At 46.7% G+C, this 239,403-nt stretch overlaps 3 protein-coding genes and 1 non-coding gene across 9 annotated transcripts; 1 reads left to right on the top strand and 3 right to left on the bottom strand.

Moving 5' to 3' along the window:
- Positions 1-1,962: 1,962 nt before the first annotated feature.
- CPSF3 (cleavage and polyadenylation specific factor 3) lies at positions 1,963-47,452 on the bottom strand. The gene is made up of 18 exons (XM_068564695.1): positions 47,285-47,452; positions 42,089-42,152; positions 40,850-40,947; positions 40,104-40,232; positions 38,652-38,829; positions 35,512-35,601; positions 33,226-33,376; positions 28,741-28,916; positions 27,557-27,715; positions 26,462-26,608; positions 23,445-23,597; positions 16,724-16,832; positions 15,149-15,247; positions 13,726-13,820; positions 12,037-12,124; positions 6,855-6,924; positions 4,742-4,838; positions 1,963-2,663 (listed from the first exon to the last, which is right to left on the bottom strand). The coding sequence occupies exons 1-18, from the start codon at positions 47,332-47,334 to the stop codon at positions 2,562-2,564; spliced, it is 2,055 nt and encodes a 684-aa protein (XP_068420796.1). The 5' UTR covers positions 47,335-47,452; the 3' UTR covers positions 1,963-2,561.
- LOC137778186 (small nucleolar RNA SNORA11) lies at positions 31,641-31,770 on the bottom strand. The gene has a single exon (XR_011076768.1). It is a non-coding gene; the product is annotated as a small nucleolar RNA SNORA11 (small nucleolar RNA).
- Positions 47,453-47,550: 98 nt separating the features above from the next.
- ITGB1BP1 (integrin subunit beta 1 binding protein 1) lies at positions 47,551-59,407 on the top strand. Of its 2 annotated transcripts, XM_068565082.1 has the most exons (7): positions 47,551-47,680; positions 52,409-52,513; positions 53,935-54,013; positions 55,357-55,493; positions 57,418-57,510; positions 58,071-58,220; positions 58,718-59,405. In XM_068565082.1, the coding sequence occupies exons 2-7, from the start codon at positions 52,442-52,444 to the stop codon at positions 58,787-58,789; spliced, it is 603 nt and encodes a 200-aa protein (XP_068421183.1). In that variant the 5' UTR covers positions 47,551-47,680; positions 52,409-52,441; the 3' UTR covers positions 58,790-59,405. The 2 variants fall into 2 exon arrangements, with proteins under 2 accessions (XP_068421183.1, XP_068421184.1); XM_068565083.1 differs by lacking the exon at positions 47,551-47,680 and having other exon boundaries at positions 58,718-59,407.
- A 56-nt stretch (positions 59,408-59,463) lies between these two features.
- ASAP2 (ArfGAP with SH3 domain, ankyrin repeat and PH domain 2) lies at positions 59,464-219,171 on the bottom strand. Of its 5 annotated transcripts, none has more exons than XM_068565077.1 (28): positions 218,963-219,171; positions 164,756-164,828; positions 144,369-144,514; positions 128,938-129,012; positions 127,150-127,199; positions 124,759-124,888; positions 120,880-120,965; positions 114,769-114,844; positions 114,407-114,493; positions 105,938-106,041; positions 105,771-105,840; positions 100,515-100,602; positions 94,775-94,823; positions 94,531-94,697; positions 92,249-92,382; positions 84,514-84,608; positions 79,143-79,332; positions 77,448-77,533; positions 75,437-75,552; positions 74,357-74,424; positions 73,067-73,180; positions 70,604-70,856; positions 68,045-68,179; positions 66,372-66,540; positions 64,746-64,795; positions 64,180-64,271; positions 63,611-63,733; positions 59,464-61,915 (listed from the first exon to the last, which is right to left on the bottom strand). In XM_068565077.1, exons 1-28 carry the CDS (start codon positions 219,086-219,088, stop codon positions 61,841-61,843), a joined length of 3,027 nt encoding a protein of 1,008 aa, XP_068421178.1. In that variant the 5' UTR covers positions 219,089-219,171; the 3' UTR covers positions 59,464-61,840. The 5 variants fall into 5 exon arrangements, with proteins under 5 accessions (XP_068421178.1, XP_068421179.1, XP_068421180.1 ...); XM_068565078.1 differs by having other exon boundaries at positions 64,180-64,250; XM_068565079.1 differs by lacking the exon at positions 64,746-64,795.
- Between the last annotated feature and the right edge of the window lie 20,232 nt (positions 219,172-239,403).

Genomic DNA, 239,403 nt, shown 5'->3' with positions numbered 1-239,403 from the left:
TGGAAAGCTCATTTTTGTCCGTTTACAGAAGCTTGGCCTCCTGCATGCATTCGCTTTTTGTTCATTTATCCGAGTCGTTAGATGCAGGGCGCGCGTGGCTACCCTGCCCGCGGGGAGCCCACCCGCCCTCTGGCCATTGTCGCCTGTCAGTTCCCCAGGCGGAAACGAACCCCGAAAGGAGAGCGATTTGGCGCTGCCACCAGATCCAGCATCACCCACCCCGCGAAGGTGGGTTCAGTTGTTTGAGCGAGTCGCAAGCACTTCCAAGGGGCTCGTTCATCACGCAGCCCTCTCTTGTTAAGTAAAATTAGGCAAGCATTTGTCCAGCGTTTTGACCTCAGTTAAAGAGAAGCTGACGACACTTGCTAAAGACAGTAAGGCCGACTATCCAACAAGGACAACGACGGTGGGCTTTCGCAGTAGGGGAGAGAGATTAGGCTAAACCCTAAATACAAGAAAGAGGAGGGATTTATAGCCAAGGAGCAGGGTGAGGGGGTCAGGTGAACGTAAAAATACTAAGAGGCAGGGTAAATCTTTGCTAAACTGCCCTGACAGGGTTCTTGCTGAAGGCAGGGCAGGGTGACATCAGGATGAGGAATTTGAGCAGCTCCCCAGGGGGATCAGACCAACAGGGAGGGATTTTTGCTAAACCGACTCAGCGGGATTCTTGCTAAAACTGGGCTGAAGGGGCCAAGGACAGGACCCAAGGGGGGGGGGGTGCTTAGTCAGAGAGAAGACGGAAGAGCCTGGCTCAGGTTTGCTCAAGCACGCAATGAAGTGTGACAGCTGTGATAAAATCGAACCAGAAGGATGTCTTGAAACAATTGAGCTTCAGGTGAAAACCAGAAGGGGAGCAGTGCGTGTTAGAATAGCTGCCGTTTCCGTGGCTTGGACGTAGGGTGTCGAGGGGAGAGTGGCTGGAGCTGGAGAGGCAGGTAGGGTGATACAGAGCGGCACCCCGTCTTCAGGCTGGATTTCCCTGGCTTCAACTAGAATCAACTGGGAGCTTTAAGCATGTGCTGATAAAGGACCACCACTCCAGACCAACTAACAACACTTCTGATGGTAGGTCGTGGGCATCAGTACGTTGTCAATGCTCCCCAGGTGATTCTGATATGCAGCCAGGGTAGAGCACCCGTTAGGCCAAGTTAAGGTGTTTGGATTTCATCCTAATTAATCACAGTAAAGAAGCCCTGAAGGATTTTCAGCAGGGAGGCTTTCAGCAGATCTGTTATTTTAGGAATCAGCTATAGGGAGAGGAGGAAGGGAGGCTGGAGCAGGAACCAGAGGGGAAGAGATGACTTGGACCCCGAGCCACAGTGGAGATAAGACGAGGACAGATTCAAGAGCAATTTAGAATCCTTGTCTGAAACCGGTTACCTCAGGGAGAGGGACTAGGAGAAAGGGCTTGCCATTTTTGCTGTGTATAACCTGCGTGGTAAAGATATCACAAGTGTGTAGTTTTTGTAACTTAAAAATGTTTTCACATCTATCATAACACACTCTTATATGACACTTATAAAAGGTGACCCTTAGGCCTTTGGTTTGGGCCAGAGACAAAGTAGGGTATCTTAGAGAAATAAATGTATTTGGTTTCAAGTAAAAATTCAGATTCAGGCACCGAAGTGTGTCACCAAAGCACAGGGAAGGACTAAGCAATGCCAGTGCAAATTAGTGACTGTGGCTTACCGATGGCTTTAGCTTGACAGTGAGTGTAACAGCTCTTTAGCTGCCCCTGCCCGTGCTTGTTCCCACCCCCTCTGCTAAGGGAGCAGTCAGGCCCTTCACTGAAGTAGAGGCCAAAGCTGCCCCAGGCAGAGTCGACCTGCTCCCTCAGCACCCAGCACCCGACACTCCTGTGTCCAGTTACCTGCAAGTCTGAACTGCTCGTACTTGGAAGAAAATGGATTAATGGTTGAGTTATACATAAAACGATTCAACACACATGACGAACCCTTGAACTTCAGTCATAAAAATTATATTTTGAATATCTCTGAATTGAATGTAGACATTATACAAAGAAAATATTATTGAATCTCTAAAGTCCCAATTTTACAGACGTATAAATTAAGGAATTTGCCAAGAATACTGGGAGGGAAGAAATAGAAAAAGGGCTTAAAACTTTAAGTGATAATATGTAATTATTAATTCAAATTCAGAAAATGGATATGAAAATTCAAACCATCACTCATTTCCTTCCTGAAAACAGACAATAAGACATTCTGTTTCAGCTGCTATGAGCAGATCTCAAAGGTTTCAGTGGGAGCTGCATACAACCCTAGAAGCAGAATCAGTAACGGCAGTTTATTTAGCAGTGCTAGAATAATGGACAAACAAGTTGGTAATTTAGCAGTATTCAAATAGGTGCTGGAATAAAGGCCATTTGCCGTCAAAAGTAAATGGGCTACCCCAGAGAAATTAATGTATTTTATACATTGTATTTTATTTTAATGTATTTTTTCATGTATTATTTTAATGTATTTAATGTATTTTATTTTAAGTAACAGAAGTAGAGTCAAGCATTACAAAAAAGTTTTAACATCTACAGAGACATAAGGTTATTAGTGAACTGGCGTGAGGGCCTCATATAGTCTCTGGGCCGCCAGTTCCACCATTTCTCGGAGGGATTCGTCATCTTCACTTCCTTCTTCACATTCTACAGTCTGAAAGTGAGAGCACAAACATGCCTTTCAACGGAAGTGTCTAGAATTATTATATGGAAGATAAACTAATGCTCTTTAAGAACAATCGTTTCCCATAGGGGTAAGGGTCTTGATTATTAAGAGCCAGCATCACTGCACACCGGTGGGTCTGCACCTGGATGCAGAGACGTTCCTGAGAGCACGATGACTTTGTTAGAGATTAACTTTGGAAAAAAAAAGAATAAAGGGAAAGTCAAGTGAACTCTGTTTACTTCAAAGCCCATGTTTGGATCTAGTAAATAATACTCCAAGGAATCTAGTCTGTGCAACACAAATTACTTAGCAAGCAATGGATGTGGTCATCTACTCAACATTTGGTATTAAATTTGGTTTAGATTCACTAATCATCTCCCAGTTACTCCTTAACTACAAAACACTATCCTGTTTAAAACAATTTCTATCACACAATAAATATCCCTCATGTAAACATTTAGGAAAGAAAAAAAAATACCCTTAATTCTATGACCTAATGATAAATCACTGTTAACATTTCAGTGCATAACCTTCTAGACTTCTGGCTATACCTGTGTATTTCTTTAAAACAAAAATGGGATAATTCACCATATTGACTCTCTTGTAACTCCCCCCACTCAATAATGTAGGCGGACCACTCTGCACATGAATAAATCATTCCTAGTGGCTGTACACAGAGTATTCCATGTATAAGGGTACACCACACACATTATTTATTCAGTTATTTTATTAGATCCTACTCTTGGAAATTCAGGTCTCTTGCAGTTTTGCTAATCAATACTAAAACAGACATCCTTGTACATATATCTTTGCTCACTTGCCTAATGATTTTCTTCGTTAAATCCAGCAAGTGGAATTGTGGATAAAGGTGTTTACTTTTTTGAGGCTTTTGATGCAGCTCACCAAACCGCCCTGCAGAAAGAACTCACCACCTAACTTACAACCTTCTCCCTGTCCATGTGGCACTTGAAAATAACTGTTTCCCTCTTCTTTCACCATCACTGGGTCATATCACTGTTTTTAATCTGTGCCAGTATAAGCTCAGAAACAGTGATATTTCATACTTTCAATTTGTATTTCCTTTAATTATTAGTGGATCTGATCTGAACATTTGTTTCATATGTTTACTGGCTCTCTAATATTTCTTCTCTAGTGAATTACTTGTTTATGTTCTTAGCTTATTTTTCTATCGAGGTAAAATAAATCTAGTGTTTTCTCAAAAGAATATACAGAAGAAATCCCAAACATGTTATTTGTTTAGTAGAACTGTTGTAATCTTCAAAAACAACCCCACAAGGAAGATGATACTTATTCATTTATGCTTGTGAAATAATTATGAAAGGTCTGCTGGGTGCGGTGGGCGTGGGCCTCACGCTCTCAAGTTCTATTGTTTGGAAAAGCCACTTGGATCTTGCTGCAAACAGAAGAGCAGCTTCTCTCAAAGTCTGGAATCAAGTGGATGCCAAAGTAGAGAAATGCTGAGGTGGATTAAGGCATATTATGAAAATGGAAAACGGAGTAATAAAGACAAGGGAAATGTGTACTATGCAGCAAATGTAAAAACACTTATGACAGAGAAATAAAAAGGATGTAAAACCTGACATATGATAGCGTAAACACAATCTATTAAAAAAAATGTAGGAAGGGCTTCCCTGGTGGCGCAGTGGTTGAGAATCCACCTGCCAATGCAGGCGACACGGGTTCGAGCCCTGGTCTGGGAAGATCCCACATGCCGCGGAGCGACTAAGCCCGTGAGCCACAACTACTGAGCCTGCGCGTCTGGAGCCTGTGCTCCACAACGGGAGAGGCCGCGATAGTGAGAGGCCCGCGCACCGCGATGAAGAGTGGCCCCCGCTCGCCGCAACTAGAGAAAGCCCTCGCACAGAAACGAAGACCCAGCACAGCCAAAAATAAATAAATAAAGAAATAAATTAAAAAAAAAAAAAAAATGTAGGAAAACACTGGAAGAAAACACCAAAATGTAAAAGTAAACTGCAAAATAGATTATTTTTGCTTTCACTTTATCTCCCAAGTGTCTTAAAATGTAGGAACGAACAGCTACATACCCGTGTCTCCAAGTTTATGTTAGCAGTTTTTCCGTCCACTGTGACACTAAGAATAGAACCATCTTTTACACTAACACAGTCTTCTCCAAATATGTCCCTTAAGATAAACAAAGATGCAGTATTAGTGGAAAATGCTTTACAAATATATAAAGTACAATTTTATATATTTGGGGAGAAATAATATTGAAGATAGGCCCTAGTTCTGAAGTAGAATACTGATTGTATCTACCCGAGATGTACTTCTTAATTATTTACTTTCACATATTTTGTTCATTTTATAATACAGGCGAAATACACAGCTATCGTTCATTAAGAATGCTCCATTCAGCAGGCATTGCACTAGGCACTTTATATACATTATCTTAACCTATATTAATTTTGGTAAGGAGCCCTTTTTACCCAGACCTGGGACTGCTGTAGCCACAGGGCTGGAAACCAACAAACACAGAACCCGCTGCCTTTTTACCGGCAATGGAAATCAGCGCTCCTGCACCGTTGCCTGCTTTTTAGTTTGTATGACAGGGATGCTTTTTAAAGTCAAAATGACAATACCAAGAACACTTCTGAAGATGTGTGACGGCTTCTGTAGGCAAAGTCACCATTTAAAGCCTAGCATCCATTTTTTAAAAGCCACTAAATGGCTGCTTTAAAAGATTATCAGTGTTGAATTTTGAGGAAAGGAAGGAACAGAAGTGTTAACATAAAAATCTCCAAACATGCAGAGCACCTCCAAACATCTAGTTAAGTAACTTTCAGTTTAAAAATAGAAGCATTGGGACTTCCCTGGTGGTGCAGTGGTTGAGAATCCTCCTGCCAACGCGGGGGACACGGGTTCGAGCCCTGGTCCGGGAAGATCCCACATGCTGCGGAGCAGCTAAGCCCGTGTACCACAGCTACTGAGCTTGTGCTCTACAGCCCACGAGCCACAACTACTGAGCCTGCGCTCTAGAGCCCGCGTGCCACAACTACTGAAGCACATGCGCCTAGAGCCCGTGCTCCGCAACAAGAGAAGCCACAGCAATGAGAAGCCTGCATGCTGCAACGAAGAGTGGCCCCCGCTCGCTGCAACTAGAGAAGAGCCCGCGCGCAGCAACAAAGACCCAACGCAGCCAAAAATAAATAAAAAATAAAAAATTTTAAAATGGAAGCATTTACTCAACAAGTATTTGAGAGATCTGCTATATGTTCAAGGCACTGTGCTAGATGCTGAAATTATAAAACTAAATTCAATCTTTTTATTTTTCCTTTTTGAGGTACAATACATAAGCTTAAGTTGTAGTTGTCCACTAAGAAACAGTTTAAAAAAATATATAAATTTATTTATTTATTATTTATCTTTGGCTGTGTTGGGTCTTTGTTGGTGCATGCGGGCCTTCTCTAGCTGTGGAGAGCGTGGGCTACTCTTCGTTGCGGTGCGCATGCTTATCGTGGTGGCCCCTCTTGTTGCGGAGCACGGGCTCTAGGCTCACGAGCTCAGTACTCGTGGCGCACGGGCTTAGCTGCTCCACGGCATGTGGGATCTTCCCGGACCAGGGCTCGAACCCGTGTCCCCTGCATTGGCAGGCGGATTCTTAACCACTGTGCCACCAGGGAAGTCCCAAGAACGGTTGTGTATGATTATTTTATTTGGAAAAAACCATTCTGAAATCAGGCTTAACAAGTACTGGGGGAAAGGGGAAAGACCTAATATCTGGCATGTAAGAGAAACGTGAGTTTAAAGGTAATTCATAGTTTACAGGTTTACTGAGAAGAGTCTCAAAGAACATTCTTAACGTGGAATTCACATTTAAGGGGAAGTAAGTACGTATAATAATTCTTAAAGGTATAGTAACACTAGGTTGAGATTTTGGCGCACGTCCTTGATAACAGCGCTTTATTCAGCTACGCCAGCCACGGAAAAGCATCCTGAGGCTCTGTGTTAAGTGAAACGCGTTTCGCAGGGAAGTGGCTGACCAAGCAGGTCACACGCTCTCAGAACCGGCTAGAGTGTGTAGGTGGAAGGAAGTGGTTCAAGCTGCTTCACTGATAGAAAGAGAGGCGCCCAGACCAGTTGAGTGACCTCGTCTGAGCCCGGCCCGGCAGCCTGTTGAGCGGTAACGTGCGCAACACTTACTGGAGCACGACCTCCAACCTCTTGCTATAAACGTGCATTTCTAAGTGTTCAGGAACCTTCTGTGCTGCACCTGGGGAAAAAAAGCAACAGAGGGTTCAATTTCCAAATTCCTGCTTAGAATGATTTCCAAATCAATAATCAGAAGGTAGTTGCTGAGAAACCAAAGTGGTTAACTGTAGAATCCTTCAAGGGACAAATGTATACCGAGCATCTACCTGCTGAGGCAAACTGGTATTTTCATCACTTTATTTCATGTTCTTGTTAAGGAACCACAAGTGACATTTAAGATTATTTAAACATTTATTTCCAATGTTTCTCCGTCTTTTCCATATTTATGAGCAGAAGTGAGTAAAACTAGAACTCCAAGAGGTCTAGGAGCACATCCATCCTCAGAGAGCTCTGAAGTTTCTGTCTTATCTAAAATATTAAGTAAGTTTAGCAATTCTACTACATATAATGCACTTACAGTAGTTTTAATAAAATATTTAAAATCACTCGCCAGTTAGATTACTTAGCTTTTCCCCCAAAACAAAGTAATCTGACAGTTCAGGAAGATGAGCCACACTTGAGCTGAAGCTTCAATATTGCCCGAAAATATCACTAAGTACCTCCCAGTTCATCACCAGCAATAAAACAGTGAATTAACTGGTAGTTTCTCAAAAAAAGTTAGATAGAGAGTTAACATATGACCCAATAATTTTACTCCATAGACCCAAGAGAAGTGAAAACATGTCTATACAAAAACTTGTACATCAAGGTTTATAGCAAGATTATTCACAATAGCCAAACAGTAGAAACAATCCAAATGTTCATCATCAAATGAATGGATAAACCAAATGTGCTATATCTACACAATGGAAGATTATTTGGCCATAAAAAGGAATGAAGTACTGATTCATGCTACGACATGGATGAACTTTTTTTTTTTTATTTTAAAGTCTTTATGCTTGTCGTTTATGTAGTTGAATTCAGCCACACAGTTCTATATTTTTACAATCCCCCGGGCATGATAAAGCTCACCGGCTGTTCACTAGTAAATTCAAATGCCATAGTTTCAGGTTTTAACCTTAGACTGTCAATAAAAACACAACACATGGCCAGGAGAGGTTGTTTATGAAAGACATGGAGTGAACCTTGAAAACATTATGCTAAGTCAAAGAAGCCAGATGCAAAAGACTACCTTTTGTAGGATACCATTTATATGAAATGTCCAGAATAGGTAAATCCAGAGAGACAGAAAGTAGATTAGTGGTTGCCTTGAGCTGGGGAGAGTGGGGAGTATGGGGAATTACAGCTAAAAGATACACAATGTTTCTTTTTGGAGTAATGTGTATGTTCTAAAGTTGACTGTGGTGAATCTACTCTATGTGGAAAAGAGCCAAGTTGTCATTTCTCCTAATTTGTTCTATAGTTCAGACCATAGTCACTCTAATTTTAAATTTATCGGTTTTAGTTGAATATACAAGTAACTAAATGCCAGCCAAGAAAACTATATAATAAAACTTTTATACTTTAATTATAATCAATTCTGTTAAGTATTAAGCACTTAGCTGACATGTAAAAGCAATCTCATAAAACACATTATTAAAAAGCAAACATCTAAGCTATGAAATTGTCTATTAAAAGAAATTTTCCGAAGTGTGTATATATATTTATTACTAATGTTTATGACAACTCCTCAGATACGTGAGATTATACTAAATGTGAAGTCATACACTCATACACATACATCTATCTGCCCTTAGGTCTATGTGTCAAAACAGGGCACAGACATGCTGAAAACAGGTACAGTGTAAAACAGAAGAATGTAAAGGAATATAAGGACATTAAAGAATACATTTTGAAAATGTATAAGATTTCTCATGTGTCCTCAGTGAGAACAGGGGGACTATATATAAATGGAAGTTGGGGCTAAACACACACACAGATACAGATATAATTGTTATTTCCAGAATCTGGACCAAAGTGTTAGCAGGCTAAGAAATGAAAAGGGAGCAAATGCTATTTTGATAGAATCAGAGTGTTTCACAGAAGTGAGTGTTTCTAGAATAGAGCTGGCCAACTTTTTCCGTACATGGCCAGATCGTATCTTAAGCTTTGTGGACCACATAGCCTCTGCTGCAACTACTCAACCCTGCGGTGGTAGCTCAGACAGCAGCATTATTAGATGGCATATAAACAAATGGGCCTGGCTGTTTCTTTCTTTCTTTCTTTTTTTTTAAAAAACATTTTGGCCATGCCGTGCGGCAAGTGGGATCTTAGTTTCCTGACCAGGGATCGAACCCGTGCCCCCTGCGGGTGGAAGCATGGAGTCTTAACCACTGGACGGCCAGGGAAGTCCCATGGCTGTGTTTCAATAAAACTTTATTTACAAAAATCAGGTGGAGGACTGGATTTGGCTCAGGGGCCACAGCTGCTGACTCTGCTCTAAAATGTTAAAATATCAAAGTTGGATAGAATAAAGCCAATTAATTTAAATGATAAATATATAGAATGAACGCCCTCAACTTTGAAGACAGGGTATGTGTGCTAGTCCTTGTGATACTTTTTCATCTTCTGAAGGAGCAAGTACTACTTATTAAACCCCTGTCACTTAGCCCCACGGGGGACAACTTTCCATACAGATGTATCACATACACGCCTCTGGTCACTGTCTTATCTCTTTAAAACTCATCTTGTCTGTTTCCTTTCTTATGCTCCATATTTAATCCGTCAGGAAATACTGCTGGCTTTACTTTCTCCAGAATCCAACCACTTTCTGCTACCTCCACCACTTCCACCCTGGCCTGAGCCTCTATCTCCCACCTGCATGACCACAAAAGCTCCTCACTGGAACCTGTCAGCTTTCATACTTGCCCTCCTAACAGTCTCCTCTCAATAAACACCAGAGTAATTAAAAAACCCTACAACGTAACCCATTTCACTCCGACTACAAGTCCAGAGCCTTAAAATGGCCGACAAAGCCCTACGGCATCTGTGCCCACTCCAAACCCGATCAAGCTGCCCAGCCCTCATTAGAGCGTCAGCTCCTACAGGGCCAGCATCTGTTTGCTTTGTTCATGGATGTACCCTAAGCACCTAGAATAATACCCACTAAATAGCAGGTGCTCAGTAAGTATCTGTCAAATGACTGTTAAAAGAAAATAAGGAAGCACCTCATTACCCAGAAGAGTATAAAATCCCACTCTCGATACACCACAAAGTGGGGAGAAACCAGGAAATATGAAGCAGCCGGTTAGCTTTTACAATCACTCATGGAAAATGCCTGTTCTGACTTCTCAGCAATGAACCTCTTCCAAAATGCCCAGAGGCTTAACTTAGTGAACAAATGTTTTTATAATTAGTTTAAGATGGATCGCTAATAGTAGGATGATTATCTTTAGTTCCACTAGTGCAGATCAGAGTAAAGGTGTTATTTTCACTTTGGACCAGAGCGCTAAGAGAAATACCCAAGATAAAGTCAAACCAAGCTACGATAGCTCATCTATTCCTTCCTGTACAACAGACATTAAATATTTGGTGATCATCTGTTAAACCACCGCATCTTTTCGTTTTTCAGCACAATCATCAGGTGGAGTCTTCATCGGAACAGCAGATGACATCCTGACAACATAGCTGACAATCTCACACCAACAAGCGCTGGGTCCCCTCTTCTGCCACCCAGCGCGGAAATGGGCTTAGAGGAGCTCAGGTACTTAACATCCCCGAAGACCACACAACATCCTAACTGGCCTTGGAAAAGTGTCATTTTTGCATAGAAATTTCATTTTTCAGGGAAGTACACAAATATCTGACTTCATTTTACAAAAGAGTTACCAGAATTTAATGAACAGAAAGCAACCTTGGAGGTTAAAACACAATTCAGTTCGGAAGTGTTTGATTCCAAGTGACCAAGGCCATGCTACGAAGCGAAGGGGCCGTGCTCCTGCAGAGCTGGGTGTCAGAACTGGGAGGTGGGCCGGCTCATGCACTCCAGCCTTGATCTCTCACTCCTGGTCTCTGCACTTAATCCTGTCCCTCACTTCGCTGCTCCTAACTTTGCACCACGAATTAGTTATGACCTTGGTAAAAGGTCCTCTTTCCCACATACCCGCCCATTTTTATATTTCTACCACCCAAGATATGAAAAATGTAAAATAATAAGAGAAAACCGACAACTGCCTTTAAAACTGTTCTGGCATGAATGTATTTGTACCCCCGGGCAAAGACTGCGATACTGAACATCATGTGAGAATCCAAGGTGTGATGTTCTTCTGTGGCTTGTATGAATGCACAGCTCCATCTCTTATGTTACAGGCACACAGGGGTATCCATTACCCACTAGTTAATTCAGCCAAAACAAATCATCAAATGGTGTCCGAATTGTAATTTTACAATGACTATTACTCAAATTCAAAAACTTACCAGTAACTTAGATGAATAATTTAGATTTGTCTAGGCATTTATTAGTTTCATGTTATAGATGTGACCAATTACAAGCAGATGGATTATGAAGTGGTTACCCAAGCTTTTTTTCTCCTGAAATCAAAGAACTAACTATTTGCTTACTTTTAAAAAAAATTTTAAGAAACAGAAATATTCTATCAGAGATCTGTTGCCATGTGAGGCTTCCTGGAATATTTCAAGGGTCACTTCTTCCCCCAGGAACACAAAGGGCTACCGTACATGTGCACCTTAACGTGTTATACTGAATTATGTATAAGACAGAATCAAACTATAAAGAAATGACACAAAAATATTTTCATTGGGGTTTTCTTTGATTGAAAATTGCTTCTTAGAAAAGGAAAGAAAGTTACTGCAAAATTGTCCCATGTGGAAATTCCATTCTATTCAACAAGTTTTATTAAACACAAATATAGCAGCATATTTTCCTATTAGACATGCTGGCTCAATTCAGCAATATTTTGGAATTTCTGATTAAATTGTTTTTAAGAGGACTGTTACTAAGAGATTTTTATCTTTGTGTTAATTGCAGCCACGTTTTTACAGCATGAATGAAGACTCAGAACAAAAAGTAAAATATTAGTAATACACATTGTTATGCATATATCATATCTTAAGAGTTACAGGAATGAAAAAAATCAGGATATTTTAAGTTCTTTAGGACTCTTGTTTTCTGCTTTTTATTTCAAAGAACCATGGGAGAAATGAAAGAAGTGATAAAAATGAAGTAATTCTGTACCTTTCCTTATTTTCGGGTTTGACTGGACTTCTAATATCACGGTTGTTACTGTATCTGCATACATATCATTGGAAGGGTTTGCCAGCCACTGAAAAACAAGAGGCAGAATTAGGGAGGTACAACCCAGCCAACCCCCAAAGCTGCAATCACTACCACCCATCCACAGACTGTACGTGTGGGATTACTGTTTCTAGCATTTCACTGAAATCAATTGTTTTCTGAAATTGATTAGCATTACTAATTAATTTCAGTAAACCCATTGTTTACTGAAATTAATTAGTAATGCTGGAATTCTCTAATTTTTTTTTTTTAAACAACACTAAAATGTACGGAGCGTGTCCTTTGTGGCAAGTGTCTTATATGCACTATCTCATTTAACTCTCACATCTTCATCATAAAGGAGTAAACTGACTCAAAAGTAACTTGCGCAAGATAACATAAGCAGTAATTAATTGCTGGTTCTGTGACTCACACTCAAATTCCTAGTCACTATATTTTAGTAGCATAGACAGTAATATTTTTAAAGATTTACTTTTGTTTCTCACATGAAGCCTAAGATCCCCTGACACAGCCATGTGCCCGCTGCTCTAAGAAAGTTTTCCATGTCTACCAGGTTAGGGTGAGACCAGCTGAATTACTTCAGGAATGAGTAACCCCCTTCTTTTAATTCTCTCTCCAAAGAGTACTCTTACGAGCAAGTCACTTGAAAAACTTCCTCTAAGATCTTCTTTGATGTGTTAACTCTAGGGAATAAAAAATGCATTCTCTTATAGTATTTGGTAGCAAGAACTAATGTCTCTAACAACTTTTCCCCTTTCTCAGATAACACTTTATATATTATTGTATGTAACTTCATGTTATAGATAACTATTCCTCTTGATAATTTCTCCAGTTACCTTTAGCCTTATAAATCAAATTCAGACTTAAGTCAGCGAACTGCAGTGGAACCAGAGCTGACAGATCTTTTTTTGTTTTAAAAAATAATGTATGACAGAATAGTTGACCATACAGCTGGGAAATTTACATTCAACCTTGAGGCAGAGAAAGAGACAAAGTATCTCCCTGTATCATTGGGTTCCAGGATTCACTTTGAAAGTCCTTCTTTAAACTTAAACTTTAAACTTAACAGGATGCTAATCTATTAAAATCAACCATCAAAGTCATTTGGTGTCTGTGTTCTAAATTCTACCAGTATGGATTTAAAATTCTAACAGTGGCACCACATTTACCTAAATTAATGATTTCTAGGCTTTGCGGATTTGGGTCATTTTAATGTTGCTTATTTGAATCTTCAGAATTCCACTCTCTTAAGAAGTGTTGCATGACAAGTTTGTTTGCTTTAAAGTAACAGAATTATATTTTTATCTTGATAATTTTAAGACCTTTTGATAATAACTGAAGACACCTGCAGTACCACAAAATCTGTTAAGACTCACTCAGATGAGAGACCTCTGCTCATTTCACATACTAAATATTGTCTTAATTTATTATTGGTTTCTGTGCTACTGTAACTATATAGAAAATGCTTAGTTATGTTATATTTAATGTTGATCTTGGAAAGAAAAATATACACATATATATTTTCCAACAATTTTTTTCCTGATTGGGAAGAACCCAATTTTCTCTACAATTACATGTGAACTCAAAACTTTTTTCCTCTCCTTGTTTAGGTAAATGATCTTATCTTACTTCCAATACCACCATTCCTGGTTCCTGTATTACAGAAATATTTTTGAACACTTTCAAAGCCGGTTTTTCTTGAATTTCTAATTCTTCTACATCACCTGAAAAAAAGAAATTATAAGATGTATATAATTTTTTTTGGGGGGGTGGCAATATAAGGGTGGGGAGTGGGAGGTACAAACTACTGGGTGTAAGACAGGCTCAAGGATGTACTGTACCACACGGGGAATACAGCCAATATTTTGTGATAACTGTAAATGGAAAGTAACCTTTCAAAATTGTATATAAATAAAAAAATTTTTTGAGAAAGCCACCATAGAAAAAATTTAAAAATAATCTTCTGGAGTATAATTATTCATTTGTTTATAGAGACAGCTGAAATAAGGTGATACACAATGAAAAAAATTTAATAACTTACGTATAGGCAGATTTTAAGTAGTGAAGTTTTATATTAATTGCTTATAGCAACTAAAAGATCTCAACATGTATTATAAATATTCATATAACTAGACAGGATTTACCTTGGACATTAAACATCTTATCAGTTGCAAACTCTGGTGACTGTCAAACACCTATGTTTGTACAAGGGATTCAGTGACCAGCATCTTAAAATTTAACGCGAACCTCAACAACTACGTCACTTCTACCGTCTGTCTTCATAAGTTTAAAGGTTCTACAGGGAAATTCCGTTGTCTAAGACAAGGCTTTTCTGGTCTTCCCAGTAGTAACCTCTTAATTAAGGATTAATTCAGACGTATTTTATTAACTTCCTGTGTTATAACCTATAATTCTAACGTGAGGTTCTGAAGTAAAAAAAAAGATATACTCTACTGGTTTATTTTATGGCAGTACTTCACTGTATGAATTACAAAGAGCACATTCATAGAAAGTGTAACTTTGTGATCTGAAGTGTTCTTGCTTATCAGAGAGAGCCCACGCCTTTTAACGTAACTCTTCACCTCTCATGATGTTAATACACAAAAATCTCTAATTCAAAATGGTCTAATATGAAAACAGAATAGGTTTACTCTTTACTGGACTTTGGCCAGTGGTCATGTACTGTTGTATAACCTGCTGTAAAGGTTTGTACTGATGGAACCAGAAAAATTATTTTCACTGAAGAAAAGAAATTATGATAAAATCTAGGTATAGTAAGCTAAAGTAGATTTTAAACACAAGAAGCAAAGACTACTGACAATTTTAGGATTTTAAGTGGATCATAATAAGAGGTATTATGAGATTTAAAAATTGTTTATCCGTGTATTTTCAAAATTTTCACCTAAAGGTGGTAGTAACATGACCAAGTAAAGTACAAAGAAAATTTGTGCAATTCTGACACAATTACCAAAATTAACATCCTTTCCTAGATATATAATTATCTTACTCAAAAACAGTAAACAGTTAAGTGAATGTCAATAAATATACACACCTGTCAATTTCTGTAGCTGGTAATAAAGCAAATTAAAAGGACCAGTATATGGAATGGCTTGGGTCTGCTTTACAGTGCTCATGGCCAAGTCAGTGTAATCTGGAGAGGAAATTAGAATAAATATACTTTAGGAAACAACACTAGCCTCACAAAATACAATTTGCAAACACATACAAGGAGTAAAGAAAAGAGAAGTAAAAGCAAAGCGAGAACATGCTTGTCAAGCTAACAAAGTGCTCCACAGTTGGTTCCCATCCTACACTCCTCCCCCTCCCCCCCTCCCTGGCCAATAGTTCACTTGTGCTCCAGCCGGAAGAAGGCACTCTCATTCTCCAAAACACATCTGGTCCCTAACATCTCCAAGCCAGTAAGCCAGCTGTCCTCTGCCATCTCTTCTGGTTAGCTATCCTTCACCACCTGGCATGAGAGCTACCTGGTATGCAATGCTTTTCCCAACCCTTCTAGGCCCGTTCTCTCCTTACATGTTACCTTGCACTTCTGTATGTCCCGGGTCAGTACTGTGATTAGCTCTTCACAGGACGGTTTCTCTCAACAGACAGTTTTTCAAGGGCTAGGACTGTGCTTCTTATTCTTAGTACATCTCTAGTCCTCCAGCACCTAGCACAATGCCTGGCATACGGTAAGACCTCAACAACTGTTCGTGGAACAAGTTATATTCTACCGTGTGATAGTCTGAAGGCTGACAGGTGGCTTATCTCACAGTTGAACACCTAAACACTGCTGCTATTTCTTATTCTTTGATAAAGCACTTTTAATTTATTAGTGCCATATAAATAATATTGAGCACAGTTATTTACTTAAAGATAATATCGTAGTTACTGCAAAAGTAATGACAGCATTTACACGTGCATAAAACACAAGGTCCAGCAAGCAACTTAACACTACAGGTCATAAAAATCAACAAGCTTGTGTGGGGAGTCCAAAATTACTTCAGGAAATAAAAGTAGCAGTATTCCATGGTGAAAGGTAGAAGACAGGCTTCAGAAGGCAGTAGTCAATCTGTCTTACAGGGGAACTTCTGTTTCCAATTAAGAAAAAAGTTATTTAAAGGGGCTTCCTTGGTGGCGCAGTGGTTGAGAATCTGCCTGCCAATGCAGGGGACATGGGTTCGAGCCCTGGTCTGGGAGGATCCCACATGCCGCGGAGCAACTGGGCCCGTGAGCCACAATTGCTGAGCCTGCGCGTCTGGAGCCTGCGCTCCGCAACAAGAGAGGCCGCGATAGTGAGAGGCCCGCGTACCGCGATGAAGAGTGGCCCCCACTTGCCGCAACTGGAGAAAGCCCTCGCACAGAAACGAAGACCCAACGCAGCCAAAAATAAATAAATAAATAAATAAATAAAATTTAAAAAAAAAAAAAAAAGTTATTTAAATATTGTCATAGTTCAAGGAAGGTTTTTTTTTCAAATAAAGCTAACTAGATTATTAAGTGTCCACTATTTATACTTTGTTATTTGGCTGTTACTTAAGATTTGGCCACTGGGTAAGAGAAGTTTTTGAAGATTTTCTTTAAATGCTAAAATCAAATTACATTTGACATTTAATAGTATACTTACTAGAGAGGTCACAAGGAGAAAGTATGTGATAATTAAAGTTTCTTTTAACAAGTATTCCTGAGACCCGCTGGCCTTGTTCTGGTTTTTTGTCTGCTAAAAAGCCCATGACCTATTAAAAAGAAAAAAAAAAGCCAAAACAATTGGAAGAGAACAGACTCTTATAAAATCAAATTAATTACTCAGGGACTCAATCATAATTATGAACCACGTGAACCATGAAAACAACCCATGAATCTAAACATGAAAAATATAAAATGTTATATACCTCTATGACCAGGGCAGTAACAAGGTTACCAAGAGACCAAAGGCAAGACTCACGGGGGCAGATCTGGCAAGAACGGTTAGGTTCTGTCAGTTCCAATCGGTTCAGCAACCAAGTAAACCTACTGGGTGCTGGGGCTTAAAAGAGCTCTCAACAGAGACAGCATGGCGGGAAGGACAGCAACCGAGGGCCAGACGTGCGTGGCTCCCTCAGGCTGGCTCCCAACCCTGTACCTGGAGGGAGCCCCATGACGCAAAGATGCAAGGCCATGCCGGACCCAAACAGCAGCAGCATCTCTGAATGAAAAGCTCTGTAAAGACAGCTATGGATGCGCTCATACAACTGGGGGGGAACAGTTTTTAAGAGAAGAGAGTACTGACTGTTCAAAAACTAACAATAACACCAAACAAACAAACAAAACTCTTGCAAACATGAAATCCAACATTCTTAAATATAACTTTTCTCAGCTACAAATAAATGAACTCAGAGGGGACAAAGACCCTGTATTTCATATGTGTTTACCTTTCATCAGTTAAGGGCAGATGGCAGTGAGGCAGTGGTAACACTTGCTCTTGTAACTATAATGCGACCTAGCTCTGTTTCACATGGTTTGTCGGCGTCATTTTCTCCTTAAATGCTGGTGACTTAAGGAGGCTGATTTCAGTGCAGTGACATCCCGGATGCTGATGAGGTGTCTGCCGGGAGAACCAAGTACCTTGGAGAACAAGACTGAGTGGTTCTTCTGGCTTCACCCTGTGCTGCCAGCCTCGGTTTCTTTCTTTATTCAACTGTGTGCTAGCTCCCAACATGCTGATTTCTTACCACGCACACAACTGCTTGGCCTGACAATTCTCGACAGTAAACTGCATGGGTTTTTTGATAGTTTTTGTGGATCTGATTTCTTTACCTCCTTCTTAGTTTCTGTTTCACATGCCTGAGGATGACTGCCATAAATCTGACTTCTCCCGAAGTAAGGTTATTACACTTGAGGAAAAAAAATAACTAAAGCTAATGATCTTGAATAAAATTATGGCTAAAATAACAGAACAACACTCTTAATACAAAACTACATTTGGGGAAACAGATATTGACAACAGTTTCTCTATGCCTGTATGAAGTTAAATATAAAAATGACACATATACCTAAAGTGTGTTTTCAGTTCTAGAGTCAAAAATTTTTTTTTACAGCAAAAGCAGTTCTAAGAGGGAAGTTCATAGCAATTCAAGCTCACCTCAAGAAACAAGAAAAATCTCAAATAAACAATCTAACCTTACACCTAAAGAAACTAGACACAGAAAACCCAAAGTTAGTAGAAGGAAAGAAATCATAAAGATCAGAGCAAAAATAAATGAAATAGAAACAAAGAAAACAATAGCAAAGATCAATAAAACTAAAAGCTGGTTCTTTCATAAACAAAATTGATAAACCTTTAGCCAGACTCATCAAGAAAAGAAGGGAGAGGACTCAAATCAACAAAATTAGAAATGAAAAAGGAGAGTTACAACTGACACTGCAGAAATATAAAAGATCATAAGAGACTACTACAAGCAACTATAGGCCAATAAAACGGACAACCTGGAAGAAATGGACAAATTCCTGGAAAAGTACAACCTTCCAGGATTGAACCAGGAAGAATTAGAAAATATAAATAGACCAGTCACAGGTAATGAAATTGAAACTGTAATTTAAAATCTTCCAACAAAAAAAAGTGCAGGACCAGATGGCTTCACAGGCGAATTCTATCAAACATTTAGAGAAGAGTTAACACCTATCCTTCTCAAACTCTTCCAAAAAATTGCAGAGGGAGGAACACCCCCAAACTCATTCTGAGAGGCCACTATCACCCTGATACCAAAACCAGACAAAGATATCACAAAAAAAGAAAATTACAGACCAATATCACTGATGAACATAGACACAAAAATCCTCAAGAAAAAACCAGCAAACAGAATCCAACAACACATTAAAAGGATCATACACCATGATCAAGTGGGATTTATCCCAGGGATGCAAGGATTCTTCAATATACACAAAACAATCAATATGATACACCATATTAACAAATTAAAGAATAAAAACCATGTGATCATCTCAACAGATGCAGAAAAAGCTTTTGACAAAATTCAACACCCATTTATGATAAAAACTCTCCAGAAAGTGGGCATAGAGGGAACCTACCTCAACATAATAAAAGCCATATATGACAAACCCACAGCAAACATCGTTCACAATGGTGAAAAACTGAAAACATCTCCTCTAGATCAGGAACAAGACAAGGATGTCCACTCTTGCCATTATTATTCAACATAGTATTGGAAGTCCTAGCCACAGCAATCAGAGAAGAAAAAGAAATAAAAGGAATCCAAATTGGAAAAGAAGAAGTAAAACTGTCACTGTTTGCCGAAGACACGATATTATACATAGAAAATCCTAAAGATATCACCAGAAAACTACTAGAACTAATCAAGGAATTTGGTAAGGTGGCAGGATACAAAATTAACGCACAGAAATCTCTTGCATTCCTATACACTAATGGTGAAAAATCTGAAAGAGAAATTAAGCAAACACTCCCATTTACCATTGCAACAAAGAGAATAAAATACCTAGGAATAAACCTACCTAAGAAGACAAAAGACCTGTATGCAGAAAACTATAAGACACTGATGAAAGAAATTAAAGATGATACAAACAGATGGAGAGATATACCATGTTCTTGGATTGGAAGAATCAACATTGTGAAAATGAGTATACTACCCAAAGCAATCTACAGATTCAGTGCAATCCCTATCAAACTACCAGTGGCATTTTTCACAGAACTAGAACAAAAAATTTCACAATTTGTATGGAAACACAAAAGACCCCGAATAGCCAAAGCAATCTTGAGAAAGAAAAACGGAGCTGGAGGAATCAGGCTCCCCGACTTCAGACTATACTACAAAGCTACAGTAATCTAGACAGTATGTTACTGGCACAAAAACAGAAATACAGATCAATGGAACAGGATAGAAAGCCCAGAGATAAACCCACGCACATATGGTCACCTTATCTTTGATAAAGGAGGCAAGAATATACAATGGAGAAAAGACAGCCTCTTCAATAAGTGGTGCTGGGAAAACTGGACAGCTACATGTAAAAGAATGAAATTAGAACACTCCCTAACACCATACACAAAAATAAACTCAAAATGGATTAAAGACCTAAATGTAAGGCCAGACACTATCAAACTCTTAGAGGAAAACATAGGCAGAACACTCTATGACATAAATCACAGCAAGATCCTTTTTGACCCACCTCCTAGAGAAATGGAAATAAAAACAAAAACAAACAAATGGGACCTAATGAAACTTAAAAGCTTTTGCACAGCAAAGGAAACCATAAACAAGATGAAAAGACAACACTCAGAATGGGAAAAATATCTGCAAACGATTCAACTGACAAAGGATTAATCTCCAAAATATACAAGCACTTCATGCAGCTCAATATCACAAAAACAAACAACCCAATCCAAAAATGGGCAGAAGACCTAAACAGACATTTCTCCAAAGAAGACATACAGACGGCCAACAAATACATGAAAAGATGCTCAACATCCTAATCATTAGAGAAATGCAAATCAAAACCACAATGAGGTATCAACTCACACCAGTCAGAATGGCCATCATCAAAAAATCTACAAACAATAAATGCTGGAGAAGGTGTGGAGAAAAGGGAACCCTCCTGCACTGTTGGTGGGAACGTAAATTGATACAGCCACTATGGAGAACAGTATGGAGGTTCCTTAAAAAACTAAAAATAGAACTACCATATGACCCAGCAATCCCACTACTGGGCATATACCCTGAGAAAACCGTAATTCAAAAAGAAATATGGGGGGGCTTCCCTGGTGGCGCAGTGGTTGAGAGTCTGCCTGCTAATGCAGGGGACACGGGTTCGAGCCCTGGTCTGGGAAGATCCCACATGCCGCGGAGCAACTGGGCCCCGTGAGCCACAATTACTGAGCCTGCGCTCCGCAACAGGAGAGGCCGCGATGGTGAGAGGCCCGTGCAGCGTGATGAAGAGTGGTCCCCGCTTGCCACAACTAGAGAAAGCCCTCGCACAGAAACGAAGACCCAACACAGCAATCAATCAATCAATCAATCAATCAATCAATAAGAATGCGAATTTCTTTTAAAAAAAAAAGAAATATGTACCACAATGTTCACTGCAGCACTATTTACAATAGCCAGGACATGGAAGCAACCTAAGTGTCCATTGACAGATGAATGGATAAGGAAGATGTGGCACATATATACAACGAAATATTATTCAGCCATAAAAGGGAAATAAATTGAATTATTTGTAGTGAGGTGGATGGACCTAGAATCTGTCATACAGAGTGAAGTAAGTCAGAAAGAGAAAAACAAATATCATATGCTAATGCATATATATGGAATTTAAAAAAGGGGCACTGATGAACCTAGTGGCAGGGCAGGAGTAAAGACAAAGATGTAGAGAACAGACTTGAGCGAATGGGGCGGGGGAAGGGGAAGCTGGGATGAAGTGACAGAGGGGCATTGACATAGATACACTACCAAATGTAAAATACATAGCTAGTTGGAAGCAGCCACATAGCACAGGGAGATCAGCTAGGTGCTTTGTGACCACCTAGAGGGGTGGGATAGGAAGGGTCGGAGGGAGACGCGGGAGGGAGGGGATATGGGGATATATGTATACGTATAGTTGATTCACTTTGTTATACAGCAGAAACTAACACAACATTGTAAAGCATTTATACTCCAATAAAGATGTGAAAAAAAAATATTTTAAAAATGCTGTATACTGTATTTCTTGAGGATTTATAATGCACAATGGCCTAATAAAAACTCTGGAAAGTCTCGCTATAAATTCAGCTTAATTTTGTTCAACTCGGCTTCTCCTCAATTGACCGAAAAACTTTCTTTTACTCCCCACACTGCAACCAGTAGAGTTTGGGAAATACCGTTCTAGATTCCCAATTGTAAATATTCTTATACCTACAGAATATATTTTTCTACAGGTATAAGATCTCTTCCATTAAACTGGCCCCTGGAAAGTTTTGTGAACAGTAAGATTCAGGAGTAAACACAACCATTTGCTCTTCCTTGGCAAGAAGAGCCTCACATCCTAATTTTTGCAAATTTTCCTCAAATTCAACTGCAAGAAACGATATTCATCAATTAGCTTCCTCATATTTGGCTCATTATGTACTAAAAGAATTCTGTAAAGTTGCTCATTAACACGTTTGACATTTAAAACTTCAGACAGGGGCTTCCCTGGTGGTGCAGTGGTTGGGAGACCGCCTGCCGGTGCAGGGGACACGGGTTCGAGCCCTGGTCCGGGAGGATCCCACATGCCGCGGAGCAACTAACCCCGTGTGTCACGACTACTGAAGCCCGCGTGCTTGGAGCCCGTGCTCCGCAATAAGAGAAGCCACCGCAATGAGAAGCCCACGCGCAGCGACGAAGACCCAACGCAGCCAGAAACAATAAAGAAAGAAAAGAAAATAATAAAATAAATAAATTTATAAAAAAAAAAAAAACTTCAGACAGGACTTCCCTGGTGGTCCAGTGGTTAAGGATCTGCCTTTCGATGCAGGGGACGCGGGTTTGATCCCTGGTAGGGGAACTGAGATCCCACATGCTGCAGGACAACTAATCCCGTGCGCCACAACTACTGAGCCTGTGCACCACAACTAGAGAGAAGCCCGTGCGCCACAACAAAGAGCCCGCGTGCCGCAACTAAGACCCAATGCAGCCAAATAAATAAATATTAAAAAAATAATAAATAGATAAAACTTCAGACAGATAGTTAAAAAGTTCCCTTTAGAGGTATCTTAAAAAGATTTTTGATGAACAGGAGGTAAAAATGCAGACTTCTTACAGCAGCCCTCCAAAATCCCAGGTAAGGTTTTTTTTTCATAACTATTTCTTTTTTAAATTCTGAAAACCTTATATTTCATCATCAAAAATGATTAACTCTTGAAAAGACAAATCTTTATAAATTCCATCATTATGGCATATCCACAGACATTATGTTTAGATATGGGCCTATTTTTAGATTCTTAGGGAGAATGCCAAGAGGTGGACAGAATACTGTATTGGATGTAGTGAAAAACAGTAATGGAAAAAAACAAAACAGTAATGGACATTAGTTTACTCTCTAACATGGGTATGAAAAGTAAGTGGGAATGTGGATTAACAGCCATCAGACTGAAGATCTAATTTATTTGAAAATTTTCCATGTGAAAAACAAATTAGTGGGATCAGAAAAAGCCTAAAAGCACAAGGATCAAGGTCTTATAGCATATTGAGTAGACAGAAATCATCGTTGAGCACATTATTTGATTAATTAAAAGCTGGATATTCTTAAGAAGTATACATTTCCCTAAAGGGATTAGGAACTATTTGGAATGGACAGGATTAAAAACCATAACATTTTACCTTGGCTAGTTTTTCTCCCCTGAAGTTCAAGGTCACTGCTTCTGTATTCCGAGGATTATGAACCTCTATGTGAACTTCATCATTATCTTCATATTCTCGAATCAGGGCTGCTTTCAATCTGGCCATTTCGTTTTGTTCTCCATGGACTAAAATCTACAAAGTGTAAATTGTAAAAGAGCATAGGGAAGCATCCTTAGTTCAGATTAATGATGGCTGTTATCTGAATTAGTTAATTATATGAAATGGAGATATACTTGAAGTTATTAAACTATACTACTTTTAAGGATCTCCAGTCAATCAAACTTGTGTGATGTTTTCATTCTATTTGGCTTTAAAAGATCCTTAAGTGCAACTATTTCAAGATAGAGTAAAGAAACTTCTTTTCTGTTCCAGTTTTTGCCACTATCGAGATACACAACTTTGTGAAAGCTGTACTTTTTCTAGGCTTCTGCGCTCACATTGCAAAAGGGCTGGACCAGGTGACTTCTGTAGTCTCTACCAGCTTTAAATGCATATGGTTCTTCTTGTACGTGACTATTGCTACTCCTACTATCTCAGAAAACGCCCACAGTTTTCTTTAGGTTTCTTAATATAAGACTAACAAAATAAGCTTTTTATGTGAAAAAAAATGACTTCTGATACTTTATTTCTTAAAGTAATATCATATAAAATATTCCAGAACCAAATGAAACCATGTTTTAGAGACGTGTTTACAACGATTGCATTAGCTACCAGTCTTTCTAATTCACTTTCATAACTTATTTTTTACAAGACAGATCATTCTTAACCTACAGACTACTGGTAGATGATTTCCTGCCTGGACTAACAGAAGCCTGTCCAGTGTCACCACCAGGCAGAGGCATATGGCCTAGAGATGATGAGCCCCAGCTCTGGGGCCTGGCTGCTGTAACACAAATCCTGGCATTGCCAGTTGCTAGCTGGGTAACTCTAGGCAAGTTATTTAACATCTGTTTTCTCATCTAGAAAACAGTTGTTGGTTGTGAGGAGTAAGCGACTTGATACATGTAAAACACCAGTACAGTGCCTGGCGCACAGTAAATACGCGATAAATGCTAGCTATTATTTACCACTACCACCAACACTACTATTATTTTATCCTGTGGACAGACTTGCTGACTTGGTTATTGGAGGAAGGTAAGCATCAAATTCAATCCAGGAATTTAAACTGACAGCAGAGACAGAGTCTGGAGAGCAACAAAATGGGACCGAGGATGAAGTGGTGATTCCAGAGAGAAAGAGCAGTACAGCTTTTCCTCCACAGCTTTAAAATCTGGGAGGAAATCCATAAACAACACACACCAGAAGGCACCCATGAACTGCCTACACTGTAACTAAACTTGACATGCTATAAAGCCAAGTAGATGGGCTTCCCTGGTGGCGCAGTGGTTGAGAATCTGCCTGCCAATGCAGGGGACACGGGTTCGAGCCCTGGTCTGGGAAGATCCCGCATGCCATGGAGCAACTAGGCCCGTGAGCCACACCTACTGAGCCTGCGCGTCTGGAGCCTGTGCTCCGCAACAGGAGAGGCCGCGATAGTGAGAGGCCTGCGCACCGTGATGAAGAGTGGCCCCCACTTGCCGCAACTAGAGGGAAAAGCCCTCGCACAGAAACGAAGACCCAACACAGCCATAAATAAATAAATAAATAAATAAATAAATTAAAAAAAAAAAAAAAAAAAAAAGCCAAGTAGATGAGGGATTTTCTCCACCAAAGAATCTGCTCATTAAGGGCCAATGGTAACTACCTGTGAGGACTATATGCTAGAAAGAACTAAAAAACGAACAAAAGGGTACACAAAATGCTCAGCGTCGTTAGTCATCAGGGAAATGAAAATCAAAACTACAAAGAGGTACTACTTCACCCTTACTGGTATGGTGACAATTTTAAAAAGGGAAAATAACCAGCTGACAAGAATATGGAGAACTGGAACCCTTGTGCATTGTTGGTGGGAATGTAAAATGGTGTAACTGCTATGGAAAACAGTTTGGTGATTCCTCAAAGAGTTAAACACAGAATTAGCCCATGATCCAGCAATTCCACTCCTGGGTATATACCCAAAAGAACTGAAAATGGACTCAAACAGACAGTCACATGCCAATGTGCATGGCAGCATTATTTACAATGGCCAAAAGGTGGAAACTACCCAAGTGTCCATCAACAGATGAATAAACAAAACGTGGTCTATACAGACAATGGAATATTATTCAGCCATAAAAAGGAATGAAGTTTTGATACATGCTACAATCAGAAAGGGTACTTCATTGCTTCATCTGTTTTCTAGACTCATGTTCCATAAGTGTTCCTCTAATTTAAGATACTTTTTCTTTAGCTTAACTCTCTCCAGTCCCCCCAAAATATAACTGTTACTGTAATAATTACATAAAACTTAAAAATATAAACAAATCACATTAGTAAGGAGCTGTATAATGTATTTCATATCTAACTGCATCTTTAGCTATTACTATTATGACTTGCCTTTCTCCCCTCTCCACATTAATAGCTATTTCCCATTTGCCAGGCACCCTATTACGTGCTTTAGATATATGTGCTCTCATTTGGTCCTCACAATAACTTTACGAGGTATTATCATCCCTATTTACACATGAGCTAAGGAGAGGTTAAGTAACTTGCCCAAGGCTACAGAGCAAGTAAGGGATGGAGCTGGGACTCAAAACAGTCACATTGCAAAGCCAGGGCTCTTAAGTTATTGGGGAGGCAGCAGAAGAAAACAGAAAGAACGCAGCAGAAAAGAACAGAAAGAACGCTGGAGCTGGTAGATCTGAGTAAGAGATGCCATGTAAAATGGAGAGGACTGAAGTGCAACAGCTTGCCTGACTCAAAGGGGAGTGGTAAAGGTCAGATGCAAGTGCACGTGAAGGCACTGCTGAGAGCGCTACCGGCTACCGTAAGGAAGGCAGTGTCTGCTCTGAGAGCCAGCTGCTGCTGGGCACGCCTCTTCCAGCCTTTAATGTTGAAAATCAAATTCACAGACTAACCACATGAGGCGGTTTCAAAGCACGAATAAATTCACTGGTTTGCTGGTAATCTGTGTGAGCAGAGAAAGAAATGTAATCAACAGACATTTTCAGTGGTAGCTTCTGTCCGGACATGGTAGTGATTTCTTCAGGTTCAGACATGATATGCTGTTAAAAAACAAAGAAAAGTAAACAAAACAAAACACATAAACTCTCTAATTAGAAAAGAAAAGGTACATTTTCTACTTTTTCACCCAGCCATAAAGTCTTACACTAATTTAGGACCTTTAACACAAAAAGCATTCTAACACTATTGACTTAGCAAATATCAAATACTTCTTTTCTTGATCAAGCAAACATTTAATCAGGAAAGTAAGCAGATTAACAAAAATTCGATATACCTGGGGTCCTCGAAGTGAAAATTATAACTTATGATTAGAAAGGTACACTTGTATCCCGAACTATCTGCTCTAAAAAGTCACTTTCCAGGTAAGAGGATTTGTATAAAGGACAGATGTATTTCTATTCTGGAAATCTATTTTAGATACACAGCCAACACTGTCTAAGTGACTTACAGAATAAGGTAATGTAATAAAAGTGATCAAAGCAGGGAATCATAATGTATTTAAAAAAATAAAATTGAAGTTATCGATAAGAGATAAGAGAAGGCAATGCAGGAATATTCATAAACTTTCTCTAAAGTTTCGCACATCAATGTCTATATCCCTCAGAGTTAATATCAACCATCTTATATCAAGAGTAAGATGGGCAATCAACCCAAACACATTCTCCAGCTTTTCAAGAGAACACTTATGAGTAAACCTCTTTCTCATCAGATGAGGGTATCCATGTGTTTGTCTCAAATAGATTCCCTTCCATTTTTTTTTCTTACTGCAACCAGATGAGTGCGTCTCAAACTTTCACGTGCCAACCACTCACCTGAGGACCTCATTCTTCAACCTTAAGAACATCTTCAGCTGCCTACTGCCATCCTCATTTTTAAAAATCAAAACCTGCACTATTTAAAGAACTACTTCAATGGAAAAACCTGGGAGGATACTGCCACCTCTGCAGCCTTAATTAGGAAGAACACGAAGGTCTCAGGCTCTGACTGACCTTGGCAAGCGTCCCTTCTACACAGTATCCCGCTATAATGACGCCATTCCTCTTATCAGTACACCAGCTTTCAAAGAGCTCTCTGGATAAGCCACTCTGCATCATGCCTGGGGAGGCCATCACAACGCTGGGACCAATGTCATCAAAATGATCCATGCTCTGAGAAAGAAAAGGGAATGGTAAAAGCATGTTAAATACCAAGGTTTGACAAAGCATTCCTTATTTGTAAAGAATACCGAAAAGTGAGGTAAAAAGGTTAATCACATGACTGGAAGGGCCTTGACAAGACTAGTAAACATTTTAAGTCTAATTACCAAGTCCCTAAACAGTTTATTTAGGCTGGGAATGAAATGAAAACAAAAGGATAAAAAGCAATTAGTTCACATTGACTTCAAAACCTTCTACGGTAGCTAAAAGACGATTAGGACCATTTTCAGTGCCTAGCAGGCAGGCAGGCAGGCAGGCAGAAAGTAAAAGGAAGAGTCAAATGGGTTTCTATCCACCCAAGAGAGAACTCTGAAAGAACCTCCCCAAAGACTCACAATGGCTTTGCACACTTCATCAGTATTTTGAGCTGGCCAGAAAATCTAACTAAAAAGTTTAACATTGTTTCGAGGGAAAACTTGGCTCTAATTCCTAAGCAATTAACTTAAAAAATAATACTTTATGAACAGAGCCTATTGATAACTGGAAGACCACTTACTACTTGAATTATTTGGGGTATTATGTTTATTACGATTAGAGCATTAGTTGGAATGAAACGTTTTTTAAATTAAAGGAAATCAGATTTTACTGAGTGCTCTAGAAAAATAAACATGAAAATTTTCATATATGGAATCTGCAGTGTTAATCAAAAAGATGATTAGGTTTGAGTAGGAACAGAAAAAATATGTAACAGATATTTTTCTCATCAGGGCTTCTTATTCCTATGGCAGAGAAATCCAAGCTTTTTAGCAATAGTAAATATTGAGAACATGCAGAGACTTGGAACAAGTGGCAATATTTGTTTAAGCAAAAAAGAATGCCAGTTGCTAAATTTTTGACTTCCCTCAGAAAAGTGATGCCTGCTTCAGAAAAGGTAAGACTTCAGCAAGGATTCAGCCACAGAGTCAACGTCAGGCATCTCCTACTACTAACGACTTACTTGAGTATTATCCGTCCTTCTTTCTTCTACAAGCACTCACCTTGAGGTTACTAATATGTTTGAAAACAAAGGGATTGTTGATGTTGATCTGTTTGCGGATTTTGTCATTCATGGCGTTTACATATGTCTGGTACACTGCCATACACTTCTTGGCCAAAGACGATGCATAGTATATTGGAATATCATGGAGTTCTGGGTGATTCTGCCAGTACTCATCTAGAGAGATTTTACGAGAAACAAGTATTTTGTTATGTGGAGTACATAGTTCAAATAATAAATGACACGTACAATTAGTTTTTTAAAATTCAGACAAGAAATAAAGCACATAACTATATTTTAAAGAGGTTAAGAAAAATTAGCCTGGTCTTAACTCACACTTATAAAACAAGAACTTCTTTCTTTCCTTCCTTCTGTTTTTTTAAATTGGAGTATAGTTAATTCAGAATGTTGTGTTAGTTTCTGGTGTACAGCAAAGTGCTTCAGTTATACGTATATATATACATATTCTTTTCCGTTCTGGTTTATCACAAGATATTGATTACAGTTCCCTATGCTATACAGTAGAACCTTGTTGTTTATCTATTTTACATATAGTAGTTTGTATCTGCTAGTCCCAAACTCCCAAATTATCCCCCCGCCCCACTCTTCCCCTTTAGTAACCATAAGTCTGTTTTGTTTCTGTTTTGGAAATAAGTTATTTTGTATATTTCAGAGTCCACATATAAGTGATATCATATGATATTTGTCTTTGTCTGACTGACTTCACTTAGTATGATAATCTCTAGGTTCATCCATGTTGCTGCAAATGGCAATATTTCATTCCTTTTTTATGGCTGTGTGTATACACCACATCTTCTTTATTCATTCATCTGTCAGTGGATATTTAGGTTGCTCTCATGTCTTGCCTATTATAAATAGTGCTGCTATGAACATTGGAGCGCATGTATCTTTTCGAATTAGAGTTTTCTCCAGACATATGTCCAGAAGTGGGATTGCTGGATCATATGGTAACTCTATTTTTAGTTTTTTAAGGAACCGCCATGCTGTTTTCCATAGTGGCTGTACCAATTTACATTCCCACCAACAGTGTACGAGAGTTTCCTTTTCTCCACACCCTCACCAGCTTTTACTGTTTGTAGACTTTTTGATGATGGCCATTCTGACCTGTGTGAGGTGATACCTCATTGTAGTTTTGATCTGCGTTTCTCTAATAATTTAGCAATGTTGAGCATCTTTTCATATGCCTATTGGCCGTCGGTATGTCTTCTTCGGAGAAATGTCTATTTAGGTCTTCTGCCCATTTTTTGATCGGGTTGGGTTGTTGGTTTTTTTTGATATTGATTTGTATGAGCTGTTTGTATACTTTGGAAGTTAAGCCTTGTCGGTCGCATCATCCCAGTCCGTAGGCAGCCCTCTCACAAAACCGATCTCTAAGTGCTAACGCGGGACCTAAAAAGAATGTCGTGATCACAGTCCCAAACGGGGAGGCTTTTAAAAATAATTCGGTAGAGTTTACGCTGAATAAGAGACCATAACTTATGACTCCAGAGAGACACTAAATTCTGTGATGGTTTTAAATAAAAATGTTTCATTAATATTTCATATAGACTTAACTGATATTAGACACTTTGTAATTAGACTTTACTAATTACAAGACAGGACCACCAAAGGAGTTAAAACCGATTTTGAACACAAAAAAGTCACATTACTGTGTGACTATGTTTTTAGAAAACTGCTAACCAGTTTCTGATAATTACTGAAAACAGTGGGCAACATACCTTCAAAAGAAGGCTTGTTTTTATTGAAAATCCTCATTAAATCCCAAAATATTATGAAGGTAGTATGGCCAAAAGATATCATTCATGCTACTAGGTACACCTGCATTTAGGAAATTTATTAAATGTCTAGTATGCAATTTACATACATTATTCCTATTTTCAAAACAAATTTATGAAGATTTATTTCCATTTTATAGATTAGGAAGCTGAGGCTAAGAAAGGTTGAAAAGTGTGGGAATGTTCTTTTTCCACTTGATGTGTAAGTGAAAACTCTATATAAAGACAGGGACTTTTCCTGTCATGCATATTACAAATACATTTCCTGCTTTGCCCTCTGGTTTAATCGTTCATGTTCTTTTAGATGTAATTAAAATTTTTAATGGTGTCGATGTTTTCATATATACTCTTATGATTTCTCAAATACCTTGCAAAGTATGGTACATCCCAAGATCACATCACAGTCTCCTATTTTTTTGGTGTATTTTTTTTTTCTTTTTAGATTAATTTGTGCTTTTATTTGCCAGTATAACTACAGTAACCTGCAAACTTTTTTATTCTAAAAAGCACATTTTACATCACAGTCCAACAAACACACACATATATAATGTGTATACATATATAAAAGTGAAACAAAGGTTTTGCCAATAACGTCTACCCTGAGTGTTAATTCTTTTTAAGACTTTTTTTTTTTAACTAAGGCTGAACTGCACTGACACATCATAATCACCAAAGTCCCTAGTTCATCTTAGGGTTCGCTTTATGAAGTGAATAGTGTTGCACGTTCTATGGGTTTGGACAAAAGTATGACGACATAAAATCATTATAATGTCATACAAAGTATTTTCACCACTCATAAAAACTTCTGTATTCTATGTATTCATCTCCCCTCCCCCCCAAACTCCTGGCAACCACTGATCTTTTTATTGTCTCCATTGTTTTGCCTTTTCCAGAATGGTATATAGATGGAATCTATTTTTCTTTTTTCCTTGAAGAGAGGGGTTCAAAGCCTTTATGCCTGTAACACCACTCATGGCCCAGCCACACGTGGACCGGACAGGCTCCAGGTGGCAAACACCCCCACTAAATACTGTAGCTTTCCTTCCAGTACTGAGCCCCGTCCCACTGGTCCTGCCCAGCAGCCACGTGGAGGTGAATGGGGGATACGTGTTGGGTATATGTTCATAGGAAGGCCACAAGTTTTGTGCCCCTTGTCACAATGAACCCTGATTCCTGTCGGGCGTGTTGTAAACAGACGAGCCATTTCTTCAGACCCCCTGCTCTGAGCACACCCCTTTTTGGTGTATTTTTAAGAAAAAATTTTAAATGTTAAAAAAAGCTGAATAACTTGCCCAGGGTCGTATGGTTAGAGCTCAGGTGAGATCTGAAGCCAGTGGCTCGCGCAGTCATCCTCTCGCTATTACAGCACATTACGAGGAGAATTTAAGGGACAAGGAGCAACCAAGCTCATAGAGCAGTCCTGGCTCATAAAAGGAATCATAATATACTTGATAGTAGGGTTGCCAGACAAAAACAGCAAACGCCCAATTAAACTTGAATTTCAGACAAACAAAAGATTTTTAGTATAATAATATACATTAAATATTGGACATACCTAGGCTAAAATATTATTATTTATCTGAAATTAAAATTCACCTGGCGTCCTGTATGTTTATTTGCTAGACCTGGCAACCCAATTTGATGGTGACAACATGGTTTCACTCTCTTAATTTCTTCTGCTCCTCAGATTACTTTGTCATGGAGACTTTTCATTTCAAGACTTCTATAAGGACAAATGTGACTTGCAGTTTGAAAGAAGAACCAAGAGAAAACGGACTGGCTTAGGCTTTAGAAAATTTAGCTTCTACTAAGTCCTGTCTCTCTCAGATTTGCTTTTGATCTGAGGACATTTATTCTTTTTCCCTTGTTTCCCTTTTCAGTGTAACAGGGATACTATTTCTCGTACAGATAAACTGAGAACTGAGAGTAAGAGCTCAAGATCATTTCTAGTTCTTCACGTTGAAGCTACATACGTACGAGGCACTTATCAGTTATTCTTTAAGAAGAGTGTATTCCCCAGAAAATAATCACAGAATGTTAAAAAGGGTCATTAAATACAAATATATGCAAAAAGTGACACCCACTGTTCCTCTTATTACAAAAAGTTACACATGCTCATTGAAGTATTTGGAAAACGGAGAAAAGCAGAAAATGAAAAAGAAATCATCCACTTTCTCACTATCCAGATTTAACATCTGGGTATCTTTAAATGTCTTTCCAGTCATTTGTGTGTTTTTTGCCTAACTAGGATCAGCGTTCACAGTTTTGAACCCTATTTTTTTGGTCCACTTAATATATTACGTAAAAATACGTAATGACTCATCTGAAACATGATTTTTTCCTACAATATGATATTTACTAACATAATATTTACTTAAAAATATTTAGAATTATGAATTGTCTTACTTACAAAATTTTCTACGTATTTATTTCCCAGAAGTTGAACTGCTGGGTCAAAGGGTAGCATCTTTTTAAGACTTCTGATGCTGATGGTACACCACTCATATTCCAGCAGCACGGTATGAGACTCACTATTGCTCTGGGCTCTTTCTGGCACCAAGTCCCTATTCTTAAATACAGAAACTGCAGCCTCAAAGGGTAGAATGACCTATCCAAGGACATGCAACTATCTTGATATAACTGCACTGTAAGATTTTGAGACTCTCCCAAATAAAAAGGAAAAGGCATACCTAAAATCAAGAGAAGCTCCTGAGCCCTTCCAAGAGCAAAGACAGGAATGAGACCTCTACCCCCTCGGTTCACAATATCGTGAACAGTGTTACAGAACCTTGCCTCTCGCTCTTCTCGCTTCTCATGGATATGGGTTCCGTAAGTAGATTCCTAAAGAACATATCAGAAGTGTTGAGACCAAGGTTGATAATTCTCAAAGAATACAAAAGTTAAACATCAATGAAATGCAGAAGCAAAGTGACCTATTTCTCTATTAATATGCCATTTACTTGAACATACATTGTTAGAACACTAGTTGGAAAGAAGAACAGATACAAAAGTTAGAATTCACATCTAAGTAATAAGAACTTTTTAGAAAATGGAATCAGGAAATAGTCCAAAAATGTATGTTCCCTGCTCAAGATAATTTTGCGATGCCTTTTTTTTCTTTTAAAGCGTTTTGCTTTCCATGGCTGGGGAAAAGGATATTTCTCCCACCTCTGATAAGTCAAAGCTTATAAATCAGAAATAGATAGTTTCTTATAGTTTTGTTTAAGAATATCCCCTAGATTTTTTTGGTGAGGGGGGTGGGGGATGTTCACATCTGCAAAACAACTCAGGAAATTTGCATCAAATACTATTATCTAGGTACTTCATAGAGGAGCTAAAGCAGAGGATATGGGGGAAGGCCTGTCCTGGGAAGGCCCCATGGGGTCTTTCTCGGTTACATATATAATTGTCTTATATGCTGTTTTGGTACTTGTTTTTGTCATTATATATCTACCTTTTCCCCCATCATCAAATAGTCTTCTAAAATATGAAAGGAATGATTTGGGGGAGGGTATGGGAGGACTGTCAAATACATTCACAGGACTGTCAAATAGTCTTCTAAAATATGAAAGGCATGATTTTGGGGAGATTAATTTTTAAGCAAGTCATGGTTGCTTAAAAATCAATCTCTAAGAAAATTATTACGCACAAGAGATAGTTGGCTAATTAACAAATAAATATATCCATGTTTTTATTAACATATACTTTTAAAAACTTCTTGTATTATAAAAATTATATTTTGTTCTTCGTGTTACTTAGAAAATAAAATTCTCCTATAAATATACTTCCTCCTAAGAGTTTGCTACATATTCTCCTAGTTACAATGAGCTTTTAAATGACTAAACAGTATTTCATCATATAGAGTTACTGTAATTTAATCAATCCCCAAAGTTGGGCATTTAAGCTATTTAAAATATTTCATTACTAGTAAGTGTATTTTGCAGATCCCTGAACATAAATCTTTGAATCCTTCAACAAAATCATGCTAAATTCACCATATCCTATTCTTATAAACATATCATTATTAAAGTCACATGAATTTCAAAAAAAACAAAAAACAAAACAAAAAAACGAATATCCCCTAGACCTTACTCTGTGTGGTGCACTGACCAGCAGCGCTGGCATCCCCAAGGGCTTATTCGAAGTGCTGAATCTCAGGCCCCAGCCCAGCCATAATCAGAATCTGCATTTTAACAGCATCACCAGATGATTCATAAGCACATTAAAATTGAGAAGCACTGCTCTACAGTACCAGATACAATGAAAATAAATTTTTTTCCTGAGGGTTTAAAAAAAACTTCCTTTAAGGTCAGTTTATACGCCAAGTATACTGTGAGCTGAGCCAAACTGAATTCGCTCACGACACACCGCACACGGACAGCAATACGCACCAGCCCCTCACCCTTGGGCAGCTGGGGGATGCCGCAGGTGGTGAGGGAGAAACAGACAGCTCTTCTACCTTGAACTAACTGTCCTTGATATTCTTATATAAACCATAGGCCCAATGCACATTTATTAATTTGCTCCTCACCAATCACCCCCTCCCCACCAAAGCTTCTGTGTACAGTTAATCTTTTTAAAATTTTTCTGAGACTTGTAACCTAGTAGGCAGGTAGCGCATACACATAAAGTTAGCAGGTGCTACAGGCCAAAAGACAGTCACCATGGCAAAGACAGTGGGGCCATGCCATTCTACACAACCTTTAAGATACTCGAGAAATTTGAGGTAATCAACCTAGACAAGAATATTCAGGAGACAGCATATCATCTGTGATATTAGACTAGAGTTAATATATTTAACAGCAAGAAAGTGCAGCTGCACTACAAGGAGAGGTCCCAAAATTAATTTTTATACTAAAAAACCAGACACATTTATATCTGATCACATATTACGAAAATGAGATCATGATATTTTTTTCCCATTAGAAAAATTCTGCTTATATTACACTAACTACAATCAGGGCACTAATACTTACAATGATAAGAATATCAGGTTTAATATTAGGAATTTCAGCTGCCATTAAGTGTCTATCTTCTTGTCTTGAGAAATCACCTGTGTACAAAAGCTGTGAAAAAGATAAAGCCAGAAAGTTAGGATTTTAGAAGGCTTTGTTTTACTACTATCTTTAGCTCATAAATTCTTTTATTTATTTTTGGCTGCGTTGGGTCTTCGTTGCTGTGTGTGGCCTTTCTCTAGTTGCAGCGAGCGGGGGCTACTCTTCTTTGCGGTGCGCAGGCTTCTCACTGCGGTGGCGTCTCTTGTTGCGCAGCACGGGCTCTAGGCGTGCAGGCTTCAGTAGTTGCAGCACGTGGGCTCAGTAGTTGTGGCTCATGGGCTCCAGAGCACAGGCTCAGTAGTTGTGGCACACGGGCTTAGTTGCTCCGCGGCATGTGGGATCTTCCCGGATCAGGGCTCAAACCCGTGTCCCCTGCATTGTAAGGCAGATTCTTTACCACTGGACCACCAGGGAAGTCCCAAACTGATATCTTTTAAAAGCAATTGCTAAGTACTTCTTGGGTAGCTTCAATCCACTGAACAGGAAAGTAGAGATCATTCAATTCAGAGGCCTATTTATTTAGGTCTTCTTTAATTTCTCTCAGCAGTATTTTATTTTTTTTATTGGTCAAAAGACTTTATACTCCACTAATATCTAAAAGGACAATTACTGAGTTCCACTTTACTTTCAGTATCTTCAGATCCTCTCCGTGCGACACTTCTGCCATTAGTCTTTACATTCTGAAAGTAATGGGAGTTTCATGCCATTTCTAACAGATCATTCAAGTAAAACCAATTATAAAATTACTCATAAGTCTACCAGCTTCCCTGATCACTTTATTTTTTTTTAATTTATTTTTTTGCCGCTTCTTGCCAAAGTTTATTTTTTTAACATCTTTATTGGAGTATAATTGCTTTACAATGGTGTGTTAGTTTCTGCTGTATAACAAAGTGAATCAGCTATACATATACATATATCCCCATATCCCCTCCCTCTTGCATCTCCCTCCCACCCTCCCTATCCCACCCCTCTAGGTGGACGCAAGGCACTGAGCTGATCTCCCTGTGCTATGCGGCTGCTTCCCACTAGCTATCTATTTTACATTTGGTGGTGTATATATGTCCATGCTACTCTCTCACTTCATCCCAGCTTACCGTTCCCCCTCCCCATGTCCTCAAGTCCATTCTCTATGTCTGTGTCTTTATTCCTGTCCTGTCCCTAGGTTCATCGGAACCATTTTTTTTTTTTAGATTCCATATATATGTGTTAGCATGTGGTTTTTGTTTTTCTCTTACTTCACTCTGTATGACAGACTCTAGATCCATCCGCCTAACTACAGATAACTCAATTTCGCTTCTTTATATGGCTGAGTAATATTCCATTGTATATACGTGCCACATCTTCTTTATCCATTCATCTGTCAATGGGACACTTAGGTTGCTTCCATGTCCTGGCTATTGTAAATAGTTCAGCTCATAAATTCTTGAAAGTGAGGTTCAATAGAAAAAAATGGCCTGTAACTGATGAATTTAGATGCAGTGCTTGTGTCTAATTCAAAATGTATAAATTAATTCAGTCATAAACCATCCAGTGTTTCCATTATTAAATCTAACTAATGGGAATAATATATTCCAAGAATCAGCCCACAAAGATAACCTTTGTATTAATGAACTTGAGACATAGTCTCAATATCTTAGAGAAAAAGGTCATGATGATGAGGAAAGAAATCTACTAAGGTATATGGAAAACCTATCTAGATAGAAGATAAAATCCTATCTCCAACAAATTTCATCAAATTTGAAATGCGACTCTAGATTTGCATTTGTGCTATTTTCTGCTTATTTTATGTGCCTTTGAGCAAGCGGCAAGAATAAATGGTTTAGCAGTACACAGTACAAGTCATTGTGTAAAAATTTCAAACAATGAGCAGCTACAAAAAATTTAGAACACTATTACACTGTAGCACTGGTTCCCAACTCTGGCTGCACGTAAGAATCACCAAGAGGGAATTCCCTGGCGGTCCAGTGGTTAGAACTGCACGCTTTCACTGCCGAGGGCCTGGGTTCAATTCCTGGTCGGGGAACTAAGATCCCACAAGCCTTGCCATGCGGCCAAAAAAAAAAATCACCCAGAGAACTTAAAAATAAAAGGCCAAGGTCATTCTCTCAGATGCACGGGTATTTCATTTTATTTTTTATTTTTATTTCTGTAAAATTTTTATTTTTGGCTGCGCTGGATCTTCGTTGTTGCGCGCGGGCTCTCTCTAGTTGCGGCGAGCGGGGGCTACTCTTCGTTGCGGTGCGTGGGCTTTTCATTGCGGTGGCTTCTCTTGTTGCGAAGCACGGGCTCTAGGCGCGTGGGCTTCAGTAGTTGTGGCACGTGGGCTCAGTAGTTGTGGCTCACGGGCTCTAGTGCACAGGCTCAGTAGTTGTGGCACATGGGCTTAGCTGCTCCACGGCACGTGGGATCTTCATGGACCGGGGATGGAACCCGTGTCCCCTGCATTGGCAGGCGGATTCTTAACCACTGCGCCACCAGGGAAGACTTTCACCGGTATTTTAGAAAGCTCCCTAAGTGATTCTAATGTGTAGCCAGAGTTGAGAACTGGTGCACAAGCCAGTCCTGAAATCCATTAGTCCACCTACATTTTTCTCAAGTTTTTCAAGACTTCCATCAATCTTTTTCATCAAAGATGGCTGGAAAGATCCTTTCTGATTAACCTCTTTCACTCACGCAGTCTACCCTCTTTAGGGGTTTACATGTGAATCCCAGAACATCAAGAGGACATGAATGCCAAAACGTATTTCAATGTTAAATGGATGCAGCCACGAAGAAGGCTCTTCCCTAAAGAGCTTTCAGTTTTCTAAGGGACACTGACAAGGCATTAATCCTACAGTAACATGAGGGGACTTTATTGAGATGCTTATTATTCTCTTTTCTTAATCATGATTAGAGAAGTATTATCATGGGAGTATGAACTACGATATTTACAAGGAAAAAGTATCAACTTAATTTTATCTTACGTTTCAGTGTTTTGACACTTTGCTAGTCTTAGGGAATATTCTTTAAAGCCCTGCACTGATTTCTTGTGAGCAGGAAATTCCCAAGCTAGAGCGTACCTTCACGCCCGCGATCTCAATCATGAACATGGCAGCTCCCAGGACATGGCCTGCGTGGTAACACCAAAACTTGATTCCTGCAACTTCCTTCACTTCATGAAAGTTGATGGTTTCAATTTTGTCCATGCTCTCTTCCAAATCTGTCTCAGTATACAGCATGTCGTCTGCTGATATATTACTAAATTTTTAAAGATGCCAACACAACAAAAATTAACGGTAAGATTTTACAAGTCTTTGAACTCAGAGAAATTATCTGTGGATGACATAACCACGTATTTCTTAAAATTATATTGTACATATTATGCTATTTAGAATCTCTTTTTTTTTACTCTGCTATTATAATAAAAATGTTCAGTGTGTGTAGCTATAAAGCATGATTTTAAGCAAAGCACAAACAGTAAATTAAGGCAAAGTACTCTTTAGGCTAGTACTTCTCAACCTTTCTTCCTGCCCCAACACTCTTGTGAGATAAACTCACCCACATACATTGAACCATGCAGAGTTTTTCACACTGGGATGTGAAAAGATTTCTCTAGAAAGTTTAACATAAGTGTTCTCCTGAAAATTATGCTAACGTACTTACAAAAAAGCAAGAGAGAGTAGGGGTTAAGGACACACACTCTGGAGCCAGAGTGTGGCACACCCAGATTGCCTGGGTCCAAATCCCAGCTTTGTCTCTTACTGTGACCATCACAGGCAAATTACCTAACCTCTCTGTGCCTCAGTCACATCATCTGTATAATGGGATTCACGACAGAACCTACATCATGAGGTTGATATGAAGATTAAATGAGTTAACATATGTTAAGAACTGAGGGCTGTGCCTGGCACGTGGTAAGCATTCTTTAAGTGTTAACCAGTATAATTATTACTAAGGATAACTGTTCCATTCTTCTGTATTTATATAGAAGAATAACAAATTGCCTCTTAGCTACCCTTGGAATATACATATTAAACAGTAAACTTCTGAAGGCTAATCATTTGTGCTATAGGTATCATAAAAATGCTTCAAACTTTTTGGTAAAGGAGTAGATTTTCCCCTTGCAACTGGAAAAAACTTCCCCAGAGAACTTTTTCACTTAAGATAGTCAATTTGCTTAGATCAAATCATCCAAAAAAAGATTTCAGTATACAGCACCGTAAAATATATTTTGTTTTAAATTTTAATAAAATTATGAAATTCTATTTATAGAATATTGCTATCATACCTTATAACTCACCTACATTACAAAGATTTAAAAGGATGCAAAAACTACATAAAGACTTTAAGGCCAAGGAGGTGCTGGGGACATGACAGGTATTTGATGAGTTGTTATGATGAGCGACTAAATTAATGACATCCTTGCGAACAGAAAGAAAACATCTCATTTCAAAACACAAAATGGTCTGTATCTTGAACCGTATGTATTGTGTAGAACCAAGGGCATGTATAAATCTAAAAAAGTAATTTACCTAACTTTGACATAATCTGAAAGAAGCCATCTATAAATAGCTTTTGTGGCATGAGTCATAAATGTTCTTCCTTTGAAACTTGTCTTCTGTAGAAACCAGGGCAAAGCTCCACAGTGATCCAAATGGAAACTTAAAAAGAAACAAAGGGCTTCTGTCAGTTCTTAAAATATTATCCATCATGTATCTTATATAATAAAACTCACTGTACAGAAAAGTTCTATGTAACAATTACATACTGATACTTTCAGAACACCAAGGATAGGTATGTGCAGAAGGAAGGAGTAATGCATCCAGTTCTAGTGCAGGAGAAGGATATTAAAAGTATTTTTTAGGCATCAAAATGAAGCCAAACCTATTCTCAACAGCTAAAATTATAACAAGCGCTTTAGTCATATAAAGTTGAAACACGTCACTGTTTATATGTGAAGTTCCCACAGAACAATGTGACAACACAGTGGCCTCAGGAGATATTCTGCAAAAGAGCTTTCTTGGTCTTAAGTTTCACAAGGATCCAAGGCATATGTTACCTTCTTCTCACTCTAGAGATGGGAAAGTAAGTTTTTCATAGTAACCTTCTCTCACCTGTGAGGATGATATGGTGTGTTGTCTTAGACTTAGATGTCTGCAATATAATTCCTAGTAGAAAATACTCTTAAAACACCAGAATCTTAAAATCTGGCAAAGAATGACCTTTACAGTAAAGGTCCTTGAAAAACAGTGTCCTTAATAAAGAAAAAAAACCTTACTGACTAATTAGTAGGAGATCAATCTCAGCTGGGTCAATTAAATCGATGTAAGGAAGAGCATCCATTCCTTCTAGGCCTGGGTGGATCCCACAGTCCAACTGAAAGAAATAGAAAAAAAGATCATAATCTCCTCCACATTATATTAAAATTCATTCAACAAATAGACAATAATTATAACTGATCCATCACACCATACATAATCAGGATGGACTCTATACATGTGGGAAGCATTTGGAATGCAATTCTTACTAAATGGGCAAATACACCATTAACTCTAACTTTCCAAACAAATTTAATTGTAGCTCACATTTAGAGTCACAGGACACAAAATACAAGACATCTTCTTTCCAGCTACTTTTTGTAGGCACTATAACAACGAATGAACTCTTTTTCAAGAACTTTAATATCAGAAATGGTGAACATTTTTAAAGTTTATAGATTCGCTACTACCAGATGCGACTATTGTGAGAAGACAATGATTAGAAACTGGAAACTTCCCTGATCAGGGCAATTTAAGTATTAGAAGGCAAGTTCTTAAGAGTCAGTCATTAACGGGTTATATCCTCATTTTGGTCATATCCTATCAATTAATACAATAAATGACTAAAAAGACGACCGTGTCTGCCATACGCCCATTCTTTTCAGAGTGGGAGAAACAGAGGAATGGGACCAAAAGACCATGATGAGCCACTGCACCGCCTTCCTAACGAGGAACACAGAGACCATCTCTTCTAGCCCCTCCACCTCTCAGTCAAGGAAATGGGCTGAGAGGAGAGACTGACTTGCCCAAGGCCAGGTGTCCTACTGCTAACTTAGGTACCTCAGCTGCCAGACCAGGGCCCTACTATCATACTGCACTGGGGTGGCTGGAGCTCTGCATGTGTTCAGGTGGCCAGTTTCTTGGGGTCTCCCACTGCGGGTGGGGCAGTTAGGTTGGCCAGACCTTCAGGAATGGAAGAGGGACTTTGAAGATACAATAGATCAGGAGATCCAGTTGACAATTTTACAATCTTAGAATATATTTTCTCAGTTTACTTAATGTTTTGTCAAATTACTAAGTGGAAAGTGTACTAGTTTTCCGCATTAACATTTTACACAGATGACCTATACCAACTATGACTTTATTCTGGGAGCTAAACAGATAACTACTGAACTAGAAAAATCTATCGAACTAGAAAAGACCTAACACCCGAGGCAGACGGGAACATACTGTTAACCACGCTACAAAATAATAATTACCATTATTTTTCTTCCTTTGAACTCCAGAATAATACATGATCTTCCCACTTCTTGCCCAGCTCCACTGTAAACATTCAAGGGAAGAGATAAAAATGACTGAAAAACAATCAAAATAAAGCCCAGTAAATTCAAACTTTTTTACAACTTTAACTCTGTTCCATCTGACTCCAGCACTCACTTGAGGCAGATAAAAGTTCCACAAAATTATAAAGATAGCAAAGAACAGCATCAACGTGGGAAAAGATGAAGACTGACCTTTGGGAGTTCACGGATCTTTCAGTTGTTAAAATTGTGAGAGAAGCTGGTATAGATCTGAGAAGCCCAAAGGTTAAATCCAACCCTCTGAATGTTACGGTTAAATTGTGATGTATTCAACATGTAAACTAGCAGTGATTCAGATTATTATTTTTTTTTTTAAAAATGTGACGTATATATATATTTTTTAAATTTTATTTATTTATTTATTTATTTATTTATTTATTTATTTATTTATTTATGGCTGTGTTGGGTCTTCGTTTCTGTGCGAGGGCTTGTCTCTCTAGTTGCGGCAAGTGGGGGCCACTCTTCATCGCGGTGCGCGGGCCTCCCACCATCGCGGCCCCTCTTGTTGCGGAGCACAGGCTCCAGACGCGCAGGCTCAGTAGGTGTGGCTCACGGGCCCAGTTGCTCCACGGCATGTGGGATCCTCCCAGACCAGGGCTCGAACCCGTGTCCCCTGCATTGGCAGGCAGATTCTCAACCACTGCGCCACCAGGGAAGCCCCAGATTATTTAATAAGACTTTTGAATTAGCACTTATGTAAAAACCCATAAGCACTTAAAAATTCTTTCATTTTCTTTAAGATGATAATATGCATTTACCAATAGCTTAAATTTAAATAGACTTATTCATACCTGTGAATCTCATTCCCTTTTCCTTCTACTTTCTGTTGTTTCAGTATATTTGATACCAAGTACTTCAAACTAATTTCCTCTCTTCTTAAATTAATGAAACAGCCTTACCTTCCAGTTCCCGTAAGACTTTAAGTTAAACTTCGCCTGCTTTTCCAATCCCTCCCCTTCTCTGACTGCCTCTCCCCAACCATTCTAGCTCATGATTCACCCACTCATTCAAGATCAAGCAGCTTTTTTTTGTGTGTGTGGCTGCACTGTGAAGCTTTCGAGATCGTAGCTCCCTGACCAGGGATTGAACCCAGGGCCACGGCAGTGGAAGCACAGAGTCCTAACCGCCGGCAGCTTCTATTTGCCAAGCACTGTATTAAGTGCCTAGACTATGGAAAGGCCTAATATCAAGACCCTGAGCTCAAGGAACGCATAGGCTACTAGGAGACAGACATGAGATGGATGCATCCTCAAACTGAGATCCTACTTCAGAGCAGGACAAAGAAAATCAGACCCCCACGGTGCTACTGTGGATTCCTGGCCTTCCACGCTCCCTCTAAAGTGTCCCTAGCTCAGTTTTCTCTTACAATTAGTGTGGTAACTAATTCAACCTTTCTCCCCGTTCCTAAATTTTCCAACCCTCTATCCTAACTCTTCACTCGAGGCATGGCTTTCTCTGCATCAAAAAACTGTGCAGTTCAGCTGTCAATTTCCTCAACTTACCAACCCACCCACATCTTTCTCTCCTTCCATTTCTCCTGCAACAGAGAACAGACCTCTCTCTCTACGGCTAATCCTTTCACCATGGTTCTACACTCTGCACACTCCCTCCTTCTGAGGAACTGACCCCTGCCTGCTACATCATTGGCTTTTCCCTCACCAACCGAATTCAAACATGCCACAGTCACGCTCATCCCCAAATGAAAACCCCTTAATTCTAATCTCCTTTAGTCTCCCTGCCCGCTTCCTAAAAGCTGCGTACACTCTCTGCCTCTATTTCCTCGCCTCCACTCACTCAATTCACTGCAATCTGTCTTTTTACCAACCGTTCTTCTGAAACTCTCCGTGCAGAACAGCTCTTTGTCGCTATGTGCAAACAGCCCCTCTCAGTTCTTATCTCACTGTTCTCCTGGCAGCACGCCATCCCTCCTGCTCCGTCCCTCTCCGTCATCCCTCCTGCTCCGTCCCTCTCCGCGCTTGGCTTCACTGACTTCATGCTCTCATCCTGTCCTACTGGTTTTCCGCCTTAGTTTCCTTCGCTCAGCTACCTCCGCCCATCCGTCAAATGCTGTTATTCCAAGGGTTCTCTCCTTGGTCGTCTTCTCAGTCTTCCAGATCTTCATTCTCACATTTTTAACACGCTGAGGACTTCCAAATTTGTATTTGTAGCCCAGATTGTCCTCCCGAATTCCAGACCTCTAACAGTCAGTCACCTGGCGTTGGTATCTCTCCTGGGACATCTCACAGGCACCTTATATTCAAATATGCCAAACAAGTTTGCACCTCAGGTCCCTTGCCCTTGCTCTTCTTTCTTTCTGGAATGCTCTGCCCTCAGATATTGACATAATTGGCTCCTGTGTATCATTTGGGTCTCAGTTCAAATGTCACCCCCTCATCTGCCCTTCACAACATTCTATAATAACACTTAAAACTACATGAAGTTATTATATCTACTTCTTTATGGCTTTTCTAACTATTAAAATGAGAGTTCCATAACAGCAGAGACGTTGTCTATTTCATTCACCGACGTATAGCTAGCTACACTGCCTGACACGCAGTAAACCTCAAGAAATACCTATTGTGGGAATTCCCTGGCGGTCCAGTGGTTAGGACTCTGTGCTTTCACTACTGAGGGCACGGGTGCAATCTCTGGTTGGGGAACTAAGATCCCACAAGCCGCGGCGCGGCCAGGAAAAAAAAAAAAAAAAGAATTAAAGAAATACCTATTGAATGAGTAAAAACTCCCAAATTATGAACCTTGGAAACATTATGCTAAGTGAAAGAAGCCGGTAACAAAAGGTTACATATTGTAACCCATTTATATGAAATGTCCAAAACAAGATAATCTGTAGAAATGGAAAGTAGATTAGTGGTGGCCTAGGGCTGGGGAAGTTGGAGGGAAATGGATATATAAGGGCTTCTTTTCAGAATGATGAAAATGTTCTGGAATTAGACAGTGGTGATAGTTGTAAAACTCTGTATATATTAAAACTGTACACTTTAAACGAGTGTGCTGACGTGAATTCACTCTCAATAAGGCTGTTATAAAACAATAAAACTCCCAAATTTACTCCAGACCTGCCCCATCTCCTGTACTCCTGGAGTGAATAACACAACCATTTACCAGTTGTCCTACCTAGGAGTCCGTGTCATCCTAACACTCCTCTCTACACTGCCTTTCCCCCAACAACGGCCCCTTACAATACATCTGATCGGTTACAAGGTTCTAAAGATTTCACTTCTTTACTCTCTCAAACCTCTCTCTGTCCAATCCATTGCTGCTATTTTAACTCATTCCAAGCTCTCACTGCTTCATCACTTGGTTTATTTCAATATCATCCCACTGGATTCTCTCCACTTAATCCACCCTTTTTTTTTTTTTTGGCTGTACCACGCGGCATGCGGGATCTTAGCTCCTCCAACCAGGGTTGGAGCCTGTGCTCCCTGCCGTGGAAGCTCGGAGTCTTAACCGCTGGACCGCCAGGGAAGTCCCTTGATCCACCCTTTTATTCATTTGCTACACTGCTGCCAGGAGCATCTTTGATCTTCCTAAAACATAATTTCCACCACATCCCATCCTTGCTTAAGATCCTTCCCTGGCTCTCTATAACTGGCGATAAAGACCCTAAATCCTTACACAATGTCTTTCATAAGCTGGACCCTGACAGCCTCTACCATCTCATCTGCTAACCTTCTAGCCGCAGCCATGGGGAGACTGGCCACAAACAGAGCCCTCTCATTTTCACATGTGCCACTTCCTCGGCCTGGAGCACCCTTGCCCACACGTCAGCTGTCTTTAATTCCTGCTCATTCTTTAGGCCTCAGCTCATATCATAATTTCCAGGATGCATGAGGTGGCATTCTCCTCTCTGCTGGAAATCCCTTTTGCACTCTCACGGCCTTAGTGCAATGCCTATCTGTACTCTTACAGCAGTCACCATTGACTGAGCACCTACCACGAGCTTTACTCTGCACAGTTAAGTACTGCTATACTATTTCCACATGAGGAAATGGGTTCAGTGAGGCTGCTGTCCTAGCAATCGATAGCGTACAGATAGGACTTCAGGCCTGACTCCAAAGTGATGGTCTGCTATTCCTCCAAACTATCTCTCCAGTACTTTTCATGCGGCGCTGCAGCTCCCTCCAAAAGGGTGAATCCAGTTCACTCAGCCCTCTGTCTTATTTGTATCCCTAGTGCCCAGTGTGGCCTTGACATTTGCTCAGTGTTTGCTGAGCACAGGAAGAGAGGACAGGTGTGAACTGAGCAGCGGCAAACTTGGGTTACGTCCCCAGTAGGTGCTCAAGGAGTCCTTACTAAATGAACATGTAAAGGAAATACTTTCTGCCTTTTGAAAAAGGCAGGTGTTCATGTGGTGCTGACTCATTTCTAACAGTGAGCATGTTGGTGGATTCTAGCCACTCATTTACAGAATAAGTTCCTCCACATTTGTATTTCCCTTTCTAAGCAGCATTCCAGATCTGTAAGGTGCTTCTCTGACAGAAGGCCATTTCCAGTGAAAGGCCAGCCCTCTCCTGGTGAGTCAGGGGCTGAGATTTTGTCCTTAACACCTCGGCTTTTTCTTCCCTCCCACTTTCTACCCTCCTTATTCTCTCAGAGTTGGAGCTCTGAATGGAGCTCACAGCGAGTCCCTAATTTACCTCCTTTCCCATCCTGGCAAATACCAAGTTCTGGAGGTAACAGGTTAGTTCTTCCTCGCACTGCCACAGCCTTATCCACGTCCTCCTCTCATCCTGCCATCCCCGGCGTCACCGGTTCCCTCAGAGCTTGCCACTCTTTGGCGAACAAGAAAGCGCCCAGCGGCCCCACAGACCTTCTTTCCCCGCCCCCCAACTCCACATACTCTCCTCCCTTGAGACCGAGGAAAAAGCAAAATCCCATGAAACCGAGCAGGCCCCTTCCGATCCACAGTTCTCCAAAGCCCTGCATCCGGAGGCCTGGCCCGCAACTGCGGACCAAGGGACCAAGGGCAGACTGCAGAGGCGCGCCGGCTGCGGCCGACTGAGGAGCCCAACCACCCGGGTACCCTCCTCGCCTCACAACCCGTGGCTTCATTCCCTCTCGCTGGTCCCTTACAGGGGTCGGATCAGCAGCTGGTCACTCTCCTCTGCGGGAATCGCAGACATCTGCAAACGGGGACGAGGAACAGGTTGCGGGAGGCTTTCTCAATTGGAAGAGCAGCCACAGAGAACCCAGAAGGAAGGCCACCATCCACCGAGAGCACAACTTCCGGCACCCTGGCGTCCGCCACCCTAGGCTCCTCCCTCTGACTTCCGGTCGTAGAACAAGGGGTCGGTCCGGGCACCGGGGGCGGGGGTCAGGACTGCGCCTGCGCGAGGCTTCGGAGGCGGGGCCCGGCGGGCGGGGCCACGGAGCTGGAAAAGCGGGCGCTGGGCTTAGACCCGGCGTGGCTCCCGCGGCTCGGGCTGCACAGGCTGTGGGTGTCTGACCCCGACCGCAGTCGGCGTTGAGGTGAGAGCCCGGCCCTCGCCGCGCTCGGGCTGAGCCTGGCCGGGAACGCAGGTCCCGAGGGCGGCGCCGGCGGGGAGACCCGCGGCGGGGCGGATGGGTGGGGCCGCGGGGGCCGCGGTCTCCACCGGGACCCGCCTTCCCTGGGTGGGGGACCCAGGCCCCGAGGTGGCGCGGGGCGGGCGGCGGGAGCCGAGGAGCGGGCCCGGGCCTGCGGGAGGAGGCAGTGCCCCGGTGCCGATTCCTGTCTGGGGTGGGACTGCAGCTCCGGTGACGACGGGTGTGGCGTGTGGCGTGTGGCGTGTGGCTGGGTCCGGTCGGAAGGGTGATGGAGTGAGAGCATCCCCGGGGCTGCTCCCCACGTCAGGCTCTGATTTGAGGGGCGATGGAGAGCGTTCACTTTTTGTGCGGGATCCTGTTGGTTCCTCCACGCGTCGTGGCTGTTTCCACGCAGCGCGGGGCCGGGGTTGCGTCTGTTTTGTTTACTGTCATCCTGAGCACCGGCACGTGGCAGGCGCTCCCGACAGGAGCTGGGCGGGGTCTGGAAAGAGCTTTGGAGCCAACTCTACCAAGGTTCCAAACTTGGCCCCATGCATTACCAGCCTGGTGGCCTTGTGCAAGCTTATTCGTCTACTTTGCGCTTTGGCTGCCTCATTGGAAAGGGGCTGTAATACTGCAACCTTGCCGGTCAGTGGAGAGGGTCAGAGGTATACACAGATGGCATAGGGTGTGTGTGTGTGTGTGTGTGTGTGTGTGTGTGTGTGTGTGTGTGTGTGTGTGTGTGTGTGTGTGTGTGTGTGTGTGTAAAACATATCACCTAGCACTGGGTGGCAGATGGTAGGTGCTCAGGACGTGGGAGTTTCATCTGGATGTTACCTCACAAGAAGGTTCTCCAGTTCATTAGGCATGGCCTCTGCCAGGCTGTAGCAGGCATCGGATATACAGAGCTGACTTAGCCCTGGTCTTTGGTGAGCTCACAGTTCTGAGTGAGATAGGTACAAGTAGACAGTAGCCGACTAATGCTAAGATCAGGGTATAAACTCAGGCTGCGGAGGACCCATCCCTTAGCCCAACCTGGAGGCTTTCTGGAAGAGAAGCCTGAACTGAGTCTTGGAAGGTGACCGGTTAGGCAAATAAATAGAAGGTGGAAGGGCATTCCAGGCAGAGGGAACGGCAGGAGCAAAGCGTGGAAACAGGGAGCAGAGTGCATGCTGAGAACCGCAAGCCAGTTTGCATTCCTTACAGATTAATTGAGTGTGAAACTGGTTGTGGACGATGAGACTAGAGGTCCACGCGAGCCCGGTTATGGAGGACCTTGCGTGTCCTGGCAAAGAGCCTGACTTCGGTCTCTAACTTTGAGGAGCCAACAAAAGATTTTAAGCAGGTTAAATGGCATCTGACTTGAGTTTTAAAGAAATCATTTCAGCTGGAGCTTGGTGACAGATTTGAAGTGGCAAGGAGTCCAGCTGGGACTGATACCGACCAGGGTTCTTGGCCTTCCCCATCAGTAGAAATGGGTAAGAGGCCAGTCCATAAATTCAGGCAGGGCTTGACTGGGGCTCCTGCAGCTGCAGGAGGGGAGCAAAAGCAAGTAACAGGTTCCCTTGCTCACTCCCCCCACCCCAGGGGGGCAAGCTCGTCCCTTACATGGGGTGAGGGTAGGGGTGTGTCCAGGGGTCGGGCGGAGGGGCAGCTGAGGTGGTGCGCCCACCCTTTGGCGGTGTTGAGCGCAGGGGGCATGCGCAGGACCCTGCTTTTGCCCCTGACACCCTGTTTTTGCTCTTCAGAAGTGGTAGTTGGGGTTTTTTTGGTCTTTTTGTGTTTTGTTGTCCAGAATTTGCCCCAACTGCACGTGCATGCACGCAGTTATTTTTAGTTCTTTTATAGTTTCTTTGTTACTCGAGGAGACGTTTGTCCATGTGCAATCACTGCAGCAAAGGGTCCCAGGTCCCAGCCTGTCTCAGGACAAGGTCCCTCACCCTTGAAATATCTCCTGATGGCTTGTGAATTACTTAAATTGCATTCCAAACTTTGTGCATTTTTTATGGGTTAAGGGTCCATTGCTTTCATCACATAATGAAAAAGTATTTCTATGTAGCCATAGTCTAGGACGATGCAGGCCCTGTTTAGAGACATGGATGAGGGAACTCTTCAGGTGGTATAATCAGTGCATCTTGGACTTGACTGGATGTGAGGGCTGGAAGACGGTGAGGAGTCGGTGATTTCCTGGTTTCTACCAGAAATAATGGAATTTACTGAAAGGGAGAGGAGAGGAGCAGGTGTGGAGGGGAAGAGGATGGGTTCTGCTTTCGGCCTTTTTGCCTTTGATGAGTCTGTGGAACGTCCAAGTGACAGTATCTTTGGTCTCATTTTTATGCACAAATAATTTAGAGACAAGAATGATTTGCTTAATTAAGAACATGCATCAAAATAGTGGCAGATATCAAAGGTTTTCATAATTGCATTTCCCCTTCAGCTCCTAGATTGATGATGGAAAGAAAGCCTCAAGGAGTTGCAAAGGCCTTATTATGTAGTGATTTTCGAATCGTTCTAGTATTCCAGGGGTTTGGAGAGATGCTTCAGGATTTCATAACAATACTATCAAATTTTAAAAAATCATATTTAAAATTGTTATATATATATATATATATAAATAGTACTTATATATACTTAAAATATAATGTGCTTAAATATGCTATACACCGACATTCTAACCCATCAGATTATGGTGTTTTATGCTGCCAGGTTAACCCAGTTTTGTGCAGACCTTGGAATAAGGCCCTCTTGCCTTCTCTTTCTAACTGAGAAGTATCCTGTGATGGCAGGGCTATCGTTTGCAACGAATTATCCACGGAAGCCTTCTAAGTAGGCCCCCTCTTTTTACTCTTATCCTGTGCAACTAGTTCCCTACCCAGCAGCCAGTCATCTTTCTAAAACAGAAATCTGATCATATCACCTGACTGCTTTTTTAAAACCCTCTGAGTCTTCCTGTGAAACCCAGAACAAAACCCCAGCTTTCGTTGTGGCCTGCGAGGTCTCCTGTGGCTCTTTCCCTCCTGTCACTCTCCCTCCTCCTCCTATTCTTAGTCATATTGGCCTCTCACCGGTCTGTGCGTCAGAGGACATCCCTCAGGACCTTGGCGCTTGCTGTGCCCCCCACTCACGGTGCTTCTCCATGTTCACGGCTACCCGCCCCCTTCTCTCAGGGCTTAACTCCCGCTTCCTCAGAACATCTTTTTCTGTCTAAAATCGTCCCCCCTTCCTTTGATCACTATCTCCTTAAATTGCTGTAGTTCCCCTCGTAGCAATTATTGTTTCCAAATAACGTGTTTTATACTTGGTTTTCCTGTTGGTCTGTCTACTCCCTCTAGAAATGAACTCTCTGAGGTCAGGGGCTTTTTCTGTCTTATTCACTGGTGCATCCCCAGCACCTGGTAGGTGCTCACTGGCTACTCAGGAACGAATGAATGAATCACATGTTCTCTTTACTCCACAAATGAAGCAGAAATATAGAAATAAGTTGGCTGATTAAAAAGCTTGGGCTCAGGAGTCAAGTTTTGGGTCAGTGGCCTAAGGTCAGATGCTAGTGAGTGGACTTGGCGGGGGGGGCCCTCCAAATTCAATGGGAGAAACTGTGTGTTGGAGAGGGGCATTCATTGACCACCCCGTGATTTACTCATTCTTTTCCTTCATCAGGTCCCTTGTTTTTCTGACAGGAATTGACCATGTCGTAACGAAAGGAAGCTATCTCTGCAGACTGCTGTCTGTTGAACGTTTGAAGACGATAAGATAGTGTTCGATTCTGTAGTGAGCAGGTTCCCTTGTTCCCTCTGTAGAACCAACCTTTAGTAAACATTTGTTAGGTTCTTGTATTCATAAATCCTCCTGAAAGATGGGTCACAGTTCCCTTGTCTACAGAAGGCAGATTCTAACCTATCTTCTGTAAGCCCCCTGATGGGGGGCCTAGAGCTCCAGCAGAGACCCTCAGAAAACATCTGTGTCACCAGGTTGCTGTGAGGATAAAGTGAGACAGTGTGTTTGGAAGTACTTGAACTATGAAACATTATGCAGGCTAGTTCGTAATTTTCCGGGTATAATATACGTGCTCCTATGAAATGTGCAAGGAGAAATCGAAAATTTTAAAAAAGATGTACATAAGCCTGACTCTGGGAAACTGAAGGTCACCTCCTTCCCTGGCCTTACTGGAACAAGATGAGAGGTAGCACCTGGCAATGTTTTCATGTCAGCCTTTACTTAAAGATAGTTGGAGACTTTAAGAAAAATGCACATTTCCGAGATGTATTAGTGCCTTCAGTTCTTAGCCCTGCCATTTACAGAACAGGAGCCGGAGACAGTGACTTGGTTGATAAACTAATATGTCACATATTTTACTAACGTCTTGACTTGATTAAAGAGAAGGAAGGCACTTGAATACATTGAGAACTAGATGTTACTTCTGAACAGTGCTTTCCACACCTCCAGAGGTGACAAGAAGGTTCCTACCTTTTTGGTTTACTGGGTTAGAATTTTGTGATTCAAAAAGAGAATAAGAATGAAAAAGAGTAATACCCACATTTTGTGGTCAACGGAAAATATTTATGTTTTAAGTAAAAGGAATACGCCATGGAACTGGGAGGAACTGATGGTTTTTATTTATTTTTATTCCTATTATGTGTAAAGGGATTTAAAGTTGCTTTTCTCAGTGTATCTAACCAGCGCTTGTTCTTCCAGGGGGCGTGCCTCTGGATCGAGCTATGGTGGAAGATGTTTCGGAAAGGGAAAAAGCGACACAGCAGTAGCAGCTCCCAGAGTAGTGAAATCAGTACTAAGAGCAAGGTAGGGGTGATGGCGTGGAGGCCGCAGTCATTAAGTGGTGAGAATTTTGTTTCTTCTAACCGATGCTGCAAGGGTGCTAACCACGGCAGACCTGCTGATGTTCTTCAAACTAGAGGTTTTTCACATTCATTTTTTTTGCACTCGAGACACATTGTGCATTTGATTTAATTTTATTTTGTTTTGGTAGATTTTCTGGAGTTCTTAACTCCGCTAACCTAGAGGGGTCAGGACTTACGAATGGTCTCACTGAAACGCTGATTTTTAAATTGTTTGTATGACAGGAATTGCAGGCAATCAGGGAGCTGGATGTCTTGAATTCTAGGGTTTGAGGTGTGTGTGCAAATTATAATTCTGTTTTGTCACGGTGAGTTAGTTGGATAGTGAGGCAAATGCCCTGATTTGAGTGTGCGGGGCCCTTTGAGTCCCAGGTCCTGGTCCCCTGGGTCCACTGGACTCGGACTAGAGAGCCCTTTTAAGTCATTCTCCACCCTTGTGAGCTCTCGGTGCCCAGTGCCAGGACTGGGTGAGGCGGGAGAGGAGCCCTCGGCCCACATGCACGGGTGCCCCCCTCCGGGGCACCTCTCGCCAGCCTGTGGGCAGCGCCCTGGGTGACGACGGCCACGCTCGGGGCCGGACACACGCACCACTGCCCTTCGGGAGTCTCCAGCAGGCAAGGGGAGCGGTGTTGTCCCTGAGCTGTCAGCACGTAGCCCAAAGCACCAAAACCTGACATTTTAGGAGTCCTGTGCAGTCTTAAATGGGAAAATTCACCGTTTTCCTGTCAGGTTTCGGAACTCCTGAAGCTAGTTGAGACCCACCCCGCTGTTACCTAAGTGTGAGGACCTCAGCCTGGGAATCAGGCCCAGCTTCCTGTTTTCTAGATCAGAAAGTGGATAAAGGGAGACGTACTGACCTGCGGCTCGCAGAGTAGGGCCAGAGCTCGGTTTCTGATTCCTGAAGGACCTGCTGCCCCGGGCAGGTGGCGGAGGCGGGGCCAGAGAGGTGCCGGAGGGCCGCGGGCCCGGAGGGAGGTCTTACCCCCAAGTGATGGCGAGCCTCGTGCAGTTCCTAAGCAGGGTGCTGTGACTCAGATTTGTGTTCGAGGGTGATGTAAGCTTCTGCTGTTATAATTCGGAACCTCAGAAAAATAGGCCAGTTTCTCCCTTCCTGTTCTTCTGCTCTGAGGGTTGTTAGGTTCTGACAACCTGTTAGGTTTTCCTGTGCGGAGGGGTAATTTGAAGCTAAGGAATTTGTCTTTAGAAAAATCTGTCACAGTCGATCTACCTGAATAATTGACCTGATTTTATATGTGTTAATTCAACTATAATAAATAAGTCATTTGAACGTTGGGTAGAGAACTTGAGAGAAGATAGTGCTTCTAATTGCGTTTACAATTTTTCTGTTGGTTTGTTATTTCTCAGTCTGTAGACTCCAGCCTTGGGGGGCTTTCTCGATCCAGCACCGTGGCGAGCCTCGATACCGATTCCACCAAGAGCTCAGGTACGGAGGGCGGATCATTTTGGCGAAGGCTTCTAACTGATGCTTGTGGAGTTTTGCCAGAGTAGCACAAGGAGTCCTTGAGTATTTGGGGTTTTCTTCCTCTGCTCTGCCATTTTTGACAAGAGTTTAGAAATGGTCCAAAATCTGGCGGAACGTGGGTTGGGGTGGCAGGTGGGTGGTGAAAGCCGCTGCCTTGGAGCAAACTGCTCTTAATGGTCGCGCAGCAGAAACTTGTGGAAAACTTCGTGGTGACAGTTTAGAAGTGTCAAAATAGCTTTGTAAGAAATGGGCTAGCGGATTGTGAATTATTTTGGAATTACATTCTTCGTGGGGGGTAAGACACATCCTGCTGATTAAAAAGATTAAAGAGCTGCTTACCCGGAGACGTACCAGCTCGTTAACATCAGGAGCATGTGGTAATGAGGGGAGCATCTGTCACAGGCCCTTGAAAACATTTATGCAGCCTCCCGAAAGGAGCAGCTCTTCAGAAATCAAAAGGTGGTTTTTGACCCACCTGCTAGCCGGTGTCTAATTGGAAACCTACTACATTCATTTTCTTGTATAAAATCCTTCCACTTTTCCTTTCGGGATCATGGGCGACTCGATCCATAAAAGGTGGTAGGAGTGGGAGAGAAGATGTAAAAGGGAATATAGTAGCATAAGGTCTATTGTCTTTACTTCCAGATGCTTTAAAACATTAAAAATGTGGGCATCTTTTTATGACATAAACATAATCTAAAAGTGACCACAGAGTATTCCCTTACTATGGCAGACGTTGTAAAATCCTTTGTGGTACTTTTGTACTGGCTGGATTTTACGGCACACACAGTTCTTCACCTATTACCATCTGTTTTGTAAGGGACTTCCTGTCTGGCGTTATTCCATCTACATTGAAAAAAAAAATTTCTGGTCTTTTCTGACTGAATGGGAGAGGTAGATCAGGTTTCCTGAATCAGGAAAGAAAGCTAAAAGTGAAAGGTAAAAAGGGAGAAGAAACCAAAAAATAATTAAATGTCATATGCATTACAAAGGTACTCAATCATTGTCAAGTTGACAATTTAGTTTTCTTCTTTTTGAAGAAGAAATGAAGCATAGTAATACTTTATTCCTTTTGAGATTTTTATATATTTAGTACATTGTGAGTCACTGAGGAAAATGTTAGTGAAATTTTTAGTTCTTTCCCATGACATCAAAAAGTTTGCATTTAAAATTTTTAAATTTTTATTAAAGGTTAACTTCTGATGACACCCTCTGTTTCCTGGCTGGGGAGAGGTTGAGGATACCCTGTAATGCAGCTATTTCTTTTGAAGTCTTACTCTTACAATTTTTCTTTTCACCTTTAGGACAAAGCAACAGTAATTCAGATACCTGTGCAGAATTTCGAATAAAATATGTTGGTGCCATTGAGAAACTGAAACTCTCCGAGGGAAAAAGTCTCGAAGGGCCACTAGACCTGATAAATTATATAGATGTCGCCCAGGTAAAAAAAAAAAAAAAAAAAAAAAAAAAGTTCAATTTTCTCAGATTTCAGAGTGAACTCATGGCTTTGGAGAAAGTCAGCACTCTTCAGTTCTCCTCACTGCTTCTCCTGAAGCCATGCTTTTATCACTGTTACGTTGTTACTGAGCGCTGGGGTCAGAGGAGGTACAGGGCGCCTTGGATACCGAGTCGAAGAGGAACCCAGGGACACAGTCCCTTCCTTCAGACGGTGCTTTTCACTTTTTCTGGGGCCGACTGAAAAAGTCCCCTTGTTTAAATGGGGAGCCGAGTACGGTGGCTGGGTACATACCACAAGCTTCTCTCTGAAACAGTCTGGCAAGTCTTACTGTATCTCCGTGGAACTAGGTTCAGCTCTTTGAATAATCTAATTCATAGTGGTGTTGACCTACCATATCTATTTATTCATACCCTGTTTCCAACAAGAACTGAGGGAAGTTTCAAAAATATATCCTGGTCAAGAAGATAAAAAATAAATCACCACGAAGGAAAATTTAGTATGAAAATTAAGACAAATCAAGGTGTGAGGTTTGTGCCTAAAGTATTGTAAGGTCCGTACCCTTGCCAGTGATGGGAGTGGATGAGCCAGAAGACTTAATCCTATCAACAGTTAGTTAACTTGCTTCCCAAGTTTCTAGAAGATGGAATTGCTTGTCTTTGTGTTCATTAACAAAGGGATATTACTGCAATGGAAAGAGTCCCTTATCAGTTTATAGAGTGCTGGTTACTATTAAGAGTATATAGTCTCTTAACTCATGGAGATGGGATCCTTAAATATACTGTTTCATGTCTTCATGAAAGTGAAGGAGGTCTCCGGTGTCTCAGGGGAAATCAGCTGATCTAATCTGCCATTTAACAGACAACTGTTGGTAGTCTGGGCAAACACAATGATCCCAGCCTTTAGTTTGAAATATAAAGTCATTCCAACGTGCAAGCAACAACTAATCTAAGTAAAGTATTCTACTGAAAGATGGCTAATAATGTTTTCTCCCAAAAGTACACTAGGATTTTCATTCTGACAAGGACTGCTCAATTTCTCACATCACTGTAGAAATGGGGCTTATCAGAATTCCATTATTGACGATAGCATTGCTATTATCCCATCTGTTGATTCTTGGAATTGATTTAACCTGCTGTGAGAAATGAATGGCAAGAGTTTACTCTTGCATGTGAGGACCCAAGAATTAAGGTAGGTGGACATGGCTCCTTTACCATAATCTCTTTAGTGCAGGCAAATGGTTCCACAGAAACATTGACCGTATGGAATATCTACTGATTGCCAGCAGTATCTTATTTATTTTAGAGAAGGCAAGTTAGGCATACTTAGCAGATAAAACTGGACCATCTGCTAGGGAAACCATCAGGCATTATCTGCTGTTTTACTTGTTTCTGAATAGCTCAAAATACTGATTGATATTTTTGAGAGCCGAGTAACCATTCTTCAAGCAGCATTTACTTGTCTAAAGCCCTGGGGCGCTGGGAATACCAGACATATCCAACACCCGGGTAAGATGTAAAACGGCTGAGAAAAATGGCTCTTGCGGCATGTTACCTATCATTTAATGTGCTGACATGAGTATAAACTTTGAGTAAAGGGCCTTAATTTTTCTAATGTAAATATTTAAGCCTCGCTGGGATCTGTGAGGAGTATCAGTTTGTAACTGGGGTTAACAGTAAGCATGGGGTACATGGATCTGAGTTTTGGTCAAATTTGCAGACTGTAAAACAGGTGGGGGGATATTTCTTCTGCCTCTTTGGAGAGAAATTCCTGCTGGGCTGTTGTATGCCCCACATTCTTTAAAGGGTTTGGGTTTGTGATGGCCAGATGCTAAAATTGACTAATCAGAATTAGGAATGAAACATAATTTTTTAAAATGTATATTATGTAATTTATTTTTACTTTAAAGCAAGATGGAAAGTTGCCTTTCGTTCCTCTGGAGGAAGAATTTATTATGGGAGTTTCCAAGTATGGTATAAAAGTATCCACATCAGATCAGTATGTAAGTAATTTAATTAAGGGGGAAAATGTGTTTTAGGTGCTGGGGAGTTCAGGCCGGGAAGGGCCCTCTTGTAGTTAGGTCTGCTTCTGTTTGCAGAGTGGTTGGCTTGTAAACATTTCTGGCAGCTGGTCTTAAAAGTGACCAATTTCCTAGGGTAAATGAATAGGGGCTTTTGCTTGCGTGTGTGTAGGGCCCAAGCCAATCCCCTCCCCTCCCCCGGTAGGTCCCTAATGCATTTTCAGCTTAGGACCCCATGCCAATTCACAGCAGGCGTCAGCTTGGAAGCTGGGCATAGAGGATGGGATCGTGAACTTAGATCATCTCACTCCATCTTCCTAGAACTTAAGTAGGAAGGTATGATCCTAAAGGCAAATTGGCCCATAACTGAGCATCCTAGAATGTCCCTTTGGGTGAAAAACCTGTAAAACTACTTTCTGCCCGATCCATGGATGGATATGCTTAGTTTAAAACCTCATGATAAATTCTGCACTGGAAAATGCGTTATAAGAATGGAGAAACATGTAAAATAGCATGGTCTTTCTTTTCCCTGATTTCTGCAGGATGTTTTGCATCGGCATGCTCTATATTTAATCATCCGGATGGTGTGTTATGATGATGGTCTGGGGGCAGGAAAAAGCTTATTGGCCCTGAAGACCACAGATGCGAGCAACGAAGAATACAACCTGTGGGTTTACCAGTGCCACAGCCTGGTGAGGTTTTCAGTCTCCTTGGTTATTAGTCTAATAATTCATCAAACAAAGTGGCAAAACCAGAGACTGTTTAGTCTTTTCAGAGGCTGAAGAGATGCTCTCTGCCATGTGCCTAGCAAACACCTGGCATAACAGGAGAAATGAGTGTATCAGTCAGGCCCCAGGTCAGCCGGGCCAGACCTCCTGCAGGCCGTGAGCTGTTTGTTAGGCCAGGAGCAGATGCAAAGCTGGTGAGGGAAAGCAGCGTGTCCTCCACGGGCAGAGCCCCACCTTTCCGTACCTTGTTGTTCTGACTCGTGAGGGTCCCTCCCAAAGGCCACGGGGTCCTGTGTTACTGCGTGCAGTTCCTGAAGGGGCACAGGAACATGACCCAGGCAGGCCGTGTCCGGGGCTTTCCAAAACTGGTGATGTGTAGGTTTAGGAGAGGCGTTAGGAGGGTCACGTTTACTTCGGGAAGAGATTTATGAACTCTTACTGTATCTTTTCACTTAACGTAGGAACAAGCACAAGCAATCTGCAAAGTTTTATCCACTGCATTTGACTCTGTATTGACATCTGAGAAACCATGAATTCTGCAGTCAAGGGGAAGTAGACTTCATGTGCAAGTTCAGCTGTTTGTTTTCTCAATAGTTCTGTTTTCAATCTGCGGTGTTGTTGAACTATTTTGGAAATATGAGCTATCCTTTGCTCTAGATTTTCTGAAGAAACGCAATATAAAAAATATCAGTCCTTTGTTTTTCTATTAAAATGTGTCTTATTTAACAGTGAGTTAACTCTCAATGAAGTTACCTACCTACTGGGACTGAAAAAGCAACGTCATTTGTCGCTTTTAAACACAAATAAGCTGAATAACCTTTATGTGTCACAGAAGTGCCCTCGGTGATGAATGAACATGGAGAACTTTCTGAGGAGGACCAAGGCCGTCTGTCCTGCAGCACTGGGCAGTGACGTGGTCTCACGGGCTCAGAGCTCTGGTCAGGCAGAGGTTGGCCCGGGGACCCGGGATGTGCTGGTTTCAAATGGTGACACTGCCGACTCAAGTGACAAAGAGTAAAGCTTTAAAAGTGTATCGTCAGGATAACACGCTGGTAAACCAGAAATAGTAAAACCTTCAAAGATTACCGCTCACGTTAAAAGTCATACACCGTAAAGAACCTCGTGTTCAGTAGGCTAGTGTATTTTCTAAAGGACTGTTTTTATACACAGTGCTTTACTAAAGATTAAAAACATGAAAAACACCATGTCCATTTAAAAGTATTTTATTTTTTTCCAGTCAAAGGACTAGTTAACAAGAAGAGTAAACTTATTAAACATGCTCTAATTAGGACAATGAAAATAAGAACTGATTTAGGTTATACAATATATACAGTTGCGCTGCAACTAGACCGAAGTAATCAAGTGAATGAACTGAATATCATACATCTCAGACAGTATCCACGCTGTAGACAGTGGTACCCACCCACCCCTTCACAGATCACACAGTAACCATTAGTCTGTGGACAGATTTCTGAGTCGCCATCCCTAGAAGTCAGATCTGATGGAGAATGGCATGCCAAATGCCAGAATCCTGCAGCTAAGTTCATGACATGTAAACTTTAAATATAAATAGGTATCTACAATGTTTTCCTTTCTCTCAGTTGCTTTTTTTTTTTTTTTTGATTTGCAAAGAGCAAATAACTAGGAAAGGATATTAGTAGGGAAGTTAATGTAATTTCTCCTCTGGCAAGAGTAATATGAATTACTGCACAATAGCACCACCAAATTGTAGATTGGAAAAATATTTCCTAGATATTTATGTACCAGTGAACCTGATATATTAGTTTGGGACTGGTGTTCAAATGTTGATACGAATCAACTTTAATTCCTCATACAGCTGGCGCCAAGTAGCCAAAAGGCTGATTATAAGATACAGATGTGGGAGCATTGTATTAAAATACACATATGAAGTGCACTGTGCAAAACATCTGTTTACTTTCTTAAATCTATGAGTGAATTAACTAAATGAAGGGTTCAAAAACAGAAATTAACAATTAGTGAAAACAGATGTAGTGCTTTTAAAAAAGACTTTAATTACAGATCTAACACATTTTTACCCAGAACTTTGAAAGGCAAATTGCCTTACAACATCATAAAACATTCCAGTTTATTCTGTCTCCCTTTATAATAACAATGAAAAAATACAATGCAATTAAAAAAGAAAAAAAAAGCTCTATACTTACAAAAGTCTTGCATAATAAAGACAGGCTGCTTCAATCAAATGTACCATCATAACAAACGCACTGACAGCATCGTCTCCTTGCTTTCCAAGCCTCCTCTTAAATTTACTCCTTCGCTTTTGGTAAAAATCTAAGTGGTCATCATATGCCTACTTATTCTCAAAGAGTGCCAAAATTTCCAACATACCCACCATGAATCTTACACAATTACTAAATAGAGGTATGATAGTCAAGTTCATTAAACTAATAAATTTTGATTTTATCATATACAACCTAATCCCCCCACCCCCAGTAGCTTAAGAATGATATGATGGACTTCAATAGTAAAACCGGGATGTTTGAGAGTATTTTATTACCTGGGACCTACAGATCTCTGATATGCTCTTGATTACAAACAAATGGGCAGATTAAATTTCAAGACAGTGTAGCTACCATTCCTGTTGGTATATTATATAAATACAAGACACTAAACTGAGTGAACATTCTCTTGGGCTAGAAAGGGAAGGCAGTGGTACACTCGATAGGAAACAGCAAGTCTGTGGTAATATGGGGGGCGGGTGGGGGTGGTCGGTCTGCGCCACGGTACTCTAGCTGTGTGACGAGGGAGGCTCAGGAAGGCAAATCCCAGACACCTAAAGCATAGAAACTAAAGAACTGTTTCGCAGTCCATCACCCTTAGTTTTTAACCAGATTCAGGAAATGCAGTTAATATAATCTGGAACTGAATTAACTGCTGTGACATATGCCATAATAAACCATCTGTAGTCGGGTCAAGTAGGCTTGTTCACGACAGGTTACACACACATGCAGGATACACTGATAGTTGCAACCTCACACACCAGGGCTGGAAAGTACAATGCTTATGTATACATTTCCAATAAACATTGGGTGGATTTCAAAGGAAATCTTTAAAGAAAAAAAAGTCTTTAAAGGTGAACTGAAGCATTCTATGTAGAAAGTGCCGGCTGGCTATGGACTTTGAAAGCAACAATTTCCTGGCTTCCTAAAAAGAATAATTGTGCTAAAGGTCACGAACCCCAGAAGTGGGCCAAGAAAAGCAGGATGAATTTCTTTCCCACACTCAAAAAACATTTTTAGGTTCAACTAATGCTGTAGATTCAGAATCTTCATTATTTAGTTAAAATAACTTTTCAGTTCACCTTTTAGGAAATTCAGTTTTTCCTAATAAAAGTATAGCAATGTTTCATGAAAAACACAAATTATAAAAACAATTTATTGATATATATAAATTGCCTTTGAGTTTTCAAAGCAGAACAGTGGCCTTAGAGAAAGTGGGCTACCGTACAATACAATTCATGAAACAGGTTATCTGGCAAGAGTTTTGGTACCAATAATGAGACGAGATAACTTTTAGAAAAAGAAGTGTTTTTGTTCAGTAGCAATTTAGTCAGCAATAAAGTGCACAAATGACACAGGAAATGCTCCTTTGCGACTGGGATCTCCATCGATGTGGCCGATCTGAAATGAATAAGAGGTTATGTTGTTACATAAATTCCAAATGTTGGAAACTTTGAAGGGCATTACAGCATTTGGAGGAAAAAAAAAAAAGATTTGTTTGGAAGAATCTCTTCTGGGAAAGAATTACTTGGGTACAACATCTAAACTGTTTTTCCTTTCGCTCCCGTCTCAAATAGTGCCGGCCTACTACCCGCAGGGACTCCTACCCGCGGGGAGTCGGTGTCTGCACACACGCCCCACCGCGGTCCTGGTGGTCTCGGGGGGCAGGCAGCACAGGATCAGACCACCACCCCGACCTCCCTTTTTGTTTGTTTGTTTTTTTAAACGGATGAAGAAACTGAATGTCAGAAGTCTGTGCGCTGCCAAGTCACAGAAAGTGGCAAATGTGAGTCGGCCCTATTTAAATGCAGTCAAAGCATTTAAGACTCCAGTAAGTCCATTTACTTTTGCTCTGGGAAAATTACAAAAATTATACCTCAAGTCTGATCTCAACGATGTAAATTAAGTAGTTAAATAAACATCTAAAACAAAATCACCAAAATTTAAATTATTTGTGTGTGTGAGGGGGGATACCCTGAGATTACAGGCAGCATCTACTTTCTTTATAGCTTTCTGATTTTGCCACAGTTTTTGAAATGAACAGGTGTTTTCCAGATGCCTAAGCCTGGTGTCAGGCTGGAGCCCCATCCTCGTGGTGGGTTGTACACAAGTGTGAAGGCCAGACCTGCCTCAGGTCTCAGGGCCAGGCGGGCGGCGGGCGGGCAGAGCCCTGGATGGGCATCGAGGAGCACCGGGAGCTGCCGTCCCCTCTGCCACCCGTGGCATCGACTGCACTGCGTGGAGCAAGGCTGATGGAGGAGGGAGCCCTGGACCCACAGGCACTTGAACCCCTCGAGGGGAGAGGCCACAAGAAGACCCCCGAGCCAGCCATGCCAGAGGCGGTGCCAGGCCCCGAGCTGGTTCTCACAGGCCCTGGAGAGAGAGCACACAGCTCGCCCAGGAGGGCGCCTGGCCAGGGACTCTGACCGACACCCCTCGCCCTTGACAGAGCGGAGCTGTCTCCGTGAGTCCTGGCTACGCCCTGATGGCAACCGCGACCCATCTGACATCCGGGCTCAAGCCCCAGAGCTGGGCCGTTAGCGGCCCCCAGGCGGCAGACGCTGCCAGGCGTGCGGGAGCTGTTTACGCGACTGTCCAGTTTACGACAGCCACCTCTCCCCGGGGGCCGCCGTGCCGTCGCTGCAGCAGTGCCATGTCACCGCCCCTTCTCAGACGAGGCGGCTGCGGCTTAGCAACACCACCACCTTGCCCAAGGTCACCCAGCCTGACCTTGGCCGGGGCTGGACACTCAGGGTCATCAGGGGAAGCGCCACGCTCATCCCATTCCAGCTCCCACCCGGATGCCACAGCTGGTTTCAGGACCAGCCCGACACCCAGCGACTCTGCCCTCCGGGTCAGCTCTCCCTCGGCGCCCCACTCCACCAAACCTGCAACGCCGGGCAGGAGGCACCACCGAGAAAGCCAAGGCCTCACCTCAAACCCTCAGGGGCGCTCTGCGAACTGCAGCCCACGTGGCCTGTCCGCCCTGACGAGGGAGGACCCCACTCAGAAGTGGGTCCACGGAAAGGGCAGCGGAGGCTCGTCGGGGGCACAGCGGGCCTCCCCCGGGAACAGACCTGCCAGGCCCCGACTCACCCACCACTCCTGGTCCTCCTCCCCGTCCACGATGATCACGTCCCCCTCGGAGAACGTCAGCTCGTCGGGATTGTCGGCCACGCAGTTGTACAGGGCTTTGACCCGCTTGGGCTTCAGCTTGGTCTGCGTCGAGGAGAAGAGGGCTCGGAGCTCAGTGTGCGGGGAAGCGTCTGCTCCAGGGCAGAGAACTGGGCCACTTTGCTTCCAACTGGTCCCGAGGGCCGCCCGCAGGCCTGGGAGCCCATGGGTGTCAAGATGGGGCGGCTCAGTGTGGCTCGGGGCAGGGGGGCTTCCAGGAGGAGGCCAGCCGAGGGAAGAGAGCAGGGAGCGAGGCGGCCCGGTGCCAGGTGGGCACATGGGGGCCTGTCCTGGAGCCGCGAAGGGCCCAGCCCACTGGCTGTGGGCTCTGGGTTGCATCCTGCTCCGATCCGAAGGACCAGGTACCCAGGAAGAAGCCTCCCCCACCCCAACCAGCGGAAGAGGGAGAGTTTCCTCTGAGCCCTTGGTCGATAACCCACCCGCTCCTGGCCAGGGCAAAGAGGCAGAAAGGAAGGGGCTCGTCCGCTTACCGCCTGTGACTTCCTGGGCATGGGCGCCGGGGGCTGCGTGACCACGGCGTTGGACAGAGGACCCACAGCTTCTGTCCCAGAGAGATCCACTGCTTTAGGGCCAAAATGAATGGACTTCACAATACGCCCCCTCAGTCAACACCACGAGATAGAAATGACATAAATGCCGTCTGTCATAGCCACAAGGCACCTTGCCTGAGATTTCCTAACTGTTGAGGGAAAGTCCCCTAAAGGCCAACGAACCCTGTGACTTCCACGCAACCTCCCTAGAGTGTGCCGGCCTGCAGGTGTCACAGAGTGAGGCAGACGCCACAACCTCCTCCACTGACTCCCAGACCCGGCCAGGGCTCCCCCCACCCCCGTCCCCATCGGCAGAGGGGGACAGGAGTGCGGGGCGTGGGACAGAGCAGCCCCAGGAGCAGGGGCGCCGGAGGTTCTGCGAGGGCAGGGTGGCTGCCAGGGCAGGACAGCGGGCCTGACCCAGGGGTTCACCACAGCTGGAAACACCCTCCACTTTGCCCCCCAGACCCAGCAGAAAGTAACCCAGTTTCACATGGAATAATTACCAGGTCCTCTTGGCTGGCCTTTGTTGATCAGTGGGCTTGACTTGTCAGGCCTACAGAGAAGGGGAAAATAGATTCACTGGTGCCCAAGGCCTGCAAGGCATGCTACCGCTCCGCCTCACTCCCTTTTCTAAAGGACCTGTGTTCAAGCTGAAAATGGTTGAGCTGATTTTATCAACTGCCATCCAACTACCTCTTTTTTTTTTTTTTTTTTTCCGGAAAAAGTAAGAATGAGAGAGGTCCAGAGGGCAGTGCTAGATCGAAGGTTCCCGATTCCCAAACCAGGCTCCTCCTGAAGCTCTCCTGTCCCGTGTGAGCCCGCTGCCAGTGCCCCGGGTCTGGGCTGGAAACTGGGCACCACTAACCAGCTCTAGCCGTGATGCGCCCCATCCCCTCCCCGCGCGGCCTGGGTCTCTTCCTATGTCAGGGTGGGGCAGTATCAACCCCAGGGCCCTGGTGGCTCTGCCAGGACCTGCCCAAGCACCACTAGCCCGCGTTATCCATGCCTCTGTACTCTGTGATCCCTGCTGCCTATAACCGCCGTGACTGACATGGCTCAGCAGCCCCTGCCCCATGAACCCTGGGCCCGGCACGTCCCAGCACCACAGGAAGGGACACGCAGGTAAGGGAGCCGGCTCCCAGGGCTGGCAGACAGCGGTCTGTTAACTCAGGCTTGCCGGGTGGGCCTGGATAAACGCGTTTCTGTGAGCCGGCATTTCCACCTGCAAAAGGTGTGACACCAGTTCTGTCAACTCTCCAAGTAAGGACAAGTGACAAGAATGTCTGATGAGCCGAGAGAGGAGCCCTATTCCAGTTCTCTGCGCAGAGCCAGGCCCACAACTGGGGCTTGACATGTGATGGGAGGGGATGGAGGGCAGAAGAGGCGGACGGGGACAAGCAAGGGACGAACGGCTCTCCACACACACACGTGTGTGTGTGTCCCTAGTTCTGACCACTCAGAGGGCCTGCCTGGGTGCAGTGACACTCCAACAGCAACGAAGACACTAAGCATTCAGATCTTGGCTTCTAAATATCATTCCCACTGAAAAGGAACCATTTTTCCACCATAAAGATCCAGACTGAGAGCCACGAACTGGATCCCTCTGTAGTAAAGGACGGCATTTAGACACATGGCAAAACTTGGAGTCTGAGTTTTGGAAGGTAGCATCCACGTTAATTTCCTGATTTTGCTGGTTGTATTGTGTTTATGTAGGAGAATGTCCTTGTTTGTAGGAAATACATGCCCCGCACTACAGAGGGTCCATGTAGTCGAGATAACCCTGTGAGTGACCGACAAATAAGACCTAGAGGCCTCGTGTCTTGAGGACTTTAACTCCCCAAATCCTGGTGTCTGTACTGAACAGAAATCTAAATTCATCATGTGCATATAAAATGTACATTGGTATGAAATTTTTGCAGTTGAAACATTCTTGATTATTTTTTAGACACCTGAAGCATAACCACTTAGTTATGTGACACTTGACCTTAGGGGTCACAGTAGTGGAAACGTGGAAGGTTTCAAACGTTCAGAGAAATCTCAGCAGGTGAAGTTACGGGGCTGGTGCCCCTGGGAAGCAAGGATGGCCGACCTGGCCCGGCCCGAGGGGGACGCGGAAGAGCGGCGGTTACCCGGCAGCAGGCCTCTTCTGGGGCAGGCGGCTGGGCAGCTGCGGCGGCAGCGGCGGCGGGGCTTTGCCGGGCGGGAGCCCGGGCTGCGCCGGCTTGCTCTGCTGGCTCAAGGCCTCCAGCACGCTGGGCGTTTTTGCTACCGGAGGGGGCGGCGTGGGAGCCAGGGGGTCTGCAGAGAGGCGAAAGGAGAGAAACGCGGAGGGTCACACTTCAGGCGCCCCCTCCCAGCCTTCTCACCCGAGGCTCTTGAGATAAGGGCTTCCTTTTTCCTTCCCCTACCTCATAAGGAAAAAACCTACTTTCATGGACGATTTTCAGAAAACCGTGCTGGCGGGGAGTCTTTCCGAGCCTCAAGTTGGGACTAAACTGCCTCGATGAGCCTGGGAGTATTTTCTCAGCTAGAAGCCCCCGTGGGAAGCCAGCCCCCTGTGGGTTTCCGCCCTCCACGGGGACCTGGAGAAGCGGCAGCAGGAGGCCCGGCCTGCGTCTGGCGCCGGTCCTGCCCCGGGGCGCCCCCCATGCCGCTGGCCGCGGCCGGTCAGTCTGAGGGAAGGCTGCGAAGAACTAGCTGGAAAGGCTCCCGGTCCGAGGGCAGCGGGACGAGTTGTATCACTCTCTACGTTTCACAGGTGAGGAGGCCGCTGCTTTCCCCAAGCGCACGGCCGGTGAGGCAGGGAGCCGGGCCTTGAGCCCACGCCTCCCCCCCGTTTCCCCGACCAACAGCAGCTCCCACCCCAACGTCCAGCGTTCGCGTCCCGCGGTCGCTGCGGAGCCGGCGACCTGCCCCGGGCCTGGACGCTGACACCCAAGGAGCCGGCAGCTCCCCTCTCCCAGGACAGCGGCGCCGGGAGGGAGCCGGCTGACCAGGGAGGGATCGGTTTAATCCTTCTTTCCTTTTGTCATTCTTCTCTCCTTTTTCTGCTTTAAAGGGAAAGTCAAAAGGCAGACTCTAGCATGCAGATCTACAGCCCCGGGGACGCCAGACTGCGAGTGTGAAAGTGGGCTTCTGAGACCCGCTGGGTGCCCCCCAGGACCCGGCCCCGTGCCATCTGACTTGGGCGTGCCGGAGCTGGGTGCCCCCCGCCCCAGCGTCCGGAAGACCCCGTGCCCGCTCCGCCTCCAGCGCGCGTATGACACCGACTGCAGCCAGGGCTGGGCTTCTCCCCCCTTAACTCCGGGTAAGGAAACCGGGGGACCAGGGAAACCCTCAGCGCCCTCAAAGCACGCCGCGACCCTGCGATGCCGGAGCCCCACCCTCCTACAGCGTCCAGGCCTCGCCCCACCCCACCCCCCCCCCCCACCCCGGGTGCTGAGACTCCCACGGACATGTGACACTGAAGGGCAGAGCACAGACCAGATTATAATCCACAGGAACACACCCCAGCATCGAGAACCACCCAACGGCCAAAGGCAGCCCCGAGGCCAATGTGTGAGAGACAGAAATGCTGCTGAAGTGCTCGGGAGACAGAGCAGGAGAGTGAAGGGCCCCGTGCGGTGTGAGACAGACAGGAGTCTGCCGCTGGGGGGCAGCGGCCGCAGGGCTGGGGCCACGGAAGAGCCACAGGCCCCCAGGCAGCGCCGGGCGGCCGGCAGCGGGCGGCTGCCGAGAGACCCCCCAGCCATCCAGCTGCACAAAGCCCAACAGCGAGAAAGGAAAAAGGAAAAAAACGTACTGGTAGATGTCACGCGGAGAGGGGGCAGCGGTGGATGGACAGCTGGCGGATCTGACGAAGATCGCTGCCGGCTTACACTGTCCACACTTACAGAGTTTGTCTTCCACAGGGCGTTAGCGGAGGAGGCTGGCTGAACTGCACACACACGCACATGCACACACACGCACGTGCACACGCAGGCATGCACACGCACGCACGCACACACACGAGCACAGAACAAAAACAGAAACAGAACACTGCATTATTGATCCTCTCCCCTATAAAATGGTACACATGACCCTTCTAGAAGAGCATTAAGGCCACAACAGGATGTTGATTTAAAAAAAATTCTTGTTTCTGGTATCTGGAAGACAGATACCAACACACACCGAACCAACGATGATCCGGGGAGAATTCCCGGTTGGTCTTCTCAATCTTACCTACTTTATTCCTCATATTTAAACACTGTTTGAAGAGGGAAATGGTGACCACAGCGACCCTCCTGAGCACTGCGCTCGGGGACAGGACGTCTGCTTGTCTCTACCCATCTCGGTCCTCCCTGTGGGGTCACCGCCTCGCACAGGGGGCACCCGTCCTCAGACAGAGCACGTGGAGAGCAGGGTGCAAATCAAAGACATCTGGTGAAGGGCAAACTTATTTCTGGCCGGAAGTCGGCTCAGGTGACACACCAGGGAGATGGCACCGCCCTGGTCGCACCCTTCCTCCGCCCACAGAGCTCCTCCTCACGGAGCTGCACCTGCTCGCCGGCACAGGCACGGCCGTGCCTGAGGCTGGGCCTGGAGATGAAAGCAGGCCGCACCGCACAGGGCCCAGCCGGGGCCAGCGGGCGCCTTCGCACGTCTGCCGTGGACAACGTCCTCCTCGATGCCGGGCCCGAGACATCAGCCCCGTCCTACTTGTTGGGTGGTGACTCCTCGTGGATCGAGGGTGGAACAGACGGAGAACAAAGATACCTTTTGGGGAGCTGGCAGGGATGAAGGGCGATCTCCGTCACCATAGGAAGAGACGGAGCTAACGGTGGGAGTGGCAGAAAGAAATGGGGGAAAAAACCCCCAAACTTTCTCATCCTAAGATTTTAAGAAAGCAAGAAATAGAGGTGAACAGCTTTCTATTCTTCTTATATGACCCAACAGAGCAAAATAAAATCTTTCCTAACATGGCACACACAGTCAGTAAAAGTCACTAATGGGGTGGAGATGAACACAGGCACCGGGATCTGGGGGGGAGGCAACGAGACGCACCCACAAGGCCCCAGCCACCGCAGTGGCCCCCGCCCGCCCGGGCCCCTCGCAGCTGGGGGACGTGACCTCCTTCCTAGTTGAGGGACCTCCCGGTCAGGCCTGGGTGCCCTGGAGGAACGGGCTCTGAGGGAGGTGAGCGGGCGGGTTTCAGGGGTCTGCCCGTGCAGCGTGGGTCTGCTACTAAGGCGTGTGGCTCGGTGACCCAGACAAGAGGCTCATCAGCCTTCTCTGCCTCCCTGAGCGCTGGGGGCAGAGCCGTGGGGGAGGGTCTGCAATACACTCAGGGCAGCGGGGGGGGCGGCGGTGGGCACAGCCACCCCACACCGTGAGCACAGACCCCACAGGACGGCAGACGTGGGCACTCCTCCCTCCCAGGGCTCGCAGCACCACCGTCACGCGCCTACACGCCCCTGCCGGAGAGCAGCTCCCGCGCAAGTGCAATTTGGGACTTACTTTTGGGACCACCATTGGCCTCCAGCAGCCGTGGGCCCAGACGTCACGCCCCATGGAGGCTCCTGCCTCCCGTCCCCTGGGAAGCCCTCTGGAGGCCCCAGCCCAGATCTGGCCTGGCTACTTGCGGGACCTGCCTTCAGGGAGCATCATGGCCAGCGGGCCTTCAGTGCTGGGAAAATTACTAAACTTGAGGGGGCTTAAGTTTCCATTTTTATAAAAACAAAAAACAGCATCTGTTGAGTCAAATTCACTGTGCTGTGACAGAGCGACAGGTTAGCACAGGAAGCTTTGGCACTTAAGGCGCTGGTAGGACCATCGGGGACTGTTTCGTATTTTTACAGTTAGGCTGAGCACCGTTTCGCAAATTAGCATCTCTTTATCCTTCATTTCATGGGGATCACAGAGATAGGAAATAATCGGATGCCACAAGCTGGCCGAGTACAGGTAGGAGAAAGATAAAAAGGGAAAGGATGAAGGCAAAGGGAGGGGTAGTGAGGGGCGGACCGCAAAGAGAAAAGGACTGGGAAGAAGGTCTGCAGGGAAACATCCAGGGACCAGCAGCAGGTGCTGACCCCTCCACCTCAGGCCTACCCTGGTGGCGCCCCTGCATCCCTCGAGTCACATGTGCCACACCCCTGCCCAGAACGAGAATGAAGTCAAGACACTCTACCACCATCCCGAGAATGACGGAGTTCTTTTAGGAAGCAAACAACATAAGTACAAAACAAAGGACCCCAAATGAAAAAACATGTCCTGAAGCTGGCCCACACGTTAGCTAGCCGGGGGGCAAAGCAACTACAGCTTCCCCAAAGCAAAATCCCAACGACACCGCTCGTGTGTCCAGGGGCTACCAACAGCTCAGTACCTTTGGCAACGTTCCGCGGGGGCAGTGGGGGAGCACTGGCGGTGCTGGGGGCCGCAGGCTGGGTGGGCGGTGGGCTGCCGCTCAGGATGGCCCCGTATGTCTCGTTCTGCAAGATGCTGGGCACGAAGCCCCTCTGCTTGTCCTTGGCCAGGCTGGCGGCGTCTCTGGCCAGAGACGCGGCGTTGGGCTGCAGCTGGCCGGAGCCCAGCTGGTAGAAGCTGACGGGCCGGTCTTCTCGCCGACTGGGGCTGGGCTGCGGGGGTAGTGGGCAGAGGTGTGTGAGATACACACGCGCTGACCTCCTGGTCGCAGCAACTGACGTACTGGGTACAGCCGCAGGTACACCAGTCTAATACCTGGGCACGGTGCACTTTAACTGTTACATGACAGCCGCAAAACCTAAAACTCACTCTCGTCAGGTCCCTTAACGGAAACACACCCATGAAAAAAAGCCATGATTTACAAAAACTTACAATTAATTCTTCATTCTGGGAAGAATTTAAAATATAAGCTATTTCATCTTTACCATCCAGAGTTATCTCAGCCTAGCTCTGTATTTCACTGCATGTCCCCTCCATAAACATCCTTCTCTGACGGCAGAACGGTGCAGCTGCCCTAGGCACGCAGAGCCACAGCTGATCCCCAACAGCTACACGGCTAATTCGGGGGAGATCAACATCTTCTTCCCGTAGGAACTGGAACTCTTAAGAGTCCTCTAACTCAGGGGTCAGCAAATCACGGCCCATGGGGCCACCACCTGTTTTTATAAAGTTTTATTAGAAAGCAGTCATGCCCGTCATTTGCATATTGTCTATGGCTGCTGTCAAGCCACCCTGGCAGAGCTGAGGAGTTGCAACAAAGCCTAAAACATCTATTATCTGGCCCTTTACGAGCCTGCTGACCCCTGCTCCACCTGAAAGTCATGTGCATGGAACCACGGACGTGAGTAAATTAGATGGAACTCATATTTCAAAGTCAGCTTTGTTATAATAGCTGTGATCTTGAGCAAATTAACCTTCCTGATCCTACTTCTCATCTGATAAGTGGGTCTAACTTTATTTTTTTATTTTTATTTTTTGGTCTCGCCACGTGGCATGCGGGATCTCAGTTCCCCGACCACGGATTGAACCTGGGCCCTTGGCAGTGAGTGCGGAGTCCTAACCACTGGACCGCCAGGGAATTCCCTAGTGGGTCTAACTTTAACTGCCAGCACAGTGCCCGGAGCTTAGCAGGTATCAGTATCGGCAGTCACCCCCTCCTCCCTTCACGGGGCCACCCACCCGGTCAAGGCTCTGGCCAACCAACGGCTCACGCCCAGCTCCAGTACGAGGAGCTCAATGGCCAGTGGCTCTTCATGCACAGTTTAAATTCCAACAAAGCCCATGGCTGGGTGAACCTCCACACCCGCCGCTCTCTGCTGAAGGGGTGGGGACGAGTGTCAGCGCCGCTGCCGGGCTCTCACTGGGTCCACGGCACCTGCCGAGTCACTGCCTGCACGACCCCGGGAATGTGACATGTGCCTGACCAAGAGGCACTCGCTCCAGGGCAGGTATTTCAAACCTTCTCCCCTTTTAAAGGCAAATCTAAGTGTGAAATAGCCAGCTCCCCTCACTTCGATACTGTTTTACAGCTAACTCAGAAATTTCTTATTCCAAGAAACCATAAGTACGGATATTAACTGCTCCATAAACCGGGATAGTCCAATAGGTTTCGGAAATACCATATATAAATAATCAGACATCAATACACATCAGGACGTTAAAATCCTACAGTAAAAATTAAAACATTACCCCGCTTTCCCACTAATTTCACAGCAGCTAGGCATATGGGCTTTGGAGTCAGTCTTCCTGGGTCTGACTCTGAGCCTCGTGTGAAGGTGGCAACCTTCCAGGGGCGCCCTCAAGTGCTCAAGACAGAGCATCATGAGGAGAGGCTGGACCAGGAGGCAAGAGCCCCAGGTTGGTCTCCAAATACTGGCTTCACTGTGGCCAAGACATCCCCTCTCCTGAGGCCTGAATGACCCCATCTAACAAAGGAATGAGTTGGACCCAATGATCTCTAAGGGTCAGTGATTTCAGTGAAGGTTTTAAAGATCAACTAGGTGAATACGATCACTGCTCCTGAGGGAACCTGGCTCTTTATCACATTATCCACAGTGAGAGAGCTCCCTCTAAAATCCCCCAGAATCCAAGGCTCTCCGTATCTTTCCTTCATATCAGAAGGTGAGAAGCTGCCTCTGATTACATAATTATCGTTCGTTTACAGTCACGTCTGTAGGAGCTGGGAGACAGGAGGCAGTTATGGGAAGGGTAAAACCACCAACCTACTGAGATCACTGAAAGCAAAAAGTAAACTGTATTTCCTTTTCTACAAACAGCTCTCTACCCTAATTACAGGCCAGGACCCACACCGCTCTGAAGGACGCTGTTCATAGCACTTAGCGTTTCACAGGCTGGCACAGACCTGCAGCTTCTCATCCACGTCGTCATCGCTCTCATCCAGGTCTTCATGGAGCAGTCGCCATTCATACTCGACATGAACGTGAGAATTAAACCTCCCAGATAAGGCCTGGGTCAGCTGAGAACAACAAAGCACTGTCGGTGACGCTGCTCGTATACTCGGGCTTGTAAAGCGGGTGTCCACCAAGATGGCCAAGAGGTAGCGGGCAGGCAGCCTGCGCCCCAGTGTGAGGCTGGCTTATCCAATTCGCTGCGTCTCAGGTCAAGCCCCCACTCCCTAATCCCAGATAACCTTGAAGCTCAAACCCGACAACTCCCATTTAGTGCTTTGTAAGCTGCAAAGTTGCAGCACGCAGCCAAGGGGTGTTTGAGATCTAAAGGGTGACCGTCAGCCTGCAGGTACCCACAACTGCACATGGGAGCATCTCAGTCTGAGGAGAAGAAACGTGTCCACTAACTGTTAACCCCGCTTTTCCTGACCAGCACGAGAGAATGAAGCCCTGCGGAAAATGACGTGAATGACCAGCTTCTCAATTCTCTCCAGGAAGGTAGATAGCTGGTTCCATTCTAGGTGCACAGGGGAGAAGTTAATCCATTAGATAAATGGGTGCCTTAGCACATTACGGTCTGACTTTTCTCCAAAGCCAGACAGTAGCCATGTGGTCTTGGGCGAGTTACTTAACCCTTCCATACCTGTCTCCTCATCTGTAAAATGGGGTAACAGTAGGTACCTATTAATTAATGCTTTACGGTAATTATCAAGATTAAACGAGTTACTGGACATGAAGTGCTGAGGATAACACCTGTTAGCAGCCCTGCAGCTCTGCAGCACCAACTGTTAATGCGCCATGGACTGAGCACTTACTCTGTGCCCACTGCTCTGCAGAGTTCAACAACGATTCCCCAAAAAAACCTGCGAACTGGTATGCCTGACCCCCCCTTCACACACAAGGCAACAGCGGAGAGAGCTGGCACGACCTTCCCAAGTCGCAGCGATGGAGCCCCCCGTAAACCCGGCCTGTCTGACTTAGAGGGGCCTCGGTGCCACTCACCCCAGACAAAGCCAGGGCCGCCGTCAACATGTCCCACCAGCACAGACTGGCTCGTGTTCCGAGTGTCACCATGAGGGGGATGGTCACCTCCTCTCTAAGGGGCCCCAGGACACTTTCTCCGAGCCGTCCCCCCTAGGCCACTGGGATCTGCTCAGGACCCTCCCGCAGGCGCCGCGAGAGCCCTCCCCAGGGAGCAGCGCCCCCAACCGCGCCTTGTCCAGGCCGGGGGGCGGGGCACTCACCAGCTCCTCACAGTGCTCGTGCCTGAGGCGCTTGGCGATGTCCAGCGGCGTCTCTCCTGACTCGTTAGCTAAAGGCGGGGGTGGGGGGGACGAACAGACGTGTTACGGCAAAAGCAAGCAGAGGTATGACACGGAGAGGCAATTAAAAAGAGACCCAGTGAAGCAGCACCAAACGGAACCGAGCACGACTAATGAAATCCAGCTAGTTTGCCCCAGTCGGTGCTGAACTGTCCTGAAATCGTATAGAACTGCAGCAGTGTGCAGTCGGTAGGGTTTTATACGACGAGGTTTGAGCTAATCTAATGAAGATAAAACCACTGAAGTAGCCAACTAATGTAAATAAATATCCAAGGTTTAAGTCGTTGAATAAAGCAGTTCATGGTAATTCTCCAACCAAAAGCACTGCTAATCTAGTTCCAGGCATCTGACTGTAGAAGACTTTAACACCTCCTTTCAAGCAGTCTGAAGATTTGGAATTGTGTATTTTCTTCTAAATGAGCCTCAGTCAATGAGATTTGATGATTAATTAAAAAAGAAAAAAAGCCAACTTGGCTCGCAAGCAGGCACGTGCCTTCTTCCTGCTCTTGGCTCTCTGTTTAACAGTTCTTCAAAAGCTCCACCTCAGCACACCGTCACAGCCGGACACCCTCGGCCTAGACTGTGCCTGGCCGGCTACAGGTCAGGGTCCCACAGGGGAGGGAGGGGTGAAGGCCAAGCAGACGCGGATCCCTCGTGGAGGAGGCCTGGTGCCAGTGAACGGAGGGGCAGTGAACAGTGACGCTCACCAGTAAACATGCCCCCCCAGAGCCAGTGAGGGGCTCGGCATGATCCCAGGTGGGGGTCATGAACAGGAGGGCGAGACGCCCAAACCTGGTCAGGTCACCTGGGTACCAGCGACAGCTGCAGGGCCATCCTCTGCCTCTCAGAAAATGCCTGCACTTGGCGGCAAGCCTACAAGACAGCAGAGGGAAACTGCTGATGAGCACGCGGCCACAGCAGCCTTGCAGGGCGGGACCGACTCCCCAGCTCTGCCCAGAGCCCCACGCCAGGAACTGCATGGGGCGGTGGGGGGAGGCTCACCGATGCCGATGGAGGCCTTGCCCCGCAGCAGCAGCTTGAGGCACTCGGCGCTGTCGGTCAGGCAGCAGTAGTGCAGGGCCGTGCTGCCCTTGCCCGTCTGTTTGTCCAGGTTCCCACTGGCAGGGACGGGAACAGAGAAAGGGAACAGTGAGTCACAGGCCAGAGGACTGGGGCTGCCCGGCAGGGACTTCAGCTCTGCCAGGGGGGCTTGAAAGCGGCCATAGACAACATGCGAACGATGGGCATGGCTGCTTTCCTTCCCCGGGAGAGGCAGCCAGAACTCAGGTTCACGGAGGGCAGGGTTTCTCTCAATCCTCCTCCAGGGTGGGGGGCCCACAGCACCAGCCCTGCCTGTGGGCAGGAGGAGGCCTTGGCTTAAGGCCATCGGGGAATAAACAACAACGGCAGAGCCACCAGACAGGGAGCAAGGCACCTTTGCGCACCTGAGCGGGGGCACGGGCAGGTGAACCTGGCATCCCTCCCGCTTCACTGGCAGTGCCCGTCTGGGCCTTAGGAAGCCTGCGTGACTTGCCCAGTCTGTCCCACACAGAAGGACGGGGTGGGCTTTTCTCATCTTACTAACAACACTCTTGCCAGGAAGGGGAAAAGCCGCTCTTCCAAAGTTCGGAGTCCCCAGGCTCCTCTGAGCTGCCCTGGAAACAGGCTACGGGGGAACCGCGAGGAGACCACAGAGATTCTTCCAACACAAAACAAAACCAGGAGATCCCAGGACAAGCCACTCAGCCCACTGGTGGAGGTGGCCCTGGGCCTGTTCGGAGCTGGACAGCGGGCTCTGCCCCAGACAGACATGTGGGAACAGAAGCGTGACCACCAGGAGGTGATGCCCGCAGCTCCCATCAGGGGGAAACCAGCTACACTTACTCCTCCCTCCCGCCCTCCATTTCTTTTTTAAAGCAGCTACGTTTTCAGTGTAAAAAAGGAGCCGCGCTTCTGATCTCCCCTCTACTCCTGCTGTCCTCCTCCCATTCTGGAAGAAAAGAAGCCAGGATTCCCCTTCTCCTGCCCCTGAGAATGTGCACTGAGGGGGAAGGCACCGCTCAGCTGCTCACGGAGCTGGCCCCTGCCACGCTGCTGGCACTGGGACAGCATTCAGGCTCCATCAGAGGACAGGGCGGTCCGAGCAGCTTCCCCCAGGCATCCAGAGAACTCCCGGCTCCTGGGGAAGGAGCTGCCTCCCAAGCTCCTCTACCTCTGGCCATTTCTTCTTCTGAAGACAGCCAGGAATGGCAGAAGACACAAAATGCAAAATCTCTCCTGGCTTCTGCACTTCGGAATCTCCTATTCCATCTGAAGCCAATTCCTGTGGCTTTTAACCAGCACCGCCCCCTCCAGCACCCACCCACCCAAGCCAGGATCAGGCAGTCAGGATGCTCCTTGATGGGGCTTCACCACTGGCCTTCGGCTGCCAGGCAGGCCCCGCACCAAGCGAGGCAGAACGTACCAAATGGGACTACTGGGGCCAGGGAAACCGTCCGTGCATGTCCTCTCTAAAGTCAACTTCTAATTAAAAATAACACCTTTTCCAACCACGCAAAACGCCCACAACCCCGCGTTGCGGTTTACAACCTCAGCTCGGCCAGCGGCTGGAGGAGGATCTCTGCTCCCTGCTTCCCTCTCCCCCTGCTCAGGGTGCCCCGCCTGGACCTCGTGGGACCCGCACCTCACGGGACAAGCAAAGGGGTGGTCGTGGGGGCCACAGACAGAGGCTGCTTTCCCGGAGCTCGGAATTCAGCATGCCTATCGACGGGGCGTCTCCCTGAGTCCCAGACACTAGAGGCGGGACCTCGCAGACCCCAGGAGGGGGCTTTATTAGGATTGCGTCGGAACACCCCACACCTGGCAGCACTGCCCCTGGCCCATGGTTCCTATTCAGACCCGGGGAAATTCCAGCATCTTGGCCACACAACTGAAGCAATGGGGCAACCCCTGGCTCCATTCTCAAACACCAAGGAACGAAATCAAACACCTTCCCTGATTTTAGAACACCTACCTGTTCTGAACTAAAAAGTCTACAATGTGAAGAGAAGTCCGGTCCACGGATCTGACGGCAAGGTGGAGGGCAGTTTCATCCGGCTCCTGAAGACCAAGCAGAAACATTCCAGAATTCCAAGGGGAGCATTCAATTCTGTGTCCCACATGAGAAAAATTGTGTATTTCTCTTCCAAAATCCTCTAAATCTTTCCTTTGAAAAACGTTACCTCTAAGATACCAAGGGCCCCTTTAATCTCCATGGCAAACTCTGCCCCTGGGAACCTGCAATTTAGAGACTGGTCCTATTCCTCCTTACTCCACAGGAAATAATGAGGAATTCAGGGGTTTCACGGCAAAGTCCTCTCGATCTTTCTGCCCTCATCCCTGCATCTCAACATGAGGTGTTGCCTGTAAGAGGGGGGTCTCCGTTCAGACTCCAGGAGGGTTCCCCGGGCTCTTATACCTGCTCCCTCGGTAAATATAAATGTATATCTTAAATGCCGGGTTAAATTTTTTCATTCTATACTTACAGATAACGCCATCAGTGCTAATACCCGGACCGCCTTCAGTTCCTACTAAATGGCACATGACTACCCCTGCCTCTTCTGAAGTAAGTTCTGGCCAGTGGGAGAGAAGAATCGTGAATGAAGGCTGTTTCAGGTAGGTGGGTGGGAGGGAGCTGGAGGCCAAGGGAAGATCCAGGTAGTGGGGAAGGTGGGGCAGAGGGAGCCAACATACCCCCCGGCACCGCCAGCTCAGCCGGCCCGGCCACCCCCTCCTCCTCAGCTGCAGCACAGCTCTGAGCTGAGCACACGCAGCCCTAGGCACCCAGGCTGCAGTTCCCCATCTTACTCTCGAACACTGAACATTACAGCTCCGTACAACGTGCTCAGCTGCTAAGGGTGGCCCAGTCCCGTGCGCCTTTATTCTGAGGGTATGGAGGGCCCAGGGGGCTGTGAGTGTGCGTCCACGAGGGTAAGGAGGGCCCAGGGGGCTGTGTGTGTGCGTCCACGAGGGTAAGGAGGGCCCAGGGGGCTGTGAGTGTGCGTCCACGAGGGTAAGGAGGGCCCAGGGGGCTGTGAGTGTGTGTCCACGAGGGTAAGGAGGGCCCAGGGGGCTGTGTGTGTCCACGAGGGTAAGGAGGGCCCAGGGGGCTGTGAGTGTGTGTCCACGAGGGTAAGGAGGGCCCAGGGGGCTGTGTGCGTCCACGAGGGTAAGGAGGGCCCAGGTGGCCGTGAGTGTGCGTCCAAGAGCACACCTGTGGAAGAGAATTAGGACACACTGGCCCTAACACTGGTGGCTTCCTGCAGACGGATCCCGACGGTGAGACCCCACCCTCTTGGCCCAGTTCCCCCAGGGAGGAGGGCAAGGGGAGCAGGCTGGACAGCGGCGCACCAGGCCTGGTCCAAGCTCTCCTTCCCGGTGTGGCCTCGGGAGCTGCAGCCGAGGCTTGGCTGAGGCGCTAGTGCGGCTCTCGGAAGACAGAAGGAGGCGCGTAGGCCTCTGAGAAGGTGCTCCTTCCCCCAGGGATGGACCTTCTTTCCAGAGCTGCCATTACAGTTTTGGTTTAAGAATCAACCACTGATTTCCTCCCCCAGGACCCACTGCCTCTTCTTTCAGAGTCACACGACTTCGTCAGCATTTCTGATGACACTGCCTTGCCACTCCCCGCCCTCTCACCCTTTCTTTTCTGTTTTTACAGGTCTTTTCTTACATGTCCATTGGCCAGTGGGATTTTTTCTGTAAGATCCACACCATCAGCGTATGCTTGGAGTAAGCCAAAAATGTCTCTTGTTTTGACGGCCTCACAAAGGCTGTGAAGTTTTGCCGCATTATCCGCGTGTCTTTTCCTTGCGTACTTCCTCTCAATGTACTTGGCAGTAATGTAGTCCTTTCTTGCATTCCTGAAATCAAACATAATTGCCTCGTAAATGATTAAGGGCCTCTATTCAAACAGATCCAACATCCATTCATCTATAACTACTTAAAAAACAATCCCATCCCCCCCTCCCCGTAATAAGCAGCTCCGGCAGAAAGACACGAAGCAGGAAGCGGGCGCCGTGTGGCTCTCCCTCGGCACCTGCGTTCACTCAGCCTCCAGGCGCTTTCAAGAGGCCGGAAACCCTCCAGCTGCCAAGACAAGTGGCATCAAGGCCCGGGTCTAAGGGCTAAGCGGCCGGGTCGCGGGGCTGGCAGCCCTCATGGGAAGCCTGTCTTCCTGTTTGCAGGCACCGTGCCTGGCAGACAGGCTCACCCCACACCTGATGAACCAAACGAACTGTCCATCTTCGTGGTCTATTTCCTGGCCTTCACGTGGCCTTGTGTGTGCAGACCCCGCCTCTCAAAGGAGCTCGGAGTGGCAGCAACTCCAGGGAAGCCAAAGAAGCCCGGGCTCAAATCCTGCCCCACCACAGACTGACGTGCGACCCTGGGCAAGTATGTGGCCTCAAGTCTTCCTATCTGTCAAATGCACACGGCCTGTGAGAAGTGCATGAGCTGACACATTTGCTGCGCTCACGGCAGGTCCTTAGGGCCTCGGAAAGTACCGATGAACTTGAAAGACAGAGAGCAAGGAAAACAGCAGCTCCTGGTCCAGAGGACTCAGCATTTTGCTCCAAGGACTTTAACAAACAGCAGCAGCAACAATAAAAAATGTAGACACGATTTTTGAGGGACAGTAAACACTAATTACTTCAAGTGACAATCAAGTCAGAAGTTCCAAGAAACGACCCAGTGTCCATCAGCTGATGAACAGGTAAACACAATGTGGTGTCCATACAATGGAATACGATTCAGCCACAAAAGGAAGGAAGCACTGACACAGCCCATGATGTGGATGAAGCCTGAAAACGTTAAGTTACATGAAAGAAGCCAAACACTAAAGACCACACATTGTGTGATCCCATTTACTGAAATGCCCAGAACAGGCAAATCTGTAGACAGGTAAGCAGTTGCCCAGGGCTGGGAGGAGTGAGAGGACAGAGTCGGGGATGGCTAACAGGTATGGGGGTTCGTTCTGGGGTGATAAAAATGTTCGAAAATTGCTTGTGGTGATGGATGCACAGCTGTGAATATACTGAAAGCCAGTAAATTGTACATTAAATGGGTGAATTGTATGGTATGTGAGTTACATTTCAACAAAGCTCTTAAAAAAAAAAGAATGTCAGGGAAAACCAAATTCCAAATACAAAAACCTAACTTTAGCCAATAGAGCTACCAGGGATATAGGAAGAATGACATGACAGGACTGAGCCTCCTGCTTCTTTTGTCCCCTTTCTGGAAAGTGCGAGGTACACTAGAATTTCACAAGGCCAGGCAGGGGAGGCTGAACTAGAAGAAAGGGCCTGGGTCCCCCCCCCCCCCCAACCCCCGAGGCTGGTGGTCAGCTCTGAGAGCGCACAGTCACTCGGGCCTGGCTCTCGGTCACAGGGCTGGATCTCAGCCCGGCTCCCCCGCACCACCCCCCGCACCCCCCCCAGGTGACTTTGGGCTGGCTACTCAACCTCCGTATCATGAGCACAGCTGCTTGCAGGGCTTTGCAGGATTAGATGAGATGGCACACTGAGGCCTTTAGCCCAGGGTTTCGGAGGTAACTACTGTGGCAGCACAGAATGAAGAGGGGCTGGTGGTGGCCCGGGCGGGTGGGACCCACCAGCTCTTCTCGGCTGGGGCACCGCTCACTCCCACCCTGCCACCAGGGCTGCACCCACCACACCTGCTTCTACTACCGTCAGGGGCCCAGCCCCCCACGTCAACCCACCAGGCTTCGGGAGCGGGCAGGTCAACTCCAGGCTCCCAGGGCGGCAAACACCACTCCGACTGCCTCACCCGGTAAACCCACCGCCTGGGTGTTTATAAACGCAGCCTCGCGTGAGCCGTGCTGGTGGACTTCACGCGTCACCCCACACGTGGACAGCTGCTGCGGGCTTCCAGGTCGCACCGAGATGTGCTGTGCATCTGACCCTCACGACAGTGCTGTGAATGTGAGCCCGCCCCCTCCAGCAGCCGGACAGCTCTGGGGGCTGCCCTGCTTTGCTGGGCTGCGCTCTCCTTCCAGGGGCTCCGAGCCGGTGTGACGCTCAGGCTGCTGCTTGGTTCCCGTCTGGGGCTGACAACTGACAACCTGTCTGATGAAACTTTATGGGTCCCTTCTGATGGGCAGCGGGGCTGGACGTGTGTCATGGTTTAGGCGGCTCCAGTAATCACTGTGGGACAGTCAGAAAGGGGCTAGAGATAAACTGGACGCTCTACTTTTTAAATGTATTATCCACTTGTCCAGGGCTCTGGGTCCCGTCCCCTGAAGGTCGTCCCTCCACAAGCTCAGGTACAGGTCTGTTCTGGGTGACACCACGCCCCATGGTTTCGTGGAGGGAGTTCACTCTGCCGGAGCGATTCCCCCACCCCCTCTTTTTTTGGGAAAGGCTAAGGCTTTTGGAGAAAAGGCAATGAACTTAATATAAGAACGCATTTGGCATTCGTGTTCAGAGAGAGGGGCTTCTTATACTCCCGAAGGACAGGGCGTGCACGAGGGCCCTAAATCACAGGAGAGAAACAGTTCTGGCCTCTGGAAGCAGACGCAAACCTGGCTGCTCCCCCCTGCCCGCCTACGTATATCTCTCAACACCCCCCAAATCCATCTGAGGATTCACAGGCCACGAGACGGTCTTTGGCTTCCCTTTCAACAAATTTATCTGCAGATGGTGTGTTGCTCTGAGATAAAGCCAGATTTACTTTAATCTGGAGGTAAAATATTAGCTTATTTAAGTAGCCACAGAGCTAGGACTTCACCTCTGACTCGTTGATTCATTATATATGTATTTCCCACCACAAGCAACATATTGTGGTGGGAAATACAAAAACGAGTAAGATGCAATTTATTAGAAAAATATGTGTAAATACCTCAGTACAATGTAAAGTGGGATGAACTGCTTTAAAACAGAACTAAATGCTACAGGAGCACAGGAGCCCAGGAGCCCAGTGACTGATTTCAGCTGAGGAGATATCAAAGTAGGTGGCATTTTGCCATCACATTGGTCAACTGCTCTCATTTTGGAAAAACAAGAGGGGGAGGAGTAAACGTCCTTTTCATTTGTGCCAAGGCTGGGGGGCGGGGAGGGGCCTCAATGCAGATGGAAAGTTTATATCCAAGAGTTGCAAGCAGACGGTATTCATTTTTTTAGAATCATCTTGCCCCACAGTAAACAAATTATTTGCTTTTATAAAGTGCCCCTGGTACTTGGAAGAAATTAGTTACCATATACTTTGTCCAAAGTTGATCAGTATTACAGCATTTCGGGAGACCAGTCCCTTCACCGCGAGAGCAGGTGTCCGTTAGACAGTAAGTAAAGTGCCACAGTGGGCCATGATGTTTTCTGTCCTAAACAGATCTTCTCGTATCCCAGGAAGAGTCAGCTCTCCTTGGGGTGACTCTCCAACTGCCACCTGCCCCGAGAGGACCCTAACTTTTCAGGGCGCGTGGACTCAGCCCCTGGCACGTGTGCTGCCCCACTGCCCACGCCCACGGTGAGCAAGCAGGGCTGCCGACACCAACCCAGTACAAGAGGCGTGACCGCCTCACCCCCTTCGCACGTCCCAGCGACTCTGCGAGGTGAGGACGGCTGTACCTATGTTTCTCTTAGAGGAAAAGGGCTCAGAGAGGTTGACGAACCTGCCCAGGTCCCGCGATCGGGAAGGATGCAGCTTGCTGTGTTCCGTGCTGCCTCTCCAGGTCTGGGTAAGGGTACAGATTTGGAACTTGGATCCTCATCAAGGGAGGACGATCACTTTATGAGCCCTGTGCCTGGAATCTAACATCGCACCTCGTCCAGTCTCAAGGAAACGCTTCATCACTGACATGTGCTCCAGGGCCCGAACGTGAACTGACTCTCACCCAGCACCAACGCACGCTCACCTCAGACGCCGACACCTGGGAGGCTGCGGAACGCACACGGTACCTGCTGCTCCCTTTAGTTTGTCTAAGCTCCCTCACCGTATTAAGTCACCTCACCCAGGCGCAGAGGAACACAGATCCCGGGACCTCAGCTTCCAGAGACCGGCCCCCCACAAAATGTTTCTGCAAAGGGCCGGGAACCACACGTGTCTGCCACGCTCTCCCAGCCGCTGCTCTTCCCCGTCCTCGCCCGAGCCCAGGGGGAGCCCTGCCGGCACTTCTATCTCAGGCTGTTCCCAGGGAAAGGCTGTCCTGGTGAATGAATTTTCTCCTCTCCCTCATCACCTATTTCTCACTTTGCCTCCCCTGCCCAAACCCTCTGACCCAGGCTCGCCACTCAAATGCTGTTCCTCTGGACTGGCCTGCTCCCTCCCGCCCCGTCTGCCTCACCTGCATGGCACTACAGCGGGCAAACCATTCTGCCCTCCTGCAGCAGACAGGCCCCGAGCAGGGCTGCAGTCTAACGGGGCAGGCCGGGCACTGCCCTGACCAGCTCGCTGGTCTCCCGTCCGCCTCCCTCTCAAGGACCAGCGTGATCTGGGTGATTTATGATTTATTTGATTAGACTGGCAGAAGTACCCTCGTGGTCAGCTCTGCCTCAGCGGGCCAGCGGGACGCGTGATGAGGCACGAAAGCCTCTTTGATCAGGTTCTGTGCCCACAGTAAAACAGAAACAAAGAAAAGCTTTTTGAAGGAAGCAACACCCTCGACATTTGCACTGGGAAAGAGAATGAGACATAATCATGTATCCAGGACAACCGACCCTCCCCGCGGCTCAGAATTCACACTGAGAGAAGGCAGGTGGGAGAGCGACTGACTCCCCTGCCCTGAGGCAGAAGCGAGGTGGTGCCCACACACCACCAGCAGAGGGCGCCACTCAGGACTGCCCCCCAGCCCCTGCCCCCTGGCAAATCCGCTTTCCTCTGGCTCCTAAGAAAAGCTTCCAGACCAAATTTCTACTTGGACATCCAAAAAGGTTAAAGTGACTTTATAAACAACATAGGCTGATTTCTTCCCTAAAGAAGCAACAATCGATGCACCCAAGCTTGTTTATTCCCCTGCCTCGGGCGGGGGGGTGCCCGGGGACAAGGCCAACCTTTGCCCAGAAAGCGAGAGCAGCCAGCCTCATACTTACATGTCACTGCTCGGGTTGGGTTTGATTGAGTCCTCAGCTGGAAGGCAACACTCCATAACCTCATTGAAGCCTGCATTCCCAATATTCTTGGCAAGCTGCAAAAACAAAAGTCTATTTCAGGGTACTCAATTATTAATACCTTCCACTGCTACACACGACTCACACAGCTGATGATTTATTTAATGGTCACTAAGAAACAGAGCAATAAAGTGGTTTGCCTTTAATGAAGCTGGACAAAACCCAAACCCCAAAGGTACCCATAAAACTAGAGATAAGAAACAGCACGTCTCTTACAGAGGAGTGTTCTCATAAAACGTCCCCTAGATAGAATGCCTCCACGGACAGGGAGAAGCAGTAACTCGGCCCAGCTCCAGTTTCTATCCTTTCCCCCCACCCCCCAAAAAAGAACCTGTGCTCCAGCTGAAACAGATCTGACAGCCTTTACTTACACCAGCAAGGGGGTGGCTCATACAGCAGGGAGGGCGCTGGGCCAGGAAGCCAAGATTCGGGTTCAAATTGTGGTCCTATTTCCTGGCTTTGTGACCACAGGCAAGGCAGTTTACCCGAGCTTCAAGTTTTTAATAATAAAATGGAGATACCTACCTACCTACCTTGCCAGGTTGTAATAATGATAAAATGGGATAATTTCTGTAACAGCATTCAATAAACTAGAGCACTAAAAGTGTATCTGTTCCAGTGTAAGGTCCTTACTTGCCGATCAACCTTCTGACTTGTCAGAAATGAGCAGGTTTTCACCAGTGATCGCTGATACAGGCACTGTGCTGGATGCAGCAGGTACGAGATAAAACGCCAGGCCGCCCTGGCACGCTCCTGAACGGATGTGCGGATCTGGAGTGACCAGGATCCTTAAGAGCACGGACTTCATCCCACCCCCAGCACCCAGCTCAGCACCTGACCGAGATCGGACTCTTCAATCTCTAACGAAACAAAGAAACCGAAAGGAAGCACCGGGCCCAGTGCTTTGGAGAGAACAGACATTTTCCTTTCCACGTTGAAAACGATGCCGTGGGAGCAGTGACACTTCTGGTGCTTCGCCCTCGGTGAGTCGTGTGGACATAGGCCGAGGGGGACTCTCTGCGAGGAAAGGCTGAGCCCCCAGTGGCCTCTTCTCGCTCCAGGGGGGCCGGCTGGAGCAACAGCCAAAGGGACCTGGCTCAGGTAGGGCCGAACTTCCTGGTGGCAAGTAAGAGGGGATCTTGAGGAAGGCCGAAGGACAAGGGAAACACGCAGTCAGCCTGATAATTGGGTGGGGAGCCTTCCTAATTCTTCCCTGTCCTTGACAAGTGAACAGAGCTTCTGGATGCCCCGAGCCCCGGGCTCTCAGCAGCCCTGCCTTGGGTCCTCGGTCCTCAGCCCTGGCCCCGGGGCCTCAAGGAGATGTCAGGTGGCAAAGCCCCAGGCTGCCTCACTGCACTTTACTGGACATGGGGCTGCCCGTCAGGGTGGTGCAGAGCAGGGGGCCCAGCGTACCATGGAGCCGATGCCCCGACGATTTCGGGGGCGCCTGGTGCCAGATCCAGGCTGAACCTCGGCGTCGGGGCCCCGGTTTAGAGCCAGGCCCACACTAAGGCCCCACCGTTCAGTGCAACGTGGACACCATCCCGCACCCAAACCGAGTTATCTGCAGGGCAGTGACAGGACAAGCCACAGCACCCGCCCCTGGGAGCCTCCCGGTCTGCAAGCAGATGGCAGGGGGCGCGAGGAGGAGGATTCCCCGGAATCCGAAAGCTGCTCCCCTTCTGCTTGGGCTTGGCTGGCTTACTAGGGGACAGCTGGTCCGGGGAGCCACCATGGCCGAGCGTCACACTCGTCCAACGCGGAGAAATATGCCGCCTCACAGCTTCACCAGGCTCCAGCGAATAGTTCAGCCTGCAGAGAACCCTCTGGAACCATCAACAAAAGCAAAGCACTTGCAGATGGAGGCTGCAGGGTCATGTCAAGAAAATGTGCGGTCCAGCAGACCGCGCGGGCAGGAGCCTAGGCAGCAGGAGGGCTGGTTAAACAGCCCGGAAACACACGCCCTCCACTCCCAGAGCCCCATCCCCGGCTCGTGGGGCTGCACCGAGGCTGACGGGGGGCCCTGGGGTGTTCAGGTGCCACGTCCTCAGGGAAGCGAGCCCCAGGACACACACGGAGCCCTCGGGCAGGCTGGGCTCCGGGCATGGCACACGGGCCTGCTCCAAGGGGCTCGGTCTAACGAGACAGAGGTGAACGAAAAAGAAAAAGAAGGGCCCCGTGATGCGGGCTGGACTGAGTGCTATGGAGACGGCAAGGGGCCGGCAGCAGAGCAGGGACCTGGTCTAGACACCCGCTATCCCACACCCCGAATCTGCACGAAACCCTGTGTGCGTCTCCCTCACTGCACAAGGCGCCCTGAGGATGGGGACCAGGAGTCACACATTCCTGGAGACCTGCAGCACCAACCCTTGAGGGGCCCCCTGAGCCAGAAAGAGGCCATAGGTTTTCTCTAGAAATTGTTTCCAGAGTTTGGGGTGAGGATGGGGAACCTCCTGCGCCCTGTTTTCATGTTTCCAGGTGGAGGGTCACCAGTTCCTGTGACATTCTGTCTTCCTCTGTTTTTAGGCACCCGGAGGAAAAGAAGCGGACAGTGAGAGAAACGACTTCCCTGCCCAAGGGGCTCAGAAGAACGGGCACCCACAGGAGGCAGCATTGGTGGGTGTGCCGCTCTGCCCGCGCCTGGGCCCCGAGACCGCGTCTGGGGCTCGGCTGCCACCACACGTGTGAACCAGGTCAGCCGATTCTGCTGTTTTCAACCATAAATCAGACCTTTGCTCTCTCAAGCGGTCCCAAATTCATGTAGGGAGATGGGGTGTTAGCTACTGGGCCCCCTCAGGTCCCAGGAGGCTGGAAGGCTTGGAGCGCATGGCACATCTTTAATATACAGGTGGATAAAAAGGCCCGGGGCAGTGAAGGAACCTGACCCTGGTAGGCGAGCTAAGAGACAGCAATGAGCTCTAAACTGCCGCCTCCAAAGAACGGAGCACGAAAATACCCTGTGGTGCCCGAAATACTCTGTGGTGCGCGAAAAGAGTTGTGTATCGCGCTTCACCTGCGCCTCTAGAAATTCTGCTTTTGGTATATTTGACAAAGTATATAATACACTCCTTAGTAAGTAGTACAAGTATAACTATACATCACATACATGTATATGTTTTGGTGCTCAATTTTTTCTGATAGGGTTTGTGGCTAAAAAAAGTTCAGAGTTGTGATTTAAGAAAAAAGAATAGAACACAGGCTCTGGCCTCCTTTTTAAAATGGGGTTCTTGTTTAGGTTAGATAAGACAAAGGACCTGGGACAATACCTAAGCATAACAGTCACTCAATAAATGGTAGCTGGTTCTACATTTCTGGCTGCTCTTCGCAGCCTGAGTGGCTTCATTTCGGACCCAGGTGAAACCACAGTATGATCTGTGAGGAAGCTCTTGGTTTCTGAGGGCTTTCCTCTCCACTCCCTCTCTCAGATCCAGCTGTTGGCTGGTCTGCTTTATATTTAACAGCTTGTTAACAACTTCATGAGGAGGCAGGAGAAAGTCATAAAATAGGCCCGAGTCAGTAATATGTGCTCCTGGGGGTTTCTGACCCTGTTCTTTGATGGAAGAAGATTTTTAAATTACTGACTCAAATTCAATTCCATAATACTGAAATTTCCTTTACTAATTTCACTTACGATGTGAAACTGACCATATGATACTAGGACCCTCGTACCAACAATACTGTTTTATGTAGGACCTGAAAATCAGAACTGAAATCGTCATCTTCTATGTTAAGGAGGAACTTTATCTTTTTAAAATTTATGCTTATCAGGAGGTTTTCTGAAAGCAGATTTGCTTTAAAATCTAAGGATCTTAGGCTGGTGCATGCTAGAGTAGTTAAAATGGCACAGCTTCCCTGAACTCTAATCAAATTAATACTTCAATTACCCCAGTTTCTTTCCACTGAGTAAGAAGTGATTCTAGAAGCAGGAGGCAAAGGGAAGGAAAGATGACTGCTGACCAGCCACCTTCACAGATGCTGCTGAAACCCACTCGGTTGACATGGGAATCAAGCATGGCTTGAAACAAAAACAAATTATGAAGGAAATGGTGAAACCGCCACGACATACCATCAGGGAAACTGTTTACAAACCCCAGGCCAGAAAATACTTTACGGAATTAAGCAAAAGACTTCTGTCATGAGGACCACGGTGAGACCATATGGGGGGACAGAAGCTGCACTTTACGGGGTGAGCATCTGTCTATTTAGAACACAATGCCAGCCAGGAAATGAAAATCCCTGCTCGTGTTATCTGCTGTCTCCATCAGGCCGTGCAAAACCCCTCTTCTGTCACAGCACATCCGTGTGTGTGGCTCTGTGACTCTGCTCTAGAAAGCAGCCCTGTCCGGTCTGCAGCCTCGGACGCGCCAGCAAGATATCTTCCAGTTCACCCTCTTATCTCTTTAATAGGGTACAAGGGGTCTAATTAACATGTGCTGCCCAAGAAAACGTGTTCTGATGAACACACCAGCCCAAGACCCTGACACCACTGCTCTGTGAACCTGAAAGGTTCACAAACGGAGCAGTCAACCCGGGTGGAGTCTGCCTGCGGATTCACACATTAGGACACCCAGATGATTTTTCTGGAAGGATTTTGTTCAAATCATCTTGGAGGAGAAGGTAGCAACGATAATAATGATAGCTAATACTTTATAGTTCTCACTATGCGCTGGATGTAATTCTGAACACACACACACACACAGCGTGTGTGTCAAGCCTTCTGGAGGTCTTTTGTTCAGGCACCTGACTGTCTAAGCAAAATAAAAGAACCAGGTGCTCTAAAAAGGCTTGAAATTCTCATGCTTTACAAATGGTACTAACACCTGACACACACCCTCCACCTATTGCTTAACAAAGGGCTGAGGAATAAGGGTCTGGAGGTGGTGTCATGCCCGCAGTAACGGGGTTGGGGTGAGAGGGGGAGACGTCCGCCTCCTGGGAGTGGCCAGACAGGCGAGTTCAGGGGCACAGAGAGGGTGGGAATAAACCCCACGTGATTCAGGCCTCTGCCCTTTGTTTTTCTGATAACCACTCAGGAAAAGAGGCTTAGACAAGGGAGAGTTTAAAGCTATGGCAGAGATTAGACATCAGAAATATCTGCAGATCTTAGTTAAGCAGCCTCTTCCTGATTTCTCCATAATGGCTGAGAGTTGGTCAAACTTTGAACGCCTAGGAGAATATACAGACGAGATACAGACGGAGGCTCCAGGAGAAGAAACAAAGATCTGAGCCTGGGATCAGAAGCCAGCTCATCTTTTCATTGAAATGGAAACATTCTCCTTCCAACCGTCTCTGGTGTTTCTCTCTGCAGTAGGCAGTCGTCTCAGGCAGATCGTCAGTTAAGTTTCTGAGACACATTTAAGCAGGTATAACAGATGTGTCAGGATCAGGCTCCTACCAGCTTACACAAGCCAGCTGTTAAACTGCCATTATTAAAAATTACATTATATAAACTCATGATCAAATAAACTATACTAGGGAAGTCCCTGGCGGTCCAGTGGTTAGGACTCCCCGCTTCCACTGCCGGGGCCCAGGGGTCGATCCCTGATCGGGGAACTGAGATCCCATAAGCTGCGTGGTGCAGCCTCAAAAAAAAACAAACAAAAAGACTATACTAAAAACAAAGTAATACTCAAAACTCATCACTTCCTAACTATTTTACTATGCTGTTTTTGAAGTCGTATTTGTGCGGCAAACTTACGACATAATGTGTGCGGTCTTTCCCACCGCACATTCAGCTATCCACACTGTGGCCTGCAAGTGGCCACGGTGGGAGCATTTACATCACGTGACCGGGGCTACAAAGCCGGGCTTTTTTCCCTCCCAGAGAGCTGGCGGTTAGACATTTGTCAGGGATGAGGACGGGGAATGAGGAGGGACGGTAGTGACGTTTAAATCCTCTCCACAGGGAGAGTCCTCAAGGCTTAAGCGTGTGAGCTCTGGAATCAGATTAAAGAGGCCTCCACCCCAGATCTGGCGCTTTGATAACTACGTAACCTTGGGCTTGTTAAAACATTCTAAGCCTCAGTTCCTCTTTTGTAAAATGGGGATAATACACCAGGGCCACAGGGCTGGAGTGAAGGGCAAAATGAGCTAAGACACACAAAGCGCTCCGCGAAGTGCCTCGTACAAAATCAACAATTATTACTTCAGCATAAACCACTGAACACTTCCAATTGTTTTAAAAAAAAAACCACCAGGGCAGTACAGCAACTGCAGTAGTTTACCAGTGCTCACTGAGAAGTAATTTATGTTTCTCTGGAAATATACTCTGAGAATTTCAAATCTATGCCATCACCAGTTACCCAGCATACCGCCTGCACACACACAGCTCTGTGATGGAGGCTGTACGCGTTATGACATTAACGGTAACCGTAGTGTGTAACCAAGAATACACTGCTGGGTCCCGCCAAGGCTAGCTTAGCTGTAACCTTGAAGCAATCCGTGATACTACTGCAACTGGGCTACCAGAATCCACTCTAGCTTCTCCCAGCTTTGCCTCTCAAGACCGTAAACGAACCCCTTGGAAAGACAGCAAGGATCTGACAAGATAGTTCTAAATGCATCACAAGTTCAGACACGTTGGATCCAGAATAGTCATGGGTACGACTCACGGCCCCCTGAGAGGTCTACTGACCACAGTAACTGGTTTTCTGCCAAGACTCTTGCTCTCGACACTAAAATCAACGGCAAAATCAACATCCCCTAAAACAGTCACCGTCCAATGCCCAGCCACCTCAGGAAACAATTTCAAATACTGCCCTCACATCAGCAGTTATAGACTTTGGAAACAGTCCGAAGAGCTCATGTTTTAGGTGCCCCGAAGCACCGCCCGTGTGTGATACGCTTGTTCCTCGGTGGAGCCAGAGTCTCAAGCTCTGAAAGTCACTTTACAGGAAATGCTTCAACCCCCTAATACACTGCATGGCTTATGTGTTATCACCCAACCAACAATGAAACTTTTTTTTTTTTTTAGAAACAAAGGCAGTAGAAGCAAATACCAGTATCTCTCCCAAAAGGCAACAAAAAGGGACAGAGGACAAGTCCACCGGAGGCTTGAGCCAGGTAATGACTGCACCGCAGACTCGGCAGACGACTCAGGAAGAATGAGTCCTTTACTGTCTCTGGGCTCTGGGCTCTGCACCTGCTTAATGACTGGGGTGAACTGGACTCTGCCACCATCCTATTCCAGAATCTCACACCAGTCTCAACGCTCCTTTATAAGTTCAATTCATTGTATTCATTTAAGGATAAACCTTTGTGGGACTTCCCTGGTGGTCCAGTGGGTAAGACTCTGCTCTCCCAATGCAGGGGGCCCGGGTCCGATCCCTAGTCAGTGAACTAGATCCTGCATGCATGCTGCAACTAAGAGTCTGCATGCTGCAACTAAAGATGTCACATGCCACAATTAAGACCCGGCGCAGCCAAAAAAAAAAAAAAATAATAATAATAATAAAGCTTTGCAACCCTCAGCTATGATACTAGTAGCCGAGGAGGAAGAATTACCAATGAGTTTCTAATTGCCCAAATCCACTAGGTAATATCAACAGCTACCAGCCCAGTGGAATTTTAAGAAACAGAAACGGATTCGAGTGCCAAAATGAAAACCTAGCTTTCAGATCATTTGTTTTCACTCCAAAATCAAGGATTTGAAACGTACCAGCAGCTCAGATGTTCCTAACACATCTAGCGTCAGGGACTGCATCCTGGAGTAGTGAACCCCCAGCTCTCGATGGATCCCAGAACACTCAATGCAGGTCAGAATGCCCAGGTTGGTGGAGAGCCACGTAGGATCTGCCAAAGAGAATGGGGAAAATCGCAGCTTGTAAGGAGAGGGCGGGGGTCAGAACTTTTTTCTTGCATAGTTACTGAACATGGAGTTTTGTTGCATCATTAGCATTTTTTTTTTTTTTTGGATCCTAGACGCAGCTGGAACCCTCCGTTCATCATTAATTACCACCAATTTACACACAATACACACATGTGTGCACGTATCTATTCTCTGTCCTCTTCCTAGGGCTCCACCTCCCCATCCTTCCATTCATTTGTTAAGCACTCCCAAGGGGCAGGGCTGTGCGTACACGAATAAATAGGACACGGCGCCCTCTAGTGGCCGAGGGTCCCTGGATACAGACCACCCCCATCACCAACCTGATGGTACCAGCAAAGGGGACAAAGTCTAGCACCACACGGGGGACTGTCTTAACACACGTCTATATGTCAAACATGCTAATAACCGGCAGAGAACACACACTATGTGCTGATGCCATGTTCTGTTCAGCACAGAGTTGAAGCAATTATAGTAGCAATAATAGCTCAAAGTGTGAGAGCTTCAGAAATTACAGGTGCTTTCCCTTAATTTCTCATTTAACACATACAAGAGCGCCTGGAGGCAAACAGGGCAGGTGTCTTCACCATCTTGCTCAGAGAGGTGAAGGGCCTTCCTTGTGTGAGGCTGCAGAGCCAGACTGCAGCCCTGCCTTCATCTGGGCTCAAACCCACACCTGCACCACATGTTTACTTGCTCAGCGAAGCCTCCTAGCCGTGTGCCAGAGTAGGCACTCAAGAAATGCTTGACGGATGAATGCTGAATTTACTGAAAACACGGAATTCAAAATAAAACATTCTTGAGCACATGATCACAGCCCAGAAGTACAATTCTCTTTAGAATTGCTTGTTGCCCTCAGAAACTCATAGGAGGCAAATATTGCAACCTTGGTCACTAGTTGATTGCAAAGTTATTTTTCAAATGTTCAAATTATAAACATTTTATCCGAGTTCGTAAATACTCCTGGGCACTGGTGTTTTCACGTCACTAGACCTATCCTACCGAATCGACTGTGTCATGCTTTTGGTGGGTATGAGTGTACATTTAGACGGCTTTATATCACTCAGACTGTCTTTTAGCATTTTAAAACAAAAATGTTATAGCTTTGATTCCTTATAAGAGTGTTTTAGAAGTCCAAGTACTACACTGTCCTCGTCTAAGAAAAAGCACAATTCGCTACCTTCACTCCCTGCAGCGTCTCCTGCCAAAGGTATGTTTTTAACGGTCCGAGACCCCATGAGGTAATTCCTCAAATTATCCCCAAATACAGCCTCCAGGGTAACAGGAACCCACGGCACTTCTCAACTGTCCACTCTATTTTGGATGCGCCTTTTTTAAGATGGAAGTTGTCGCAGAACGAGGGGAACGAAAAGGCACACGGCCACCCTAAGCAGCCCACAGCGTCTCTCATTCCACGACGTTCAGGGAACGCTCCTCCACAGCTCCCCTAACACCGGCCCATCTGAGCTACAGGAATAAGTCAGCTCATTAAACGCTTAAAATACTGGTTGTTAAAATCTACCATAGTTTATGTCCATTGAAAATGAAACCCCAGGAGGCCTTATCAAAACACAGAAATAAACACCTCATTTCACGGAATGTGGCAGCTGGCCGGGGCTCACAGACAATCGCCACTGGTCCCTTCGTCTTCCAAAAGGGGAAACTGACATCTAACAAAGTAAGTGGCTCTTCCAGGGTCACAGACTACACAGCAGCTTAAAGTTACTGCAGAAGTTCTACAAAGCGGTACAAAGGGAGGATGGATTGAATCCCGGAAAAAGCCGCAGCCTGGAGCCAATACAATGACCGGATGACCCTGGTTCCACCCTCGCTGTGTGCTTCTGTTTTCATTTCTCAAAAAGCATTTAAACCGCTTCAGCTCTGCGGGGCCCTCTCCCCGCAGGCCTGCTCTGCGGGCCCGGAGGCAGGCCTCTTCCCACCCTTTCCCCCACTTAGTCTGTGCACGGTTCAGTAAGCATCTGTGCGACAGCGTGAGCTCAGGCTGGGCTGCGCTGAGCTTGGCGTTTGAAATGAAAGGGAAAATCAGTGACTGGCTTCTGTGAATCGGAACAGGATTTAAATGTCCTAGAGCTGGGAGGGGGTGGCTGGGTCACCTGGCGCCCCGCAGTCGCAACACACGTCATTGCCTGTCATCCTCTGGACCTCGGAGATGATCTCCTTTGTCAGTTCTTGGACTATGTTATTTTCTCCCGTATTGTCATCTCCCTTAAATGCATTGTTTAGAGCTTCTTCTTTGCTGTTTTGCAGCACAGACATCCATCTAGAAAAATAACAGTGACGCTGTGTTAAATCCCGAGGACAGCTGCCCTTCCAAGGTCCCACCCCCAAACAACTTACATTTGACATTCCTGTTCGTCCTCTGCTTGAAAGTGGTATGTCCTGTCATCTGCACGGCAAGAGGGGTTTCATCAATTGTGAGCCCGGACAGTAATCCATACACAATTCCAAAAGAAAGTGGTTTGTAATTAACCTCAGGAAGAGTCTAAACTCTGCTACGAAGTCAATGATTTGTATACAACCCAGCACTCCTCCCTGCCCTTTACAAGCCCTCGCCTGGGAACTGTGGCTTTCTCATGCAAATTATCGAGCCAGCTCTCTTCTTCCATTCCAGTCTAAAGAGAAGCAACTTCCAAAAACTGAAGCTCTTCAATAAAAACCATCACTATCCTTTCAAAAACTTTTTTTTTTTTTAACTTGCTACAGAGTTGGCCCCCAATTGTTATGGCCCTTTGAATAGTAAAAGCCTTATCTAAAGTGAGTATCTTACAAGATTTCTGGCTTTCTTAGCCCAAAGTGTATAGCCTCAGTCCAGTCATGGGAAAGCATCAGAGAAACCCAAACTGAGGGACATATGACCAAAAAACTGACCAATAATTTTCAAAGTATCAAAGTAATGAAAGACAAGGAAAGATACAGAACTGATATAGACTGTAGGTGACTAGGGCGAAATAACAGCAGCAATGTGGAATCCTGGAGAGAATCCTGGAACAGAAAGAGGACACGAGTGGAAAAAATGGTAAAATCTGAATAAGATTCTTAGTTAACAGCATCACACCAAAGTAAATTTCCTGGTTTTGACAGTTGCAGATATGGCTGATATTATATACTAAATAGTAATTGACAACCTGTACTATGCTGTCAGTATTAGGGGGCAGCTGGGTAAGGGATATACAGAAATTCTTTGCCTACAATCAGTCCAAAAACGAAGTAAAAAAGAAAATTAAATTTAAAAAACAAAAAAGAAAAAAAAAAAGGGAGGAGATCCAACTTCTGCAGATGGCAGAGCAGTGACAGGCAGGGACTGTCCTTGGGGTTCCCAGTAAACATCGTGCCCCTCAAAGTGAGTGAACACTGTGGCCTTTACACTCCTGAAAGCACTTCAGTTCTTAGGATAATTCTTGGTGAGCTGACTGGGAGGAGGCTGAGGCCCAGAGAGGTTAAGAGGCAGGAACAAGCGCACCCCGTGGCCGAGGGGTCAGGTTTTGACCCCGGCTCTGATCCTCTTCCTTCCTTTTTTCCTGACACGGAGGGGACACCCCGCACCCTCTATCCCCAGCCTGCTACTGAGGAAAGGAACAGGGTTTAAGAGAACTGTGCCAAGGGGCTTCCCTGGTGGTCCAGTGGTTAAGAATCCGCCTTCCAATGCAGGGGACGCGGGTTCCATCCCCGGTCCAGGAACTAAGATCCCACATGCCTCGGGGCAACTAGGCCAGCGTGCAGCAACTACTGAGCCCACGCCCTCTGGAGCCTGTGCGCAACTAGAGAAGCCCACATGCCACAACGAAAGATCCCGCATGCCGCAACTAGGACCCGGCACAGCCAAAAATAAAATAAATACTTTAAAGAAAAAAAGAGACCCGCGTCTAGTTCAGAAAAATAAACTTAATCCTGTGATTCAAATGTTAGTGGTCGGGTGCTGGGAAGGGAGGCCGCTTTCCCTGCCCCCGCTCTACCTGGTGTGCAGAGCCTTACCTGCCGGAGGGCCGGAGCGGGCAGGTCCACATCCACTCTAAGTGGATCTCAGAGTCCTCGGGAAGCCATGACCATGACAGGTTACACCAGAGGACCGGGTCTGACATCAGGCCTAAAACCTTCCAAGTTTTCCCTGAGCCACTTCATGGTCAGACCAGGCACAGATGCCGCAGGAAAATCAAGGAGATGGGGGAACAACCCATTTCTGTGGCCAATTCTTCATTTTAACACGTGAATGGTGGAGAAGCAGGGGAAATTCTCTGTGAAAATTTCCAAATAAGAATTCCCTTGTATGGAACCCTCTTGCACTGTTGGTAGGAATGTAAACTGATACAGCCACTACGGAGAACAGTATGGAGGTTCCTTAAAAAACTAAAAATAGAATTACCATATGGCCCAGCAATCCCACTACTGGGCATATACCCAGAGAAAACCATAATTCAAAAAGACACATGCACCCCAATGTTCACTGCAGCACTATTTACAACAGCCAGGTCGCAGAAGCAACCTAAATGCCCGTCGACAGACGAATGGATAAAGAAGGTGTGGTACATATATACAATGCAATATTACTCAGCCATAAAAAGAAACGAATTAGGGTCATTTGTAGAGATGTGGATGGACGCAGAAACTGTCATACAGAGTAAAGTAAGTCAGAAAGAGAAAAACAAGTATCGTATATTAACGCATGTATGTGGAATCTAGAAAAATGGTACAGATGAACCGGTTTGCAAGGCAGAAACAGAGACACAGATGTAGAGAACAAACCTATGGACACCAAGGGGGGAGAGTGGCGGGGGGTGGTGGTGGTGGGATGAACTGGGAGATTGGGATGGACATGTAGACACTGATGTGTATAAGAGAGATAACTAATAAGAACCTGGGGGCTTCCCTGGTGGCACAGTGGTTGAGAATCTTCCTGCCAATGCAGGGGACATGGGTTCGAGCCCTGGTCTGGGAAGATCCCACATGCCGCGGAGCAACTAGGCCCGTGAGCCACAACTACTGAACCTGCGCGTCTGGAGCCAGTGCTCCCCAACAAGAGAGGCCGTGACAGTGAGAGGCCCGCGCACCGCGATGAAGACTGGCCCCCACTTGCCGCAACTAGAGAAAGCCCTCACACAGAAACGAAGACCCAACACAGCCAAAAATAAATAAATTAAAAAAAAAAAAAAGAACCTGCTGTATATAAAAAAAAAAAAAAAAAAAAAAAAATTCCCTTGTATGGATACTCTTTCAAGATGCCTTTACACCAAGAACAGTTTCTAGCAGATTCAACTAGAGGGAGGAGAAAAGAGGAAGTTTCCAGAGCCCTGCTGTGAGGTATCCTGGGAAGGGCTGCTTCTCTGCCCCAGGCTCGGGCTCCAGCTGGCCACGAACCCTCCATGTGGACCTGGAGAGGCACCCTGTGGGTCCACCCCACTCAGGGGACTGACCTAGATCATGTGCACCTTCTCCTACACCCCCCCCCCCAACCTGGCATGACTGCGTGATCTGAGGATAATGGCTCAGGACTTGAATTTGTAAACAGTGGGGTCAATCTGAGGGCAAGAGGACTGCACAAGCTCCAGAAGGGCTGGCCTTGCCACAGGGACGTCCTCCTTGAGAAGCCAGGCCCACCGACGGCTTGATCTGGGCGGGGAGTCCCTGTCTGGGGGAAAGATCGGTAAAGGAGGATTCTGCAGGGAAACAGCTGCAGCCAGCGGTCAGTCTGTTCCTCCCGGGCTCTCTGGGTGATTCCAAGCTGGCTTTGCAGGTTGAGGGACGGGAGGAAGGGGTGGCTCCTCGGGGCCTGGTAGACTCACACCTGAAACAGCATCCTCGCTGCCCATCTACAGCTTGACTTTTATTTCTCCGGCCACCCAGATGTTTCACGAGCACAAAGGTGTCTCGGGGATACGTGTGTGTCCCAGCAGCCCGGTCAGCAGGTACAGTCAGACCCGAAGCCAGGCCCCCACCTCTCAGGTCACGGTTTTCTCGCTCTGCAGTGTCTCCCTTGATGGTTCCTGGGGTGGGGGGTGGATCCTGACCAGTTTCGACGTTCCTCTGTCACGACCCAAACCCACGTAGCGCTGCAACAAAGCACTGCCACTACACACCCCCCCCCCAGGGCAGCATCACCTCTTGAAAACGAGCTGAGGATGACCAGTGTGTAGGACCGGGATCCATTCTACCCACTGGAAGACAGTGGCAAGAAGAGATGAGAGCATTTTTCAAAGACGACAGTGGACTCTGGCAAGTTCACCACAGCGCCTAGGACTAGACTCGGTAAGCCCTTCCGGGTGCCGGAGGCTGGAAGCTCTTGACCGAAGGTATGTATCATGTCAGGCACCAGAGCAAAGACACTGATGGAATCTTGCAAATGTCAGGTGGCCAGAGCGCGAGCACAGAACCAGATGCCCGCAGTAACTCACGCCTGTAGCAGCAAGGCACGCTCACACCTACCGATCCTCCTCGGGGCCTGGCCAGCTGTTCAAATGTGTATGCTGGGAGGCTTTGGAGTCATCTACACGCCTGAAAGAAATGCTTCTGCACACGTGGTCTCTGACGGGGGCCCCATAGGGGTGCTGGAGCGACCGGGGCAAGCGAGGGCGTGCGGGCCCCCCTCCCCGTGTGCAGAACTCACACTCCGTGACTAACCGCCGATCAGCTACTGGAGGGGAATGCGCCACTTCTCATGAGTTACTGCTTCAGAAAATGAAAGGCCGCAGCCCTCCAAGTGTCCCCTAGACACTGGCTGACGTCAGGTACGACCCCCAAGCTGTCTCCCTTTAACTGTCACTTTTTATTGCCCTCCAGGGGCACATTTTAAACCACATTCCACGCCGTCCTGAGTGAGTGAAGGACCTGCGAGTGAGGAGGGTAAATGAATCTGCGGGCCTGACTACACTGAGCAGGGACACAGGACTGGAAGCTGGAGAGTCAATTTTTATTCTGCAAATCGGTCTGGAAGCTGAAGATCAGAACAAACAGCACCCAAACCACACACTGCACTGCTCAACGTGCTCCTGCAGCTCTGCACCGGGCGCATGAGAACAGGACACCAGCCCGGGCCGCTGGACCAGGTGCATTAGAACGGGACACCGGCCGGGGCCTCTGGACCAGGTGTATTAGAACAGGACACCGGCCCGGGCCTCTGGACCAGGTGCATGAGAACAGGACATGAGCCCGGGCCTCCGTCTCCTCCCCAAGCACAGAGGAGCCGGTAATCATTTCCTCTAAGTTTGCTGTGAGCATTAAATTACATAGTAACTTCCTACCCTCGATAATACAACCCAACACACATCTTAAAAAGCAGCCACCTCATGCTCGGGATACTGAGGCAAATAAGACAGCACTCATCTTCCCAAAAGGCACGGTCTGGAGTTTTCCTCTATAAATATAACTCTTGTGCCCAAATCCCCAGTGACTGCCTTTTGATAGGGGAGCTGGCTCTTTCCTTCCCCGAAACTGTAACCCTGCCACCGAAAACTGCCAAGACCAAAAGGCCATCATATTTCTTTAAGATATCGCTCGCCCTTTCCCTCTTCCTTAGGCGATGCTGAGAGGCCACTCGCCACAATGGATGGTTCTGTGGCGGTTCTTCTGGGTCTGCCACAAAGACGAGCAGCATAGGAGCAGAAACACTAATTCTGGGGTGGGAAGACAAGCAGATTTCAACCTGAAAGTTTCAAGAGCTATGCCGGGGACCTCATCACATCAGCGGTGCAGCAGTTCGGACAGCGCCCAAGTTAGGGGAGCTCTGATGACAGAACTGCCCTTTTTTACAGTGAAGTGAAGGGATTGTTAGGCTTGAAGGCTGATCTAGTATAATCTCCTTGTTTACGAATAGGAAACCCGAGTCTTGGGAAGCTGAGAGGACGCGCCCAGGTTTACAGATCCCGCGAGTGGAGCAAGGCCGTCCGCAGATTCAAGCCCTGAACCGAGAGACCGGCAAGCAGACCATCACCAGCGGAAATAAAAAGCACGCAGTCACCTGAAATAAAGGGCTTTCTCTTTGAAAACCAATTCTTTAAATTAATGCACTGTCTGAAATGCGGTTGATGCCCTAGACGAGAGTGTAAAATAATTTCTCTGCAGCACAGCGTCTGAGAAATAAACTTACGTGAAATTAGGTCAAAACACTTCTTCTCCTCAGGGTTGGTTTTCACTTGGCAGGTTAATAGGTTAAGCTTTGCAGGAGGCCGGTTTGCCTGTTGAAAGACAAAAAACAGAGATGGGTGGAAAGGAATGGGAAACCACAGTATCATTCCTCATTAAAATATAGCAAGAACAGGTTCTCACTGGCTTGCAAAGATAGCTATCAGAAGGCAGGCTTTTATGTGGAAGGCATGACAGAGGCACATCACAGGGTGTCCCTGGACCTCAGCTCCCAGGGGGCAGCTGCCCCTCCCTGCAAGGGACACTGGGGGCCCACACACACACCCAGACAGGGGTACAAGTGATGCCAGCCCAGCTTTGAGGTCAAGGGCAGTGGGCTCCCCGAGATCAAAATGCTCCCCGGCTAAAGCTCAGAGACATTCCGTCCTGATCAGCTGGGAACATGGGCATCCAGATCAATTTCTGGTGATCTTAAAAGTGTTTTCCTGAGTATAAACACTCACTTGCAGGGAAAGTAACCTCACAGCACAAAAGTGACAGAGAAATTATAAATATATATATATATATATATATATATATATATATATATATATATATATATATATATATAAAATGACAGATGACAGATTCATAATCCTTAATGCCAGCCACCTGTCGCTTAAATTTCAACAAAACCCACCTCGTTCACATACGTGTCCACCCACCTTCCGCCCTCCACACACAATGGTAACAAGAGATTACAATACGTTTTTGTCAGAGATGTGTCAAAAATGACTATTTCATTACCATTTCAGAAACTATCATAACTAGTCCAAAAAAGCAAAGGGCAGAAGATAAGATAATTTTAGAAAAAAAAAGAATTCTGAATGGCGAAATGCCTCTCAGAAATCTTGGAGAAATATTCAAATATGAAAGGCTTATCTTACCCACCCATCAAGCTGCTAAAGGAAAGACCAAATAAAATGTCTTAGAGTTCAGTTGTTCTTGTTTACCCCTTCCCGTGGCCACCAGCCATGTCAAGAAATTGTAAAAGCTTGGATTTGGGATTAATCGAGATAACACACTCACATGCGTCTACATCTGGGCGGACCTGCATTTATAGACCCCTCTCCACTGAGCTTGGAGTCAGGGGTGAGGCAGCGTTACAACAGGACTGACCCTTGCAGTGTGAACAGCTGGGTTTGAGGACAGCAATCTGGGACAAGCAGAAGCTGGACAGACAGGGTTGGACCAGACTCTCCTGGTTCACGGCTGTGCTGACACCTCTTACGTGGAAATCACTGCACGTTCTGCAGTCTGCCGATGCCTGACAGACGCCCTTGGGTCATCAGAAATCAGTATTCAAAGACACCAAGCTCTGCCTGATCTTGCAAACCTTGACAATTCCAAGTAGAAGTACCATCAATCCTATTTTTGATCTTTATTAATAGAATGAACTGGCTCGTCCAGGAACCAGTACACCAGATGATATGTTTCTACAGTAGGAGACCACGGCACGAATGCAACCAAGCACTCTACCAAGGTGTTCAGCCCATAAAAAAGTATGTGCCTATTCCATTACCTCATATGGTCACACAACTACACAGGTGCATTTAGGTGATGTTCCCGGACTACTTCCAAATGCTGGTGTCCACTGAGTCTTAGAAGCAGGAGCAGTAAAGGGGGTGATGCGCTTTGGTAAATACAGAAAACTTCCATGGACAAGAAGATGATTTTGAATAATAATAGCTACCTTCACTCAGTTGCTGCTGCTGCTATTGTTATTATCCTATTCTGTGCTTACCTGAGGCAGGCGCTGTTGTAAGCATTTTTAATGAATTAACTCATTTAATTTTCCCAGCTGCGCTCTGAGGCAGGAACTACTCCACATTTATAGATGAAGATACTGTCCCCGACAGACTGAATAATTTGATGGCGCTTATACAGCTTGGGAGCAGTAATGCCAACGTTCAAACAAGGCAGCCCGGCCCCAGAGCCCAAGCCCTTCACGGCCACTCTCTCCTGCCCTTGCCATGGCTTCCTGGGAAGCAGAGCCACTTCCCAGGATTACCTCTAAGTATCTCAAGTGCTGCAAAGAACCACACTGCAGTGAGTACTCCCCCTGCCCCCCACAACCTGCCTTCTTCCGTTTTCCCTGTGCTACTAGGAAAGTTGTTCATTCTTACTGAGACACAACTACCCTCAAAGACAGATTTCTTACTTCACAGTGTATGCACCACAAAATATGGAAAAATATCCAGTGCCTATATGTGAAGTAGGAATAATGATAAAGGTATAAATGTGGCTACTATTCAAAAAGGACAACCGTGAGAATGGTCCACAAAACCTAGAAGCTGCCCATCTTAAGCTGTTCCAAGTTTTACATTAATAATTGCTTGCTACTGGCCCATTCAGATTAACGATTAGCTGACAGCAAGGCTGTAAGAAAAATTCACAGGAGAAAAATTTTAAATAGAGAACATTCTATCCATTAAATTCCCTCCCTGCTACAATTTGGGGAAAATGCTGTCATCATGAAATTCAGCTATAGAACAGGTCTATCTAATTCATCAGATACCAGTGTTCCTTGAGAGCCTGATTTGAGAAGCCCTGGTTTAGTAGAAAACTCAGCAAGGAGCAGGAAACAGACCCTACAGCCCTGTTTGCCATGAAGACACGGATTACTAGTGACGCTCCCATTTTAGTCAGGCCATTCCATTTTCCTCCAATTTGTCAGGCTTTTAAAAGGAAGTTTATAGTCTTCCTTCTGCATGACTGATGATCATTTAAAAATTTTTTTCAGATTTTGTAAGACACAACAGACATTTCTTCCAGCTGAATGCAGTCTCCAGCCTTTGGCGGTGTGGAAAGCGACAAATTTGGCAAAGAGGATATCTAATTAGAGTCATTTTGTCCCAAGGATAACTTCTTTCCAGGGCCAGAAAATACAATTAGCCTTGTCTCACGGGGAATACCAACTTGGGCTTTCTACTGAATTCATCCCAGATGCTATGACTGTCCCTCTGCTAAAATACAGAATACAAGCATCTCAGGTCCTAAACTGTCCCTTTTTTCCTGACGATAAATTAACAAACATACTCAGGGAGATGCTGGCTGAACAGGTAAGCCACGCAAGGAGCCAAATCCAAACCAAACCGAACCAAACAGGCATCTCTCCACTCTCTTCCTCGGTGGAGGTTAATTCACATCACAGTGTGTGAACGCTCTGTAGCGGTGCAGCAGCACTGGGGTGTCGAGATCTGGCCTCCCAGAGCATGCAGGGTACCCCGCAGCAGAAAGAGGGCCGCCACAGGGACCCACTCATTTCCCAGGCGAGGCAGCGGGACGGAGCCCCCGCCTGCCACTCTGCTGGGCTGCAAGGCAGCTAAAAGGCAGGAGGCGGCATCCAGAGAGCGGGACTCCCGAGAGAGGGATCCCCCCAAGGGCGAAGCACTAATACAACATGCGAGCGGCGTGACAAGCTGAGCTCTCTGCATGCTAGTAAAGCTAGTTATAACCGTACCATCTGCCAAAAACTGGGGCAACCCATCAACATTTAAAGAAAACTAAGCCTCCATGTCTTTTGAGAGGAAGCTCAAGCAACAGAAATGACGAGACCCAAAGTTTATGCTGTCAGCAAAGGATTACCAGACCTGCTGTCACTTCTGTGATCGCGGGGAGAACCACTCTTTGGCTTAAGCCGAGGCCCTGGGTCTAGTGGACACGCCAATGAAGCAAATATCCCAAATGGCTTTAGAGCTGTAAACAAGCATGAAACGAAACCCAGTCTTGTTTTATGAGATTTTCTGCACTGAGGCAGTAAACCTGACTCAAAACAGAGTAGAATACAATTCGAAAGCAAATCCCAGAATCGCAGGTGTTAGGGCAGGAAGGGAACCTGGCCTTCATCCAGTCTAACATTCTCCATTTTAAACAGGAGTGGTGACTAAATCAATTTGCCTTCCTTAGTCTACAGCACTTATCCCCAGTCACACACACACACACACACACACACATCCGTACGGAAAAAAATTACATCAGGATCCAAACTGCATGGCCCCATGAGGGACGCGGTGAGCGTAAAGAAGGCCAGTGAAGGCTGGATTTTGGAAAAGAGAAACGACCGTTATTTGTCCAGGCAGGAGCCACATTCAATCCCCCAGGCCAGAGGTCCCTCCAGACACTTGGTATCTGCTAGTTCTGCGGTCTCTCTCCTTCTCACACAGAGTCGGTGAAAAGGAAAGGACCCCACTCCCAGCCCGTGGAATACATACAGTCCGTGCTGCAGTGCCACCCTTCAGGCGGGGTTCTACTCTGTCTCCTCGCTCCTAAATACTGACAAGGGCAGGGTTTCTCTGGAACCACACTGAGCCACGCCCTCTGTCCAGGGCCCTGAAAAGGCTGTCTGCGCTCCCGCCCAGCTCTGCCGTTCACAGGGGAGCGGGTGGGGACGGGGGAAGAAAGGCGAAGGCTGAGGCTCGTCTCCACTATGGGGCTGAGGTCAGGGCCAGGCCTCCCGCCTCGGGTGCAGGAAGGCAGGCCACCACCAGCGTCCTCGTTCTCAGCAGAACGGCAACCAACTCTGCCTTCAGACGTTTAAAAAACATCTACCAGCCTCCACGGCTTTCACCAGATCCCGTCACACCAGGTACGGGGATGATATGCCTAAAGCCCACCGTGGAAAAGGGCCGTGTTTGTAACTGTGGTTACAATCCCTCGTCTCCAAAAGCCAGATTAAGTAAATCATTTTATTCCAACTGGCTCAGCATATGCTGGCTCAGTTTCCTGCATGGGCAATTATACACAGGGTCGTAGAAGAAGAACCTGACGAAGGCTGGGTGCAGTATGTCTACGATAAAATTGCTGAAATCTCTCTTCTCTTGGATTTCTGATTCCCAGACTCCTCACCACCTAAACTCTTTTCCCTTGATGGAAAAGTAGAACTCTTTCCAAGTGTGATGTTCAATTTCCACAGACAAAGAAAGCTGGGGAGCGGTTTGCTGCTTGTTTCTGGGAGTCACAGGCCTCTGAATACAGACCACCTGGCTCCTCAGGTGTTCCTGACCCTGTGAGGCAGCAAGGGCCCCTGCTAGCGGAGCATCAACCAGGGGCAGGGGCACCAAACCGAGGAGGCACCCACACAGGCTCTTCTCAGCAGGGACCTTGTTTAAAATGCACGCCTAGTGCCGCAGCGCAGGGCTCGGCCCCCTTACCAGGCCTCCAGCCCACATCCCCTCGTCCCGCTACAGCAGAGCCCGTGATGACAGAGGATACTACTTACGGTGCCATGGGATATGGTCAGAAAACCGTTTTTCACCGAACATTTCCTTTTCTGCCACACTTTTCGGATCCTTACAGATAAATGGGGAAAAAATAAAAGAGTTCAGAAATTTTGGACACAGGAGATTACAAACACACACTGAAACTCTAGCAGCGCGGTCTACGTACCCATCGCTTTTCTTGTAGAGGTTGCCATTCCGCTCGGTGCCATGCTCTTTGTTTCCCTGAGGCTGGTGTAAACTATAGGCTGTGCTCTGGCGAAGCTGTGAATCCTGAAAACAGTTAAGATGTTAGTGGTTTTTAATCCTGTCCAGATTCCAATTTTTAAAAAGCAGTACACAGAGACACTTACACCCTTAAAAATTTTTTTTCTTCTTAAATTAGAGAATTTCTCCTCTTAAACACACCAAAAAAGGGACATAAAATTCATATCCTGGAACTCATAAATGCCACCTACCAGGCTGGAGACGGAAATGGCAAATGCCAGTATCCCCAAACTGGCTGAAAGAATGAGCCATTTGGAAATTACGAGATTTTACTTACTTACGAGCCTTAAGTCCCTGACAGTGGCAAGAAGCTCCTGCGGTGGCAAAAGCAGCCCTCGAGAAGGAAGGCAGTAACGCTACATGTTGGAAGAGGTGGGGCTTTCAAGCAAAAAAACACAAAAACAATGTTCTGCCTCTTACTTTGGGCAAGTTACTTATGCTCCCTGTCTCAGTTTCCTCCTGGGAAAACAGGAAAACAATTTCTAGTAAGGACAGTAAATATAGGAAGGCTTGAGTGGGACCATGTGTGTGAATACCTGCTACGTAACACATATGAACAACATCTGCTTCCTGACCCCATCAATCCCAGCAGAGGGGCCATGGCCCTAAACCCAACTGCTCCAGCCTGAGGGCAGACTGTCCACCTGGTCAGCTGAGAATATGGCCAAGTCCACCACCGCTGGGAAACTCCAGCCTTCAGCTTCTTGAGGGCAAAGACCATTAATGAATCCCCTGGGCCTAAGTCCAGTGTCTGAGATCCAACATGTGCTCAACTGGTGTTTCACAGATGATACCAGAAGCACTAACCCTGGAAATTCTGGCGAAGGAAACAAGGGGAGCAAAACATGAACAAGGAGTTCACAGGTCAACCAGGCAGGACTAAGAGCTGCCTCCATCTGTTATGAGAGCCCCCGATCCAGTTCACTTCGTCACAAAAGAAACAGAAACGATGAAAATAAGTGACTTGCTCAAGATGCAGGGCCCGCGGGAGCCCGAGCGGAGGGTGGAAGGGAGCTCTGCCTCGCGCTCTGAGGCTCCTTCCACAGCGCCTCGTGCCCTCACCAGAGGACGCCCAAGGATCCAGAGCCAGCCTTGCTCCACTGTCGAGCAGCTGACCATCCCCCCGGGACCCTAGGCACTGCCCAAACAATGAAAGAACCAGTGCACGGCAGTCAACATGATCCGAACTGAGACTACACTGGCTCCAGAAGTGAAGAGCCAAACAGAGAAAACCATGGGAGCGTCTGGAAGAAGTGAGTTTTAAAGACGAAGGTGAGAACCGGCAGAGGATAAGGGGAGGGACACACGCGGAGGCCTGCAGAGGAAAGTGGTGGCTGTGGCCATCCTCCAGGGAGGGACATGAGGACAAATACTGCAGCCAAGATAAGGGGGCCCATCGGCTGAAGGGACAGGCGGGCTGGAGTCAGAGCCTAGACTTCATCCGAAAGCCACAGCCAGCCACCCGAATTCTTGCCTGTTTTTAAAAAAAGTCTTGAAACGCAAGTTTTTAATTTGGATGAAGTCCAGTTTATCTACTATTTCTTTTGTCGTCTGTACTTTAGATGTCACATCTAAGAAGTCACTGCCTAATCTAAGGTCACGAAGATTTACATCTATGTTTTCTTCTAAGTTTTATAGTTTTAGCTCTTACATTTAGGTCTTTGATCCATCTTGAATTAATTTTTTATTATGGTGTGAGGTAGGGGTCTAAATGCATTCTTTTGCTTTGGCTATCCAACTGCCCCAGCATCATTTATTGAAAAGACGGTTCTTTCCTCATTGAATTGTCTTAACATCTTTGTTGAAAATCAACTGACCATAAATGTAAGCGTTTTCAATTCTATTTCATTGATCTATATGCTCATCCTTATGTCAGTACCACACTATCTTGATTATTATAGCTTTGTGGAAAGTTCTGAAATCAGAAAGGATGAATCCTCCAACTTTGTTCTTCTCTTTCAAGATTGCTTTGGCTATTCTGGGTCCCTTGCATTTCCGTATGAATTTTAAAATCAGCCTGTCAATTTCTGCAAATAGGCAGCTAGGATTTTATTTTGATGGGGATCACACTGAATCTGTAGATCAGTTTGGGAAGTATTGCCAACCTAACAATATTAAGTTTTCCAATCCATGAACATGGCCTGTCTAGCACTGACTTTTTAAACTCTGAAATACATATGGGACAACTCAGCAAAAAAATTTTTAAAAAAAACCTTCATCTGAGAAATCAATAATGTGCTCAAGCATTCCATTACTGAACTGACAACAGAGCCTGAACAAGCAGACCCCCTAACATGAGAAATGTCCTTTTCCACAGGGAGTTCACGCCTCTAAACAACTAGGGCAAACAGCTCATTCATCGGAGAAGGATGGTCCCAGTTTCTACATTCTCTCAAAGGGGCCGTATATACTAGCACTAGACATTTAGAGCAAACCCAGCTTTAAACATCACTGGAAATGAATGCAGCAGAGGGGAAATGGAGAAATACTGTTCACCTATCTGAATCTCTGTGAAAGACTAAAAATAAACCTGTCAAAAGACTAAACTGCACAACCAAGAAATACGTCTATTGATTTGGGGAGAAAAAAAAATCCTGCACAAAATAAGTGATGAAACCACGTGACAACACTGCTAAAAGTGTTCACGTCAAGCATATTAATCAGAACTCTTCACAGGTCTTATGAAGAGGATAAAGGACACTCTTCTTTTCAACAGAATCAGACCCTATGCCAGAGGTTAGGAATGAAATCACTGTTTTATTCTTTAGACAAGGCATTTCTTGAATCAATTTTAAAATGCAAGCAAATCTGAAACTATGAAATTTAAAATTTGTAAGGAATATAATCTGTGTAACATAAAATTGAACCTGCTTTAGAACTTATTATTTCAGCGTCTTCCAGGTGACTTCTACGTGACCCAACAAAAATAGCCTTTCTTCACCTGTTTATACAAGTGTTTCATACAACACTTGATCAAGGGAGGGAGTGACAGATGAAGTCGGCCCTTTCACATACTGAGATTTCAACTGAATGGAATATAGTTCAAGGGAAAAGAGCCTCTCTTTTGGAGGAGAACCCATCATCTAACAATACAGCAGGCAACTGGCCGGGGCATCCACGTTGCCCAGATTCTTGGAGACTCTGCCACGTACTCTGTGCTTCTCCAGGAGAGCCAAGGACACCATAAGACTCGACTGAGTGAGCCTCCACGTGGAGACTGTTATATGTCTGAAGCACATAAGTTAAGCAGGCGTTTTATGGACCTTCCGAAAGCTCTCATAAAACTCTATCAGTATCCACAAATCCTCTGTCCTCTGACATCCAGACAAGTTCTCAGATCCCCGGCACTGTCCACGATCTTAAGTTCTGTGTGGCCTTATGAAGTGTTAGCCACTGGGTCCTGCTGAAGCAGAAACCGCCCAGACGAGGGGTAGGCTCAGTGTCTGAAATCTTCAGGAACGGGGCGTGGGGCCGGGGAAGGGTGACACTGCATACTTTATATACACATATATGTGCGCGCACACACACACGTCTACTCATAACATCACAAGTATCCCCGAGCTTCCTAAGGCTCTAGAACATCACACACACTTTTTCAATTCACCTGTCCACCTCTCAGAAAGTCTGTGTTCGGTCAATTCTCGTGATGAATGGATTGCCGAGGAGTCACCTCACGAAGCTTAAAGTTTCTCTGCCAAGGGAGGGCTGTGACGCCCAAGCGCTCCCCATTTTCCCAAGGCATGCCAGGCGTGTCCATGGACGTGCGTGCGTGCGTGTGTGTGTGTGTGGGCGCACGGGACTGCGGGCTGTGCTGAGCGAGCGCTAAGCTGTGGTCAAAGAGCAGCGCCCTCACATCTCTTACCACCCACTCCCCATTATTTCTGGGGAGATTTTTTTTTTTTTTTTGGCCACACTGCATGGCTTGAGGGATCTAAGTTCCCCAACCATGGGCCCCTGCAGTGAAAGTGCCAAGTCTTAACCACTGGACCACCAGGGAAGTCCCTCTGGGCAGCTTTTTAAAAGATTCTGACACAAGATATTAAAGTCACATAATACAGCTGACAGAGAACAGCCTTGTGGTGGGACAGACCAGGGCTCAAACCCTGGCCCCAAAACTCCAGCAAATGCATTTCTCCTCTCAGACTCAAGTTGTAAATGCGGGCTAATACCATCTGCCCAGCCATGCTGTTGTAAGGGCTGATTATTGGTCACGCTTATCACGTGCCTGGAAAAACCTGAGAAGTGAAGCAAGCAGGAGACACCATGGCAACAGAGAGCAGGGGAGAGCACAGGGGGAGTGCTGACGAAGGCTTGGGAACGGGGGAGTGGGGCAGTCGGGGGGACCTGACAGGCCGGGGTCAGGAGCAAGGACATCAGCTTAGACTGGAGTACGAGTCAGAGTGGGGAGGGGGGCAGAGGTCGGGGCCAGAGTCACGAAGACAAGGTGCCAGATGACCAGCCAACAGAGGAGGGTCAAGTGCGCAGAAGGACCCCTCAGAGGTACCACCACCGCCACCCACCACTGTTCAACTACCAAGGCCGGGGGAAGGAATCGGGTCTTTTTTGTTCACTCCTGTATCGTCGGCATCAGGAGCCCAACATTTGTGGAATGAATGAACGAACCAGTATCCGTTTATCAAGACAATGTGTAAGTGCTTAACAGAACTTGTCCCTTAGATCTCATAACAACTCTCGGGTAGGCAACGCCACTCCTGTTTTACAGATGAAGCGACCGAGGCATGGCGAAGTCAAGTAACTTGCTCAAGGTCAGCCTGGCAGGAAGTGGAAGACCTAGGGTTCAAACGGTATGCGCTGCTGGACAGCCTAGTCAGAAGCTGGCCCACCTGTCTCACCTGCTGGGCCTCTCCTAACTCTGAATCATCCTCCAAACCCTCCTTCCTGACACACACCTGCCCACCCCACACCGGGGTGACACCCTCCTTGGAGGTGACCTCCAGTAGAGCTCTCATCACACTGTGCTCAACTCCTTTTCTGTCCCCACCCCAGACTGTGAGCCCTTTAAGAGGGAAGAACCGCATCTATCCTACTCTGGTGCGTGTCTGTGGAGCTCCTGCTTAGACTAACTGCTGAGGAAATGGCAGTCGAACGTGCAAAGTCTTGCATGGAGTCAGCACTCAAGGCCAGTTCTAGGCTACCCAGCAGCCTGGCAGGAGGGGTGGGAAGTGGACACCTAGCCAGAGGGTTCTGATTAAGGACAGATTTGAGCATGATAAGATATGCAACCCCAGACCAAAAGGCTGGAGTTGGAATGGACCTCTGCTCCTTGGATAGCACATACTGTTCGACCACATCCTACCAGACAGGGACACTTTAAAAAGGGGAGGCAAAACTGGCACGAAGAGAGATCGCCAAAGTGGAAAAATCACTGTGGTTTCAGCACTTAGACCTACCAAGACCATCCCCCAGAACCTGAGTCCTCCCCCGCACAGCACACGTCTGGGTTCTCAACAAATAGCAGAGAATCCTCCGGCACCGCAGCGGGACCTGTCCCAGCAGAACGCAGCTGAAATGGACGTTTGTGGGATGGGGAAGGCGGGAGAAGGCAAGGCACACAGTGAGGAAGCTCATGCAAAGATTAGCGGTGTTGAGAGTTGTAACTTTGTAGAGGGGGTCTTCTCCAAATGTTAAAATATGATGCATATATAGGTGTTCACTGCATAGTTTTTCAACGTCTCTGTAAGTCTGAAAAGTTTCAAAATAAAATAATGGAAAAGTCAAAGTGTAGCATCCTATTTACAGGGAACGGAAATATCAGGAACAGGATAGGAACGCCGGTGGTTTGGAGGTGTGGGGGTGCTGGGATCGCGACGGCACAGTCTTTTCTCCAAAGTACAGCCACGGGTGACAGAGCAGCAGCCCAAAGCCCCTGTATGTGACGGCCATTTCCTTCACTTAGACCAAACGACTGACGTTTAAGGTTCACAGGAAGGAACTAGGAGAGTAACTCCTACCAACCATCACTGCAGTTTCCTTGGGGCACGTTACCTAATTTTTATGAACAATAATTATGTAGAATTTTTGTAACACTGAAAAAAATCCATCAACACCTTCATTTTTCTGCCTCACAGAAGAGAATCCAAAAACAAGGGATGAGAGCTAAACAACAATAATGCCCAAATGTTCGATTCTTGTAATTGGAGGTGCCCCACTTATAAAAATTATTTTAAAATAGATAAAATTTAACTTATCCATATTTGCTTATTACTTGCAATTGCGTTCACAGACTGTCCAATTTATGGAATACCATCATCAAAAAGCAACACAGAATGTGATACACAGAAAAGACAAGACATTCACAGCCAGGAGATTGGTGGGCTCGATCTTTGGGCATAAAGCCAGAGAAGAGCAGTAAAGAAGGTTCATTTGACCTCGCTGTGCATCTGGGCAGAACGGCTGGTCAACAAAAAACACAAAAACAACAAACCGTTAAAGACTTCTGGTGTGTGCTGGTAAATCTGTTATACTTTTCGGCAAAGCGGTAAATAACCGGCTTTCTGACAACAGCCAGTTTTCCCAAACCCCCTCCCCCTGCACAGCCAAAGCAAACACGGCCCTTGCTCTGTGCCCAGAGGGCTACTGAACTCCAGCACCTGCTCTCCTGTATTTTAAACCTGAGCTTTGCTTCACAGGTTTGATCCTCCTTCTCGGATCCTTCTTGCTTCCAACCATTCCCACCAGCTCTCCAGGGCTCGATGGCATCCTGGCTCCTGCATTAGTGCTACCTCTTCTGGTTACAATCAGGCCACTATATTCTCCATACTCCAAGTTCTTTCTTTTTCTGTTTATATTCCATGTTTAGGAATATCCAAGTGTCAGGACCTGGATTCTCTAGACGGGGAGGAAGTCACCATGCTGTGGGTAATTCCCAGCACTACACAATTCCCAGCATGGAACCTCAATGGGCCAGTCTCTCACTTAGCTGACCCCTGTTTACCAAGAACTGATGAAATGAGCAATATGGTGCTATGATGTGACGGCCAGATGGGCACAGAAGGCAGGAGGGCCGCCTCAATCTGCTCGAGGTCCAGCTGGAGAAAAAGCATCTGTGCACTTGAGCACATGGCCATCAAGCCCCCAAAGATACATGTTGCCATTGAAAAAACTCTCTCAAACAAAATGTGCGATACAGATCACTGGGGGGGCGGGGGGGCGGGGGGGCAGAGGCAGCCCTCCAGAGGGAGGGATTAAGGTACATCAGAAGGACAGGCAGAATTCAGCAACGCAGCGGAAGGGCAGGGGGTGAGCGGCTTCACTTTCACAAAGGAGTGACACCAAAGGCTAAACTGTAAACTTGGAAAATTTCCATTTCACTATCGTTTATGCGTTCAAATTCTTTAGTCTTTAATAAAGTCCACAGCTACTGAAAGAAGAAAAGTAAAAATAAAAAATGCCACTAGCTATTAGTATATACATGGAGGAAATATCTATTTTTTGAAGTTCGTGAAGAAAGCATGCAAAATTCTATAATTTATTAAAATACTGAACTACTTACTCTCCTAGACTTCGGTCACAAAAGGTAAATGCATTTGGGAGAAAAACAACAATATTCAGTTATAGTACAAGAACTTAAAACAAAATAGAGCATGCCAAACTGCCAACAGGGAACTTTATGCTCTGGTAAGTAGTTTAATAGAGGTATTGATCTAAAATCTACTAGCTATACACTTAAACATGTTCCTTTATTGACAAGGAAGTGGATTTATGTTAAATTTCACATTATAATAGCCACACTGTATCAAACATATGGAATTACCTCAAATTTTACTTTTTAAAAGGTTTTCCAACAAGCCCCCCAAATACAAATCATCACTGCGAATGTGCTGGCCCACAGAGAAGTGATTATATGAAAGAGATGACGCAAGAAAACTAAGGTTTCTGCCCATCAGAAAGCAGCTCCAAGAAAATCAAGCTCCTCCCATTTTATGGAACATAATCTCCAGGCTGGAAGATTCAGACGGTCACCAGTCACCCACTGATGCCACACGGGCAAAGTCCATGTATATCTGTGGGCAGGGAAACCACAGAGCTCCAGGGAGAGAACCAACGGCATGAATAACGAGTGTCTATGTGACGGAGACCCTAAGAGCTACTCATCCAGCAACGGACGGAGCAGAAGAGGTTTAAATACTGCGATTAAGGCCATGCTTCCCCATGAAATAAGCATATTTTTAAAAAGATGGTTTTATAAAACCAACTTAAAGAACAAACTACATGTTTCCATGTTGCCCGATACAGCCCCACAGTGAACTGAGCGCCCAGAGACCTGGATCTCACCTCCTCAGTCCCGAAGCCCCCAAGACTGAGGGATGAAAACATAAAATAGCAATCTTTCAAAATTAAATCCCCTCACCTCTTTCTGTTCAACCTGTAATGCTGATTTCAAAATATCTCGAAGCTGTATCAACTGCCTTCTCTCTTCATCCTGGGCCTGTTTGATCTTTAAAAAACAAAACAAAGCAGAGAAAAGTACGGCTGAGGTACAGTGAGATGGTGGAGTTCGCGGAGCAGTTCTCCATAAACGCAACCTTCTCCCAACCAGGACCGAGGACGGAGCGGGAACCCCATTCTCCACACTCCGCGTGGTGCTTCAGGGCTGTCACTTTCTGGGTAGCGCAGCACGCAAACACGAGATTACACGGAAGCAACATTTAAATCAAAGTGTTTGTCGCATAAAAACCCTTTCAACACTCATGTGGGAGGGAAACTACTTACTGTGTGAAGATCCGTTGAAAGTGTTTCAATGGAAGGTTTGAGGCTTTCAACTGCTTTCAGTCCATCCTGGAAAAAACTAGGAGGAAAAAAACAAGAAACATAGATTGTGTTTCATAAAAGAGAAAACAATTTTGTTAGATGGAGAAAAAACTTCTTTCAAGGAAATGGCTGAGAGCACTATGGAATTCCCGGGGGAAAAGACTAGGACCCAAACCTTGAAATATTAGGCAAACCAAGAATAAAGTGACACTCAAAACTAAGAGAAAATGCACTGCAGTAAGCCTCGTATTTGTGATTTTTCTTGACCCATATAAAATGAGCCCTAAATTTTCAGTTTATAACGGGAAACAGGACTCTACTGACAAATGGCAGCAAAGGCTTCGGTTCAGGAACGGAAGAGTCTGAGGCCAGGAAAGCATGGGGTGAACACAGAATAAGACGCTAAAATATTTTCCTTGACAGGCAACAGCTAAGTGGAAAATTGAAAGAATGCAGAAGAAAAGCAAGCGAGCCTGAAGCACATGAATGGCCACGCCCCGTGGGCAGAGCAGGGAGATGTGGTTGGAGAACTTGAGATCGAATATCAAAAGGAACCTTATATTTTTAACGCTCAGAACCCAGTGCTTGTGAAGTCGTCTTTAACCAGTGATTCAGGAAGTACAACAAAGGTTGGACGAGTTTTTCTGCAGCAACAGCAGGCTGACGTGCAGCACTGCCTTTGAACCCTTTTGAGAGGAAGAAGAGGCTTCCCAGGGAGCTTAGGAGAGAGTTCAAAACCTGTAACGAGGCCTAAGATGCCTGTGGACTTGGCCCCTGCCTATGTCTCCAGGCTTCCACCCACACCATTTGCCCCTTTATTCACGTCTCTCTATTCCTCTATGGAGCCAAGTCCTCCCTGCCTCAGGCCCTTTGCACTTGCTGTTTCTTTCCTCTAAAGAGTTCTCCCTGCAGCCTACCTTCTGTTTCGCCTGGTTCATTCCCACTCACTCTTCAAGTTTTAAGTTAGATATGGCCTCACCCTTGAGGTGTGCCACAACCCTCATCCCTTCAAAGAGGTCTCCTTGCCAGATTGTCTCAGAGCATTCTGTCTCTGGCTTCAAAACACTCACCAGAACTGCCATTACGTGTTTGCTGGTGTAATTGTTTAAAATAAAACTCCCCCATTAGATCTGAAGTTCCAGGAGGGTGAGGACACAGTATCCACAAAACCTGACACATTTCAGACACACAATATTTGTTGAATGAAGAAATTAATGAGGAAAGAAGGAGAATTTCTAACTTCTGCCAGTTTACTGGGTACCAAGGAGACTATCTTCAAAAAGTGATCTGGGGTTCACGTGTTTATTTCTTTTAAACTCAGCAATGGTCCTGTGGGAATTTCCCATATCAAGTATGCAATTAGCAGGAGGGGTTGTAAAAACAATGCTGCGTGACACTTAATACGTATTAACTCCAAGGAGGCAGGGAGGAAGGAAGAGGAAAGCATACACACAGGATGTGGGTTACGAACCACTACTAGCTAGTTATTAGGAATCAGAGGCTGGGCTATTAGAATTTCTTACCTTAAAAATCTTCAGATATATGCATAATTTTAACTTTACATTCTCATTCCTGTATTTTGCCTAATTCATTTTTTTCTAAATGTAAAATACGCTTCTGGTGTAGCAACTGTGTCCGTGTTATAATGACTTTTCCACATGTCTGTTTCCACTGATAGGGCAGAAATGCCATGCCATATACGTCTCTGTGTTTCCACTCTGAGCACAGTGGCCGACACAGAGCAGCAATTTTAAATTGAAAAGGAAACTGGGAAGAACAAACACAGGAATGAGAAACTCAGCTTTTCCCTCTTGTCATGAACTCATTCGGTTCTCATGTTTTGTTTCAGCTCTATTTTTTTTTTTGTATAACTATTTTATTAATCAATTCAAATTCTTATAAAATAGGCGGGGTTGGCAGGGATGGGGAGAGAGAGAGAGAAGCTGGACACACACTAGTTCAGGGGGTAGGAAAATTGTCACAGGAGATCAGCACAGAAACGGTCCTGCTCTTTGGGAAAGGGAGCGGGTGCACAGCTCCAGAATCTCTGTGCCTGGCAACTGTCCCCACAGTGAGAGCACCTTGCAGGGGAGTCAAGGGCTCGGAGACGTGTTTCTCATCACAGACGCTGTTTCCATCATGACACTGCACGGTGTCACACTTGGAATAACGATACAGATTTAGGGTTCATCTCTGTAAAAGCACAGCCAATCCTGACCGTCTACCTAGGAAACCTCCTCCCTCTGATTTTCAAAACTCCTATCTTTCCGTACCGTCCTTACTGAGGCATGTTTGTATACTTTCTCTGGCCTTAGGGAAAGCTTCAAAAAAAGGGGCCCCTTTGCTGACTGCTGTCACCGCAACATTCCTAAGTACAAACCCCCAGACATTTTTTTTAGCTTGAGCCTGTTAACACCTTCCCAAGCTTCAGTCAAAACAACATTTACCATTGGTATTACCAAATGTCGACTTTTGTTTTTTATCTAACGTTTTCTAGCCTACCTGATCAAATTCGCCAGCCTTTAAAATACACCCACTGAGATCCAACCTTCAGGCGTCCACAAGCGGGCGGACTCTCCCTTCTCCAGCCTTTGCAACCGCAGCCTCACGGCCGGCAGCCTCCGCCCTCCCCCCCCCCCCCCCCACACCGCTGGAGTGCGCTTGTCCAGGGCACCGGACTGGGTCTCATTGCATCTGCAGCCCAAGTTCATCAAGCCGCAACTGGTCACAGTGGTTCTCAGCAGATATTTGCTCAGAGAACAAGTCACTTCAACGCTCATCACTACTGTTCAGAACGTGACCGTTTTTGTTTATTTCTGTTTTAAAGACTGCCGTATTTCTAGGTTCACACTAGAGAAAAGGATCCTCAATCTTTAGCAGCAAAGGCTAGTAAGACACGTTTTCCAGGCTCTTCTAGGAACTAGAGATGCCAAGTCTTTCCTTAAATGAAATAAAAGACAAAGAACATACTCTGCAAGAATGCTTCCAGAGCAAAGCAAAAAGGAGTAAAAAGCAAAATAATGTCTGTCTAAGCAGTTCTAAGGGTGAACGCCTGAACATGGTTCCACAGAATCTAGTTTCCACCAAGAGGCCTCTTGGTACCTGCAGAGACGAGCAGCTTCAGCTGAGCAGGCTGCCTCTGCCCGCCGGGCACGCCGTGCTCCCCGGTGACAAGTGGAGACCGGGAATGTTCAATGGGGACGCGAAGGAACTGCCCGGAGGACAGAGACACGCGTGGCCACTGGCTCCTTTGTCCCATGGCTGAGTCACTCAGGCTCCACACTTTACGCCCCAAAATATGCATTTGAAAAGTCAAAGCTTTCCAAATGTTTTTAAGAGCGTGCAGTGTGTATGTACACGTACACACATGCACACACACACACTCACTCATCCAGAAAGGAAGTAATGGAAGATTCATCATTTTTAAAGGTTACTGAGCTCATGCCCATAAAAGGCCAATTGGTTCAATTTTCCACAAGTGGTCTGTTGCTACCCAACTGATTAGTTTGGGCAAAATAAAGAAAAAAAAGGAAATCCCAGAATAACTTCTTTTTAAAAATAAAATATCAGCAAGGAAACAACCCACTTCCTAAACAGCCTCACATAAGGTTACAAGGATAAGACCGAAGAAGTAATTTATATGTTAATCACACAGGATTTTGAGTCTCTGTAAAATAATTCATCTTAAAAACTCTACAAATTAGGGGTCTTTCTATTTTCTAAGCTCCACGCTTGGAGCTCTTCTGTTAACCCAGGATGAATCACACAGCACATCTTCCTTTGCTGTTGGACCTCCACTGCTTTAGAAATGCAGTGTCGTCAGAGATGTAGTAAGAATTCCAAAGCACAGCTCCATCCAATTCAGTGCAATTCACTACTGCAAATCGTTCCAGGTAAACGCGCTAGAGGTTAAAAAATAAATGTCATGGAGGACATCCTTGAAGAGCACACAGTTCAGCGGGAGACAACACGAAAGGGGCCCTCAGGGGAATGTGCAGAGAGCACAGTGGTAACCAGAAGGAAGAGAAGTGTGCAGGTAAGCGGGAGAGCAGACGACTTCAAAGCAGCCAGGTACACCTGAGCTGGGCCGCGAGGAGGAACAGAGGCTGGGGAAGGCACAGGAGGGGCAGAACTGCATTCTAGGCACAGGGCGCATCGTGTGTAAGGGGGCAGCAGCGTGGGGCACAGCCCGCTAAGGGAAAAGCAAGTGGGTGCGTGTGGCAGTAGCACCCTCAAAGATGTCCACGTTGCTCCGCACCCCTCCCTGTACTGTCGCAGCCTGCGCCCGGCACTGCGGCTCCGAGCGCCCTCGGACGCAACCTGCAGGCCTAAGTGATCGCCCGCCCGCTCCTCCCCATCTGGGTCCTTCTCAACACACACAGTAACCTGCTGCAACAGAACCGGAACGGGAGGAGCTACCCTGGCGTCCCCAGCCAGCACACGCTCTTCTCGTCACACTGCTGCCTCTGCACAGCCATAGCCAGGCCCCGAATCTCCGTCACATACCTGCCCGTGCGCTTGCGGTCTCCCCACCCCACCTGAAGGTCCATGCAGGTAGGAGCCTGGTTTCCTTCATGCTGCACCACCTGGCACGCAGTAGGAGCTCAATCACTACTTGCTGAATGAATCCTCTGCTTGAAACTTTGAGAGCTTCCCAGTACGTCTGGGATAGAATCGGACGCCGTTAACCAGACCTCCAAGCTGTCCCCACCCCAGGCTTTCCTATGCAGCTTCATTTCCTTCAGTCACGCTGGCCTTCCTACTGCCTCAAGACCTTGACTTTGCCTGGACTGCTCTTCCCCCATTCCTTACCTGCTGGCTCCTACTCACCCTTCAGACCTCAGAATACATGAATACATGGCCCTCAAAGAGGCCTGCAGCGAATTCAAGAAGAATTTGAACACCTACTGTGGGCCAGGTACTGTGTTCTGGCTGCTGGAACACACAGCAAGGAACGAAACAGAAAAAAGACAAAAAATCTCTGCCCTCAACCATAACCTGAACTATATTCTTCTATTCTATTCTTTCTTAGACTCCCGTACTTCAGAACACTTCGTTAAACGTGCAGTTATAAGTGTGCTTGCCTAAGTCCAGCTCCCCTACCTGATCCAGCAGGAACTGTGCCTGAGACGTACATTACTCTGTCTCCAGCGTCTCGGACGGTGCCCGAGGCACGGCACATACTCAACAAAAGCAGTGAATGAGCCCGCGGCCTGTTTATAGAAGCGACGGGGGGGGGCGGGGGGGGGGGGGGTCAGGGAGGAGAAGTAGGATGAGGAGAGGGGAAGACAATGAGGCCAAGAGGTGAGGCCCAGATTGTGAAGGGCTGACAGACGCGGTGAAGTTGAGTACATGAACGGTTCCCAGACCTGCAAGTTCCTCCTTCCCTTCCACACACAGCCTCCTTTGCTCAGTACTGTCATTTGTTTTATATGATAAGTAATACATGAAAGTATTCTTTTAATTTAAGACACTGCATTAACACCATCTCATTTCTCTTTTAACAAATAAAGAACATCCGAGAATCAAACTAGTTTGCCACTTTACAAGAAAAGCAAAAATAAGTATATTTGATAATGTAGATTTTTACATTATTTTTAGTTTTTGAGATATAAAACTCAAACCATAAAATCCACCCTTTTAAAGTGTACAATTCAGTGGTTTTTAGTATATTTATTCACAAAGTTGCATAATCATCAGCCCTATTTAATTCCAGAATATTTTCGTGACCCCAAAAAGAGACCCTGTGCCCGCTGGCAGTAATTCCTCCCTGCCCCCTTCCCTCAAGCCCTGGCAATCACCAATCTGCTTTCCGTCTCTGTGGATCTGCCTATTCCTGACCTTTCAAGTAAATGGAACCATCCAGTATGTGGTCTTTTATTTCTGGCTTTTTTCACTTTACATGTTTTCAAGGTTCATCTGTGTTGTAGCCTGCATCACTGTTTCATTCCTTTTACTACAGAGTTTTAAATAAGTGTTTACTTTCCTCAACACAATACTACAGATCTCCCAGAACTTGCCATAAAGAAAGAAACATCTGAAATACCATCATAACAAAGAAAAAGAACTTACTTGCATTGGGCATGAAAATATTTGATCAGATTCTGAAGTAAATCCACTCCCTTTTTAATCTTAATTTCATTGACCTTCAGCAGATACTGTTAAAAAACAAAACAAAACAGGAAATGTCATAGATAGAAGCAGAATATGAGCTGAACGTGAGCCTCTGAGGACAGATCACCTCTTCTACTTCTCTGACATCTTGCACGATGGGTAGGGCTCATGGTAGATGCTTAATATTTTTTGAATGCCATAACTAAATGTTTCTTTCAGTTTGGTGCCACATGCATTATCTGACATACAGGTAAGTAAATGCTTAACTTTAAGTGCCAAGAACTCCCCAGTAATAAAACATTCTGTCTTAACCGGCTAGGAGAAATTTCTGCCCTAGTTGCGTGGAAGAATGAGGATAGTTCGAATGAAAGGGATTCTACCCATCTCAAACACTGCTGTCCACATACTCTGTCCCAGGTCCCTTTCTTTAGGCAGGTCATCGTCTAAACACTAACTGCTGGTCTTCTGTAGTTGAGACTTTGTCTCCATGTCTCTAATACTAAAACACTTCCCTGACACTTTTAAAAAAACATCGTGATTGTTTAAAAAGAAAAAAAAGGAATTTTAAATTCAAATAAATTAAAGCCGTTTTTAACTTGGAGACTTCATTAACAACCACTAAGACATCAGGAAGCCCCAGGGATCTACAAAACAAGCATCCGGAAATACACTTGTTCTTTGCTAAAAGTTTATAGAACAAAGACTCCATAAATTCCCTGTCCCTTCCACTGCTGAAATAGGGCGTCAACAACTCTGAGAACGCGTCGCCTCTAAGACCGAATGCCCCCGAAAGAGCTGTTGACCCCTGCTGACCACAGGCATCTCAGCTGTAACCTGGGAAACTTGCGTTCAAGTGGCCTCCCAGGTCAGCCGGCAGCCCAGCTGGAAGAGGGAAGCTGAAACGGTAACTACGTCAACTGCCTTCACATCCTCATCTCCCTCCTTTCTGATACTTATTCTCTGTTAATTAAATAAGATGTCTGGCAATGTATCAAAATGGCTAAATGGTTAATAAGATGCTTGGCCATGCATCAAACGTTAAAATGCACGTACCCTTTGACCCAGAAATTCTACTTACGGGAACTTATTCTAAGAAGATAACCATAAAAGTTTACAAAGATGAATAGAAAAGAAGGTTTGTTGCAGACTTGTGTGTAAAAGTGAAAAATGGCAACAACCTAAATGTAATGAGTGGGGAATTAAAGTGTGGTACATCCACAGAAAGAAGGGCTATGTAGCCATTAAGCCAATAAAGCAGAGACTTCCTGACATGGAAAGATGTCCGTAGCACACTAGTGAGTGAAAATAATCAGGTTACGAAGCAGCAGTGGAGAATGATCCTGTTTATACAAATTGTCTTTATGTACGTATAATAGGGATATCTGAAAGATGTTTAGCTAAATGTCAAAGTGGTAATCTTTTGGTAAGTAAAATCTGTGGTGATTTTTAATTTCTTTTATATATATACACATATATACATACACACACACACACATATATACTGGCCAATTTTTTAAAGCATGTATTTTTATAATCATAAAAAAGCGGGAGCGGATCTCTCATATGTTCTCAGTTCACGGAAGCTCTGTATTACCTATCTGGCATACTGACTGTCTTTATAAGATTCATTTTGAAGAAAAAGTTCCACAGCTTTAAAATAAACACCTGGAAGTCACTTTTCTACATTAGATCCCACACAACTAAAACTTTAAACACCTAAACAACGTCAAACGTTTACAAAACTTGAGAACTTCAGTTTGAGGAAATGGTTGAACAATTTTAAAATGATTTTAACTGCAGCAATCTGTTCACTCTGAGGGGTTGGGTCCTCAGGGGCTGCTTTTCGGATGCTCTTTCCTTCCAGCCCAGGTCTATCTGGCCAGTGTGTACAGGCTTCATCAGATGTGTGCTCCTCTGTCAACTCCAACCTCACTGCCCGGTCAGCCCACCTCTGCTTCTGTGCCTGCCCAGAGCGCCAGACCCCACCAACCGCCAGCTCTGCAGCGCAGGGACCCCGTGATGCTCGGCACAGACTGGGGCCCGACGGCCACTCGGGGACCCGCCCGACAGATGACTCACGTGTGTGACTTAGAGGCGTCGGGTAGATAGCGTTTTTCCAATAAAACAACCTATTTGACCAGTCCACACACCCATTCACCCAGACGAGGGAAAGAGCCCAGTGCTGGGTGCACGCCCCAGAAAGCAATGACAGAGCTGAGGATGGAACCCGCACCCTCACCTCAAGGGTATTACACTAACATGCTGGCTGAGTCTCTCGGTCACTAAACGTACTTTAACAAGCAGTCCTGCAGAGTTTACGTCAATAGCTTTCCCCCTCACTAGCCAAAAAGAGAGCTCATCCTGAACTCACACACACACCCTTCCCAAATCCACTCTCTGTGAAACACTACTACTTAATTTTACCCAGAGTCAATGAGAGCAATACCGTGTCTGTATAACACACAGCGGTTTCTTTGCCCCTGTCTCTATCACCCGGGATGATTTCTCCAACACTGTGTGAAACGGGTCAGGCAGGTATTATTATATGTGATGTCTGTTTATAAAACAGCATGTGTATAAAAGCAACCACTCTCCTACCTACAGTAACACTTGGAGCTTAGTTAACTTTCTAAAAAGTCACGTAATGAAAAACAAAGCAGCAAAGGAGGGACAGAGGAACAAAAAAGACATAAGACATAAAAAACAAAAAAGTAAAAGAGCAGCTATAAACCCAACCACATCAATAGTAACATCAAATGTGAATGACTAAACAATCCCATCAAAAGGCAGAGACTGTCAGACTGGATAAAAAAACATGATCCAAATATAGATCATCTACAGGAAACACACTGTAGGTCCAAAGATACACGTAAGTTGAAAGTAAAAGGCTGGAAAAAGAGATCCCATGCAAATAGAAACCAAAAGAGAGCTGGAGTGGCTGTACTAATACCAGACAAATATCCCCGATGCCTGGGACTGATTCTCCTCTGCTGACCACTTCACAGTTTGCCCTGGGAATAGAAATGCATTTAATACACTCCTAAGACACACATCTATAAGGACTAGGCTCCTACTGTAATTAACAAACTAACAAACAGTCTAACATCAGAAAGCGCCTTCTGATGAGCTCTGCTGTTGACTGCTTAAAGGGAATCAAGAGCTGGCTGAACCGAGTTTCAACACCTGTCACAAATATCACCCCTGCATTGTGGACACTCAAAACGTAAGTCTGCCTGGCTACAGGAGGGAACACAAATGCCACCACGCTCAGGGGGCTTCACTGCCACCGCCCAGAGGAGCGAACCCTCAGGCCGAGGGGTAAACTGTTTCCACAAACAGACCCCCAAGCAAGGTATAAAAAAGGCTGGAAGCAAAGGCCTGCATGATTGGTCTTCGACATTTTCCACCCCTGAGCCTCCAGCAGAGAAATGTTCTGAGTGTCAGTCCTGCCATTCTCCCCTCCCCGAGGCGAGGACTTGGGCTGCCGGTGGAGCAGGACAGAGGACCTCCCCAGGGTGCCTGGGCCTCTGGCCTTGGGGACCGTCCCCACCCCGAGCAGGCGGAGCCTGGGGGCACGCACTTGCAGAGGCTCTCACACTCACAGAGGGGACCACGGCTGGGGTCTCACCGCCCTGCCCCCGGCACCTCCTTAAGAACACCGAAGCAGGGGCGAGTGTGCGCGTGTGGAGGCAGAAAGAACCCGCTTCCAAGTGAGTCGCTCCTTCAGAAAGGCTGGAGCTGGGCTAATCTAGCCCCAGGCTCCCTGAACAACAGAAACTGGACGACAGGGTCCAGCAGTGCATCTGGTGTTTGCCCCGAAGCGTCTGGCGGACGTACCTCGCACATCTGCAGCTGGAAGAATCGCCGCTCCTTCTCCATCTCCTCCGCGATCTCAGCCCCGCTGATTTCCGTGCGGATCATCCCGTGCAGCTTGGCATGCTCCTTCTTCTCCTTTTCTATCTTGGTTCTACATGTGAAAAAAGCGAGACTCAATCAAGACACCTCCAGACTGGACAGCCCCGCTGTGATCCCGACACCCACCCTGGACACAAATGCTCGCCGAGCCTTTCCGGAACAGGACGGCCTCGAACTCACTGGAAAGGAAAAAGCGTTTCGTCATAAACATGTCAACCGCGGCCCTTTCTGTTGCGTATCGACCCAACAAATGCTTCCAGAGCAACCCGACTAGGACAGTGCTCATCATCACAGAAGAACACAAGTGACCTTTCCCGTTTTTAAGCTTCGCTCCCCTTTCCACGTCTATCTCATGCTCGCCTGTGCTCGAGTCCAGTGTGCGGGTCAGGGTACCAGCTGACCCCCGGAGTGCATCCCGAGACAGGTGACCAGGGTGAGGCAGCCACGCGTCACACTGGTTAGGAAGGGCTTGGACTAGTAACTGGATTTTTATCCTGGAGCAAAGGAGGCTAAACAAAAGCCACAGAAAGCACTCAAAAATATAAAGGGTGCCATGAAGAGGAGGGCGCAGACTTCCCTGCAGAGCCCCAAGGCAGACGCTACACAACGCAGGCAGCGTGTCTTAGAAAGCTGTCCAACACGAAATGGGTTCCTCTGGGTCCAGAGGCCCCATCATTTGGGGAGGGGGTATTTAGGAAGAGGCGAGAAATACAGTTTCTAATCCTTGTTCTTTATCTTGAAGCACAGCACTGGGCGCACAGTAGACCCTCAGTGACTTGACTGGGGGAGTAAGAACGTAAAGAAAAGGTGACCGTTTGGTGAGGATGTTGTTAAAGGGGCTCATGCACCAGGGAGGCAATGTGACCGGAGGGGACAATCACACAACTCCAAGCCTCCCCTGACGCCACCGCAAAGGGATCAAGACATGGTCCAGATGTCGGTCACTCTTGTAATGATCAGGTATGGAACGACAGGCCAGGAATTGTAAAGTCGTCTTAAAGCTGTTTGTTGCATATCACAGGGCCTCTCAGGATACATCAATCTTGCACGTAAAGGGGTAGAGCTAATTTTTTAATTGATCCCAGAATTACTCTGAGTTTTAAAGGGTTCTGCTCCTTCGTTCTCCAATTCCGGGATTTTGTGAGTACCTCTGTCCTCACCTTATCTATGTGTGTCTTGATTTTACAGAATTTGATCTCGTTCCTCTTTCAAACCTTTTCCTTTCAGAAGCAGAAGACTCTCTCAGGCAACCCTCTTCAGAGACCCTCTCCTGTCCCCGGTTCAGATATGCACAGAAGCATTTCCTCTAAGGCCCTCGAGGGCAGCAGCGACGGCAGCTCAATGAAGTCGGCAAATCCATGTCCTGCCCTTGGCTCAACTAGCCTCTCGTGGTTGACCAGCAGCAAATACCAAGGCCAGGTTTCCCACCTGTAAAGCAGGAACGTGGACCCTTTCCTTATTCACTGCACTGAACTGACACACAGATGCAGGATGCTAATGAGCCAGGGATAGTGAGTCTGGAGACTCTCTGGGTTGAGCCGACCTTCAAAGCATTCTGGTTTAATACTGTATCTGCGCTTACATACGAACGTGTGCCATTAGTGAGACTCCGGAATTTGGAGTATGGGAGCTTAAGATTTCCAGGATGGGATGAGTACCAAAGGTTTGGGATTCCTTGGTGTGAGCTTTGTGATCCTTCAGCTCTGAATAGAGACCCAAGGCTGGTAAAAGCAAACAAACCCAATGAAATACGTGTAGTTACATCTGAAAAGGCTTTCTTCTTATCGCATCCCACTTTACCAGATGGCTTCATATAAAAGTTTCTATTTCCACTGAGAAAACTCTATTGCCCAATGCACAGCAATTACAAAGCAAGCCTGAGGCATTTAAAAATATTTTCTATTTCTCAAGTATTTAAAATAATTGAAATCATCATTCCCACAATCGCTAGCCCAATTCTAGCTAGCTCAATCCTCTCCACTCGAGGAAATGAGAAACTGTGATCAGAAGTGTTACAACAAGTGCCTGAAGTCAACCAGTAGAAGTCAATTAACGTTCCTGAAAATAACATTCTGTAGCCATTAGGACATAAGAGGAGGGATGAGGAAAAAAAGTTTAAAGAGGTTTACATCATGAATGTAGACACCTGGTATGAAAGCATCTGGTATCACAACAAACCACAGCAACACAGTTTTGGGTGAATTCTTTCCTGGATTAAGATTTATTTAGACAATACCTTTAAGCAATAAAGGCTCGATTTAAAATTAAAATCTCAAATTACCTATGCTTACTTTTTAAAATGAAAATACTCACATTTTTGTTTCGTAGTCCTTCCAAGCTTTATCAAAAGGCTTTTTCAGATCCTGTAAACAGAGAGGCATAAATTAAACAGGACTAATCATTAATTTCTGGGCAAGATAAACTTATCCCTAGACTAGCCCTGAAAGGAGTATTAATTTCTGCAATAAATGACGTATGTGATCCCAGGAAAAATGGAGAGCTTAGAGCACAGGCTTTTAATCAGACTAGCGGTAGCAATTAGTTTTTTTCTTTCTCTTTAAGAAATTTTTATTGTAGAATACACCAAATGCACACAGACAAAAGTGGAGAGAATTATATAACGTACCTAGCTAGCTAGGTCAGCTAGCTATAGCAAGTATCAACTCACAGCCCACCCTGTTTCACTTATACCCTGCCCTCTGCCCTGAGATTATTCTGAAATTAAACCCAGAAAGACATAACATTTAATCTGCTAGTATTTTAGTATATCTCTCTAAAAGAAAGGGACTCTGATTTTTTTCTATTAATATAGGAATCTCCTCAACACATGTACCCCTGATCTGGGCCCCAAAACAAGAATATAAAAGCCATTCACCTTCTCCTGAGGTCTCCCAATTCTGTCTGGAACTCAGGACCTCATATTCTCTGATAAAGCCTGACTCAAAAATATACTGAGCCACTAGAAATTCTATCAAATTTGGTTCCCACCTATTTATGCTCCCTTTAACAGGGGTCTTTTACAAGAGAAAACTCTTTTGCTGTGGGGATTTTTTTCTTTTTTTTGACTCTTCTTTGGCCTTCTGACGAGGCCTAGGCTCCACAGCCGGGCACCTAAAGCCTCCAGGAAGGCGTCTGCCCACCCCGTAAGCCTCATCTCCCACTCTGCAGCCCCGCCGACCCAGGGCCCCTCGTGCAGGGCTGCATCATGCTGCTGCAGACTGGCATGGTTTCCCCTCTGCTTTGTGTGCCCTTCCCTCCCGCTTTTCTGGTTCTCGCCGGACGTGTTCTCCGGGCCCCCAGGGGATGCTGAGCAGTGTTCCTCAGTGTCCTGACGGCTCCCCGGGCCCAGGCTCCTTGCCCCAACAGCTCTCCTGGCACTTCTGACCCTGCAGAGGCCCCCGTGATCGGCTGGGCTTCCGGATGTGCCAGAGGCCGCCGGGGATCACGTGTGGATCCCATCAGAGCACTTGGTCGCCTAAGAACTGGGGCACGATTGCCTCCCTTTCACATCACACGCCTGTCTGGGCCAATGACATGCGAGAGCAACTTTCTGCTTGGTGCCTGGTGCCCACACAGCACTCGAGCCCTGACTGTCCCCACGCACGTGCCCGGGAAAACAGTTCACGGCTCAAGTGCTTGTACGAGGCAAGGCGAGGCCTCAACAACGAGCACCCTTTGGAGGACAGAAAAATAAAGGCGGCTCAGGCCTTGCTGGTGCCCATTCTCCCTCCAGGAAACCACCCTGCAAGGATCCTTTCCCAGGGCTCCGTCAGTGACACGCTAGCTGGAAAAACCAGACTTCAGACAGGGTTCCCTGCTCAACGGGCAGAACCCAAAAGCCGTTGACAGTTTCCAGAAGAGCTGTTTCTTTCCCTTCCACATCAGGAGCACCAGCAGGAGAGCCAGAAAGGCCACGGGTCACCACTGTTAGGGCCGAAAGGTGGTGCCACGATGGCCAGTCAAGGGAGCCCGAGGCAGCCCAGAGCCACCCCGCCGTCCCAGGAAGAAGGCTCGAGGCCGTGGCTGCCCCAACTGGCCAGCGTGACGTGATTCCACGTCCTATGAAAACCGCCCCCCGTGACAGGACTCTTCATGTCATACCCCTTTCACTCCTTTTAGGTCCCCCTTCAGCAAACTGTCCAGAGGGAAGGAGATTATGTTGTTCATATTCTGAATCTAAAAAACAAAAACAGAAAAAAAATATCCTTATTCCATTTCCTTTTTAATCTAAAGTAAGGACAGCAAGGAGGTTAGAGAACACGCGGTGATAATTAAACTTCGCTTAAAACCTGACCAGCACAAGTATGACAGCCTTATTCATTCTTACATTCTAAGTAACGATTTTACCTTACAAATGAATATATAAGTAACGAAAAGTCTGCATCTGTCTATATTTCACAACAATAATAACCTTCTATTATTGGGCTATGAAGTCTGTGGAAAGATAATCATTACAACGAGGAAAAAAAAAAAGTCAATGACAGAATCACTTTAAAGACACAGGAACAGAAGCCCAAACACTTCCTATTCTCACTCATGGCTTCATCCGATGCCCCGGGGCTGGGCTTTGGCCAGTTCTGGGGGCCCAGAGCCCCCAAACTCCCTAGCACAGCCCCCAACAGGGGAGACTAAAAGGAAAAACAGAACAAAGGGGGCTTCTGTCTCCTGAGAACGTGTATAAGTGGATGTTGAGAGAGAACTAGAAAAGAACCGAGAGAGAGAGAGAGAAAGAGAGAGAGAGACAGAGAGAGAGAGAGGAAAGCAGATAAATGAGAAAGGGAAAAGGAGGGACAAGTGGTCTTAAGGTCCCCTATTCTCCCTGAAGCAAGAAGGCAAAAGACGGTGGCTTAGCAAGTTGTCACCACAGATTAAATGCGGAGAACCAGACCCTCCTGACACACTCGGGCATGCTCACGCCACGCAAGCCCGTCCCCGCCGGCCGTTCAGCTGTGACCAACTTAAAGATACAAAGCTTCAGTCAGCAAGAACCTGGACGCACAGACTCCCCCGGCTCTGAAGCCGACAGGAGTCCCTCCCCAGTGAGAAAATAAGCTGAGGCTCTTCTTTCTCACCTCCCCAGTCTCTCTCCCCCTAAGTCAGCACAAGTGGCACGCAGCCTTCTGGGGCTGTGTGCATGTGTCACCTTGGTGACACGCACCGAGATTACGGGACCACAAAAGGACAGAGGCAGGAGTCAGGACTGTGGAACCCTTTGCATCCCTTCTTACAACCGAGCAAAGGAGAGCTTTATTTTTAGTAGAATTACCTTGACTGGGAAGACCCACCACAGGCACAATTTTTAGGGCGATATGGGATCTGATGTCCATGCACTGTTCAGCATATGAAATCTCAAAACGGAGAAAGAAATTTACTTGAAAAATACTGGTAAGGTGTGTAATAACGCCTGCACCAACCACCTTTCCTGCCAAATAAATGGTCAGTTAATGACCGTCATTTCAGAAATGCCTTCTGGGGTAACTTCTGTCTGGCGCTTACACAGCTCAACATGCGTCATGCACCCGGCAGAGGCAGTGTCATCAGCTATGACGTGCTAGGATTAGCCTCGAGAGTTAAGCTGTAAATACTGAAAAGCTGAGTTTAAGGCGAGGTCCCGTGGGTGACGGGAAGGGATGGAGACAAGGCCGTGCAGGTGACTCACCCCTGGCGCGAGCACACCTGGGCTTCCGCTGAGCCGTGGGGGGCTCCGTCCCCACACGCGCCCCTCGTTCCCACCCGCCGCGAGAACGCACCCACCCCCGCCTCCTCGGGCCCCTTGTCCCGCCGCCGCCGCCCCTCACCCCCTGCTCGCGGCACTCTCCTCCTCCTGGGCTCCAGCCCTTCTGACCCGCTGCTCGCCCACAGCTCCCTCTGGCCTTCCCACCGGCCTGCCCCTCAGTGGCCTCACTGCCCCTCGTCTGGACTGAGGCACCGCTTCCCCTGCTCCTGGCCACCGTCTGGGATCCCAGTCTCTGCCCGTCCCAACCCCTCCTAGGCAGTTGTTGGATTTCTCTGGCGTTGCGTCCCTGATAAAGACCAAACCTACTCCCGCATCTGGACCCTCACCGTCCAACCTCACCTGCCACGTTTCATCTCGGTGTCCGCTGTTCAGAGCCTTCCCATCCACCAGGATTTACTCGGATGCTACCTTTTCCAACAACATCCCAACCTCTCAGCAGGAAGTGACCCCTCCCTCCCCAAATCCTCCGATATTTTCTTTTTAAAAAAATTTCTTAAAGGACTTGACAGGTTCTACCCTACATTTGTCTTATCAAGCTCACGCCACGAATCCTAAGGGGCGGCTTCAAGTTTTTCTATTCTCTACAGTACTCAACACAGAGCGTGGCAATGGCTGAGTGAATCAAGTTACCTAAGGATTTTTCTGAGCATCTAATACATAAGAGACAGAATCTAGAGATACATTAATAGCTTTAAACATCATATAACTAATGTGTGAATTCATGAATTCATTCATCAGGTATTTACTGAGTACCTATTTTATAGACAGCAGTAAGCTGGCTACAAATGTAAACAAAACATGATGCTTGTCACCTCAGAGGAAGAATAAATATATACACAACAAGAATTAAACAGAAAGTCTAAGACACACCACATGCAGCATGTTTCACTCTGTACAACACCAGCGGCTCCTGGGGGAAAGAAACAACGACTACAGCTTTAAGCAGTCAGGCGGGCTGACGCAGGCTGACTCGGGCTTGGGAAGAAGGTGACTGGTCAGTTCCTGAGCCGCGAGACTCTGCCCTTTCATCCACTTGATCACAGAGCCATGGCTGGAGTCAGAGCACAGGTCTGTTCAGTCCTCAACGCTGCCCAGACAGGAGCCAAGGCAGCGCCATCCTGGACAAGTCACGTGCAAGACAGCAGGGACAGCCCAAGGGGGGAGGGGTGGTGGTCAGAGCTGCTCAGGGTGGGAGGCTGAGCCAAAGGCACCAGAGCAACCCAGATACACGGTAGGTTGGAGGAAAAAAGAATAAGGTGCTTGCAGATTACAAACTGTATTCCTAGGAAGAACTCTAGTATGTTCTTATGAGAGGTGTATTACATGTGAGTGTATGCATGAATGAGCGAGAAAAACAAAATCCTCTATAGCAGGGGAGAAGAACATCACCCAGAATTTGGTTTACACATCTATTTTAAGACCACTTGTTATCGGGACTTCCCTAGCGGTCCAGTGGTTAAGACTCTGCGCTCTCACTGCCGAGGGGCTGGGTTCAATCCCTGGTCGGAGAGCTAAAATCTCACAAGCCGTGTGGCAAGGCCAAAAAAAAAAAAGACTTTTTCGTACTTAATTCAAATAAGAACTCAGGTAGTGATGACAGGTATTAGGTAAGAGGAGGTAAACTAAGCTTTGGCATCCAGAGGAGTGAAAATCTAAGGACATTCAAACACCGGGCCAGCTTGCTTTCATTCTGGACACTGGAGACAGGGTGAGCACGACATTAAACAGCCATCAAAACTGTGATGACTGCCACAAAGGAGGCACACGGGGCCCTCAGGGAGCGACAGGAGATGCAACTGGGTGGGTAAGAGGGCTTAGGAGACAAAGATGCATTAGACAGAACCTCAGTCCTCACGAACTCACCGTTTAATAAGGCAGATAAAGCACATATTTAAGTAAGTAAAGTGCCATGTGGAAACTCTATGAGCCAGAAATAAAACACCACGGAGTTTCTGAGAAGGGAAAATTACTTCCAGTCTGGGCACCAGGGAAATCTTTGCTGATTGGGGTTATGTGAGATAGACCTTCAACGACAGGGAGAATTACGTCTTGCAAGATGGGGTGGAGGGAGTCCAGGCACAGGAACAGTGGAGAAGTGGGAGCACATAGCCAGGGGAGCGGCAGGGGCAGCAGAAGATAAGAGTGAAAAAGAGCAGCTGGAAGAGAATCCCACCAAGGGGATTCTGGCCTCCATTCCATCCATTTCTCTTTCCCGGGTTACTCAAATGATCTAAAATAAGAAACTACTACTCCCGTAATCAGAAACTAATTAGCTAAATTACTGCAAAAGAGACAGAAAGTAGATCGGCGGTTGCCTGGGGCTGGGGGTGGGAATGCGGATTAACTGTGAGGGGACAGGAGGGACCTTACTGGGGGGAAGAAAATGTCCCCAAACTGATTTAAGGTGATGGCTGCATCACTTGGTAAAGCTACGAGAAATCAATGACTTGTACAATTGAAATGGGTGAGTTTTATGATATATAAAATATACCTCATAGAGCTTTTTTTTTTTTTAAAGAAATTATTACAAACATACACAGAATCCCCATCAGTGGGCTTCCTAACAAAGCTCCTCCACTCCTGGCACCAGCCTCTGCCTGCCCTCTGCATTTACCTGCTCTTGTACGGAACCCACGCAGCACACAAGCATTCTGACTCAGGGTGAGCGTCCAGGAAATGACTGGCCCTCGTCTCTGCCTGGGCCCTGAACCATGGGCTGGTGCCCAGATGTCCTGTCTCAGCAAGAGCGCCCTGCAGCAGGAAGGAGGGGCTCTGGGTCTCCCTCTGCCTGCCTGTACTGGGGCCGCCCAGCAGCCTCAGGCCCACAGCTGAACGAACCATCTCCATTCTGGCCATGAGAGATGAAAACCACAGCCAGGAGATCACTGCACACGCGTCGTGCTCAGCAACTCCAGCCTCGATTTACGAGCAATAAAACTGTTACGATCGCTGGGAAGAATTAAATTACCCCTGGGTCACGCAACTAGAATATTTCCCTTAGCACCAAGCAAGCACTGGGCTTTCTCTTATCCTCTGACTTGCTTTTAACAAGTATATGAAGTAAAATGGCTTTCTGAAACCCCAAGCATGACCTGAATACAAGTTATTACTCTCCGTTGCTGCCAGTAAGTATGGATCTAATACCAACAGCACACAGACGATCTTTACAAAGTCGCAGTCCTCCCTGCTCTGTCTTCCCTTTTCCGGGGTTCACCTGCATATGTCTGACAAGAGGAGGTGACAGTAGTCAAATGTGTGTAATCTCAGAAGGAGACGTAGAATGATTCAGTCGTGGGGAGACAGGCAGACAGGGCTATCAGAGATGGCGAGCAGCCTGCGTTATGTCATAGCTGATTAGCAAACAAAGATATACCAGGAGATGGGGCAGGGGTGGGGGAATATAGCCAGAAAATAGCCGTCTTTCCACATGGGTCTTCCTAATTATTATTATATTATTTAGGGGGGGAGAGGGGGTCTTAGAACTCCTTGACTCGTGAGCTTTGCCACCTCCATACTCTCTAAAGATCTTTTCCCCGCTTCCCCGTAACACTTACCCTGCCCACAGGGTCAGAGTCTCGGCTGCTCCTTCAGCTCTGTCACTGGTTACCAGCAGCTGCTGATGCAGCCAAAGCTCCGCCCCTGGTTCCAGCCTGACCCCTGGGAACCCCAGCGCTGCCTTCTCCTTGGCTGGGGATCCGTCGAGAAGCCTGAACCTAGGCAGGATTTTTGTATCATAGTGCTCTACTTTTAAGGAGCAGCAAAGAGAAGATAGACTCAAAACAGAAAAGTTGCTGGGCAGAATCTTCCTAGCTCCAGGCTCATGAGTCTAGAAAAGACCAGGTCTTCCCAGGGCTCTCCTCAAAAACCCTTAATAGTGTCCAACCCCCTTCGGGGATAATCAGCTTTTCCTAAAAGACCATATATAAAACATGGCCAAAGAGCCTTACCTGAAACGTACCTGTGTCATTAAGTTTATTTTAATATGCCTAATTTATGAGAAACCAGAGACAGAACGCTGGGATCTGCAGGGTTTTTCTCTTTTTAATTTGGGCAAATGCTGCTCAATCACAGAGTTAAAGAGCTAAAATCAAGACCTCAAAGAAGGGCAAACACCTGTTCATGTGGGCATAGGCCCTGGCAGCACCTCCGTGCCAGAGGGCGGAGAGTTGCAAAAAGACCTCAGACCTCATTGCTTCAATTAAGGGCATTCTTAGCAGAGGCTTCGGCATTAGCCAAGGATATGTACCTGGGAAACAGCCAGCACCTGTGGAAGCTTCAAGTCTTCTCCAGGAGCTGGAGCCTGAGACCCAGGATTGTGCGTGTGGGTGGCATTGCCAGGGGTGTTAATAGTAGAGGGTAAGGCTTTATTACACCTGTGCAGTCCAGTATGACAGACACTAGCTACATGCGCCCATTCAAATGTAAATGGATTACAATGAAATCAAGTTAGAAACTGAATTCCTCAGTTGCGCTATCATATTTCAAGTGCTCAAGAGCCATGTGTGGTGAGCGGCTTCTCATACTGGATACAGCAGATGCAGACCATTTCCATCAAAGCAAAAAGTTCTGGTGGACGGCAATGCTTCAGACGAGTAGCCTAAAAAAAATTTTAAGCGTCTCTGAGGTGTAACTGATGTACAGTAACCTGCCCATATTTAAAGTGCACAATTTGGTAAGTCACAGCACATACATACACCCACAAAACCATCGCCCAAATCCAGACAGTTAACGCACCCATCACCCCCAGAAGCTCCTTTGCGCCCTTTTGCAATTCCCACCTCCCAGCTGCTCACTCCCCAGTCTCCGGTCCCCAGGCAACCGCTGATCTGCGTCCGTCACCACAGAATAATCTGCATTTTCTAGGACTTTCTATACATGGAATCCTACAGCACGCACTGCTCTTTGTCGGCTTCTTTCACACTCGCTTTGAGATCCATCCGTGCTGTTGCATCAATGGCTCATTCCCGTTTCTTGCTGAACAGTTGTCCATCACCTGGCTTATCCAGACAACTGCTGACAGGTTTTTGAACTCTTTCCAGTTTGGGGGCTACTACAAATCTTACATATAAGGCTGCTCTGATTACTCGTGGGATGGGACTCTCCGATGGTGACCAGGAAGGCCTCTTCAGAAGGTGACGTGGAGACGAGTACGAAGGAAGCAAGGCAGCTAGCCCCGCGAAAGCTGGTGGAAGAGCATTCCCGGCCCAGGGAACTCCTAACACAAAGGCCCTGAGACAGGCGCCGGGCAGGGTCAAAGCACAGTTTTCCGTGTTCTTTCTGAAGGCTGCTCATCTGAAAGAATGAACATCCAGACAGAAAATCTTTTGGAGAAGCAGAAGGTCCTAGGTAAAGTGGCCTGAAGAAATCACTAAATGGCACAGGGCCTCTTAATCGCATGTAAGGCTTACAAGTGCTCTGAGAAGTCGGCGTTACCCCCATTTTACAGAAATGGAAACAGAGGGAGAGTTAAGCCACCCACTTTGCCCCCAGATCCCACAACTAAGCAGCAGCTGAGCTGAGAATGAGGCCAGAGCCCTTCCCATCATTTCACTGCCATAGGTAACCGGCCTTCAGAGCGGTCAGTGCTACTCACACCTGACCCACGGCCGGAGCGGAACAGGCTGTGAGACCGGGGGTGCCAGCTACATCAGTACGTACAGGGAAACACTTTACAAAGGAAAACCATCTAGGTCACTTTCATTTTTAGTGAGCTCTCCCCGGGGCCGGCGACAACGCCGCCCAAGGCCTACGGGCGTGCGCACACACACACACACACACACACACACACACACACACACACACACACACACACGGTCTTGCTCGTTCTCACACGGGGCCCTCATGAACACATGCTCCCAGGCCTGGTTCTTCGGCAGCAGGACCACTCTGATGGTTTGTTTAATCAAAAAAGGAGACGGGGGAGCCCACGCAGATCTTGAGTGTTTAACACAAAATGAAAGATCAAAACCAGGCAGCTGCCAAAAACACTGGCAACTTTCACACCACAAGAAAGAGGGGAAACAGCTGACCTGGTTTCTGCCTTTAATGCTGCGTCTCTGGCAGTCACACAGCTTTGATCTTTCAGGTTCTAAGTGGAGAGAAAATAGTGACCCTCTTCCACTGGAGAACGGATGGTGAAACCACACACCGCAGCCTACTTGCAACAGTCTGGAAAACCCTCGTTTTCTGGGGGCCAGCACAGAAGGGCCCAGGATTCGTCAATCCACAGCTGCTTCTAAAACCCACATGATGTTAAAATGCTTAGTTAAGCCACCCACAGAAAACGAAAGCAGCTTTTCGAATCTATTACCTCCGAGAATTCGAGGTTGGATACTTGCGGCCTCAGCTAGGCCCTGGCGCCCTGGCCTCAGTCTCCCCAGGGGAGGAGTCGGAAGCGGTTGCTGGTTCCTGACCAACGAGGTCAGTGTCACCAGGGAACTGATTAGAAATGCGAATGGATCAGGAACTCCGGGAAACGGCTCCCAACAGGGAGGGTTCTAGCAACCCTCCCAGCGCTGCTGCTGAGCGCAGCTGGAGAACCACCATTAAGTAGGTGTGGGTGCGGCCTTTTAACAGGTTGCAGGTTCTGCTGGGGCTCCTGGCCCACAGACGGCACCGTGAGGACCCCTGCTCTAGGGCAACGCTTCTCAGACTTTAATGGGCTGACTCGTGCCCTGGGGAAACGGAGATTCAAGTTCAGCAGGCCTAGGGGACAAGGGCCCGGGAGCCTGCATTTCTACGAGGGCCCAGATGACTCCACCTGAGGGCAAGGCAAGACTAGGACCCTAGGGACGCAAATGAAACAAACTGCGTCCAACTGCTCTGTAAACCAGAATCGGGAATATACAGGTATTGATGTAGTTTGTCAAGTTTTAGATTTTAAGGAATGACTAACAAACAGTGGAAATTCCCAAAGGGAAATGCACCCAGAGAGGCTGGACCTGGCATTTATCTCCAGGTCCCAGGGAGGCAGGGGCCTGAGTCCTGGCTGAGCCAATGACCAACAGGAGGAGACCCAGGACGCCCAGCCCCCCAGCTCACAGCCCCCTCTCTTCGGGGCCATCAACCTCCTCCAGCCCCCAGCCCCTTCCCCCGGGGCCTAGAAGTAGGCGCCAGTCTCTCCCATCACAGAAGCCTTCCCTTGCTCACCTTCTCCTCCCATCAGCGGCCTCCGCCTGGAGCAGCGAGCTCCCGCCGTCTCTCCTTCTGCTACTGCACTGTCCCCTGCCTGCGCGGCAGAGTGACTGTGGCGCCCCCGGCACCGAGGCCAACGGCGCTCATCAGTCACCCTCCTCCCGCCCCTCCGCCTTCCGGGTGCGGCCGACCCTCCGCCTCACTCACACCCTACTGCAGCCTGTCCGCACAGCACCCCTCGGCTTTGGCAAAAGGTTTTAAAGTCTGAGGTGCCCTACATCGTGGCGGTTGTTCTTTAAACAGCCAGCAAGTGAGAGAATACACGGTGACAGAAGAAAACAAACACAAACCCTGGTTTGAATTCACTAATGCTTGCAAATGATTATCCTATAACAGCACGTCCTCCACGCACTTGACAAGCTGTTAAAGGCAAGTGCAAGGAATGTGTTCGCAAACTTTGCCAGGGGCTTAGATGCAGACGGACCCCGTGGTGGCCCACAGGCCCCCAACCCACCCCTACCCAGGACCCAAGCACCCAAGGCCGCGAGAGTCGCCGCCCCACCTTCCGGGGCCGCGCCCTCGGGGCTCCGCGGCGTTTGTCCCGGGGCCTTCCCAGCACACACAGCATCCTAATAAAAGTGGCCCAGACGGGAGCAACGAGCGCTTGCTGCCCTACTGCCCAGAGAGCCGGGCCACCCCAGCAGGCGATCAGTCACTCTTCTCAGCTGAGCGCTCCTCCTGGGCCCAAGGCCTTGCTCCCACCCTGTCCTCTCCCCCATGGCTTTTCCCACTTTCTCTGACCTCAAGGAGTCAGTGTACCGCAGCGGTTACAATGAGGTGGCACTGCCTTTCCAAAAAAAAATAGTATCAAAGTACAATTTACACAGTCGTGGCTGTGCTACAACCAAACACAGGGCTCTGACAGTAGCCTTATTGCTTTTGTCATTTTGGTCAAACTAAGGACATGCTTTCATTTTGGTCAAGGATCTCTTGAGTGTAGGAAGCAGCTTGCAGTGTTGAAGCCTTGTGAGTCTCAGAGCATTTCCAGCCATGCATTAGGCCAGATTAAACAACTGGTGGCAGAGATTTCTAGGTGTCCAAAGTAACTGTCAGTAGGTCCATCCGGGAACTCTGTTCCCCTAGAGAAGGCCCAGCCCTCAAGCGCACCTCCACTCAAAGCTTACAGACTCCTGCTCTGCGTACAAGCCTAACAAGCTGGTCATTGCGTTCTCCAGCTCACAGCACTGTGGAACAAGGCACCAAGAGCGGTAGAAGCCAGCAATTAGCAGGGAGAAGGGTGTCAGAATATTAAAAAGCAAATGCTGAAAATGGGGGGAGATGCAAGAGGGAGGAGATATGGGAACATATGTATATGTATAACTGATTCACTTTGTTATAAAGCAGAAACTAACACACCATTGTAAAGCAATTATACTCCAATAAAGACGTTAAATTAAAAAAAAAAAAAAAAAAAGAAAAGAAAATGGGAAAGCCGACGGTCTGGTACCAATCTAGGGGCAGGTACTCCCACACCGCAGGTACCAGGCACCAAGAGTTTCTCTAGATTTCAGCGCTGTCCCTTAATTTATGCCCCAAACAACGGTAAGCCTTCCTCCCCAGAAGATAAAATATGACCAGTGCCCATGTTGAATAAGAAAGAATGTAAGACATTTTAAAACAGAAACAGACTCACAGACATAGAAAACAAACTTACAGAGGGGAGAGCGACAGGGGGTAGGGGTCGGGGAATAGATTAGGAGTTGGGGGTTAACAGATACACATTGCTATACATAAGATAAACAAGGACCTACTGTACAGCACAGGGAACTCTACTCATGGAAAAGAATCTGAAAAAGAATAGATATATGTATAACTGAATCACTTTGCTATAACTGAAGCTAACACAGCATTGTAAGTTAACTCTACTTCAATTTAAAAATGCTTTAAAAGAAAGAATGTAATACGCTTTAAAATACGGGACATTTTCAATAGAAGAAGTGAAAAGAGAAGAAAGTTTACAGGAGCACTGAGGGTGAGGACCTCTGCTAGAGAGAGCTCTATGCTAAGCAACGCAATGAGCTTTATTAACGTGGGGAATCAGCTCCTGTCGACCGACGGTGCTGGGAAGAGAGCGCCGCCAAATTGCCAACAAGCAGGTGGGCAGGCCTCCCCGCCGGGCCCTGCGCACATCACGGGGACAAAGCCACTCTCTCCTCAACAACCTGACTAGCCCTTCACTCTTTGGCTATAATGTCTTCTAACTCCAATCACTTGTGTAAAGGAAAAGCAAACAAACGAAACAAACATGACTTCTGTGCACGTTGGTCAGTGGACTTTCAGGTTCTTCTTTCCGGGTGAGCGAAGTGAAATTCCTCAACCCCAGGGCCACTCTCGGCTCTCGCCCTGGAACTCCGTCCTGGGCTGAGCCTCCGCCGGCCCCTGCCCTCACCTGGAGTAGGTTCTATGGACCAAGAGTACATATCTCACAAGCGATTCTCTGAAACCAGAGACGGAGATGACATACCTGTAAATGACCTTTCAGGAATGTGCTTCCATGCAGCCGTTCATTAAAAGGCCACTTCTTAACACGGAAGTGGCCCTGGAAAATCTTTCCAGGATTCTCACATCCATCTGGTAAGAGGAAAAGAACCGAGGAGACTGGCCTGCCTTTATAACCAGCCTAGTTTCACACATGTTACATTTCTAGAGCTGCCTTGTTTTTCCCTTTATCCTGCATTACTGCAGAGGAATTCACAGACTCTCTGAAGGTGAGAATCTCACCCTTTAGTAACAAAATCTCACTTTATATTAAGCTGGCCTTTCTTTGGAGACGTTCCAACTGCTTTATAAACATTCTTTCATGCTGAAGAGCAGGTAGGTGGTAATTATTATTCTTTCTAGACAAGAGGTAGGATTGAGAGTCTTGGCCATGCAGAACTGAAATGTTTTTTGAACGCCTGAGGAAAAGCAAAAGCAAGGCTTTAAAAATAAGAGACAGGACAGATGTGACCAAAAATAGGAGTAAGAATGGTATACAAAATACCAAAAAAGGAGAATTCTCCTATAATCAGCTCACTCTCAGCGACAGCTTCTTAGAAGCAGCCACTTGGCGTCCTTACGGCTGCAGACCTTCAACACCAGCCCTGGCCTGGTGAACATGAATTTGGGCACAAATAAGGTATTTGCTGGGAAACAGGATCAAAAACCCTAACTCCATAAAGTAAAAGCAGAAACTACAGTCATGCACGTGGACTTAGAGCTACTGTCTTCCGGGCTTTAGTAAGTTACCCGATCGTTAACGACACTGAAATGTCACCTGTGGGGCGGTTTCTAATTTACAAACAACCCTCCCGCGTATCCCTGTCATCCTGATGCTGGCCGGTGAGACGGGAATGGTTTTCTCACACTGTTTTACGGTGAGGAAACTGAGGTGTCTGTCTGCTCGTGGCTGCAGCAGTTCGGCCCGCTGGGCATCTCTCTTTATGCTACACTTTACCCTGCATTGCCTTCCCTTCCGTTCTGCCCCCCTTTTCCCCCAAGGAGTTGACAAGGGGCCTTAAATCCTTTAAATACCACAGTGGGAAGAGCATGGGATTGGAGTTTTCAGACCCAGATGTGGCCCCTCACCTGTCCCTAGCACGGGCCCCGTCTAGGACGGAGGTAACGTGAGGGATCTCGTGCAGCGGGCAGGAGGACTCAGCGAACGAGGAAGAGCCAGCGCGCGGAGCTGACGGTGCCGCGGGCGCCCAGGGAGTGACGGCCGCGGGTAAGCCACTCGCTGCAGGAAGGGGGAGGACAGCGAGGCCCGGAGGGGATTTCTGATGTGCCCACAGGGGCAGAGCCATGGGGTAGTGCCCAGTGTGGCAATGCACCCATCACAATGTCCAGGCCCTGCTCTGCTTTTAGTTTTGCGGAAAATCAAGAAATGAAGGGCCTGCTTCTGTCTAACTGTGCAGCTGCTCAGGTTAAGACTGAGGACGAGCTACTTCGAGTAGGATTCCACCACGTGGGGCGACGCAGCCGGGGCCCTTCCACACCTGGGGGCACACGTCCAAAAGCTGGCAAGGACTCAGACCTGTCCCGAGAGAGATTAGCCCTTTAAACCACCGGGGCCTCAGTTACCTAATCTACAAAGTGGGGACAATGCTGATTCACCTCATGGGATCGTTACAAGGGTTAAATAAGCTAAGGTGTGTAAAAGCAACTGGCTGTACTTCTTACAAAACCAGGCACGGCGTTATCATCTCCATCTTACAGCTGAGAAAACCTGAGTGGAGATCAGCCGAATGAAGATACAAGAGCTAGCTGGCTGGGGAGGGGCGACCCTGGCCTCCCTTGCCTCTGTCTCCAGGCTGCCTGCTCGGTCGCCGTGCTAGGGCTTCCCTCTGCCATCCCCTTGGGACCCCTTTCACTGCTTTCCTTCTGGCTGGATCCTGTTCCCTGACTCACACGTCTTCCTCTTTCTTGGCTTCCCTCTTCATGCTGCTAAAGCACAACCTTTAGGAGTTTCAGAGAAATGACGCTTGGGGGCAAACCTTCTCGAGCCTTGGGCATCTGAAACATCTCTAATTCTAATTTCATGCTCAGGTGGTGGGTCTCATTCCAGGTTAGAATTATGTTCCTCAGGATTTTAGTGGCAATGCTCCGGGCCTTCAAGTTTCCAGGGTCACTGCTGAGACACCGATGGCATTGTGATGCTTAATCCTCTGTGTGCTTTCTGAAAGCGGTTAAGATCTTTTGCAATTTCACAGGGGGGTGCCTTGGGGCAGGTCTTTTTCCCTTACTGTCCTGGGCCCTCCCATCTGGAGACGAAAATCCTTCAGTCTCAGGAACCATCTTTTGTTCTGTTGCATTCACGGCATCCTCCTCTGTTTCCTATTCTCTCTTTCTGAAAACGCCTGTCAGTTGGATACTGGACCTTGAGAATTAATCCCTGACATGTCTTTCATCTATTTCCCACTCTTTTGTCTTTTTTGGTCCTTTTGATCTATTTTCTGAGAGATTTCTTTTACTCTAACCCTTCTCATAGGATTTCCAATTTTATATTTTCTTATACTGATTGTCTCTCCCCTTTTTTAACGACAAGCTTCATCCCATTCTCTCTTCTGATTTCTCTGAGGAATTAAATATAGTTTCTTTAAAGTTTTCTTCTGCTCTTTGCATTGTCTCTGTTTTCCCCCAAGTTCTTTCTTCTGTTTATTTTGGTCTCTTTCTTTCTGGAGGCCATTCATTCATATTTAAGAGAGAGGCACGAAGCAGCTGGCTGGCAGCTCAGGGGGCGAGGAAGGGGCTTACCCCCCCCGAGGGTCTGGGAGATGAGGCGGCAGGCTGATTTTACACTAGACGACCCCCGACACGTCAGCATCTATAGGTCTTCCCCGGGACCATGCAGCTTCCCCAGTTTACAATAAAAAGCTCCACTGTGACTCAGTGGTGAGGCCCTAACAAGCCATGTGCCAGTGTCCGGGCAGTGGGGCTGGAAAGGGGCTGGGCTCCACTGTGTGCTCTGCATGCTGTCAGCCTGTTTGGGGCAGTGATAAATGGGCAACAAACTTGACAAAGGCCCCAAGAGATTCCAAATTAACCCGAGTAAAAAACTTAAGCACAGCAACGGCTTTTTATATTTACCACTTCCAAAGGAAACACTTTACAAGTGAAGACAGGGAGAGAGACCGAGAGCCTTCATGATCCGGTTCTCTCCCCTCCTCCTTATTAACTCATGCATTGTGTTCCCTTGCTTCTGCCCTTCTAAGAGCAGACTGACAGACCCGCCATCATCACCGCTTCAAGAATGATGAGCTATTTTTTCACTTGTTATGAGCTTGCTGACAGGAGAAATGAAAAAGACACTGTTGTTTGCGACCTACACAGAAAGCATTATTGAGTTCTTGACCTGGCCTGCTTGTCCATGACCTTTGGGAGAAGCTGGGGGAGAAAAACAGGAAAGAGATGCCGGGACCATCCCGACGTACATTCCCCTTGTGGAAGAAACCGCTCGGCAGGGTCCCAAACCCCCTCTCTGCTCAATTCTTCAGAATTCTGCTCCCACAGTGAGGACGGCACAGGGCTGCCAAGCGCAAGGAAGAGTCCATTCACCCCCGTTACCAAGCACCTACCGCAGGCAAGAAGTACTCAGTCCGTATCTCCACTCACTTAAAAGGTGAGACTTTTCTTAGGCTCTGCATGTGAGAGCATAAAAGGCCTTTAAATATTCACGGTAATTTCTGTGCTCTGATTATAGGTTACCTTGCTGTGTAAGACAGGTCTGAAACATATTTATGAAATATTGTTAAGTTTAAATACCTACTATAATTACCAGAAACAGACTATTCTACAGTTTAGGAACTACTGAAAATCGAAGTCAGAGGCCCTTAAGAAGACGAATGCATTTATCCATTTTGTGCCTCAGCTGAGCAGCTTTAAAATGCCGAGTGAAATTTGAAAGTCTTGTGAGAGTAAAAATCACAATTCTAAAATTTATTCCAAAGTGACCTCGCGTGTATAGGAAAGACAGTTCTTTTAGGTACCACAGGAGCTATGAAACGTATTGCTTGTGTACCAAACAAACCTTAATTACTGTCTAGGGAGCTACCTTCCCAACTCGAGCAACTTCGGGCCCCTCCCATGCTGCCCGTTCGCTGCGTGCGATCATGACACTTACCAGGTTTTTGAAAAGTGCCGTCAACTCCTTCGTAAACACTGAGAACTTCAGGAAGGCGCTTCCTAAGTCCGGGTCATCTCTGCACACGCAGTTGCCCCCGAACTTCTCCAGAGCCTGGGTGTACTGCTCCTCGTTTTCCACGTGCGCTGCAACAGCAACGGGAGAGGTGCTGTGAAGGCCCCAACCGCTCTAGCCCTGCCCCCCACCAGGTTCTTACTTGTGGATAAAATCGAACACATTTACAGCCTGAAAATCTGAGAAAAGCCAAGACACACCGCGAACAGAAATAACTCTGCTGTCCTGACAACCACCCGTGGTGCCAGCGACAGATCCCAAAGAACAAGCATGAGGACCAGGAGGGAGAGAGCCTCGCACGAGTGCCACAGCCCCCAGCTCATGGGATGAGACCCCCGGGGACCCCCACGCTTCCCCATCTCCTAGGACTCCTCCGTAGCCCACACGCTGGCGGGAGACACAGAACAGACCCAGCCCTCTCCTGGAACCCAGCAGCCGGCGTGACGCTCACCCAGCCGCATGCCCTAGCTTCTCCTTTCAACACCGGAAAAGCCACGGTCCTCGGAGCACAGGCCACAGGCCAGGGCGCCTCTGCTCGTGACACGTCCTCTGCCTGGGGGCCTTTCCGTGCCTCTGCCCCACGTCCCTGGCTCCTTCCTGGGCTTGCGCTCAGAGTGTTACATTCCAAATGTCCAACTGGTAAACGTGGTTCCCAACACACTGGAAGTGCTTCCAGGGTAGGGACTAAGTTTTACTCATCTTTGTGCTTGAAATATAAGACAAGACGCATGTCGTTTGATCAGAAAAAGCAAAACCTGGTCATCCATCTGAAGGTATTTTACCATCATTAGGCTTCACAGCAGCACCTTAAAGAGCGAAAAACTCGGATTCTGGGTCTCCGGCTCTGTGGTTCCCAGGCCCTGTTGGACATTGAAATCATACACGGATTTCTGTCAAACTGTAGAAGCTGGAGTCCCGTCTCTGAGTCAGACGCTGGGGTGGGAAGGTGACACAGGTAATTCTGTTAAGCCAATGTGGCTGGACATGATTCCCTCACTTCTGGGTCAAGCATTTTTAAATGAATCCAGCCAGTCTGTAATAAAACAACTTCCTGGCATGGACACTTGATTTCTGCTCCCTCATCGCTCCGATCAGAAATGTAACACGGGGCTTCCCTGGTGGCGCAGTGGTTGAGAATCTGCCTGCCAGTGCAGGGGACACGGGTTCGAGTCCTGGTCTGGGAAGATCCCACATGCCACGGAGCAACTGGGCCCGTGAGCCACAACTACTGAGCTTGCGCGTCTGGAGCCCATGCTCCGCAACAAGAGAGGCCGCGACAGTGAGAGGCCCCGCGCACCGCGATGAAGAGTGGCCCCCACTCGCCGCAACTAGAGAAAGCCCTCGCGCGGAAACGAAGACCCAACACAGCCAAAAATAAATAAATAAATAAATAAATAAATAAATAAAATTAAAAAAAAAAAAAAAAGAAAGAAATGTAACACGGCGACTGTACAGGCACATAGTGCGGGCGTGCATGTCACCTTGCAAGGGGACTCCACTGGGCAGGCTCACACACCCCTCTCAGGCTGCCCACGTCTTCAGAATTCTGCTCCCACAAGGAGGACGGCCCAGGGCTGCCAGGAGGCCACAGAAAGCCTTAGTGCTGCAGCTTCTTCGCCAAAGAACAGATCCTGAAAAGCCCCTGGCAGTGCCCCAAACAACTGCTCAGGGCAACAAAACCACTGTCGGCAGTGCCGGTGCCTGGGCCTGACAACCGGAGCACACAGGGGACATGTGCTTGCGGAAGGCGGCCCTGGGGCTGAGCCGGATCCCAGGATCCGTGGACGGCGTGTCCACCGACCCTACCAGGCAAGCACTTTGCCCTCGACTTCCGGGGGCATTTGGGTGCCTTAGGGGATGCCCGTGTGGATCTAACAAACACACGAGAATGTTAATTTCACCGTTTAGGCCCTTTTCCTCCTTTCTATTATTATCATCATCTTTTACATCCCAGAAAAGAGCCTGAGAGTTCTGGATACATTAAATGTATTTCTGAAACTATACTCAGCAAACGACTTGAGGCAGAAACACACACACACACACACACACACACACACACACACACACACACACACACACACACACACACACACACACACGGTGTGACGAAGGGGTGGCAGAGCAGGAAGAGCCCTCAGAAGGTCTGGGCTTCAAGCCTATGCCTCCCAGTAAACGTGGACGACCCGGTAACCTACGCATTTACTCTCTATGGCGCGGTCTCAGCCACGTGAAGGACAAAGACCCCGCTGGGAGATACTCACAAGGTTAAGGTAAGAATCAAAGAATGTGGGTGAGGATATGCAGTTCAACCACACCCAACACATACATGCCCACCAGAACTGACAATACTTAACAGCAGCACAGATGTCATCTATACTGAGCGCAAATGGTTTCCATATGTTTTTTTCTAGACTTCACAACTTATATATGACATGCATTATTTCTCACAATGCTGAAAGGAGCTTGGGACTCAAGGAGATCAAATAACCTGTCCTAGGAAACAGGGCCAGAAAGTGGCAGAGCTGTGGTGCAAACCCAAGTCTGTCTGATCCCGAAGCCCATTTGTCCCCCACTCTACTACACTGATGTGTGTTTCCTTCTAAAAATAGCTTACCTTGCCAAAACCAAAAGTACCCAAGTTTTAGATTTTTAAAATTCCATTTCAGAGGCGGATCAGTTACACCTATTTTGCTCGACTTATAATTCTAGAACATGTGGTCGACAGTGAAGGGCAGCTCCTTTCAAACCACACGCTATTTTATAACTATTTCAAAATTGGTGGTCAAGATGTGGGCAATTCCAGTGTGGTTTTGGAAGGGCGTGGCAGCCACAAGCAGACATCTGGTGCTGATGTCACTCCCCTGGGAGAGAGAAACAGGAATGCGGAGGCTAAAGTCACCTCGGGAGCCATGTACTGCCTTCAAAATGATCCTGGACCCTGACAGCTGCTCTAGGTGAGCACCCAGAGGGAAGAGGGAGAGAATCAGCTTCAGTAAAGGCTAGGAGGTGGCCTACAAGCCTTTCGTTCAATTAAACTTAGTAAGACTATAAGGTGTCAGAAGCGTCAGCCTTACTACCTGTTGAGTAAAGTGGGGCTCAGAGGGGTTTAATGATTTGCCCAAGATCACACAGCTGGAGGAAGGTGGGGAAGGGTCAAATCCATCCTGTGTTCACGCAGGCTGCCCCCAGCCTGTGACAACCTTGGAGAGAGGAACCTGCCTTCTCTCCACGGGCAGTCCACCAAACCGGCACAGAGGAGAAACAGCCAGCGAGGCTTCCGGTTCTGGCACCAGGAAGGACAGATGCATTTCCTTTCATCCCTTCTTCTGGGCCTTTCAACTGACCATCTGGTGTCGGTCACGTTTTTTTATAAAAATTCTTTCCCTTTTAAATCTTCACAATAATGTGCTGATCCCAGCAACCCCAGTGGTGATCAGTGAATGTTCTGGATCATCATTGTCACCATCATCTCATGTATTTATATTTAAAGCATTTTGATCCACTGTGATCACTGTCTTCTGATGCTCAAACTGTCCCAGCTTAGGTCAGTGGGAACCTCTTTACGCTGATCCAGTTGGAGTTTCTAAGACAAATTTCTCTTCTTGCGAACAACTCTGAAGCTTCTTGATAATGACCACAGCCCCGAGTCTCTCCGTGTCTCCCTGTAACAGCTTGCCTGGTGCCCACTCTCAGGACAGTAAACACCCCGTAACTACATATTATCCGACTGGCCTCCTGGTCCATGTCACCCAAAGTTTGAGATGTCCCTACTAGAAAGTCCTTGAGTGTCTTTATTTTCCTTTAGCCAAAACTAAATTTAAAATAGGAACCTACAATAAATGGTTAGGGAATAAACTTTCTGGAAAGAACCCAAACTGGCTCTATCATCTCTTATTTACAGAACTGTCAAAGCTGTTCTTCTAAAAAGAGCTCCCTCTCCCACCTCCCCCTTATTCAACTGTATCTTTAACTCTGGTTCTTATTAATGAACCAGACCCAAGAATCTTTGATGTGGGAGGGACTTGGGAAAATGAGAACCTGAGTTGTTGAGACCACAGCAGACAAGACCCCGTTTCTTCCCAGTTCTAATCCCACAGCCCTCCCATTTCCCACACCTCACTACACAAAGGTCAGACCTTCCACCAATCCGTTCAAGGGGATGAAATGAAAGACTAACAGAAAAATGTGCTATGGAGCCAGCGAGCATGTGCACACACTGCATTTAGAGGTAAGGGTTGGGCCTTGTTGTGTGCCTTCTAGTTTACTTGATTATGTCATTTTTGAAAACTGATACCAAGAAGAAGGCCCAGTGCATATAGTTCCAGCAAAATTGTTGGATCCAAACGGGGAAAAGGCAGCCTTTTTACTCCTACTCAATGGGCCACAGCACGGCCGGGGAGCCAGCCACCTGCCCAGTGCTGCCGAAGGACAAGAAGGGTCCCACAGCCAACTCATCTCAACCACCTTCAAGTCTACCTGAATGTCTGCTCCTCACTGCCAGCCCTGCAGCGGGCTGTGACGGTGTGCTGGGTGCACACAAGACGAGTGCAACCAACGTCTCAGGACAGATGCACCAACCCATGCACGATGGCCTGCGACGTGCTGGGGCCGAGGATTCAGAGACGCCAAGAAGGGGACGTTTGAGCTGGGGCTCCAAGGTCAGCTGGGAATTTCCAGACAGAGACGAGCAGGAACAGGAAGCTATCAACCCCAGGGGAACAGCAAGGAGCCCTGCGTGTTCAGAGGCTGAGAACACTTTCTCAGTCTTCGAGCCCCCGCCTGCACCCAGCTCCCGACGCAAAGCCATCTCAGGGCAGCACCAGTCTCACTGTCCTACCCACCCGGGGCCACTCCTGGGTCTTTACAGTCCGAAGGATCCTGAAAAGAAACCCGGTCCAGAGACCCCTCTTTACAGACAAGGACGCCAAAGCTCAGAGAGGGCGCTGACTCGCTCAAGTTCACACAGCTAGTCTGCAGCAGTTCGAGAACTAGAACTCAGCTTTCCAGGCTCCCAGTCCGCGCAAGTCCTCCCGACCAGGCGAGGAGGCGTTTCTTCATTTAGTCATCACATAGTCACTATTCTCGGCTCTAGGCTGACACAAATGTGCTGCAATCCTCCAGCCAAGCACACGCACTGGTAACCCGAAGTCCAAGTGCCCTAACCAGAGACAAATGGGGGTACGTGTTGGTGGGGGGGGGGGCAGCCTGACGGTGCTCGCCTTGACCAGGACCCTCCAACCCCCCACTCCTGGCCAGGCAGGGGTCAGGCTGAGGCAAACTCATCCGCAGACACTGCACACGCCAACCAACCGCACGGACAGCTCCGCCAAGGGCGCAGTTTAGGAGAGACATATGTTCTCTGCAGTAGAGCTTTACAAAGACCCTCCCTAGATGAGGATCAATATTCAAACGTGAGCCACAACTGTAATGTCAGGATAATCTGCACGACTCAATGCCAAAGAGGCCAGGCCACTTCCCCTCAAGCTGTCAGCCCCGAACATCACCTGGTTTCAGATATAACTCTCGGCAAACAGCTCCTGGGAAAGCAATTTCCTGGAGTCAAAGATAATCCCCACTTCTTAACAGGATCTCTACCCTGTGAACACCTCATGGGAGAAAACCATTTTTAGAACTTTATTTCTAGACTCATCCCAGATAAAAATCTTTCCATTCACAATTTGGTAATCTGCATAAAAAGTTTTAAAAACATTTTTTGCCATCCCCTCCCACTTTTAGAAATCTATTCCTAAATAATCAAGTGCTCAGAGGTGTATGTACAGAACAACTGATAAACTGAAAATGTATTAAGCTCCAACAAAATGGAAATGGTTAAATAACAGCCTCTCTACAAAATGGAATATGATGTAAGCTTTTAAAATCATGATGTAGGAATATGGTCAGGATAGAATGCCAAGTGAAAAAAAGGCAGGGCACAGAACTGCATACTTCATCTCAATTTTGTAAAAGGTAAAATGTAGAGAAAGGCCGAAAGGAAAGGACATCAAAATGCTAAGGTGGTGATAAAAGAGCAGGCGCTCGGCACCCGGCGGCTGGTGCAGGCCAGGTGCTCTCCGTGCATCGTTGTACCCTCCTTGAGGGGCCTTTCGCAGAGGAGGCGACAGACTGTGGTGGCGGAGATACCTAGGCCAGGAGGAAGCTCCTAATGGCCAGGGTCACAGCCCAGGGGGCCTCAGACCAAGAATGCAGCTCGGCCCCTCCCATCTCACAGAGGGTGGCATCTGGCCGGGCTGTGACTTCGTTCTAACGCTTTTCTGAATTTTTTAAATGTTCTAAACTATGCTCATATTATCTTTATAATCAGAAAACAACAACACAAGGAATAAACAAAGGAGAGAAACCTGAAATGTCAGCCCCAAGGGCTCAGTTACCTTGCTTCTCCATGCCTACTGAGGATATCCGAATCTGTCTTTCTCCACCAGTTTCTCCTGCACAAGTTGACATGATAGAGACAGCCTTTGCAACCTACCCTGAGCACCTGCATCGTCTCTGGTAAGACACGAGCACCCACCACCAAGGGTCTGATGGGAACGCCCGTCCTATTTCACAAGCCCTCAGGGCCCCGCTCAAGCCGGGCTCGTGGAAAGATGGCCTTGCCCCTGGGGCTTCACCATCGCCATTCCACCACTCTCTCCAGCACTCTGCGCTCCCCCTACTTTCTTTTTATTTTTTTTTTAAATAAATTATTTATTGTTGGCTGCGTTGGGTCTTCGTTGCTGTGCACGGGCTTTCTCTGGGTACGGCGAGCGGGGGCTACTCTTTGTTGCGGTGTGTGGGCTTCTCATTGTGGTGGCTTCTCTTGTTGCGGAGCACGGGCTCTAGGTGCGTGGGCTTCAGTAGTTGTGGCTCGTGGGCTCAGTAGTTGTGGCTCGCGGGCTCTAGAGCTCAGGCTCAGTAGTTGCGGCGCACGGGCTTAGTTGCTCCGTGGCATGTGGGATCTTCCCAGACCAGGGCTCGAACCCGTGTTCCCTGCATTGGCAGGTGGATTCTTTTTTTTTTTTTTTTAAACACTTTATTTATTTAGTTAGTTAGTTAGTTATTGGCTGTGTTGGGTCTTCGTTTCTGTGTGAGGGCTTTCTCTAGTTGTGGCAAGCGGGGGCCACTCTCTTCATCGCGGTGCGCGGGTCTCTCACTATTGCGGCCTCTCTTGTTGCGGAGCACAGGCTCCAGTCGCGCAGGCTCAGTAGTTGTGGCTCACGGGCCTAGTTGCTCCGCGGCATGTGTGATCTTCCCAGACCAGGGCTCGAACCCGTGTTCCCTGCATTGGCAGGTGGATTCTTAACCACTGCGCCACCAGGGAAGTCCCCCCGCGACTTTCAAAACTTCATGCAAAACTCATTTCCATCAAGACTCTCCTGGGGCATCCCCTCCGACCTTACGGAGACCTCATGGTTGTTAACACGGGATGTACCTGGACTGGTGATGTCTGGCACAGGCAGCCAGCAACGGAGTTAAGAAGGTCAAGGTGTGGGCTGACTATTAAAATGTGTAAACTGTTGTCTGTGATCACCTGATATCCTTTGATCCTGCCCTATATGAAGGACAACAAAATGACACTTGGAGTCTGTGTGAATAACTGAACACAACCCCAGTTACCTCTCGATAAAACTCCTGCAGCAGCACACCTGGGGGGACAGGGGGCGGTCAGGAATCAAGACTGACCTACTGGATGATGTACTGTCTACGCTGGTGCTTTCTGTCCCTCTTTAGCTATGTTGTAGGCTCAGAGGACAGAAACCTATCAACGTTCAACGTTACTGATCCATCCTGTATTTCCTGAATACCCCATCAGTCGAGAACTTCCCTGGATGCCGGGATAGAATCCAATCGTGGTGAAAGCCCATTGTGCCGCAAGCACTAACGAATGCAAAGATTCAGGACATGGAGCCCCTGCATCCAAGGAACAGCTTCCAATGACAGAGACGCACACACCAATCAATTTGGCGCAAAGACAGGTTGTAACGAGGATGACCCTGGAGGAATTCGGGGTGCCTGGTACGGCCAGAGCACAGGGAGAGTCCACAGATGACGTGGCTGGAGAGGCAGGAGGGGGCCAGGGGAAGGACTTCATCCCAGGTGCCCCCAAAAGGTTGCAAACTGACAGGATAAGACTTGCATTTAAGAAAAGTGAAACTGGAGGGGACAGAGGTGAACCAGGCTTGGTACCAGCCAACGCACAATTTAGCAAGACGAAGATAAACATGCAATAATAATCCACGTGGTATACATTACAGGAGGTGGAAAAGAGGACATTTTCTGGGGCCTGCTGACAGGAAAGGCTTCTCAGAGGAGAAGCTTACAGGAATTTTCCTTCAGAATCCAACAGAGGATGAGATTAAAACTGGGCTGCCAGCTGCTTGCCTCACCCAACTTGCCTTATCCTAGGAGCTCCTTCAAGTCAGAGGAGACAGGGGCTCCTGCTAATGAACTGGCAGGGCCCCCCGTGAGCCAGGAATCCCCAGAGGCCGGGCAGGCACAACAGGGAGGTGAGTCAACATCTGCTGGAGGTGGACCACCAGCGATTGGAAACTTTACATCGATCACACTGACGCCCTTTGTCGGCAAAGCCATCTGATGAGCTACGTTACAGGACGTGCGTGTGGCCACTGCAAGTTGTGCTCAGCCTTTTCCCCTCTGTTTTTACCTCACTGTACCTGAGGGATATAATTCCCATCACTTACAGCAGGCGCCCCCAGCCCACCTCCACGGAGAGCACAGCAGACCAGGAGAGAAGTGACTCCTGTGGCCTCAGGGACAAGGAGCCCCTGGAAAATCAGTGGTCTCAAAGCCCATGTAACGACAGCCATTCATGGAGGGGAGACTTCACCCATTTACAGAGTCTCCTTCATCTTCCCCACAACCCCGCAGGATTTTACAGATGAGGAAACACGTTCAAACATATTTGCTGAATAACGTAGTCAGTGTTTTACAGTTAAGTAAGGCAGATAGCCAACTCTGTGATGGTATCCCCATCCACAAACCATGGGGGTTCGGCTACATCAGTGGTTCTTTAATCTTCTCATTATCGCAGACAACAATAAAAATGAGAAGAACGCTGTGCATTATCTTTTCAGGAAAAGGTATCCTTACATAATTTTTTATACAGTTTCTGGGATACAAGGACCCTTTAGGCCTGTCCATAGACCCAACACACCAGGTAAAAAGCCCTAGCCTAGATGAGCATAAATCCCCTACCAAAAAATACGATGACCGTGTTAATCACATTTAATTAAGTATCATATTTGATTATGTACGAACCACGTATGATTCAAGTTAATACTTGGGACATTAAGTCACAAATCTCAGTGTTCCTTCGGATGAGCTATCCTTCCACGATTAATATGTTGATCACAGCTGCCGGGATTCCACAAATTAGCCTTCTAAATTCCAATCACTATCCTTAGCCATCAGAGAAGAGACAACTAGAATCTCAGAGTCTCATCACTGGAAGACATCTCAAGGTCTCCGAGTCCACGTCCCCACCTCCCCCTGCAACTTCCCTAGAGACAGAGGGCCACCAACCAGCCCTCTGCCGGAACCCTTCCGACGACCAGCTCACCGCTGGGGCTGCTCCCCCAGCTAACTTCTCCCTCAGATCTGAGTCAAAACCCACTCTCATGAAACTACCCAGGAGAGAGGAACAGATAACACGTCTCACTTCCTCATTCCAGAGAAAAGCCTTCAGATGCGCCTTCTCCCACCCTCCCCAAGCAAAGACGTCCTAGATCCTTCCAACACCCCTCCTACCACAAGGTTTCCAGCTCTAACATGAGCTTCCTCCTAAAATGCTGCTCTTACATCACAATAGTGGGACAACTAACTACCTTTTTTAGCAGCACTACATACTTCCCTAAGGTCACCTGTGCTCACCTTTGGCACACCTGTCATGTACTGGCTCTCACTGAACTTGTGACCGAGCAAAACCACCTGGAGCTTTTTCATCAGCCATATGACATCCAAGACGCTCCTATGGCGTTACTGCTCGGTGTTTCTCCCCTGCGCACCCCCGCTCACATCCAGGCAGTGTGGTGCTGTGGTCACAAGCAGAGACTGGGAAGCAAATCTGGTTTTGAGTCTCAGCTCCTCTAACTGCCAGCTAGACAGCCCTGGGTCAATTACTCCTCTGTGCCTCACCGACCTCGTCTGTAAATGGAGTTATTGATAGTACCTAACTCACAGCGTTGGTGTGAGGATTAAACTTATGTATTTATTTATTAGCACAGTGCTTGGCCTATAATCAACACTTCATATGAGTGTCAGATTTTTATTATTATGTTTCCACTCTTAAATTTATGAAAGTACATCAATACAGATGTACTTGCTTTATCATCATTTGTTACAATCTATTCTTTTTTTTAATCACAGATATGGTATACACATCCTTTGTATCCTCAGTTTTATTGTCTGAAGACTTCATCATAAGCATTTCTCTTCATGTTGCTACATAACCATAATTCCATCAAGTGGCTATATTCTAATTTAGTTATAGGAGGCTTTCAGTTTGTCACTCTGATAAGCAATGCAACAACGCAATGAGCATCCCCAATAAAGATTTTATCTTTCTTGATGTGCACGGCCAATACCAGTTTCACTTTATTCTTGACAAACACTGAGGATTATAATTTAGTTATTTTCTTATGTAACAGGTGGGAAATCATGCCAGATATAGTACCTTCTTTTTTTTTTTTTAATTAATTAATTTATTTATTTATTCTTGTCTGTGTTGGGTCTTCGTTTCTGTGCGAGGGCTTTCTCTAGTTGTGGCGAGCGGGGGCCACTCTTCATCGCGGTGCGCGGGCCTCTCATTATCGCGGCCTCTCTTGTTGCAGAGCACAGGCTCCAGACGTGCAGGCTCAGTAATTGTGGCTCACGGGCCCAGCTGCTCCGCGGCACGTGGGATCTTCCCAGACCAGGGCTCGAACCCGTGTCCCCTGCATTGGCAGGCAGACTCTCAACCACTGCGCCACCAGGGAAGCCCCAGATATAGTACCTTCTTAACGCACAATGAAATTTCACTCCCTAAACAATTACATATATTTCTTCTGCACTGCTCTATCCTAATTATGATATGGTAATAGAAACAATTCTGTGTTAATTTAATAGCTACATTCTAATTAGCATTGCAAACAACAGGGAGAAACACACAAAAATTCTCATTTTCTTTTGTAGGTAGAAGATGGTAAGGGTTTGAGGGAAAATTAGCATTTCTTTCTTTGTATTTTTCATTTCTAAGATGTGCCAATTTCTCTAAAAAAGGGTAAAGAAGGGATATCCCACTCTCGGTAAGAATAGCTCCACCAAGTCTTTAAGATACAGTAATTCTAGAGAAGTGAAAATCAAAGTCTTTTGTTGCTTCCTTCTTGATAAAGATGAATTTTTCCACCCACTGATATGTCAAATAGCTGAAAAAATGTTAGCATCAACTTCCTGGGGGGAAAAAAAACCACCTAGGAGCTGAGACAGAGATTGGGAAAGTTTAGACTAAGAACAGTATTAGCATAAATATGAACTGGGTTTTTTGTTGTTTTTTTTTTTTTTTAAAGAGGTCAGATAACAGTCTATTGTAAGTGGGAAAAATTACTGTAGAAACAGTTTCTCAACAAATCATCATCATAACTGCTTTTGCAAACCTGTACACAAGACGTTCTAGAAAATACATCTAGCTGTGTTGTTATCCTTTTGAAAACTGGGAGCAAACATAGTATACTTGCTATTGTGTAAGAAAAGTATTGTTTTGCCTATACTGGGAACATACTGATAACCTTTTGGCTCAGTCCAATGTTTAAAGTTGGGGGGGGGGGTGGCAGGGGTGTCTAAGGCGGTATTTTCAAGACCAGCACCTTCAGCATCGCCTGGGAACTTATTCAACTAGCAAATACTCAGGCTCCATCCTGGACCTACTGAGCCGGAAACTCTGAGGGTAGAGACCAGCAATCTGTGTTTTAACAAGATCTCCAAGGGACTCTGGGGCGCTCTCAAGTTTCAGAACCGCAACTCTAAAACGGGGGTTGGCAAACTTTTCCTAAAAGCAAGAGAGAGATATTAAAGGCTTTTGTAGGCTCCAAGAGGCAAGACTGAGGTTACTGGGTATATATGTGCTAAGATGCTAGAAACCATCCTTAGCTCACAGGCTGTAAATAACATAGCTGGCTGCTCCAAGTCATCGCAACCACTCCCCCGCCCCTTCTACATACATAAATCTGTATAAATCCTGTTCACCCCTAAAATTTTAAGTCGATCTCTCTCCTACACTAAGACGAGAGTGTAAGAACTTACAGCAGAAACGTAGTAACATACAAATGAATATTACTGACACGTACTGTGTGTCTGCCGGCCTCTGTGCTGACCACTGCAGGGACACACAGGAGGTACATTTGCAGCTGTCACGTTGTTCGTGTGCCCAGAACCACATCTGTCACTTTTTCATGTTATCTCAGTTACTCGTCACTAACAAGCCTATGAAATATTAACATTCTCCTTTTACCTATGAGGAAACTGAGGCTCAGAAAGATAAACAACTTCCCCAGTGTCACAGACTTTCTGAGCGGCACCACCAGCTTTGACCCCAGGGCTCCTGGATCTTAACACCCGTGTGCTCTTTATCCTAAACCACACCGCCTTTCAGAACGGGTCACGGACCTCAGGGCTTGTCATCGAACTGGGGGGCAAAGACCAACAGACATAAAACTATTTATAAAGAGCAAGATTTAAAGAGAGAACAGAGTCTGCATATTAGATACTCTTTCAGTTTTGGCTGAAAGAAAAATCAAAACTGATTCAACCTCAAAACTCACAATTCAGAGGGGAACTGGGTTCAGCAGAATACTGTCCCCTCCCCGACAAAGATGTCCACTCCTAATCCCTGGAGGCAGGGATATTATGCCATCTGAGGTTGCAGATGGAATTCAAGTTGTTAATCAGCTCAACTGGAGATGGGAAGATTATCCTGGATCATTGGGTGGGCCCAATGTAATCACAGGTCCTTGGATGTGGAAGAGGGAAGCAGAAGAGTCAGTGTCTGCTAGGGACTGAACTGCGTGTCATTCCCCTCCTCCCCCCAACCAAATTCATACGTTGAAGCCTTAACCCCCAGTATGATGGTATTTGGGGGGTGGGCCTTTGGGAGATAATAAAGTTTAGATGTGCTTAAGAGGGTAGGGCCCTCAAGATAGGATTAGTGTCCAGAGCCGGCTCACTCTAGCATGCCTACGCTCTCTGTCTCTGTCTGTCTCTCTTCCTCCACCACGTGGGGACACAGTGAGAAGGCGGCTCTCTGCAGGCCAGGGAGAGAGCCTTCACCAGAACAAGAGCGAGCCGGCACCCTGATCTCGGACTTGCAGCCTCCAGCACTGTGAGACAAACGTCTGTGGTTTAAGCCCCCCAGGCTGTGGTATTGTTATGGCAGCCCATGCAGACTAAGACAGCGTCAGAGTGATGGAGCGTGAGAAAGACTCCACCAGCCATTGCTGGCTTTGAAGATGGAAGGAGGCCTCTATCCGAGGAACTCAGGGGCCTCTAGAAGCTGGAAAGGGCAGGGAAACTTCCTTGTTTCCAGGAAGGAAGCCAGCCAACACCTTGGTTTCAGCCCAGTGAGGCCAGTTTGGACTTCTGACCTCCAGAGCTGTAGGTGAATCGGTGTCATCTGAAGGCGCTCCGTTGGTGGTAATCTGTTACAGCAGTCACAGAAAACTAATAATACCGAGAGTTAAAGGAGGCTGACACCGCGTCAAGTCTCAGCTTGATGGAGACAGCTGGGCAGGCCTTCAACAGGCGCCTGGGACAGGCGCGCGTGGGTACAGACCAGGAGCAGGGCCAGATGGGAGACTGTGCGAAAGACACACATACGGGTGTGACACGCTCGTGCGCCAGGGAGCCACCGGTCAGCCTGGAGCAGAGAGAGACCGCGGAGAGCAGGGAATCACTTAGAGGTCAGCTGGGGCCAGCCCATGGCCAATCAGGACACTCGGCAGAAAAGTCCTGCTGGCACGTAAATTAAGGAACATGAGACAGGAAAAAGTACACAGCAGTGTGAGGCATAAATACTAAATTATTTTCACTGTTCTTTTAATAATGCATAAAACGAGTGTTCTTCCTATGCAAGCAGTCGCCTAAGGATGTTGAACACTCTAATGATGGAACCACTACGGGGACTTCTCCTGGAACTAACGGCACTCAGAGCCAGAAGGAGGGTAGTTACGGCGCTCCTAACCGACTGTGGTCGCCAGCAGCTCAATCCCTTACTGAATATGCCTGGCTCATTTCCGACATCTAGTTCTAAAAAAGTTTAATCTATCCTTAAATTCCCCCACTAAATATATTCAAAAGAATGTGCTACTAAAAGCAGTTCTAGAGAAGAGATCCAAAATGCTGTGAACGATGTCAGCAACTCACAGGAGAAGGTACAGGGTTTCCTCAGGTGACTGTTTTGAAGGAGACAACACTTGTTCTGAAATAAAGACTTCAGGATCAGGATTCTGGCTTAAAAAAAAAAAAAATTCAGATTCACAGCCTTATAATAACTCAAACTTGGCATGATATAAAGATGGGTAAAAGAGGCCCCCTGCAAGGTCAGGCTGACGGTCAGCCTGCTGTGTGTGGTACCTCAGAAAGGACACAGGCTGGTGTCCAAAATGCCATGTTAAAATTCCAGAGCAAACGTCTCAACTTCCTGAAGCCTCAGTTTCCTCTGATCAAGCAGCAAAATGACACTTCAAGCAGAGAGAAAAGCATGTGCAGAGGGAAGAGGACACAAAACGTGGCACGTTGGGGCAAAAGGCAAGTCGTATCAAAGAAGGGCGCAGAGAGTTGGGAGGGACTCTGCACAGGTAGCCTGGGCCCAGGTGATGCAAGGAGCTGGGACCAAATCTGGTCTTCTGCCGTGTTTACTAACCCGAGGCTCGCAGTGGGAGCGGTTAAGGGATGCGGTAGTAGTTTCACAGACAAAGTAATTTGGAAAAGGTTAAGGCCAATTTCCTCACAATTCACTTTAGCACATTAAAGTCTTTGGCTAGGCCTGCAGGAAGAAAAACCTGTTACCCGTGCTTTAGTCCAATTTCCCTAAAATTCCAGAGCCCCCAGAGGCCTTCCCCATCTCTCCCAGGCTCTGGAACGTCACGAACATCAATGTGGACAAGAAACACTCCAGAGTTGTGAGCAGAGAAGCAACACCGCTGAGCTGTGTTTTAGAAAATGACTCTGGGGCAGGTAAAGAAACGAGGTTAATGGCACACGCTCAGCAATACAGGTCAGAAATGCACATTAGCCACGAGTGGTGTTAAATTCGTAAAGGCCAGCTTCCTGACACCAAAGTGTTTACAACCTTCCCCTTCTGATGTTTGTTTGCTGAAAACTTCCCCTTCCGGGTGCCGGGCCAGCCTCGGGAGACACTCAAGTCCTTCCTCAAGGCTGGCGGCAGTCACATAGCCAGCGTTTACACGTGACTTCATTTTATTTCTGATCAGAACAACTTCTCAACATAGGGTTTTAAGATCACTTTTGAACCTGGTCGAATATGAAATATCCCTTTTATACAAGCCTTAAATTATAAACTCAAAAAGCCCAAGTGAACACAATAAAAAAGAAATCTCTTAAGATCCTTTTTGAAATCTGCTGTTTGTCAACAAAACTAAGCATCCATCTCTTGGTGGTTTCTTGACGCCTTGAGGACAGCCCGTCAGTGCCAGCACAGTGGGGGCCTCGCAGCAGGGCGGCCGCTGACCTCAGCCCTGCCCGGCAGGAAGCTGAGCTCCAGGAGCATCAGAGAACACCTGCAACCCTCTGCCCTCAGATTCCCCTTTGTAAACCGAGAACAAGTCTTTACAACGACTTGCTGTAAAGATGAGCATAAGGTACAGAAAGCCCAAGGTACGCAGGAAGTGTTCAAAAACATGAAACAATCATTATTCCCCTTGTCCACCTCCCACTTTATCCAGGAAAAGAGCTTTTCCCGGGGGTGACCGCCTTTTCGGATACTGCAACACCCGTTTCAGCAAATCTCAGTGCTGTATTAAGCGGAGGGAGTTTTATACTCTTGTCTTTGATATTTACTTTTAAATAGAAAAAAAATTCATAAAAATTTCCCTACACATTTACTTCCAGTTAGGTGTTAGTCACTGAAAACTGACTCTATTTCCTTCCTTCATAAAATCAGTGGTTGTCAGGTAATCAGTTAATATCTATGTACTGGCAAGCTAAGCATGGTGGCGGTTTTTGTTTTTGTTTTGTCACTTGTTTTTAAAAAACTGTAGAGGATAAACAACAAGGTCCTACTGTATAGCACAGGGAACTGTATTCAATATCCTGTGATAAACCATAATAGAAAAGAATATGAAAAAGAATGTATATATATGTATAACTGAATCACTTTGCTGTACAGCAGAATTTAACACAACATTGTAAATCAACTACACTTCAATAAAATAAAAATTTAAAAAAACTGCAGAGGACTTTGAAGAACATCTAGATGGGGGTTTCTCAACCTTGGCATTACTGACATTTGGGGCCAGATAATTCTTTGTTGGGGGCTGTCCTGTTCATCACAAGACCTTCAGCAGCATCCCTGGCCTCCAGCGCGTGCACACACACACATACATATACACACACACATACATACATATACACACCCACATACACACACACATACACACACACACACACTCTTCAGCTGTTAATAACCACACTGGGACAAATCACCCTGGCTGAGAACCACTGATCCCCATTCTAACCTAAATGACTGTTTTTCAGACAAGGAAACCAGGGCTAAAAGACGTTAAGTAGGAAATACGTTAATATAAATGTTTCAGACATTACATGAAATTTCTAAAAATCTTATATGTTCTGGTATAATGTTATAAGTCATAATTCTAGTTATTACTTTAAAATGTATATCTCAGAAATAACTAAATTTCCTTGTCAATTGCATTATTATGAACTTTTATCAAATCTTTAACCGTGGTCATTTTTAAGTCTTTTGTCATTTACAGACAGTTCTGGGTGTACTCTGATGCTTTTGCAAAAATGTTCCTATAAAAGGGTTTCATCTTCAAGGAATTCATGGAAAAGACTCTGACAAGTACAGGTTTCTGGTAACTGACTATACTGCTGAACTGAATGAATAAGCATTTTCAGAACTCTAATGGAAAACCGATGAATTCATAAAAGTGCTAACAAAAGATCAAGATGAAAAAAAAATTAATTACATGGGAGTGAACTGATGAGGATGATTATAATTTTTGTGACTTTCTGTTTGAATAATAATAAAAAAAAAAAATCCCACAAGGACCCAGAGGCAAAAAATATACAAATCAATTTTCACTGCAAAGTAAAGGAGCTGTTACAGTGGAGGATTACTGGACTGAATGTCAATATTATGACATAGTATGAGTGTGTTTTGTGCTTGGTAATTGCAATCATTGTTGCTTTTGTTGTGGTCATCCATTTACAATGCTTGGTGTCAGTCTATTTATCTCTCGTAAAAATAAAATACAGTGTGTGTGTGTGAAAAAAAAAAGAATAGTTTTGGAGATTTTTGAAATCTATATGTATTTCTATATCTATATCTGTATCTATTCAAACACACAGTGTGTATCCTTTTGCTCAATATTTTATCTGTGACATTCACCTATGTGGTTGCATATAATTATAGTTAATTCATTTTCATTCTATACAGTATTCCACTGCACAAGTATGACATTTTTTAATCCATTAAAAAAAAAAAAAGCGCTAAGTAACTTCTTCCAGGGTATGACAGCCAGCACCACAAACTCCAGGTCCAGAAAGCTTTCCCACATAGTCGGGAACTAGCCCAGTCAAGAACAAATTAAGTCCCTTCTCTTCTTTGCCTTCCCAAACTTATTTCACATTCACTTGGTACTTGTCATAAACAAATTAATACCTGTCTAATCATATTAACATCAATGTAATTGCCATATATAAAATATGCAAAATGAAGGGAAGAAAAATATCTATAAAGTCAAAACTCTGAAACAATCATTTTTTAGCATATTTTCCCCAAATATTTTTTCCTACAGATATGCTTTTCTCCCCATCTTGGGTAAATCTTTAATTTTCTCTTTATACCTGATGTCAAGACAGTAGGACATGTCTTGAGATATGCACACACACCCACCCATACATAAATATACACACACATGTGCACACACACACATATATAAAATTTGTTTTGCTTAGAATTCAGTGGACTCTCTAAATTTGAGATCTGAAATCTTTCTTTAGTTCCAGGGATTTTTTTCAGCTATCATTAAAAAAAAAAAAAATTCCCCCCCTTTCCACTCTCTTTTCCCTCTTCTGGAACTCCTTTTAGGTGGATGCTAATATTGACCCCTCTGAATCTATTCTCATTGGCTCTTAATTTTTATTTTACACTGTCCATCCATTTAACTCCTTGAGTTCAGGCAACATGGGGCCTCACTAATTCCTTCTTCCTATGTGTGTAGCCTGCCATTCAGCAAATTTTAGTTTTCAGTCTTGCTCTGATTGCCTTATTAAATCTGTTTCCTCAAGTATGAGTTCTTCAGTTTCTTGATTTGGGGGTTCTTCAAATGTTAGGCTATTCTTGATACTATCTCTGAGTGAGTGAGATTTTCATTTTGATGAGGTCTATCCATTTTTTCCTTCTATGTTTATTGTTTTCTTTGTCCTACCCAAGAAACCGTTGCCTACCCCAGGCTGCAAGGATATTCTCCTAATTGTTCTTCAAGAAGTTTCATAGGTTTAGCTTTTACATTTAAATCTGTGATCCATTTCAAATTAATTTTTGTATAAGGGATGAGAGAGGGTCGTGGCTCATTTGTTCTCACGTAGATATTCAGCTGTTCCAGCAGCATTTGTTAAATTTTAGAATCAGCTTGTCAGCGCCCCTGCTGACATTTTGATTAGGATTGTGGTGAATCTTGACATCAATCTGGGGAGAAATGACCTCTTATCAATACTGTCTTCTAACCCACATATACCATATACCTCTCCGTTTATTTAGGTCTTCTTTAGTTTCTGTCAGCAGTAGTTTTGTATGTTTTCAATGTCGGGTTCTTGCATATCTTTTGCCAGATCTGTTCCTAGATATACTTGGCAATTCTTGATTGTAATATCATCTTTGTAGCTGAAATCTCCTACTAGACCCTTCATTATCTTGCTTTGCACAGCCCTCCCTGGAGGAGAGGCAAAGCAGCTACTGGAGTTGTGCTCACACTACAGGTGACTCTTGAACAAGGCGGGGATTAATCAGGGTGTAACTCATAGTCAGCCCTCTATGTCCGCGGTTCCTCCGCATCCGCGGGTTCAACCAACCATGGACCCTGTTAGTATTTGCTTTTGAAAAATATCCACGTATAGGTGGACTCGTGCAGTTCAAACCAGCCTTGTTCAAGGGTGAATTGCGTTTTAGTTGGGGACAGGGGTGTCGGGTGGGACATGTACCTCCAGAAGGTCGCACGTCCCTCCTGACATCACAGCCACCTGGGGCGTTCCCAGTCCTTCCGCTCCGATTACTACTCTCACTGAAGGGAGACACCACGAGGGTGAAGGGGACAACGTAGAGCTATCCAGCGCCTGGGCCCCTCCTACTCCCAGGCCGCCCTCCACAGGCAGCCCCCAGTGTACCTGCCACCCTCAGCAGTGGCGTGTCTCCCACCAGGCAGCCTTCTATCTGCAAGCCCTGCTCCAATCTCTCCAAGACTCCTCACCACCACTAGTCCCCTAAGGCTGCCACTTCCTCATTTCTGAGTGAAACTTTAGAGTCACTTAATGACTTTTAAAAAGTACTTTCTATCATTAGTAACGTTTTGTGCAGGGAGCAGACCTGCCACACATGTGCAGCCCATCATCTTTGGGTCAGAAGTTGCAGTGTTTTTTGTTTTTAACCTATTTATATAAGTCTAGATCAAATATTACTTTGAGTAGTTGATCATGTTTTTATACTTATTAATTTTCTTCCCAGACAAGAAAGGCAAAAATTGGATAAGAGAGAAATGGAAAGGGCATCTGGCATAATTAATAGCACAAACCAAAGAACAGAGGCAGAAATGAGTCCACCCTTCTTAGCCAGCCTGACAAAGCTGGTCCATGCAGGGCCATCACGCGAGCCTCAGCTGCACTTCAGAGAACCGGAAGCACCCGTGCTCCTAAAAATTACACATCCCAACTCACCTCTCTAGTTTGTATGCCCAGGAAAAGGAGTTTGGTCGATTATTCATTAATGGTTGATTAACATTATGATATCAGGACTGCAAATAAAAAATTTTCCACAAAGAAGCCCCCAGGAAAGGATGCATACTCACCCAGCCCAGAGATGTTTATTGCTTTCACGGATTTCTTCATTTTGTAAAGAACCATCCGGTCCACGTCCAAAGCCTAAAAAACAGAGAATGTATTCATTAAAACATGCTTGAGCTTAGACCACAGCTTCAGAGAGCAGCCACAGGAGCGCCATGTGGAGGCCCCTCTGGGGTTGCCTCCGTGGGACTGGTGCTCAGTGTGGTGGGAATGAAGATGGAGCACGTGGTCCCTAAAAGCCACCACCTTGTCACGTGCCTCATCCACCTGAAGCCCCCGAGCCGCCTCTGCCCTCACTGCCTGCTGGACACCAGCCTTCTGCGGTGAAGCAAGTTAACCTGGACCACCTCTGCTTCCACCAACCCTCAGTTCTCCCTGTGAACCAGCGAGCCCTGCGGGTGTGCCGGCCTGCCGGGGCCCGTCCCCCACGTAATCAAACAGACACACTTCCTAACGTTCTCCTCTAAAGGCACACACCTGTTCGCCACTGTATCCTCAGCACCCAGCAGAGAGCCTGGCAGAGAACAGGACTCAAAACGCAGCTCAGAAAATGACCATGAGACTAGCAAGACCGGCAGGACCCCAATCCAGACAACGGTTGTCCCTGCTGAGCCCAGAAACAAGGGGCAGCCACTGAAAGCTTCTTACTCTTAGCAGGGGGGAGGTGAGGGTCATGCAGGCCCCAGTGAGAACAACGGGGCAGGCAGGAAGTGGATTCAGGGAAAGGCTACCCAGAGGTGAGGGCCCGGCCGGGACCCACAGACGGAAGCTCAACGCAGGGCAGCAGACATGCTGGAAAAGTCAGGGAGTGGCCTCCGAGATCTACTCTGCCACTCTCAACCAGGTTTTAGTACTCCAGCTGCCGGCCTTCCCACAGATGACAGAGTAATCTTCTGTCCACAGGGGTCTGGCTCAGCTGTGCTGAGAGAAATGGGAACTGGGGGTAGTCAGATGCCTCAGTGTGGAAGGCCGAGGCAGAGGAAATGCCCTTTATCACACAGCTGAACTCTGACAAATTCCCTCCCAGGTTACACTGTGGGGCACACCCCTCCCTGATCATTCACTGCAGGAAGCCTTGTAAAAATGCCACCAGCTGGAAACTGTACCCTTGTCATTAAAGGCACGCACTGTTTCCTGAACTCAGGAAAGAGGAGATGAACACTAACTGTTGCTTTTCTAGTCTATTATGAGGACCTGAGAAGTACAGGTGAGGTGGGCGGCAGAGGTGATTTTTAATTAAAATTACAAGAGGGAAAAGCAATTACCTTGCCACTCAAAAACAGTGCATTACAGTGCATATTTACAGATAATTAAGGTTGAACTTGGTCAGGAGAAGTTAAAATGATTAAGACTGAACGCTGGAAAAAGTCTCTGTCAATTATATATAAAAACAGCATGGGAATTTTAGAACAAAAATAATAAAACTTGAGAGTCTCAAGGAACCAAAAGTTTCTACCAATCAGGCTGAGACTTCCAACCAGAACATGCACTCACCCACACCCTGCCCTCTCCAAAATCTACCTAAACTTAGGAGAAGGAAAAAAAGCTGCAACTATAACCAGAAAGCTTAGGAGAAGGAAAAAAAAGCTGCAACTACAACCAGAATTTGTGTGTAACAACTGTAAACAAGCAAAAATCTAATAGACAATACGGCCCTAAGTAGGAACTACGCAAAAGCCTAAGTCTGGCCAAAACCCTCATTAATTCTGAGGAGCTAGACCACAGCTGACCTTTAGTTTACAAAGCAAATTTCAGAGAGTAAATTCATCACATAAACAAGGCTGTAGGGATGTGTCACAGATATTTCAGAGGAAAATAAACAACTGTCTTCAACCACTTTAAAAGCATCTCTTTTGATCCCCTAAACTGTTATATTAATAGCCACGGTTCTTATTTATTCATGAAAGCAGCTCTCCTCCAAGTCCACGGCTGGTCTGGGATCCTGTGCAGCGTGGGAAAGGACGGCCTGCCTGGGGGGACGCTCACACTTTTCCTTTTCAGACCCGTGCTGTCCAGGATGGTAGCCACTGGCCACAGAGGAATATTTAGAGTAAAATTTAGAGTAAAATTAAAATGTAATAAAATTTATTAGGCAGCTCCTCAGCCTGGCTACCTTTCTCAAGAGCTCCGGCCACATCCCATGTACTGTTTCTAAGCACACCCCGCTTTATGCTTCTCCTCTGTACCTGCATCCCTCTGTGTGCCATCCCCCAGGGCTACCCCGTAAAGCACTGGTAGCACCTAGGGGGTCCGTTCCCTCTTCCCCCCGTGCGACACGCCTGTCTCCCTTTGGAGGGCTGCCTTAGTCTTTGCTCCCAGGGCCCTACAGGGACCTCCATCTGGCACGGAGGCACCTACGTCCTGATGCTGGCCCACGGGGCCAAAACTGCAGTCTGTCTGAGATGAATCTTGAGCATCCAGGGTCCACACGCCACTTCTGTCCCTCGCCCTGTTTTCATGCAGCCATGCACTAAGGATCTGTACAGATGAATATTTCCAATCCATGTGATGATGGGGTGATGAAGAATACTAACTCTGAACAACCAATTAAGAGAAAGGTTCGTACATCAACTATACTTCAAATAAACACATAAATAATGAAAAGAGAGAGAGAAATGTTATCCCCCCAGATAGAATTCCACTCTTCTATGGACCTAGAGTCTGTCACATAGAATGAAGTAAGTCAGAAAGAGAAAAACAAATACCGTATGCTAACACATATGTATGGAATCTAAAAAAAGAAAAAAATGGTTCTGAAGAACCTAGGGGCAGGACAGGAATAAAGACGCAGACGTAGAGAATGGACTTGAGGACACGGGGAGGGGGAAGGGTAAGCTGGGACGAAGTGAGAGAGTAACATTGACATCTATACACTACCAAATGTAAAATAGATAGCTAGTGGGAAGCAGCTGCATAGTAGCACAGGGAGATCAGCTCGGTGCTTTGAGACCACCTAGAGGGGAGGGAGGGGATATGGGGATATACGTATGCATATGGCTGATTCACTTTGTTTTACAGCAGAAACTAACACAATATTGTAAAGCAATTATACTCCAATAAAGATATTAAAAAAAAAATTCCACTCTTCTTAGTAGACCTGCATTACCAAAAAAATTACAGTCCATTACTATCATTATTATTATATTTTAATTTTCATTAAAAAAAAATTTTTGTGGAAATTTCTTTTCTCTCTTATTATGTAAGGATGTACATAATTTTGCCTCAATTTTGCCTCTAGGCCTGAAAACCCTAAATATTTTAGGCCCACAAAACCTAAAATATTTACTATCTGGCCCTTTGCAGACAAAGTCTGCTGACCCCTGGCCTGAGGATCCACACAAACGTTTCTCCTGCACCATCAGCTGGCCCTGCTGCTCCTGCCCTGAACTAGAGGCGACAACACAGGGCCAGCTTGGTCCCCAGCACCCTAAGGTCACAATATGAGCCAGCAAGGGTGGGAAGAGCCTGGCTTATTCTTGGAACCCAGAGATTCTGCCCTGGAGGGGACAAGAGGACAGCAGACCACAGGCCTCCCCATTTGGGCCATGACCCATGCCTGTCCCATCTCCTCTCCCCTCGTTCCTTTCATGAAAGGCCAACTGGAGAAGAAATGACATATCTGAAGGACGGAAAACCAAATAACAAAACAAAACAATGCCTAGACCTGTGCCCCAAGGACAGCTTTACCAAGAAAGAGTCATACAGATATTTAGATGGTGGCTTTGCCTCAGCGCACATTTGACTTAACTTTTGAAGTAACAGAGAATGTTAACGACAGTGTCAGATATTTCCAGACCACTTTTGGGAAGCACAGAAATGCACTGTGGCCTGCAGGCTCGGTTTAAAGTGAGAGCAATAATGGATCGACCTCCTCCTGGGAATAAAGCAGAGGCCCAGAGAACAGCAGGTGTCATGAAGGATTAAGATCAAATAAATAGCCAAGCTAGATCACAGCTGTGCGAAACGTGTGCCTAAGGACAAACACGGACACACTTTGGTATTACCTAATAATGTTGAAGTTACTCATAGTATGTGAATGTTTGCACCAGAAGATACATACAAGGATGTTCATGACACGCTTCCAAGTAGCTGAAAACTGGACAAACCCAAATGCCTGTCCATGGGAAAATAGATGAACTGTTGTGCATTCACATAACAGAATGCTACATAGCAATGGAGATGAACAATCTTTACCCACCCACGACACAAATGAAACTTCACAAAAATATTAAAGAAGCAAGTTGCAAAGGTAAACGTGCACTATAATACCATAAAGTTTTTTAAAAAAAATAGACAAAATTATGGGACTTCCCTGGTGGCGCAGTGGTTAAGAATCTGCCTGCCAAAGCAGGGGACAAGGGTTCCATCCCTGGTCCGGGAAGATCCCACATACCGCAGAGCAACTAAGCCCGCGAGTCCCAACTACTGAAACCCACGCACCTAGAGCCTGTGCTCCGCAACAAGAGAAGCCACCGCAATGAGAAGCCCGCGCACCTCAACGAAGAGTAGCCCCCACTCGCCGCAACTAGAGAAAGCCCGCGCGCAGCAACGGAGACCCAACGCAGCCAAAAATAAATAAATTAATTAATTTTTAAAAATAAAAATAGACAAAATTAGATTATGTTTAGGGATGTAGATTATGTTTATGTTTAAGGATGTAGATGTTGCTGAGAAAAAATGGGAAAGAGCCCCAAATGCCTAACCTAGGAGAATAACCACACAAACTATAGTGCACTCCTACGATTCAAGTCTAGACAGTTGTTAGTATCACTGACGCCCACTGGGTCACACTACGTGAAAACGTGGAGTGCAGAAAGAACGCAGACTAGGTACAAATGCCCACGTTAACAAAGGAGAGCCCTGAGGTCAGTAAACTTGAAGAACCAAGTACCCACAGGCACCCCACGGACCCTCTCCCTGGAGAGGTCAGCCCCCAACACAGCCCCCGCTAGATCACTAATGTAGAGAAACGGAAACAGATGATGTGAATGCCAGCTTTATAAAAATGCTTCACGTCCTGATTTTTATTGGGGGGGGGAAGCTACTGGAAGATCTGGGGGAGCTGAAAAGGGAAAGGCAAATTTTGGCAAAACGGCTACAACCCACCAGAAGCAAAGAAAGGCACCCCCAGTCTCCCTGGCCCTGGTGCCCTGTTCCCGGGGAGACGAGGGGCAGGGGGAGGGCCTGGCCTGGGTCCCCCGACCCTCCCATAGTGCTCTGCTCCCTGGGGCTGACAAGAGAGCTCGGATGCAAGCAGGAAACGGGAGATCTCAGGAGACTAATCACAAACAGAATGGACCTTATCCCAGAAGGTGCTAACACACCCCTGGCAGGAAGTGGGAGGGAGGCGGTGCGGGCGCTGCATCAGATCCGGTACCGCAGGCCTGGTGATGCAGAAGAGGCTGGGAAGGCGACCTTCAGCTGAGAGCGAGGCCAGCCTTCCACATCTGTCCCAGTCCCAGAGGACGACGTAATCACAAGCCAGGCTGATTTCCCCAGGAAACGAGGATCAAGCCACATGAACTCCACTTTGGTAACATAAACCGGGGAGAGAAGACTGGAGATGGCCGTTTTCTTTCCAAGCCCCACACGCAGACAAGGAGAGCGAAGTGAGACTTCCGTCAACCACATCCACTCTGTGGGCAATGTCCCTACCCTCACCCCATCTAGCACACTGAGCCCCACCATTCCCACTGGGCCCTCGACGGGGGCCTTTCTGCAGTCAACTGGCTGCCACATTTGTGTCTTATATATTCTTTCAAAAAATGCATCTCGTAACTGTGACCAGAGACTTTAAGCAACACATGCGATGAAAATGGGAAAACCCATCGTTCCATTCAATCTCCTAATCCGCTCCTAACACCCACATCTCTAAGTCCACGATGTCACCTACAGGAAGACACCAGAAAGAAAAGAACCCAACAGAATGGGATCTTAGTTCTGGCCCCTCAGTGCTGTCCTGTTGGAGAATAGTGCAGAAGTTAGAAATCACTGGCTTTAGAATTGGACAGATGTGGTTCTCAGCCAGGCTCCACTTACTAGCAGCACAGTCTCAGAAAATTACTTCACCTCCCTGACTCGGTTTCTTCATCTATAAATTGGGAATAATAATATCTGCCTCCTAGGATAAGGTCATCAAGATATACAGGACCTGGCATATTGTAGGCACTCAATAATCAGTAGCCGTTGTCAGTGTCTTCCGGTTCTCAGAGGGTCTAAAGCTATATCACACTTATGACCAAGTAAGGTAGCTGCTCAGAAACACCATCACCCCAGTACTGTCCCAATCAGTAGGATAAATATTTTCAGGTCTGATAATGGTTATGATAACAAGTGGAAATAACTCAGAAAAAAACACTTTTGTAGCTCTTGCCAGCCTTTCACTTCCACATGCATCCGTATTTTTCCATCACTTTAAATTCTCCAAAACTTTTCCTAGTGTGTTTCTGACTCTCTTAATGGGTATCATGACAAAAGCAGGGCCACGCGGCTAGTGGTAGCACAGGGTTCCCTGGGCCACATCAGCTTTAACATTTAGGGAGAGGAGTGTGGAATCCCAGGTCTGAAATGCAAGGGGGTGGTGGGCACCTGGTATCAGTCTGTCCCCGCCCCGCACAGACCCCCAGGCATCAGGAACCCCACTCACAAAGCAAGGCCTCTAGGCGGCCTTGCCGCTCTCACACCTGCAGGGGCCACACCAAGCTCTGCCCACCCTCTGCTCACAAAGGGCCGCACTGTGAAGGTGACCGTAGGGTTGGATGATGCCTGAAGCTCTACAGGTGTATCCAGGGAATGAACAGCCACAGTGTTACTCAGAAAAGGTCATCAGCATTTGAGAGAAACACCTTTTAGTTCCAAAGACAGCAGGAGATGGGAGTCTAAAAAGGCATCTGGGGCTTCCCTGGTGGCGCAGTGGTTGAGAGTCTGCCTGCTAATGCAGGGGACACGGGTTCGAGCCCTGGTCTGGGAAGATCCCACATGCCGCGGAGCAGCTAGGCCCGTGAGCCACAACTGCTGAGCCTGCGCGTCTGGAGCCTGTGCTCCGTAACAGGAGAGGCCGCGACAGTGAGAGGCCCCCGCACCGCGATGAAGAGTGGCCCCTGCTTGCTGCAGCTAGAGGAAGCCCTCACACAGAAACAAAGACCCAACACAGCCAAATAAAGAAATTTTAAAAATAAATAAATAAATAAATAAATAAATAAAAAGGCATCTGCAGTCCCAAGTATCATACATCCATTTAAATTCCACAAAGCACTTTAACATCCCTTATCTTGGGCAATATTTACAACACCCTGTGAAATCATCAGTTCCCCTAATTTAAAGTAGAAGAAACTGACTCAGACTTTAGGTGACTTGCCCAAGGGCATTTATTTGGCTTTGAACTAAAGAAAGGCTAGGAGAGCTCCCACAAGCTAAGGGGCAAGCTTCCCGAACTGTGCCCCCCACCCCGTTTGCTAACAGCCTGGCTTCCAGAGGCCGGAGGGGCGCCGGGGAGCTCAGTGGGCTTCTGCAGCCGCCTTCCCTAACGTCCAGGAAAATCATCCCCCTTACACCCGACACCCTGTGCTTCCTTTAAGCCCCTTTCCACTAAGCTCCTCCAGGCGCACGGGCACACCTGCCCAGACTACCTGTGTAACCAGTCTGGGGTTTCAGAATCTTCCCAAGGGCCGAGGGGGTGGGTAGTGCATGAAGGCAGGTGGCGGATTTGCCACCATCTGCATTCGCCCGGGTTACACAATCTACTCCTGGGCTTCTCAAGAGGAAGATTAGATAAGATGATGATAGCCTGCCGTGTGTTGATCTTCCACTTCTTGGTTCCTGCTTCCCATCCCAAAACCTGGCGCCCTGCCCTGTGATGGAGTGGAAAGTAGGGAGGAGGGAAACCCAGAATGAGGAAGGGAGACCAGAGGGAAGAAGGAACCAGCAGGCTTGTTGAGGCCCCAAAGCTGCCTGCCACACACAAAGCCACCCTCTAAACACAGCAGAGGGAGGTTTCTGAAAGAAGGAGGTGAAAATGCAAACAAGGCCAACGTGCTACCTGGATCCCTCGGTGCCCCTCCTGCTTTACCCCCAGAGTCTCGGTGCCTGTCCTCCATCCACGCGCCCCGCCGATCCCCAAGGCTGCACGTCTAGGAACTGACCTTTTATTTTTCTGCAATTCAAGTAATGCGGTAATGGGGGGAGAGAAAGATAAACTGGGGAGGCCAGGCGCGCATGGGAACCACCCAGGCATCTGCCTGCCCCAGACCACGCACGCTGCACCCCACTTCATCCTCGTGACCCCGGCTTATTGTGAGAGCACCGCTGGAGTAGAGACCATGGCTGAGCACACAGAGCTGGGCTTTAATTCCCGCATCTCCACACACGAATGACTCCATCCCTGGGCCTCAGCTTCCACATCCCTAGAATGGGGCGATCACATCTACTCGATATGGCGACTGTGAAGATTACACCACACGGGTGAGCACTGCCCAGCAGCTGGAGAGCATCCGCGTCGACCTGAGGACCCTTCCCCTCCCACCGCCCCGGCAGCCCGCGCAGCACAGCACAGCAGGCAGTAGCGTGGCTGGTCACCGACTGGCACAGACCCAGGGCTGCCGCTGGACCTGGCGGCTACCCTGGAGCGTCCTGCTGCAGCTCTCCTGCGGCCACGCCCTGTCCACACACGGTGAGAACAACGGGGGCCAAGGGGGTGCACCTACCGGGAGCCCACGCCAACCCCCAGACCGCACTGCGGATACCCAGCCCCCCAGGACCCTGCATCCACAGCCTTGGTCTGAGTGGGCTTCTTCCCCAGGGTGGCCATCTGCGGGGAGAGATGGACAGAGCCTGGACGTACACTAGACACACATGCTGGGAGCGAAGCTGGAGGTGCCCAGAGGTGCGAAAGCATCAAGCCTGCCCCGAGCCCTGGCGTTGTACATGGGGCTCCCGGCACCAGGGAGCCTAGAGGTGGTCTAAACCAGGTGCCCACCGCTCCCGTGCCCTGCAGAACCGGGCTCCACACTCCTGCTCCGTTTAACCCAGGCCGCACAGAATGCTTCAGGGGTGCGAGAGCCGAGAAGATGGTATGGGGAAGTTCAGCATCAGCACCCGCAGCCTGGAACATGGCAGGGCCACTTCACACGCCAGGGATCAGAAGAGTTCATTCAAAGAAAAGAAACCTCCGCTAAACACGTGCACAGAAGACTGCTTCCACGGCGTCGGAAGGCCGGGCATCCACAAACCGCACCCAGCTGGGAGCAAAGCGGGGACCAGAGAGGAGGAGCCGCCGGGGCACACACGGCCTCACTCTTTCTTCTTCCCTCCGAATGACCCCACCCCCAAACAGCTCCCTCTTATCGAGGAAGCAGGGGAGAAGGTGCGGATCTGAGGCCAGGGCATGGACAGAGATGAGGGGCTGGCCGGTCAGGGAAGCGAGACAGGGTGACATTCCAGGGGAGCGAGCGGCGTGGCAGGAAGAGCAGGCCACAGGGCCAGGCAAGGCGGCAGGAGGAGGCTGGACGTGGGGGCGGGGAGGGGGCGTGCAGGGCAGGTCCCTGTCGCTGAGGGGCAGAGGCGGAGGGTGGGACGGGCAGCCAAAGGCGAGAGCAGCTCTCAGCTGGCTGACACGGCTTCTGAGGGTCATTAAAGGCTGTCTATTTTCAGCATCTGGGGGTGTGTTTCTCCCCAAGGAAGGGCTCTTGACCATTCGTTTTATTCTCTTTGTTCTCCACCCAAAGAAAAGAAAACTCTAAACCCCAGTAACAGAACAAGAGGGAGAGCAGGGGACTGGTTCCCTCCGCCTAGGGGAGAGGCCCCCTCCGGCCCGCACCGGGGACCACATGGCAGACCCCGCCCCTGACAGAACACGTGCCCGCTGCGTGCTGCAATCCCCAGGGAACCCCGAATGCTGAGTCCTAAAAACAGACACTGCATGTAGTGCTGCAGTCTCACACCAGACATGGTTTCTACGTTTCTCAGACCAGAATGCTATCTGCTTTAAAGCTAATATGCAAAGTATTTACTATCTTTCAAAAAAAGCAGAGATACAAATTTACTGTTTCTTAAGAAACCTGAGGAAGCTGCAAGAGTACACAGATGTTCTGCTGGTCCAAGCCACGCAGCCCAGGCATCTGGGAAGGTCTACATTTATCACAGTGACTGGAATGATGGATTGTGCAAAACAAGGGGTGAGCATGGTGGCCGGCAAAAGGCACTATCCAAGCTCTGTCACCTATTCATACTGTAGCCCTAGACGAGTCACTTCTCCTCCGAGGTCCCAGACGTAAAATTCTGTGAAACTATTGTCTTTAAGACAGTTTGCATTTCAGCTATCTTTCCAAGGAGGGACTACAATTGTATTCAAATACATGTGATGTAATGGATTAATTTTCCAGGGTAACTAAGAATCCTGCCCAAGACTCTCAACAGAATCAATTAATGACTAGCTATTAACACTGTGAATAATCAGTCCTATTCCAAACGTAAAAACAAATATTTGGTAATGGCAAAAGGTAATTTTTAACTAAAAATTTCGTATTTCCCTGGCTTGGACTTCTCACAATAGGAAGAAATGTAAAGTGTGTGTCAGTACAACTTACCAGAAGGTCAAAATACCAACGTGGAGATACCAGCAGTCGTGTTGCCGGTGGGAGTGATAATAAATGTCTCACATCCGTACAGCACTTTCAACACAAAGTGCTTTTACATATACTATGGCTGGTGATCCTCAAACACAGGTAATATTATCATAACAAAGCAGAGACTAAGTGAAGTTATTTTTCCAAGGCCACAGAGGTAATGATAAAACCAAGATGCCACCTTTGTAGTTTTTTTTTAATTAAAAAAAAAATACTTTCACGGGGGCTTCCCTGGTGGCACAGTGGTTGAGAATCTGCCTGCCAATGCAGGGGACACGGGTTCAAGCCCTGGTCTGGGAAGATCCCACATGCCGCGGAGCAACTAGGCCCATGAGCCACAACTACTGAGCCTGCGCGTCTGGAGCCTGTGCTCCGCAACAAGAGAGGCCGCGATAGTGAGAGGCCCGCGCACCGCGATGAAGAGTGGCCCCCGCTTGCCGCAACTAGAGAAAACCCTCGCACAGAAACGAAGACCCAACACAGCCAAAAATAAATAAATAAATAATAAATAAATTAAAAAAAAAAACAAAACCAAAATGTGTTTTAAAAAAAATACTTTCACGGTATCTTAGCCTGTTGTTCTTTCTGACATCATGTGCTGTTTCCTTAGCCTGTTCAAGGTAAACAACTGTTAAAAAGTCAAGAAACAACAAACCAAGAAAATAAAGCTATTTTCATTTGGGGGGAAAGTTTTTTTTTAAACTTGCAGTCATTCCATAATGCTTATTAAGCAGCTATTCTGTTCACATCATTGTGTGAGATTGGTTCATACCACTGTGTATGAAACAGTCCCTGCTTTCAAAGCCTTAAAATTTCCTGAGGCAACTGAGAGCTCTCAGAAACGAAGCCCCAGGGAATAAAGCCAGGCCTAGCAGCTCATCCAGGACAGGACCCCTGACTTCTCATCTCTGAATCTCCACAGCCAGCACAGTGCCTGACACCTGTAAACGCTCCATGAACATGGAATGAAACCACACTCATTTTGTTTACACCAAACAACACGGAGCCCGGCTAACAGGGAAAGGTTTCCTGCGGAAGGTAAACACGGTCACACCCTGGAGACAGTGGCAGTTGTGAGAAGGTGGAGGAGGCCCAGCAGGCAGATGACACAGTCAAACAAGCAGGGCTGGGCAGGGCAGGACAATCGCCGAGGGACAGTCACGATGTGTCCCACTCACCCGGTCGATGGCTTTTTAAACAGAGGAGATTTAAAAGGTATCTTACTAGAATACAAATTGTTCAAATATATACCATCACACCCTATAAACGGGATCAACAAAACCATGAGGCTGTTTTCATTCATTTGAAATCGGCCGTGTGGATGCCCGTGGCCTGTACTTGCACTTCAGTATTCTTTCAGTTACAAGATGGAGAAAACTCTGAATTGCACATATAAATAGAAACAGATGGCCAGAAACATTTTTTAAAAACAGCCCAAGATATTCTTTATTTAAACTAATTCAAAAGCTCTGAAATAGTACGAAATTTGTTTCAACTCTCTATCACTGACAGCATCTAGTATCTTCTTGCCCTCCTTATCTCAAATATGTTAGACAACAAGCACCTGAAACTTACAGTAACACTAAACCCATGTCAATATTATCATGGCATCATGGGTGGAACACTAATTTCTTCTTGCACAACTGCCTGCTGCTTTGCCTGACATTCAACTAAAGGTGGCCCAGGCACACGCACGCACAGAAACACACACACACACACACACACACACACACACACACACACACACACCCCTCAAATACCAACTTTTAACATCCTGGTGCCTGTGCTGCTGTGCTATTTTTTTCTACCTTGATCACCCCAGAGCCATGCTTAGCACATAGCCAGCACTCGATAAATACTGACTAAATGAATTAATTGTGCTGCCAGGACAATCGCTCCTCCAGGGACCCTAAAACAGCTCTTCTCCTCCTGCCTTCTCTGCGAACCTGTCTGACCCGTAAACATGTCGTTGATTAGGAAGGCTGCCTGCAATGGTCATTCCATGAATCCGGGTCCACACGAGTTCCTTCATCTAAACGGCACTAAAAACAGTATCACTGTAGAGCTACGTCATTGGAGCAACGCCAGTTTATGAGAGTCTTCCTCAACACCTGCCGAGCTCCCTACCGACAGGCACACAAATAAATGAATGAATTTGTACCCCCTCAGTCCATTCTCATCAAGAGTTCAAAATGTTCCAGGTATATCACCACACTGCTAGGAGATGCAAACATTATAGTGTAAATCTTGGCTTTTGAAAGCTTTTTAACAACGGTAAACATTAAAGATAATCAACTTACATGGTGTTAAGTAGCCACATATAGATCAAGGAAGTTATACAATGGCCAATAAGGACATGAGAAGATGCTGAACATCATTATCAGAGAAATATAAATCAAAACCTCAGGGAGAGGGACTTCCCTGGTGGTCCAGTGGTAAAGAATCCACCTTCCAGTGCAGGGGACGCGGGTTCAATCCCTGGTCAGAGAACTAAGATCCCACATGCTGCGGGACAACTAAGCCCCCGCCACAATCACTGAGCTGGCACGCCTCAACGAGAGAGCCCACGTGCCGCCAACTACAGAGCCCACACGCCCTGGAGCCCGTGCGCCACAACTAGAGAGCCTGCGTGCTGCAACGAAGATCCCACAACTAAGACCCAATGCAGCCAAAAATAAAATAAATAAATAAATGTGTATATATATATATATATACACACACACACACACACATATATATATAAAGCCAGACACAAAAGGCTACACGCCATATGATTCCGTTTTGTTTTCAAAATTATATGAAAGTCTACCAACGACAAAACTATAGTGACATAAAGCACATCGGTGACTGTGCAGGGCCAGGAGAGGGGGAACTGGAGGGTTGACCTCAGAGGGGCACGAGGTGACGGGACTCCTATTATTATGATTGCAGTGGCGGTTATATGACTGATATGTGTGACAAAACTCATTGAACTGCACGCTTAAAACCGGTGAATTTTACTATATGTGGATTATACCTCAATTAAGCTGATTTTTAAAACTAAAACAATAACACAAAAACTTGACTATGTTTCTTTCCTAACTTTCCATCCCATTTATTTCTTTCAAATGGCTGTTCTCATTCCCTTCACTTGAAAAAAAATGTTCAAGTCCCTAGATGTCTGGCCTCTGGATTCTCTCGTGACTGTTCCTTCACTCTCAGGACACTATTAAACACCACGGTTTACCTGAGGACAGACTGAGGCCGAGCGGAGCACAGGATCCTTTTGAGGGCTGGAGTGAACTACGGAAGCTCGGGGTAGCTGGTGCAGGACTGCACGATGCCTCAATTCATCAAGTACCTTCCAAAGGCCGTTAAGATAGATTTCTCTGTATTCACCGGTTCCTCAATTACTTAAACTCGAATGCAGGTCCAGCATCATGGCCTTGGGCATCTGTCTGCCGCACCTGCCCCAATGCCCGCTCGCAACAACAGCGCTGGTCAGCGTCTACGCAGGGAGCGTTACTGGCTGTCTGACACCGAGGACGGCTCTGCTGCCAGCCCTTCCCTGAGGGACGTGTTCTGCAGGCTACACTCAAACGTCTCCCTGTCAGTATGTCCCAAGCACGTGGTCTGGCTCGTTACAAAAAACTGATGAAAGAAACTCGATGAACCCCACGTTAATTTTTGGAAAAAAATTTTTTTGAAGGAAAGGAAAAAATGAGAGATGCTGCCTCTCGCATCTCCCGTTCCTAAAGTCCCTCAGCTCAGCCCAGGCCCGCCGCGGTCCTCTCAGGTGCACGCTTCCTCCCCGCCAGTTCCCTCGCTGGACAGGCAGCGGCTACTCTCCCAGCCACCCTACTCTCCGCCACAAAGCTGAAGGTCCCCAGGAAAGACGTCCGTCCCTACGAGTTCAACAAGGTTGGCGCCCCCCCCCCCCACCCCATTCCCTTCACCTCCTCCCACGGCTCACCGAGTCCCAGCACTCACCAGCTGGGACGGAGGAAAAGGGAAAATCAGGTGAGGTGTCAAGTACAAAATGCACATGTTACCTCTAATCATTAAACAGACGAAACCCACGCAGCGCACACTGAGGATGAGTGGTCCTTCTGAGAACTTCTCAGCCTCTGCCCAGGGCCCTGCAGCACCGTGCTTTCAGCACCCACCGGGAGGACAGCGTCCCCTGCCTGCCCCCTGCAGAGCGCCCCAGCGCAGAAGGTGGGAGTCAGGTCCCCGCTCACCCTCAGCCTAGTTCTCAGGACCTCGGCTCCTTTCTCTTCAAAGTAAGTGACTTGGTGAAAAGCCACAGGGCTCGCATCCCTTCACAGAATAAAACTCCGTGATGACGACAGAGCTGCTCCCCACGATCTGACCACCTTCCTCTTTCGCCTCTATCTCCACAACCCCTTTACCAACCCTCCGCACCCTGTTCCTATCGGACAACTCATTCCCTGAAGAGCGGTGGGTGCTCCTGCCTTCCCCACTCCCACCCCGTCCTCTTATTAAAATCCTTCAGAGCCCTCAGGATCCACCAAGATGCCACCCTCCCGGAGAAGCCTTCCCACCCCCCCGTTCTCCCCAAATCCCTGATCCTACCTCTTGGAGAAAACCTACTTTCACCCTGCCTTGTTTTATTGCTCATTGGTGAAAAATTGTCTTCCCCACTAGACGCCAGGTTTCTTGAGGGTAAGGCATGTGTCTTACCTACTTCTGACCCCTACAGTGCCGGGCTCGGTGCTTTGCTCATGGATGGCCCAAGACGGCTGCATTTGATTTCATCTCTACGGCCCCTTTCACCTCCAGCAGTTACTGTTTGATCCTATGAGCCAGATAAACAGGAAGAGGTGCAACATCTCAGAGGCGGAGAGGCGGCCCCTCCACCCTGGCTCTGATTTATAGCTCCTGGGCACCACAGCCCACCCCTGTTCCTCTCTTAGGCGCTGACTGCTTTCAACTGTGTCTGATGGCTCTCTGTGGACTCAGTTTAAACAAAAACCCACCACACTGTATTCTCCTTGGGGGCCAGGCAATGTGTCCCCCATCCTTTTATACCAACTGTGGAATGGGAAACCACTTCACGCATTCCAAAGCTTGTTACGTGATTAAGACCGAGGCCTTGATTGCTGCACGGGGCCCCGGGTCTGACATACCCACAGTTGTGCATGGCTCTGGGCGTTGCCAGAACTCCGAGGTTCTAGAAACGACGGCGCGATGAGCCTGCTTTGGATTTCTTGTCCCTTCCCCCTGCCCCTAAAGTCTGTGGTCAAACACCACCAGCTGAATTATTAGTAACAACTACCATGTGTGTAGCATACCTTACAGATTACAGAATGCTATTCAACAAACCTTAAATGCCCACTGTGTCAGGCAGCATGCTAAATGCTAAAAATGATGAGGAAGGAGTTTCAGCCCCAAGAAGGCCATGTGTACCATTTCAACTTCGATAACAATCCTAGAAGGCAGTTAGCATAGGTGTCATTTCCCTCATTTTACAGATGGTGAAACTGAGGCTCAAGAGACGAAGTAAAATTTCTAAGTAAGCAAAACAGTACAGACGGGAAGAGATGTAAACTCGGATGTGACCCCCGACTCCTGCCCTCCCCCAACCACGGCGCGCAGCCTGACGTGCCTGCGCTCTCTTCACAGACCACGAGCAGAACCAGCCCAAACAAGAACCCAGAAGGTTGGCAGAGTGGTTTCCAGGGCACCCCTCTGTGACCAGGGCCCTCGGGCATCCCCTGCAGAGAAGCAGCACAGCCAACTCGACTCAGCCCACGCGGGCTCCAGCCTCACCCAGCGACCACCTCCTGGGCTCCACGGCACCACTCGTGCTGCTCCAGCCCGCGAAGGCCCGAGGTCCAGTCCACGTGACACCTGGCATTTCCTTCCCAGGAATTCTCCACATGATCTCAGCAAGGTCCTCCCAGAGGACACTCCTGGCAGGGCCCTAGGGGAGTGTGTGTGGCAGACACGGCCTTATGACATCCCCTCAAATCACTCCCCATCTGAGTACAAGGAGTGTCTAAATGTGTGGTTCCAGTTTATAAGTATAAAACACTTTAGACACCATCATCATCACAGAAACGAAAATTGCTACATGAGGAAAGCTCTGCCACCCACTTTGGAGACACGAGGGCAGACGGGGCGACAGAGAGAGGGTTCAGGGACAGGGTTAAGCCACAGACCCCGGTGTACAGACCAAGTTCACTCCACATTTAAGGTCCTCTCAGGGCAGGATTTTGGGACCAAAGTCTCACAGCAAAAGAACAAGGCATTAGGCCCCATCGGCTGTAAAGAGGGAAGAAACCTGGGTCAGGCAGACACCCAAGGGCCAGCCTGGCTCCACCACTAACTGCCTGTGTGGCCCTGGCCAAGTGACAGCTTCTGAGCCCCTGCCTGGGTGGGCTGACCCACCACAGAACTCACCACTGCCCACAGGAATGCTATAGCGAAATTTCTCCTAGACCTCAATTCTAGGAGTCTAAGCGTCTATGCACATGGGGGTGGGGCGATTACCAAAGTCCAAGGACAGCGTTATTTCACACAAACTGCATCCTCTGGATTCAGGGACAGATGAACGCAAGAGCCAGTCTCACGCGACACCAATGCCGAGCCCTGGCGGAGTGGACCACAGCAGCCGTGGCCACTCTGGTAAGGAGACACTATCAATAAAATCCGAGGTCGAAAACAGGGCGCCTGACCGTAAACAGCTCATAATCTAATTGAAGTACACAACCTACATATCAAACGGTCTAGGAAAACTCACCAAGTAACTGACTAGTAGACACAAGGGGACGTTATCGCTAGAAACAGAGTGAACAGCAGGGAAACAGCAAACTCCCACACCCACCGAGCGCCCGCATCTGACGTCTTCTGGTCAGTGTCTCACAAATTCTCCTGGTGACCCTCTGAGCCAGGGGGTATTACCCTTATTTTACAGAGGAAGAAACTGAGGCTCAAATAGTTAACTCTCATGGGGTCACCTAGCAAGTAGGTGTTCACACCCTGGACTGACCCCATAGCTCACCGTCTAACATTTTCATCAAACTTGAAACATTAAGAGTTCTACATAAATTGATTATCTGGGGGGGAAAAAAATGACACCAAAATATCAAAGTTTCTTTTTTTTTAAACTATCTTGGTTGGAAATCCCAGAGAAACAAATTTTATATTGTCCTGCTTTCTTAAATAGAGAAGGGAGTGCAATTCTGCCTGAATTCTCAGGATCACTGGGAGCACCACAGGCTGTAACGCCCCGGACGGGCAGCGTGGGAAGCAGGCCCGCTGGCCACCACACCTCGCGGCCCCACCCTGGCGCTGTATTCTCCTCCTCCCCGTCAGCCGCCGTCCTTGGCACCTACCCTCTGGCCTGGACCCTAGGGCAGCTGAGAGAGGCCTCTGCCATTGACTTCTGGTTCCTGGATATGTTCCAGATGCTAAGTGTCTGACCTCTAGATAAGTGCAGCATAATTATGCCTAAGAGCTGGGGGACACGCCATAAAAAGGTTATCAGAGTGTGCGTGTGTGGAGGGGAGTGGGGAATGGAGCCAGAGAGGGACAGTTTCCTGGACCAGAGAGACCACGTAAGGAGGGGCACTGTTTGCGTGTGCACAAAATAACAGTGATGGTGCCCACTCACCGAACACCCACGCTGTGCCTGGCACTGACCCATGCGCTCTAGGAACACGGTTTCATTTAACAGATGACTTAGTGTCATTCCCAAATTTCAGAATGAGGAAGTTGAGGACCAGACTGAGCTTTTAGAACCAAAAACACATGCGCCAGTAAGCAGCGGAGGTGAGATTTGAACCCTGCAACACAAACACCAACGCCCATCCACATTCCTTCCACTGTCTCATGCTCCCTTAAAAACCCTTCTGACAGAAGCAGCCAGCAAATCCATAGAAGCACTTGAATCAAAAAGCTCAAGTAGCACATGAGGTAATAAGGTCGATGAGGCCAATATCCCATCCGGCAGGCAAACTACTAAACCACCACCTGGCGCGGGTGAGGACAGCGGACCGTCTGAGGCTCCCTGAGGCTCCCGGGTCTGAGGCATCTGGTGATCTGGAACCCTGCCGAGGTGGTGTCTCTCTCCGGCAAAGGGCAGGGGAGTCTCCCTAACTGAGGGCAGAGAGTTCAGCCTCATCAAGACTCCCAGCGGCTGCCGCCTCAGCACCAGACCCGTGCAGCTCGTGAACAGACAAACCGCTGTCCGACAGAAGAGACTTCTCAATTAAAAACACTACCAGCCGGTGGTCCTGCGCACACGCACGCAGGCTTGTGCGGAAACCGTGAACCTCCCGGGACGAGCCTTTCCCACACAGAGGGGCCACCGCGGCTACATGATGGGATGTAAAGAAGGCAAGGATCGGGAGCGCAGAGGACGGAGAAGCGAGGAAGGCGTATCGTACTAAGAAGTACTGAGTTGAAGGCATTTTAGTTTTTTAAAAAATTCTGGACCCAGGATGAAACCTTATATACAGTTGAAGGATTAAAAGTTTCACACAGTTCACCTGCCCAGTAGCATCTGGGTTACTGAAAAGATACACGCACATCAAAAGGTGGTTGAGTCTGCCTATTTTAAACGGGTAGGGAGTATGGGTCTGAAGAGACTTGCAGAGAATCTCATCCAAGTTTTTACTCACAAATGTAAAGAGTTGCCCAAAGTCAAGTAGCTTATCAGGAGCAGATCCAAGGCCCCCAAACCAGGTCTCCGGGTGCCCAAACCAGAGCCCCTTCCCGGCCCGGGACATGACCCTCCTGTCCCTCACTGAACTTAAATAACTTCCTCCTCTATACACTAGCTTTGAGTTGCGACTCTCAGTAATCAAATGTGGGCTCGCTCTTCCTGCATCTGGGTCTCAACAACCGCGACAAAATATTCCTTAAGAGCCAGTCACGTCCCGGGCTCCGCTTAGGGCACCGGGGAGCTGGTGACAGACAAAACAAAGTCTCTGACCCCACAGAGTGTCCAGTGTCGTTCCAGTGGAGACAGAAAATAAAGCAGCCCGCGCAGGGCACAGCACACCAGACGGTGACAACCGCAAAGCAAGAGCACCAGGGCGCTCCCCAAGCCAGGGGCTTCTGTATCCTCTGCTCACGGCTGTACCACCAGCTTCCCCCAGGTGCTCCACAAATATTTTCTGACTGAAGGAACACAGAGACAGTGAAGAGTGGTGCTAGTTCAGACAGGGAAGTCAGGAAGATGCGATATTCGAGCAACATGTGCAAAAAAGATGTAACAACTGCGTTATAGGTGGTGACGGCCATTACTTCAAGAAGCGACCAAAAATAAATGAACGGCTATCTCTCGGGGCCTGTTTTTACAGGACGCTCCACACTCAGCACGGTGAGCGTCCGAGCCGGCACTGAATAAAGTGACGGGCCCTGCAGGCTGGCTGCGCTTCAGCGGCCCCCGCCCCCCCAGGTGTCGAGGAGGAGCCGCAGCGGCAGCACCGTGGCGTCCACGCCACCGTCAGCGAAGGGTCTCGAAGAAACGTCCTCCCCGGCAAAGGCCGTACTAGTCCTTCTCAGACCCCAAGCTCCTGTCTGGGAGGATTCCTGCTCTTTGTACGAAAATCAAGCATGGTGCCCACAACCTCTATTAATAACGATAATTTTATCACCACCACCTAGTACTGAACCCTGACCCTGGCTGCACACTGTAGGAGGCCTTTAACTGCATCATTACATTCGAAACTCCCAACAATCTGCAGAGTGCGAAACAAAGTGAACTTGCCCCAGGCCACACTACCAATAAGAGCTAAAAGTTGACACCCGTTCCCCGGTCGGTATGACTTATGCCTTGACCTTCTGTATCACAGTTAGGTGCTCACTTAATGCTGGCGAAATGCAAACAAACTCAAGCACCATCAAAACCAGCAGTTTATTTCTGCAGAAAGCCTAAATACCCAAGTCGAAGCCATGCTGTTCGTGATGTTTTACAAAGGACCCAGTGAACATGTTTTTCCTTCATGTCACACATTCCAATTAAACGGTAAATAAGACCACGTTAAATCCATCCCCTGCTCTTTGTATAAACACTCATGGGTGCCTGGTAAAGATTCAGGACACGGTCATAAAGCATCATCTACACTGTGGCACCACCTGAGAGCCCGTTAGTGGTCCTGTCCTCCAACCAAGCAAAGATCAGAGCCACTGAGGCAAACAGCTTAACAGGAAATGTGCCTCAGTTCAGCGTGCTGTCAAGTCCTTCCCATGAGTGTTAACCACATAATCCCTGCTGGGAGCTAGAAATGTGTTCTCATAAAGGGTTCTCTGTTCTAGCCCCATCATAAAACCCTAGAACTTTATTTAAGGATCTTACAGAACCCCCTCTGCCTATGTAGATCAACAGGCCCTTGATATTCCAAAAGCAAGCATTTTGACTTAATCTTAATGGCTTGTTGAAGACTCAATAGCTTCAAATTCTTTAATGATGAGTTTATGTAAAAGCAATTTTCCCACTAATTCCCAAAAGGAAACTTCATATACATATTACATAAAAACTAACACACATGCACCACCACTTATTTTGGGGAAAAAATTTTGCTGGCTATTTCTACCACATTATTTCCTAATTACATCTATTTCTCCCTTACAACTAGACTGTGAGCCTTGGAAGGTCCATATTTATACAATTCTCAGCAACTAGCACAGTATACAATCAAACTGCCTGATGAGTAAGTGAACAAGTGAATGAATGAATACACACCAGAGTGACCTAGATATCCATTCATTCTGCCTCAAATTAATCCAGGTACAAACAAAACAAGCTTTAGCTCCTCTAAGTGGACCCTATCTCCCTGAAAAATATACTATATCTTTGATTTTCCACCTAACTAGATCTTGAAAGTATTTTAATTAAAATTCATCTGTATGACACAGTAAGCAGATGCTTTTTAAAAGAATATCATTTTAACAGTTCCTTCTCTGATTTAGTCACATTTTCCATCTGATTTCCTATACCAACTATGATTATAATTTATGAACAAAAATGTGCATTATAAAATTTTTTCAAGGCTCACTGGGGCAAATCATTCCTGTTGTTGGAAGCCGAAGTACAAACCTTTGTTAATCCATACGCCTTCTCTCCATAATGCCTGAAATCGTTATTCACGGTAAGCCAAAATAAAGAAAATACACAAGGTTGCTTGTGTATCTTTTATGAGCAAGCATTTGTTTTTTATGTTACTGTGCCCCGGTTATATCCAAGCAGCCAATGCTCACCAAGGCCTCATACCTAATGGTCTGAACACATGTAACAGTCTCACCTGACAATCATTACACAATCGAAAGCTGCTTCCCCAATAACATGCTGCCCCAGAGAGGGCAATTTTCCTCCATAAAGGAGGGAGGAAAAGAAAAAGTTGAGACAGAAAAAAATGATAAAAAAAAGATAAAATGGTGACCAACTGTGGATTTTCTCCTTGAATCGATCCTGGAACTACAAGGAGGCACAGGCCTTTGGATCCCCTCCTTCTAATAGTGATCTAGCCACCAGCTATTCTCCCCAAAGGCTTCAGAAAGAAGGCTCAGAAAACAGAAGCAGGGGCTTCCCTGGTGGCGCAGTGGTTGAGAATCTGCCTGCTAATGCAGAGGACACGGGTTCGAGCCCTGGTCTGGGAGGATCCCACATGCCGCAGAGCAACTAGGCCCGTGAGCCACAACTACTGAGCCTGCGCTCCGCAACAAGAGAGGCCGTGACAGTGAGAGGCCCGCGCACCGCGATGAAGAGTGGCCCCCGCTTGCCACAACTAGAGAAAGCCGTCGCACAGAAATGAAGACCCAACACAGCCAAAATAAATAAATAAATAAATAAAATGAGGAATCAATTAAAAAAAAAAAAAAAAAAAAACAGAAGTCACACTCTGTTCCAACACAAGATGTTCATTCCAGGCCAGGCTGAAAGCACATCAAGCACCCATCGCCACCGGGCTGAACACAGCTGCTACAGTGCTGGGACTAGGCACCGTTTGCAGCATCCAATCTCCCAAGGGCTGACCCTCCCAGAAGAAAAGACGAAGAAAAGCAGATCTCCAGAGGTTACCGTAAAACCTTAGTGCACTGATTCAACAAACATTTACCTTGCACGACCCATGTGCTGGAAGAACAAGTGACAGTCTCAGCAAGGGACTGAGCCTGCGCTTCCCGTGGTCCAGGCCGGATTAGATTTTATCTGTAAACCACCAAAACATGCTCCCATGAGATCACAGTCCAAACACAATGCCTATCACTACTGTCTGGCCAAAAAGATAAAGTTTCATTCCAGCACACGACACAGACCTCTGGCCTCACTTCCAAGACAAGAAACACACACACACACTGAACACCTGTGAAATATACCTTGTACCTTCATCTCCATTTTTTTCATATGAGGAAACAAGAGCTAAAAACGATTAACCACTTTGCCCAGAAGTACAAAGCTACCAAACAGCAGAATCGGGTCTGAAATTCACACGTGCCTGTCCAATAACAAAGTTCTTAATCTGTCTAATATGCTACTCTAAACATTAAACTTACTTGGATCCTAACACATGCAACCAGGGAATCCTCTGTCCGCTGGCCCTTAGTCCTTTTCTTGACTGCTGAATTCATCCTTTAAGGCCTAGGTCATTTCTTTCTCTCTTCTCCCTTTCCTTGATTTAGCATAGTGTCTGGCATGACGTAGGTGCTTAATACATGTTGGCCGTGTCCACAATAGGAAAATTATGGGACACATTTTTGCTGAGGCATGAGCATTTACTTAAACCAACTCCAGCTATGCGTAAGGAACTCATAATCACACCATGGCTTAGCATACACAGTGGCAATAGGTGACGGCTTACCAGATAACATCTCACTGAAAACTATTAGGCAAAGAAAGAGTTAATGTTTTACACGCATAACAGTTCAACCCAAATTCTACAATATCAGCATCATTCCTTAATACTGATAAAATATCTTGCTGGACATATGCTGAATTAAGAAAGAAGATTGTTGTTCATTAAATAAATATGTGAGCTAATAATATTTAGTTTTGGAATGTATTCTTATATTCATCCTGATATTCAGACAGGTTTGTGAAGACAAACTATGAAAATCTTGGCTACATTGCTCTAGAAAATAGTCTAGTTTCACACTGACTTAATTCCTTTCCATAAACCACCCCCAGAGTAGTAATACTACAGGGAAAAGAACTCAACTTGGAAATGAAAGACCTGGATTCAAACCTAGCCCTGCTTCTCATCAGCTATGTGACCTCGGGAAAGTTACTTCAACCTCTCCATCAGTATCCTCTGTAAAAAATGAGGATGCCGCCTATGTAAAAGCTTTGTACCAGTTACATGGGTCCAAATGGTTGGCATATAAATAAATGTTGCTCAGTTAAGGTCAGGTGAAATGGAATTACTTCTCTTACCTTCCAAGAAGCAGGACCTCAATTTCATTTGTAAAATGAAGGAAATGGTATCTACGCCTTTGGATTGTCATGGCAATTAAGAGGTCATATTAGACTAGTATCTGGCATAGAATAAAGGTTATGGAAAGATTTGTTGTTATGCTTTCCCACACACACGGCTTCATGTGACTCAAAATACAATGAAATAGTAAAAAGGTTAACTGAGTTATACTTAAACAGATCTGACCCCACAGGCGAGACTATTTATGTAGAGCCACTGCTGTCAAGAACTCTGAATGTACTATAATACAATTACGAAGTGCGGCTAGGAGGAGGTGTGGAGAAAAGAGAACCCTCCTACAATGTTGGTGGGAATATAAATTGGTGCAGCCACTATGGCAAACAGTCTGGAGGTTCCTGAAAATAATAAAAACAGAGTTGCCATATGACCCAGCAATCCCACTCCTGGGCATACATCTGGAGAAAACTCTAATTCAAAAAGACACATGCACCCCAATGTTCACAGCAGCACTATTTACACTAGCCAAGACATGGAAGCCATCTAAATGTCCATTGACAGATGAATGGGTAAAGAAGATGTGGTGTATACACACACACACACACACACACACACACACAAATAGAATACTACTCAGCTATAAAAAAAGAATGAAATAATGCCATTTGCGGCAACATGGATGGACCGAGAGATTATCATACTAAGTGAAGTTTAAGTCAGATTGAGAAAAACAAATATCATATGATATCACTTATATGTGGAATCTGAAATATGATACAAATGAACTTAGAAAACAGAAACAGACTCACAGACATAGAAAACAAACATGTTTACCAAACGGGAAGGAGTGTGGGGAGGGGTAAAGTAGGAGTTTGGGATTAGCAGATACAAACTACTATATACATAAAATAGATAAACAACAAGGTCCTACTGTATAGCACAGGGAACTATATTCAGTATCTTGTAATAAACCATAATGGAAAAGAAAAAAAAATGAAGTACAGCTAATCCTCAAATCCCAATGTGATGATACAAAATCTGTGCTTACCCTACAGATAAGGTTTCCGTACCAAAGGGTAGTCACGGCATTAAAAATGTAACTCACCACATTAACAAGCTAAAAAAGGAAAACCATATGGTCATTTCAATAGATGCAGAAAAAGCATCTGACAAAATTAAATACCCATTCATGTCGGAAAATTCTCAGCAAACTAGAAACAGAAGAGACCCTGATAAAGGGCTTACAGAAAATACCTACAGCTATGTCATACTTTATAATGAAAGACTGAATGCTTCCCCTTAAGATCAGGAACCAAGCAAGGATGTTCGCTCCCCCCTTGACTGCTTGACATTGTACTGGAGCCCCCAGGAGTGCAATAAAGCAGGAAAAATAAGGCAAACAGGAAAGGAAGGAGGTAACACTTGTTATTCACAGATGACATGATCATCTGTGTAGAAGATGCCAAGAAATCTACAAAAAAGCTACAAGAACCACCAGTAAGTCAGTTTAAAGCAGGAGGAAACTTTTGGGGGTGATAGTAGTGTTTTAGTGTTTGACAGTAGTGGTGATGATTAAAAGACTATTTGTCAGAGTTCATTGAATTAGTACATTTAAAATCAGTGCATTTTATTACATGTAAATTACACCACAATGAAGCGGACCACAGCAGGAAACACCCGGCCTCTCCTCACTCGCAGGCTGCAGACCTGCACCCTCCTCCCCACACGAACACACCACTGTACTCAGAAGACCTGAAATGCTTCAAGCGTTGTGGTTTCCCCGCCTTGAGGGGGAATTTCTGACTTGTAAATCAGAAAAGGCTCTTGAGAAAGACATTTTAAGTAATACAGGGATAAAACAACTTCCACACGAGGTCAAAGTGATCAAGATTCCACACAGCCTGATGAGACACAGCCTTGTAAGGTGAACGTGGCTGCAGCCAATGACGCTGTGCATGGAGTACGTGTGTTTACAAAGACCTGGAATGTTAGAACCCAAACTGTCCCATCTCAAGGGGCCCCAGTCTAGCTCTCTGGTGTTACAGATAAGGAAACTGAGGTTCCAAAAAGAAGGAGTGACTAGCCCAAGAGAACACAGAAGTTTCTACCGAAGACCAGGAGATGAATTTTTTTTTAAAATTGGGACAAATACAAAGCAGCACTATGTAACCTGAACCTGTAGTTTATGTGCACAGTTAATAAACAGTACACATGAAAGGTCACTAAGTAGCCTGCTGGGGAGCAATACCAGGGGTGCTGGAAACTGGATTCAAACCCAGTATCAGAGGCATGAGCCACCCACTCACCACCTCACTGAACCACCTCCCAGTTGCGGAAGAGGGAAAACCGCAGAAAGCACACACAAGACACCCACGCAAGACATCGCCTGAGCTACACACCTGACCACAGAACCGCACACGTGGGACCACAAGGTAGACACAGAATGCCGCTCACCTTGAACTTGTCTGCCGTACTGCTCGCTTTTAGTTTGGAATAGGTGTAAGACTACTGTCTGACCGTCCACTGGTTTTTCTCAGGACAACCACTCCCCAAATCAAAGGCAGAATACTGAGAGCCTCCTGCGTGCTACGTGCTTTTTACCAGAGGGGCAAGACTGGTTCCCATCCTTCCTGGTGGCTCAGAACCCAGCCTTTCAATCACACAGTTGACAGACCAAACAGATACTTCCTAAATGCTTGCAGAAGGAAGGAGAATCATCCTAATCTTCCCAAAGATATCAAGTGTGTTTTTATCAAAAATTCACAGTATAAGTGAGAAAGGTCTCAATCCAGCCTCAAGACTTGAGGCATTGTTAAAACTTCTCCATTTTCACTTACTTTTGAAAAGCAAAAGCCAGAAAGCAACATTAACAAACAAAGCATGTACAAAACAGGGATTTTTCCCTTTTTTTTTTTTTTTTTAAGGCTTCTACCCACGCAAGCCAGAAACTTGGGTGTTTTCCTGACTTCCCATCCCTTCCTCAGCGCCCCCAGCCAAGAGGTCACCGAGACCTGTCCGTCCCTCCTGCCTATTTCCTCCCTGTCCCCTGGCTCCTGCCTCGTCCTCTTGTATCGGAACTAGCCTCCCCTGGTCTGTCTGCCTGTCTCCCCGCTTCCAGCCTCAGAGGGATCTTTCGGACTCAGACCTTGCCCCGCCCCTGCCCTTTCACTCAAAAGCCTGCCACACCTCCCCACCAAGAACAGGATAAAGTCTAAGCTCTTCAGCTTATGGCAGAACTTTAATTAAGAGATAAACCAGAAGTCAACACATTCTCAGAAGCAAATGAACGCCTTTTATCTGACGCAGGAAAGGAGAAAGAAAAGCAAGAGAAAAATGGATTTTAATTCTGCTGGAAACAAATTATAGTTCCAAATTTTAAAGGCAGGGCATTTCAAAAAAAAAAAAAAAAACAAGTAAAATGTATCATGTATCTCTCATACATATTGGGTTGGCCAAGAAGTTCGTTCAGGTTTTTTGTAAGATGGAAACATCCGTAACATCTTAGAGCAAAACCCGAACGAACATTCTGGCCAACCAATACATACACATACATAATAATGGAGTAATAAGTTGCCTTTTTATTTTTTTTAATTCTATCAATCTTTATATTTTCCTTCACCTTTCCAGTGAAAAGTCTTCCTATTTTTATAGATACTGAATTAAGATTTTTAAGTGCAGATAATTATAAAAGTAAATTACATTCAAGCTCTTTACATCAGTACTAAGGCAGTTTTAATTTTATTAATCTTCATATCATAAAAGTAAGCTATCAAACTATACCCCAACCCTTTGGCATTCTGCACAGCACAAGGTTAAAGGGCAGAAAAAATAATACAGGCAGAGGTGAGAACATGTCAGGAGTTTAAGAGGATTGGCATTTTAATGCCACTCTTTGAAGGTCTCAACTGACTTAATACACCTGAGTGCCCTGAAATCACGATCTTCACTTCACAGCACTTGATTAAGCGTCAGCTTATGAAAATCTCTAAATCATCTTCATCCTGCCCAACTTAAAAAGAAACTCAGGCCCACCAAGACCCTCCCCCTCCTTTCCCGAGGGAACCAGAGCCAAGAGCAGCTGGGGTGCAGAGGACTGTCCCCCCTTCGCCCTCCAAGCCTCCCAGTACTTGACAACCTTCCAGCCCAAGGGCTCCCCGCGCCGCACTCGTGACACCCGGGGCCTCCCTGTGCACGGGAGGGTGTTCGGCAGCACCCCCGGCCCCCGCCCACTGAGGAAACAATCAAGCACATCTCTGGACCTTGCCAGAAGTCCCCTAGGAGGCAAAACTGCCCAGGCCGAGCAGCTCTGTGCTAGCCTCCTCCGACTGCCTTCGCCATTCGAGGGAGGGCACCATCGGCCTCATGCTCCAACGAAGTTCTCCGGGTACCACCACCGCGGCCACCCTCAGGGTCAGGCTCTGACAAAACGGCCTGACTTGCTTCTTAAACGTTCCCATCGTTCTGCCACTGGGCCCAACCCCACGTCTCAGCGGCCGGCCCCTCCCGCACCAGCGCCCACTCCCCCGGGGAAGCCTCACCGCAGCCTCACCTGCCCTCTCCACGGCTCAAGTTCAGCTTCTCCTATTTTTCTATTATTTCACTGCCTGATGTATCGAGCTTTCCGATCGGCCTGCCAAAAGGCCTCGGGCCATACAAAAGAGAGCCACTGCGTGATGATTTAAAACATCCGGCCTCTGTTAGAACGAGGAAGGCCTATAATAAAAACTGAAACAACAGCAGTTCATGGTAATATCGGACCATCCAAGGAAAGGGCCAGCTGATTCCACCCTGTGTGTGCTCTGTCTGCGCTCAGAGCCTTTGCTGCTCCTCTACTTCTCATAACAACGCTCTGAAAGCAACTCTGTCCAGGGCACCTGGCGCATAATCCATCACGGCCACCCTGGTGCATATGAAGTCAGGCCATCCGTTTGGTTCAAAAGGTCATCTAACTCAGTCAGGTTCAAAACTCCAGGCCCCATCTCTAATCTGATTAATTCCATCATCAGTCACTCTGTAGCCGCACACAGATCCCTGCTTACAACACAAGAGGGAAACTTCCAGTTGGCACACATCAGGTCAAGGCACTGAAACACCGCATCTGGAGAAATCCAGCTCATTGGGAGAGACGGGTACGAGGCAGGGTGAGGGCTGTGGGTTTTGTGGGGGAAGCAGGAAAGCAGAGTCACCTCCCGCCTGCACCACCCATCACTAGGAGCACACTTCACACCATCCTCCAATTCCTCCTCAACACTTCCCCAAACAGGATGTGTCCCAGTAGTGAGTCACGAAAAATAGGGTATTTCTAGAAATCCACAGGAAAGAAGGTGTGGGAGAAAATTTCTAAAGAGAGGGAACAAAAAAGACAATATGCAAAAGCTAATTAAGCATTCACAAGGCCGGAAGTGGGCTCTGCTGGGCCAGCGGTGACCTGGCCACACCGTGCTGGCCAGCCCTTAATCTCACTCCTCCCTCTGCTCAACTCCAGGGTCCAACCCACTGGACCCCCCGCCCCCCCCCCCCGCAACAAACCCACCTTCCCGCACCTTGTCACGCCTCCCATCTAGTCAAACCCTGGGCTTTGCAACCAATTAGAGCCCCAGCCTCTGGATCTATCAAATGGGACGTTGACTGCTTCACAGATGGTGAGTCAGTGCCCGGGCGTGTCATGCCTGTCCTCCCCGCCCCCTTCACGAAGGCTTCCTGGGCCTCACAGGAAGCAATTTCTGTTATCAGTGCTCTGTACGACGCCTAGCACACGTTACCCTGTATTAGTATAACTTGTGTACCATCTTATCTCCCTCCGCCAGGCTGGAGTAGCAGCTCCAGTGGCCATGAGCCCTCATCATGTGACAGGCACTGGGCTAAATGTTCTACCTGGGTTTTCCCACTTAATTCTCACACCAATCCTGTACCTAGGCAGTATTATGATCAGTTCTCCCATTTTATGGATTTAGGAAGCTCAAGCTTTGAAAGCTGGGAGGCAGCACAGATAGTGTCATGACGAAAAGCACGAACGAACTCAAGAGCCACAGTATCTGGGGTTGAGATTCTGGCTTTATGACTGCCTAGCTCAGTGATCCTGGGAAAGTTACTTAATCTCTCTGTGTCCCAGTTTCCTCTCCTTTAAACGCAGGGATGACAACAGTACCTACCCACAGGGTTGTCCTAAGGACCAAACACATTTAACATTTGTTAAGCACTTAGTGCCTGGCACGCAGTAAGTGTTACTGTGTTTGCTAAATACACGTAAGTCAGTGAGCCCATCTGCCTGTGGTCATACAGGCATTAACTGGTGTGATTTCACCAGTAGTTGAGTCCAGGTCCAAGCGGCTTCAAAGCAGAGGCTCTGATCACTGCACGGGCTCAGGAGTAGCATAAGCTCCTCACGGGAATGAACCATTTCATCTCTGTATTCCTGCAAAGCTACTGGTCCCAGGCCACCATGCAAGTTTTCAAAGTGTCATGTTACTAAAGGAGGGAAATCTGAAGAATTCATGAAAAGGTGTCTCTGAAAAGAGATTATCAATACTAAAGAACTACCAGGCCTGCAAAAGAAAAAAGTACAAAAAGCATAGAAGCCTCTCATCATGGTAACCCTATAATTTGGATAACCATTCCGAGTATGTTTATTTTGGAGGCCTTAACAAATAAATAAATGTCCACAAGGCAATAGTACAAACCAGAAAACAGGGTGACAGGGCAGGTGGTAACCGTTGCTTCTCAATTCCTTCACCACCTGACAAGACTCTTCAAAGTCCCAACATAATACCAGCTTTCGTCACAATTGTCACAAAGACGTCGGATCCCTATAGCCAAAGCAACCCTGGGGGTTAACCTTCCAGCCGTCTTGGACAATAACTAATTGACTCACACAGTCTTAAAGCCATGTCTGTGAACTGCCGTAACTCCAAACTGCTTTGGTCCCTGTAGGTAAAAGAAATAAGGAGCAGCCTTCTCCACTCCTATGAAGCGGCAGTTTGGAAACATACAAGGAATCCTCTGAGCCTGGTGAGATGGATACAGAACAAGGTTGGGCACACGTCTAACCCCGGAACCCCCGCATCCAAAGGCAAGAGGCAGCCTCAACCCCTGCTACACAAGTTCCTACGGGACCGAGCCACTCCAACATGCTCTTACTTTTTTAGGATCTACATTCACTCACTCAACTTTTCAAACACTACCCTACCCTCTAAGAATCAAGTCTTCTCTACAGCCAGAGAAACAAGATTTCTGTGAACCGACAGCACCAGCACTCCTGGATCATGTGTTTCACTCCCTGCAATCTAAGCTGTATTTGCTGGCCAGTTTTACTCATTCAGCAAACATGCATTATTCATGTATTATGTGCCAGGCACAATTCTGGGCCCTGGGGATGCTTCATTAAATAAGAGAGTCAAGAATCCCTGCCCCATGAAGCTTAGGATCTAATGGAGGGAAGAGAGAATTAGAAAATAAAACTATAACAAGTAAGTAAACTCTGGACTAGGTTAGGAGGTGATAAGAGCTGTGGGGAAAAGAGAGGTCAGGGAGCTCGTTTAAGTAAGTGGTGGTCAGGGTAGGACTCACAAGAAGGTTATACACAAGAGGGACCAGGGAGGGAGCCGTGTGGATGAACAGCAAGGAGAGAAGACGGTCTGGACAGAATGAACGGCGGGGAAAGGCTCTAAAGTAGAAACCCCTGCGCCTGCCAAGCAGCCAGGAGGGAATGTGGCCGGAGCAGAGCAAGGCGGCAGAGTCGGGTCACACCAAGACAACGCAGGGTCCCACGCGGGGACTTTCACTCTGAGAAAAAGGAGGGAGATGCTGACAGAGCGCCAGCAACATCAACTCCCCACCAAGTAGCACCCGGCGACTGGCACGCACGCAGCACGTGGCAGGTCTGCTGTGTGACTCAAACCCACATCTATATAAAGCCCAGGCCGTGACCACCACACCAGACGCCCCTTAAATGCGGGCTCAAATTAGACATGACATCACACCTATCCCAGGAGCAAGAGTCAGTGAGGGAGAGGAGATGGCAGAGCAAGACGCAGAGCCTGAAAGCCCAGTCAGGAGTCAAAGGGAGACTGTCACCTGCCTCCCAGAGGTGACAAGCCCTGGCTGGAGGGATGGGAAGCGCAGAATCACACCAGAGAACCCTTCCAGCACACAGAAATGCCACCTACCTATCCTGCTGGTGGAAGAGGGATTCCTCTCTCCAGACTGGTATGAGAAGAAAACGGAAGTCAATGGCTCAGGGAAAGTGACACAAAACCACAGACCAACCCGAGCCTGGGCAGTGATCTCCCCTCCGGAAACGGGCAGGTCTTTGTACCGTCGGGAGGCAAGAAGCCGACCTGTCACCTGCCACTCGGAACTAGGCCTCCCTCACGCACGGCGCCCTGGTCCCACAAAACCCCGTGGCCCCGTGTCTGCAGCACAGCCAGCCAGGCTCTGCACAGAGATCGCTGCTGCCTTCTCCACCGTTCTCGTCAAAACCCTCACAGATCCTGTCTCATCTGATTGAAGGGGCTTTTCCGGGGATTATGAAATAGATGTTTTCCTGACAATCCTCCCTCAAATAGCAGGGAAAAACCTACTCTCCTTTTCCCAGACCTGCCCTTGCTCCCAGCCCAGGTGGAAAACATAGAAGCATCCCCTTCACCCAGCAGCTCAGGAGACGTGGGGACTATATTTATAAGCATCTCGGTTCCTGGCAGATCCCACGTCCATGTGCAGAAGCTGCTCTCCATCCCTGCCACCCCTCCCCTTCATGAGGCTGCATCTACCCAGAGAAAGCTTCTCACAATCTGGCTGTAGAACCGCCCTCTGGGGAATCAGTCCCAGCCTGGATTTTTCTTGCTAGTTCCAGAGACGTCACAGGCCCGCGGCTGCTGTAAGACTGGTGCGCGGTAAAGCCGCTCGCTGGGGCTGGGGCTGACCCAGGCACACAGTGGCAGGCTCATTCCTACCGCGTCACCATCACTTGTCTGCTGGGTCCCATTCAAGACCCTGAGCAAGCAAGCCTGTTGGCTCTGGCAGGATGCTATGAGTGACTTGGCATTGCCATAGCAACTGCCTCTGTATCTTACGGCATTTATCAAACCATAGTGTAATTGTTTGTTTACGCATCTGTTTACACTGTGAAAGCCGAGAAATCCGGATGCTCTTTACTCACGTTAGTAAATGCCCGGTGCCTGAACAGGACAGGCAGACCTTCAATGAATGATGTGGAAAAGGCAAACACAATAATCTCCCCTTGCAGAACTCATAAAGCTGCTCTCAACCACTGCCTTCCTGTCCTCTAACAGCAAGGCTAGGACTCCTCTTCACTCCACACACAGTCACTTCTATCCCAGCCCACAGAACACAGAGCCCAACACTGCCCCGCGCCCCAATCCAGAGAGAAACCCAGTGGGCACAGCCCTCCAGAACCCTGCATTTTCTTAGCTATCTCCGTGCAACCCATCTCCCAACCCTTGGGCTCAGGTACTTTGTCCTCATCCTAGAAGGCTCTCATCTCCTTCTGCTATCATTTATTCTGTCACTTACTCAACAAATACCCCAGAAGAGTCTTTTGTGCATCAGGCCTTGTTCCAGGCTACCTAACGCCTGATTACCGTTCCAGATCCAGCAAAGGCTCAGGCTCCTGCAGGAAACATACCAACCACCGGCCCTTTCCACCAGGCTTGCAGCACAGCCAGGAGAGCAGTCACATCTACCTGCTGTGGAGGTGTCCCCAGTGCCCAGCTTAGCAAGGGCGGGACACAGTCCTCAGGCTGGTTAATCACCAGATGGGGAGACACCGTTGTCAAGGCTCAAGGGAGTGCAGAGGTGAAGACAGCAGCAGTGCGGCTAATACTCCCCTCCGTCATGGTCGCTGAGTGAAGTACGGCCCAGTGACAACGTCCCCAGAGCAAGAGCAAGAGCAAGAGCAAAGCAAGCATGGGAACACGCACCACCAAGGCTGAGCGGTTCCCTCCAGCACAGGCAGGCTGCCCTCCCCACCAACTCTGCTGATGGAACCCTTCTATCTTGGAACCTGCTTGGATTCTCTGTCCCTGAATTTGAGATGTAATGATCTGGGGGGGAAAGAAGGACTCAATTTTGAAAAGGAAGAGATAACTTTCTTTCCAAAGTGCTCCCCTGTCTCAACCTCCCCAAAATCTGTACTGAAACTCCTCCTCTCTGCTGAGTCATCACACTATCCTGACTGTCCACTTTCCACCCTGCCCTCAATCAGGGCATTTCTACATGGGGAGAAGACAGTCAAGGCCTTCAGCAGACAGTCAGGCAAGCACTCGCTCCAGAAGACGCCAAATCTTCCAACTCTGGTGCCGTAGCCCCATAACAGGCTTTGGAGCTGCTGGAAATGTCACAGAAATTCAGCAGGAATTGTACTTCACTACTGTGACGATAAAATGAAAATTCCAGTTATATAACACTATTGAGAAAGAGTATCATTCATAATGCCTTTGTCAACCAAGCAGCATAAATTTACATACATTAGGTATCAACAGAAATAATTTGCATTTGGGTGTGCCAGCTCATATACACATTCTGTTGTCCCTTGGGAGTCTGAGAAATTCAACGTTCAAATGGCACCATCGTTTTCGCCTGTGTGACAGCCAGATGGAAAGAGACCATTCATTTGTCGATCACAGATCAACTCTACTCAGGAGGAAAGGGCACAGTTTACTTTGTCAAGCATAACAAAAATATGTCATCTACCAGCCCCTAAATGGGCTCAATTCTGCTGCAGCCACCCAATCGACCTTCCCAAAGAAAGAGATCTGAAATCAAGTATCAAAACAGCAACCAAAAGGACTGAGAAAATTGTAAAAATGTGGAATATGGTTATAGATCCAGAGACTGGGTACCACTTAGCTACCACCTAAAATCCCTCTCTTCTCAAGGATAACCAAGTGAGTGGGCAGGATATAAAAAAAGAAATATGCAATGTCACCAGAATACTCACTATGACACATGATAGAAACATATTTTTAACACTGAAGGAAGATATGCTTCTCTCGAAAGATACTTCATTCCAAAGATAAATAATTCAAGATTGATGACTTCTCCAAGGCTACAGGGCCAAAGAGCACCTCCTATTACAGACAAGACAGGGCTTATGCCTTACACTACAACCCAGCTCTTAAAACCTTATATTTAAAGATTCCCCCCCCACACCATGGCATTTAAATTATAATTACACCTACACTCACTGTTATCTGGGCTTTCCTCTCCAATCTTGCTGCTATTATCTGGTTATTATGAATAAATAGTACCTTTTCCCAGAACAGCTAATACCACTAGTATTAATAGTAACAGGTACCATTAACTCTCTTCTGACGTAAGGTGCAAATATTTCTAAATTATCTGTCCTCTCTAGTCATTTCTAAAGACAGTAACTCATAGCACACAATGCATGTACAACATTTTGAATCTCTTTTAAAGTAGAGAGACTAAACAAAGAAGCTTCTAAGCATAAAGAATCTGTGCATAAATACTATACCCACACATTTTTTTAACTCGATAAAATGATTATTGAGCAGCTCCCACGTACTCTGATGCTCCGGGAAACAGAAAGATCCCCACTGACAAGAGCTGTAAGATCCTGGTTCAAGTCTTCAGGGCTACCACTGACTACCTATCGTCTTCTTTTTTAAACTTTTTTTTTTTTAGTGGTTTGAAAGACGGCAATTTTATTTATTTAGTTAGTTAGTTGCTGCACACAGGCTTTCTCTAGTTGCGGCGAGCGGGGGCTACTCTTCGTTGCGGTGCGTGGGCTTCTCATTGCGGTGGCTTCTCTTGTTGCGGAGCACGGGCTCTAGGCGCGCCGGCTTCAGTAGTTGTGGCACGTGGGCTCAGTAGTTGAGGCTCACGGGCTCTAGAGCACAGGCTCAGTAGCTGTGGCGCACGGGCTTAGTTGCTCCGCGGCATTTGGGATCTTCCCGGACCAGGGCTCGAACCCGTGTCCCCTGCATTGGCAGGAGGATTCTTAATCACTGCGCCACTAGGGAAGTCCACTGCCTATCTTCTTTTGCGAAGCCATGAAACGTCTGGGAGGCTGTTTCCTCAGCTCAGTGTATAAAACCTGTCCGGCCCAGTGTTTTGAAAATAGTCAAGTTTAAATAAAAATACAAGCATATTATTTTAAAAAGAGCTCCTGCTCTCGGGAGTGTGGAGTTTGGTTTCAGGAAACAAGAACACAAAGGCAGGAAGCAGGTCCATGGTGGGAATGTGCACTTGCTCCAGGACAGTCATCTCTGATCACTCCTGCGGGAGGGCCTGGGGGTCGGGTACCGCTGGACACAGGCTGCAGAACACCAGGCCCCCCTTCTGAGTGCCCCCCATAACGAAGGGCTGAAGGCTGCAGCACAGGCCAGGTGCCCTAAAATTGCAGGAGATGCAGCTAATGGAGGCTACTAGTGGTAAGTGGAAACTCCTCAGGCACAGGAGGGCTGGAGAAGAACCCAGAAGCTAAATGGGTGGGATCACAGGTCCACAGGGGGAGGAAGGCCTCTGCCATATGGAGTCCCCAGCACCTGACTTTCTCACCAGGGAGCAGAAGTGAGCACCCTGCCTCGGCTTGCACACCACCTCTCCCCACCGTCCCCTACCGCCCACGCTGGGCTCCGCCGGCAGTCGCCCTGTCCCAGCCCACCCTGCAGGCCTCCGAGGTGTGTATCGATCCCTCCCCTGGGCCAGGCAGGAGAAGGGGCCGGCTCCCTGACCAAGAGGGCCCGCCTGCAATCTGTCTCCAGACCACCAGGCAATTTTCGCCCCTGGGGTGAGAGCTGAGTGAGGCAGCCTCCGGAAAGGCCAGGCCGGTGATGTCAGACAAGGGAAGAGCAGGTTTCTAGGCGGCTGACATTGCAGTGGGCTGGGCAGCAGGTTTCTTTGTTTTTCTCCAGGCTCCCTGAGTCCTCCCTCCCACTCAGATTCGTCCCTGGGGCCAAGAGGCCAGTCTGAAGAGGGAAAGGAGAAGGGGAGAGTGATCCTCCTGTGGCGGCCAAGGAAGATCTTCTGGCAGAGGCCAGAGTTCAGAACAGGACAACGTGAGCACTGCTTACCCTGCCACCTGCCCTCTACGCTGAAGCCACGCAGCAGGCAGGCTAGAAGGTGCCTTCGAAGTCATAAACGGACATTCTCAGATCAAGAAAGAAGGCAAAAGGCATTTAGAGGAAAAAAGCTCAAGCGGGGTGGCAGGCAGACGTGTGCTGAGTCCTGCATGGCCTAAGAGAGATGACCCTGCCCACTTCATACACATCTGAGTGATTACTATGCATGTGCGCATGCAGGTATATAATATGCTTCCTATAAAATAAATACTGAATAAATTAATTAGTGGCTGGTCTTTTATTTTTAAATGGTAGGTTCCTTAAGGGTAGAGACGATTATATTTTTAATACTTTAGTATAATGCTCACAGCATTATCATTCTCTGCATGTGTGGCCAGCTGCCAAAGATCAAACACTCACCCTCTGAGGCCCTACTACCGGCCAGGCACTGGGGGTGAGGCACCCTCTCAAGCAAGCACACACCAAACAACCCTGCCGTCAAGGAGCTCCTCTGCTGCTCGTCCCTGATGCTTTCCCCCACCCCCTCCCTGGTGGAGTCACTGTTTCTCCTTCCCTCCCACTCATGAGCACCTCTGAGGCAGGAGCTCTGAAGTCCAGGGCCTGGTACAGAGCCAAATGCTCTACATGTTTAATGAAGGAAGGAATTAAAGCCTGAACCAACCGACCACAAACCAACCAACCGTAGGAGGTGGCCAAAACCAGAAGAGGGCTGACAAATGAGTAGCTCCCACTTGACTACCTTGCGATGTACCTTCCTTTGTATTCCCAAAGCCCTAATCCAGGCCACAGGGACTGCTTCCCTGGGCAGTGGCCGATGCTTCGCTACTGGGCTCCCTGCTCTGGGTCCTTCTCTCCTCTGTCCCCCCTCCCCGCCATACCAGGTCAGTCTGCCTTAAACCCAGCTTCAGCTCATTTCACTCCCCTACTCAAAAGCCTTAGGTATTTCCCTACAACCTTGGGCAGAAAAGGCTACAGGTAGCAAGGTACCTGGTCCTCACAGCAAGCAGGGATGTTTAAGGCAGGGGCTTGTGTGATCTGTGGACCACTATTCTAAGCAACTTGAAGGCTCTACACCCCCAAACATTCTGTCCATTCAGCCCAGACAGACTCTCTATAGTCACACCCTATCTTCTCCCCTAGGGGTAGGAACACTTTTTCTATAAAGGGCCCGACAGTAAATATTTTAGGCTTTGCAGGCCATATACACACAGTCTCTGTTGTATATTCTTCAGATTTGGGGGTTTTTTTTCTTCATAACTCTTTTTAAACCGCAAATACCACCTTTATTTTAGTTCACTTTGTTTTTTGTTTTTGTTTTTTGGCATACAAAAACAGGGTGGACTGTAGTTTGCCAACCTCTGCCCTGACCAAACAGGGACAACTCGGAGGGCCCTGAACCCAACTTGCACTGTTTCAACTTACCCACCTCAGTCAAGCTACACCCTCCTTTGTCCTGCTCCCTGAGGAGACCCCTGCTCTACAGAAGCAAGCAGGCACTGGGGAGGGAGCCAGGGCCACCCCCGGCACCAGGGAGGACCTGGAGCTGTTGCAGACCACCGCACTGCACAGCTGCAGCACGCTTTATTCCAAGCATCAGACAGCCCAGGTCTGTCCCAATGATGGGTGGGTGGGTGGGTGGATGGACGGACGGATGGATGGATGGACAGATGGATGCATCGATCCACGGATGGATCAACCAATCCACGGATCAATGGATGGACAGATGGACCAAAAACTGCTTTAGAGTAACTGCTTTAAGAATTCAGAGAAGAAAGTGGTTCTGATGGACTGGGGAATGCCAGGGAAGCCTTTACAGAATAAAAAAGACATAATGTATTTTTCAATGAAGAAACTAGATATTAGGGCGCTTTACAGAGTGGAGATTTTGGTAATTCTTAAAGAGATTTTCTTGTTTCAAAGGATAACATGACAATCTTGATTTTTCAAATCAAAACGAATTTACTTCTAAACATACAGCAAGCGTTTTAAGATATAAAATCACAGAAACAGAAAGATTACCTGGGCCTTCAACATTCAACAGACATTTTCTGAGAACTGGGTGCTGGGAACCATGTCGGGCTCTGAGGATTCAAAGAGAAGCAACACGTAATCTGAAGCATGCTCAGTCTGGCGTGCGGGTCCAACAGGAAAGCGAACTGCACGCAGGCGTAACTTTGGATTTTGAGGCTCCCTCACCCCAAAAAGGAAATGCCACGATACCCTGAAGCCAGCCACTAAGCCTCGCGCTCCTTAACAGCAGACATCCAAGAGCCAAGGGTTGTCCTCACTTAAGTCTGCGTGTCCCTGAAAGAGATTTCCACATCATTCTGCCAGAGCCCAAACCCCATCCAGAAAGATGTCCTAAATGCCTCATTTGGGTCAACACCAAAGGAAAGAGTTGTTCCACATAATTTAATTTTCTCAGTGAACTAACAGTAATCAAAATTACACAGCGAAACTCAAAACCTATTTTCATGCAAACTCTCCTCAATGGATTACGTGCTTCCCTGCCCGACACAGCAGAGTACTGATTCGAACTCTTCTTAAACCTGCTGCTGCGTGAAGACCCTCGGCGATGCCTAAAACAGGGGCAGCTCCACACTTCTGAGTCCAATTTTCTCTTTTCCTCCCTTTCACTGGCCTCAGCTTTTGAGCGCTGGTCCCTGCTATTTCTATTTCACTACATGGTCTTTTCCAGAACCCCGAGGATGACCATGACCTATGGAGAAACAAGATGGGCTTTAGAGCAGCTACTTACACAGGGTTTTTTTTCTGTTTACCACCAAGTTCTAACACATGCCTACCACCATGCCTACCAGCGGCTTTAACCACCCAACCTAACAGTATATTTTTCTTTGGAAAAACAGTAACAAATTTCTGAAACACACATCAGCTGACACTGCTACTCCCTAATTCAAACCAAAATCTAACCAACTGTCAGAACCCTATACCAGCTCACGGTTTATCAGGGGCAGGAATAAAGCCGTGAATCTGATACATCAGGCCTCACTGGCTTTGTGCACAGACGCTTAGGGATCCAAGGAGGTTCATAAATTAAAAGAGCAAATAAAACCGAAGCCCTAAAGAGATTTCACATTAGCTATGACTAAAGCAATTTTGTCATAAGATCAATCAAACCTCCTTTACTTTGCTCTGACCATAAAGAAGAAAGCTGTGCACTTTAAAAATTAAGCTCCTTCCACACTGTTACAGAAGACAATAAATCATTTTTAAAAGAACAATAAACCCAGTTCTGGAAAACTGAGGGGAGGCAGTGTGGTAGGAAAGGAGGCCAACTTTAAATGTCATCACCACAGCAGCAGCTTACCGGGAAGGAAGGCCTCAGCCCGAAATCCCAAAGTAAAGCTTCCCTCCTGAGTCCCCTCTGGCTGGAATCTCCTCTTTGAAAAGAAAGTACAGGGCCCCGAGGGTCTGAAAATACACCAAGGGAGTGAAGGTAAGAGAATGCAGGGGAAAAAAGAGGGGAGATGAGAATTTTAAGCTTTGGACACTGCCTAGACAGCAACCCCGTCCCCATTGAAAAGAAACAGGAGCGTGGAGGAGGGAAGGGAAGGGAGATGAAAAAGGAGCAGAGCCGCCTGCCTACCTCACGATTTCCACTGTGCTCCACCCCTGCTGGTACCTCTTCCGAATGAGAAGCCTGCGGCTGGCAAGCTACAACCAAGGCAAACAAAAGCTACAGGTTCTGACAGCCCAACAGCCCGAGTAGTAAACACACCTCATTTCTATTTGCCACAAAAGAAAAACCAACAAGAGAATTTACAAGGTGAGAAGAAAACCAGGAATTTCAACAATTACCTTTTGTCAAGAAGCCAGCGGTCTCCACAGTGAACAAATCAAGGTGATGCTTACAGAAAGAGGCAACCAAAAAGCTGCTAACCGGAAAAAACAATGTGTTGTTCTGAGTTTGCTGTTGCAGAGACAGACAAGGCCTGGCCCTGGACTGGAAACCTCCCAGGTGCCAGGTGTACCTACCGTACACCTTGGCCGGATGAGGCAAATGTCTGCAACCCAGTTACCAATGCAGGTGACATTTCCACTAACGGACTTTGCAACCAGAGACCAAGCCCCCAAGTGCTCCAATTTTCTCAGTATATTCAGAGCCCAAATGAGAACAAACAAAACAAATTAAATTTATTGCACCCCAAGTCTGTGCAACCCATTGGCATTTAAAGATGATCAAGAACTGATCCAGCAATGAGGCAATGAAAAGAAATAAGAAGTATCCAGACTATTAAGGAAGAAGTAAAACTACCTCTATTTGAAGATGACATGATCTTGTATACAGAAAATCCTAATACATACATACACACACACCCCATTAGAGCCAATAAACAAGTTCACCAGGATTGCGGGATATAAGATCAATATACAAAAATTAATTGTATTTCTGTACCGTAGCAATGAATAATCCAGAAATGAAATTAAGAAAACAGTTCCATTTACAACAGCATCAAGAAGAATAAAATACTTGGGATTGGCAGATGCAAGCTATTATATATAGAATGGATAAACAATAAGGTCCTACTGTATAGCACAGGGAAAACTATAGTCAATATCCTGTAATAAACCATAATGGAGAAGAAAAAAAAGAAGAAAATACTAAGGAATAAATTTAACAAAACTTGTACACTGAAAACTACAAAATATCATTAAAAGAAACTAAAGACTTAGTAAGCAGAAAAACATCCTGCCGTCATAGAGTGGATGATATTAAGATGTCCACAGTCCCCAAATTAATCTACAGATTCAAAGCAATCCCCATCAAAATCCCAGCTCGCTTTTTTTTTTTTTTTTGCAGTAATTGACAAGTTGATCCTGAAATTCACATGGTAACAGGGACCCTGAATGGCCAAAACAATTTTGGAAAAGAAAACAAAGTTGGAGGACTCGCACTTCCTGATTTGAAAACTTACCATAAGCCTAGCATAAGGATAAAATCAGTGGACTAGAATTGAGAGTGCAGAAATAAACCCATACAACAAACTTCAACTGATTTTCGAAAAGGGAGTCAAAAGTATTCAATGGGGAAGGAATACTCTTTTCAACAAATGGTGTTGGGACAATTAGATATTCACATGCAAAAGAATAAAGTTGGAATCCTACCTCATATCATATCCCTACCTACCTCACAAAACAAACTCAAAATGGATCAAGAACTTCAACGTAAGGGCTAAAACTTTAAAACTCTGAGAAGAATATGTAGGTGTGTATCTTTGTGACCTTATATTAGGTAACAGTTTCTTAGGTATGACAACAAAAGCACAAGCAACCAAAGGAAAAACAGATATTCCGGACTTCATCAAATTAAAAACTTCTGTGCTTCAAAGGACACCATCAAGTGGGTGAAAATGGGAGAAAATATCTGCAAATCATGTATTGGTTAAGAGTCTAGTTTCTAGAATATATAAAGAGCTCTTACAATTTAACAGTAAAAAAAAACCAAATAATCCAATTCTAAAATGGGCAAAGGATTTAAATAGGTATTTCTCCAAAGAAGAGATACAAATGGCCACAGGCACATGAAACAATGCTCGACACCACTAGTCATCAATCAGGGAAATGCAAGTCAATCCAGGAGAGGTCACTGCACATCCACTAGGATGGCTACAATCAAAAAGACAGACAGTAACAAATGCTGAAAAGGATGTGAAGAAAATGGCACCCTATACACTGCTGCTGCTGCTGGGAATGTAAAGTGGTGCAACTTCTTTAGACGACATTCTGACAGTTCCTCAAAAAGTTAAACACAGAGTTACCATATGCCCCAGCAATCCCACGCCTAGATATATACCCAAGAGAACTGAAAACATACGTCCACCCAAAAAATTGTACAAGAATAATCACAGCAGCATTACTCATAATAGACAAAAACAACCCAGACATAATAGACATAAACATAAGAGACAAAAACATCTGGAAACAACCCAGATGTCTATCAGCTGATGAATGGATAAACAAAATGTCATATATACATACAATGGAATATTACTCAGCCAGAAAAAAAGGGAGTGAAGTACAGAATCATACCACAACTTGGATGAGCCTTGAAAACATGATGCTAAGTGAAAGAAGCCAGACACACAAGGCCACAAATTGTATGATTCCATTACATGAATTCCATTACACGAAATGTCCAGAATAGGCAAATCTATAGAGGAGGAAAGTCGATTAGTGGTTATCAGGGATTGAGGGAGAGGGAAATGGGGAGTGACTGCTAATGGGTATGGGATTTTCTTTTAGGGTGATGAAAATGTTCTGGAATTGGGGACTTCCCTGGTGGCGCAGTGGTTAAGAATCCGCCTGCCAATGCACGGGACACGGGTTCGAGCCCTGGTCCGGGAAGATCCCAAATGCCGCGGAGCAACTAAGCCCGTGCGTCACAACTACTGAGACTGCGCTCTAGAGCCGGTGAGCCACCACTACTGAGCCCGCGTGCCACAACTACTGAAGCCGGCGCGCCTAGAGCCCGTGCTCCGCAACAAGAGAAGCCACTGCAATGAGAAGCCCACGCACCGCAACGAAGAGTAGCCCCGCTTGCCGCAACTAGAGAAAGCCCGCGCGTAGCAACGAAGACCCAACGCAGCCAAAAAATAAATTAATTAATTTTAAAAAATGTTCTGGAAAAAAAAAAGTTCTGAAATTGGATACAGGTGATGGCTGAAAAATTCTGTGAATATACTAAAAAAAAATCACGAATTAGACACTTTAAAATGGTAGATTTTATGGTATGTGAATTGTATCTCAATTTTTTAAAAAAGCAACAACAAAAATAAGCACCTGAGGAAGCCACAGAGAGGTTTTTTTTTTTTTTATCAACTTAATTCATAACCTATACTTTTTTTCAGGACTAAAAACTAGCCATTCATTGCTGATTTTTATTCCCACCATTTATTCTAGTGTCTTTTCAAACTGAATATATGTGATACAAAGAACCATGAGATTTTCAGGCTGGAGAGAGTAGTCTGAGATCAACTAGTCCAAACACCTCATTTAAGAGACCATACATCCAGGGCAGGGACTTGCTCAAGGTCACATAGCAAGGTGGAGACACATCAGAACTGGAATCGACTCTTCTAACCCCTTGGCTAGTGCTCTTCCCATGCCACCATATTATCACAACCAACACACGGCTTCATAACAGCACGTCTTCCAGTGATGAAATACTGGCTCCCCCTAAGCCTAGGGAAAAGCTCTTGGAACCCTGATGTCAGAAAATCAGTGTTTACTTAAAATTCAACAGTCCAAATTATTTAATGATGGCAAAACCCTGTGATCATTAACACAATCTTCTTTTCACCAGAGAAGCAAAGCACAACAGAGCTGTAATCAAGAGACCAAGGCGGGCTTCCCTGGTGGCACAGTGGTTGAGAATCTGCCTGCCAGTGCAGGGGACACGGGTTCGAGCCCTGGTCTGGGAAGGTCCCACATGCCGCGGAGCAGCTGGGCCTGTGAGCCACAATTACTGAGCCTGTGCGTCTGGAGCCTGTGCTCCGCAACAAGAGAGGCCACGATAGTGAGAGGCCCGCGCACCGCGATGAAGAGTGGCCCCCGCTTGCCGCAACTAGAGAAAGCCCTCGCAGAGAAACGAAGACCCAACACAGCCATAAATAAATAAATCAAAAAAAAAAAAGAGACCAAGGCATGCACCTGGAAAGACAGTTCAAGGTGAGACGGGTAGCACACTACAAAGCCCCATTTGTCCCAAACTTAAACTAGCAATGCACCCAATGAAATTCCAGCTCATGGGCCAACCACCATATCGACTCCAGTGGTATTTTGGGGGAAGGAATCTTTAATGGGGGAGTAGAGAGGGAAAGGGTTATTTTCACCTCTAGTCTCTTGAAAAGTATGAATACGAATGGCCAACAGAAAGTGGAGGAGGTGGTCAGAAAAAGTAAAGAGTGGCGCGAGGCAGGTGAACTGTGTTGCAGACACAGAATGTTAGGAAATGTCTCATCTACCCTCCACTTTACAAGTGAGGCCACTGAGCCTGGACCAGTGAAATCAGCTGCCCAAGGCCCAGCACCTGGTTAGCTTACAGGTCAGGGCTATCAGAGGAATAAATACAGTACAAAGACTTAACATGTCCCTTCCTCTCAGAATCTCCGCAAAGTTCCCTAACTGGCAGCAGGGTGCCAACACCTCACCGAGACTGCCTAGACAAGCCACATCTGTGATTCCCCCTTCAGTGGTCGCCTCTCCAAACACAGATCTGCTGACACAGAGGGAACAGTGCATGGACCTGATCCCTGGCTACGTGGTTCTGGAGTCCTTTACAAGCAGCTGTGACGGTGTCCTCAGTCCCTCAGCTCTGAGGGGGAGGGAGGGGAGGCAGATGTACCTTTCTAACTCACTCCAAAGCAGTTAAGGCCACTTAATAAACGCCTCTGATGCTAAGTACCTCCCCAGGGGTTAGAGTCTGATGACCTAGGTCGACAACTATCAACCTGCACTAAAGAAGCCCAGAGAAACACCTAAAGAGGGAACTTCACCGGCAATAGAGATCCCAGCAGGAGACCGTCAGGTGAGGCATTAAAGGGCCAGCAGGAGGAACACCCCTAAGCACACAGGCTAATCTCAGCTTGGCTGGGACTCCTGGTTCTATCAACCGCTAATTGTGGGGCGGGCTGGCTACCTGCAGTCATGGAACTTGTCTGAGCCTCGGTTTCTTCAACTATAAAAGAGAGATAACAGGATCTACAGCAGATAGGATAGGGGAAAGGATTCAGCAATCCAAACAAGCAATTTAAAACACAGCACAGCCCTTAACCCAGAACTAGGGCTCAAAGAAATGTCAGCCATTGGTGTTAAAAATAAAAACAAAACCTCTATTAAGATTTCTTCTGGGAAACTAGGGAAAGAGGTCCCCAAATCCGGATCACCTGGCTAGAATCCTAGACGCCAAGGGGATTCACAATTAGAGGGAACCGTCTTCACCAGCCAGCCGACTTTACTGCGAGCATCTGTGTATAAAATCACACTGACAAAGCCATCTTCAGCACCGAGTGGAGAGATGATGTCATTAATAATCCCGTTAGTAGGGCAGGCCTCCTGCCAGGGTGTGAGCAATGCCCGGGGCCACTCGGCTCTGCAGGGCTGGGCATGTCAGCAGAGCAGTGAAGAGAGTAACGAGGAACCATTTCTGCAGCAACACGGACAGAGGAGGCAGAGAGGAAACAGTGGCAGCAAGGGTTCTCCAGAAGCATCCACTCAGGAAATGCAGTAGATGCATCATAGTGCCAGACAGCAAGAGAGAGGTCGTGCTGGTCACAGAGCCGTCAATATGGAGGGCCTTTTCCGGTCCAGGCTCTACAGAGGCAGTTGGCGGCTACAGGAGCAGACTCTCGTGTCAAAACGCTTGAGTTTGAATCCTGGCTCTGCCACTTCCTAGCTCTGTGATCCTGGTAAAGTGGCTCAGGTTCTCTGGGCCTTACAGGGTTTTTGTAATCATCAAGCAAGTTAAGAGTTAATATGTGTAAAGAACTTAAAGCATGCCTGGCACACAGTAAGCGCCCAGTAAGTGCTAAAAGAAAAGGCAAGAGACAAACAACAACAGGGACTGAGAGTAACACTTCAGTCGTGCTGCAGACACCCCAAACACACTCACGCAACAACAGCATCGTTTCAAACACGCGACCTCGCCGAAAACACGGCAGAACTCAAAGTCTGCCTTAGAACTCTGGGCGGAAGATACCTGTAAATCTATCACTTCACACCCAAGCTTGCCCTACAGAGTCAAGGACAGCATATGACAAACCAGAAAAACAAGAGAAGTAAAAATAGGAGAATTGGCGGCCCAGCTCAGGGTCCTAACTACAGGACTCAGCAGATGCAATTCACAGTTTTGCTGAATGCCAAGGCATGCATAAAGGTATGAACTAAACCAGGACCACAAGAGAAACTGCCAAGCCCTGACCTTGAAAAAATGCAGAGAGCACCATGGCTGTCAAACCACAACTGACAGCTCTACCCTCCACCCCTAGTTCCTCTAAGCACCTTTACTACTGGATAACTATAACATTGGCTTGGGGTGTCACCCCTCTCTGCTCAACTCTAAGAACCAATTCATGACAATGACGGTATAATTACGAAGCCTGTTTAAGGAGCATTGTTGCAGAGTCACTCACTCACTCACTCCAAAATACAATTAACTAAAGTAATCTTACCAACAAGCCTGGAATTCTTAGCCTGAATTCAGGGGGGTCCATAAACTTGGATCGGAAAAGAAGAATTACATCTGGATTTCATGAGCCCCCAAATGAAATTTAGCATTTCCCTCAATTATGAATGTAAGCAACACACCGTGGTAGTATTAGCAGTACCTGCGACTCCAACAAAAGATATACTTATATAGCTTTAGAGTTGTTGGAAACAGCTCCCAATATTGCTTACATTCATCAGTACCTCAAAATTAAAATATTTATTAGACCCAAAACCAAATCTTGATATTTAATGCTTTAGTAAAGAAACATATATTAGTATGACACAGATTTTTCAAATATTTTTCTAACTGTATTTCAATATACTTGGTTCCCTTCGAGATCCTATGTATTTTATTCAATGCATTAAAACATCTTTCTGAAAAGAGGTCCACCATCTTCACCAGAGTACCAGAGGAGTCCATGGCACAAAAAAAAAGGGCTAAAAGGATAAACACTAACTGCACACAAAAGATGAGAAAATAAGTGCTTTATGGGGAAGGAGCTAGTCCCCCTCACTTTTCCATCACTGGCCCCCGGCGGTAACAAAATACTGGTAGATGCCCATACATATTTATGAATCAAGAAACCCAACACAACCAAATACAAATAAAAATACAGCCCAAGGGCTTCCCTGGTGGCGCAGTGGTTGAGAATCTGCCTGCCAATGCAGGGGACACGGGTTCGAGCCCTGGTCTGGGAAGATTCCCACATGCCACGGAGCAACTAGGCCCGTGAGCCACAACTACTGACCCTGCGCGTCTGGAGCCTGTGCTCCGCAACAAGAGAGGCCGTGACAGTGAGAGGCCCGCGCACCGCGATGAAGAGTGGCCCCCGCTCGCCACAACTAGAGAAAGCCCTCGCTCAGAAACAAAGACCCAACACAGCCAAAAATAAATAAATAAGTTTATTTATTAAAAAAAAAAAAAATACAGCCCAAGCATTCCAGCTCTGGTTGACAGTCCATTTATTCCACATCATCCACATGATAAAACGATAATGGTACAAAAGTACCTGGAAGGGCCCTGGCAACCACTTGAAGGCCACATGACACAGAAAGTATAGGCAAAGAAGGCAGTTTCCTATTGTGGTAGGACTAGGTGAATTCACCACCTCTTTGTAGTGGGAAAGAGGAGTGTTGAGGGAGCTGAATGGGGACAGTATCCCAGGCATCCGACACAGCTAAGAAAGTGTCACCTGCTATCATCTGCCTACAAACAGCAGAGGAGAGAAGCAGACATACCCCACCGGCCCTGTCTACACAACTCTGCTTAATCTCTCCCTTCGCTTATCAGTGTCTGCAGAAAACAAAATGAATATCCAGCAGTGGCCCCAACACAAGTTCTACAGTCAGTCATGCTGAGCAGCACACAGCCGGCCTTGATACCAACGCTAAGTAGCTCCAGAGTGTCAGCTTTGCTGCAGGGACACCAGGAGGCCCGTTCTTCAAGTGCCCGAGTGAACCGAGCCTGGCCTCTGCCTTCGCTGGGACGGGAGCCCTGCTCTGTCCCCCTCGCCCCCCAGCACAGACAGCACAGAGGGTCTCCATCGGACCTCTCGTCACCCCCACTGCTACCACCTAGGCCACGACGTTCTTGCCTGGATGACCACAAGCCCCAACTGGTCCCCCTCTTTTCTCTCATGCGCTGCCCATCTATTCTCTCTGGAGCAACCACCGGGAAAGGTTTAAAATGTGAATCAGATCAAGCCCTCCAATGGCTTCCCACCACGTTAGAACAAAATCCAATTCCCTCCCAAGACCCACAAGGCCTCCTGTGATCTGGCCCTGCCTGTCTCTCACCCTCTCCCAGGCCCACTTCTCTCCTCCAACAAGGCCTGAGCCATGCACATCTTAGGGCCTTTTCACGGGCTGCTCTCCCCTGGCTACTTCCTCATTGCCTTCTGGGCTCTGCTCTAATGCCACCTCTTCCGAGAGGCCTTTCCTGATTTCAGTTTCCTGCTCTCCAGAGTCACATTCTATTCCTGTATTCTGTGTAACTTTTCTTCAGAGCACTTATCACTCCCTGACATTACATTACTTTACCGAAGTGATTATCAACCCCATTTAGGGAGTGGCTTTAAAATATGCCAATGTTTCAGGCCCCACCCAAACTAATTAAGGTCCGAATTTCATGGAGTGGGCCAGGCATCTCTATTCTACAAGCCCCCCAGCAAGTGATTCTAATGTGCCGCCAGGGTTAGAACAGTGCTTCTCAAACGTTAATGTGCATATAATGCACCTGGAGATGTTACTAAATCGTAGATTCTGATTCCACGGGTCTAAGGTGGGATTTGACAGTCTGCGTTTCTAACAAGCTTCCAGGTGATGCCAATGTAGCTGGTCAGTGGACCCTTCTCTGAGTTGCAAGCGGCTAAAAAGCATTGTCCAATAGAACTTTCTGCAATGAGGAAAATGTTCTAAACCTACACTGTCCAATGCACATGTGCTTTATTAGCACTTGAAATGTGGCTAGGGCAGCTGAGAAACTGAATGGTTAATTTTAGGCTACCATATTGGACAGTGCAAGTCTAGAATGTATGTGCTCCACAAAGAAAGGCATCAGGGCCTGGACATGTGGAGGGTAAGAATCAAGGATTATTCCAAATTCGTGGCCTGAGCAGCCCTCAATGGACTGGCTATGAAAATCCAACCAGAGGCCTAGATGGCCACCAACTCAGGAGTGGATCAATATTTACCTAAGGCTGGGAGGCAGATACAAGAGACTATATTGAGACACCTTAGTAATTAAAGCATGTGGTAAGCCACAGATGAATACCTTGACTTCAAGACTCAATTGCACATCATCATGCAAGGCCCTCCTAACCATGGCCCCAGGCACACCTGACCACTCCCATCCCCAGGCATCCATGATTCTGGACAGTCTTGTGGTTACGGCCTCACCACGTTTTATTGCATTGATTTGTTTATAGGATATCTGTCTCTCCCACTAAGCTGCAGGTTGCTTCAAAGACAGAATGCATGCCTCTTGGGAATTCTATTCCCATCACCTAGCACACAGCAGCACTTAATACATACTGAATGAATGACAGGGCCTGGAACCCACCACGAACAGCATTAGTACTTTTACTGTTAATCACAAGAAAGAGAGAAATTGAATGGGGGGTGGGGGAGAATGGGGATCACATAAGAAGAGATCATTCCCTCCTTAAATGACTCGAAAATTTCCAGACACCTATATCCAGATTACAGAACACAGCATAACAAGGTGGCCCTGTCTGATCCACAGAGGCTCATTTCCGAAAATAAGAAGGGACTGGGCAAGCAGATGATGTCCTTCTGACAATAAATCTAAAATCTGTTAGTCTGGGATGTGGAAGAGCTGTTTTTCAAACAAGTCACAAAGGGCTAAGATTCAGAATCACACTCTTGCCTAAAAAGTACGTAGGCCGTAGGCTGGGTTCCCACTAATAACTGCTGGGAGGGGCTTCTGGCCCCAAGGACAGCAAGGCCCCTGGGAGTCTGTGCAGCCCAGATGCTCATTCTACCCCTGCAGTTAGAACCCTGTGCTTGTGACAGCAATGAGATTTCCAAGGCAACCAAGGACAACAGAGTGGAGAATTACGGCCCGGAAGGAAGTAGATTAAATTTTAATACTCACGAGTCAACATCAAATTTATTTTTAAAACTACATATCTGACAAAGCCAAATAAGCAAGACAGAACGGATGACGCTCTAAAGGAGGGTCTAACTATGAATATCCCACATATGTATACAATTTTTCCCTATTTTGAGAATATTTCAAAGAGCTCAGAGACTCAAAGAAACTGAGACAGCAATAAAAACCCCCAAAAGGGGGGAGAGGAGGGTTTTCAGATTCAGCCACAACTACTTATTTTTTTCCATTATTTCCAAAAACACAGGGCAGATTCCAGTGGAAGCACCAGACTTTGCTAAAATTGTGCAAAACAATTACTTCACCAAGAGAAAGTGATCATCAAGTGAAAATTTTAAAACGCAGCTATATGCTGACCTGCTGCCAAGACAACAAACTAGTTAAAAAATAAGCAACAGTGAACAGACACATAGTAGTTTTCCATTCACTTACTCATTCAACCATTCCTTTCCCTTACTCTCCCCCAGGCCACACCAACCCACCCATGTAAGTCCCACCTTGGGGCCAAACACCCTGATCAGGTTCTATGGATTAACTATCATGTAATCTATTAAAGCAGTTAGCATTTAGTAAACCGGTTGTCTACCAGGTATTGTGCTGTGTATTATCTCATTAAACCCTCACAACCCTCTGAAGTAGACAGGTATTGTGATCCAGACTTTAAAGCCAAGGAAAATGAGAAAACATTAGGTATCTCATCCAAGTTCACACAAGTGGCCAGTGGTGGAGTCTGAACTTGAACCCAGGTCCATCTGACAAAGGAGTAATTTAGAGAAGTCAGCATTATTAAAAGTAACAGAAAGCAGCATCATTTCGGAAAACAGCAAGAAACCAAGTTCAAACTCCAGCTCTTCAACTTACTAGCTCTATAACCTTGAGCAAATTAACCTCTCTAAGCCTCCATTTCCTATGTGTAAAGCAGGGATGAGGAATAAATACAACAGATGTGAAGTTCGTTGCACAGGGTAGGGATCCATTAGCTACCCATAGCCCAGCTACAGGGGTACATATCAAAAAAACTTACACTTCAGTTGCAGGATGACTTTTAGCAGACATAACTTATCTTGGAAATAATAGGTTCACAAACATTAACCAGTTTAAAATTAGTTTACTAATTCCATGACACGTTTGGTTAAACACAGGACTGAGGACTTGCACATTTTAAATTTATTTATATTTAAATTTATTTGTCACAATACCAACTCTCATGTCTCATTTCAGTATGAAGAGCAGATGCTTGTTTAAAATCAAAACATGAGGGCATCACTGGTTAAGGAACTGTTTCAAATTTAGTTCTCTCATAAATGTAAGCTCACATGTACCATTACCTTAGTATGTATACTGAATTTGCTTAAAGTGAGACAGACCTGTAATGATTTGTTTTTTTTTCATTTTTGAGACTTTAACTAATTCTTGTTCTTAGATGGCAACGTGGAGCAAGCCTGCAGTTTAGTAACATGGCCAAATCCAGTCTCTCTTTAATCTGCTCAGTAACTGAGCTCTAGGGTAATCTCCTGCACAGCATACAAAAAGAGCTTTGGAATTACACACTGCAAACTAAAATTAATCAGGAAAGGATATGCCAATTTTAATAGCAACTCCTATTTGCCTAGCTTTCCAGCATCTGCCAGTGTTAATAATATTTAACTGACAAACTTCAGTAGGGAAAAGAAACAGAACTTTAAACACAATTAAGCTCTTTTTAAGGCACTGTGTACAAAGCTTCCTTCCCTTAAAAGATATTCAGCTACCTCCTGGGCTGCAATCATTCCAAAAACATTGTTAATGGTGTACTTTCAAAACACCGTGAAAATATTCTTCTTGCTTTTCAACCAGCACTTCTGAAAAAACTTACTACGTTCATCCCCATCTGCCTCATTTGAAGGCATCATCTTGAAGCCTTGCTAATACAGGTAGAATTAAGTGATGTGGGAGCTCACTACAAAAGGTTTACATTCAGCTCTCCTCTACACACACAAAAAAGGGGGGGGGGGTGGGAGGAAGGAAGGAGGGGAGAAAGCCCTCTACTATACTTAAAACACTCAGAATGTTGAATCTGCTACTTTTGATTTAGCCTATTATTGACTGTTTATGTCTACAAAGAAAAAATTTCCATTAAGGGAAAACATTCTGGATTTTTTTTCCCCCCCGAGCAATTCCTAACAGCAGCTGCTTTGTTCAAGTGGGCAAAAACCTGAATGCCACCGCTTAATTTAAAGCTCTCTGGTGACCTCCCCTCACTCACTCTAGCCCAGTCAGCTCCTTCTAAAATACCTACCATACCCCATTTTAAGAACGTAACTTGACTTTCTGGCCAAGAGGAATTTAATCATCTATTCGACACTGGCACACGTGTGGCTGGTAAACCAGTTCCCTACTATGAGCCAAGAACTTGACACAGTGTCTCTGACCCTCATAACCACCTGGAAAGGATGCATTGCTAGTCTCGTTCGATAGGTAAGGAAAATGAGGGCAGAGAGGTGAGTAGCTGCCCCAAACCCCAGGCGGCGGTGGCCCTGGACTCACGAACTCTGCCCTTCGGTCCCAGGCGGCTCTGACTGTGACCTAAGCTTGCCGGTCCTAAGCGCTCTCTCCGCAGGATGTGCAGGGCTTACTAGTTAGCACTAGACGATGACTTTGCACCTTGACTAAAAGCAGGCCTTCTCCAGGCTGATGGGGAAGGGAGGCGTCCAGGGCTGCGAGCAGGTAAGACACACGTCCCCGGGGGTCAGCAAAGGCCTTTGGGTCGGAAGCCCGGCTCGCCCACTCCTCCCCGGGCGCCGCGCGGCGCGGCGCGGGTCAGGCCTTCCTGGCTAAGGTGTGCACACCTTTCCTGGGCAGCGGGGGTCCCCCGGACCGACCCAAGAGTCGTGCAGAGCGGGTCCCGGGCACACGGGCACCGCGCCGGGCAGGCTGGGGACAGGGGCACTCCACGCGCTGAGAGGGGGACTCTGGGGGGCCACGGGCCAAAGTTGGCGGCGCGGGGAGGTGGGGAACGGCGGGGGCGGGGGTACCGCCCGGCCCGGGGCCCCGCGAGGGGATGAGGGGCGGGGGGGGGGGGTCTTAAAAAGGCCCAAGGTAGGCAGCCGGCAGCCGTCTCCTCCGAGCCACCTCCACGGAACAAAGGGCTTGTTTCGGGCAGGGTTCGCCCAGCCGCGTCCGGATCCCGAGGAAAAGAAACTTTTCCCGGGATGCGGGAGCCGGGCCCGGGGCGGGGGCGGGCTAGCGGGGCGCGGCACTACCTGCGGCCGGAGCCGCCCGCCCGGCGAGGCCCGCCGGCGCCGCTCACCTCCTCGATGGCCGCCACCGTGTTCCGGCACTGCGCCGTGCGCGTGGTGAAGCTCGAGGCCGTGGGCGCCTTGTAGTCCTCATGGGTCTCGGCCACGAATTCCGACACGGAGATCTGGTCCGGCATCGCCTCAGAGCGCGGGCGGCCGGCCGCGGGGGAGCCGCAGCCTCAGCCGCCGCGAGGGCTCCGACCGGCCGCTCGGACGCCGACGCCGCCGCCCTCGCCGCGCCCGCAGCTCGCCCGGCCGGCGGACAAAGGGAATCGCCGCGGCGCGGGCCGCCGCCGCGGGAGCCGCACGAGCCGCCGCAGGGCGCGGGTCTGCCGCCCGCGGGGCCCGGCGGCGGGAGCAGGGGCCGCGCGCGCAGCCCCGCGCAGCTCGGGCCCGGCCCGTCCGCCTGCCGCGCCGAGGGCTCCGCCGCCGCCTGTCCTCCCGAGCGAGCCCCGAGGCGGACGCGCACAGCCGGCGGGAACTACCCGCCACCCAGCCGCGGGCCCCGAGCGCCTCCCGCGGAGAGGGGCGGGTCCGGGCCGGGGGCGGTGGCCGGCCGGGCGCGGGGCGGGGCGGCGCGGAGGGCCGGGCCGCCAATCCGCGCGCTCGCCGCCGCCGCAGCCGCCGGGAAGCTGAGCCTGCAGGAAGGAAGGCGGCGCGCGCTCCGGCTCGCCGAGCCGCTCGCCCGCCGCCGCCGCGCGCCGCATTGTCTCGGCATTCGGGTCCCCGCCGCGCGCCGGGGTTCCAGGGCGCGCCCCGCCGGGCCGGCGGGTCAGACGGGGCCGCGTCCGAGCTTCCCGTCACTCATCCCACCCCGGGTCCGCGAGCACGCGCGCAGGGTGTGCTTACACCTCCCGGGCCGAGCCACCGTCCCCCCGTCTCGTCCCCGCCCCACCCCCGGTCGTGGAACCCTTCTTGGTGTCCCCCATAAACCGCCGGGAATGCCCGTCCGGGCGCGGGAGAAGGTGTGAGGAGCTCGCCCCCTGCAGGACCATGCGCGCCGCCTGGCAGATGCCTCCCGCGCCCCGCCCGGCAGCACCCGCCCGCCAGCTTGGGATTCGGTGACAGCCACGAGAAATGACCATAGAGTGAGTGCTTTTGTGCCATCCAATCCTCACGACCTCGTGAGGCAAGTAAAGAGATGGTTATGTATTTTACATAGAAGGAAGGCAAACGATTCTCCCGAGAGTAACTGAGTGGCCCAGTGGGGTTCATATCCAAGTCGGAGCGCTTCTGAGGGCTTAACAGGACCCCTGGTCAGAGTCCCAGCCGTGTTTCCTATGCTCTTTTCCTAAAATCCTCGGTCGTTCTCGGTTGGTTGGAAACAGTTTCAGGGTACTAGGCCAGGATCCACTCTGGGCAGATAAGAATACGCTGAAATGGTACTCCTGTAGGAAGTGGAGGGGACCCAGGGAGTGTGTGAGAGAACCAGGAGAACGTGCACCACGAGAGGGCAAAGTTCATATATAACTGGCCCAGTAACGAGTTTGAGTTAAAACAGATTTTCATTGAACGGCTCTTAAGGAAACTCTCATAATTATTTTTTAAAATCCAGCTTGCCAGGGGGGAAGGGGGGGAGGGATAAATTGGGAGACTGGGGTTAACATAAACACACTACTCTATAGAAAATAGATAACTAACAAGGACCTCCTGTGGAGCACAGGGAACTCTTCTCAATACTCTGTAATGACCTATGTGGGAAAATATTCTAAAACAGAGTGGATATATGTATATGTATAACTGATTCACTTTGCTGTACAGCAGAAACTAACACAACATTGTAAATCAACTATAATAAAATTTTTTTTTAAGTCCAGAAGTTCTGAAGACACTGGTCCAATAAAATCACACCCCATAACTCTACACCAGGCATGTGGCATGGTTTCTGTAGCTGCCAGCAATAAAACCAAGAGAAACTTTACAAAAACCTTTTGTGCATCTGAAAAGGAGGAAGTGTGAGAGACGTTGGAAATTCAACATGTGAGACAAAGCAGTCTCCTGACACTGAAGGACAGTGGACCAGTCAATCTTTTATAAGCTCCCTTGTAAGAATTTGCTATATGAGGTGGCAGCATGGGTCAGACATTATGTATGGCCTTTGGTATTTTAGTAACATTGCATATGAAATTTCGCTTTCTGAAATAACTGTATCAGTGGATAGCTTTTATAACTGCACTAGGCAATAAGTTACCGTTGTTAAAACTGAAGCATCTCTGCTTCTATCTTCCCTTTATGTTTTTTCACCCTTTCCGTGTCTTTGGTGGTTTCCTCTATTTGCAACTTTCTACAATTCAAGTCCTATAGATAATACTTATATTAATGCACCCTTTCCTGCACCAGTCAGATTCTGTTCCCTCCTAGGTAGTTTTCTAGCTACAGTTTTGTTGTTCTTATCTTGGGTAAGTTTTCAAGTCTTGATTTTTAGAGGACTAGTATCTATCAGGCTATGGATTTAAGGATTTAAGAAGAGAAAGTAGTGTTTTTCCTTGACATCTAGTACAGCATTAACCAGACTGATCCAGACTTCTTCTACAAGGACCAAGTTAAGCTTCGTGTTCTTCTTTATTCTCTTTATGTGCAGTTACTGTCTTTTTTTTTTTTTTGTAGTTTAATAGTATTTTTACAGAAACCTTAGTAGCCACAAAAATAAAATTGCAAAGCTGCATTGCGTTATACAAGTAGATGCAAAGGTTAGTGGAAAGCAAGTCATCACCAAGTCCACTGCAAAGAGAACGTCTGTGATAGAACACCAAAGCAATTTATTCCTCCAGCCATCACTGAGAATCTCAAAAACCCTTGCGTAGCACAAAAGCCTAGAATTAAAGCAAGATCAGAATAAAACGTAGCTAATGGGTCTCTGAGATTAATATAATGAGAATGAGTAGTTTCCAACAAATAATAATAAAATGAAAGTTGAATGTGGATCAAGAAAACATTATAAACACACACTTTTTTTTTTTTTTTTTGGATTCATGAAGAAAAGAAGAACATGATGGGAAAACCATTATAGGTCTATACCCCCTTACCTAGAACTTTAAATAGCTCTGAAAAATCTAAAGTTGAAAAAAAAAACTGTTTTGGTGGTAAAATGATCTGAAATGAATTGACATGTGACTATTTACAGTCTTGCTTATCCCACTTCATATGAATATTTATGTTTTAGTGCAAACTATAAATGTGCTTGCTTATGGAGTATTGCCCCAGACCCCACTGGGGGTGACTCAAAATATCTAGTGTATGTGCTGTATTAACTCTCTAGAATCTGAAAAATTCTGAATTCTATACACATCTGGCCTCAGGGGTTTCAGATAAGAGGTTGTAGACTTGTATTATTTTAAAAAAAGAAAAGAAAAGTAACATCGTGTTGCTGACTTGTCATTTCTAGGAAAGAGGAAAGAAATCCTCTTCTCAAAAATGGGATTTTCAGCAGCCCATTGAGATTGGCCAACAGCCCATTTTCCAAAGGAATTTTCTGCCCCCAGTAGTTCTCAAGAACCTGAGATTTTTCACTCTCAAATCAAGTTTTAAAATATGTTCTTAACTCTGAAATTTGCTTGAGGGCTGGCTGGCTTAACACAAGACTTATCCAGTTCACTTGCTATTAATTTGTAAATGATTACTCTTGGAATGGAGAGATCTGTGTCTTAAAAGAACTATGGTAAACAGTGTAATTAAATAGAAAAACAACAAGAAGAAACACGCCAGTGATGTGAACATGTAAGCATAATCAGAAGTTTCATTTCCATGCTTAACAAGATTCACCCTCAGTGTTGCTGAAGGGACCAATTTATCCCCAAAGTGAGAGAAGTTTAAATACACTTAGCACAGTGTTCTCACCTTAGTACTCTAGGGGGAAAAATTAGCATGCAGGAAGTATTTTACCAATGAAAACTTTGGTTTTGATGTCACCTTTGCTTCTCTGTGACTTTGAATAAGTTAATTAACCTCCCTGGACTCAGCTCATTTGTAAAATGAAAGCAGCTGGACTACCTAATTTTGAAGACTTCTTCCCTATGCAGGCATCTCATCATTCCATGATTCACGTTTTATGTTTGTTTGGTCACAAGAGGGAATTGCTACAAGGGCCATATTCCTACTGAGAAAATCTAATCATTGGTCCTAGACACTTGAGAGTAAGCATGTTTTATTTTTTATTTTTTTTGAATTTATTTATTTAATTTTAATTAATTAATTTATTTTTGGCCGCGTTGGGTCTTCGTTGCTGCGTGCGGGCTTTCTCTAGTTGCGGCGAGCGGGGACTACTCTTCGTTGCGGTGCACGGGCTTCTCATTGCCGTGGCTTCTCTTGTTGCGGAGCACGGACTCTAGGCATGCAGGCTTCAGTAGTTGTGGCTCATGGGCTCAGTAGTTGTAGCTTGCGGGCTTTAGAGCTCAGGCTCAGTAGTTGTGGTGCACAGGCTTAGTTGCTCTGCGGCATGTGGGATCTTCCCAGACCAGGGCTCGAACTAGCGTCCCCTGCATTGGCAGGCGGATTCTTAACCACTGCGCCATCAGGGAAGCCCAAGAATAAGAATGTTGTAGATGACATTGAGGGCTAATTTCCGAGAATGTTGTCATTTTGTTAAGCTGGTAGATTTAGATGACAAACTGATTTATTCATAGCTAACTTCATAGTAAGATATTAATACTTGAGGTCTGTTCATTTTGTTTGTTTGTTTGAACAAAGCTCTTTCTATCAGAGATATTCTGATCACTGAACTGCAAAAGTCAGTTCTAGATGAACGAGCTATAATGTACTGCACTGGAGGCAGCTCACGCTGACTCCAGAGAGCTGACCGCTAAATTTCCAGAGTTTTGCAAACTGTAGATTGTATCTGTACGGCAGAAATACCACTATAATGGTGTGCTGCTACACATCTTTTCCTAACTCTACGTTCTGGCGGCTTGAAATCGTCCACAGTGGGAGTATTTACACCAGCGCAACTGGCAAATGTAAAAAATCAAGACTTTATTTATTGTTTTGTTGATTGTCTAAGCTTAATAAAGGGATCAAGAAAATGTTAAAAATGCAGATTTCAAAGCTCAGAAATAGGGGGTTCTAAATCAGAACATACTGTACAGCACAGGGAAAAAACAAAACAAACAAACAAACAAAAAAAGAAATAGGGGGTTCTGCAGAGAGGAATGAGCACAATTGTCACTCCCTTTATTTACACCTTTCAGTGGCATCACCTTGCCCAAAAAAAAAAAAAAAAAAAAAATGGAGATTAAACTTAAAAGTGTGTCATGTCTGTAGCCTTTACATTGTGAGTAGTGAAAATATTGGAGGTAATATTCTTCCAGTATTTGCAAACTGTCATATGATTCAGCAAAGAGGGCACTCATGTCATTGACAGATGAGTGAAGTTACAGCAGGCATCTTCATGGCTTCACTTTTGTCTTACTCATTAACATAAAAATGTTAACCAGCATTCATGTTGGAACTACACTCATTTGTCAATGACATGAGGAACTTCTCTGCCGAAGTGGATAATAATCAAGCATTTATTTGTAGTCTTATTTTGTCAAGTCATGGTTGAATTGCAAACACTGATTGGCTATGAATACAAGAGTTGGGCAAAAATCAACAGAAGTGTTCTGTGAAAATGAGCTCTATGGAATTTATAATAAACAGTATTGTATAATTTGTTATTACTTACAAATTGGGTGCTATACATCCTTTATAGGATTAAATGAAAATAAACTTACGTATGTAGGTACACAGACATTTTTTGCAGAGCAGGTTGTTAAACATTTACCAGCCCACTGCTGAGTATAATTGTACCTTCCCTGCCAAGAGGCAGAACATTAGACCTTCCCACTCTGAGTCATGCTGATGGGATAAAGCCCACATAGGACAAAACCTCAGTAAACTGGACTGTACAGGCAAAGGCAACTTGTGTTAATAAAAATTCTTAGAATAATTAAGAAAATGCCATTTGTTGTTTTCAAGTACTTAGAACAACACAAACCAGGGCCAACAGAGGGTGTGGACTGTTTTAATGAAAAAGCAAAAAAGTTTAATTAGCACTCTGTATGCAAATGAATTTTGCTAAAGTTTTTAAAGAGTGCTTGCAATAATTTATTTTCTTGAGTCAAATCACTCTCTTCCCCTCCATTTAGACCCATTCTTAGGTTTTGTAGGACACCCTCTTAGGTGGCCCAGCAGGCCACTTGTGCATGGTCCCTGCACTGAAGACCTCCAGTGGTTCCCTATTGGCCACAGGATTAAGTTTAAACTCACAATGTGTCCCAGCCTTCTTCCTAACTCCCTTAACTGTTACCTTCTCCCAGCCAGGTTGGCAAACCATAGCCCAGGGACCAAAGATGGCCTGCAGCCTGATTTTGTACTGCCCCTGAGGAAAGAATGGTTTTGACTTTTTTTTTTTTTAATTTTATTTATTTATGGCTGTGTTGGGTCTTCGTTTCTGTGCGAGGGCTTTCTCTAGTTGCGGCAAGCGGGGGCCACTCTTCATCGCGGTGCGCGGGCCTCTCACTATCGCGGCCTCTCTTGTTGCGGAGCCCAGGCTCCAGACGCGCAGGCTCAGTAATTGTGGCTCACGGGCCCAGTTGCTCCGCGGCATGTGGGATCCTCCCAGACCAGGGCTCGAACCCGTGTCCCCTGCATTGGCAGGCAGATTCTCAACCACTGTGCCACCAGGGAAGCCCTGGTTTTGACATTTTTTAATGGTTGAAAAACATCAGGAGAAGAACAATATTTTGTGACACATGAAAATGATATGAAACTCAAATCTGAGTGTTCATAAGGTTTTATTGGCACCCAGCCACACCCATGCGTTTACATATTATCCACAGTGGTGGTGGAGTTGAGTAGTTGCAACCCACATACCTAAAATGTTTAAGTACTATCTGGCCCTTCACAGAGAAAGTTTGCTTACTGTGCGCTAACCTCACCAAGCTTCTCATTTTTCCCAGCTCACAGAGCGCTTTTGTGCTGGGCATTAACACGGTTCTCTGCCTTTAATCTACTTCCTAGCGGTCAAGTCCTCAATCAGTACCGAAGGCCTCCCAAGCTTTCCCACCGCTCCAGCCTCATCCCCAGGCACCCACCGCCCTGCAACCCTAACCACGCCAGGCCATGCCTAACTCTCTCCCTTCTCTTGACCCTAAGTATTTCCTCCTCCACAAGCCCCTTGGCCTGGAGCGCGCATCCTCTTGTCAATCTAACAGACTTCTGGCCATCTTTCAGGGTCAAAACCAGACCTCTCCTCCATGAAGTCTCCTTTGAATATTCTAGGCAGAGTCAGCCGTCTCCTCCTCTCTGCTTCCACAGTGCTTTAGACATATGTCCAGGGCTTTTGCTAGGAAATGAAGTGCCCGTTTCCACATCCTAACATGCTGGAAAAGGTCTCCTGCCCTTCCTCCGTCCTGTGCTCCGCACCACCCTCTCTCTTCTCATTGGGGTGTGGAGCGATCACGTTAGCCAAACAATGAGTCAGACAAGATGGGAGCTCTCGTTTCACTGAACTGATAAGCCTTACCTTCACTCTGGAAAGAAAATGCTTCAGCTCTCCCAAAGCACTGGATGCTTCCGTTACAAAAAGTTTCACATTATATCCTGACCAGAGCATTTGTTTTCTCATCTCACTGACATCATAGACTAGGCTCCTGGGGGAGAGGGGCCCGTGTTTTATTTATCTTTGCACCTCCAGCTCCAAAACACAGGGCACGCACACAGTAGGTGCCCAATAAATGTGGATTGAATTGCTTGGAGGTGCTTCTCTTCCAACACACAAAATGAGAGAAGACATATCAATTCAATATAAGGAAAATCCGTAGGTTTGAGAGATGCAGGGGTGGCACACTCGGCTTTTCCTTCTCTGTCGGCTTGAGTAAAGATGTGCTTGTAGAGGGAAGTCAAGCCTTGGGGATGGGGGGCAGGTTGCTTGATGACCTGACCTCTTCAGAGATTGAAATGTTCAGCCTTCCTCCCTTGATATCAGTACTGGAAACCTTACTGCGTGGATAGTTTCCACCTGGTGGTGGAGTGACTTCGCCCCATGTGAACTGAGGCACTCTGTCCCCTCAATCCTTGCTACTCAAACTGTGGTCCCTAGACCATCAGCATCCCCTGGGAGCTTGGTAGAAGTGCAGAGTCCTAGACCTACTGAGTCAGAGTCTGAACTTTCACAAGACCCCCAGGTAGTTTGTTTGCACTTTAAAATTTGAGAAGCAGTTTTCTAGCGTACGTGAAGGGTACATACACCACAAGCAGGAACTTAGCTTTCCCATCCTGTCAGAAGCCCAAAATATGTCAACTGTACGGTACTAATGGGACTTGATAAAACCTAAAGGGTTAAGGTTCTTTCTAATGCTGAGATTCATGAAGTCTCCTCTCGGTTCTGAAGTGCCATGCTATCATCCATTCTGTCTAGTTGCCGCTGTACTCCATTGCTTGGTAATTCAACCATCATTTACTAACTACCTACTGTATGTCAAACACTGTCCCCCAAACTAGGATGTAGCTGTGAACAAGCCAGAAAAGGTCACTGCTGTTATCAAACTTAGATTCTAGCAGGGAAAGGCAGATAGTAAGTAAATACGTAAATAAATTAATTTCATGTGAGTCCCATCGACAGACATGGAACAGGTGATGTAGTAAAGAGTATCTGGGGGTGGGTGAGGAGTAGCAGCATTAGAGAAGGCAATCAGGAAAGACTTCTTGGAGAAAGTAACAGTTGAGCTGAGTCCAGAATGAAAAGAAGGAGCAGATGAGCATATTGCAAAAGCACGGTGAGTGCAAAGTCCCAAAGCAGGAACTGGGTAGACACTTAGAGAAAAAAGGTCAGAGCAGCTGGGATGTTGTGAGAGAAACATCAACATCAAAAAAAAAAAAAAAAAAAAAGAGAGAGAGATGAAGTAAGGTGATGATGAAGGTGGATGGGGACAGATCACATAGAACCTCAGAATCTTCGTGATTTTCCTGCACAAGAAGGATGGGCAGAGTTTGCTTTATACTTAAAATGAAAAAGATCACTGACTGCTTTTGGAAAAATGATTGTAGGCAAGGGTAGAGGCAAAGCAGGTGGCTAAAACACTATTTAGCAATGGATAAATTGGACTTCATCAAAATTGAAAACTTCTGTGCTTCAAAGGCACATCAAGAAAGTGAAAAAAATCCACAGGTTGTGGGAAAGTATTTGCAAGTAAGATATCTGGTAAGGGACTTGTATCTAGAATATAGAACATAAAGCTCTTAAAACCCAATAATGAAAAGACAACCCAATGAAAAAAATGAGCAAAGGGTCTGAATAGACATTTCTCCAAGAAAGATATACAAATGGCCAAGAAGCACATGAAAAGGTGCTCAACATTATAGTTACCAGAGAAATGCAAATCAAAACCACATCGTGATACTACTTCAAACCCACTAGGATAGCTATAACAAAAAAAGATAATAACAAGTGATCGAAGATATGGAGAAACTAGAACTCTCATACACTGCTGGTGGGAATGTAAAATGGTGCAGCCACTAAGGAAAACAGTCTGGCAGTTCCTCAAAAGTTTAGACATAGAGTTACCAAATGACCCAGCAATTCCACGTCTAGGTATATACCCGAGAGAAATGAGGGCACATGTTCACACAAAAACTTGTTCACAAATGTTTATTGCAGCATTATTCATAATAACGAGAAAGTAGAAACAACTCAAATGTCCAACAGCTGATGAATGGATAAACAAAATGTGGTAAATTCATATAACGTGTACTAGTTTGCTAGGGCTGTTGTAGCAAAGAACCACAAACTGCGTGGCTTAAACAGAAACCTATCATCTCATACTTGTGGAGGCTAGAAATCCAAGATCAAAGTTGTGGCAAAGTTGATACCTTCTGAGGTCTGGGAGGGAGAATCTATCCCATCCCTCTCTCATAGATTCTGGTGGATTGCTGTCAGTCTTCAGTGTTCCCTAGGGTGTAGAAACAGGACTCTCATCTCTCTCTTCATGTTCACGTGGTATTCATCCTGTGTGCATGTCTCTGTGTTCAAATGTCCCCTTTTTATAAGGACATTGATCGTACTGGAGTAGGGACCCACCTACTCCATATGACCTCATCTTAACTAATTATATCTGCTATGATTCTATTGATACTTCCAAATAAAGTCACATTTTGAGGTATTAGGGGTTAGGATTTCATCATAGGAATTTGGGGGGAACACAAATCCCTAAAATAGTGGAATAGTCTTCAGCCATAAAAAGGAATGGAAATAGACTGACACAGTCTATTACATGGGTGAGCCTTGAAAACATTATGCTACGTGAAAGATGCCAGACACAAAAGGCCACATATTGTATGATTCCACTTATATGAAATATCCAGAATATAGAAATCTGTAAAGACAGAAAATAGATTACTGGTTGCTTGGGGGCAGTGGAGGGGCTGGGGGAACAGGAGGGTGATCGTTAAAGGGTACATGTTTCTTTTTTGGATGATGGAAAAGTTCTAAAATTGCTTGTGGTGATGGTTGTACAACTCTGTGAATATGCTAAACATCATTGAATTGTACACTTAAAATGATTGAATTGTATGGTATGTGAATTATATATCAGTAAAGCTGTTACCAAAACAAAACACAAATTAGTGTCATAAAAAGTGTTAAAGACTAAAAAAAAAAGTGTGACTTCTAGGGTTCATGTCCAAAATTCAAATCCTCCAACCTTCTGTAACCTTGAGCAAATTGCTCTGGGAGCCTTAAGTTCTCCACTGGAAAGACGGGGATATGTGAAAGGAGTCACTACTACTCGTCTAGCAGGACTGTTCAAGAATTAGAGATTATCTAGGTAAAAACACCTGGCACACAGTAGTTGCTCCCTAAAAGCTATTATTAGTCATGCATTTCACCCTTGAAACCATAGTGTGACTCTATCACAGATAAATCTTTCTTTGGGTCATTTATTTTTCTAAATTGTCAAACAAGGCCTTTTTAATGCCCCCTCAGGAAGTAAACACCCAAAATGGAACTACAACTTAGGAGAAAAACATATTCCTTCACATTATTCATGCCACAGGAGGACCCAATTCTGTGCTGCTTTTCTGCCTCTGACACCTCTTCCTGACTTTTTTTATTCCTTGAGCTGATAATTGAAGCTGTCAGAGAAGGCTTACACTGCTCAGTGTTTCAGTGACACATTCCAGGTAGGACTAAAGAACACGTTGCTAAGTTGAAGAAAGAGAGCGAAGCTTCCTCAGGAAGGAGCTCACCCTCGAGGCAGTGAGGGATTTGAGCATCCGGGCTGTTGGGTTATTAATTGTGGGTCCAGGAGGGTTTCCTAGCGCATCCGTTTGAAGGGACGGACCTGAGTCAGCGTGAGTCTGAAGAGAGGAATGAATACAGAAAGACTTGAGAATAAGTCTCTGAAATGCCACCAGTCTTAAGCATTTCCTGAGGCTTTATAGAGAAAATCAGAATCAAATCTTGCTCTGGCCGTGAGTCAGATCCATCACAATGCCCGGAGCCCTAAGGTCAAAAAATATAAAAGATGCCACTCAAAGCCATTGAGTGGCACTCATGGATGGTGTACCGTGTCCCAGGCCCTGTCTGTGCTGGACCCTGGGAATACAGAGATGATGGTAAAATGGTGTCTGCAGAGGCACCTGGTTTCATGCACAGAAGCAAACAAACGCCCTTCATAGAGGCATTCTTCAGTCAGTGGAAGAGGAGCTCAAGGTCACACCAGAGTACCTATGACTTGGTGCCATGTGATCTGGGTGTCAAGTCCCAGTGAAACCTCCCCGATAATTACATTTTCTCCCAACTCTCTAGACAGTCAATCTATTCCATCCTGTCACTACGTTCCAAACATGTCCTATCTAAACAATCCTACGGTTATGGTTCATAATCCCAGCAGATGCAGCCTTATTTAGAACATCTCATTCAGAGATGATCTTCTCATAAACTTTGAGGAAATGGAGGATGGCTGACAAAATCCCCCACCTCTCCACCCCGTCCTGGTGCTGCTTCCTTCCCCCAGAGCATTCCTGCCTGTTGTCCCCATGTTACCCTGTGGTCCCCCAGGTCAACATGGTCTCCTCCTCATTGTGGTCACTGCTTACCTGTCAGGCGTGCAGTGGGAATGACCATGGGCTGGCCTGCCCCCCTACCAGTGCCCCATGACTCAAAAGCATTGCTGTTATTTGCCTAATCACAAGAATTTCCAGGGACCCTTTAAAAAAATCCAGATTCCAAAATAATAATAATATAATAATAATAATAATAATAATAATAATAAAAAGGAGAACATTCTCAAAAAAAAATCCAGATTCCAGAAGGCCCTACTCTAGACCCACTGAATCAGTCTTCAGGAGAGAGGTCTGGAAATTTGGATTTTTAATACGCGCTCCAGGAGATTTTAGATAAAGCAAGTTTGGGAAGCTTTATCTAGCATTTTAGAGGAGAAACCCCAAACCAAGACTTTTGGACTTCTTTTCAAACGCATGCATGTGTCAGGGCAAATCCTAGAGGGCAGGTTTTAAGTCAGCAAGCCCCCTTCACAGACCATTAATTTCAGCCCTCTGGACAACCCCTGACACGATTCTGATCTGAGAGCAAAACCGTTCCCACGGGATCTGAAAATGCCCAGTATACATTCTGAAAGTGCTTGTTTAACTGGCACTCAGGGAGGGCTTGGTTTGCCCGTAGGATTTGGAGCTGTGGATATTTCCTGCCTCTAAGCAGAAGCAATAACCCTTAGTCATATGAGAGGCCTAGCCATGGCTTTAAACAGAGACTTCATTTTCTCAGCTCTGTGGAATTCCCAGTGTCTGCGAGGCTGTGTGTATGACTCTCTTTGGAAAGGGGTTGTGAGTTGTTTTCTAAAGCCTTTTAACTCGACCGGGAGACAGTGTTGAACGAACTGCTCGGGGCAGCCCTGGTCAGACATCAGATGAGCCACGGCCAGTGCCTCTGGGTCTGGAGTCAAGGACCTTTCCTCCAAGAGTTCCTTTCTCTGTTGTTGTTTTTAAACGAGGGCTACACCCTGGCAACGTGCTCACCAGCGTCCCTTCCTTCCTCCCCTGGACGCTCCCCACCCCGTTCGAGGTTCGCAGCCAAAGCTGACCTCACCGACTCTGCGTCGTGTTTTGGTGAGGCCCTCTTGCAGATGCCAAGACGTGGGCTGTGCTGTTTGCTCAGGCCCTGCTCAGATTTTCCATCAGGCTCTGAGCACAGCAGCTCTGGGCCTGGGCTTCCAGGCTCCACCAGAGTCCTGTCCTGAACTGGGCAGTGCCCCGAACGTGGTCAGAAGGCCCACGCAGGACCAGACCTCTGGAAACGGGGTCAGGCACACTGGGTCAGTTGGAGTCATTACACCGGAGACAGGACCCAGCAGAGGAATGACTGAGGGATTTGATGGGAGCAAAGGCAGCTGATCAATGCCTCCTTTGTGCCCCGCTCCATAAAATGACACCGCAATCCAGCCCGGAGCTCTTAGAAGCAAAGAGCACATCTTATAGACCTTGAATCGGATAGAAGGGTGGGCCTGCTGAACAGGATAGGACTGACTCAGATGGGTTGAGTAGCGCCTCAGAGCCCACCTGGCTTGCAGACTGAACAAGTGGTCCTTACACTTCTTGAGTGTAAGAGTCCCTCACAGAATAAAAGACACCTCACCTCCTTGCTCAGAAAGGCTAATCCGAAGCCGTAGAAAAGATGGTTTTCTTTGATCAAGGCCCCAGGGGATGACAACCCAAATAAAAGGATAATTCACTTCATGGTTCCATTCACCTAATTCGCTCTTCTTTTTCATCTAGCTGTCGAAACAGAAACTGTGTCACCATCCTAAATTCTTCCCCTTCCTCATCTCACACGTCCAGTCGGTCACCAGGTCGTGATGATTCCACCTGTTTAATACACACATAGTGGTCCCCTTCCCCTCAGTTCACTCCTTGTCCCTCATTCATTCAGGTCCTCAGCCCTTTTGTGCATGAAGAACGGGCTTTATAACACATCTTCCCATTTCCAGTCCAGACACCTCTCCAACCCCTCCTGTCTGCATGGGTACCAGGATTATCTTTCCAAAAACGACCTTTACAAAATGCAAATCCAGGACTTCCCTGGTGGCACAGTGGTTAGGAATCTGCCTGCCAATGCAGGGGACATGGGTTCGATCCCTGGTCCCGGAAGATCCCACATGCTGCAGAGCAACTAAGCCCATGCGCCACAACTACTGAGCCCTCGCGTCTAGAGCCCGTGCTCCGCAACAAGAGAAGCCACCGCAATGAAAAGCCTGCGCACCGCAACGAGGAGTAGCCCCCATTCATCTCAACTAGAGAAAGCCCGCACGCAGCAACGAAGACCCAACGCAGCCAAAAATAAATAAATAAATTAATTAATTAATTTAAAAAAAATGCAAATCCAGGAAATCCCTGGCGGTCCAGTGGTTAGGACTCGGTGCTTTCACTGCCGGGGGCCTGGGTTCGATCCCTGGTAGGGGAACTAAGATCCTAAGATCCTGCAAGCCTTGTGGCGAGGCCAAAAAAAAAAAAGAATAAAAAAGAAATCCAGTAATGGCTTCCCACAGTCTGCGAATAAAATCCAAATTCCTTAGTGTGCTGTATAAGGTCAGTCACAGTCTAGACTGTGTAACTGTTCAACCTAATTTCTCATCAAACCTCACATATATCCAGAGATGCAATCACACTTGACTCATTCGTTCATTCGAGTTCTTGTTGTGTATCAGATCCTGTGCTGGGCTCTGAAAATCCAGTGGTGAGAGTGAGGTACCCACAGTCCCTGATCCCCTAGAGCAGACAGTCGAAGGCGGAGGACAGACTCTGAACAAGGACGTCCAATCAAGTTCAATGGGTGTTTTGCTAGAGCAGAGCAGATGGACATCACCTGGCCTAGGATGCAGGGCGGGCCCCTGATCCAAAGGAATAAGTAAGAAACAATGGATGTAAGTTGGAAGTTGGTGGTGAGAGCCAGTGTGTGCAAAGAGTCACAGGTGAGAGCTCTGGGTGTTTTGAAGCAGCTGAAGGGAAGAGTGGCCTACAAGTGCTGAGAGAGAAAGCTGGAGAGGCCAGTGGGTTCTTGGTCATCGAAGAGCTCAGAAGATTCCATGGTAAGGACTTTGTGACTACCTAGGGGAATGGAAAACCACAGAGCCATTTTAAGCAGACTTTATTTTTGAAAGGTCTCTCTGGCTGAGTTTGGGGAATGGGTCCAACCATCAATAGCGCCCCAAAGTGCTGTGCATTTCTGCACAGTTGCATCTTACCGTGAGCCTTTTCGTTTCTCTAGGATGCCCGTTGGCTCTTGTCTACTCAGTGAGTTCCTTCTATCTTTCAAAACTCAGCTCAAGGGACTTCCCTGGCAGTCCAGTGGTTAAGACTCTGCACTTCCAATGCAGGGGGCCTGGGTTTGATCCCTGGTTGGGGAACTAAGATCCCACATGCCGTGTAGTGCAGCCAAATAATAATAATAATAATAATAAATTTAAAAACTCAACTCAAAATCCTTAAAATTCACGGACCAGCCTTCACCCTCTCCCCAGGTGGAGTTGGGCATATCTCCGTCTTTGCTCCCAAGGTGTGTTGTTCATTATTCTATTATAGTATTTTTCACATTATATGTCAGTCCCCATTACTAGGCTGTGTGTTTATAAAGGGAATCCAGTCTGTTTTCCTTTCAGCTTTACATCCCTAAGGCCTAGCACGTAGTAGTTGCTTTAAACATGTTCTTTGAATATTCTTTGAATGGGTGAATTTACACCAGGGGCAAAAAATACAGAAAAGTTGAGATTCAAGACTTCCATGACTCCCTCCATATTACCTCCTTCTTTCCCCACTGGAGGTCCCATTTGTCCCAAATCCAGAAATCTCACAGGGTTTGCCCGTCCCCGGGTGTTTTTCTCTTTCCCATGCGTACATTTCAGCAAACAGGCTCCTGAAGGAAAGGAGAGCTCTACAGTCTCCTCACAGTCTTCTGCGATGTGGAAACCCTTGACTTTGTACCTAAGTTTGGGCAAAGGCCTGGTCAGGAAGTCAAACTTAAAATCGGCTTCATTGAAAGGGCCCAGGGCAGGTTGTGCAGTCCGTAACTCAGGGGGGGCCCCTTCCTGTCAGTCAGCACCATGCTGCATATTTATTAGGCTTTTTGAGGGGCGGGGGCAGGGGGCAGTAGTATCTTCAGAAGAGGTACCTTTTCCAACCACACAATGGCTCTGTGTGGGCTTCATAAACTAGGAGTAGGTCTTTGGTGAAGAGGCTAGAAACTTGGTTTGGTTGATTATTTGTTTATTATTTGTAAGTAGCTTCTAGCAGTCTGTAGTCAGGACTGATTGATGTAAGAAGAAGGTCTGCTCTTTTGGAAAGGGTCTTAACATGAGTTGGGCAGAGGTGTTTGATTCGCATCACCTGCCTCGCAACGGGGCCTGGGGCTCTGGAGCGTCTTGTAAGCAGTGAACACCTTTGCTGAGGTTCCAGGTGAAACCTCACTGGTGAAAACTGAGATACAGTCACGTATTCAACTCTTTATTCATTCACTCAACATAATCATGGGGCATCTTTGTGGGGCCTGGCCCTTCGCCATTTACTTCCCACGTGTTATGTCCTCACCGAGCCCTTCTCATACGGGTATCGCCATTCCCCTTGCCCAGCTTATACTCTAAACGGGAAAGGTCATGAGAATTCCCTGGCGGTCCAGTGGTTGGGACTCTGCGCTTTCACTGCCAAGGGCCCAGGTTTGATCCCTGGTCAGGGAATTAAGATCCTGCAAGCTGTGCAGTGCGGCCAAAAAAAAAAAGAAAAAAAAAATGGGAAAGGTCATGACATGTACTTAGATAGAGCCACACGTTTAGGACACTATGGAACTGGGATTCCAGGCTGGGCCCTCTCCCTCCAGGGACTTAAACTCTCCCAGGGGAGACAGAACATATAGAGAAATACCCATGATCTGCGAGAGAATGTAACACTTGGTCTCCAAAGGGGTGCCTACGATGTTTCTGGGAGGTTAGAGGTGCGAGAGACCCTTTTTGGTCACCGAGATGTGAGATGGCTTTCCGGAGGAGGTGGCCTTGGAAATAGACTCGGTAGGATTTGGATACGCAGAAAGGGGATGAGACCCCTTCTCTCTACCATCCTGAGATGACGGTCCTAAAAGCTCCTCTGGAGCTTTAAGCCTTAAAAGGATGCAAACATCAGGAGGTGGTAAAAATGAAGGGATGAGCCCAAGATTTAATCATCGAGCATCTCTCTTGGTACAGGCCCATGAGGAAGCGCACAAAAAGTCATGGCCCCGGGACTTCCCTGGTGGTCCAGTGGGTAAGACTCCACACTCCCAGTGCAGGGGGTCTGGGTTTGATCCCTGGCCGGGGAACTAGATCCCGCACGCATGCCGCAACTAAGAGTCCGCATGCCGCAAGGAAGATCCCGCGTGCTGCAACTAAGACCTGGCACAGCCAAAATAAATAAATAAAAATAAATAAAATAAATATTTTTTAAAAAGTCATGGTCCCTGCCCCAGTGGCTAGCAATTTAAGAGGCAGACAAATGGCCACAGACCATACAAGCATGCTCAAGGTAGGGGGGCATCGGATTAGCAGAGGAACACGCAGGAGCCAAAGTGATGTTTGATTTTATCTTCAGAGGCAATAAAATGTGAAGTGCGTTCTTTGGCAGCAACCGGAAAGGCAGGTTGCTGGCTTTTCGTAATTCTTCGGAGTTTTATAGCATGTCAGTATCACAGCAGTGCTTGCAGCAGAGACCTTGCGATGGGGCCAGGGGAGTGGGCAAAATGAACTGTGGTTGGAGCATTAGAGCCTGTGACACAACGCTTGGCGGTCAAGCTGTTCTACCTCTTCCAAGAAGTGTTCAATTAAAGAGCCCGCCTGGCATATATTCCAGGGCTCTCGTGGGAAACGATCGCTCATCTTTAGGTATCTGTTTTACATGAAACCAATTATGGTAATGTTTCTAATGCGGAGACGATATTGTTATGAGTGCTATTTTACTGTCCAGTGTATTTATGTGCCTGAGGTTAGTTCCCTGCAATTCACATTTATTATGCTTTCAAAAATACTTCTCACACAGGATCCCTTTAAGTTTTATTTCACAGCCATCTAGCGAGTCGGGTTTAACATGTGAGTCATGTGGATCGTGATGATTATCCCTTCCTGGTAAATAACCTCATACAATTGATAGATCTTCTAAAAAGTAATAACTTCATACTCATTAGGATGTTGGATGTGTGTTCTTTTTTTATTTAGTGAGTCTACAATCCGTGAGGCAGGGTTTTTATTCCTGTGTGAGAGATGAGGAAACTGGCTCAGTGAAATAAAGTTATCTCCAACGTCCCCAACTAGCGAGGGGCACAGTGGGGACAATGAACTTGGGTTCGCCCAGCTCCAACACCCGTGCTCTCCTAGGACAGTGGGTGCTTTTCTGTGAACAGTCTTCTCTGTCAGACTCTGGCCACCCGGGGCCACCGTCAACCTTCCACCTTCCACGCCGACTGGTGCTAAAGAAATTGGCCCTTTACGTTTCTAGGAATAGGAGGCATATCGTTAAAACTAAGCCAACTCCAAATCACACCTTCCCTGCCACAAAAGGGAAAAAACAAAACCCTGCAAATCAGAAGAGAGAGCAGCCAGTGTCTTCCATTTATCCACGGAAGGAACATGCCTTGATGCGCCCAGGGAGCTTACCCTGGAGGAAGGCACTTCTGAGTCCTCCCCACCTTCCGAGTCACCCACCACGGCCCCCGCCAGGACGGGCATTGGCCCCTGGAGCTGTGTCTCCCAGGAAAGGAGCCCGCGAGGTTGGGGGCAGGGCAGCGCTTGGCAGACAACTTCCTCCCTCTCCTCACCAGTGTCTGGTCCCACGATGCATCTTTGTGGAAGGTCGAAGGTTAGCCAAACAGAGTCTGAATGTCTGGGACCTCCCTGGTGGTCCAGAGGGTGAGACTCCGCGCTCCCAATGCAGGGGGCCCGGGTTCGATCCCTGGTCGGGGAACTAGGTCCCTCATGCATGCTGCGACTAAGAAGCCCGCGTGCCACAACTAAGACCCGGTGCAGCCACAATAAATAAAAAATAAATAAATATCGAATGTCTGCTTTTCTGAACTGTCTGAAAAGCTGCGTGACCTACAGCGGGCCTGGCATGCCTGCTCCGGCCCTTAGATGCCACATCTGTTCCCAGGGGCTGGGCAGAGATGGGACCAGCAGAGAAGCTGCTCTTAGCTGGTGTCAGGGACAGATATTGGACCCCGTTTTGCTTCCCCTGCTGTGAAAGTTTTCGTTTTAACTCTTCTGTGCTGAGCCCAGATTACTTAGCAAGTCACAGACTAGAGAACATAGCCTCCTACAGGGCACAGAGGTGGCTCATAGTCTTGTGGCAGAGCCATCCTGGGCACGCGAGACCTTGGGAAACTCCATGCCGAGGGGCAGGCTGGTCTCAGACCTGGGCCCCGGGAAGGGTCAGGCCACTGCTGTAGGACCACATGGCCCAGAGGCAGCATCAGAGCCTGCCAAGGACCTGCTAATAGCTCCATCTATCATCCCAGGAAGCAATTTCTGGTGCTATATAATTGACTTCTGTTCGTTGTGACAGATGAAGTTTTGAAACGCCTGAGTCCATGTCTGTCTCTTTCATTAGTGACAGGCTCTGCCTTGGAGGGCAGTTCAGTGGGTGAGGGAAAGTCTGTATTCAAGCTTTCATTCCAGTGCGGGGGTCAGACTGAGACCTGAAGTCATTATTTCCACCATTTAGGCCCCAAATCCCTGCTGTCTCTGTCTTTACAGTTATCCGGGAATATCTGATGATCCCAACATTCTAATCCAAAGAGTTAATGTTACTTACATTTGTACACAGTTTTTTAATGCTTTTCCACACTTTATCCATTTTCATTCTTTTTTTTCTTTTTTTCCCACGCCACAAGGCTTGCAGGATCTTAGTTCCCCGAGCAGGGATTGAACCTGGGCCCACGGCAGTGGAAACGCAGAATCCTAACCACTGGACCACCAGGGAATTCCCTTATCAATTTTTATAATAACACTAATAACCAAGCTGTATATGATGTGATACGGTTGACATCATTTCACTTGATCTTCTTATGCGGCAGGCAAAGTAAGGAGGGTACCATTATCCCCTCTGAAATTCAGAAAGGTTAAGTGAGGGGCTCAGTGCCCTGCCACAGAGCAAAGAGAGAGCAGAACTGGGACTCGAATCCAGGTCTTCCAGGTCTGAGGTGCTGCCCCAAACTTCGCTACTCCTCAGCCTGCAACTTGTGGACACACAGTGGCCTTTCCCACTGCTGCTGAACAGATGTTCAAACTCCACCCGTCTAACTGAACTCACATCTTCTCGCCACCCCCTGAAGCCAGCTCCTGCTCCCAACGCCCTGCTGGTCGCGGCATCCCGCTTAGTCCTCCTCAAGCCCGTCTTCTCCTTTTCCTTTTCTCTGCTTCCACATCCAGTTACTCAGCTCGTCCTCAATCTT

This window comes from Eschrichtius robustus, chromosome 15 (genome assembly GCF_028021215.1).
Source record: "Eschrichtius robustus isolate mEscRob2 chromosome 15, mEscRob2.pri, whole genome shotgun sequence".
Taxonomy (NCBI): Eukaryota; Metazoa; Chordata; class Mammalia; order Artiodactyla; family Eschrichtiidae; genus Eschrichtius; species Eschrichtius robustus.
The sequence above is the reverse complement of the archived record's forward strand: the minus strand, read 5'-3'. Positions and strand labels throughout refer to the sequence as shown.

Excerpts from the sequence above, each read along its gene's own strand:
- CPSF3 (XM_068564695.1), bottom strand. The coding sequence starts at position 47,334 with ATGTCTGCGATTCCCGCAGAGGAGAGTGACCAGCTGCTGATCCGACCC. Across the intron at positions 40,233-40,849 it reads GATCTCCTACTAATTAGTCA|TTTCCATTTGGATCACTGTG; the intron begins GTAAGGTTTTTT and ends TTTCTTTTTAAG. Across the intron at positions 33,377-35,511 it reads AACCTGATATTCTTATCATT|GAATCTACTTACGGAACCCA; the intron begins GTAAGTATTAGT and ends TATGTTCTTTAG.
- ASAP2 (XM_068565077.1), bottom strand. The coding sequence starts at position 219,088 with ATGCCGGACCAGATCTCCGTGTCGGAATTCGTGGCCGAGACCCATGAG. Across the intron at positions 73,181-74,356 it reads ACGAGCACTGTGAGGAGCTG|CTGACCCAGGCCTTATCTGG; the intron begins GTGAGTGCCCCG and ends TGTTGTTCTCAG. Across the intron at positions 64,796-66,371 it reads CAGAAGAGGCCTGCTGCCGG|GCCTGACAAGTCAAGCCCAC; the intron begins GTAACCGCCGCT and ends CCTTCTCTGTAG.
- ITGB1BP1 (XM_068565083.1), top strand. The coding sequence starts at position 52,442 with ATGTTTCGGAAAGGGAAAAAGCGACACAGCAGTAGCAGCTCCCAGAGT. Across the intron at positions 55,494-57,417 it reads ATTATATAGATGTCGCCCAG|CAAGATGGAAAGTTGCCTTT; the intron begins GTAAAAAAAAAA and ends TTTACTTTAAAG. Across the intron at positions 58,221-58,717 it reads TTTACCAGTGCCACAGCCTG|GAACAAGCACAAGCAATCTG; the intron begins GTGAGGTTTTCA and ends CACTTAACGTAG.